Source organism: Crinia signifera, chromosome 8 (genome assembly GCF_055691185.1).
Source record: "Crinia signifera chromosome 8, ASM5569118v1, whole genome shotgun sequence".
NCBI lineage: Eukaryota > Metazoa > Chordata > Amphibia > Anura > Myobatrachidae > Crinia > Crinia signifera.
The window spans coordinates 39,062,831-39,300,879 of NC_139224.1; the positions used below are offsets into that span (position 1 = coordinate 39,062,831).

A 238,049-nucleotide genomic window follows, 5' to 3' on the forward strand; every position below is an offset into this window, starting at 1 on the left:
CTCAGACAAGGACCAATCTGCTATTTGCCCTTAATCAAGATGGCGGCGCCGGCCTCCCGGCGCCCCTACAGCACATACCGCTACACTTGCTGGCGTCCCACGCTGCCGCTGCCCACCAGACTGCCGCTGCCTGCTGCCGCTGACCTGGAGACCACTACACGCTAGCCGACGGCGGGCGCGAACGGGTGAGTAGTAAGCCCGCCACGGCTGCGTGTGACAGTACCCCCCCCTTTCTGGGTGACCCCAGGGCACCTACGCACCTTGTGTGGATTTCTTTGAAAGAACTGTCTCACCAGACGAGGAGCATGAAGATCTGCAGCATCAACCCAGGAATTCTCTTCAGGATCGAATCCAAGCCACTCTACCAGATACTGAAGATGGGTATTGCGGCAACGTGAGTCGATAATGCGCCTCACCTCGAACTCTGTTTCTCTTTCCGAGCCAATCTTGGGCGGTTTAGGCAGCTTCTTCTGATATAAGTTCAAACGCAAAGGTTTCAGAAGAGACACATGGAACGAATTTGATATTTTTAAAAAAGGAGGGAGCTATAGTCTGTAGACCACCGGATTAATCACCTGAGTGATCGGGTACGGCCCGATGAACCGAGGAGCCAGCTTCATGGACGGTAACCGAAGGCGTATATGGCGGGTAGACAGCCATACTCGATCTCCAACCTTCAACTTAGGAGCTGCTCTTCTTTTCCTGTCCGCCATCCTTTTATATCGAGCGGATGCTTTGAGGAGAGCTGTATGGACGTCTGACCAGATCTTTGCAAACCGTTGTAGGGAAGAAGCAGCTGCAGGGACTTCGGACAATGATAGATCTGAGAACTCCGGAGATCGGGGATGCTTGCCAAAGACAGTGAAAAAGGGAGTGGTGCCGGAGAAAGAATGATAAGAATTGTTGTGCGCAAATTCCGCCCAAGGCAGAAGGTCTACCCAGTCGTCTTGAGAGGAAGAGACGAACAAACGAATGAAGGCCTCCAAGTCTTGGTTGACTCGTTCTGTCTGCCCGTTGGTTTGTGGGTGGAAAGCAGTGGAGAACTTGAGCTTGACTTGTACAGCAGAACAGAGGGCCCTCCAAAACTTTGCGACGAACTGCACGCCACGGTCAGAAATAATCTCTTTGGGCAACCCATGGAGTTTGAAGATGGTGGAAATGAAGAGCTGAGCCAACACTGGAGCAGATGGAAGACCTTTCAATGGGAAGAAGTGCACCATCTTTGAAAAGCGGTCGACCACCACCCAAATTACTGTATGCCCTTTGGAGGGAGGAAGTTCGCAGATAAAGTCCATAGACAGGTGGGACCATGGTTCTGTTGGTATGGCTAAAGGTAGAAGAGGACCGACAGGAGACATTCTGGAGGACTTATGCTGAGTGCACTTTACACAGGAAGCGACAAAGGAGTTTACATCGCGACGGATGGTAGGCCACCAGTATGACCGCAATAGGAACATTAAGGTCTTCTGTGCCCCGGTATGCCCTGCGAAATGGGAAGCGTGTGCCCAGGACAGAACTCTCTTCCGGAGATTGAGAGGAACGAAGGTCTTGCCTGGTGGAGGTGAAGGCTGGATTGTTACTTGAGCAAAGACCAGAGGATCGAGGATGGGTCGAGGAGGAGTCTCAAGATCAGCGGAAGTTTCAAAAGAGCGTGAAAGGGCATCGGCCTTGGCATTCATCGTCCTGGGTCTGAATTTGATTTGAAAATCGAAGCGTTCGAAGAACATGGCCCAGCGGGCTTGACGAGCTGTAAGACATTGGGCCTGCTTGAGGAATGAGAGGTTCTTATGGTCGGAGTACACCGTAATTTTATGTCGTGCCCCCTCCAGGAGGTACCGCCACTTCTCCAACACTGATTTGACTGCCAGTAACTCCTGCTCTCCAATGGGGTAATTCTTCTCCGCTGGAAGAAACTTCTTGGAAAAGAAGGCACAGGGATGAAGCACCTGGTCCTCCCCTCTCTGCGACAAGATTGCCCCTACCCCCTCTGAGGATGCGTCCACCTCAAGAATAAAGGGTTTGTCGAGGTTTGGCTGGAGAAGGATTGGGGCGGAGACAAAAGCATCCTTTAGTTGTTGGAAGGCTTGAGAGGCTTCAGGTGACCACTGACTTGGATCAGAACCCTTACGGGTTAGAGCAGTAAGAGGTGCAGCAAGGGTGGAGAAGTTCCGGATGAAACGACGATAGTAATTTGAAAAGCCCAGGAACCTCTGGATGCCTTTGAGCGTGGTGGGCGCTGTCCAGTCTAAGATAGCTCTTACTTTCTCTGGATCCATCTCTATCCCAGTGCTGGAGAGGATGTGGCCAAGGAATGGAATGGAGGTAACCTCAAAGACGCACTTGTCTAGCTTGCAGAATAATTAATTTATTTTGGCGAAGGCGCCGCAAGACCTCAGCTACTGTTTGCCGATGGAGATGGAGGTTCGATGAGAAGATGAGAATGTCATCGAGATACACCACAACGGAATGATACAATAAATCTCGAAATATGTCATTTACAAATTGTTGGAAGACGGCTGGAGCGTTGCAAAGACCAAAGGGCATCACCAGGTATTCATAGTGGCCATCTCGGGTGTTGAACGCCGTCTTCCACTCATCTCCAGATCGTATACGGATCAAGTTGTACGCCCCTCTTAAATCCAGTTTAGTAAAGATGGAAGCCCCTCGGATTTTGTCGAATAATTCGGTGATCAGAGGCAAAGGATAGCGATTCTTGATCGTGATATCGTTCAGGCCCCTGTAGTCGATACACGGGCGGAGGGTTCCATCCTTTTTTTTCACAAAGAAAAACCCCGCTCCGGCTGGCGAAGTGGACGGGCGAATGAACCCCTTATCCAAATTCCCTCGAATGTAGTCAGACATGACTTTGGTCTCTGGCAGAGACAAGGGGTAGATGCGGCCCCGCGGTGGGAACTTCCCAGGTATCAACTCTATCGGACAGTCCCAGGAACGATGAGGCGGCAGAGTATCGGCACCTCCTTTGCTGAAGACGTCAGAAAAAGAAAGATATGGTGTGGGTAACGACAAGGGTGGAGCTGGTGAAGACGAAAGACTGGAACCTCCTACTTCTTGAGGATTAGTTTGATGGAGTGGAATGACACGAGGCATGCAAGTAGTTAGGCAGTTCGTACCCCAGGCTGTGATCTCCATACTGGTCCAATCAATATGAGGGTTGTGCTTAGAAAGCCATGGTAGGCCCAGGTGTGAGGACTGAGGAAGGACAAAAAATTCTAGAGTCTCTTGATGTAAGGCACCGACGAGAACTGTCACTGGATCGGTTTGAAGGGTGATTTGCCCGCTGCTGATGCGACTCCCATCTACTGCAGTGAGAGCCAACGGATGGGCCAAAGGTTGCACCGTCAAGGAATGTTGAAGAACGAAAGAGGAAGAAAGGAAGTTCCCGGCTGCTCCGGAATCTAGTAGAGCCTGGACCTTGATTTTTCCCTGAGGGCACACAAGAGTAACAGGAATGGTGGGCACAGTTGAAGAGGGAGATGAAAGCAGAACTCCTAACCTGGCCTCCCTCGGGGAGGTTAGGAGCGGTCGTTTCCCGGATGCAGTGGGCAGGAAGACAACAGATGAGCGGAAGAACCGCAGTATATGCAAAGATTCTCACGACGTCTACGGGATTTTTCTTCAAAGGAAAGCCGAGAGTGGTTGATCTGCATGGGTTCGTCTGGTGGTGTGGTTGCGGAGGACCCAAGTCTAGGAACAGGAACAGCGTTGGTGGTGAGACGAGGGCGGAGACGGTCGGAGCGATTTCTCTCTAGTTGACGCTCCTGCATCCGTAGATCTACTTTGTTGCACAAGGAGATGAGTTCAGCCAAAGTAGCAGGAGAGTCATGGGTAGTTAATTCGTCCTTGATACGACCTGCCAGCCCATTCCAGAAGGCGGAGACGAGAGCCTCTTCGTTCCACTTTAGTTCCGAAACCAGAGTCTGGAACTGCACAGCATATTGTCCCACTGAGCGACTACCCTGGCGAATTCTCAGGATCTCAGTAGCGGCAGACGACACTCTGCCAGGTTCGTCGAAGATGTGACGGAAAGAGGTAATAAAAGCTTCATAGTCATTGAGCAGGGGATCAGCACGTTCCCAGAGAGGGGACACCCAGTCCAAAGCTGACCCTGCTAGGAGAGACACAATATAAGCCACCTTTGCCTTGGAAGTAGGAAAGTGAGAAGACTGTAAGGTGAAATGCACATCGCATTGGTTCAGAAACCCACGGCATCCTTTCGGAGAACCATCATATTTGCTGGGGGGTGGTAATTGCATGTGATGAGGAACTATTGGTCCAGGTGTAGGAACAGGGACTGGAACCTCTGGAGCTGGAGCCACAGAAACTGTGGGAGCCGCCTGGGGCGGAGCCAAGACCTGAAGGAATTGAGCCACTTGACGTTGGGTAGCCTCCACTTGCTCCAGACGAGCCATGATGCTGTGAAGTGCGTCCGCCATGGAAGCCTGTTCTTCACCCGACTCCATCTGGTCAGTACAAACTGTCACAACTGAAGGGCTGGATGAAGTCGTGTGGTGTGTAGCAACCGGAGACGGACCAGAGGAGGAAGGATTAAATCATGCAGGTTTAATAATAGAATTCATAAATAGAACAATACACGCTTGAATACTTTGTTAAGTGGCAGTTTAGCAGTAATAAGAATTGAGCCGGCACGGCACTTTGTAAAGAAGAAAAAGTTCATTTAAACAATGACAGTTCAAGCACTGCGGACTGCAAGCTGGGGTCTTGGGAAATGAAGAAATCCGGAAAGAGAATGTACTTGATGGTAATGAGGGATCCTTGAAGACTGAAAGAAGATGGATGATGACAGAAGAATGGGAAGTTGCTTGGAAGCAGACGACTTGAAGGACTTAGGCCAGGAAGCTCAGGGATGCAGGCAGAGACCAGACTGTGGAGAGATCTGGCAGCGATGGGGTTAAGCTGAATCGAGACCAACACAGAGCACTGAAGCAAGGCACCAAGTCAGGAGAGGTGAGTCAGAGAGCCGGAGTCAGCTGGGAGCTGTGAACGCCTCTGGAGACTCTTTGTACTGACACTGAACAGGCCTAGGCAGATCCCCTATATCCCTAGAGGGCGGCTGCCATTGGCTGTCAGGTCAGTATGGGCGGAAACCTCAGACAAGGACCAATCTGCTATTTGCCCTTAATCAAGATGGCGGCGCCGGCCTCCCGGCGCCCCTACAGCACATACCGCTACACTTGCTGGCGTCCCACGCTGCCTGCTGCCGCTGACCTGGAGACCACTACACGCTAGCCGATGGCGGGCGCGAACGGGTGAGTAGTAAGCCTGCCGCGCACCGCCGCGGCTGCGTGTGACAATATATATATATATATATATATAAACAACACATTGTAACTCCAAGTCAATCACACTTCTGTGAAATCAAACTGTCCACTTAGGAAGCATCACTGATTGACAATCAATTTTGCATGCTGTTGTGCAAATGGAATAGACAACAGGTGGAAATTATAGGCAATTAGCAAGACAACCCCCAATAAAGGAGTTGTTCTGCAGGCGGTGACCACAGGCCACTTCTCAGCTCCTATGCTTTTTGGCTGATGTTTTGGTCACTTTTGAAAGCTGGCAGTGCTTTCACTCTAGTGGAAGCATGAGACAGAGTCTACAACCCAAACAAGTGGCTCAGGTAGTGCAGCGCATCCAGGATGGCACATCAATGCGAGCTGTGGCAAGAAGTTTGCTGTGTCTGTCAGCTTAGTGTCCAGAGCATGGAGGTGCTACCAGGAGACAGGCCAGTACATCAGGAGACGTTGAGGAGGCCATAGAAGGGCAACAGCAACCCAGCAGCAGGACCGATACCTCCGCCTTTGTGCAAGGAGGAAAAGGAGGAGCACTGTCAGAGCCCTGTAAAATGACCTCCAGCAGGCCACAAATGTGCATGTGTCTACTCCAATGGTCAGAAACAGACTTCATGAGGGTGGTATGAGGCCCGACATCCACAGGTGGGGGTTGTGCTTACAGCCCAACACCGTGCAGGACCTTTGGCATCTGCCAGAGAACACCAAGATTGGCAAATTCCCCTCTGGTGCCCTGTGCTCTTCACAGATGAAAGCAGGTTCACACTGAGCACATGTGACAAACGTGACAGAGTCTAGAGATGCCAAGGAGAACGTTCTGCTGCATGCAAAATCCTCCAGAATGACTGGTTTGGCAGTGGGTCCATAATGGTGTGGGCTGGCATTTCTGTGGAGGGCTGCACAGCCCTCCATGTGCTCGCCAGAGGTAGCCTGACTGCCATTAGGTACCGAGATGAGATCCTCAGACCCCTTGTGAGACCATATGCTGGTGCAGTTGGCCCTGGGTTCCTCCTAATGCAAGACAATGCTAGACCTCATGTGGTGGGAGTTTGTCAGCAGCTCCTGCAAGACGAAGGCATTGATGCTATGGACTGGCCAGCCCGTACCCCAGACCTGAATCCAATTGAACACATCTGGGACATCATGTCTCGCTCCATCCACCAACGCCACGTTGCACCACAGACTTCCAGGAGTTGGCGAGTCCAGGTCTGGGAGGAAATCCCTCAGGAGACCACCTTATCAGGAGCATGCCCAGGCATTGTAGGGAGGTCATACAGGCACATGGAGGCCACACACACTACTGAGCCTCATTTTGACTTGTTTTAAGGACATTACATCAAAGTTGTATCAGCCTGTAGTGTGTTTTTCCACTTTAATTTTGAGTGTGACTCCAGATCCAGACCTCCATGGGATAATAAATTTGAATTCCATTGATAATTTTTGTGTGAGTTTGTTGTCAGCACATTCAACTATGTAAAGAACAAAGTATTTAATAAGAATACTTCAATCATTTAGATCTAGGATGTGTTATGTTAGTGTTCCTTAGTTTTTTGAGCAGTATATATATATATATATATATATATATATATATATATATATATATATATATACACACACTGTATGTATATATATATATATATATATATATATATATATATATATATATAAAAACTAATATGAATATCATATAAAATATATTTATTTATGACAGGTTTTACCTTTATAATATATTATATACAAAAGAGATAAAAACAAATACAATTTAGTTCGAATCCTGTATGTGGTTCATTCACAGCATGTGATCAAAACATATGAATCTGGCTCCAGGATATCAAAGCGCAGATTGGGGAACCCCACTTATACTATATATACAGTTGGGGTCTCAGCAACAGCACTCTGTGTATAATGTAAACGATCCCGGTGCCAGGCACATAGTAGAAATACTTAGACAGCACTTCCCCCCCACGACGTGAAGGATTAGAGCCGGCACACGGTGTTGGTGAATAAAAAAGAAGTTGTAATGCAGCAGCATCATCTGTACAGGGACAGCTGTGTTACCTGACAGCTGTTTCAACTGCATGTGCAGTTTTCATCAGGGGTACCAACTTAGGTTATAGGGGCTTATGCTCGGCAGCCCATACAGAGGCGTACCGAAGGGAGGGAACACCTTGGTGGCTGGCAGGTCAGACTTCCAATAGGAAGTCACTGCAAGAGCAGTCTTCATTACAGTGGAGGATTTTATCTGGGGGGGCTGTAGCCCTGCAGCCCATAGGTAAAAACCGCCACTGGCTTAGAATAAACAGGCAAACAAAGTTGTATATACAGTTTCAACGTTTCAACTTCATTTGTGAAATTTTCATCAGGATACAAGTAATAGAAAAAAGAACATACCTTTATAACATAGACACACCATGTGAATGCAGCCGGCATTTAGATGCTGTACACCCCCACCCCTAAGGCGGTGGATGATGATGTCATAGCGGTATGCGGCTTACACCAACCCGATACAGTGAACTATCACCATAGTAACTAAAGTACATAAACAGTTTAGCAGCTGAAAGTGCAAATATATATACTTAGATGATTATATCCAGTATTGTAACATAAAACATACATAATAAACAGGATAGAGCAACAAATTTAGCGGAACATACTATAACTAATTTGTTCGTTTAAACCTTTTGGTGCAACTACAGTACATCCAGCCTAAAAATCCAATGCGCCTCACATTGTAAAAGGTTAAAGGTCGAAGCTGCAGCACTACCCCACTCCCATCCAATGTGACAATGATTAATGTTGCTGAGTATCGGGAGCCAAGGCACACTGACTGCACAAATGTGCAGTGCATCACTGGAAGTTGACCCAGAGACTTTGCACAAGAGGTCAGAGGCTGAGAGGCTTGTGTTGAGCTCTGATTAATGGAGCTCATCACATGCTTCTCAGGCCCATGAAAGACAGCAGCAGCGGCCTCATCATGGGAGGGTTTGTAATCAGAGGCAGCGCTGAGCCTGTGAGGTCTCCTACAGAGTAATGTACAGAGGTAAAAACACAGGCTTTTCATGTAGTTATATTAATACCCCACCCTGCAGTTACCCATTGACCAAGTTTATACTTCCTTTACTCTGTGTTTTTACAGTGTAATATTCTCCAGTGCAGTGTGCGGCCAGTAATGACAAGTGGGAGAGGGCCCCCCTGTCTAAAGTGACCCAGGCCCCCCCCGGAAGGCTTAATCCGCCCCTGCGTACAGCAACGGGTCACACAAGCAGGAGGTGTCTTATATACACAAGGCTCTCCTTGCAGAATTAGCTTATTTTCGCAAAGTAGCTGCATCCAAAGACCATGTCCAATGGCTATTCTGCACAATCAATTACACTACATTTTGTTAAACAAAATAATTCTATAACTATTTTTTTTTTATCGCCAATTGTATATTTGTTCTATGATATATTTCAATAGGAAAAACAGAGATGTACTAAAACTTTTGACCGGTAGAGTATATACACCTATACACACCTAAAAAATTTAATCAGCCTCTGGGTTATTATCACTCACGTGTCAGCTTTTTTTAAGAGAAAACACCCCCTAATTCAAATAACATTGGTTATATATTGTGAATCAGAAGAAAAGCTGTATACATTTTATATTTCACTATATTTTATATTTCCACATTCACATTTTTCAACTGCTCCTATACTTACACCGATACCAAGATATGGAGCTGTTCTAACACTAGCGCAGAACACATACCTCGGTCACAATGATTTTCACAGGTCAGAACTCTACAGCTTGCAGCAGTGCTAGTTTTATTAAATGTGTTGAGAGACATTAATTATTCATCAGTAACAGCTATAACTGTAACAGGCTCCAATTCATTTCACTAGTCAGGAAGGCATGTTCTCAGTCACCTTTATTTTTAATGAGTATATCCTATCCAACATGGCTGACCTCCTGCTAGAATTGACAATGCAAATTGTACTAAGAAGCTAGCTGGTGTTCTAACAACAGCAAAAACATTTTGTTATACTTAGATCCAGCACTCAAATAAGCTAAAACAGGAAACAAGTGGCTTGGGGTGCAATGGCGTAACTACTGGGGTGCAGGCTATGCCACGCGCCAGGTGCTGGGCTTGCCAGCTAACTTCCAGGTAGGAAGTTGGGAGAGGAGGAATCTCTCTGCGACAGTGGGGCAGATGTATTAATCCTTAACAAGAGATAAATGCAAGGGTGATAAGGAGAGATACATGTCCAGCCAATCAGCTCCTTACTGACATTTTTCAAACACAGCCTGTAACATGGCAGTTAGCAGGTGATTGGCTGGAAGTCTATCTCTCTTTATCACCCTTGCATTTATCTCTTGTTAAGGCTTAATACATCTGCCCCAGTGTGTGAGCGGAGCCGTCTGTTGTAGAGATTCATATCAGCATTATGGAGGCATGACTGCAGCAGCAGCAGTGCAGAGAAGTGATGCTGACAGCGAGAGCCCACCCCCTGCAACACGGCTGCGGGGTATCTCCTAGACAGAGAAAAGTGCAGTGGAGTGCTGCTGATTGTGAGCTTATTACTAAGGGTGAGCACCCTGCTGAGTCATACAGTCATATAGGGCAAGATGTACTAAGCCTTGAAAAGTGATAAAATGGAGAGTGATAAGCCACCAACCAATCAGCTGCTACTTATCATTTTTCAAACACAGCCTGTGACATGGCAGGAAGGAGCTGATTGGCTGGTGGTTTATCACTCTCTATTTTATCAATTTTCAAGCTTAGTACATCTGGCCCCCAGACCCTCTGATGGTAAGCCCCCTCCCCTTTGATCTAAGCAAGGCATCAGATAACAAAGGAAGCAGATGAAACTGCTTGTTAGTATGAATCCTATTTAGATGATGTGCAGCAGCTTAAGCATACCTCCCAACTATTACACATTGTAACTTGGGACCTGTCGTGCCGAAGGCGCGACCAACCTGAAAGGGGATGGGGTTTTATGTTGAATGGGCGGAGCTCCTGATCGAGGGGGGGTGGCCTAGAACAGCGACCAACGTTTTTCATCAATTTGAGGATGTACCCAACACTAACGTGCAGGGCCTCCCTGCACTGTAGAGATACCATGTGAGTTTGCAGGGCATCTCTATAATGATCACTGGCTGCTCAGCAGTGATCCCCGGCTCCCTCAACTGCCCCCCCCCCCCCCCCCCCCAGGACACTGTGATCAGTGGGGGGGACAGCAGGACAGTCTGCAATTAGCGGGACTGTTCCACTGTAATAATTGGGAGGTATGGTGTTCCATAAGGCCTTATGCAGCTTTCTTCAACAATGGTGAGTGTCCATCCACTCAGTCATGCAGGTCTTGGGGTCCATGCTCAATTCCACTCCAGGCATCTTCAATGTCTGATTTTGTCCCACTGGAATGCCCATCACCAGCTCATCAGTAATCAGACCACTTTACAGAATATCACTAAGATATTTAAGAGAGCGCACTAGCAACACTAATTTAGAATAAAATAACAGTTTTATTTACATACACTGCAAATAGTGATCACAATCAGAGGCGTAACTAGAACTTTGTGGGCCCCATAGCAAGAATTATAATGGGGCCCCCCCTAACTCAGGTCTCTACCACTGCGCATCCCGCCGTGTGTGGCCACCATTAGTGTGACCAAAGTGCCCCTCCAATATATATTTTCTAAAATAAAGAATGGACACATTCTATAAAAAAGTATGTGGCCTCGCTTCACACCGCAAAGCTCGTTACACATTATGAGACACACCGCAAAGCCCCTTACACATTATAAGACACACCGCAAAGCCCATTGCACATTAGGAGACACACCGCAAAGCTCGTTACACATTATGAGACACACCGCAAAGCCCCTTACACATTATGAGACACACCGCAAAGCCCCTTACACATTATGAGACACACCGCAAAGCCCATTGCACATTAGGAGACACACCGCAAAGCTCGTTACACATTATGAGACACACCGCAAAGCCCCTTACACATTATGAAACACACCGCAAAGCCCCTTACACATTATGAGACACACCGCAAAGCCCCTTACACATTAGGAGACACACCGCAAAGCCCATTGCACATTAGGAGACACACCGCAAAGGCCATTACACATTAGGAGACACACCGCAAAGCCCGTTACACATTATGAGACACACCGCAAAGCCCGTTACACATTATGAGACACACCGCAAAGCCCATTGCACATTAAGCGACACACCGCAAAGCCCATTGCACATTATGAGACACACCGCAAAGCCCATTACACATTATGGGACACACCGCAAAGCCCATTACACATTATGGGACACACCGCAAAGCCCATTACACATTATGGGACACACCGCAAAGCCCATTACACATTATGGGACACACCGCAAAGCCCATTACACATTATGGGACACACCGCAAAGCCCATTACACATTATGGGATACACCGCAAAGCCAATTACACATTATGGGACACACCGCAAAGCCCATTACACATTATGGGACACACCGCAAAGCCCATTACACATTATGGGACACACCGCAAAGCCCATTACACATTATGGGACACACCGCAAAGCCCATTACACATTATGGGACACACCGCAAAGCCCATTACACATTAAGTGACATACCGCAAAGCCCATTACACATTAAGTGACATACCACAAAGCCCATTACACATTATGGGACACACCGCAAAGCCCATTACACATTATGGGACACACCGCAAAGCCCATTACACATTAGGAAAAACACAGCAAAGCCCATTACACATTATGGGACATACCGCAAAGCCCATTACACATTAAGTGACATACCACAAAGCCCATTACACATTAAGTGACATACCACAAAGCCCATTACACATTAGGCAACAATTACAAACTTACCGCATTTCTGTCCCACGCTGCTCCTCAGGCACCGCGGCTCCTCTCTGCTTCACAGGTGTAGGAGTATGAGAGGCAGTGCACACAAGCATGTGGGAGCATAGGGCTCCATTTAATTATGCAACAGTAGCAGGAGTGGGGGGCAGGTGTGCGTGCTGTTGCAGGGCCACCATCAGGAGGAGGACAAATGGGACTGGTGTCTCAGGCCCAAAGACCCCCGGGCGGCATAGAAGGAGATTGTGGAGCCAGATACAAAGCTCCTGAGCTTCAGGAGACCGGTGTTACTTCCGCCCCTAGGACTGTCTGTCTCTGACTCAAGCAGATTGGGGACTGACTGAGTCTGGCTGGCAGCCAAACTTGTAGAGACAGGGCAGCAGCATTTTGAATGTCCAGCTCTCTTGAAGTAAATCTCAGCTCACGTACAGGCAGCCAATCAGGATGAGCGACTGCCTATCTGTGAGCACTCACTGACAGCAGCAAAAATGCCCCTGCGCTGTCTCCAGAAGTTTGGCTGTCAGTCCCCGATCTGCTTGTCAGAGCAGAGACAGACAGTACTATGGGCGAAGGTAGCAGCAGTCTCCTGAAATGGGGACTGGAGCACGAGGAGCCTGTAGGAGAGTGGGGGTTGTAGGCGGCGGGGAGGATAGGGTATAGGCGGCAGCCGGCGGGGAGCAGGAGGTGGCGACTACTGTGGTGAGTGGCTGTACTACTGTACCTCTCTGTGGACACAGCCACCACCGCACATTACTGGGACTCCCTCGGCTGCGCATCGACGTCAGTAGTACTGACTGAGTAGTGTTCCACTGCCGTGCCTGCGCTAGTGCGCTAGGCAGAGAGTCCCTTCTCCCTCGCAGTCTCTCTTCCGGACTAGCGCCCCCGCCCATCTTCCCGCCCGGCTCCTTACTCTGCTCGCTGCTCTCTCCCCTCCAGCGAGCAACATAATACAGGCGGCCGCGGCTCTCTAAAATAAAAATAAAAACTAAGCAGGGTGCAGGGGAGTGCTTGCTGTCTATCGGGCCCCCCCAGCCGCCGGGCCCCATAGCAGCTGCATCCCCTGCACCCACGGTAGTTCCGCCACTGATCACAATCAAAAACATTTAAAATTACATAAAATAATATAATAGGGACAATTTCTAATGCCTAAGGCAAATGCAGAATATGCACCTCATAAAATCAAAGTTCACTGATAACACTAAGGCCTGGTACACACCAGAACGATCCTGATTGTTAGTAGATCATTAGCAGATTGTGTGATGCTCGCACGATCTGTTGGAGCACACAATCTGCTAACGATCTGCATCCAATCTGATCCCAATCCGATCTGAGTCTGTATACAGTTGAATGGATCTTTTACAGATCCTCACTGCAGCAGGTAGGATCTGTCAAACGACAGCGGGGACACGCATCGGATTGGAATCGGATCGGAATTGGACCTAAACATGCCCAATCTACATACAATCTGCATCCAATCGGTCCGAATTGGATCCAGATTGATGGAATTGAGCCCTAATCGTTCTGGTGTGTACCCCCTAAATCATGGTGTCCAGGTCTCAAATCTCTCTTTGTACCAAACTGATGTTAATTGGATAGTGTGTATTGAACACAACAATTGTAACGATGATTGTATAAATAATTGGATATTTTATGTTTCCAGTCAACCAAAGATGTTACAACTACCAGGTATAGCTCAAAGTCAATTTAGGCTTCTAGATAGCACAAACGCGTGCTGTATATATATTTTAATCAGGTGTCGCACTGTAGTAGGATTATCCTTATGCACAAGGAACTTTTGCAGTTTTTAGGCAATAATGTAGGAGACAGCTGCCCAGGAGCTTACCGGGTCCCGATATTACAGCGGTGTGTTTAGATACGAATCTCCAGACTTCCACTTGCTGGACTGGTCTCCTCCTGCTGTTTGTACTGTGCGGCCCGTGTAGCGGTATGTCACTCTCGTAGTTTGGACTGTGGCTGGAGCAGCGTCCGGCTCTCAGAACGATGTGACCCTCCTCAGTATCGCTGGCACTGTATAGAGAGGGACAGAGGGGTAGATTTATTAAGCTCGGTGAAGTGATAAACTGTCTGGTTTTTATCACCGGCCAATCAGCTCCTACCTCTCATTTTTCAAACCAAGCCTGTAACTTCACAGGAAGGAGCTGATTGGCCAGTGATAAAAACCAGACCGTTTATCACATCACCGAGCTTAATAAATCTACCCCAGAGTCCGAATTGCTGCCACAGGCGGGTTGAATAGGAAGGGACAAAGTCCGATTTGGTAATACAGGCAAGTTGCACTCAATGTCCCACACTGATCATTGGCGGGTGCCGGGGAAGGAAGAAAGCACCCTGACCGCTGCTGGTAGATAGGTCCAATCACAGTGCGATCAATAGAACAGCCGCATTTGCGTTGGCAATAATACCTGGGGTGGCAGAGAGAGTCCTCGACACATCAGAGTGACAGGTAAAGAGTCTGTTCCACTGTAATAATTGGGAGGTATGGTGTTCCATAAGGCCTTATGCAGCTTTCTTCAACAACGGTGAGTGTCCATCCACTCAGTCATGCAGGTCTTGGGGTCCATGCTCAATTCCACTCCAGGCCTTTTCAATGTCTGATTTTGTCCCACTGGAATTCCCATCACCAGCTCATCAGTAATCAGACCATAGTACTGTCCCAGGAGGTCCGACTTTCCTTGCTACAGTGGTTACAAAAATCCCATTTAAGCAAGGAGCATCCTTTTTGGCTCCCAAATTTGGTGCTCCTCACCAGATGCCAGTTTTGCAGCTGGGGAGCAGTAACTTGTTACCCGTCCTTTCAGGGATAATGGACAATACAGGACAGTAATCTGCCCATTAACATTCTGGAAATGAGGCAGTGTACGAAGTTCTCCTTCTGGCACAGGATCTTCTTCATGGCAGACACATTCAGGTACAGTCCGACAATACAACTGTGGTAACCTACCTAAATTAGCAAGGCACTCGCAGTGGTGCAGCCATGAAGGAAGTAGCCCGTATTCTCACTTGGGAAGAGCATCATTTCAGGAATTCTCAACTGGGAAGTGGACCTCCTAAGGCACCAGGATGTACACTCTGGAGAGTGGGATCTGCATCCCGAAATATTTCAACTATTAGAAGACAAGTGGGGCCTTCTGGATGTGGATCTTATGTCATGCCACAATTACAAAGTACCGAGGTATGGGTCCAGAACCAGAGATCTAAACTCAGCTTTTGTGGATGCTCAGTGGAGTTTCAATCTGGCCTTCATTTTCCTACGGTATCACTCTTTCTAAGGGTACTTCGTATCTGGGTCTCCGCCTGATGACCCATAAAGTATAGTCTGAGCACTTGTGTATGGTTTCAGTGCAAGATAACTCGTGTCTGAATCTGGATCTTTCTTCAGGGAGTGCTCAGAATACAACCTTCTTTTGTCCATCCGGTTGCCCTGTGGTATTTATCTTTGGTGCTTCTGGCGGTACAGTTTTCACCTCTTGAACCCTTGGATTCTGTGCATTTGAAATTACTTTCATGTAAGACTCTTTTTCAGGGTATCTGACATAGGAGCGTCATCTTGCCACACTCCTTTTTTTATTTATCACCAGGGTACGGTCATCCTCAGAGCTAGGTCTGGTTACCTTCCTAAGGTTGTACCCCGGTTTCATATCAATCAGGACATTGTGGTTCTAGATTTTCAATCTCCCACCATCACGGCAGGTGAGGCCTTGTTAAATGTTATACGTGTACTTTAAATTTGTGCGGATTGAACCAAACTTTTACGTACAGTATATCGGATACTTTTATATGGGTTCTGAAATGAGGCTAGCCTGCTAACAAGCAGACATTATCCAGATAGCTTCAAATGACTTTCTCAGGAATACACAGAGGCAGGCCTTCCAATTCTGAATACTGCCAAAGTTCACTCCACTAGATCTGTGGGGTCCTCGTGGGTGGCTATTGGGGGGTTACCTGTGGCTCTTCAATTTCTAATCACCATAGTAACCCTTACAGGTTTCTATAGTGAAAATTAGATAAAGCTAATACAGTTAGCTATTGTAGTCTATAGGCTACATAATGCAAACTTACCAAGGGGGAGGAGCCATAGCCCATGTCCCTGTCATGTGATTGTTAATACACCCCGGCGGTAGATTTTCTTATAGCAAAGGAATAAAGGCAAAAGCAAATTATAATTATCAGGTCTAAAACAAGATATTTCACAAATGGGCACTTTACTATTGGATCAAAGAGAGATCATTGGATACAATTGGATCATTGTAGATATATTGAGCCTTTGAAATGATAGATGTTAAGTAGGTCACAATATAAATAATAAGAATAATCTTTGTCAGCAAATTAAATATTCTGCTTATATGAAAGCACAGAGTCTGATATTGGGCCTAACTGAGACGTAGGGGGAAATTTACCAATATGAAAAACCTAGTTTTTCATATTGGTATTTCCCCTACGGCTGCATACGACTGTTTAAGTCGTATTCCGGAGGGGAAATTACAAAGCAGTCAGATACGACTGCTTTGTAACCCTCCGATGGTGTAACAATTCGTATTAGCTGGCCATATATACGGCCGCTAATACGAATTTTTCTAGCAGTCTGCACGGATCAGTCAGATCCGTGCAGGCTGCAGTGTGTAAAAAAAATTTGAAAAATAAATAAATATAAAAAAAAAAAAACGGCGTGGGGTCCCCCCCACAGCAAAACCAGCACCAGGCTGACAGAGCCTGGAGCCGGTAATTAAAAATCAGGGAACCCGACAAATAGGGGTTCCCTTATTTTTAACAACCAGCCCCAGGCTCCTGCTCTGGGGCTGGTTCCCAAAATACAGGGGACAAAATGACTAGGGGTCCCCCGTATTTTAAGAACCAGCCCCAGGCAAAACCAGCCAGCAGGGTAATGCCACAGCCAGGGGGAGACTTTTTATACAAGTCCCCCCGGCCAAAGCATACATCCCTACCGACCAGTCAGCCTGGCCAGGGGCCCTGGGGGAGTGGGGACCCCCCCAATGAAGGGGTCCCCCCCCTCCAGGACTTACCTGACCAGGCTGAAGCCTGGTACTGTCCCCGATGCCCCTGGTAGTTCCACAGTTAAAAAAATAGTACAATAAACACACTGACACAATGAAAATAAAAGTTTAATACATACATTACACACATACTGATACTTACCTTTCTTGATCCCGTAGGTAGCCCTGGTCCTGATGTCCTGTGTCGTCCTCCAGGTCCATGTCGGCTGTCTGCGTCGTCCTCCAGGTCCATGTCGGCGGTCCGTGTCGCCCTCCAGGTCCATGGCGGTGTCCGGGTCCGAAGAAATCCATGTTGGAGCTGTGGAAGGAAATCCTACTCACCTGGTCCTGCGCTGAAGAAGTCTTCTCTTGGTCCGACGTAATCCAGGTAATGTTGAAGCTGTTGCCGGTCCCCGCTGTCTCCGCATCACGCTGAGGAGAGATGCTGAGATATTTCATACTCGGCGCCTCTCCTCAGGATGAATTCTATTGGCCGCCTAGCGGCCAATCAGGAGCCGAGAAAGGTAAGTATCAGTATGTGTGTAATGTATGTATTAAACTTTTATTTTCATTGTGTCAGTGTGTTTATTGTACTATTTTTTTAACTGTGGAACTACAAGTGCCAGCGGGCCCTTTAATGCCCAGCAGGCTGGGACTTGTGGTTCTCCAAGTCCCAGCTTGCTGGCACTTGTAGTGCCACAGTAAAAAACAATAGTTTAATCTTTTTTTTTACACCATAATCAGCCCGATGCCCACCGCCCAGGGGCATCGGGGACAGTACCAGGCTTCAGCCTGGTCAGGTAAGTCCTGGAGGGGGGGGACCCCTTCATTGGGGGAGTCCCCACTCCCCCAGGGCCCCTGGCCAGGCTGACTGGTCGGTAGGGATGAATGCTTTGGCCGGGGGGACTTGTATAAAAAGTCTCCCCCCGGCTGTGGCATTACCCTGCTGGCTGGTTTTGCCTGGGGCTGGTTCTTAAAAAATGGGGGACCCCTAGTCATTTTGTCCCCCGTATTTTGGGAACCAGCCCCAGAGCAGGAGCCTGGGGCTGGTTGTTAAAAATCGGGGAACCCCTATTTGTCGGGTTCCCTGATTTTTAATTACCGGCCCCGGTAGTGTAGTGTAAAAATAAAGCAGCCAGTATTTACCCTGCACAGAAACAAAATAACTCACCCAAATCTAACTCTCTCTGCACATGTTACATCTGCCCCACCTGCAGTGCAGCATAGATTTGTCCATTTTGTGAACAAATTTGTCCTGCGATCAGGTATGAATTAGGCTCATTGTTACATGTGTACAGTATGTCCAGTGCAGTTACAATAGACAGGCGTTCCTTCTTTGCCAACCGGCCTGACCAGATGCCAGCCACATTGCACCTGAAAAATATATATCTGCACTTTAGTGTGAAGACATATGCCAACAATAATAACCATGATAAACTCACTTGGGCCTTTATTCTGGTTCACTCGCAAAGGCAAATTCCTTCTCAAATGAACAAAACCATGTGCACTGCAGGTGTGGCACCAGCAAATCAACTTCCAACTGCCATATTTTAAACAATGCTGATTGGCTGGTGCATTATCTCCTTCCACTTTTTTTCACTTTATCTCCAGTTTATCTCTTCGCCAGGCTTAATACAATTGCCCCTCAGTACTGATTGCTTTATTTTTACACTGCAATATAGATCTCACTTTGAAGTAAACACCCCCACCCCCCCAATCTAATTCTCTCTGCACATGTTACATCTGCCCCACCTGCAGTGCATATGGTTTTGTCTATTTGAGAAGGAACCAGAATAAGGGCCATAGAATGTGAGCATTCACCACACAACACTCATCTTTGTACTTATGCCAAAGTCTGAAACTGTGAACAGGTAATTACTGTGTCCAGATCAGGAAGTTCTTTAAAGTTCTGCCCGATGTTGTCTGCTTTCCTATTTCTGAGGAAAATAGTCTGTCAGGCTTCTCCCCAGACAATAAGTGATTGTAATCTCCTGTATAAATGAAACATTTTTATGGCTCAAGGGTTGATTGCTAGTTCTCTCCATAACTCAATCTCTGAGAGCTCAGATGAAGGTCAGTAAATGAGAGGCAGATCTTAAATCTTCAAAGTCATGACATGAACAAAATGAATTCTTACTACAGGCTAAGTAATTATATTACCTTTTGGATGCGAATTGAAAATGTCCTCCCGGACAAGCACAGCACAGGTGAGGAGTCAAGTGTTCCTTTTGCCAATCAGATAAATTCAGATAAACGAAACAAAAGCCAATGAAATTGTTACACGGTCATGAAAATACGAACGTATTCTGACTGGCTGTACTTATTTCATTCAGATAATCTGTATGAGAACACAGCTATAATTACCGGGAAAGGGATGAGCAGGGGTTGGATGTAACACCTGGGTCTGCACCCATTCATGGACTTCAGGCTGGTATAGAGCTTCTTACTGTATATGTATCCTTATTTCCATTAAGAACAGGGTAGATGTATGAAGTAGTGATAAGGGAGGAGAAGTGAACCAGAGGGGAAGTGGCCCATGGACCAATCAGCTGCTCTGTATAATGTTATATTATTCAAATGATAGATGTTACTTCTGTGCTAATTGGTTGCCATGTGCCAATGCTCCCTCCTCTGGCTCACTTCTCCTTCCTTATCACTGCTTCATACATCTGGGCCACAGGGGCAGATTTGGTGAAGTGCAAAAAGTGGCTGGTGATAAAGTACCAGCCAATCAACCCCTAACTGTCATGTTACAGGCTGGGTTTGAAAAATAGGTCATTATAACCAGACACTTTATCACTTCACCAGGCTTAATACATCTGCGCCTGAGTAGTCTATGTTCTAAGCCAGTGCATCTGGCCCATCTGTACAAGCCAATAGTCTATCAACTGCCATGTTACAGGCTGTACTTGTAAATGACAGTTAGGGGCTGGTTTGCTGGCATTTTTACTCCATCCACTTTACATCTCTCCAAGGGCCAGATGCACTAAGCTTCAAAAGTGATCAAATGGAGAGTGATAAACAGACAGCCAATCAGCTCCTACCTGCCATGTCACAGACAGAAAAATAAATGTCAGACAGGAGCTGATTGATTGGTGGTTTATCACTCTCCATTTTATCACTTTTCAAGCGTAGTGGCAAATGCAAGGTTTTTCAGCACCCTAGGAGAAAACTTTTACTAACTGCTTCCACCAGTGGCGTAACTACTGTAAGGCAGCCCCAGCAGCCGCTTGGGGTAGCAAGCAGCAGCAGGGTCTGTGTGGGCGCCGGCACCTGCTTGACGCACTGACATGCTGCTGCCTGCCGCTGCCCACTGACTGAGCACTGGAGGCGAGTCAGCCACAGAGCAGGTGCAGCCATGGCAGACAAATTCCCCCACTGATTCTATTGACTGTTCACAGAGCTGACTATTGGCTACTGTGTACAGGATGGGCAGGCGGATGGGCCTCGGATGCGTCGGAAGCCAAGGGAAGCAGCATTGTATGCTGGTCTCTCTTCCTCTCTCCTGCTTCAGCTTCTCCGTTATGCGTGTCGTCATCACGTTGCATGCTGGGGAAACATACTGGAGAGGAGCCTGGAGGGGGGGGCACAAACTTTTTGGCAGGGGGGAGCAAAATTTATAGTTACGCCACTGGCTTCCACAACCACCAACTTTCAAGAACCTTAGGTAAAAGTGTGGAGGTGGCATTTTAGAAGTTCAACACCTGACACTTTATTAAGTCTAACAAGGATGCCTGTCTCAGAATCAGCCTTCAACCACCAGATTCTGGAAGCCCTAGGCAGCTGTCTAGAGCTTCCTAATGGTAGACCTGCCCTTGGTTGCAGGTGTTCATTAATAGTGCACATCAGTTTTGGACTTGAAGGACCTACCAAGAGAATGAAGTGGTAGAGGCCATTGTTTGTGAATGTGGCCAGCCTCCAGAGGGGGTGTGGCCAGCTGCCACAGAAGTATCGCTAACCACGGAGCACACAAAAGTCAGTCAGATTTGTGCAGTGCCTCTGTGTGTAAAATTGACAGAGTTTGCAGAAACAAATGCCTATGAAAAGTCCTGTCAAGTTTGACTGATGGTCCACTGGTTCGTACATGTTTTTTCTGACGTGATTTTTACTCGTATTTGAGCAAATTCTGCAGGGTTTTGTGTTTAGTAAGTTACTGAAGTTTAGTCTTTGAGAAATATGCCAAATTTGAATGAACACGAATGAAAGTACAGATGGAGCCCTCCTCATTTAGGGCCTAATTTATCAAGTAATATTTGCGGCTAAATCCCTGAAAACACCCGTTTTTCGGGGTTAACCGCAAATATTAACCGCGTAATAGTTTCAATTGAATTGTAAATCATCACATCTTTTATTATGCTACTAGATGGCACCCAAAGGAGCAATTCAGTTGTGGGGGGGACACTTTTCTTCACTACGCTTCCTGAGGTGGTGACAGAAATGTGTGAAAACTCCATGGTTTGGGTACTCCTAACGGCTGTTTGGGTGCCCTAACCAGTTTAGACTTGTTTAGCAGCTAAACCTGATAGAATCATGCGCAATAATTAATGAGCATCCATAACAAGTGATTTGCTCCATCTGACACCCATTAATTAGCGCGGTGGCTACAACAATTGAATTGCCCCATAAATATGTATAGCATCAACAGACCAAGCAGTAGCTTGAAGTGATCCAAATAAATATCTTCGGCTAGCTCCAGTCTCTGTACTTTTCTGTTGAGTGCGATGGAATTTTACTTTCAGCGACATGAATTACATTTAAAACCTATTACACAAACTGAATTTTGAGAAGGCATGAGCGTAGAAGATTGGTGCTTCTCATTCAATACTAGATTAAAACCAGCATGAGCAGGGTGTCCTGATAATATTATCAAGGAGAGCGGCTTACTCATTCTAGATGACACCAGCAAATCGGCAATACAAAAATAAGCCTGAGGCTATTGTACAGTACATCCAATAAACTACATTAGCTAAAACTATTCACCCTGCTTACTGTGGCACAGATATTAGTGGTTTAATACGGACCCATTAAACTTTGAATCGTTTCGTTGAGTTCCGGCTTCTGGAAAAAAGTTTTAAGAAACTTTTGCTTTAGAATAAATTCAGATTATTTATTTTTTTGAAGGGAAAGTAGTACATGCGGGGGTGTTTGGGGTTTTCTTAGTTACAGTGTTGCAATGGTTCTAGATAAGTGAGGAAGCGGTTTTGTTTCTTTACCCCAGAAAATAGCTCATGTCTCTGGTTGTCTTGACCTAGTTTGTGTGACTGCAAAGGCATCTAGAGAACAAAGCTTCTGCAAGACAAAAAGAGCAACATTAGGCTTAACCATTATAAGCTTGTGTAGTACAGGACCATGGATCTAGCCAGGGCCAGAAGGGCCAGTCTGGCAGATACCAGAAGGCCAATGGTCTGATTGGCCAATCTGACCTAAAAAACTGGGCAAGCAGCTCTGGTCTCGGCTGCACAGCACACAGATAGCCAGGGTCTATCTGAGCATCTCCTGGTGCACCTGTTGGGCTGTCTGGCACACTGAGACAGGGGCTGTCCGGCACACTGAGACAGGGGCTGTCCGGCACAATGAGACAGGGGCTTTCCGAGCAGTTACGCATCCTGGCACTCTGTTGGGCTGTCCGGCACACTGAGACAGGTTCTGTCCAAGCAGCTATGCATCCTGGCATTCTGCTGGGCTGTCCGGCACACTGAGACAGGGGCTGTCCGGCACACTGAGACAGGGGCTGTCCAGCACACTGAGACAGGGGCTTTCCGAGCAGTTACGCATCCTGGACCTCTGTTGGGCTGCCTGGCACACTGAGACAGGGGCTTTGCGAGCAGATACGCATCCTGGCATTCTGCTGGGCTGTCCGACACACTGAGACAGGGGCTGTCTGGCACACTGAGACAGGGGCTATCTGAGCAGCTACGCATCCTGGCACTCTGTTGGGCTGTCCAGCACACTGAGACAGGGGCTTTCCGAGCAGCTACGCATCCTGGCACTCTGTTGGGCTGTCCGGCACACTGAGACAGGGGCTGTCCGAGCAGCTACGCATCCTGGCATTCTGTTGGGCTGTCCGGTAAACTGGGACATGGGCTTTCCGAGCAGCTACGCATCCTGGCATTCTGTTGAGTTGTCTGGCACACAGACAGGGTCTTTCCGAGCAGCTATTCATCCTGGTACTCTGTTGGGCTGTCTGGCACACTGCTTTCCGAGCAGCTACGCATCCTGGCATTCTGTTGGGCTGTCCAGCACACTGAGACAGGGGCTTTCCGAGCAGCTACGCATCCTGGCACTCTGTTGGGCTGTCCAGCACACTGAGACAGGGGCTTTCAGAGCAGCTACGCATCCTGGCATTCTGTTGGGCTGGCCGGCACACTGAGACAGGGGCTTTCCGAGAAGCTATACATCCTGGCATTCTGTTGGGCTGTCTGGCACACTGAGACAGGTTCTGTCCAAGCAGCTACGCATCCTGGCATTCTGTTGGGCTGTCCAGCACACTGAGACATGGGCTTTCCGAGCAGCTACGCATCCTGGCATTCTGTTGGGCTGTCCGGCACACAGAGAGGGTCTTTCCGAGCAGCTATGCATCCTGGTACTCTGTTGGGCTGTCCGGCACACTGAGACAGGGGCTTTCCGAGCAGCTACGCATCCTGGCATTCTGTTGGGCTGTCCGGCACACTGGGACAGGGTCTTTCCGAGCAGCTATGCAACCTGGTACTCTGTTGGGCTGTCCGGCACACTGAGACTGGGGCTTTCCGAGCAGCTACGCATCCTGGCATTCTGTTGGGCTGTCCGGCACACTAAAGGTGGCCATACACATGCAGATTTATCTGCAGATCTGTCTGGTTGGAATAAAAACCTGGTTATGGATGAGAGCAAATGACAGTTGACCATTTGCTTGGATATGCTGGAAAACTGACAAACTGTCACTCATCCATAACCATGTTTTTATTCCAACCAGCCAGATCTGAAGATAAATCTTACTAGTGTATGGGCACCTTGAGATAGGGGCTTTCCGAGCAGCTATGCATCCTGGCACTCTGTTGGGCTGTCCTGCCCAATGAGACAGGGGCTTTCGGAGCAGCTATGCATCCTGGCATTCTGTTGGGCTGTCCGGCACACAGACAGGGTCTTTCCGAGCAGCTATGCATCCTGGTACTCTGTTGGGCTGTCCGGCACACTGAGACATGGGCTTTCCGAGCAGCTACGCATCCTGGCATTCTGTTGAGTTGTCCGGCACACAGACAGGGTCTTTCCGAGCAGCTATGCATCCTGGTACTCTGTTGGGCTGTCCGGCACACTGAGACAGGGGCTTTCCGAGCAGCTATGCATCCTGGCATTCTGTTGGGCTGTCCGGCACACTTAGACAGGGGCTTTCCGAGCAGCTATGCATCCTGGTACTCTGTTGGGCTGTCCGGCACACTGAGACAGGGGCTTTCCGAGCAGCTACACATCCTGGCACTCTGTTGGGCTGTCCAGCACACTGAGACAGGGGCTGTCCGAGCAGCTACGCATCCTGGCATTCTGTTGGGCTGTCCGGCACACTGAGACAGGGGCTTTGCGAGCAGCTACACATCCTGGCATTCTGTTGGGCTGGCCGGCACACTGAGACATGGGCTGGCTGAGAAGCTATCTCATCATGGCTAGCTTTGACTGTCAGGAACACTAGGGGCCAGATGTACTGATTGAAAACTGATAACATGGCTCCTACCTGCCATGTCACAGGCTTTGTTTGAAAAAATTACAGGTAGGAGCTGATTGGTGGTTTATCACTCTCCATTTTATCACTTTTCATAGCTCAGTATATCTTGCCCTGAGAGAGGGGCCAGCTGAGAATCTACACCTCCTGGCGCCCTTCTCAGCCACCTGGAATACAAAAACATAGGGACGTACTATGAAGCCATCCCACCATGAGATCACAAGGTGCCTTCTTGTTGTACACATATCCAGTCCATCCCTGGATATAGCACACACACATATATACTTATTAATTGGTTGGTTATGCTATAACATACTATACAAAACATGACCTACTGTATATTAGTCAGAATGAAGTCACTTAAATTGGGCAAGATATCTTGTTTTAAAATGTCACGCAGGAAATTAAATGACATTTCATTCTTATTGCATGGAAAGTTATCACTATATTTATTGCATTGTTATTATGGGGCCTACGCATCATCATTTATTGGCTTATCACACAGAAACATTTGTTTTTGTATTGTAATTGCCCTTCGTTCCAGAGTGCCCCCATCCCCATCCCAAATCTTAAAATGTAAAGTTTTTGCAGTGTGCTTGGGTTTTTGGGCTTAGTTTACAGTAGTTTGCTGCACCCCAGGGGAAGAACCCTAATAGATCCCTCCCCCTCTAACGGCCCTGGTCGTGCGAGCATGAGAACTTAGAATGCCCAACACTGTAATATTTTTCACCCATAGTAATTAGCAGAAAAAAGGGACAGTGATGGGATATACCTTATTGGAGAACTGCTTTTTGAATCAGATATTCCCAGGTGGGAGCAATTCGGAATAGCTCTGGTCGTTAAGTATCCACCACTGCAACTTGTAGTGAGTTGGATACGTAGTTATCGGCTGCATTTGTTGGCCTACAGTACATAAATGTGATACAGATTTGCTTTATGACCCAATGCAACAAAGGGAGAGCAGGTGGTAGGTAGGGACATGGCTCCTGCATGGTTGCTATAGCAACTTAACCACACGCATGATGCATCTTGGCACAGATAAGCAGGGACGGTAGGTCTTAGTAAGTATTGCACATCCAGCCATGTAATAACTAACTAAATTTGAAAATATATAGGCAAATAGATAGTGGTTGTGGTGGGCTCCTCTCTGGTTTCTTAGCAGTCCTATATTGTTATATAAGTAAACTCTCTAAACTTCCTTCACTCACGTAAAAAATATAATGCAGCCTGTGTATAGCCACATTTTGGAGCTTTGAACTTTTTTATGAGTTCCTCTTTTACAATTCCTCCCCCCACATCAGTGATCAGTGGCTGTTCTTCTGTAGTCAAGTATTGCTCACCCCTCCCCCCTCCTCACACACTCTCTCACATCCCCTCTCTCCTATCCCTGACTATCTTTATTTTCTCTCTTATATATATATTATTTTCTCTCTTTTTCCAGGCACTCTCTCCCTGACGGAAGAAAAAAGTTATTCACAAGGAATAATCAGGCACCTTTGATAAAGCTGCAGGACGCAGTGAAACGCGTTAGGTGACTCCCCTCAGCCTCTGGACTTCACTGTGGACATTTCACTTAATGTGAACGCTACCATCCTTTAATCCCCACTGTGGTTTCTTCAAACGGCGGACACCGTGGTCAGCAACTCCTGGTTACAACATCCACACCAGTGTGAGTTACCTCAGACACGGAAGCCATAACCCACTTTAGCAACACCAACTGGGCATTTCGTTTTGGATCCTCCGGCGATCGAGACAAAGAAATAACACCTTCTCTCGCTGTTCAGTTAGAGGACTGATTCCATCCGAATTCATCTGTTTCCTCCAGTGGCCATTCCACCTGGCCACCAACATCGTGAGGACTCCCAGTTTCGCTACAATTCTGTGGGACATCAATGTTCAATCTGGTAATGTGCACTTACCTGATCCTCAATAAGTGAGCCATATATTACACAGTTGCGTCCATTGAGGCGAGGACTCATTCATACTTTTCAATTTTATTCCTTAAATATTGGTTACATTAATTCCAATTTTCGTTTACTTCCCCACCTCATTCCTTTTGTTTATTTGTATTACTGTATTATTTGCATGCACTTTTAATAGTAAAATTGATATATTTTTTACCAATTGGCATTATTCATTGTGTTAAGCGCTGCTCGACTCGCCTGTGCGTGTCTCCCCTTTTTCACTCTCTCCCTGACACCTTATCTATCTTATTTTCTTTCTTTCTTTCTCCCTCCCACTTTCTTTATTGTGCCTCTCGCTCCCCCTAACACCCTTTGCCTCTCTCTCACTGCTGTTCCCCTAATGGACATTATAGTTACAGGGGGGGGGGGGCTTTTTCAAGATTTTGATGTAGTGCCCACGAAGTTCTAATTAGACTTTTGACCCAATGGTGCTGTTGTTGCTACATACAGATTGAGCCATGCTTGTTCGTCCCACGGGCACGCCATGGCTTTCCGTCTCGGCGGGCATTTTGCCAAGATGGGGACATCCGTCTCTGCACGTAAGAACATCGGCTTAAGGGAAGCCCTATTGCTGCGCAGGCTTGACCTGGCAGTAAGCATGCAGGTGCCATGTTTTTTATCCTTAGACCTCAGCTGACATCACATACTTATCCCATATATAGCAGCCATGACATGCTGCATTTTTACAACCACTCCCCGGAGACTTCCTGTTAACAGCCCCAAACAGTAACTTTCTGCCAATCACTGCAATGGAGTTTTCATTATGTGCATGTACACAGTGGCACCTTGATGCATGCGCAATGGGAACGCAGTCTGTCATTAATCACTCAGTTCCGTAGAACATCGGTATGCCCATAACTCTGAATCAGGCTCGATGCCAGGGGCATTCATGCTTGTTGCCAAGGGGGTTTCATACTCTATGCCAAGGGGGTTTCATGCTCAATGCCACGGGGAAGTGAAATGGTCGTTGACACGGGGCAGCTATTTCAAATCTCGTGCCGGCATGCATGCCAATCGGAGCTCACGGTCCGGCAGCCAATAAGGAGCAGCAGTGGCGTCTCCTGATTGGCTGATCGTGAGCTCTGATTGACTCGCGAGCCGGCTTGAGATTTGACATGGCAACAGACCTGCTCTGAATACATCCGGCCTGCTCACCACTCTCTGCCCGGCTGTCCCCATTAGTAATCAAGGCACTGACAGTAATGAAGAAGACCCTGTCAGCGCCCTGGTACTATGGCACCCTACTCAGCTGCATAGTCCACACAATGCGCGGGTCGGTCCTTCATATTAGGCAATAGTCAGTGGACAATAATGAATGATTACTATGCTAATACCCATAGCACGCTAAATCAAGATCTGTATGGTTTAAATGTATATACCCCATTTATTTTGTTCAGAGCACCTATTATCCAGCCCTTCTCTCTGTCTCACCACCTATAGCATGGCAGAGCAGTCAGACAGCGGAATATGCTGCTCAGGGGCCTACTGTAGTTGTAGATTTCCATACAGTAGTGTCATCTGCCAGCTTGGCAAACCCATATTCTGACCCGCCTGTCCAATAAGTCATAGAGAAAAAGAGGGTGTTTGTCCCTGTCCCTCACAACTATTTGGGCCAAACAAGGAAAACTGAAGCAGAATATCTAGAAAAAGGTCTATATGAATGAAAAAACAGATGTAAGCCTAAATTCAGAAATTCTTTTTTTAATCATTCTTCCATGGCTATAAATTACTAAGCAGCAGACTTTCATTATACTTCCAGGTTTCACTTCGGCCATGCACGCGCATTGCAGTACAGTTGCATAGGGGTCAGTCCAGCTCACCGGGCAGGAATTCCAAAGTTGCTGTCAGTTCCGGCTTCTCCTTGGATAACAGAGGACCAGGGGCATTTTAAGAGAGTTGGAGGCCGGTATGCAGCCTCCTCTGGCCGGGACCCTCCTGTCTGCCGGAAGCAGCGCTGTGTGTAGAATCTCCAGAAAAATGGTGCAGTGGTCATTTTTCTGACTATGGAGGTTATTCTGGTTGACTCGCTCAGACACAACTTCGCTCGGAGTGCGTTTCTTAGCCCTCTGCGCATGTGAACCGTTCGCTATGCGCATGTGCAGCCTCACTCAACCATGTACGGATGTAACTCAGCGAACAGAATTACTCTCAGTACGCTCAGACACGGTGGGTGTAATGTGGACATATCACAGGGTGCGGCATCAAAACTGGGCGGTAACCGGGGCGTGCATGTGGGTGGTGACAACAAGTACTGGTCGTACGCCTCGCTCAAGTCACCGAGCACTCGGACCGGTTCACATGAGAAACACTCGCAAGAAAAAAGCAAGTCTCACGCCTCGCAGCCCTGCCGCATCAGCGGGCCCGCATTCGCTCAGACAATCAACACGCACAATAGCGAAATTACTTTCAGCAATACACACTCATGCAGCATAGATGCTTCTTTCATTTATCAATTAACTAACTACAAGGCAGCAACACAGGAAGCATACTTTTAAACTTTACCAATTTACACTTCTCGGCGTTCATATATCTTGTATATTTCATTGCTTTAACACACATATGCAGCAGTATTCTTAACTGCTATTATGTGCCAATTCTCTAACTCAAACCTTAGCACACAAGTGCTCTTGTCATGTTAGGACAATACTACACACAATTACAAGACGACATGTGTCAGCTCCAGCTGAGCCTGTTCGCTCGGCCGGCCGTCCGCCCACTCGTACGCTGTCAATAGGGACAATGGTCATTCTTCAGGTCAACAGGTTCAAAATGTCGACCTAATGGTCAACATGTTTTTGTATGTGTTCCCAACATTTGCTTTGTTTACTATCCACTATGGGAATAGTAACCTGAGGCGAGCACAATGGTAACAGAACCAGCCACCTTGCCTGAAGCGTGGCAAATGAAGCAAGACCACAAGGAACTTTATGGATGGTGGTCACATATGCCTACACATAATAGATTTGACCCCAAAAAAACTGGGGGGAAAATCTGGTCAGCCATCTATACCCACTGTCGAACTTTTGTGTGACCTAGATACGGTAGATCTTCTCTACCACACCCTATATCCTGTCTGATTTCTCCTCCAACAGTCATTAAGTTACTGTAGCTTTTCTCCCCTGCTGTATTATTTATACTTGCTATAATCCTCTTTCCATTTAGCCCAAGGTCTTTCTTTTTAACCGCATCTTTTTTCTTATTTATCATCCGCTCTCAAAAATTATTTTATTTCATACTCAGTGCTTATTTTTAACCCCATGCTTACTTTATTCTCAATACTTTCCCATGGATCTTTCCATCCCTGTTCTGTCCCCTTCCCTGACGATCTCTTTACTCGCTCTCTCACACTCCCTCCAGGACTCCTTTTGTGTATCTATCGGAAGTTCTCCAGCCTTGGTCTGTACAATCAATGGAGGTCACTACCGTGGATGAAGGGAATGCAATGCCAATCAGTTAAGGGGCAGGCACTATGCAACCAAAATAATAAAAATTGCTAATTATCCGCCAACGACAGAAAAACATTGGACTTCTGACATCAATGGTAAAACTATCACACATCAGTAGCTAACCATCAATTGTTGAAGGCCATCTCTAACTGGAGCGTGGAGCACACACGTCACAGTCAAGCTCTATACTGGAAGACAAAAATACAGTGCAGACCGTAGTATCACATATAAATGGCAGATCCGGTGACTCAATTGTGCAGGCAGTAGAAATGTTGGGCAATGGTAACACCACACACACACACACACACAAAATGGATGGAGGGCATTTGTCAGAGGTTCTATTTTCAGACGTTAATTTAAATGAAATACTCAATATGAAACAGGGATTTGTCTTCTCGTATTAACAGGATAATTTTTGATTTTAATTTAATTCATTGTATTAAACATTCTGGAATTATTTAGGAGTTCTTATGTAAATTAAGAACTGAGAAGGACAGAGGAGCAATAGATCCATTAACAGAAAAAAAACTGCTGTAACATTATGTATACAAAGCAATGTGTAGGCTACAGTATGCCAGTTACTAGGTGGGCGGAATCGGAATCACACACTGTATTTGCAGGTAACCGGGAGGTCCGTAAGACTAATGCAGGGATTCGTACATCCAGAAGCAGGAAGCCGTGCTGCCCATTAAAATGACCAGACACCACAAATGTCATCATTAGCTTCTCCATTTGCATCAGACCAAGCTCAGTGCATAAAATGTGTCCCTTCCCTGTACATACCAGACGGAATTGCACAGGGCTTTTATTACTGTACATGCCCACAACACTCATGAAATGTACAATTGCCTTGTTACCCCTCCCATAGAGGTTCCCACCGCTTGTTCTGAGGTTAAACAGGGTCTTCCTTGGACGTCACGCCCCTTCAGGCTGAGCCACACCACCTTTTTCAGTGCAGGGGGCAAGGGTATCACCAATCTCAATCCAACATGAAAAGATGTCGGATCGAGGCAGGGAGGATGACACCGGGTAAGCAGCAGCAGCTTGCATGGCGCCACCCATACCCTCCCGCCGTCTCCTGTACTCACCTGCTACACCAGGTGAGAGCAGCTCACCAGGCCCCGGTCCCAGCTCCTGCTGCCTCCCGGGCAATCGTGCCGCCTCTGCGCTCACCAGGTCCCCGCACCGGCCCGGGTGAGCATCAATCAGCAAATCCGACATCCGGATTTGGCCGCTACATTGAATAATGGCTGCTGGATCCATTGCGTTCAACGAATTTCAGAATGGAGCCGGCATCAATTGACTATATACCTGTATCTTTTGCATCTGCCAGAGAAATAGTGGGCGCTTGCAGCTGTATCTGTTTGGCTCCATTGACCGGAACTTGCTCATCAGGATTAGATACAAAGTAGCAACTACTGAGTGGTGGTGCACAGATAACCTTTCGGAAACGTACAGATAACCTTTCGGAAACGTACTATCGTCCATGATTTTTAATTGTGCTTTAATTTTCCAAAATGTGTTTGTAAATAACAAAATCCAATGTGTTGCTAGGTGTCGCTGTGCTTTGCATGCATTCCAGTCTTTATAAATAATAACCTCACTCTAAAAATATAAAAAAACAGCCATCATGTGTTACATTGTGTCAACAGGACGCTGAAACATTACACAAACCCAGCAATATGACATCATTTATTTTATACCAACAGTGGACGTGCTTGTGACTAGGAAACACCATGTTGTTCAATAGGTCGATGAGCCGAAGAGACTCAAAATTGTCGGATTAAATAATTTGGGTGTCAAAATCCCAAAGCACATTACATAAATTATAACAACGTTAAATATATCCTGAGACGATCTGTGCTAAACTTTTTATTAGCTTATTTTTCTTTTTAAAATGTCTGAAAATATGTATATAACAATATTTACAAATCATAAATAAAAACAAAGAGTTGACCGGAAATAACAAAACAAACAGACAAACAAACAAACTTCATGTTCCCAGCAGTGGTAAAAATGCTTCATACAGACTTTAGAAAAATGGGTTTACGCTAATCAGTCATGCAGAAGGTGCTTGGTCTGGGAGTAGTACAGTACTTCCTATGCAGGCTGCACGGGTGATCCCTCCACTGTATGTTAAGATTTAACATAACGACAACACTTTACAAAGATCCCCCCCACCCCCGACTATCGGTGGCATGTCACATGACCTGAAACAATCAGAACTGAAGAGGAATACTCTATATTAGACAGCTACAACAAGGCAAGTACTTGAGGTTTCAAGGAGGTAACGGTATAGGAATGGTCAGTGGCCCGCCACAATGTTTGTCCACTTCCAAATGTGCTCTGACGAGGCTTTTGGCTACTGTGCTTGGGTGCTTGTAACTGGTCATCCTATATTTCAGTTGTGGATGTTTAAAAAGGTAACGATTAACTATTCACATATACGATCTGTACTAAATAGTATTTGGGATTTTTATCTTAAATACACATATACAAAACAGTAGACTGAAAATTGTGTGCTGTATTTTGTGTGCTGTGATTGCGACCTCATCACATCCGTCAAATGTTCCATCCATAAGGATTTTAAAAAAACACAGTACTCGTTGACACAGGTACAAATATGAAAAATCACATACAATGGGGGAACACCACAGATGTTAATACGTAGAGACGGCAATGTCAAGAATTGTTACGGTGTTGTCGGAGTGTCACGATTCTGAGATTTTTCGTGATGAGAGATAAAAAACCAAAGGACCGTTAATATAGGGATTTAGATGTTCTCGACATATTCTGTAGGGGCTAATGGGTCTCCTTTTGATGCTCGACTTAGAACCCCCATCCATTTCATCAGCAGATCTTCATCTTCAGCTCCAAAAAACAAAGTTTGCTGGGACTGGCTTAATTTAAACACATGTTTTAAGTCCACCTTGTCACTGGCGCTTGGTAAACTGACTTCGTAGCCAGGCAGAGGAATGGCGCGTGAAGTTCGACCGTCCTACAAGGAAAACATTGAAAAATATTAATTTCATAAGACCATTAGTTATACAGTTATAAGCTGCAATTCTTTAAAAATAGCCCGTAGTTCATCAGATCGAAGTGCAGTTGGTAAATTTGGGAGCCCTAAGTAATAAATAAGAGAAACTCATCACTACATGAAAAGAGGGGGAGGAAATTGAATGAGTGCGTTGAGTCATATGAGCACAGGCAGTGGTGGAGCCATATGGCCAAATATACAATGATAGGAGGCTCAGACCACTGCCGTTTTGAGAGAAAATATCTAGGTTTATTAATTAGATCCTACATGCCAGTTGTATGCCCTTCATTACATGCACATGAGCAGTATGACTGGCGAGCACCTGCCGTGCAACTTGGTTTTACCAGATCTTCCAACTTTCTTGCTGTAGAAAGAGAGCTTGTGTGCAGTTAGGGTGTGACAGTGTGGCCTTATGGGAAATGCACAAGAGCCACACCCCTGTTTTTTCTTACTGTGGAGGCAAGCCCTTTGTCCAGTGTTGTGGGGGCTGCTGGCCTTGCCATTAATACCCCTTTCCTGAGGGGGCTCAGCATCTATTCTCCACTTCTCTGCTAAGTAGAGCAGCATTGATGGTTGCCATCGATGACAATACTGCAACAGTCATCGATGGTAATAAACTATGTGATGGATGACCATCGATAGTTTTAGCCTCCCTGGATCTACTGCATCTCAGAACCCCTATGAAAAGGAACAGCATTGCTCACTACCCCACCCAACTTGCCCCCGGGACACTACGACCACAGGTAAAACAGCATCCAATTACTTGAGCTGCCTAGCTGTACTCAGGACAGTATGCCCAAACCAACGATAAGGGTCCTCATTTTTCCTGACCTCACATATATGCTTTAACTGTGACTAAAATGCAGTTAAAATTATGTACAGTCACCTCAGTACATAAAAGCTTCCTAAGCCTGTATATTATGTGTCCCTTGTAATGATACAGAAGGTGACTAACACAATCCTGTAGCAGCAACATTAATCTCACAGTCAGAATAAAATCCTTATGTCTATTGCTGGTTGTGATGGATGAGACGGAAAATGAAGAAATGAAAAATATTCAATGTTGGGTTTATGGCCTCTGTAAATGAAACTTTCTCAATAGGAGTCTGAATTCAAATACATGTTGTGTCCCTGCACTCCAGAACCCTGCACTCCAGAACAATGTTGTGACCCAGAGTTATTGGTGTTGTCATACAGCAGCACTTCCTGCTCTGTCACAACATCATGGACTTGTCAGCATGCAAAGGGATATTATTATTCATATTATATATATTTATAAGGGGTATGTATACAGTGTACTCCATTGTGCTTTATAATTGAGAAGAAACAAAGTAATGGCAATTAAAGAGATAGGAGGGTGGCAATCATAGGCTTACACTCTCCTGGACTCTGGAACGCAGACCCCCCCCCATCTCATCACCAACCACCACTCACATATACCCCTTTTACACAGCACAAATAACCTGGGTCACTGTGCAGTGTGAAAGGGCCTTTTGAAAACTCCTGGGTCCAGCAACCCGGCAATCTAACCAGGTTAAACGAAGGGTTTTACCCGGGTCAGACCCGGGCTGCTGGGCAGTGTAAACGGATAACCCGGGGTCAAGCGACCCAGGTCCCGTTCACACTACATAAAGAAAGCAGGGTCCACTCCAAGTGGTGCCTCCTCCCCCGTCCCCCTGTGATGTGCCGCCACCCAGATGCAGTCAGCGATCCGGTTATTGCCGGGTCGTTGTGGGAGCTTACCCTTGCAAATGCCGCCCCCGGAATAGACCTGTATCCAAATTCCAGGTACGACCCAACATTTGCGATGTGAAAGGGGTAAAAGTGCAACATAGTTTTACACACATGCATACATATACACGCGCACACGCACCCAGGGACGGACGGGATATGATATAATAAATGGTCTCCGTCCTCATGTATTTGTGTACGCTGAGAATAAAGGGGTCAGGCAGTTTTATGGGGATGTGAGATGACAGCAAAGGAAAAAAAAACACACAGCGATAGAAAACATCATAAAAACCAGAGACAATATGACACTAAGAATATCTGCGGGTTCTGAACTGGCGGCAGATAAATTAGGTTTACGCTACTGGCACAGATACATAAATCTCATTTTTCCATCCTTCATGCGTTTTGTGATCAGACTTCAAAAGCTACAATGGAAACACATAGATTTTTAACCCTATTGTACGTCACTAACTCTTGGTTCAGTGTCTCAGATGTCATTCCTCATCAGGGCGCATTAATACTTTGTGTGACCCTTACTTGGCTGAAGCAATTTTGTTGAGCGGAGCCTCAGTGGGTAGAAACCTTCGCTATCAGTAAGGTATAAGGTACAAATATTATATCAACTCACAAACTGGCAGCTTAAACGGTACCCAGCTGTACTATAGTGTGGTTAAGGCAATATTTAATACTTACAACATGAGCCATATATTAATGGTTCCTATGTGGCCTTTTATTTCACTTGTCGGTAACAATACAGATTATGACAGAAGGGGTCAAGCTGGACCCTTCCACCAACCTAAATTACCTGGGAAATGTTTTAGGCTGCGTCTACACATTGGGCGGTATTCAATGAGGCTGATTCACCAGGTTTTTATGGCGAGTTTGTGCTGTAAGGCGAATTTCTGACTAAAACGGTGAATCACCCTATTCAATGACCAGATGGCGAATACATTTCAAGGTTTTTTTCGCCATGATTCACCGAGTAGCAATCGCTATCTTTTTATGGTGAAGTGGAATGTGAACTTTTAAAATAAAGTGTTTTGTTTTTTACAATTGGTGTCAAAAAATCTGGAATTTTATTCTGAGGAGGGGCATGCTATTTTTATTCATGTGCTGTAAGCACATGAATATATATTTAATTAAAAAAATATATATATTTTTTTTTTCTGGGGTAGGCAGGGAGACTTCCATCTCCCTGCCTGCCACCGTCCTCAGGCTCCCTGCGGCGTTCGCCGCAGGAGCTCATATTCGCTGGTCAGGGGCAGCGAGCCCATGACTCGTTGAATACCGGAGCCGGCGAGGCTCCGGAACGCGGCGACCAGTAGCGAATGTGCAGCGAATCCTAAACAGGATTCGCTGCACGTCACCGGTATTCACATTGAATACCGCCCATTGCATTTTATCAGGATCCTATTTAGTAGGATGCAGTTTCTTGTGTCTACACATTGGGCAGTATTCAATGAGAAAAATTTGCCCTGTTTTATGGCGAATTTGTACTTTTTTCGCCTTGGACGGAGCATTTTGCTCTCCAAAAGCGAGCAACCCTATTCAATGTGAAATATTCGCCGTCTTTCTAAGTGATTTTCGCCGTCTCTCTCCGTGTAGCAATTCTCCATCTTTTCATGGAGAGCTGGAATGTGAACTTTTAAACTAAAAGGTTTTTTTTTAAATTTTGGTGTAAAAAAAATCAGGATTTTTTTTCTGTGAAGGGGCATGTTATTTTTATTCATGTGCTTATAGCACATGAATATATATTTAATTTTATTTATTTTTTACACAGAGCAGCCAGCAGGGGGCCGGAGCACTCGAGCCGCTCATTAGATATTCATATATTCACTGCATCCGATCATTACATATGCACGATCGGGTGCAGTGAATACTGGGTCCCCCGCTGGCTATAGGGGGGGGCAGCTTGTGCTGCCTGGGTCCCGGGGAGCCCCCTCCCCTCAACATATGTTCTGGGGCAGCCAGGCAGACTTTAATCTCCCTGGCTGCCACCGTCCCACGGCTCCCTGCCGCGGACGCTCGTCCGCTGCAGGGGTTAAGACTCGCTGCGAGTGGCGGCGAGTCTTAACCACATTGAATAGAGGGAGCAGGAGAGGCAGCGAGCCCTCCGGAACAGGGCGAGTGCATGGCGAGAGAAAAAATCTCTCGCCATGCTTGGCGAATTTTTCACATTGAATACTGCCCATTGCGTTTTAGGCAGGATGCAGCAGGCTTGTGTATATATAGAATAGAATCAACTTTATTGGCCATGTATGCTTGCGCACACTAGGAATATTATGTGGATTACAGTGCAGCATCAACCAGGGATGGGGGGGGGGACACTTTACACATATGTTACATTAAGACATTACATGCAGGGAACACGCGCCCGCCGAGCTGCACAGCTCCTAGGCAGCCATCAACAGCGCCACTGGTCGCCACGACAGCCAGGTAGGTAACAGATAAGCAGGGACAGTACAGTTATCACACAGGGAACACAAACCCGCCGAGCTGCACAGCACCTAGGCAGCCATCAGCGGCGCCATTGGTCATTGCAACAGCCAGGTGGTTAACAAATATGCAGAGACAGTACAGTTATAGGTTGCTATGCAGTGTACAAAACAGGGGAGACACAGGGTTACATATGGCTGAGTGGCACAGTTCCTAGGCAGCCATACTGCGGCGCCATCTTGGTCATGCTGGAGCTGCAGCTGGGGGGGAGCCAGCATGCAGGGAGAAAGGGGGGGGGGTTAGTCAGTAAGAGGCTGTGAGGCCAGGGGGCCTTGAGTTGGAGCTTGGGCCCTCCCTGGGCTGAGGTCAGAGCCGGCCCTAGCCTAACTGATGCCCTAGGCAAGATTTTGGCTGGTGCCCCCTAGCACCGCCACTAGTTCCACCTCTGACCCTGCTCCCCTTTCCCAGCACCATCAATCCTCATCATAGCAGTCATCATTTTGGTGCTCCTACCCACAATATTTTAAATAGAAACAGTGCACACATTCGGTGCGCAGCCCAAACAGGGGTGTGTTCTTGCTGGGAAGGGGCATGGCCACACAATAGTACCCCCAATTCAAATTATGCCACACAGTAGTGCAACTTTATTCACATTATATCATGCGATGGTGTCCCTTATTCACGTTACATCACACAGTAGTACCACTTTACCTTATATACATTACTCGTCACATTATTCACATTATACCCTTAGGGGAGGAGGCCCGAGGCCCCCACTGGGCCCTTCCATCAGACTTTGGCCTGGGTAATTTGTACCCCCTACCCCTTTCTCTCGGCACCCCTGATAATACCACACAGCAATGCCCCTTACACATGACACACATTATTAATGTCCATATAAAAATAATGCCCTTACACATTATGCCAAACTTTATTAATGCCCTTCATACACATAATGACACACATAATGCCCCTTACACATATGCTGCACATTATTAATGCCCTTATACACATGACACACATAATGCCTGTTACAAATGTCGCACATTATTAACGCATTTATACATGACACACATAATGCCCCTTACACATATGCCGAACACTATTGCATAACCAACCCACCCGCAGACAGCACTCGCACAGCCGCTAACACTGTGACCTCTGCTTGGATACAGATGTTTCCTCATACATCTTGCCTCAATAGGCCATGCAGCTCCTGGCCAGTTCTGCTAACGTTGGGTGCCTTTTTTGCTGAAAATTTGTCTTATTTGCATTATTATGACCAGCACACACAAGGAGCTTCCAATGATTAAAATAATACGTGGCATGCCTATATTCTGTGAGCGACTGTGGCTGTACCTGCATACAGAATGCTATGTTACAGTGATTTCCATGAATACACTATTTCATATGCAGATACAGCCTCACTCACACACAGAATATAGGCATGCTGCATATCATTTTAATCAGCAGAAGCTGCTGCTGCCCCTAGGCATTCCAAATGCCCTAGGCAATTGCCTAGTTGGCCTATGCCTAAGGCCGGCTCTGGCTGAGGTTACACTGTTACTGCCCTGGTGCAGGCGCTGGGGGCTGTAGCCTGCGCCGGGGGCAGATCCTGAGCAGGAAGCTGCCAGAGTGGAGTAGCGTGCTCGGTCCCGGTCAGCTTGTTGCACTGAAGGAGGAGCGGGCTAGCCGCGGACAGCATCCGGAATTCAGTGACACGAGGCGCAGTATGCTCCCGCTCTCCACCCAGCCACCTGGGGGGACGCGGTGCAGCTTGTAGCCGGTGCAGCACTCCACCTCATCTCCAGCTGCTCTCTCTGCTTCTCTGGGGGCAGGGGATGGGGGCTCCAGGGGTGGGAGCCGGGAGCTCCACGTGAGTGCGACTATCCCCAGCCCCCACCGGAAGTATTAGAGTAAGCATCCTGCTAAACAGCTCCTGTTCTACTGCATCCTGCTAAAACACAATGTGTAGACGCAGCCATAGATTTACATGTGCAGCCTCCTTACTGCCAAACAGGTCCCTGTAGACGCAGCCTTAGGTTTGGTTCTTGTACATTTCAGTTCATCAGTATATTTTATAACAGAAATAGATTTCTATAATTATGTTTCTCTTATTATTTTTTTGCACAACAGGAAAGACTCTGAATGAGGATAGGATGATGCTACTGGGCCTGTGGGCTTTCCAGAACCTTATTGGACATGCAGGGCAGCCGAAAGGTATGCCGGGCCCCGGTAAAATTTTTGGGGTGTGGCCTAATTGTTGGAGGCATGGCCACCTCTCGCGATTAGGACACACCCCCAAAATGTATAGAGGGGGTTGAGAAAACGCTCTAAAGTCGAGGGGGGGGAGTGTTATTGTCCCTCCCTCAGCAGCACCAGCAGCACACACCTACAGTATGTGCTGTGCTGACAGCAGGCTCAGCATGAGCTCTCACACTGTCAGTGAGACGCTCATGCTGAGCCTGCTGTCAGCCCACCACATGCTGTAGAGGTGTGTGCTGCTGCTGCCCGGGAGGGACAGAGGGGGAAGTGGGGGGGGTCAGACCAGGGCCCCCGTGGGGCCCCTCCAGCAAGCCTGGGCCCCGGTAATTAGTACCCGCTCCCCCCCCCCTCTCGGCTGCCCTGTGGACATGCAATATAAAGGCAATAGGCAGATACAGAGTTGGGTGACAAGTCCATTTGTGGTTTTAATCTTTGCACATTGACTGGAGCCAAGCATACGTAGATATAAGTGATGAAGAGTGGTGCGAAAATCTGTTGTCCCTTCACTAGCACATTGTGGGGAATAACCGGACTGTAAGGGGGTAATAATGCTGACTGAGGGGGCATTATCGGATGTACAGTCTGTGCAGAGTTACATACATACAGTTATTTTTAGATGAAACTTTTGCACCAGTAAAGAGCCGGTGCAAATATGCACTGATAGTGATAACATGCATCACCAAGCTTGCAGATTTATTTATTAACAGTTTCTTATATAGCGCAGCATATTCCGTTGCACTTTACAAAGGAGACACATATGGGGCATTCCTGTCCCAGTAATGTGTACAACTTTATATATGGGCAAACATAAAGAAGCAATTACAGCAGACTATTATAACTCCCCACTGGCCCAGGGTATGTACTATAGTATTATTTGGAAAGCATTGGGAGGGGGAGCTGTTTTTTTTTTTTTTTTAAACAAAGTGGAAGGTATACATTAATTTTATGGCTTAAGCCCGCATATTAACATGCCTCAATTCTCCTTAATCTGCATCAATAAACTTCAGGTCAACATTGATACCCAATTTCTGGAAAGATATGTATATAATCACTCCTCAGTGGAGGTGAAGTACCACCACTGACCACTAGAGGCCACTCGACGGACCAAATTACTCCTTTGTGTGCTAAAAGAGGTCAGAACAGAAAGTGAAAGCTATTTTGCAGGGACACCGATCGGTTTTAAAATTGCTGCATTTGGACAGAGGGAGATGTGAAAACAGGGATTCGAGGTAGGAGCAGATTGGGACTGTGGCTAAAAACTGTCACAGCTCAAAGTGAAAGAGCCCTGCTATATTGATCAACACCACAGAACCAATGAGTTCCCAGCTGCTGGTGCCCATTCCATAGGATACCCTATGGAATGGGATAGATAGGAACGTGTCCTCTGACCTTTTCATACCCCCACTATCCACGTCGGCGTGGAGTTGATTTTATAAAGTGTGGCGAGCGCAGTGAGCCACCGAGCCCGAAGCGTGGCGAGCGGGGCTCGCCACGCTTTGGGCTCGATGGCTTGCTGCGCTCACCACACTTTATAAAACCAACTCCACGCCGACGTGGATAGTGGGGGTATGAAAAGGTCGGAGGACACGTTCCGCCGCCACTCGCCATGCTTCAGGGTGACGTGGATAGTGGGGGGGGGGGGGGGGAGTGCGTAAAAGCTATTTTTAGGACACACAATCATATTATTGTATACCTAATGTAATGGCATCGCACAGCCTATAAAATCGGATGCGATCGCATGTGATTTTGCAGCAGATGCGATGCGATACCTTGGGGGCACACAGAGCAGTGAATAAATTACATAAAAAATCGCATCGCACATCGCATGACACTAAAATGGCCCATGCGATGCGATTTCCCTACGCAGAATGGGCGCCCAACTAACATATAAGTACCGATCTTGTATACATCTTGGAGAAGAGGGTAACTATAAATGCAAGAATGGATTTTATGAATATATTTTCCAATAAAAGCTTTAAAAACCACAAGAAAGAAGATAAATAAACAGTTTTAAATAAATGAGTATAAAAGCAACGAGCCACGACTGGAAATTACAGTGTAATAAAATGTTCCTCCCTCTCAGAGCCGGTTGTACAGCAGATATACCTATGTACTTATTCTTCACTTTATGAAAAGAACATTAGCACCAGGCACATGTTTTATTCTCATACTGGTTGCAATGGCATTTATAAGATCACCCTGGGAGGGATGCAAATGGAAGAGCTGAAACGCGTGAAGTAATCTGTGCGCTGTGACTTGCTCTCTTCTTCTGAGGGAACATAAAGTTTATGAGTGCTGTAGAGGCTCTTACTATGGAATGGAGGCTGGGGCAGAGTAATTAAGCTGCTATTTTACTTTGAAGATATATTTATACTGGTGCAAGATAAAAAGCCAGATGGTACTGAAGCCTTGAGTTATGTGCACATATATATGTGTGTGCGGAGACGGGACAGATCTAGCAAAGGTGGAGGACCTGGAATAAGCAGAGAAGCAGGGCGGAAGGGGGGGGGAGAGAAACAGGCAGAGTGGGAGGCAGAGCAGCAGATAGAGAGGAAGAAGGGCTAGAAAGAGTGTGGGGTGGGGCAAGCTGACATTCTCTCAACCACACTGTAGGTCTGTATTTGTGCAATATAACATACATCCATTGACAGATTTACTATCCGTACAGGGTGTGCAGTGCACACGGCCCTTTGGCCTGGAGCTGAAGAAATCACCAGAAAGATGGCCATGGCGGCCATTTTACCAGCTATTTGCACATGTTCAGTAGAGATCTCCCCGGGAACAAGGCACTGCAGCTGTGTTCCTGGAGAGCTGGCACAGTGAGGGTGTAACAGTAAAACTATGGTGATCAATTTGTATGCAGAGCCTGTGCAAACGCACAACAGTACTTGTACTGGAAAAAAAGGCTGCAGCTTCTGCATATTAGTACTATGTATAACGATTTAGACTCAGTTGCACACAGATATACAAGTGTTGCAGCCTTTCTGTGCATGTTACATCCCATTGTGACTAAAACACATTTTTGCCAAAATAGACTCCAGTTGCTAGCAAAAATGTGTAGGACCTAACGCACAACAAGGGGCGCGACAACAGCAACGATGTATAAGGACAGAGTAGTGCATCACACCCATAAAAAACTATTTGTAACACAAAGATGTCTTTATGCTTACAATTGTTGTTATTGTTACTGGTCATTGTTTACTATTGTTAGTGGCACACACTAGGTAATGATCAGGCTGTCCCTGTATCCTACATATGCTGACAATGAGCAGGGCACTGGCACACCTGCCGACTCAGACATTCTCCTCTAGGGGACAAGACCGGAGATGCTGTTGCCACTTTGGGGAGCCAGGTTCATTGCTATTAGCCTCCACCCCTTCACATCTATACAATGTGATTCACATTATTTTAGCCCGACCCCTTCCATACGGTCTTTCGAATCCTGGTATGACCTACCCATCCTGCCCACAGTAAGTATGGTCAATCGGAGGAAGTGGTTGCATGCCTTGGTAAGTAATGTAATTTCCCTGTATCAAACGGAGTATATATAAATTGTAAGTGTCACTGGCAACTTTGTGCAGAAGATCAACTGTTGCCCACAGTTCACCCAAACCAGAATAGGGTACCACGACCCCAGGAATTCCTGCTTTAGCTAGGACAGGGGACATGTACACATGCTGTCCCTTTCCTCCTAGACCCATCACCTGTCACTCCAGTACTAAGCTGGATGAACACTCTGGGCGGTATTCGCCATGTTTTTATGGCGAATTTGTGCTGTTTGGCGAATTTTTGTCAAAAACGGTGAATCACCCTATTCAATGACCACATGGCGAATACATTTGAAGGTTTTTTTCGCCATGATTCACCGAGTAGCAATCGCTATCTTTTTATGGAGAAGTGGAATGTGAACTTTTAAAATAAAGTGTTTTGTTTTTTATATTTGGTGTAAAAAAATCAGGAATTTTATTTTAAAGAGGGGCATGCTATTTTTATTCATGTGCTGTAAGCACATGAATATATATTTAATTAAAAAAAATATATATATATATTTTTTTTTACACAGCAGCCAGCAGGGGACACCGGAGCCGAGCCGCTCATTACATATTCATATATTCACTGCACCCGATCATTACGATCGGGTATAGTGAATATACGGTCCCCTGCTGGCACCCCCGGGGGGCCCACCTCCCCCCCACAAACGTTCTGGGGCAGGCAGAAAGACTTCCATCTCTCTGCCTGCCACTGTCCTCAGGCTCCCTGCGGCATTCGCCGCAGGAGCTCATATTCACCAGTCAGGGGCAGCGAGCCCCTGACACGTTGAATACCGGAGCCGGCGAGGCTCCGGAACGTGGCGAATGTGCAGCGAATCCTAAAAAGGATTCGCTGCACCTCGCAGGTATTCTCATTGAATACCGCCCTATAAGTTTATCTGTCCAATCTTTCTGATTAGAATGAAAATCTGGTAGTGTAAACACTGGAAAACAAATAAAAAATAACATTCAAATTGGTTAAATCAATTTGATTTAACCAATTTATCCAATCAACCACTTTTGCCCATTTTATGGCTTTTGGGTTGATGGTCAGTTGCTCCCACAGATTTTCACCTCCAACCAGAAAGATTGGACAGATAGGGGGTTATTCAATCCCCACTGCTATTTCTGACCGGGCAAATAGCGGCGGGCGCCTATTCAATGCTACCTTGCCGACAGCATTGAAGAGGCAGATCAACAGATCAGGCCTATTTTGCCGATAACAGCAGTGAATTGTCCGAATGGCTGAATCTCGACAATGGCCGTTTACATGGACACGCCCCATTTTCGCCGATCGGCAGCCGGGACATTGAATCCCGCCTGGCAATTTTTTCTGTCGAGCAAAACGAAAACGGGCCAGAGTCACTGCTCTCGGGACAGTTCTTGAGTGTCAAGGTCGGTACTCCTTTTACATATATTTTTTAATCAAGCTCGTTCAAAAATACGGCAGGACCCCCAGTTTTTAGTGCCCCATATTTTAGGAACCAGGACCTGTCCAAGAGCCTGGTGCTGTTTTCTTAAATATGGGGGACCCCTACACATTTTGTCCCCTGTATTTTGGAAACCAGGACCGGTTCAATGAGCCCGAGGCTGGTTATGCTCAGGAGGGGGGACCTCACTTTTTTAAAATTCATTTTCACTTTTACACTTTTTTTGGACAGAACCATGCACAGATCTCACTGATCTGCGCATGGTTCTGTCAAACTCACCAGACTAAACTTGGTCTATTTGCTTTGCGATTTTTAGTAATGTTTACCAAATATCACACCCTATTACATTGGCAAGTTGTATACTTTATAATGGGAAAACATCTGGATGCGAATATAAGTGTGGCAAACAATCGACAGGTCAAAATGTCGATTTTTACCGCAATTCGCACATTACATGTGCAATTTTCAGAAAAAGGTGCGAATTCCGATATTTTTTTGACTAAAAATCTCATCCTATTAAATGTCACCCACAATCTTTTTACACAACTTTTTTTATTTGAATTTATATAACAAATGTGGGCGACGCTGGCATTATTAGCTGATATTTTGCACATCTCTCAGAGAAATTGGCACTCAAAGGGTTAACTGTCAGCAACAGCGGATTGTCTAGAAAACAGCTTCCATCTTTCAGCGCAGAAAACAGGCACACTGTGGATGATGGAATTAATTACACCTCTAGGATGCGCTGTTACGCCCAGAGATTGATGGTGCATTATATATAGAAATGAATGACTCTTACCTGGCTACAACCCTGGAGATACATAACAAGAGGTTCATTCTTTGGGACGTAGGACCACATCTTGTGCCAGGTCTTCCCCTTCTCCAGGATTAGGAGGCTGCTGCTCATCAAACTACTATCTAGTGACAATGAAATCTGCTTCTAAAAATCAGATAAAGAAAAGGAAACCACTCAGTTCTCTGTACACGCTCGCCAGGACAGACAATTCCAAGTACATAAAACTTATCTCCTATGTTATACTGCGGTTAATGTGCAATATTGATCCATAATAAAGTCACTGAATGACGGATGAAGCAAGTGGCATAGTTAATTAGAAAAGTAATAGAAAGCAGTAAAGCAACACGGTGCTTACACACGCTGCCTTACTGGCAAATATTATAATGGAATTATAGAATAAACGGAACATGGTCAATGCAACAACCGCTCTAGAATGTAAGGTACTTGTGTAGTTTCACGGTGCCAGCATGGCGCCGTGCGTCTGAGTCCCCTTGCGGGGCTCGCTTCGCTCGCCCGCGCTACGCTCGCCACGCTATTTAAAATCAACTCCATGCCAACATGGATAGTGGAGGTATGAACTATCCATATTGGCATGGAGTTAAGTTACTTTTTTGGACATATTTCGTGGCAAGCGTACACCCGGAAGTAGCACGGCGCCATGCTGGTGCCGTGAAACTACACAAGTACCGAACGTAATGCTGCTTGGGACAGGGCAGGGAGAGAAGCAATAGAATAGGGGATACAGTCACTGGGCCACCAGCAAGTTGTTAGGCAGTCATTAGGTTGACATCATTAGGTTGACATGTGTCTAGACACATGTCGACTTAAATGCATGTCGATCTAATAACTTGCTGGTGACCAACTGATCCACACCCCAGATTAGAAGAGGTTCCGTTTCCAGGGAAACAGACTCGTTAAAAGTCAGACAGTGGTGCTGTCCCTCACATACGGTGCTGATCTAAAAGCACAGAGAGAAACAAATATTGCAGGTCACTTTTGAAAACATTTAAAGTATCAATAATGTCCTAAAATCAGATCGGTACAGTATCTATTCTCATATGTAAAGAACAATATATAGGTTGCAACACTGCATTCCTCCAAGTATGGTCTTCTCATCAGTATCCGGACGATAGATCAACGGTGTCTAGGACAACATGCATATGGTCAACATGATCAAAAGGTGGCCATGGTAAAATGGCCGACACTTGAAGAGGCCTACATGAGTTTTTCTTTACATTTCTTGCTTCTTTTTTTTTTAAATGATACATTAACATCCACGTGGACGGTAAAGCAGTGGTAGCAGGGCGAGGGAGCTTGCCCGAAAGATGGTGAGCGAAGCAAGCCATGCGAGAAGACGTGGTACACTATTTTGCATTCCATGTTGACCTATTCATGCATTGATAATTTCCACGGCAACCTTTTGCTTATGTCGACCTTGTGCCTGCCGACCTTTTGTGTTCACCTAATAAAACACACCCCTTTTCATTATGACTGTAACATACTGACTCTGAGGGGGTCTGGTGTGCACAAGTATGGGTCATAGGGTTGACAGAACTTAGGTCGACAGCCATTCGATCGACCACTAAAGGTCTACAGTCACTAGGTTGACTTATGAAATAGGTTGACATGGTCATTAAGTCAACATGGAAAAGGTTGACATGGAAAAATCGGCATGCGTTTTTCATGTTTTTGTTGCTGTGTCGACTTATGTCGACACGGACACCGTATAAGTGTACTGCATTTGCTCACCATGCTTCGGCCGCAGCGCCTCATTATGCTCATCACACTATTGTATTCTCCATAGCAACAGTTTGAAAAACCAACTTTACAAAAAAAAAAAAGGAAAAACTCATGTCATCTTTTTTATGTTGATCTTTTCCATGTCGACCTAGTGACTAATAATGACTGTCGAACTAATGCTTGTAGACCTAGTGACCACATCCCGGTGTGCACAATGCCAATCTATGACTGGGGGTGATTTATAAGCTACTGTATAGCATTGGGAATAACAATAACAGGAGCGACACAAGTTACATCTATTTTATACTGTACATGATTGGTTGTTTTTGTGAAGGGGGAGGGGATTCTTGGGATCTTATTTTTTTTCTTCTTTGGCACTGAGAGAGTTGGCAGCACAATCGGTGTTTAACTGGATCAACAACAGAACCCTAGAAGTCTCCCACACTGCCTTTAGGACCTGGCATTCACGGTTCACAATGTGTTCATCACAACGACAAATAAGTAACGGTCTCCCTGGAGTTGTGCTGAAACACTGTTGGTTTTGTCTTTGGGCAGTATTCAATGAGAAAAGTTCTCCGTCTTTTGTGGAGAACTTGTGCTTTTTTCGCCGTGGAGAGAGGTTTTTTTTCTCCAAAGGCGAGCCACCCTATTCAATGTGAAATATTCTCCGTCTTTCTTAGTGATTCTCGCCGTCTCTCTCCGTGAAGAAATTCTCCATCTTTTGATGGAGAGCAGGAATGTGAACTTTTAAACTAAAAGGGTGTTTTTTTTAATTTTGGTGTCAAAAAATCAGGTTTTTTTTTCTGTGGAGGGCCATGTTATTTTTATTCATGTGCCTATAGCACATGAATATATATTTAATTTTTAAAAAAATATTTTTTTACATTTTTTTTTTTTCTTTTTTTTACACAGTGCAGCCAGCAGGGGGCCGGAGCGCTCGAGCCGCTCATTAGATATTCATATATTCACTGCACCCGAAGCACGTTCGGGTACAGTGAATACTGGGTCCCCCGCTGGCTATAGAGGGGGGCAGCCTGTGCTGCCTGGGTCCCAGGGGGGCCCCCTACCCTCACATATGTTCTGTGGCATCCAGGGAGACTTTAATCTCCCTGGATGCCACGTCCCTGTCAGCTCCCTGCTGCGGACGCTCGTCCGCTGCAGGGGTTAAGACTCGCCGCGAGTGGCGGCGAGTCTTATAAACATTGAATAGTGGCAGCAGGAGAGGCAACGAGCCCTCCGGAACACGGAGAGTGCACGGCGAGCAAAAAAAAATGCTCGCCGTGCACGGAGAATATTACCATTGAATACTGCCCTTTGTGATGTAATGATCTGTAATAGACTGGTGGAAGTCCACCAGTGCGCCAGGCCACTTCTTCCTCTACTTTATTGTAAAAACATTAACTCCATGATATTTTCCATACGGCCACTTAATCTCCTCTTTGACCAATGTATTATTATATCATCTTATAAATTCAGTGACACTGTAGGGTACTGTGGTAAACAAGCTGTTTATTATGCAAACTGCAGTATTTCCCAAGCACGCAGACACGCTGAGCTAATTACAGCAATCAGTGTAAAAAATAAATAATAATTAGGATGTCTGCAGTCTTTAGGTTATTAGGAATAAACCTTTGCCGACTCCATTTGTTGCATCCATCCCTAGACATTCCATTCCATAGGATAGAACGGATAAAAAAAAAAAAAAAAACAAGAGACATGGTGGAAAGTTCTGATGCTTGAACAAAAGAACAATAAAATAATTTTTCGTGGCTAAACATTGCTTCCAAAAACGTAAACCCATCATAACCTAGATCAGCTTTCCAAATGATGAATTCACCCAAAGAAATTATAATGATACATAATTCTAGATTGAATAGGGTGGCGTTGTGTCATGTGTCTAATGTAGGGGGCGTGTCATGTTCCTAATGTGGGGGGTGTCATGTGCCTAATGAAGGGGGTGTGTCAGGTGCCTAATGTAGATGTTGTGTCAGGGGCCTAATGGATGCGTGGTGTGTCATGTGTCAATGGAAGGGGGTGTGTCATGTGCCTAATGTAGATGTTGTGTCAGGGGCCTAATTGAGGGGGCGTGTCATGTTTAATTCTAAGGAATTACAGTAGATGTCCTAAGCCACAAACCATGAATCTCTGCCCCCGAATTTGGAAACACAACATAAAAATAACAGTAGCAACAACACTAAAAAACGGCGCACAGACATATCTGCTACCGGACAGCGGCATATTTATAACAGGGTATGGGTCATAGGGTCGACACAATTAAGGTTGACAGTCAATAGTTCGACCACTTTGGGTTGATGGACAAAAGGTTGACACATGAAAAGGATCAACATGCATTAGTTCAACATGGTCAAAAGGTTGACACAAGCAAAAGGTCGACATTTAAGGTTTTTTGTCTATGCCGACATAGGTCAACATGGTCACTGTATAAGTGTACCACTGCCCTCGCCATGCTTCGGGCACACTATTATATCCCCCATCCATGTCCACTGGGATGGTAACGTATGAACAAGTCCCTTTTTTGAAAACTGTGTCCACAGTTTGTCCCTCTGCACGCTGCCTGCCTGTCCTACAAACGACTCAACGCGCACAAATTAACTTTACCAGAGGTGAACATTAATAATGTAAGTTAGTCACAAGACGTGTTGGTATGACTAGTGGATGAGGTCGGCAAAAGTTGTTTGTCGCAAGGCTCCAATTATGGATCAGGAAACTGGCATAGAGTTCTTTTTCCTTGTGAACACAACTCAACCAATCACACTTTAAAAAACACGTTTAAAAAAAAAAAATGATAATAGTTTGTTAATAAAAATGGCATTTCTGGAAGTCAGCCACACAAGTGCCGCTAATGAATTGGTGAGAAGAAATTCTATTATTGGATTGATTCCATAACACCATACTGCTTTAATTAATATCCTGTTAGTGGCTTCCTGAAAGATTACCTCTAGATTATTTTTCTTCTTAATTTCAGAGACGTCAGTTCCCCCAGGACTACACGGAGCAGAGCTCAACACGAAACAGTCTTTACAAACCCGATTACTACGTGCATTTTCTGCCAGAAGCTTGAATTCAGAACACTTTGCACAAATAACCTAAAAAAAAAGACAAAATATATATTTTAACATTAGGTAAATGAAGACAAATGGGCAGAAGTAAATGTGTATTACTGTACATCAAACATGAATAATGATATGCAATCGTATTCTTGGTGAATAAATAGGCCACTCCCATGACTGAGATACACTTTGTGTCCTGAGTACTGATTGGGTGGCTGGTACACACTCTTGGCAGTGCTCTTGGCATGGGGACCCAGTGAGTTGTTGAAAACAGGAATATATTAATTATATCTGTTAGGGGATTGCTACAATGCGATTTCATCAGACTCCTCAATGTAATTAGTTGGAGGGGAGACTGACGTACTATATTTTTTTGTGACTAAATGACTTACTTATTGCTCACACCATCGGGGCATTTGCATGAGAATGCCCAGTGTTCTCATGGGCACGCTCGTGAAATGCTGGGCATTCCCATATGTGAATGGACTGGCCCACTGCCCCAGGCCCCTTGATTCCCCCCATCCGCATACTTGCAGATGCAAAACATTGCTCCCCCGCGTGATCGTAAGGGGGAGCGAATGAACCAGAAAACCCCCCAGTGGGGACTCTTCAGAGGTGGAAAAAACATTGTGCCCCTGTCACCCACTGTTAACCCTATCGCACACTTCCACACTACCCAGCAGGAATTGGGACTTGCACACTAGTTGTTCGGTACAGGTCAACTAGTGTGCAACAAAGTAAGGAATACACAAGTTCTATCTACTATTAGGAAGGGAGCCGCAGGACATGGGGGTAACTGATACCTCTACCTGTTTACAAAGTTAATACATTTAACTTGTCAAAAATAAAAATAAAAAGACCCTTAAATATGGCGGCCTTGGAGCACAGCCCTAGTTCTATACACTTACCGCCCCACATTGCTTGCAGTGGTGTCGCCGCTTGGTGATAGAGTTGAAGCTTTCCCCACATCCTTTGCAGTTCTGCTTCTCTTTGTCACGTCTCAGCTTGATCGATTTCCTGAATGACTCTGGCTATAGAATGGAGAGGATTCTTTTTAAACAATGTCCTAAAAACCTCCACCATGCAAGGAAAAGAATAATGATAGATATTATTGAGAGGGTTCATTTGCCCATACGCACTGGGCGACTTTGAGCTGAGAGCAGCGTAGTTTACTCACTTGAGGCGCCCAGTGTGTACGGGGCAGCGATGAGCGGTGATACGCATTCCGATTCATCACTGGTCACTGCCGCACATCTACTGATATTACCAGCTGATGAGCGATGGGGTGTACGGCTTTCCATAGTGTCCCGCTATGGAAAGTCATCCACCCCTGGGAAAAAATTTAAACATGAGAAAACTGCTCAGTGTGTACGCACTGAGCATTTTCAGCCTAGCGATTTCCCCCATCATCGGGAAAAATCTACCGGTGTGTATGGACCTTAAGAAATGCAAACTGCTTTCCAAAGGTGACCATAATTGCATATTATTAAAACCGGAAAAGTTTGTTAATCAAGATGTTGCTTCTATATGGGAGGGTAGAGAGATGCCACAATCTCTTCCTGGTCTCCGACTTGCGCCATTGGCTCTCACTGCAGTGTGTGATGGGACAGACCTTAGTGGATGGAGAGGATGGAGTACCACTCTGTGGGTGCTAGGAACGGAGTAAGTGTTCAGCAGGGACAGACCTAGGGTCAGGACGGGGCATAGAGGGAGGCATACTGAGGTGACCTGGTATATGCCAGGTCTTTTGGCTGGTCTGTAATGACAATACAAGAGCAGCACCGCTAAGATCACCTATCAGCATCCTATCCCATTCACCAATTGCAGGGCCTGGAAACCACCAATGCTGTTGTGTTTGGTGAATGTTGATCCCTTTATGTACCCAAATATCTCCGGGCCGCACAATACATACCAGGAACACATACGACGCACTAAAATGATAACTGGAACTATAAATGTACTGTACACACAAAACAAAATACACTATGCAATTGTACATGCATAAACGAGATGTCTTATAGATCACTGTAGCTATGCAGCCCATGGGAATGCTTCTGTACAGCTCTCCATATGGGTCTGGGTCATTAAGTCGACCACTGTAGGTCGACATGGCTCAGGTCATGAAATAAGTTGACATGCCATTGTCGACACAAGCATTAGGTCGACAATGGCTAGGTCATGGCAATGGCTCGCTGCACTTAGCACACTATTCTATTCTCCCTCCACGCCCTAGTGGATGGTAGGGCATGAAATACCGCCTGTTGGCACATGTCGGCTCCCAAAAAAAGTGAAAAACCCATGTCGACTGACCGCGCGTGTCGACCTTCCAACCATGTCGACATTAGGCATGTCTACCTACTTTATTACATGTGTCGACCTTCAGTGGATGACCCAATGCATGTCGACCTTACTGTGTCAACTTAATGGCCGTATACCGCCCACACACACTGTATAATGGCCAGTGCCAGGACACAGCACATCGGCAGTAGTATTACACAGCTCTTCTTACATACAGAATAATAACAGCTCCAGAAAGAACATTTTATCCCTAACACCGCTACAGGGATCATTGTGATGAACACACGACGCAACACGTCCTTCGCTTTTTAGACTTTTCCAGCCTTCTCCATTCTGATGAAGCCGCCAGCAGTGTGCATTCTGCTTATTACAATGTAGTGATTCCTTCTGGCCCACAACCAGTCACTTTAATGTATAATGAGTCATGGGCCACAAAGCGGCAGAGATGAAATGGAATCCGTCGGAGGAAGATTGATGCCGTGAGAGCAAATTGAAAGGGAAATATACAGTCACAATAGCGACGTCTATACAGACTGCGAGGCATTGTGTAATAATGGAACACTTTTAAAATGTCACCAAGGACCTTTTGTATCCTGACCATGGAGCTGTCGATATCACAGTCCGCAGGCATAATACCTGGACTCTGAAATAAAACTATCACCATCTAAATGATTCATCTTTTATTCTCTATTAACAATCTAGCATGAAAATGAAATTCTACCAGAGAAGACTAAGGTTACCCATTTATCACCAGTTTTCGGGGGTTAGCCGCAAATATTAAGTATCACCTCCATGTATGTAGGAGGGACTGCAGCAGGAATCTCCGATCCCGGCTGGGATCCCCCCTGCAGCGCCGCTGGCCGCCTCCCCCACATGTTTCTACAAGGCTACACACCGCACTGCTGCCGGGGCAGTGCGGTCAGCAGGGGGGTCAGCACTAAACTCGCATGCGCAGACTCCCCCAGCCTCCGCCTCAGCGCATCACAGGGATGGGCTCCTTTCAGAACCCTGTCCCTGCGTACATATCCCTGTGATAGGAGCGCACTTTACAATGCGATCCTGGGAGGTAATATTCCACCAAGTTCGCATTGTAAATGCGATCCATGATAAATGGGCCTCTAATGCAGTTGTGGCTCTACGGTGGTTGCAGAAGCACAAATCCAGAAGTTATCTTTCCAGGGGCGTATCTACTGTACAATGGGTGCAGGGTCAGATGGGGCTCACACCGCTCACCTTCACCCATAGACTAAACTTACCTTACTTCCCACTGGAGAAATCACTGGGAAAATGGCACCAGCACCATTTTCTCATAGACCTGAACATGCACAACAGATGCTAGCAAAGTGCCAGAGTATTTTCTGCGATTGCATCAGCGCAAAGGGGAGGGGCCGCACAGAGACTGCTCACACACGCCCCCCTAAGGCTCTGTCATTGGCTGAGTAAAGGTTATAGCAAAAATACGGGCTCCTAACTTAGAACAAACTCCTGTTAGTTCACTTGTGGCTCATTCATATGATACAGTATGTATGCAACTGTGCTGTGCTGATTTGGGCATTGTGGGCAATGGGAGATGGTGATGGGTACATTAATTATATCCTATAAGGGACATTTAGAGCACAACGGCCCTCACGAATAACTGGGCCAGGTGCAGGTATAGACACACATTATTGTACACAAGGAAGAAAATCAAAGGGACAGCAAGATCAAGCGGAGAGAAAGAAAAGCACACCCAGAACGTGGCTACGTTCATCTATTATATATATGTTTAAGGGTTATTCTAACCCGAGGATCAATGAGAGAGCAGAAATGACACACTCGTGGCGCTAGGCTTACAGATTCCTGCTTAGGCTAGGGCCAGGTGTAATGCCCGTGGGCTAGCATATATAATATACAAAGAAGAAAATCAAAGGGATAGCAAGAAGAGAGCGGAGAGAAGAAAAAGCACACCAAATGGACGTATATATGTCAACGGCCTGTTCTATAATTTAGAATGTTCCGACACTTGCTACAATAGAAAGAATTACAGGGGTAAACAGTATGCGGAGCATGTAATATTGAAGACCTCATCCACTGGGGCCTGGTGGGTGATGGCTATCCTCATTTATAAGGAAGGACTGACTAAAGGAAGACATTAAGTGGCAGTCTGTCGTTCAGTCCTCCTGGTTTCACAGATTTCAAACGATGGATCCATCTCGTTTCAAGGCGTAATAGTTTACCGCCTCGATCGCCTCTTCTTAGGCTCTCTGGGATGTGGTCAACTGCCATGTGCCTCAATTCACTTAGTTTGTGTTTTTCTTGTGCAAAATGCTTCGCCACAGGTTGGTCGTTGCCCTTGCCCATTAGGGCTTGGCTGATGGCCGAGCGGTGTAGGGCCATTCGTTCCCTCATAGTTCGAATGGTTTTACCCACATATGTCAACTTGCACGGGCAAGTGATCACATATATAATGTGGGTGGAAGTGCACGTTAGCACTTGTCTGATGGGAAACTTTTGTTGGGTCTTCGGATGTGTGAAATGGGTGCCAATATCCATATGCTGGCAAGTGGTGCATTTGATACACCTATAGCACCCTGGTGCTTTGCTCAAGAAGTTGCTTTTATGGCTACTCGCCGTTAGAAAGCCTGTAACATCATTGTGCACCAATGTGTCCTTTATACTCTTGCCCTTGGTGAAACAGAGCATAGGTCTTTTGTTCACGAACCCCGGAAGACTTTTGTCCGTTTTTATAATGGGCCATAAGGCACGTGTTGCCCTGGGTAAGATGGCACTGGCGGTGTTAAATCTTGTTACGAATGGCAATATTTCCAATTCGTTCGCCCCCTGTTTCTGTGCCCTTTCAAGGAGATTTGACCTCTCCATGGCCAAGACTTCCTGCTTCTGTAGTTTGAGAGTCTTGAGGTCGTAGCCCCTTTGTTGGAACTTGTCCACAAAGTTGTCTAAGACCTGAGGCAGCTGGGTAGGGTCACTGGTGATTCTCGCCGCCCTTACCATTTGAGACTTGGGGAGCCCCTTCTTCAATGCTCTGGGGTGAAAACTGTTTGCCCTCAGCAGGGTATTCCTGTCGGTGGGCTTAGAGTATACTGTAGTGCTTAGATGCCCATTGTTGACTGTAGCTGAAACGTCAAGATAATTGATTTCTTTATGTGAAAAAGCATAGGTCAATTTTATGGGTGACGCTTGCGAGTTGATGTTAGAGATGAGTGTTGTCAGGGCCTCCTCTCCCCCTGTCCAGATCATAAACAGGTCGTCTATGTACCTGGTAAACATGATGATGTGTTGTTGTATATCAGGGCTGTCCAGGAACATGTTCTTTTCTTGTTTGAACATGTAAACATTGGCAAAGGATGGTGATACACAGCTGCCCATTGCACACCCTGATTTCTGGCGGAAGAACTGGCCGTTGAATAAAAAGTAGTTCTTAGTCAAGGTTAGCTCAAGCAATTTCATGTACAGGTCCAGGTCTAAAGCATCCATGTTGTTCTCAATGAGGAATTCTCTCATGACCCCCAGTCCCTCTTGCTGGGGGATGCTGGTATATAAGCTGGTGACATCCATGGTCACCAGCAGTGCTTCAGTTGGGAGATCCCGGATTTGGTTTAGCCTGTTGAGGAAATCGGTGGTATCCTTGATGTGAGAGGGTTGGCTGATGATAAGAGGTTGGATAATGCTGTCAAGAAATTGGGATATGGGCTGGTAGATGGACTGATACGCACTGATGATAGGGCGCCCTGGGGGGTGGGTAAGGGATTTGTGGATCTTAGGAACCATGAAGAAAACCGGGACTGCAGGATGATGCTGTGTGAGGGTAACTTTCAATTTTTCTGAGATCAGTTTGGTCTCATAGGCCTCTTTCAGAATGTCATCCAGCTCATTTTTATAGCCGATGGTAGGGTCAGCAGGTAGTTTCTCATACACATTGGCATCATCCAGCTGACGATGGGCCTCCTTTATGTAGTCTGTTGTGTTCTGGACCACTATATATATATATAGACGAAATTGCCCGGCACAGCCTCCTAGATCCACTGATAGGTGGGTGCCCACATCCAAAGTGGCAATATAGGGTCAGTATATGATGTCGCACTCCAAAGTAACTTCAATAAGTTTATTAAATCATCAGCAACGTTTCGAAGCCACTAGGGCCTCGTCATCAGGCTTAAGAACAAACATGAATAACACATATACAGACTTTATATATAAAAAAACATACCCGGAGTGAAGCACGTCGGCGTGGGAGGCAGGGGCCATCCGACCGGCGTTTAGAGATGACGTCAGTGGCAGCCGCCATGACGCATCGAGTGCACCCATCACCATAGTAACCAGTAACAACACGGACAAGCATAACAGAAACAATACAAAGGAACCAACATCAAGCTTATTGTCATAAACATATTAACATATACTAAAGAGTAAATGTATGAGCAAACAGTCAGATACTTCTACTGACAATTATATGAGTGAGGAAATGCCCGTATACTCATTTAGACCATGGGGGGACTGTGTCCCAAGCCGCATTATCCACCTTGCTTCGCACCTCAGCAGTGCCGCACTACGATCACCACCGCGCAATGATAGAGGGACGTGATCTATCATGCGATATTTCATGGACATAACATTATGATTAAACATCGCAAAGTGGCGAGCGACCGGCTGCTCACTGGTACCTACTGCGATAGCCTTCTTAATGGATGAACGGTGAGCGGCCATCCGTTCTTTGAACGCCCGCTCAGTCTTCCCAATATACGAGAGTCCGCAGGGACATATAATCTGGTACACTACGTACTGGGAATTACAATTGAGGGCATGTCAGATTTGTAACGGACGTCCTGTCCGTGGGTGGTTATAAGTGGAACCCGCAATCATAAATTGGCATGTTACACATGTGCAGCGGACACATCCAAGTTTATATGTATTGCGGGAGTTTTTGGCTGGGGAGGCATCAGATTTAACAAGCATATCTTTAAGGTTGAGTGAGCGCTTGTAGCTCATAAGGATTTTAGAAGCACCAACCCCAATTTCAGGGTCAGTCTGTATAAGGGGCCAGTGTTTACGGGCAATGCACTTGACCTCGGGACTCATATGGTTATATGTAGTAACCCACGGTATCACATCGGCTGGATTAGACTGGGCTGTTTTGGGGCACAACAGCTCTGTACGGTCCAGCTGCAGAACCCTGTCTTTAGTCTGCATTAACTCAGTGATGGGATAACCTCTCTCTCTAAAGCGGTTAATCGTTTCATCCATCTGTGTGACAGCAACTTCTGGATTGGACACAATGCGCCTCACTCTAAGCATCTGTGAGTATGGGAGACTTCTCACAGATGCCCGAGGATGGCAACTGGAATAGAGGAGGGCATTGTTCCTGTCTGTCGGTTTAGAATACACACTTGTGCTGATATGACCCTCACCAATAGAGATAGAAACATCCAAGAAGTTAATCTGATGTGCATCATAACTATACGTAAATTTAATGGGGTCATCAGTGCAATTATGTGAATCAATATACTCGCTGAGGATAGACGGTGGGCCTCTCCAAAAAATTAGGAGGTCGTCTATATAGCGGTAATATTGAATGATATGGGGTGATATTGCCGCATTATCGAAGAAAAATTGTTGCTCAAACTGAAACATGAAGGCGTTGGCATATGAGGGGGCTACCGCCGCCCCCATAGCCACGCCCATCAGCTGTAGAAAAAAAGTATTATTGTATAAAAAATAATTTTTAGTAAGAATGGTATTCATTAATTCTACAACAAGATCAACATCCGGACCTTCATATGCCGCACTGTTAGTCAAAAAGTGCCGGAGTGCAGGTAGTCCCATTTGGTGTGGGATCGCTGTGTAAAGTGAACACACGTCTATCGAGAACATACTGATCTCAGTATCACATAGATGTAGCTGTTGTAAAGACCGTAGTAGGGCAGTGGTGTCCATCAGGTACCGCGGATGATTGCGGATACAGGGCTGCAAAATACTGTCTAAATAGATGGAAAGGGGTTGCATCAGTGAATCTCTAGCTGCAACGATCGGGCGCCCCGGAGGATTATTCAAGGTCTTGTGGACCTTGGGCGTACAGTAGAACAGGGGTACCATCGGATGTGCTGGTAGTAAGGCTTGCATAAGTTTTTCAGTGATGTATTTATTGTCCACTGCAACTTGTAGTAGCTCTCGTAGCTCGCGTTTAAAGATCTGAGTGGGATCTCTCGGCAACTTGCGGTAGGTGTTAAGATCATCCAAGTGTATCATCACTTGTGTGTGGTATTTGGCCATGTCCATCATAACTAACGCCCCGCCTTTGTCCGCAGGGCGAAACACCAGGGTTTTGTTATCAGCTAGATTTTTAAGTGCTGCTCGTTCCTGTTTAGTTAGGTTATTATGAGGATATACATGCTGTTTTGCGGTATTGCATACCTCCTCATTAAGGACACGGGAAAACGTCTTTATAGATGCGTTGTGTGACTGGGGGTCAAATGTTGATCGTGGAAGGATCTTTTGTAATTGGTTGGGCAATTTATCTCCGATAGATATAGGTGCAGGGTTAGCATTCGTATCTTGAGGCTTGTTAAAAAATTCTTTCAGTCTTAATTGTCTGGTTAGGCGATGATGCTCAATGGTCCAGTCAAGGCTGTTGAATGACACCGATGGCACGAACGATAAGCCTTTTGATAGGACTTGTGACTCTGTGGTAGAAAGCTCATAGGATGAGAGATTTATTATCAATGTCTCACCCTTTGCGGCGGTTTTTTGGACCCCCTTCCTCGTCCTTTGGCCGCCCCTTCTGGTGTGTCCACGTGCCCTCCTGTGCGGGCACGGGTTGCCACCCCTAAAGGGGCCAGTTGATGGGGTTTTCTCCCTCTGCTGGTTGTGGACTCATTACTAGACGAGTTAAACTCTGTAGAAGAGTCATTTTCTCTGCGGGGGTTGCCGCGATTACGGCGGAAAAACGGTTTTCTCTTACCGCTATCACCACTGGGTACAGTCCATTGGTAGACACTATGTGTCTCATAGTCCATATCCACTTTTGTTTTTTTATCTTTTTTAAATTTAATGAGTTCACGCTTATATAATTGTAATTGCGTGTTCAGTTTATCATACCACTCCGTACTGGTGTCACTCTCCAGGCTTGCTTTATGAACCAACTCGAATTGTGCAATTTTAGCTTTGCATGCGTTGACCTCCTTGTTTGAATGTTCAATAATCAGCAACATCCAGTCAAACGCACACTTATTGGCAATAGCTACCCATCGCTGACAGAAAGATGCGTCATGCTTCCCTATGGTGGGTGCGTTTTTGATCCTTAATCCTCTAGGGATTTTTTTCGCACGATGGTAGTCGCTGAGCGACAGTGCGTGATAATAATAGTCAATTTCACGACGTTTTGTTTTGAGGAGTTCTCTGTATAATTCCTCTAATGGGGTGGCCTCGGCCATGTCGTCCAGTTTATTGGTGTATAGGATCCGATCCGCCTCATCATCGGTATAGCTGTATGTATCGCCCAGTGTGTATGTCGGCCGCAAGAAGCCACTAGCTTCAGCATTAGGCATGTCCTGCGAGTTGGGCTCCATGATCAAAATTCAACAGTAGGTTCCACACAAAACACAAGACCCTGGCGTGTAGAATTCGTCAAAGGGTCAAGGTAATCCACAGCGTCCGCTGTATAGTGCGATAATGGGAAGATAGCCCAATATATGCACAAAGAAGCTTCCAATCACCGGATGATGAATATTAGTTGTAGGGGGTGCCCTTGGCAGGGGGACATCAGACATCAGGCACATAGCTGGTATCCTCCAATATCTAGACGAAATTGCCCGGCACAGCCTCCTAGATCCACTGATAGGTGGGTGCCCACATCCAAAGTGGCAATATAGGGTCAGTATATGATGTCGCACTCCAAAGTAACTTCAATAAGTTTATTAAATCATCAGCAACGTTTCGAAGCCACTAGGGCCTCGTCATCAGGCTTAAGAACAAACATGAATAACACATATACAGACTTTATATATAAAAAAACATACCCGGAGTGAAGCACTCTCGTATATTGGGAAGACTGAGCGGGCGTTCAAAGAACGGATGGCCGCTCACCGTTCATCCATTAAGAAGGCTATCGCAGTAGGTACCAGTGAGCAGCCGGTCGCTCGCCACTTTGCGATGTTTAATCATAATGTTATGTCCATGAAATATCGCATGATAGATCACGTCCCTCTATCATTGCGCGGTGGTGATCGTAGTGCGGCACTGCTGAGGTGCGAAGCAAGGTGGATAATGCGGCTTGGGACACAGTCCCCCCATGGTCTAAATGAGTATACGGGCATTTCCTCACTCATATAATTGTCAGTAGAAGTATCTGACTGTTTGCTCATACATTTACTCTTTAGTATATGTTAATATGTTTATGACAATAAGCTTGATGTTGGTTCCTTTGTATTGTTTCTGTTATGCTTGTCCGTGTTGTTACTGGTTACTATGGTGATGGGTGCACTCGATGCGTCATGGCGGCTGCCACTGACGTCATCTCTAAACGCCGGTCGGATGGCCCCTGCCTCCCACGCCGACGTGCTTCACTCCGGGTATGTTTTTTTATATATAAAGTCTGTATATGTGTTATTCATGTTTGTTCTTAAGCCTGATGACGAGGCCCTAGTGGCTTCGAAACGTTGCTGATGATTTAATAAACTTATTGAAGTTACTTTGGAGTGCGACATCATATACTGACCCTATATTGCCACTTTGGATGTGGGCACCCACCTATCAGTGGATCTAGGAGGCTGTGCCGGGCAATTTCGTCTAGATATTGGAGGATACCAGCTATGTGCCTGATGTCCCCCTGCCAAGGGCACCCCCTACAACTAATATTCATCATCCGGTGATTGGAAGCTTCTTTGTGCATATATTGGGCTATCTTCCCATTATCGCACTATACAGCGGACGCTGTGGATTACCTTGACCCTTTGACGAATTCTACACGCCAGGGTCTTGTGTTTTGTGTGGAACCTACTGTTGAATTTTGATCATGGAGCCCAACTCGCAGGACATGCCTAATGCTGAAGCTAGTGGCTTCTTGCGGCCGACATACACACTGGGCGATACATACAGCTATACCGATGATGAGGCGGATTGGATCCTATACACCAATAAACTGGACGACATGGCCGAGGCCACCCCATTAGAGGAATTATACAGAGAACTCCTCAAAACAAAACGTCGTGAAATTGACTATTATTATCACGCACTGTCGCTCAGCGACTACCATCGTGCGAAAAAAATCCCTAGAGGATTAAGGATCAAAAACGCACCCACCATAGGGAAGCATGACGCATCTTTCTGTCAGCGATGGGTAGCTATTGCCAATAAGTGTGCGTTTGACTGGATGTTGCTGATTATTGAACATTCAAACAAGGAGGTCAACGCATGCAAAGCTAAAATTGCACAATTCGAGTTGGTTCATAAAGCAAGCCTGGAGAGTGACACCAGTACGGAGTGGTATGATAAACTGAACACGCAATTACAATTATATAAGCGTGAACTCATTAAATTTAAAAAAGATAAAAAAACAAAAGTGGATATGGACTATGAGACACATAGTGTCTACCAATGGACTGTACCCAGTGGTGATAGCGGTAAGAGAAAACCGTTTTTCCGCCGTAATCGCGGCAACCCCCGCAGAGAAAATGACTCTTCTACAGAGTTTAACTCGTCTAGTAATGAGTCCACAACCAGCAGAGGGAGAAAACCCCATCAACTGGCCCCTTTAGGGGTGGCAACCCGTGCCCGCACAGGAGGGCACGTGGACACACCAGAAGGGGCGGCCAAAGGACGAGGAAGGGGGTCCAAAAAACCGCCGCAAAGGGTGAGACATTGATAATAAATCTCTCATCCTATGAGCTTTCTACCACAGAGTCACAAGTCCTATCAAAAGGCTTATCGTTCGTGCCATCGGTGTCATTCAACAGCCTTGACTGGACCATTGAGCATCATCGCCTAACCAGACAATTAAGACTGAAAGAATTTTTTAACAAGCCTCAAGATACGAATGCTAACCCTGCACCTATATCTATCGGAGATAAATTGCCCAACCAATTACAAAAGATCCTTCCACGATCAACATTTGACCCCCAGTCACACAACGCATCTATAAAGACGTTTTCCCGTGTCCTTAATGAGGAGGTATGCAATACCGCAAAACAGCATGTATATCCTCATAATAACCTAACTAAACAGGAACGAGCAGCACTTAAAAATCTAGCTGATAACAAAACCCTGGTGTTTCGCCCTGCGGACAAAGGCGGGGCGTTAGTTATGATGGACAAATACCACACACAAGTGATGATACACTTGGATGATCTTAACACCTACCGCAAGTTGCCGAGAGATCCCACTCAGATCTTTAAACGCGAGCTACGAGAACTACTACAAGTTGCAGTGGACAATAAATACATCACTGAAAAACTTATGCAAGCCTTACTACCAGCACATCCGATGGTACCCCTGTTCTACTGTACGCCCAAGGTCCACAAGACCTTGAATAATCCTCCGGGGCGCCCGATCGTTGCAGCTAGAGATTCACTGATGCAACCCCTTTCCATCTATTTAGACAGTATTTTGCAGCCCTGTATCCGCAAATATCCGCGGTACCTGATGGACACCACTGCCCTACTACGGTCTTTACAACAGCTACATCTATGTGATACTGAGATCAGTATGTTCTCGATAGATGTGTGTTCACTTTACACAGCGATCCCACACCAAATGGGACTACCTGCACTCCGGCACTTTTTGACTAACAGTGCGGCATATGAAGGTCCGGATGTTGATCTTGTTGTAGAATTAATGAATACCATTCTTACTAAAAATTATTTTTTATACAATAATACTTTTTTTCTACAGCTGATGGGCGTGGCTATGGGGGCGGCGGTAGCCCCCTCATATGCCAACGCCTTCATGTTTCAGTTTGAGCAACAATTTTTCTTCGATAATGCGGCAATATCACCCCATATCATTCAATATTACCGCTATATAGACGACCTCCTAATTTTTTGGAGAGGCCCACCGTCTATCCTCAGCGAGTATATTGATTCACATAATTGCACTGATGACCCCATTAAATTTACGTATAGTTATGATGCACATCAGATTAACTTCTTGGATGTTTCTATCTCTATTGGTGAGGGTCATATCAGCACAAGTGTGTATTCTAAACCGACAGACAGGAACAATGCCCTCCTCTATTCCAGTTGCCATCCTCGGGCATCTGTGAGAAGTCTCCCATACTCACAGATGCTTAGAGTGAGGCGCATTGTGTCCAATCCAGAAGTTGCTGTCACACAGATGGATGAAACGATTAACCGCTTTAGAGAGAGAGGTTATCCCATCACTGAGTTAATGCAGACTAAAGACAGGGTTCTGCAGCTGGACCGTACAGAGCTGTTGTGCCCCAAAACAGCCCAGTCTAATCCAGCCGATGTGATACCGTGGGTTACTACATATAACCATATGAGTCCCGAGGTCAAGTGCATTGCCCGTAAACACTGGCCCCTTATACAGACTGACCCTGAAATTGGGGTTGGTGCTTCTAAAATCCTTATGAGCTACAAGCGCTCACGCAACCTTAAAGATATGCTTGTTAAATCTGATGCCTCCCCAGCCAAAAACTCCCGCAATACATATAAACTTGGATGTGTCCGCTGCACATGTGTAACATGCCAATTTATGATTGCGGGTTCCACTTTTAACCACCCACGGACAGGACGTCCGTTACAAATCCGACATGCCCTCAATTGTAATTCCCAGTACGTAGTGTACCAGATTATATGTCCCTGCGGACTCTCGTATATTGGGAAGACTGAGCGGGTGTTCAAAGAACGGATGGCCGCTCACCGTTCATCCATTAAGAAGGCTATCGCAGTAGGTACCAGTGAGCAGCCGGTCGCTCGCCACTTTGCGATGTTTAATCATAATGTTATGTCCATGAAATATCGCATGATAGATCACGTCCCTCTATCATTGCGCGGTGGTGATCGTAGTGCGGCACTGCTGAGGTGCGAAGCAAGGTGGATAATGCGGCTTGGGACACAGTCCCCCCATGGTCTAAATGAGTATACGGGCATTTCCTCACTCATATAATTGTCAGTAGAAGTATCTGACTGTTTGCTCATACATTTACTCTTTAGTATATGTTAATATGTTTATGACAATAAGCTTGATGTTGGTTCCTTTGTATTGTTTCTGTTATGCTTGTCCGTGTTGTTACTGGTTACTATGGTGATGGGTGCACTCGATGCGTCATGGCGGCTGCCACTGACGTCATCTCTAAACGCCGGTCGGATGGCCCCTGCCTCCCACGCCGACGTGCTTCACTCCGGGTATGTTTTTTTATATATAAAGTCTGTATATGTGTTATTCATGTTTGTTCTTAAGCCTGATGACGAGGCCCTAGTGGCTTCGAAACGTTGCTGATGATTTAATAAACTTATTGAAGTTACTTTGGAGTGCGACATCATATACTGACCCTATATATATATATATATATATATATATATATATATATGTATCCCCAATATTCCAATTCGCGCTATGCCTCTTTACAGATTGTTTTCAGTATATCTAATTTACAATTATGTATAAGGCATATAAGGCCTCACCACTAAGTTCCCTGAGGGGTAGGGAACAACCACAGCCCAATGTTTTTACCCAATAGTGGTATGGCGCCAAATTAAATTACAAATGTCCAAATACACTATTTCAAGATCCACATCCAGTGAAGTAAGCCGGAGTTGTTTAGTTCCAATATTTCTTTTATTCAACTTCACGGGGTAGTATTGATAAAAACGCTTGTAGAGAATCCCAACGCGTTTCGTCTCATAGAGACTTCATTAGGGGAATACAACGGTCTTTTAATCAATGACTGTGAAATAAACAGACCATATTCTTCTTTATAAGATGTCTCCTGGACTTTTTTTATTTCCAGGATACGGTGATCTTAGACCCTTATTAGGATTATGCCATTAATAATTTAATTGATTAGTAGTGTGCCAGTCTTATGCGGCCTATAACGTGACAGGTCCTAGTATTTCTGTTGGCCTCTTCTGTTGACGTTTATAAAAAGTTTTCTATTTAAACCTAAAAAACGGTTGACCCTCCTTCATCCAGTAGTATAAAAAATATAGATCTCCAGTGGGACTTCTAGTTGCTCCAGAGAGGCCAGCATATACATACGGTTTAATCCGAACACAATTTGGCCCACAACCGGTCACCTGACACAGTAAAACTGCAGTACATTATATTGAAGATATCACTGTCAGAACAGCGCGCGCTATAAGGTGAGCAACCAATAACACGGTGCCTAGAGGCGGCCTTCAAAGAGTCTCTACTGGGCTGGTGCTCATCATGCTGTCATACTGATGGGCCTATTTTTATGTGGAGGCCTGGATCTCTGTAGGTGAACCACCCAATTATTAATCTGGCCCTGCCAATGATATATAGCACAGACATCTAGATCACCATCAGCTCCAATTTACAATACTTGTGTTTCCGATAAGACCGTTTTCAATAAATTGCCAGTTAAAGAAGCAATATTAATTACTAAAGAATATTCATACAGACACATCTGATTGCAGGTGATTACATGAGGCTGAAGGGAAGAGTAAACAATCACTTTAGCTGTAGAGAATGGCTTTATGATTGAAACTACACAGGTCATATCCCGGGTGTATTAACGCCTCGGAAGCCTGCAATCACAAATAATTATATTATAATCAGCATATGTGCTGTAGATAGGAAGGCCTCTTAGGAACCAGATATTTCATTGACTGTCTACTGCTGCCATCTAGTGGTAAAGTGTTTACACGCAAATCCATCAAATAACCATTGTACATCGGGAAATAAATCCCCTAATCTCTGCTAGAGCCAGAACACACAGCTTTGAATTATTTTTGATTGTGTTCAGCTCTCAGCTTGTATTAACCAATTTCATTACAATCCTCTCAGACAAAGAATCCAAAATAGGGCACCCAGTGAAAGCTGCGATCATTGGCTAGCCTTAGCAATGGTGTGAGACGTTATTAGTAATGTTTGCTAGACGAGGTGAAGTAATTACTGTGCAAAATCTAGAATGCTGACTGAAACCGTATAGGTTACAGTAGTTTTATCATTTATGTAGCATTCATTATGTACGGAAGTAATGTACAGAACTGTACAATCCGTCGTTTCCCTATCGGAGATTACACAGTTGCATAAAATAGTTATTAATTCTTGGAGAGAGATAAAGTAGAGAGATAAAGTACACCCGCTTCTGGCATTTTTGAAGCACAATTTGTACACTGACAGTTAGGAGCTGATTGGCTGGTAATTTATCCATTTTCCCTTTATCTCTCTTCAAGCGTTGATAAATATCCCCCAACATTCCCTAATACCCCTTTTATACCAAACTTCAAATTATCAGGTGAAGCAGTTCTACCCTAAAATGTGTTAATTGTAAAAGGGTCACCCGGGTCTTAAATCCAGCTTGAGCCTTTTACACTAAAGCAGGTATGTCCAACGTTGGCCCTCCAGATGTTGTGAAACTACACATCCCAGCATGCTTTGCCACAGTTCTGCTATTAGAGAATGCTAAAACTATTGCAAAGCATGCTGGGATGTGTAGTTTCACAACATCTGGAGGGCCAACGTTGGACATGCCTGCACGAAAGAAATACCCTTGCAATGGGTATGGATCATTAGGTCTACATGAAGTTGGTCGACGTGCAAAAAGGTCAACATGGGTCTAGGTCGACACAAGCATTAGGTTTTTCGCAGTTTTTTTTACCCGAATGTCAACACAGTCGACATGGACACTGGAACGTAGCACCGTATCCGCTCACAATGCTTCGGGCACGGCGTCTCGCTACGCTCGGCACAGCAGTGGCCCACTAGTTCTCCCACCATGTCCTAGTGGATAGTAGGCATGAAATATCGCCAGTGAAAAACCTCATGTCAACCTTTTGACTGTCAACCCTGCCCATGTCGACCTAATGCTTGTGTAAACCTAATGACCTGTCAACCTAGACCCATGGTCGACCCACTGCTTGTCGACCTAATGACTGTATCCCCAATTCAGCAAATTACCGGGTTGACATTTTTAACCTGGTACTTTGCTGCTCAGTTGAAAAGGGGGTCAGACTGTACACAGCAAAATGCCGGGCAATTAACTCATTAGAATATTTTTGGGGTCAATTCAGTTAGTTGCATGTTGGCTCAAGGCACAAGTAAGTGCGGCCATATGCCCATTTATGGTAGCTCTGGACCCGACGATATTCTACCCAGCCCCATAGGACTGCCTACAAAATCTGAGAGTCCGTAGTGAGATGATGGGCGAGCAGGGCATCAAGTTCATGTGCCCCATTGGTACTTGGTAGCATTTCCACAACGTGCTAATAGCCCTTTACCCTGATCGCCCCTAATTGACTTGATAAATTGTCATGTGGGATGAAAGTGGACTACCCAGGGGTTCCGCATAAACAGTGACAGAACATACTAACTCCACACAGATTAGACTCAGCTGTACTTATATGTTAGTTGGGCGCCCACTATAGTTACGCTCATACCCCCACTATCCATGTCGGCATGGAGTTGATTTTATATAGTGTGGCGAGCACAGCGAGGGGACACGGAAAACTAAGCAAATAGCTTACTGGGCGCCCGACTAACATATAAGTACCGACCCAGCTCAGCAATCCAACTTGTCCATGAACCCAAGGCCAAACCCGCCAAGCTGCGATTATATCAATGCAACTTCTTAGATATTAATGTTGTATTAAAACCATCAAAACCAAATGATCAAACTACTGAAAATACAGAAAAGTAGGAATATACAATTTATTCTGAAGAATAATGTTATTGTTATTTATGAATACATTTATGAATATATGAATTGGTGACACATTATGTTGTATATTTTGAAGTTCAGGAAACCAGTCATATCAGCACAGAGTTAACATTACAATGAAACACTTACTCCTCCTGGTGAACTGCATCCGTCTGACCCTGGTGCTGATTCATACGATCCCTGAGTCGATATCTGTACCAGAAAAAAAATATTATTCTTTTTAAATGCTATTTTTGTTGCCACAACAAATATTTTTTTCAGAGAACATCATTCATTGTATGGTTGGCAATTTAAAAAAAATCCATTGTATACTGTACCCAGGAGGCAGCCATTTTGAACTAACGTTTAGCCCATCAATTCTCTAAAAAGTAGTGATAGCAACAGAGGAATCATGAAGCCTTGTCCAGGGGCATTTGGAACGGACTAATGTTCTGTAGGGCTTGGCCACTAATCCAAGCAACCAAAGCTCAATACTTTGCCAGCTGAGCCTAAAATTCTTGGTTGCATAAAGACCCCACACAACTAGGGTTACCACCACATCCCTGGCAACCCTACCCAAACCTAAGGTGATGGACAATCATATTGCAGCTCACATACACAGCAGTTCACAACATTTGGTCAGTTTAGTAGATGAATGAAACTATAAACCAGGTTTATAGGGAAAATACGAGATTCTATATGGCACAAATTAATAGGTTGTGGCTTTTAGTTTACGAAAAACTCATGAAATGGCTACAATATTAAGAGCAGCCTCTCAAACCTGTTGCACCCTATCGCATGTATGACACCGAAAAATATGGAAAAAGTTCCAGTATTTTGAAACGACAAAATTATTTATTAGTAATCTCCAATATCGTAGCTCAGCGCTTTTTAAACTTGCTCCGCCAAGCACACTAGAAGGCCAGGTTTTAAGTATAGTAGCAAAAGGTGACTTTAGTAGTACTTAAAAACAAAAGATAATAAGATAAACCATTGGCACTCTCTAACCCCGCCATCCCCCCAACAATGCTCATTTGGTTATGTACTTGGAATTATGGTGCCCTATAAATAAAGGATAATAATACAAATAATAAGCTTTTGTTTCATTTTTATTTTCCTTACCGGTGAGTCCGGGCAAAGCTCCTCTTCCCGGCAGAAGGAATTATTAAACGCTCGGAACGTTTCGCTGTTTTGTTTGTGTTTTTCAATCGTTGCTTGAATAACCTGATGAGATGGTAAAATCAGGCAGATACTATAGTATATTTCAGTTTATTGTATGTTTATATAAGGCATTATGCATTCGGAATAATTTACATATTCTATGAATGGCCTCTCGCGCCACACCAGGTCCTGCACTTTATGGCACCTCAAACTTACACAATATTGTGTACAGCCTCATAATGCGGTGTGCCAATTCCGGGTAATAGTGGGCAGCGAGTATGAATCGTGGCATCGTTGCCAGCATTTAAACTTGCACCCTTCACCCGCAATTAATTTCACAAAAATAATGAAATCCATGCAGAGTGTTGCCGTGTTATATGCAGATGTGATGAATAGGTTGTGAACATTGAAGCTTTGTAACACAGATAGGGGTTTATTTACTAAGATGTGAGTTCTATTGACAATGGGATGATGTTGCTATGGGAAACCAATCAGATTCTAGTGCGCGGACAAGCTGGTGACATCACCAGCGCGACTCGCGCAATGCTCCCCTGGGACCGGAGATGCCGTTGAAGAGGATCCCGGAGGCCGCCGTGGACATCGGAGGATGAGGTAAGTATGAAAAAAAGGGGTGGGTGGGGGGGAATATTCTGAAAAACCACGGTTTTCTGAATATTTTGGTTTTTGGAATACATGTATAAGGGAGACCCAACCTGAATTAAAAATTGTACAACTATGTTTGCCACAAGCCTCATCCTGGAAAGTGGCTGGACAGCAATGAATTAAATATTGCTTTATGTTACTTGCAGTGAATTCCTTAAAAAGAAGTGGCCGTAAATATCGGATCTCCATAATTCTAGGTACACGTACAGAACCTTTAGCAGCCATTTTTATGAAAGTATTTCCTTCATGTCCCTGAACTTGTCCTCTGTCCTTGGTCTACAGCAAGATTTGTGAATTCAGAAAATGAAAAGACTGCAAATGTTGCATCACTTACTACACTTTTACTTATGGGTTTGCCGTCCTCCGTGACTGGAAGCCTGAGTATTAAAAGGAGTGGGAGGCTTACTCAGAATTACAGTATGCCCAGTGGCCTGATCTGGAGTCAGTAGTGTGTGTGTGTGTGTGTGTATGTGTGTGTGTATGTGTGTGTGTATGTGTGTGTATGTGTGTGATAATGACTATTCCAGGGGTTCTCAAACTCGGACCTAAGGACCCCACACAGTTCAAATTTTCCAGGTCACTCATTGACACATTTTAAAAGATCCACAGGTGGAGCTAATTATTTCACTTGCGATTCTGTGAACATGCAACATGTGGGGTCCCGGGGACCGAGTCTGAGAACCTGTGCTCTATTATATGAAGAAGTGAAATAAATGCATCAGGGTAACACAACAAAGAAATGACCTAAAGCGCAGGATTCAGGAGTGGACTGATTAGCTTTCCTCATCATTGGATATACAGTATAGACCACCCTTTGCTACAGGCAACCTGGATTTGCCTTGTAAATGATCGATGCTTTAAAAAAAAATAATTGGGCAGACTCAAAAGTCCTGGCACTGGGAGGCTATTACATTAGCCCCATGCAACAGTCACTGGCTTTATTAGCTATTGATGTGCTCTCATCCATTGTTAATAAGCACAATTAATGTCCGCATTACTCCCAGCTGCCATTGTGTAATGTAACCATATCTATTGTAAAATCTATCACAATCAAACTATTCACCTGAATCCAGTCTTTTTTCTCCTCTTCTGTCCTACAAAGAAAGGTAAACCGCTGTTATTTAACTTCATGTTCTCAAATACATAAAACGAAAGACAATATACAATCGGCAGTTTGGTACAACACAGAGGAACAGCCATTAACTATTTATATGCAGGGAAACCCACTCGCTTGCACCTCTTGTAATCTGTCTGTCTCCCCTTCCTACTAGATTGTAAGCTCCTCAGAGCAGGGCCCTCTTCCCTCCTGTTGTCAAAGCCCACTTCTCTTCACATTTCACTTACAGCTCTCCTATACTCCAACACTCAGTGACCATCTTTGTCAGCATACTCATCTCCATCATTGGCATCTAGCCTCTAGTTGTATGTTGATTGAGTCCTCACTACTTACATTTAAGCTGTAATGTGTATTGATCTGTGGCGCTATTTATTTGTACTGTATTCTTGTTATTTATTCAATGTTATGCCAAGCTTTGTCTCCCTGTATTGTTCCTTTGTACGGCGCTGCGAAACACTTGTGGCGCCTTATAAATAAAATAATAATAATAATAATATATATATATATAAGAAATGCTGGAGCTGCTGCAGCTATGTGATCTCACACTGCCTCACAGAGGGCCAGACGTACTAAGCTGCAAAGAGTGATAAAATGGAGAATGATAAACTACCAGCCAATGCGCTCCTACCTGCCATTTCACAGGCTGGGTTTGAAAAATGAATGTTAAGAGCTGATTGGCTGGTTGTTTATCACTCTCCATTTTATCACTTTTCAAGGCTTAGTACATCTTGCCTTATTTACTTCTAGGACAGATGTTCAAGCATGATCCTGAGATGTTCAAGCATGACCCTGAGGGGTAGATGTATGAAGCAGTGATAAAGGAGGAGAAGTGGCCCATTGCAACCAATCAGCTGCTCTGTATAATTTTATATTCTGCAAATTTACTGTAGATGTTACTTCAGTGCTGATTGGTTGTCACGGGGCACTTCACCTCTGGGTCACTTCTTCCTTATCACTGCTTCATACATATACCACTGAGTTACCTAAAAAACCCCAGCACACTATGCGGCAGGTTTGCTTTACAGCAGGGGTTCTCATACTCAGTCCCCAGGACCTCACGCAGTTCATGTTTTCCAGGTCACCCAGCAGGTGCACAGGTGCACTAATTACTCATTGACACATTGTAAATGGTTCACAGGTGGAGCTAATTATTTCACTTGTGATTCTGTGAGGAGACCTGCAAAACATGCACTGTGTGGGGTCCTGCGGGCCAAGTTTGAGAACCTGTGCTTTATAGTATGCAGCCTGCAAGCATCTTTCTATAGTAACAATTCCAACACTGATTCACTGACTCAGAACATGTAGGTCCGATGTGCCACTATGTTGGGGTGTGCTTATATTTGTTATATTTATCGCTCTCTAAATTGTGGATATATCGCCACCTTCTGTGCGCACCTTTATGAGAGCAAATACAAACTGGTGATGTAAATGGGTCCCGCTATGTGGATTTATGGAATAGGATAGACAGCACAATGGGGCAGATGTATTAAGCCTGGAGAAGAGATAAACTGGAGATAAAGTGGAGAAAAAGTGGAAGGAGATAACATACCAGCCAATCAACTTCCAGTTGTCATATTTGAAACACAGCTGATTGGCTGGGGCGTTACCTCCTTCCACTTTATCTCTTCGCCAAGCTTAATACATCTGCCCCATAGCAACTAAATAAAGTAATCCTGAAGAAGCTGATATAAAAAATCTCTGTTTATTAGTCCATCACATACAGGAGGCTTGCCATTTCTTGACCTACTGTTCTGAGAGGCAAGCATGGCATTAGTAGTCAGAGGGCATGCTGGTCCCTGTAGCGCTATTTGCAGGATCTTGGGGTGTCACCACATGAGTTAGTGCCTCCGTGCGGGGAGGTAGTGAGGCTAACTATTGCATCAACTGCAAATAAAATGCTAGTGAAAACACCAGTGGGTATGGTAACATGAGAAACAATGTGAGCAACAGGGACCATGGCTGTTGGCAGTGGTGCCGACAGAGAGGGGGAAGGGGGTACTAATTACCCAAGCCCAGGTCTTATGGAGGGGCCCATTGGGGCTCCTGTTACTTGGCAGTAGAAGCTGCAGTAGCTCTTTTCAATCCAGCACATGCTGCTGTGTGTTGGGCTGCAGTGTGGCCAGGGAGGTGCCTAAATGTTATTCTAAGGGTGCCATGATTAGGCCACACACCCTGAAAAGTACCTGGGCCCGGCCAAGCTCTCTCCTGCCCTGGCAGTTGATTGGTCCTTCATCTCACACACCCCACTGTCACTATTTAGTGGTCATGCTGCAGCTCCCAGAAACTCTGTATAGATGGAGGCGTCACCTTCGGACAGGCATGTCCAAACTATGGCCCTTTAGATGCTAGGAAACTACAAGTCCCATCATGCCTTGCTACAGTTTTGCTATTAGGGAATGCTAAAACTATTGCAAGGCATGCTGGGATGTGTAGTTTTACAACAGCTGGAGGACAACAGTTTGGACATGCCTGTCTTAGGAAGAAGAATGTTTCCTAGGTAATAATATAGCTTTTAAGCAGATAATTGCTTTTTCACAATAAAACGTACTGTACACCATTGTGACTACATTGTATTGTTCAACACAGAAGGTGTGACATGAGTACGTTTTTAGACAAAATTAATAAAAAAAAAAAGAAGAAAAGAAACGAGTTTAGACCCAGGAGGTAATACCTAGCCTGCAGTTCCAGCGACCGTTTCTTCCCTGTAATCAGGAATGTGCGCGATGCATTTTGTTTCACGATTTCCTGGACCTGAAAGAATATACCTTGTAGATTAATGGCAGATTTATCTTGCAGATAACGAGGGATAAATGACAGAGTTTGACACCATCAATATCTCATGCAAGCATGCTGCAAATATGGAAACCCTTTCATCTCCTCTACGCCAGTCTCCACTGATGTAATATCTGGTGGCTGAGAATATGTCAGCAAACATCCTGTAGCCAGAAATCTAGCCGTTTCATCTTGCAGTACACACGCTGACTGACAGCACAGTTACTAAAGCGGCTTTGCAACAGATATGGTAGGTTTGCAGAGAATTTCCAAATAGAACATATTTCGCTGAGATAGCACAGTTACACGTTCAGCTTTTTTTGAGGTTCTCATTACAGTGCAACAACCTTTGAAGGTATAAAGGGATTAATTCAGGTTGGTTTACAAAAGCAAACTCCTTTAATGGACAAAACCATGCGCACTGCACGTAGGGCAGATGTAACATGTGCAGAGAGTTAGATTTGGGTGTGGGTGTGTTCAAACTGAAATCTAAATTGCAGTGTAAAAATAATGCAGCCAGTATTTACCCTGCACAGAAACAAAATGACCCACCCAAATGTAACTCTCTCTGCACATGTTACATCTGCCCCACTTGCAGTGCACATGGTTTTGTCCATTAATAAGGAGCTTGCATTTTGCAAACAAACCTGAATCACCCCAAAATACCACAAATAAAATGCAGCAAGTGTTTTTTACTAACACTGATCATTTGCACTAAACACAGATTAACCAATAGGAAATTGGCATCAAAATTCTAAATTGTACCACACACACACCAAACTGTTCCCAGACTTGTGCATGCGTATAATCACATGACAATGATAAAAAATTTTTTTTATAGATTGCGTCTGGGGAAAACAGTTCCAAGCCTCCAATGAACACAGGCCCACTGCATTTTGCCACCTGTCAGATGCAGCGTAAAAGGCTAGTAGCTAACTAGCATCATGAATCGTACTCAGGGGGTCTCATCCTACTGAGGGGGTTCCACCGGTCCTGCTGCTCACCTCCCACCCACTCCGCTGCCTCCCATGCTGATGTACTCGTCTAACATGCTGAGATGCTGTGGCTGGTCACTCCTCCAGCACTGTAGTGACTAGGCAGAGATGTCCAGAACAGCCCCACCACCAACAGGCCTGTCCCCGTTATCCATTATCCTCGCTGATACTGCCCTCTCTATACTTCTCTGGAGGCAGAACGTCTGTTTACGTAAGAACCAGAGGAAAGAGACAGAGAAATCCTCCTTAAAAAGGTAGGTGCCAGTGGCGGGCATGTCCTAATGTAATGGAAGCAGAATAACATCTTAAAGTACACAAACAACTATAGTGAAAAGCAGATTTTCCTTGTGCATTTTCACTAACCTGAATCCCGGCAATGTCCATCTTTTCCCGGACGCTGAACTTCTGGCCCATCAGCCTCAGTTTGGGAACACAATACAGCATCATACTGTTAAACTGGAACACAAAGCAATATTTTTTCTAATGTATCATACCAAAAATGACACACAAATATGTACAGTATGTACGATGAGATGGATACTATTAACAATGCAGACTCCTGTTTATTATTGCGTCAGACCATTGTTGTTACTGTATTGTTTGAAAGTTTGCAGTCAATGTATTACAGTATGTTGTATCTCTCATGACAGAACACTTATTAGGCGGGCTGGGGAACCAGTCTAGACGGTGACCTCAGCTGCCCACTCGAAAGTAATGATGAAACAATCTAATTAAAACATAGAAACAAGTCCCAGCCTCAATTACATGCGTCTCATTTATATATAGCCACAGTAATCTATTGTATACAAATATAATAACTGCCTGCACCAAGAGCACTGACGGTCCAAAGCTCTGTGCCCGCACTCTGACATTCTCTGGTTTATGTTAAAGAGCAAAACTAAAACTGAATGGCAGCCACCTGCGTTGGCATCACATGACACATAGGAGGAGTAAAGGCCCATAAACAATTCAGCTGCTCAGGTTACCATTTATTTGCAGTCCAGCAAAAGTAGATGTCCAGGGGGGAAGGTTGTCGTAGGAAGAGATGAATGATTGCAAGTGAGAAGAGATACAGATAAAGACTGTGGCTAAAAAAGAGAGCTGTAATTGAAATGCGAGAGAAGAGGGTTGTGAGAATGGGAAGGAAGAGGGCCCCTGCTCCAAGGAGCTCACAGTCTAGATGGAGGGGGACACGCATCAGTGAAAAAAGGTGCGCACCTATAGCCACATTTGTCTGCTTATATCATACATGCAGCTCATCGAAAAGCGTTGCACTTCCGCTCCACAGGTGTGACTTGCTGCACCTAGCACTAGCGGTCATATCACAGCAACAATGAATGTGGCTATATCTGTAGTTGTGTGTCATCAGGATAGAGGTGGTTTTGAAGGCCAAAGGAGCTTATAACACCCAGTGAAGAGGTGTACAGAAGAAGAGAAGAGGACCTAGAAAGAACCCTTGGGGATCCCTGCAGGGAGGATGGGAGGGTGAGGTGTAGCCAGGGACCGACACTGGTCAGAGGTGAACCAGGACAAAAAAGTGCTGGAGAGTCCAATAGTCAGGAGGGTGTGACGGAGTAGAAGATGATCCACAGTGTCGAAAGCAGCAGAAAAATCCAGTAGGATAAGTAGTAAGAAGTGACCCCTGGACTTTGCTGAAAGCAGGTCATTGGTGACTTTGACCAAGGCAGTTTCAGTGAAGTGGAGTGGGCGAAAGCCAGACTGAAGAGGATCAAGGATGGAGTTGTCAGAGAGGTAACTGGTGAGCTGGCTGTATACAAGCTGCCCAATTATTTTGAAGGAGAATAGTAGAAGAGAGATTGGATGGTAGCTAGCGGGTGAGGAAGGGTCAAGGTTGGATATTTTTAAAAATAAGTGAGACAGAGCATGTTTAAATGGCGAGAGATGTCAGTAAAGAGTGATAGTTTGAAGATGTGGGCAAGGTGAGAGCACACAGTGGGGAAGAGGAAGGAGGATGGTGGAGGGGGGAGAGGAAAGGATAAGAGAGTGGACTTCCTTGCCTGCGGTGAAGTGGAAGGAGCACAAGGTGGGAAGGCTAAAGGAAGAAGATGTGGAGGTGGCTGAGTTGCAAAGGGAATGCAGTAAGAGATTTCATGGTGAATGGCCCCTAAATTTGGAAGAGAAGGAGGAAAATTCAATGGCATTGAGGGAGGGTGGAAGAAAAAGTGGGGGGAGTAAAGATGGGTGTTTAAAGGATGAAAGAGGTGGTAGGGAAGATGACTGAGATGAGTTGAGTGATTGAAAAAGGGATTGCTTGGGAAGGGAGAGGGCAGAGCTGTAGGAAGAGAAAATAAACTGTTGTTTCTACCAGAGGCACTTAGCGGTGTGTGAGCATTTTTGCAGAAACCAGGTCAGTTTGGAAAGCCAGTGTCGGGGTTTAGAACAACGAAAGGAGACAGAGAAGATGGGGGCAACAGAATCAAGTGCACAGGTGAGTGTGGACTAATAAATGGAGGCCACCTGGTTGGGAAAGGTCAAGGTGGATAGTGGAAAAAACTAGTGTGGAGTGAGAATAGGATAGTGGGGTCTAGAGTACTGAGATTGCATCTGGTTAGGAAAGGAGAAGGTGAAAGAAAGTTGATGGTGTTCAGAGAAGGGGAAAGGGAGAGTTGAAAAAGTCAGAAGGGTCACACCGGTGAGTGAAGATTAGGTCAAGGGAATGGCTGAGCCGGTGAATGGGGTTGGAGAGGGGTCCTCTGAGAATTCAATGAAAGGGAAAAGGGGAGTTGGTTTGTTAATCGCACAGGAGGTATGATTTTTATAAACAAAAGAGGCCCCTCTTATGAAATGTAGGAGTACAATTCGTTATAATCAGGAGGGTGTGCTACCACTGGACATCTGGATGAGACAAAGATTTTTGGAGAAAGAAAAATAGGATTTATGGTCTTACCTTGATAAATCCCTTTCTTTGAGTCCATAGGGGGCACAGGAGTTCACGCTGGGTATGAGAGGTGAGGTAGCAGAGCGTGCACCAAAGGGTTACAAAAATGTACCCAGCATGCTCCCTGCCTCCCTTCTCCCGCATAACCCGCCCCCTGACCCTGGGTCACCAGTTTCGTTAGCAAGCCCAAGGTAGGAGCAGAGCCAGAGAAGAAGGAAGAGCAAACGCACACCCACATAGCATACAGGCCCTAAAGCAGTGGTAGCCAACCCTAGCCTACGAGAGCTACCAACAGTTCACATTTTCCAGACAACCTAGCTGCTGCACTCATTAATCACTGACACATTTTAAAAGATCCACAGATGGAGCTAATTAGCTCACTTGTGATTCTGTGAGGAGATCTGGAAAACATGCACTGTTGGTAGCTCTCGAGGACCAGGGTTGGCTACCCCAGCCCTAAAGCCATAGAACTTTCCTACATAGGAAGCCCCGCTACCAGGTGCGTCTGGGAGGGCGTCCTGTGCCCCCTATGGACTCAAAGAAAGGGATTTATCAAGGTAAGACCATAAATCCTATTTTCTTTTTCGTCCACTAGGGGGCACAGGAGTTCACGCTGGGACGTCCTAAAGCTGTCCCCTCACGGGTGGGGGACGCTCCTGGACTGCGGAAAGCACATGTCTACCAAACTGTGCATTAGCCGATGCAAAGGTATCAAATGCATAAAACTTGATAAAGGTCTGGCAAGAGGACCAAGTAGCCGCCTTACAGAGCTGTTCAGCCGAGGCGCCTCGATTAGCGGCCCAATATGTACCCACAGACCTGGTAGAATGTGCAGTAATCCCCTCCGGGGGAGTAATCAGTGCAGAAAGATACGCTTGGCGAACCACTGATCTGAGCCATCTCGCCAAGGACTGTTTGGAAGCGGGCCAGCCCCTCTTATGGCCCCATAAAACACAAACAGTGAACCCGACTTACAAGTTGACTTAGTCCTGCGAAGATAAATCTGCAACGCACGGACTACATCAAGAGAAGCTTCAGCTTCAGAAGAACCTGGAAAAGAAGGCACCACGATTTCCTGGTTAAGGTGAAACTCAGACACCACCTTTGGATGAAAATCCAGTTTGGTACAAAGAACCGCCCTGTCCGGGTGAAATACCAGAAAAGACGGTTTCCATGATAATGCACTCATGTCAGACCCCCTTCGTGCTGAGGAAATAGCCAACAAGAAGCCACCTTCCAGGATTTCAGATCCACCTCCTCCAGAGGCTCGAAAGGAGACGATTGAAGTGCCCGGAAAACTTCTAAAGAGGGACACCTCAACAGCCAGCCCGTCAAAGCCAGGCGACTCAAGTCCGGGTGTCGGAATGGCCCCTGTGAAATTAGGTCTGGACGCAGAGGTAGACTAAGAGGAGAGGCTACCAACAGGTTCCATAGATCCGCGTACCAACCTCGACGGGGCCAATCTGGGGCCACTAGGATCATCATTCCTCCCTCCTTCCTGAACTTCCACAGAAGGCGAAGTAGGAGTTGAAACTGGGGGAATGGGTACACTATCTTGCCGACTTAAAAAGTCTGCCTCAAAAATTGAGAACCCCTGGGATGAAGACTGCAGAGATTGCAGAAATCTGCTTCTCCGCCCACCTGAATATCTTGGAGACTTCTTTTATCGCTCCTTTGCTGCATGTCCCGCCCTGCCTGTTGATAAAGGCCACAGGCGTGGTGCTGTCGGACCGGATCTTTACAGGGCACCCTCGGATGAGGGACCCCAACCTCTGAAGAGCCAGAAGGATTGCTCTCAATTCCAGGAGATTGATCGGAAGGCGACTCTCCTGAGCCGTCCAGCGACCCTGAAAAGATTGAGAATTGCAAATCGCTCCCCAGCCCCGTAGGCTGGCATCCGTGGTAAGCAAGACTCAGGTTGGAATCCAAAACGGGCGGCCCTGAGACAAGTTGTCTGTCTTTAACCACCATGTGAGAGACAGGCGAACCTTCGGGGGCAGTGTGATCAATTGACTCCTTAGACGAGTATGATCTCCTGTCCACTGGCTGAGAGTGTAAAGCCGAAGTGGGCGCGAGTGAAACTGTGTATACTCTACCATGTCGAAGACACCACCATACACTTGTGTACTGAGACCCTTCTGTGACCTATAAGGGAATGAATCTTCCTCTGAAGGGAGTGGATCTTATCCTCTGGAAGATATACTCTCTACAACCGAGTGCCCAGCCGAGCTCCCAAGTGAAGTGTCCTTTGGGAAGGAGTAAGAAACGATTTCTTCCAGGTTATCCTCCAACCGTGAGATAACAGAAGTGTAATCACGACCTGCAAATGACTCCGTAGTAGGTCTGGGGACTTTCCAAAATCAGTGGGCCGTCCAGGTATGGAATCATCCGAACCCCCAGCCGGTGCAGGTGTGCAGCCCTGACCGCCATCACCTTGGTGAACACCCTAGGAGCCGTAGATAGACCAAAAGGTAGCGCCCTGAACTGGAAGTGTTCGACCCGAAGGGCGAACCTCAAAGTGCTGATGTTCCTGTCGGATGGGGATGTGAAGTATATCTAGCGAGGCCATGAAGTCCCCTGGCTCCAGTGAGAGAATGATCGAACGCAGGGACTCCATGCGAAACTTCGGCACTCGCAGAAAAATAGTGAGCGACTTCAGATTCAGGATAGGACGGTGAGAACCATCCAGTTTGTGAATCAAGAATAGGGTGGAGAAGAACCCCTGACCCCTCTGCTCCTGAGAAACTGGAACAATGACGTTCGAGTCCAAAAGAGAGCAGATGGAAAGCTGTAGCACTTGTCGTTTCGCTGGGTCCTTTGGAAGACCCGTGCAAAAATAACACTGAGGAGGGGGGAACCGGAATGTCAGGGCATAGCCCCTGGATACCACCTCCCTGACCTGTTTAGCCACTGGACGTCTGGTAGCCCAGGGCTGCTTGGTGCAGGGCTTGGCTCCCTTAGTGGATGAGGAAAATCTAGAGGAAGGACTAGTGCCGTCGGACAAACCTCTCTCCACCTTGCCCGCCCACTCAGACACTGCCTTGGCCACCCATGACGCGGCAAGCGTGGTACACCCAATGGCCCCTGCCTGTGAAAAGCAGTCCTGAGGAAATTCTCAGAGGGGTCCTTCAAAGATGAAGAATCCGAAATGGGCAGTACTGAAGCGCGAGCTAATTGCGCAACATGATCATCAGCCAGGGGAGGATTTTCCCACTTAGCCCTCTCTGTGGGAGGAACAGGTTAAAAAGTAGTAAGTCGCTTGGAAAGCTGGAACTTTCTAAACGGTTGAGACCACGCAGTCTCCAATAAATCCTCCATGAGGGCCGAAGGCGGGAGCTGGGCCGATACTTTCTTAAGACGCTTAAAAAGCAGGTCTTTACTTTTATGGGCAGGAGCCTCATCCTCCCTCTGGAGGACTGCCTTAACCTCCTGCATCAGAGACTCTACCTCCGCTGAGGACAAAGTGTCATCGGCCCCTGCGGATTCCGCCACTGAGCTGGAATCCGAATCGCAACGCGGAGAACCCGCATCGGGACTCTGCTGCCTACACTGCCTCCTGGAATCCCTGCCCGCCCGAGTAGCCGTCAACCCCTGCACAGATTGTGCAAAGGATTGCCACCAAGGGGGCTCTACATAAGCAGGAGCTGCCCCAACACTGGTGCTGGCCACTGCCACAGGGGGCATGGGCACAGGGGGCAGGGCGCAGGAGGTAAGGAGTTGACAAGCGGTCAATATGTCAATACCTGAGTCAAGGTCGAAGCCCAGGCCGGTTCCTGCTGTGAAGGCAGCAGAAGATCTGCTTCAAGGGCCAAACACCTGGAACAGATATCCTCCTCCTGCCGAGAGAGTATGTCCACACATACCCTACAGGTACGCTGCATCGGAGATGGAGTCTCCTTGCCAGGTTTCGCCTTAGGCATATTGTCCATGATAAAAGACAAAAAACACCAGCAGTTACAACACTGACACCCAAGCAACACACTTGCAGCCTTACCCACAAAGCTTTAGCAAAGCCATTTGGTATGGACAGATAAACTCAACAATTCAGCAAGCTGAAAGGGAGACACCGTATATGCAAAGCCAATACTATGAATGGTGACAGTGTTTCAAACTTTCATCTCTTCCAATGATATTGGAAGGAAGACAGCATCAGAGTACCAGCCGCAGGAGAGGATAAATACCACAAACACCAGGCTCCAGAAGCAGGGTGTGGGGGAGAATCCCAGCAGCCTCCATCTCTAAACCCAGCAAGTGCCAGAATGGCTGCTGATTAGGACCTTAATGAGGAGCTGGGACACCTGGGGCAAAAATATATATATATATTTTTTTTTGATTGTGGGAGGAAATCGGAGTACCCGGAGGAAACCCACTCAAGTACGGGGAGAATATACAAACTCCGCACAGCTAGGACCATGGTGGGAACCGAACCCAGGACCCCAGTGCTGTGAGGCAGCAATGCCAACCATCACACCCTCCGTACTCCTACAGCACCTGGTGTTCCTATGTGGTCACCCACTCAAGTACTTACCAGGCCCAATATACAGCATTAGCTGTAGATCCCAGGCTGTCTTCAAGCTTCCAATGATATTGGAAAGAAGACATCAGCAGAGCTCAACAATCCAGCCAGCAGCAGGAGAGGAGAAATACTACACACACACCAGGCTGCCAGGAGCAGGGTGTGGGGGAGAATCCCAGCAGCCTCCGTCTCTAAACCCAGCAAGTGCCAGAATGGCTGCTGATTAGGACCTTAACGAGGAGCTGGGACACCTGGGGCAATCAGAGAGCAAGCCTCAGCACTTCCCCAGGGGTGGGGGAGGGACTAACCTACAGCACCTGGTGTTCCTATGTGGTCTCCCACCCAAGTACTAACCAGGCCCAATATACAACATTTCCAATGTGTATGGCTGTAGGTTCCCAGGCTGTCTAACCTCCCCCTCAGGCATCAACCCCCGGGACATAGCCTGACTAATTGTCCCTGGTGATCTAGTGGAAAGGTGGAGCAGTCCAGACCCCCACTGCCTGCCCCCCCGCTGACTCCCATACAAACGGGGGGGATCGCTGCTAGACGCGGCTCCCTGCAAGCAGGGAACCTCCGCTTACCTGCCCGGGGACAGAGTGCAGCATGCGGGAGCCTCCGAGAGAGGGTCCCGCGACGGAAGTCCCCAGCCCAGTCGCCAGCACTGCCGTCGCCGCCGCCGAGTGATGGAGCTGCGCTGCCGGTGATTCACTAAAAGAGCACCCGCCGCAGCAGCTCTAACCCATGGCTGTTCTAACAGCCGTGATAATGGTGCTGCTCTCTCCTTGGCACCAAAGAAAAAACTGGTGACCCAGGGTCAGGGGGCGGGTTATGAGGGAGAAGGGAGGCAGGGAGCATGCTGGGTACATTTTTGTAACCCTTTGGTGCACGCTCTGCTACCTCACCTCTCATACCCAGCGTGAACTCCTGTGCCCCCTAGTGGACGAAAAAGAAAGGAATGTCTCTGTGTGGTGCACCAGAAGGATTCAGAGTAATAAAATGTAACCTTTATTAATTCAATGATAAAATATAGCGAAAATAAAAAGACACAAAAGACATCAAACATATAACATGTAATAAAAAGGATATCTCTCTTTATGAACTTGGTATAAGTACACGGTAGGTGCGTGGTCCTATTATATAGAAAAAATCACTCAGCCGAGTCTAATTGTGCCTGGAATGCTCCAAGGTAAGTGCGCCCTAATACTGTCGAGTGCTGCTGCGTGTCAGCTCCACTGGAGGAAGCTCGACACCGCAGCAAACGGTAGGGAAATGAAAGGACTGCCGGATGGTGGCTGGTGTGTAAGTTAGGGAGCACGACTAGAACCCAGCTGAGAGTAGGCACACTGTCGGTATGGGAGCGCGATGCTTACCCCGGGAGTATTGGTGTGGCCGGTTCGTGCTAAAGAGACTCAGCGGTCGCAGTGCTGCGCGTCATGCACTGCGCCTACACGCCGGACCCGGAGCTCACGGACTCAATCGCTCACGGACCACGGACACCTATACTCTAATTTAAGCTAGACAGACCAAAATGCATTCAATGGGAAGGGAAGTGGGGGGTAGCCATGAAGGTACGGTCGGTGTACGCTTCGCTATTAGCTTCGTCAGGACCAGATGGTCCTGACGAAGCTAATAGCGAAGCGTACGCCGACCGTACCTTCGTGGCTACCCCCCACCTCCCTTCCCCATTGAATGCATTTTGATCTGTCTAGCTTAAATTAGAGTATAGGTGTCCGTGAGCGATTGAGTCCGTGAGCTCCGAGTCCGGCGTGTAGGCGCAGTGCATGACGCGCAGCACTGCGACCGCTCAGTCTCTTTAGCACGAACCGGCCACACCAATACTCCCGGAGTAAGCATAGCGCTCCCATACCGACGGTGTGCCTACTCTCAGTCGGGTTCTAGTCGTGCTCCCTAACTTACACACCAGCCACCAGTCCTTTCATTTCCCTACCGTTTGCTGCGGTGTCGAGCTTTCTCCAGTGGAGCTGACACGCAGCAGCACTCGACAGTATTAGGGCACACTTACCTTGGAGCATTCCAGGCACAATTAGACTCGGTTGAATGTGATTTTTTCTTTTTAATAGGACCACGCACCTACCGTGTACTTATACCAAGTTCATAAAGGACAGTATATCAAAACACTATCTACAGTGAAAACAGCACATTTAGGGAATCTGGGGGTCCCACGTTGTAAGGATAGAGATATCCTTTTATTACATGTTATATGTTTGATGTCTTTTGTGTCTTTTTATTTTCGCTATATTTTATCATTGAATTAATAAAGGTTACATTTTATTACTCTGAATCCTTCTGGTGCACCACACAGAGACATTCCTCTGAGAATTGTCAAAGGAGGAGGAGAGGGAACGAAGATTAATGGATGCTGGGTTAGTTATGTTAATAGGGATGTTACATTTGTCGAGGATGATGGAGGGAAGGTCAGAGGAAATGCAGTGGGGGAAGACATGCAGTGAAGTTGTCGAGGAAAAGGGAGGAAGGGCAGGGGGTGGAAGATGACTGCCAAACTGAGGTGAATGGGGTAGAAGAGTTGGATAGAGTGGACTTCAAAGATAGAGAAGGTAAGGAGTGTTCAGACACGAAAGGTGCAGTTCGGGGATAGGATGATGCCCACTCCACCATCTTGGCAGTTGTCAGGCCTGACAGAGTGGGCAAAGTTGAAGCCACCATAGTAGAGGGCAGCAGAGGAGGTGGAGTCAAAGGAGGAAAGGCAGGTTAAAGTGATGATGAGATTAAAAGTGGTGGAGATGATGTTAAATACCAATCTCCCACACCCACCTTTGCTGAGCTACGGTCTTCAAATTCTGTCCATGCCATGACCTGCTTTCAATGTGCGCAGATTTTATAGTTCTGTTGTCTCTCAATACCCCTCTAGCAAATCATGAATCCTAACACCATTCAAACACCTTTGCTCACTTTCAGTCGGCCTACGAGGCAATATTTATTTTCTGTATAGCACCATTTTGGCTCCTACTTCCACAGACCAAGAACCCCATGAATGGGAAATGGGAACCCCATGCATGGGTAAAGGACCTCAAAAATTCCTTTGACGAGAACGACTGGCCTACCATTTGATCTAGAATTGCTAAAACTTTCATTAGTGTGGCTATCAAAATGACATTCTACTATGGCAACATACACGTTACCTAGACCCGTCTAGATTACATGCCATATTTCCCTGAGCATCAAACCTATGTTGGTAGAACTGTGGCCAGGTTGGTACATTTGACCATATCTGGTGGGAATGCCTGACAATTTGAAACAATTGTCAGCAGCAATTGAGAGCAGTATGGGCATTGATAAATGGATTGCTTGGTACTCCTGTCCCACCGTCAGCGGCTGTAGCTGTAGTTGACCTGACCCTAACACCAAGGTAGGCTCATTGTCCACATCTGCAATATAGCCAAATCCCATGACAGCTCTCTACTTGTAGCTTTTGTTTGTGGCCTTGATGGAGTAAATCACATGACTACAAAATTATTCTGTTTCGACCTTTCATAATGTATGGTCCCCTTGGTATCACTTCCACTCCTCCCCCCTTCCTGGAATCTGCTAGCTACTCTTTATGTTATTGTTATTTTTTAGTTGTTTTGCTTTTCTTACACTTACTGTATGCTGTCATTTTCATATTTTTATGTAGTATTTATCTGTTATTTTTTGTCTCAGATTTTTTGTTTATTTTCATCAATGACTTTATTTGATGGCACATGTCTTTGAACTTTGGGCCTTATTCTAGTTCACTCTTTCTGACAAAATCCGTCTTAGATGGACAAAACCATGTGCACTGCAGGGGGTCAGATGTAAAATGTGCAGAGAGAATTAGATTTGGCTGAGTTATTTTGTTTCTGTGCAGGGTATATACTGGCTGCTTTATTTTTACACTGCAATATAGAGATCACTTTGAAGTAAAACCCCACCCAAATCTAATTCTATCTGCACAAGTAACATCTGCCCCACCTGCAGTGCACATGGTTTTGTCCATCTAAGAAGGATTTTGTCAGAAAGAGTGAACTAGCATAAGGCCCTTGTATGTTTTATCTTGTGTAAAATATTTTTTTTCTGTATAAGTAAAATAAAAAATGATTGTTTTAGAAAAAAAAAAAAAGAGTTGAAGGTGAAAAGGCTGTCAAGGCTTGTTGCAAATTGATCTGGCATTCCAGAGACCACAGGAGAAAGTGAACAAAGAGACAGGTGATATGTTTATATCAGGTTGGCATGGTTGTGGGCGTGGGGGTGATATAAACTAGAGAGAGGGGCTGAGAGAATGCAGAGTGGATAGGTATGGCACAGGGTCGAAGAACCATAGTTCCAGTACAATGTTGCCCAGAGGCATAATGTAAAAATGGCGAGAAGGAAAACTGTTAAGATAAGCAGTGTGAAAAGCAGATGTATTCAGGGCAAAGACAGTGTTGCTACAGAATCACATATACAGTTGTTACAGCATTAAGCTTTTCACATCTTTTGGTGTAGACTGACTTGGTTCATGTGTTACTATTCAAGTGGGCATGGAGTGAGAATATAATAGTGTGCCGAGTGCAGCGAGGCACCGTGCACAAAGCATGGCGAGCACAGCGAGGGGATGCAGGACACTTACACGGTGTCCAAGTCAACATACGTCATAGTCACCAAAATCCGTGAAAAATGTGTGCCTACCTTGTGAGTTTGGACCATGCCCATGTTGACCTTAATCTTGTGTCAACCTTCTGTCAATGATGACCTATGGTATGTCGACCATTTCAGCTGTCGACCTAGTCACTGTTGGCCATTGTCTATCTCTTATACCGTAACCAGAAATTCCAATCATGACATAAGACTTGTAGAGCATTCATACATAGACCATAGTAGAAAGATAGCTAGTACCAAGATGGCTACCAATGGGAGATGAAGCGGGCCAGCAGCAAGAGTGGCCATGCACAATGTACATTATGTACACACATGAAACACGCAATGAACGATGAAATAAAAGGCACAAATTGTTTTGCTGATCTCGGTGCCCAACTGTAAATGTTTGTTTCATTCACAGCAGAGCTCCTCAAATAATCCTCTTAGCGTCAGATTTGTGAAATCTAGGTTTTATTATAATACCCTCCTGGCCACACGCACTGTCATCCTGTATGCTGGAAGATACTGAATGCCACAAAATGTGTCACTCTGCAACACTCATCTCCACTGCATGCTAGAAGATACCGGTGTACACACATACACACACGGGTCAAGTGACTGGTCCGCTACATATAAACAAGTAACGGTCACGTGACTGGCCCACAGCCTCTTACCAGGTATAGATAGCGGTCTTGCGTTGTCCCGTTCTTTGCTGACAGTTTCTGGATATGTCCTTCCTTGATGAGCTCGTTTGCAGGATTTACAATATCCTCCTCACCCCCCAGCCGCTCATACACTTCCAACAATTTGTGCATCTTTTCCTTTTAATAATACAGAAATAGCATTAATTACAAATACAGCTATAGGAACAGTAAAGGTAAAATACTAATTGCATTTGAAAGGTGGGGAACCCTTCTGGCACACTTGTGGCCTATGGACAAGGCATTACTGTAACTTGAAGCATCATAAGTACAATAAATTTTAAATACTGTAAGACATCAATGACAGACTAAACTTGGTGGCATAGGGCAAGGGTAAAGCACCTCCTTCTCCTGTGGGACAGGCGGTGGCAAGTCTCAGGCAATGGAGAAAGGTTGGCTACAATAAATATCTGAATAATGTGTTGACCATGAGGAAAGAGAACCCTACCCGTGTGAGCTATTTGGATATAAGTATTTAGCCTGACCATGGATAAGTTGGTTCGGTTTAACTTGACTGCTTGTGCATCATGTGGCTTAACGGGAGGGGGGGGGGGGTGAATTTACTCAATCAGCATTCTAGGGAATCCGGTTGGCCATCAGCAGGTGCGAACGCTAGTCGTTAGACTTCAGGACAAACCAGACAAAGTTGTTCTTCACAAATAAAGATGGAAGTTGAGTTGCCAGTAAACCTAATATAATACGAATATTGCAAATGTTTAGTAATTAATCAGTTAAAATGAGAATTTGTAGGCTGAATTATTTTTATTATCATCCCCTTAATAATGAGGATGTTCGTTAACATTTGCAGGTCTAACACCTGAACAAGGTGACTACTAATTGCCATGTGACTCCCTGCAAGAAGAGAGACTGCAGCTGAAATACCGGTAGTGATTTTCATTTGTTCCAACCCAATTACTGGAACGTCTGCTGTGCTCCAGCTGAGCGTCTGACCTCTTCTGTCTACAAAGGTATTTATACATTGGAGACATTTCCTTATAGGCTGTAGCGCTTCGGAAAATATCAATGGAGCCGTGATGTGTCTCCTTACTGACAGATAGAGAAGGCCATTACAACATCTTGCTAAATTTAGCTCCTTATAACAATGTTGCACCGCCTGGTTGTGCTGATCCCTCCAAACCGGCGTATTTCACCATAGCAGAAGGCGCTATACACTGTCTGCAATTAACGGAGACTAGGGGGTTATTCTGGTTCTAACGCTTACATGCGAGCGTGATGTTTATTAAATGTGCATTTCTGCACATGTCCCGGGTGCGTGAGGCCACGGCGAACAAAGTGTTCGATGGACACACACCCAAGACTGCAGGCAGGGAGTGGCGGGCTGGGGGATTCGCCCATGGGAATGCTAAGCGTTCCCATGGAAACCACCCGGTGACGCGGGGGTGGGCAGCTGACATCACCGGATGCCAGGTACCGGCCCAGTTCCTGTCGAGCAACCATTGAAAAATGTGGGTATTTCCCCATGGCCTGGGAATGGAGGTATATGTTAAACATCCATTCGTAGCCATGCGGATGTACGTGCCGTGCGAGGGGGGAGGGGCGGACTGGAGGGTGGCAACTGGGGGTCACGCAAGGCTGCGAATTAGCAGCCTTGAGAGTCAACCAGAATAAGGGCCTAAATAAGGAGTCTGTGAATAAATTAGCTTCAATCAAGATTTGAAATATTGGGCCTGATTCAGACCTGTTTGCTAGGCTGCATATACTTTCAGCCTAGCGAACAGATAAGTGCCACCCGCCGCCCCCCCTCCCCCACATCCCCTTGCTAGCATGCAAGGGGATATGTACAAGGACACATCCCCTCACATGCAGCTGAAGGGGAGAGAAATCAGTCTGAACTGACTTATTACTGACCGAGATGGCCTGGTTTGAGGCAGGCGCTGAGTCAAGTGATGTCATCGACCTGCCTGCGTTCTCAGGGGAACGTTCCCCTGCTTCAGCCCCCTGCCCGGCCCCTCTGGATGGAACGGCCCGACAAGTGTGAAACTCGCCAAAGCCATTGGCTCCATCGGTTTTCTTATACGCATATTTGCGCACACACATGCACAAACCCCCCCAACATCAGACACAGGACCCAATTCAGTCCAGAACGGATGCGTCTGAATCGGCCCCATAATGTCTAGCATATATAAAAGCCAGTGAATAGGGCTCCTGACAAATCACACTTCAGTTATTATTATTATTTATTAACAGCGCACACATATTCCGCTGCGCTGTACAGAGAATATTTTGAACATTCACATCAGTCCCTGCCCCAGTGGAGTTTACTATCTTTATCCCCTACCACATGTACATGCAAACACAGAAATTCTAGGGTTCATTTGTTGGGAGCCAATTAACCTACCAGTATATTTTTGGAATGTGGGAGGAAACCGGAGTACCCGGAGGAAACCCACGCAAGTACAGGGAGAATATACAAACTCAGCACAGTTAGAGCCATGGTAGGAATAGAACCCAAGACTTCAGTGATGTGAGGCAGTAATGCTAACCATTACACCATCCGTGCTGCCCCATGTTGCATGCTTGTGTGTCTTCTAAAACATAACCATGGTTAGTTTGTGGTAAAGGTTTTCCACACAGCTGCAGACTATAACCCCAGCTTCCTGTAGGTCCTGTAAATCAGAAAGCAGGTCTATAACCGGATACTATGCAGTCACCAGTATACACTGCGAATGCTCCAGCATCAGTACAGCTCTCTCCATAATCTACATATCCAGGTCAAACATCTCGCTAAGCGCAGTGTTTAGTAATGTGGATGATCAGATCATGTTGTCTCAGCCTCAGGGAGAACGGAGGAGCGGGCCGGGAATCATAATGAAGAGACTGCATGGAACGCATCATTTCAACAGAAAGCTACTGTAGCGCACACATGTAATATGAAGATTCATGAGTGTATGACAGTCATAGGCCACTGTCCGGTCTATTGCCCCAAGAAGGGTCACTTTCTATACTAGATATATTATATTAGTGATATTTTACCATACATCGTTATAATGCACCAAGTGGATATATTCTGCTGCTTACTAGGAGTCACATGGTTTAAGCCTTATGGCACCTCTGACACTGTTCCGTGCTAGGCAAGTGTGTTGAGCAGTTACAGGCAAAGCCAGATAAAGGGGGGGGGGGACACTTTACCCCAGGCCCCCTCTGTCAGGGGGCCCCCAGCCAGAGCAAATTACCATCACTAGGTTTCCTGATTCCTGTCCCAGTGTGTACAGAGGCTGCTGCTATTCCTGCATGTGACAAGATAGATGATACTAGTAAGCCTGCTCGAAGCAAATGCTTCGAAAGCTAGATGTAGTTTCACTTGCTGCCACCAGATGGCAGAGTAAGCCCGCTCAAAGCAAAGCTTCGAAAGCTGGTTAAGTTGTCTTTGTTACACACTACCAGAAACTGTTCTGTAATGATTATATCTCAATTAGGTGGTGCTTTTTAAAGTACCCAGGCAGTATTACCCTTTAAATGTAATATACACAATCCATAGCTCCCAACATGACCCATTCCGGAAGGGTCAGATCCTCTCTTCTCTCTTAATTTATGGTTGCCAGCACCTGTGGAGAACTTCCTGTATTATACATTCAATAATTCAACCCAGGTGGCGACAATTCTAAATTAAGAGAGAAGACCAGGTAGAGAGGATTTTGACCCTCCTGGAATGGGTCATATTGGGATATATGTACAATGCACATCTACTTGCATAGAGGCCCCCCTGTCTTAAGATCCTCAGCCCCCCCCCCCCCCCCCCAGCCTTAATTTAGCCCTGTTACAGGAAATTAAGACAAATAGTCCTTATTCTGTATCAGCTAACATAATAGATTCTCTCCACTGCATACTTCTGGTGGTCAACAAGTCTGCCTACTGTAAATGCCAAACCTGCTAGGGAGACAAAACCATGCCCCAAGGTTGGTGTGGTCACACACCCCAGCACTGAGACCCAACAGATCTCTTGGCAGCAAAAGGTGTCCTTGAAGTATGTTAGGTTGCTCATCACTGGTATACATAGTACCATGACAAAAATGTTCTCCGCAACTCTACACTGCTTTACGCAATCCTACAGACATTTAGGTTCATGTTTTCTTTGAAGCAATGTAGGGGTAGAGTGGTGAGGACAATGGAAGCAAATTGTGGAGTCTAGATCTGACATAATAGGCAGGGCCTCCTTGAACCCCTAGCACGATAGGCAGCCCTGGACAGACTCTCAGTTTAGTCGATGTTATCTCAGCCTAGGGATGGCCATCGACTATCAATGATTCAAAATCATTGATGGTCTATGACCAATGTTGAATAATTCTGCCATTGATCGGGAAACACCAATGGTTTCCACTATCAATGATGAACTAGACATTGCTTAGACACAGGGCTTAGCTTCACCCCTAACACTCCCATGAAGCCCCACCTCTGGGCTTTTGGAAGTCTGAAGCCTACTGAAAGATAAAGCCGAGGTGACCATTGGTGGGTGAATCCATCGATGGTACCCTTGCAGATGGGTTCACACTATCAAGGTTACCTATTAATGGTACAGTCTTTGGTGCCCATCGATGGGTAACCCACCAGTGGCCATCCCTATCTTGGCCAATTCCCAGTCTTCTTCCCACCTCTCAGAGACTTATCAAGAATATCTTGTGTGCATCTAAGTGATAGATCGTTCGACAATGGTAACCGCCCAGGCCTTCCTCCCTCTTGGCCATGATATATTAGGATCACAATGCAGACAACAGCATCCCAACCTTCAAAATCCAAACAATAAGCATATTACCCATAACCCTAACCCCACCTCCCGCACCCTATGACTAACCCTTGCCCTGGTGCCTAATCCTATCCCCAGTACATACCGTCGTGATAACAGTGTTGGCATTCAGACTATTGGAACCCTGAGCGCTATTTTGAGTGAAGGAACAGAAAAAATTGATAATTCATACCAATCATTCTGTCAGTGGGGAATATAAATGTAAAGGGACATACACACGTGGCAATTTCAGATCACTTAGAAATGGAGAACTCCGTGTGTATGCCCCAGAGCGACGGCGATGCACGGTCCTGCGCCTCGCTATTGCTTGCAGGGAAAGCCAGTGGTTGCACTGGCTTACCTGCTGGATCACTGGGGCGTTGCCTATAATAAATAGTATTGCAGAGCGCATTGCGGGTGCGGCTGAGTGGTTGTGGTTAAGCTCGTCGCTCAGCACGGAGGACGGTTCGCCCCTTCTGTACGGGCTTTAAGAAGAAGGAGAGATGACAGGCAGCATTTGTGTTCTACTGAGGAAGCGGATTTCTACATTTCTGACACTTGCTGTAACTTAACCCTTTTAGTGCCAAGCGAATTTGTCAAAACAGTTGTGAAAATTGCCAAGCAAACATTTGTATTCATCTTAATGACCTGCAATGGTTACCTTATATAGGAAATATCATCTTTTTTACGCAACATTTATTATTTGAATTTATATAACAAAAGTGAGCGACGCTGGGATTTTTAACTGATATTTTGTACATCTCTCATAAGGATTATGGCACTCAAATATTAAGCCTTAGCTTTCAACAGATGCTGGGCCCAGTTATAGGGCATTTGGCTCCCAGGCCTCTCCATGCTTCCTGTAGAACATATATACACATTTCTAGGAGAACACAGCAAGAAGAGTAAGTGTATCCTCTGCTAAGTGGAGTCACCTACCATCTTCCGAATGGCTGCATTCGAGTGATTCGCTGCGGTGGAAATAAGCTCCAGGGATTCTGTAATAAGGATGATCCAATTACACAAATTAAACATTTAGCTAATGTTACTCATTATATTATGCAGCCGTAATGTTAAGGGGGGGGGGAACGCATTATCACTGTACTGTATACTGTTATTCACAAACACTCACTATGCAATGTAACTCGTGGTGACTTATAAACAGTATAATGATTATGTCAGGAACAACATCTAACAAGACACAGTTTATAGTTATTATAAATCATACTCTCGGAATCCTTTCTATCCAGAGAATCCTCGGGCAGTTTCTTTAAATAATCTTTCAGTAGAAGCTCATAGCGAGGAATTCGTTGGACGGGCTCCAGCATGTGATGCTGCAATGTCAGATTCCCACAGACCTCCTCTTTCTGTAGAGAGTAGAACATTAGACAGATGTGACCTGTAAATCAGGATATTGCAAGAGAAAACACAGACTGGCTCATCCTGGTGCTGTCATCATCCTATGCCTTGTTCAGCAATGTTACTCAATAAACACTGACTTCTCCCAAATGAAGCCTGACTGACTGACCACTGAAAGCTCTGTCCTACTAATGGCTTGGTTCTGTGTAGAAGACACTAGTTTTTCAATTATCATTACTGATGGCAATGCCGCTAATATCTTGAGGAGTGGCATACGTAATAAGCATGGAGGGGTACAGGTGGTATTATATGTTGACAGTTATAATATCAACATGACAATGTTGCCTATATCATAGATAGTTTAGACGATGACCATGTCCACATTGATCATGTAGACACCAATGAAATGTCAACACGCTAAATGACAACATATCATCTCTAATGGGTCAGCGGTAACTGACCTACTCCAAGTGACTGCAGCGGCATCTTCCGGGAACCGGCGGCAGTCATGTGACTGTCACTTCTGGTGGAGCATTCTGGCAAGTTTACCAGCCCTAACCAAATGATGGCTAACCTTGACAGTCCAGCTGTTGTTGAACTACACATCACAGCATGCCCTGCATCAGTTTTAGCATGGCCAAATAGTAAACCCGATGCAGCGCATGCTGGGATGTGTAGTTCAACAAAAGCTGGAGTGTCAAGGTTAGCCATCACTGCCCTAACCCATCCTCTAGCCGCTGACCTCTCTCCGCATAGCTTAACCATAACCACCCCCGAGTGCCCAATTTCAACTCTCCTTTCCCACAGTCTAACCCTAATGCCAACATTTTGACAATGCCATTTCACAATCTGAGAAAGTCAGCTGTTGACAGTTTAACAATGTTGACATAGCTGTTGAAATTGTGGTGACAACATTACAAAAGGTTGACATTGTTAATGCCTACATCCTGTATTATAAATTGACAGCCTGGGAAAATCAACTTATTGCCTGTCAAAATTTCAACAATGTCGGCATCATAACTGTCGACATTATGAACATCGGTGTTGTTAATGTTGACTTAATGAGGTGTTTTAGAGCTAAAGCCATACAATTGAATCATTTCATATTGATATAAGTAATGCTATTTTTATTTCTGATGTGATAATCTCTGCTAGCGGATTCCTAACCATTCTGGTCTTAGCCAGCATTTTTAATTATTTATTATACAGCCTTGTGTATTTGCAGCTGGGAGAAATGCAATTGTTAATGATTGTTATATATTCGTTTTAAAATCTGCGTTGTGGTATACATATCTCAATGCGTAACTCTGGGAAGCAATGGAGTCATCTGCCGCCGGGCTCCTGCTCCTAAGGGGGGCACCTCTCCTCCCCTGCGAGTTTGAATCAGTAAATTGAAAGCCGTCGATATCGGTTCAGTGGCTGACTCCCCCTCTTACATCATTTTTGCAAGTGTCACCCCCCTGTATTAGAACCCATGATCTGTCTGTAGACAGACACCTTACTGATTGAGCTATTTGGTGGGCACCAATATTTATCTTGCCTCCGGGGCAACTGGGACGAACCAACATCACTGTCTCTACGAATGTGCTGTCCATCTGTGGACATTAGACAGTACACAACACATCTTCTACCCCTAACATGATACCCCGTGCAAAAAAATATTTTTACCATAAGGACTTAGATTTTTATTTTTTTTAGGGGACTAATTTATGATAGTAAATCAATGAATACAGAATATGACACCAAAGCTGGGAAGTATCAAACAAACCACCTATACTCCACTTGAATACACAACTTTAAAAGCATTTCAAACAGCCGTAGGATTGACAAGATGATGGATTCTTGAATTAAAGGTTGGAAAAATAACCCTATGCCGCTAAGTGCTGCACTAACACATTCTAATGTCAAACATTATTTTGCAGCTATTATAAACTTTCTGAAAACAATAAACTGAACCAGTGAAGACAGGCTGCTATTTATCAAGAACCAAACCCATTTATCCGCGGTGCAACAGAAGAGCTGACACCTGCAATTATTTTGTGTATTTCTTTTGTGAAAATTGCATTTTTCTGATATACTGAGCAAATTCTATCGAGCTTTCTATATAATGAACAGTGACGTTTAGTTGATTTAAAAGCTCCTTGCATATAAATGAATTAATAGTTCAGTATTTTAAAGACTCTGACACCTTGGCCTATTGTGCTAACCTACTTGACAAGACAAGAACACCAAGGTGAATTGATTAGAATCTTGCATTTCAATTTCATATTGCAAGTGAATGGGGAGGACTGTTCCAGTCCAAATTACTGCAGGAAGGGAACTCCCTGCAAAAAAGCAGGATTTGGGGTCTATATCCTATTAGCCCCGATACCGTTTTGGCCGATAAAAGTGAAGTACCGCTGCTAATAGGATACTCCCTTGGTAGGTTATGACCACTTTCCTTGCTTACTCTGAGCTGCACTCATGTGGCTCAACCAATGGTACAACTAGTGTTTCTTGAACCCTATGAATAAATGGCTCAGTCTCTGCATGGTAGCACCTCTCATTGGGCCAGATGTACTAAGCTTGAAAAGTGTCAAAATGTAGAGTGATAAAGTACCAGGCAATCAGCTCCTAACTGACATGCTACAGGCTGTGTTTGAAAAATAACAGTTAGGGGCTGATTGGCTGGTGGTTTATCATTCTCCATTGTATCACTTTTCATGGCTTAGTACATCTCGCATTTTATGTTTAGAATTAGAATGTGCGGTCCTTGCCACATATATCCCCCACACTTTCAGATGCAGAGATTTATTTACACTTGCCTAAAGCCAGCCATACATCTATAGATTTTTTTGTCTGATCTGGCTGGTCGGAACAAAAATCTGGTAAAATATGGGAGCAAATGAACAGTTGACCATTTGCTTCGAAATGCTGGAAAACTGACAAAAACAGTCATTACTAGATTTTTGTTCCAACTGACCAGATAGGACAAGAAATCTTTATGTGTACAGATGGAGCCGCACTCGTTGGAACGGCTTCCGGAGATGTGATCTCCAGCCACCAGCCCCCGCTAGCCTGTGCCACCCATTCTCCAGAATGAGGCATGCGCGCAAGAGATGCTTGCGTGCCCCATTTTCGGCAATGGGATGCGCGAGCATCCCTGTGCATCCCTGTTTGCCGGCCATGGAGAGAGGCTCCGTCTGTATGGCCAGCTTAACACACCATTTTAGACATAACGGCATTGTAAACAAACAAAAACACAAAAAGGTGCATCCCCGTTTGCCGGCCATCTCCCTGCCTGCCGCCGTCCCCCGGTTCCCTGCGGCGGGTGAAGAATCACCGTCAGGGGCAGCAAGCCCCTGCGGCATTGAATACTGTAACAGCGAGGGCTCCCCTTTAGTTTGAAGCACACAGACTTGGCATATTGTACCTGAATACTGTGGATGACCTCTTTGAAGACAGGAGACCGCTGGGTCCAGGTATTCACCATGTCCATAGCTTTGTCAAAGTTTCCTACATACTCCCCGTACATCTTCAAAAATGGAGCAAGCTTTTGCAGAATATCCCCAATCCGTGGGTTTGTATTCCTGTTATCAATATTCATAGAGAAAAAGCAATACAATGTAACGATAAACTACAGTAATAGGCTGTTTTAAAAGGGCACTTTGGGATATAGAGACCAAAACATTGTGGCTACCCTGACTTTGCACTTCATTTTTTGGGGGGGCATGAGGATTACATCTGCAACCACCACGTAATACCTCAACAACAAATTCATTTTCTATGTTTATTGGGGTGAAAAAATAAAGTTCAGCCATAAGCTGAAAAAAAAACCAAATACATAAAAATGGAGTATTTCCTTCATCACCACAATCAGTGAATAAAAGGCTTCTGTCAAAAACCGTTAATCTTAAATACTATTCTCATTCAGACTACATAGATGAACCCTGAGGAGGCAGCCCAGCAGCCAAACCTGATTGGCTATATGGCCAAGGCTGGATTCTTTCAATCAAGGTCTCACCCGCCACTGTTCTTATACATTTTAGAGTGGGGGCGGGGCTACACCTAATAATGGGTGTGGCCCCTGCAGTTCAAATTTCTGCTGTATTTTACAGCAGAAATGGGGCTAGGATAACAGGAATCAATGCGATATGCGTCATCTAACCTCCCAAACTAGGGCCCTTATTCTGATCTGTGCGGATATTCCCGCATTCTTACGGTGCGGTCCGCACGCCACGGTGTTCTGCCGCGTGCGGCCATCGTCCGTAGAAACGCCCACGGGTCCTCCGCATTCGGACGGACTCACTCTTTAAGAACAGGGCGTGTTTACGGACGACATACAAACCATGCGTGTGCGGGAGAAACACTCAGATTCTGCACGGTATTACAGAGTATTACAGAGTATGCTCGGGAATACCGCATCCGAACGGGAGCCAAGCGGTGCTACCGCACGTAAGCGGAGTATTTACGCCAAACAACCCACTATTATGTATCTTCTGCAATACATCACATGACCCACTTATTCAATTACCTATCCTCATAAAAAACTTCTTATTTGGAATTGGAATCAATTAGATGCCAATATATCCTTACAAGCATGCCTAACACATGCATTGCACACATTAACCCTTACAGCAATTGAAGTGCAATGGTTTCAATTAAAGCACTGACAAGCGTCCTATTAGTGAGTAATGCGTAAAGGAGTCGATTCTATTGGGTTCAGGTGTTAATGCTTGTAGTCATTAGGCGTACGTTCGCCTACCGCATGAACGAGTGGTGTCCGCTAAGCAATAGTACACTTGTGGACACCGCACATTTCTGCCCTTTTTGATCGCGTGCATTCGGAGTGCTATCCGAATGTACGCCCCCCAACATAAGTGTACTCCCCCGTATCCGCCCATGTTTCCGCCCCGTTTTGCCCACTTTGAAACTACGCCCATGTGTCATTCCGCATGACGCCCATAATACGCCCATATTTCCCGACTGATTGCGGGGAACAGTTTTGGACGGGATTTGGCCGAACTGGTACGGAGTCAAGGCGTGGCACATGCGCGTTGCGTTCTCCACGCATGCGCAGACGCCGAAAACACGCGATCCGAAAGTATGCGGTAAAGTCCGCGTCAATCAGAATAAGGGCCTAGGAGACTGCCCATTTGTGTCAGGAGCCCTGGAGAGCTCTTAAATTCAGGATATATATTTATATCATAGATTTGTATAGAATCCAAATATTTCTTAATTACCACTCTCTCTAAATAATTAGCTCTTCTGGTTTTCAGATGAAAGCAGATTGGAAAATGGGGCTAATTCATTGAATTTGCAGACTCAGTGATTAGCCTAAAACCAGGCATGCTCACAGATCATAGTGCGCACATGTGAGCCCTTCGTACAATGAAAACCAGCAATGGCTTTTAAGGCAGGCCGTATGCAGTCCGACAGACGGAAACCAGTGTTTGGAGGAAGGACCCGGACATTTCGAAAGAGTGTATGGGGAAAATGTAGGGAACCCGGCATTGGAAGCGAGGATCCACTGCATATATTGGGGGGGGGGGGATGGAATCCATTTGATGGTTAGCGATTGTGAACGGATTCCCCAACTTTTCATGGCTGTGATCACATTCGCTGCCATGCACAGGGGCGGATTTTCACTCTGGCAGGGAGGGAGGCGGTTAACTGATCGGATCGCAGCCCAGCGATCGGATCTGAAATGGGCTCATTGTTAGGTATATGACATAATTAATAATGTAGCCCATCTGATTTCATCAGAAAAATAAAACCGAAATGATTTTATTTTAAATCAGCACCAGTAAACTGAAAAGTTTCATAATCAGAATTTTTGAGTTTTTCTGCATTCTGATATTTATTAGCCTAAAAAGAACAAGGTTTGACTTTCACAGCGCTCACCACTTTTTTTATGCTAAAAAACTAAAATGTTATTTAAATCAGGATGTGGATCAGCTAAGCAGACCATTGGCTGTAATTTTGAAGTGTGTCAAAATGTAATTACTGACTTTTTTAAGGATTGCAATTAAACTGCCCCCAGCGTCTGTCCAGCAAACTTTCATAAACAGAAGGTAAAAGAAAAAGGCAACACACCACTCCTCGGTTATCCGCGCCTTAAGCTCTGGTAAAAGGAACTGGTCATGAAAGCAGTAGATTGATGAAATATTAGAAAATATTCCCGTGGTCACTTCTGATGGAATTCCTTTCTCTGCTAATTTCGTGCAGAATACCTGGAAAGGATGAATGTAGTGTAAGCCCATATGTGGTTTGTAGAGGCTTCATGCATGGTGCTCTACACTCATAGCTATGAGGGTGTTTCTGATTGGCTCGGCCCGAGGCCAATTTCCGTCCATGCACCCGCATTCCCAAAACCCCCACCCTCCAGCGCCCTCTTTTAAGGATGGTCTGAGTCGATGGTTGCAAAAGTGCAACAGGCCATTGATGGTCTATAAGTATGCAATGGATGACCATCGATGTTTTTACATATCAATGGTCATCCATTTGCTTTGAAAGATTGGCCTGTGGGCCAAACAAAATACGGGGGCGGGGCTTCGTTGATGTTGGGGGCGGAGCTACGCTCCGCATCCCAGCCCCTTAATGAAAAAATAAAAATGAAACTATTCAGTTAAGCCTGACATCGATGGTGGGAAACCATCTGGTTCTCCCCCATCGATGTCAAAACTATTCGACATCGGCCTTTCTAATCATCGATGGTCAATGGCCATCCCTACCCTCTTTAACATGGGAGGGGATTTGTAACAAAAACACATCCCCTCGCACGTCTCCGCAGCATCAAATGATTTCTCCAGCCGTCGCACATAAAAGTCAGTGGAAACCGACTTTCATTTACAGGTGCCAGGACGAAGACGGGTGCCCGGCTCCAGCAGGCACCAGCCCGCCCATGTACCCATGGGAACGCCCAGCCTATTTATGGGGATGCCCATAAAATGCTAGGCGTTCCCATAGGCGACCCCAGTCCCCGCTGCCATCCGCCCCCGGCCTCCCCTCCCCGATCCTCGGCTACTCCGTTTGCAAAGGGACCTGCACATGTGCATCATATACTATGCGCATACACAGAGCCCCAAACACTGGAACCGTCCAATTAAACCAAAATGAGGGCCCATGTACTTAGGAAGACTAATGCAAAATGTCAATGTGTTGCCCCAATATACACACAAACACACATATACATATACAGTATACGTACATGGATAATAAATTGTACCTGATCGAGTAGATTTAACCTCTTCACGTAGGCTTCCTCAGTGTTGAGCAGCTCCTTTGCAATGTTAAACAACTGTTGTGGTTCCGTGCACTGTAAGGGATTGTACAGAATGGATCTAGTCAGTATACAATATCCAGCTGATCAGTTAGTTTTGTTAGTCATGTGATGGACTGTGGACAGTGGTAAGTTGTAATAAATGAAGTTGGGAACATAAAAGTTACATAAGCATACTTACTATTTCTTGACATCATTCTCTCTTTCTGTCCTATGGACCTTATTCTGGCCCATTTGTTCCCCTGCGTGTTCGAGCAGGGGTGTAATGGTGTGCGACTGTGCATGCGCATAAACCATTATGCACGCGTGCAGCCGCTTAGTGTGAGCAGCCACGGCAAATTGATTATTAGCCAGCGGTCGCGCCTATGGGAACTCCCAACGTTTCACAGCAAGGCTGTGAAATTCACAGCCTTGCGAGTCAACCAAAATAAGGTCCTATATGTATGTTACCTACAAGTTATACTAGACTGCTCTGTCTTTTACGCCCCCACATGTATGCCCTCTCTCCATGTCACATCCACCTTTGCTTTATCACCAGGACATCGGTCATCTATCAACTACATTACTGCAACCTCCTCTAATCTGTTCTCCCCGACTACCACCACTTTCCACTCCATCCTCTATACCAGTGCTCGGTTCAGGTTTCCTTCTAACCTCTGAATCTGCCACCCATCCCCGTCAGACCTTACACTGGCTCCTCTTCCCCTACAGGCAGCATCTATTTCAAACTCCTCCCACCTATAAAGTCCTCACCAAACTCCTCTAATCTCCAAATTCTCTCCAATATCCTCTTCTACACTCCTTCAAGAACACTATGCTCTGCTGACCACTGCCTCTCCTGATTACTTCTTCATTCCTCGCCAACGTCTCCTGGGTATCTCCCTGATGGAAGAAGCTCCCACTCTATTCACACACATCTACTTCTAAAGCTTCCAATGGGCTCTCCAAATTGATCTCTTTATAAAACTCCTACTAGCTCTCATCCGAGCCAACCCTCGCATCCTAATTCACTCCAATGACTGGTGCAAGCGGAGGAAGTTTCTACATGCTGGGGAAGTTTCTGAGTACCTACAAAGCCGACCTGTATGACAGATACCTTGCTACAGCCGCACCAGGGGTTGGGAATTTTTTTTAAGTTGGAGAGAGCGTTCTTAGTCTACACTTCCCATCAGGCCGCACCAGACATCTCATCCTATATTGCCCATGGAGATGAGCGAAGGGTTCCTGCTGTGCTGGTCATGTGCAACAGCCCCATCCCAGTGGCCTTTCTTTGCAGACATCGGAAGACCGTAGCATCATACCGTAGTTGTTGTTTGTTTCTCGCTCTCTCTAGGATGTACCTGTGATTTCTGGGGTTGTTTTGTTGTCTTTCTACACCAGTCATTATGGTAATTTGCTGATTATTCCATGAGAGCTTTATAAATCAGAGGATTCGCCTTCCATGTACAGCATTAATGATCATTGATTAACAAACTGCTGACTCAAAGGGAAAAAAAAGGAAATCTATCTTCATTTTCTGCCCATTACTTTACATTACAGGGAAACAGTGCCGACTTAACATTTGCAAAGTGTTTATTGTAAAAGAACGTAAACGTTAAGTTGCTAAATTTAATTAAACTGTAATTAGCATAGTTTTCCTCCAGAATCAATGAAATGGTTTTCTGCTTATTTTCTCTGTTAACTCACCAACAAATGTATATGGAAACGGTTCCAATGTGGAATAATGGGGCAGACATAGAACTCTGCAGAGCGGATTGGGTTTGGTCTCGCTTACATTTTTATATTTCATATTCATAGTACAGGCGACCGTTACTGTAACATTTCAGTCAGTCATCGCTGTTACATATATTATCCCCTGCCTTGTTAAAGTAACAAAGTTATATAAAACATGCACAACCCATAAAAATGGTCTATTAATCATAATCACACTCTATACTATAGCGAACTAGTGTTTTGTCTACCTAACCCTTTAGCTTCATGCCTTTAACTGGTTGTGACACACTGGGTACAAAGGACCAGAAGCCTTGGGAGCAGCCATGAAGCCACTAGACCAGTGGGGTGAGATTTAATAGGATGAGAGATTCAGAAAGTGAGAGATTTGGTAAGAAATCTCCAGTTTTTTTAAAGCGGCAATCATTTACACTGCAAAATCAAATTGGTTTTGCAGTGTAAATGATTGCCGCTTTTGAAAAAAACCTGTAAATTTCTTACCAAATCTATCACTTTCTGAAGCTCTCATCCTATTAAATCTCAGCCATGGTTTCCAAACTTTTTTGAACCACGGCACCCTTGAGTATCAGAATATTTTTCACGCCCCCCCTAGGTCAAAAATTTGTTGTCAATAGATTTAGAAAAAAATATTAAATCAAGTAAATTGTGTTTATAGGTCATCCTTAAGATTAATTATGTAGTAAGGAACCAGATTTGCTTTTGTTTGCCCACATATCTCATGATTAGCGGCCATCAACTGGTTTTGCCTCAGGCATTGCCCATAACTATTATGAATTTGTCCTAGACCACCAATCCAGTTTGGGAACCCCTGCACTAGACTATTGGAGATAAGTGTAGTGTATACACTGAACCATTGGTAACTATGTTACTTTTGTAATCCCTAATTCCTGATGTTATAACCAAAGCTGGGTACACAGTAGACTATGTGTACACCCAGCAAAATCGTTGGTGGGGGGACTCAGCACTGGCATGTACACTTACCGATTTAGGCAGCAAAGGAGCGGGGGCATTCAGCTGCATGGCCTTCACTAACAATGTCTTCCATCAGATGGCATTCAGGGATCGTGCATCTTCAGCGACATAGTGGGTACTCACAAGATGATGTACCCTTAATGTCAGACCGATCTACCTGATCATACAGCATATTGTCTATTGTGTACCCAGCTTAAGACTTTATCATAAATATATTGTATTCTTTATTTTGGACAAATAAAGCGCAGGGCTTTTTCACGGCGGGCGGCAGGGCAGGCACTCTGGGACTCAGTAAGCTGCTTCACAGCTTGCTGAGTCAACCAGAATCAGGTGCCTATAATGCCTCTGTAGTAGCACCCATTAAACATATAATAATGTAGTGGCACCCCTTACACTTAATATCCACAACAGTCGCACCCCTTATATACATAATGCCACAGTAGGGGTGGCACTTGTACAGGGTCCTTGCCGGGCCCCTCCAGCAAGCCCAGGCCCGGGGGATTAGTAGCCGCTTCTCCCCCCCTCCTTATCGGCGGCCCTGCTCACATCTGTATATAATAAATTGCTGGGGTGACAATCTAGATACAGGGCCATTTGCAGTCCAGTATTAGAATAAAGTGCATTAAGCTGAGTCAATCACCAGTCTTAAAAGCACAAGAGTTTTTTAATCAGGCAGCATGGCAGAGGCTAATGCAATAATAATTATAGATGATGATGATGATATATAATTCAATCCAACAATCACATCCACTAGTAATACTTAACCTTTCAGTGCCAACATCTCTGTGAGAGATGTGCAAAATAGCCACCAAAAATGCCGGCATCGCTCACATTTGTTATATAGATTCAAATAAAAAATGTTGTGGAAAAAAAAGATAATGTTTCGTATATAATGTAAACAATACAGGTCATTATTACATTTTTGCTTGCCAATTTTCACACCTATTTTGACAAATTCCCTTGGCACTCAAAGGGTTAAGAACTTTACTTATATATGGCTCTGGAAAAATCCATTGATAATCCAAAACAATAAATACGCAAACAACAACTCACCGATGGAATGATTTCCTAACAGAATCCCCAGAGCCAATGATAGGAAACTGAGGAAACCATTGATTCAGATAAATGCTCTGTACGCTAATGTCCGTGTACTAACACAGATAGTGCAAGCAACTCGCACTGTGGTTCTATAGGGACAGCACATTAAACACAGTCTTGTAAGTAGTACGTGAAACATTTTATTGGCTGCATTACCTTTAATCAATACATCCAATGTTATAAAGTACAGCAGTCACCATTACATACACTATTCTGCTAACCTTTTTTTCTATAGGTTAGGGCTTTGTGAGGGCAGAGCACAGTCCTATCCGGCACACAGTGCACAGCAGAATGTGCAGTATAACGCTGGGAGGGGCGAGCAGCCAGCATGACATGGTAAGTGAGGGGAAAAAACAGGGACAACAATTCCATCTTCATTTTTTTTTATGGCATCATTAGATTTTGTAGTGTCATTTATAAATGTGATAAATAAAGTTGCACTTGCAAATATTTGGTGTGATTCTGAGGTAAAAGCCGCTGCATTTGCAACTGAGCTGTCACAACCGTTCTGAGAGAATGCTGTAAGCTAACAATCTACTGCAGGGATTTCTACAGAGATGCCAACCATTCTGGTCTGCCGCTACATACAAAAACACACCGTTGGTTACACTATCGGACCCAGGGGCAGATTTATAGTCAGACCGCTACAAGGCATATTACTGGTCAGCAGCCATTACATCATTGCCCCCTTCATGTTGATGCCAGTCCCAATGCCTCTAGACCGCCAAAGCAGCCCCAACCACACCCCATCATATGCAGTACTATCTGCTCTGGTTGGCTGGAAAATTAAAAAAGAAAAACACCTGGTATAATTAGCATGTGCCACCTCCAGAAATTTGCAGCCCCTAAGCATCTTCCTCTGGGCAACCCTATGCACACACATTCGCAGTCACAGGCTCACACTCGCCAGTAATGACAGGCCTGCATTTTTTAGCCCGCCCACCCCCATTACCTTCCACAAATGCTCACTGTCACACCTTGTAAATAAATCCTCACTGTGTTTGCCCTCGCTAGCGAATAGCCACATGGGTAGTACAACTCTCCACATCGACTGCACAAACATCAGCATTGCATCACCTCTAAGTCAGGCCTATAAGAAAGTAGTCTTTAGTAATATACTGTATGACTATAATAATAATAATATCCCTTCAATATATATATCTCAAATAAGTCAGGTCTCAGACTACAGTGTTATTATGGAGAATATGATGTATTTGTTTATCCCAAATGCGTGCCATGTCTTTCCGCGCGATGATCACCGAAAAGGGGGACGCGGGAGTGTCTCACGCACGTCCTATGACGGGAAGACATGGTATGCCCGCAGGATGAAGAAAGGTGGCGCCATCTGTATCACTCAGGAATACAGTGTAATTGTGTTCTTTGATTACCATCTCCCTCCTCTCTGTGCTGACATAAACATAAGCAGCAGGGAAGACAGGCGGTAAAAATTAAAATTAAATAGTAGAATTAAAAAGAAATGTAATCATTTATCAGTGGGTTTTATTTATTTTCAAATATCTACAACAAAAAAGGTACTGTAGCACCTCTGGGACAATTAGATATTTAACCTGAACCAGTGAAAGGGTTTATTAATCCTTGAGTACCACATTTTAGTAACTCTCTATTACTGCCGCTTCCACTACTGCCGTTCTCTCTTACCGCTCCCTACATAGAAGCTTGTGATTACATTCTGAGTTATGGTTTCTTTGTGCGTTGCAATTATTCTCCGTGCTGCGCTTCTAAAGATGGGTACACACGAAACGGGCATGTACAGCCTATGGGGGTGATTCACAATTGATCAGACAGGAAATGAATTTGGTCCCGTTCCAAAGGTGGTGGGCCTGTGCATGCGCATTTTTGGGCATGTGCAGACCCCGTAAGTGAACGGTTTCTTTGAGTTTCACACTCGCTGAGCCGTTTGTTCCAGAGGGGGCGGGCGTGGGCATTCCCCTGGGAACACAGGCTGGCTGATGTCTGCTCTTTTCTGCTAACACCAGTTTTCACTGACTTATATTTCCAAAAAGGAGAGATATCGTTCGATGGTCGGTGACCATCGAATGATTTCTCTTCCCTCCGGCCGCATGCGAGGGGATGTGTTTTCAGATACATCTCCTCACATGTTACCGAGGGAATGCGGGGGGGCACCGGTGTCCAGCTGGGCTCGTTTACCCGCTCGCTAAGCAGCGAAATAATGCTGCTTAGCGAGCGGGTCCGAATCAAGCCCCTATGTTCTCTGTCGACTGTACATGCATGACAACGGAGAACATCATTAATGCCCCGCGGGAGAGCGTATCATTGATGATATGGAGCATACACACTAAGCGGTATTATAAATGATATCGCTCAGAAGTGGCAAAATGAGCAATATCGGTTACAAGATTGCTTAGTGTGTATGGGGCTTCAGTCTTAGGGCAAAATGTACTAAAAGCGACTTTGGAGGTTTTGACTGCTTGCTCCAAAGGGGTAATAATGTTATATGGAATTCCAGGCACGGGTGCCCATTTAAACCATTCAGACTGTCCACGCGGATGTTATCTTATTGTGGTTAGAATATCAATATCACAGTTTTCTTCTAATTATGTCCCTAACTGTAATCTGCGCCCTCCTGGAAATGTTGACCTTATAACAATATAGACATTTAAATGACATTATGACAATGTCAATATTTCAATCATTTCAACATCATCAATGCTGACATTTTGCTAATGAGATTGTGAATGTGAACACGCTGAAGGCCAATACCATGTCTGCGGGATATAAATAACAACATATAGATTTATGGTTCCTGTCCCTGAGAAGAGCTACTGATATACCAGTTAAGCTGACCATAGACTGCAAAGCAGTGCTACCATCCAACAAACTAACTTGGAGCATGGAGGAACGACCACCCCATATTCAACGACCACGCCATAAAACACAGAATGATGTATGGAGGTGACTTCCAACCACTGCCTGGAGTTGGCTGTACCACCGTCGGGTGGATCAGAAAAGGTCTGATATTCATACCAGACATTGAGGGTTATCAGGGCCGGTGCAAGGCACCGGAGCGCCCCAGGCGAGTCGGGGTGGGGGCGCCCCGGTGCCGGGGGGTGGTGGTACCTGTGTAAAAAAATTGCTGCCCCGGCGTCCCTGCAGTGCTGGGGCGGTCAGGGGTGTCCGTGCCATAGGGGGTACCTGCGGCGCCGTCATGTGTATAAAGCTGGCTGCGGCCGGCGGGGTCCCTGTAGTGAATAGCAAATAACTAGCGCGGTACTTGTGTATTTTGGCGGCGCCCATCGCATCGCATACCATAACGCATACGATGGAATGCGATGCGACGCGATATCGTACGATAGTGCACGATGGCATACAATTTTGAAATTGTATGCCATTGTACATGGCATACGATGCGATGCGATTAAACATTGTATAAGCACCCTAATGGGTGCTTATACAATGTAAAGCACCCAAATGGGTGCTTACAATGTTAAATGCACCCCCACGCCACCCCCCCCCCCCACTATAAACGTGAACCCGAAGCGTGGCGAGCGCAGCGAGCCCGCGAGGGGCGGCGGTACGCGTCCTACGACCTTTTCATACCCCCACTATCCACGTCGGCGTGGAGTTGAGAATAGAATAGTGTGGCGAGCGCAGCGAGCCACCGAGCCCGAAGCGTGGCGAGCGGACGCGGATACCTGTGAAGCCCGCGGAGGGACGCGTTTACCTGTGAAGGTATCCACGTCCCCTCGCCACGCTTCGGGCTCGGTGATGCGATCCGTTCATCGTACGACGGACATCGGGGGCGCCGCCAAAACACACAAGTACCACTAGCGCTTCCGGCGCCGCCGTGCGCATAGCGCTAGTTATTTGCTATTCACTACAGGGACCCCGCCGGCCGCAGCCAGCTTTATACACATGACGGCGCCGCAGGTACCCCTACGGCACGGACACCCCTGACCGCCCCAGCACTGCAGGGACGCCGGTGCAGCAATTTTTTTACACAGTTCGCTGGGGGTGAGGGGCGAACTGCCGCCCTCCAGGTGCCGGCGCCCTAGGCAAATGCCTAGAGCTGCCTAGTGGTGGCGCCGGCCCTGAGGGTTATTCATATTCTGACTGTCTTAACGTCCCGACAGTTGGAATCCTGGGCTGTTTTAATTTCTCTCGACTGCAACTTGATAGTCGGAATTCAATGTTTCGACTGTCGAGTGACGGAAGGTTCAAGGATTGTCGAAAACAGCAGCGGATTGTTAAAAAAAATGGCCGTTAATTCTACAATCCATGGCCATTTCCTACAAAACAGATCCACCTTGTTTTAAAGTCTGATCTGTCTCATCGGAAACTGCCTTAATTGCTGTCGGCAACTGCAGCATTGAATAGGTGGGGCTGCAGCATTGAATAAGTGCAGTCTACGGGATTAGCGTGCAGTGTAAGGACAGTTCTAGAGTGCATAGGTGAAACCGTTTGTCCATAGAGATCTTATACAGCTCTTACCTTGGTGGCCTCGCTATTGTCTGCTTTCGTCAGTTCTGTGCTTTCATGCTCCTCGCTGCTACCTTCATCCATGTCACTATCTTCATCCTGAGTCGAGTCCCTCTTTTGGTCAACAGAAGTATTCATCTCAAGCATGGTGACGGGTAACATGAGTTTTCTCTGCTCCGTGGTGTCGTCATTAGAAAACACCTCCACTACGACACTACATGAAGGGCTGTCAATACCACTGTCCCGATTGGGTATTTTACCATTATCATTTTGATCTACGGTTAGATCCTCATTGCCATTATCACTGCTGCCTTCCCCCATCCTATTTACAGACAAAGTGTCTCCGCAGTTGTCGATATCAGTGATGCTCAACTCCTTAAATTTTATATTATCAGAACTTGACAGTTCTGCGTTGTGAGAAATCGCAGGTTCATTATCCTCACATCCCATTTGTTCATCTGCAGATAATCCGCTTTCAACCGCTGAATCTTTCCTTGAAGAGCGAGGGCATTTGGAAGGTCCTGATTCTGGCTCCATTCTGGGAGTAGAATTTCGGCGGTGCTGCTTCACAACTTTTACGGGTTGCCTGAAAAAACAGATGAGGTCTGAGTCAACATTCTGAGGATGGATTTAAACTGTTTAGGCCTGCAAACTTCTCCTTAAAAAGGTGGCAGTGGCACCATATATAGGCTATAAAGAACAACCGGCCTTATTCCAGAAAACCAGACTGTGGCCCACTGATAATCAACCAGCATATCATTAGTAGAGGCATGCAAATCATAATTTATTCCCTCTCCATCTCACCACAACTTTATTGGATGTCATGGTTACTTTTGAAGCCCTACTATGGCCATCCAGCTGTTGTGAAACTACACATCCCAGCATGCCTTGCCATAGTTGTAGCATTCCCGACTAGCAAAACTGTGGCAAGGCATGATGGGATTTGTAGTTTCACAACAGCTGGAGGACCATAGTTTGCATATGCCTGCCCTACACTATAGACAGTATTGGACAACATCTTACAATGTGCAGATCAGACTACCAGCAGCAGGTTAGATTTATGGCTCTACCTCTCTGCTGGTATCTGTACTGTAGAAATGGCAGGTCAATATGCACAGATGGCCATGAGAGGAACCATGAGTTATGGGGTGATATATACATGTCTCTAGAAACGAGATTCATTTATCACTCTCTGCCAGCAGCGAGTATGTGAACGTTAATGCAGAAGCGAGACATTTGCTCAGGTGAAATCAATTCTACTCAGGCAAGGGGACAGCTATAGGCATAGAAGCTAATGCAACCCATGTGGGTCCTGGTGCGAAATAGGCCGAGGACTCACAGTGAAAGATATCACTAATAATTCTACAGTCTATGTGCATACTGATTTACTCAAGTAGAAATAAGATAGGAGATATAGGTCCTTATTCTGGTTCACTCGTAAAGGCAAATTCCTTCTCAAATGGACAAAACCATGTGAACTACAGGGGGGGGCAGATGTAATGTGTGCAGAGAGAGTTAGATTTGGGTGAGTTATTTTGTTTCTGTGCAGGGAAAATACTGACTGTTTTATTTTTACGCTGCAATATAGATCTCACTTTGAAGTAAAACCCCACCCAAATATAATTCTCTCTGCACAAGAAACATCTGCCCCACCTGCAGTGCACATAGATGTGTCCATTTGAAAAGGAATTTGCTTTTGCGAGTGAACCAGAATAATGTCCATAATGTGTATGTATTTCAGGCACTTGTGTCATATTGGAGAAAGTACAGATGTGTCCTCATACATTACTGCAGTGGTGCCAAGCAGTGTCCTGGTCACATCACAATGTGATACATTTTAAGGTAGAAAAGTCTAAAAAGACACCCTACCATAGCATGGTCGCATGGACCTAGTGGCTCACTTGCGCCTGGCGTATTGAGACTAGTTGTATGAGGACCCATCTGTATATACAGTTCAGGCAGCTGTGTCAGATTGTTATAGACAGAAGTGCACTACAGTATTAGGAAAGCACATAGTTTTGTTGTTGGATGTATGCAGGGACGGCGCTACCCACTCAGCAGCTCCTGCAAAGCAGGGAGGCACCATGCTGAAAAGGCGCTGTCTCCCTCCCTGCTCTGCTAAAGCTGCCTCAGCCCTCACTGTCACTACCTCCTGCACGCCGCCCGCAGCGCCTGTCTGACAGCGGGCAGCAGTATGTCGAGGCTGAGCAGCTCCCTGCACCGCACACACACTGTCCTCCTCCTGGGACCTGCCCCCTCTTCCTCACGGACACTTACGCTGAGGCATGTAGCGCTGTCTCAATGCCTGGATGACATGTCATGTCCGGATCCGCCCCCTACCCATTGCTCCCTGTGCCTGTCAGCTGTCAATCAAATGACGAACAGGCAGCAGCGCTGCCTCCCCTTCCTTCCCTCTTCTTAGTATGCTGTGCCAGTGCCGCTGCCAGTCCTCAATACTCCGCCCACTCTATCTCCTCCCCTCTTCTTCCATCTGCTCCTTCTCTCCCCTCCTTTCCACTCAGTCACGAGTGCTGCACATACTTTTTGTACTGCTTTCGGATCGCATCGCACACACATTGCATGCATGCCGTGCGATGCAATCTAGCCCATAAATTATGCGATTCTCGCAGCGTGTATGGACACCTTTAGTGCCTGCAACATTTTGCGCATGCAGCACTGAGATGGTGTATGCATACATGTACATGCACCCGAGATCCTCCATAGGATCGCATACACTCCCACAATCGGGCTGCAGCTTGTTGCAATCGCAATGTGAAAGGGCGCAAAATGTATGGTTTGCAGGAGGGCGCCGGACACCCTAGCACCGGCCCTGGATGTATGTAGAACAGCAGCTATAGGGCCAGATTCTCCAAGCTTCAAAAGTGATAAAATGGAGAGTGATAAACAGCCAGCCAATCAGCTCCTGTCTGACATTTTTCAAACACAGCCTGTGACATGGAGGTAAGAGCTGATTGGCTGGCTGTTTATCACTCTCCATTTTATCACTTTTGAAGCTTAGAGAATCTGGCCCATAATAAGTAATGTCAAACCGGCATGGACAAAGACTTTCAGCAGCCTACAATGAGGTGTCTTGGGAACGAACTGACTATATAAGATTGTACCACAGAGATAAAGACTGTCAAATATTTCAGCGTGAGCACTGTTACTTACCTGATTTTTTCAAACTTTTCAATGAGAATACTGATGTCGGTTAGGTTTGTCTGATTCCTTTCTCTTGTTCCGGATCGTCTGGCAATTTTGGGTACAGATGGTAAAGGTCTTGAAGGTGCGGGAGGAATTCTTAGGCCAGGTGCGATTTGTCCTCCTGATATCAGGTGGGCTGGCTTAGGAGGTACTATTAAAAAATATATATATATATTTACAATAGTAAATAGTGATAATTAGTAAGAACATCTTATTACCCCATTGCTTAATACTAAACTGAAGATGCAAGTTGTTCTATAGGTGTGTATTGTAAATACAGCCAACTTTGACATGTAAACATATACTGTATGTAAGAAGTTTCATTACTGCATTACTGACAGCAGCACGATTGGCGTTATCTGTTGGATCAGAGCTGATCGCAGGGAATTTTCTTTAGCAAAAAAAACATAACCATGCTGCACTGCAGGTGAGTTAGATTTGGGTGGGGTGCGTTGAAACTGAAATCTAAATTGCAGTGTAAGAATAAAGCAGACAGTATTTGCCCTGCACAAAAACAAAATAACATCCAAATGTAAAGCTGGCCATACATCAGAAAGATCGATCTTAAGATCGATTGCGCTCATGATTGTGTACAATTTCCCTTAAAATCCCCGGCAGTCCTTGGTGGTTTTTGGACACACAATCTACACACAATCCATCTTACAATCAGTCATACAATCCATCTGCTGTATGATTGTGTATGCAAGATGTGCACACAATCTGCATACAATCCATCATACAATCAGTCATACAATCCATCTGATGATGGATTGTATGATTGTGTACACAAGATGTGCACACAATCTGCATACAATCCATCTTACAATCAATTGAGATTGTATGATTGGGTACAATATCTTTCTGATGTATGGCCACCTTTACACTCTCTGCACGTTACATCTGTCCCACCTGAAGTGCAGCATAATTTTGTGCATTTGCTAACAAGATGTGCTCTGCAATCAGGTCTGAATTAGGCCCACAATATGGGACTCTTGTTGTTAAGGGCGAAGGGCCATCCTATTGGAAGAGGCACACGAAATAGAAAATATCTCAGCGTATATATAATTGCACATGTGGGTAACTAAGGTTAGTTACAAACTTTTCTATATACTGTATCATGGGTATTTACAGCCCATGGGGGAGATTCTCTATGCAAGAAATGCGGTAAAAACCCTGTTATCTGGGTTTTTACTGCATTTTGGGATGCTGTAAGCATCCCCCGCCAGGTTAACACGGCGGGGGGGCATCGCCACAAAAATCTGGCGATGCCCCATAGAAGCCAATGGGCTTCTACCGCATCCCACCGCCGCCCCGCACGGACCCCCGCCGGCCAGCATCACCCCCTCCTCCCTCACCTGTGTCCGGGCAGCACAGCGCAGTGCTGCCCGGACCTTTGACCTCCTCCCTGCACTGATCCTCTTCCGGGTGCAGGGAGGAGGAGAGCCCAGCGCAGCAGCAGCAGTGCCGGGTGTGTGAGGGAGGGGGGAGGCGCCGGGACCTGCTAGGACCCGGCGACTCTCACCGCAAAGGACAGCTCTTAACGCAAGAGCTGTCCTTTGCTATAATTATGGCATATGTTAGAACATATGTGATAATTATAAATGCGATGGGCGGCGAAGGGGGGCGGAGATAATTGGCCCTTATTCTGTTCCATTCGCAGGGCTGTGTTCGTTCGCACGGTGCCGATGTTTGTTGTTTGCGCATGTGCGTTTCTTGGGCGTTCTCATTCTAATGGGCAGATGACGTGACCATCAAATGATGTGGGTGTTCCCCCACAGGCTGCAAATGGATGTTTATGTAAAACGTCCATTCGCGTGCCGAGCACACTCAGTCCCCTTTGCGAGAAAGGTAAGGCTAGGTTTGCGATAATTCATGAATCTCCTAACAATTCTCACACGGCAACACTGCAAATACACTACAGTAATTGGTGCTTGAGATATAAATAAAGGGTACTTGTGAGTTATCTGGGCGCCCGATTTCTAAATCGGGTCGGATCGGGCACATCGCATCGCATCGCATCGCATGCGACCATCGGATGCGATGCGATGCGATGACCCGATTTTTCCATAGGAATCAATGTTAAAATGGACTGAGTCCATTTTAACATGGAATTCAATGGGAAAAAGGGGTCCTTTTCATACCCCTACTATCCAAGTGGGCATGGAGTTGGATATAAACCTGTGGCGAGCGTAGCGAGCCACCGAGCCCGAAGCGTGGCGAGCGTAGCGAGCCCCGCGAGGGGACTCAGAATACCGTCCCCTCGCGGGGCTCGCTTCGCTCGCCACGCTTCGGGCTCGGTGGCTCGCTACGCTCGCCACAGGTTTATATCCAACTCCATGCCCACTTGGATAGTAGGGGTATGAAAAGGACCCCTTTTTCCCATTGAATTCCATGTTAAAATGGACTCAGTCCATTTTAACATTGATTCCTATGGAAAAATCGGGTCATCGCATCCGATGGTCGCATGCGATGCGATGCGATGTGATATCGCATCGCATCTGATTGTATGCCTTAACTTAAGGCATACAATCAAAAAATCGGGCGCCCAGATAACTCATAAGTACCAAATAAAGTTGTTCACAGGCAGCTGGGTCTGTCCAATGTGACGAACGTGGACGTTAATGCAGCCAATCAAGTAAAGGAACCAGATCTCCACTGAAAGGGCATACAGTAGCTAAAGTTTTGACTCAGCAACATAGTACATCATGTATAGTACTGTATATATGTACTGTACATATAAATACATTTCAAGCTCTTTCAAGGTTTGGAACTTTTAACATAGATTATTTTTTAATGTTGCAAAATGCTTTTTGAATGAGATCAATTAAAATTTTGTCTGGGAGGATCCTTTAGTAGCATTAGCCATGCAGTGAAGGTGTCATTTAAATTATACAGGTCTTGAACAATTTATTTAAGACCAGTCCCCTTAATATAGTATGCTATAAATGTAAGCCGATGCAAACTTGCATATTACAGTTTCCTCCCACAGATGCTCATACTCTTGTCTACATGTGTGGCTAACCAACGTCAGCCTTCCTTCCTTTTGTACAGTATTAGGACGTACTGTGCTCCGAGTAACCCCATAGCTACCAGAGGGACTAGGGTATATGCGCAAGATCTAGTGAGTGCTGGAGTGTATTGTTTGTTGTTTGTATAGGACGTTTGCTAAAAAGTGCATGTTACCATTTCTGTATTTACTATAATTTTGACAAACCCTTGAAAATCAAGAATTACAAATAACTAAAAAAATAATGTTACTATGAATAAACATCTCTAAGTTACTTTTTTTCTTGCTGAAAACAGGGCTGCTTTGGGGGTTTATGCTTCGCCTGACTGAGGCAGGTGAAGTAAATCCCCGAAAAGCTGTGGCTCGTGCTGTTATGTTTGTTATGTTATGTTCTGCCATTAAGATAGCCCAGAATGAGACTATTACCGAATAATAGGATATCACCCTCAGGCTCTGTCCCCACAGGGATCTATGTGAGCGCCACTCGATGATTGTAGAGCGTCCTTTGTACTCCCTAATCACGCACCCTACAGTCTGTGCAGCCACTCCAAACAGTGTAAAGATGCTAAAAGCGGTGGTGCACTACCCCAGTGCCAGCAACCCCACCCTCATATTTAATCTAATTAATTCTGGCAGCAATGAACTATTTGGGAATATAGTTTCTAAAACCAGTGGCGTTGAGAGAGGGGAAAAGCAGGTATTAATTACCGGGGCCCTGATTGCTGGAGGGGCCCGGCGGAGGCCTGGTTCTGCTGTTTCCCCCAACCCAAGTATGCTTATACTTTAGGCCGCACATTGAAAGCAAAGACTTTGCTTTCTAGTGCACATGCGCCATCTTCCTAAATATCTTTGGGAATATGGCACTGGCCCAGGAGGAGGGACAAGCAAGGCAGGATGCGGGTGCCCACCACGGCAACCTCCTCCTGCATCTCTTACATTATGGGACCACGTGTGGAGCGCACGATTATTATTTTCTTATATTGTATTTTATAGGGCGTAGACACCACCCACCTTTAAGGCCATGCACCCCCCCCCCCCCAACATACCCCTTTTCATTACCCGGGCCCTCCGTGACTCTCAATGCCCATCTTAAACATGCTTCATAATTTCAATAGCAAATCTCCTCTCCCTGAACCATTGGTGATCATATCTGGGCCCAAAGTGTCTGTCTGTAAACATAAAATTTGCTGTTGCAAAGACGTCAAAACACATCACAGCTTGTTAAATACCAACCTTGGGGTTTTTCTAGATTTGACTTCCTGATTGGCGTAGCTTTTGCCCGCAGCTTCTTTCCAGTTTGCTGAATACATAATATTGGGCTTGTGTGCTGGGTCTTTCCGAACGGACTTGATTCAATGTGACATTTAACTTGGAAAGTGGTGCAGCCACGACCTGAGAAGAAACACGAAAAATGTAACACTCCATCAGCTGATTTATTGGTCAAGACGGCGGCAAATCTACCGAGTACAGTAGAAGAGACTAACGCTATTACAAACACAGTCTTGATGTAAGAAGTGTCTGAAGGGTCTATTTAGGATTAGTGCCTCAGTGGCTGAATTATATACAGTATATCTGTACACATCGCAGCATCATATAATGCAGTTGCACTGGTATTTATCATATGGGCCTGGCAAAACCCTATAGCATAGTACTTACAGAGATGACATTAGCTAGTTACATGTTTTCCCTCTTGTCAGACTGATGGTGGCCACCGTGTCCCCATAGAGGTCTGTTGGGATGGAGGTAAGAGCTTATCTCCTCCTCCTAAAAACCCGTAAGTTGCAGTAACTCCTGAAAAGTGTATTCTATGTATGACAAACTGCTGCTGAGATCATGTAATCCATTGATCTGTGCTTACAGTATATTCTAAAAAGGTACCTGCCCAGTTAAAAATATTCCCCAAAAGAATATATATCACACAGTGGTGTAACAATGGAACTGCAGCCCAAGCGATCACTTGGGCAGTATTTTTCCAAATTTCGGAATTTTTTATCCTAGGGGGGCCGTGAAAATAATGCGGATATCCTAAGGTGCTGTGATTCAAGAAAGTTTGGGCGTAGAAATGCTGTTCTTGCTAATAATGATCACCCGAACCTTTCAGATTGGCTTTTGAGAGATGTGGGAACCTCATTGAACACACAGAGATATGGTGGAACTCCTGCCAAAGCACTGCTAAATCATTCATCAGTGTAGCAATTAAAGAAACCTTTATGGGTACTTGTTTCCTATCTGGGCGCCCGCTAAGTTAATTGCGCACCATGCTATTCTCCGTAGAGAAATCTGATCGCATCGCATCGTACACATACACGATATTGAACGATGCGATGCGATGCGATGCGATTTCCCATAGGAAACAATGTTAAATGGCTCAATTTAGCCAAATTATCATAGGAACAATAGTAAATGGGCCAAAAACACCCCTGAACATTGAAATGTCCCCCCAAAAGTAGTTGACGCCACCCCGCCATCAACGTGAACCCGAAGCGTGGCGAGCGTCGGCGGTACGCGTCCTCCGACCTTTTCATGCCCTACTATCCACTAGGGCGTGGAGTGAGAATAGAATAGTGTGGCGAGCGCAGCGAGCCACCGAGCCCGAAGCGTGGCGAGCGCAGCGAGCCCCGCGAGGGGACGCGGATACCTTCACAGGTAAACGCGTCCCTTTGCGGGCTTCCCAGGTGTCCGCGTCGCCATGGACACCTGGGAAGCCCGCGAGGGGACGCGTATAACTGTGAAGGTATCCGCATCCCCTCGCCACGCTTCGGGCTCGGTGGCTCGCTGCGCTCGCCACACTATTCTATTCTCACTCCACGCCCTAGTGGATAGTAGGGCATGAAAAGGTCGGAGGACGCGTACCGCCGCCCCTCGCGAGCTCGCTTCGCTCGCCACGCTTCGGGTTCACGTTGATGGCGGGGTGGCGTCAACTACTTTTGGGGGGACATTTCAATGTTCAGGGGTGTTTTTGGCCCATTTACTATTGTTCCTATGATAATTTGGCTAAATTGAGCCATTTCACATTGTTTCCTATGGGAAATCGAATCGGATCGCATCGCATCGCATCGCATCATTCAATATCGTGTATGTGTACGATGCGATGCGATCCGATTTCATTACGGTGCCGTACGTAGAAAACCTGGGCGCCCAGATAGGAAACAAGTACCCCTTTATGAGATCTACAGTATTCTCCAGAGTACACGGTTCCAACTAAACGTCATGCCATATACCCCCCAAACTTCTGAATTAGCAGCAGTGTGGGCAGTTTATAGTTAATGTTGTTTTTACACTGATTATGAGAGTTGTCTCCATGGAAAGGGTCGACACATGAAAAGGTCGACATGAGATGTGCGGCTTTAACTTGCATAATTAATTCGAGTAAATTGATCTGATTTTACAGGTCAGTCTTCTCACCATTTAGTGGCTTCTTGTATTATCCTATTGATAGATACTTGTAAGCAGACTTTTACTTCTCCCAAAAGTATGAAGGAGGAGAAGCGTGGTAAGGAATAGGGGCGTGGCCTATACACAGCAGCAGGAACAGCGCTGCCACTGGCTGCGGCATCCGCGGGCTCTGGGCTGCACATGAGATCTTGCATATGCCCAGTGACCCAGCTGGGCAGTAAGACACAGTGTAGGGATGGCCATCGTTGCCTATGCCATCGATGGTAAAATTGCAACTGGCCATCGATAGTGTATAACTATGCAATGATCATTAATGTTTTTACATATCTTCACGGGGCTTCACGGGTGTCAGGGGCAGAGCTATGCTCTTTTCCCCAGCCCCTTGGTGAAAAAAGCAAAATGAATCTATTTGTTGAAGCTTGACATCGATGGTGGGAAACCATCTGGTTCTCCACCATTGATGTCAAAACTATTAAACATCGGCCATAAACCATCAATGATTTATAATCATCGATGGACGATGGCCATCCCTAACACAGTGTACTAGCACTAGGCTGATGCTGATTGCTCTGACTTCCCCCTGCCTCTGCTTCCTACCTCCCCATGTGCACCTACAGTATCATCTCCCCTCCCCATATGTACCTCTGCCCCTTAACTCCCCAAACGTGTCTCTGATCCCCCTCCCCATGAGTGCCTCTGCCCTGTACCTCCCAATGTGCATGTATCATCTCCTCTCTCCAGATGTACCATATATTTATTGTACTAATATTATGCAGAGATGGATGTAGTACATGTAAATTCAAAATAGCTTCCGTGCAAAGCTGGGGTGGGTCAGTAGTACTTATGCAAATCTTTTTTTTTTTGCAATGTGTCAATGAACTTTATCGTCAGAAAGCTGTGTGTGCCTCTGGACGTGAGGGAAGAGCTGGCTGCATGATGAAACTATGCAGTGCACCACAGGGCTTTCGTCCCTCTCCAGGGGTTAAATAAAAATATGCAGTTTTTAAACAGAAATGTTATGACCCAAACTAAGCAACTGGTTCAGAAGCTCCAAACTGATGAGACAATGAGAGAGGTATTTAGGTCAGAGGGAAATGAGCTGCCTTAAGGATAATACAATGAACTTTTCATATAGAACGTTCTGCTTGGTCTGGGCACTGTACTGTATCAGGAGACATTTTTCTAACCCTTCCGTCTGCAAAATGACAAGAATGTGCAAGATAACATGGCCTGCAGGAGGAAGGGCTACAGTTTGTATTCTATCTTCCAAAACTTATTCTTATAAGAATGGAAAGTATTTAATTTACATCTCTTTTGGTACAACATTATGTTTCATGACACATCCATTGTTCTAACGGAAAAGGAAAATGGATTCACAAATTATATATATATATATATATATATATATATATATATATATATATATATATATAAATCAATACACTAGGTACCATTGGTCGCTATATACTTCTTAACTGTGTGAAAATGTATATAGATTTTTTTTTCACACAGTTAAGACGTATATATCGACCAGTGGTACCTAGTGTATTGTTATCAATATAACAATTAAAAATATACCTAAAAACAATAGAAGTGCATAACACTAGCTAAAAACTTAAGTTAAAAGGAGATAATCGGGGAACCCCTGCGCGTTTCGTCGATCAGACTTATTCAAACCCCTTGAAGAAGTCTGATGAGCGAAACGCGTACAGTTTATTTTCTGGGTCATCCAATCATACTCTCCCATTGAGTATCTGTAGTAGGCAGCTCAGTGCCGATAGATAAACAAGCATTCATATCTGTAATCAATGGAGATAGCAAATAATAGTATGGAATTTTAACTCCAGTATGTATCAAAAAAGGATGTAATGCATTCTGCATACCAGATACATTAGTACCTAATGCACATCAATGAGGTACACTTCCTCTCATGCAGAAAAAGGGATCCGTATCAGTATCTGGGCTCCAAATCCTATGTATCCACTTGTAGCTCCTCAGCCATATAATAAAAAATTTAAAAAAGGTACTTGTGTAGTTTCACGGCGGCAGTTACGTAGTTAGTGTAGTTTCCCTGTTAGAATCAGCGGGGGTAGTCAGCGTCCCTGTCAGAATCAGCGTAGTGTTCCCGTAGTTAGCGTAGTCAATAGAGTGTGTTCCTGCGGCCACTTAAGTAGTTAGTGTAGTCAGTCAGACGACCCTGTTAGTTTCAGCTTCGTGTTCCCGCCGGTTCACGGGCTAGCCTTAGCTTATGGAGTTAATGTAGTCAGTCAGCATTACGCAGTTAGTGTAGTCAGTCAGCGCTTATTATATTGTGTGGGAACCATTGACCATTTTAATCTGTCTGACATGACAGATGTGAATGTGTTCTTGAAACATCCCCACTATCCACGCCAGCCCGAAGTGTGGCAAGCAGACGCGGTACACATTCTTCCGACTTGTTAATATCCCCACTATCCACGTCGGCGTGGAGTTGACTTTATAAAGTGTGGAGAGCACAGTGAGCCACCGAGCCCAAAAACGTGGCGAGCATTGAGCTCATTGAGAGCCCCGCGAGGGGACACAGAATACACGTGAAGTAATACGCGTCCCTCGCTGCGCTCGCCACACTTTATAAATTCAACTCCGTGCCGAAGTGGATGGTGGGGTATGAACAAGTCGGGAGGATGTATACCTGCGCCCGCATGATTCCCCTCTCCGCCGGCGTCCACCAGCGCAGGGGATCTGGCAGTTACAGGCGCTGTGTGAGAGGCGCTCACTAGGCTTGCCAGGGACGCCGGGGACAGAGCTGCATCTCTTGGGGACAGTAAGCTGATTATGCATGGTGATAATGGGGCGAGCAGAATACCTTGATAGGGATGCCCAAATCAGCACCCAGGGGCATCTTCAGCACCCCGGTAGAAAAGGGCATGGCCTATGGGAGGGGGCATGGACACAACATAAAAACAACATTAGCCTACCGGCAGGTGGGACGCCCGCTCAGGGATAGAACAGACAGGCTGCAGCTGCCTTTCTCCCCAGCTCAGCACACGGCACTGAGCATAGTGTGTTGGGCTAAGGAGAGAGGCTGTGCTGCAGCAGCAACGTGTCCTCTCTACTCACACTGCCCGGCTAGCTGCAGCGGGCGGAGGGTGGAGGGGAAGCGGGACCCTCCATCTGACATGGGTACTTGTGGAGTTCCCTCTTCACCGTACACCTCAACAAGCTAGCGATGAATTTCAGCTACTGATCCAGAAATTGGCTTACACTACGCACCTCAATTATTGACTATGATTACAGATGATGTTTGGGATAGTGTGACTTATATGAGGCGCAGTCTACTGGCCATGAGGGGAAGCAATGGTCTACCTGCTCTGTCCTGGCAGGAAACTAAAATGAAATAGAGAACACTAAAACACATCAGAGGTCTAGTTACAGATGTGCTCTTTAACATCCTTGCTGTGATGCAAGGATGTTGGGGTACAGCGGAAAGCAGGCTCACACTGAAGTGAATGGGTCCCAGCAGCGATGCGAATGATCCCAGCATGACGCACTGTGTTAGCAGGTGGTCCCACTACAGTGGACTTCTATATGCAGCAACAATTTAGCAGGATAAAAAAAAAGTCTAAAGCTAATCCTTTATTATACTTCTGTTACTGCATTAAAAATAATCTTATTAAAAAATAGATTGTTATTTTTCCTCTAGTTGCACACAGAATTTATCAGGAAAAACAATATTTCTGGCCAAAACTATTCCATCATCCTTATCAGCTGAGCTGTTCTCATTAGGCAGCAAGTCAAAACTACTTGTGGTGATAATTATCTCCAGCATCATTCTTTTTTTTTGTTTTAAGCATACACAGCATGATAAAGTATTCTGAAAAGGAGGGGAAAAAATGAAAGGTCAAATATGAGCAGAAAAAGTCAATAAAATATAAATGGTCATGTTATTTTCCACCGTGACAAATGCTAGCTTCTAATGACCAATGAAATAACTAAACAATAACAAAGAAATGGTAATCGTGGTACAGGGGGAACCGTAAATATTTGACTAGTGTTAATTTGGAACGCTAAATTGACTAAATACAACTTAAGAAAAGAACACACTGGTGGCAAACCAAAGTGCAAGCCAGCAATTCAATAAACAACATCTATAATACAAGGAGGTCTTATTATACACAACTGTGCATTATGGTCCACAAAGAGTGCAGTGCATGAAATCTGGAAAGAACCATACCCCCAGCACGGTTGTTATACAAAGTGGTGCAAGTAGAAAAAAATATCTTAGTGGTACTGTGCCGGGCGCCAAAATGGGTGTGGTCAGGGGTGTGGCCATATGACATGAGGGGGAGTGGCTACATGACAAAAGGGGCATAACCAAATGTACAGCCCCTTAACCTGTTAAATGTTGAGTTTTGGGGACTCTATTGTATTATTCAGGACTTCTGAGAAAATAGACCCTCTTCCTATACGTACACACAAACATACACCAGTACACGCACCACTGTTACATTACATTCGACACAGCCCCCCTTCCCCATATCACATCCAGTACACGTGACTGGTGGATGGCATGCTGAGGATCAGAAGAACGACAGAAGCTGTATACTTACCTTCTTCCTCACAGCACCATAGGACATTATACACAGCCACCCCACCCCCTCATATAACATCAAGTACACACAGCACATTATACACAGCCCCTCTCCCCCATTTACCATCCAGTACACAGAGCACTTTAGCATATTATACACAGCAACTCACCCCCATATTACACCCAGTAACACATTATACACAACCTCCCTCCCCAAGTACACAGAGCACTATAGCACATTATACACAGCACCCCCCACTCCCATATTACGGATTCGGTATGAAATCTCGACGGTCAAAATCCTGATGGTCAAAATACTGACAGCTATTGACAGATGGTCAAAATCCCGACATGGTCAAAATACCGACATTTAAAATCCCGACAAGGTCAAAATACCGACATATAGAATGTAGACAGGTGAAAAAGTCAACATGACTTTCGGTGGACAGGTCACGAGGTCGACATGGGCGCTTGCGATGCTTAGGGCACACTATTTTATTCTCCCACCACGCCCTAGTGGATGGTATGGCATGAAATACCGCCTGCCGGCACATGTCGGGTCAAAAAGCAATGAAATTAACCATGTCGATCTCACGACCTGCCGACCGAAAGTCATGTTGACTTTTTCACATGTCTACTTTCTATATGTCGGTATTTTGACCTTGGCGGGATTTTAAATGTCGGTATTTTGACCTTGTCGGGATTTTGACCATGTCGGGATTTTAAATGTCGGTATTTTGACCTTGTCGGGATTTTGACCGTCGGTCAATGGTTGTCTGTATTTTGACAGTCGGGATTATGACCATCAGGATTTTGACTGCATCCCCATATTACATACTTATATGCTTAGGAATGAATTCACACAAGGTCAAATTGTATTTGTCATTTTTTACACAAGCATGGCATTTATCATGTATGTTGAGTGAGCAGAATATCACAGCGGAAAAAAAAGTTGCAAACAATAAACACAATATTGCAGACAGCCATGTTAGTATCAATTGCAAAACTTTCAAAATATATCTTTACTAATATTATATAGCATTGATTCCCAACCCTGGTCCTCAAATAACCCCAACAGTTCCAGGTCTCCACATAGAATCACCACAAGCGAAACAAAGAGCTCCACCTGTGGATATTTTATAATGTGTCTGAATAATGAGTGCACCTGTGCACCTGCCGGGTGACCTGGAAAACGTGCACTATTGAGGGTACTTGAGGACCAGGGTTGGGAACCACTGTTATATAGCAATATCTTGCAACAAGAAGCATTTAAGCACAGACACAGTGAAACACCCCCCCCCCCCCCTCAATGGTATTTTCTATCTAGTATTTACAGGTAGGCAAGTCTGAGACACACGCAGCCTGCCACTAGAAATTGTGGGGCCTGGAACTGACAAAATAGACACCCCCACCTACCCCCCCCCCCCCCCCCCCCACACACACACACACACACACCAAAAAAAGGATCAAGCCAGCCACCTTTGAGCTGGAGAGCCTATACAGATAATGCCCCATTGGTGCTCACTCACCACCAGCTCTGTTGGTCACTGGGGCAAGCAAAGCGAAATTCAGGCCTCTCCCCTCTTCCGCTCTGCTGCCCCCATTGTATCTCACTGCTCCCGAAGTGCTTATAGAGATCAGCAGGCTTCTCCTCCACCTCCAGACACTGGCATCCATTTAAAAAATGGTTCTGACTGGTGAGCCAATCCAAGCTTGCGGCCCAGCAGCCAATCAGAGCGGCTGCCAGACAGCGCCACATTTTAAATAGCTGCCAGAGTCCAGAGGTGTAGGAGAAGCCTGCGATCCTCTAGAAGCGCTCCAGGAGAAATGGGATTCAGCGGGGGCAGCTCAGTGGAGGAAGTCGGGCATGACTGTGGGGGTTGCGGTGGGAGAAATTAGCTGCCCAAGCCCATCCCTCTCTGTCAGAGTGGCACAGCCCGGGACAGCTGTGCCCACAGTATCCCCTAGATGGCGGCCCTGGACACTAACACACACACATGCAGAAACAGCAAAAAGCTGGTGTGGAAGGGAAACGGTCTTGATGATGGAGCTCTTCCTTCCAACACCTAAAATAGTTCTACCATAAGTACCTGCCCCTAGATACAGCTGATTGGGCTGAAGCTACTGTACATTACTAGCTTCCACTTTTATCTGCTTCAGAAAATTAACCCTACACTCCCTGTCCTGTTTTACCATCTACATGTAGATCCAGCTGTGGAAGTTTAATTTCTTCTATACTATGTGCCCCTCATTAATTATAGGAATTCTCCGATTCATCTTAAAGTACTGTATTTAGAACTCTCCAAAGTACTTTAAAAAGGCAATATGTGGTCAGTGGCTTCGCAAATGAGCTTGAATATTTCCACTGCCTGCTTCCTCAATTCTAACACAGTTTCACTTTTCAGTATACAGTGAAACCATGGCTTAAGGTCCATACACACTGGGCGATTATGCTCAGCGTGTATGGACAGCGATGATCGCTATCATTAGCATTGCCTTAAACATATTGAATACACATTCTTAGTCCTTCAATGCAAGAGTCTATTACTGTTTATTGCACATAGCAGGCAGTGGTAAAAGTACCCTTCGTGCTTGCCCGGCTAGATCCCGATGGACAGGATGTCAGAAGACCGTATCCAGAACCTTGACACCTGTGAGAATACTGGTGCTGGAATCCCAACAGATGGGATCCCGAATGTAAGTATGTAAGTTAAAGTTGTGTGGCGGGAGGGGAGGGTTTAAGATTTAAGATTAGTTTACTTGCTTGTTTCATCTGGATTATGGCGATTGTAATGCTGGGGTCAGTAATTTGTCCGTCGGCATCCTAAGTGCCGGTATCCCATTCCCAACCTCATTGCAGTATGCCCCAAGTGAAGGTTAATGCTAGCAGTAGCATTATTCTATAGGGGTCCTTTAATAAATAAGCAAAAGCCCTAGATTCTGTAAAAACATTCCATTTGAGTATTTGCTAGATACTGTAGACCCCCCAAATGTAAAGAGAAATTGAAATATAAAACAAAGTTAACATGAAACGGTGTCTACTATGTTGGACAGTGGCTCCGGTTGTTATGTAAACAGTAACTAGGTCTACAGTCAATAGGTCGACCACTGTTGGTCGACAGGCAAAAGGTCGACATGGTCAAAAGATCAACGCAAGCACTAGTCGACACATGAAAAGGTCGACATGGGTTTTTCACAATTTATTTTATTTAGCCAAAATAATCATACTTTATGATCCACTTAGCCTACAATTGGGAATGGTAAAGTGTGCTGAGCAAAGCACCATGTTTGAAGTGAGGTGAGCGGAGGGGGGTTCATGTCGACAGATGTCGACAATAAAAAACGGTGGAAACACATGTCAACCTTTTTCAAGTGTCGACCATTTCCATGTCAACCTAGTGCTGCTGTACAGTGGTGTGATCAGCCGGGCCAATGTTCATAGTTCACTTCTTAAAATGGCTGTCTCCGCTGTGTCGACGACAGACCCACTTTAAGATAAAAAAAATAAAAAAACTTATATGAGCTGAAGGCCCTTCATTACATCAACATTAAAGCCTCACTGGGGATAACCACACCAGTTTGAGGAAGTGGTCTTCACGTGTTCTTATCATATGTGACGCGTTAAGCCCTGTACACATGGCGCTACCCGGCTCTCTTGCTGAGCAGCGTGCTTAAGCACGATTGCTCATCACACATCAAGGTACACCCGCTCAGCACACCGCAATGCTGTGGGACTTTGCCTATTTTTTATCGATGTAGCAGGAAAGCCAGCGCAAGCACTGACTTTCCCTGTGGGTGATAGCAACACGCGGGGACACACCTCACCATCGCTGCAGGGTATACACGGAGCGGTCAATGCTGCATTTCTAAGCAATCTAATCAGTTCACTTAAAAATGGGGCGGAAATCGCCCAATGTGTATGCCCCTTTACACTAAAAGCATAAATAGGCTAAAAATAATCAAACCAACAACTGGAGAAAATGGAAACAGAATTAAAAAAAAAAAGTTTTAATAAATCATACATTGTATAGCAGATTTTAAATAAATCAGCTGACAGTGTGCTCCTGCTTACCAAAAGACCAGTTTATTAAATTGTCACGCTTGCGATTGTACTTTCACAGGCTTTAATCTAATTACTTGCCATATCTTATCACTACATAACTTTCTTCTCACTAAAGACCCGTACACACGGTGAGATATTGGCTAATGGACAATTTTGATCCTGCCCAAATCTCTCCGTGTGTACACCACAGTTGGCAGAGGAGAAATAAAATAGGAAGCTAATTAGTCACTTATGTGTCAACTGTTTAAGGCAAGACCGTCTTCTGCAAGGAATGACCACCCACTTCCACATCATCATACATCAGCCGAGAAAGAATTACAAATTCAGGATCTTAATGTGGCTCAACACCTCAAACGCAAGAGATCCGTCTGCTTGTCTGAGACAATATAAATCAATGGTACTGGGAGACTGGTTTGTGTAACCTCATTTGCCCTGTGTGACCTTGGAAATGTCACTGCTTCAGTAATAATACACTGGTCATGTATAGATTATTATCTTTTTACATTTAGAAATAAATTATTTGATTGTTGAAAAATCATGACCAAATGTAGCACATACACATCATATTGACCAAAACAGTAAATAATGTAATTTTAATTTTCACTAACAATAATCACCTGGCAAACAAGGAATTTAAAAATCTGACATATTGAAAAATAATCATTTCTATTTGATTAGTTTTCAACCAGACACAATTTTCAACTTAACTAGTCAAATTCAGAATTTGTTTGGCAATTTACTGAGAAAAAACATGTTAAATATTCAAGCATAACGCAAAACAAAATAGGACATCATACATGGCCCACTCAGAAATTGGTTGGACCTTAACCCTTTGGGTGCCAAAGTTGCTGTGAGAGATCCTCAAAATATCCACAAAGGGTTAAAGGGAGCAAAAGGAAGGGATGCTTCGCAAAGTGTGAGGGCATAGATGGGCGCTAATGAGTGCCTTCTATAGTAAGTGCATGTCTAGGGAGGAAGGGCTAAATCTTTTGATTGGTTCAAGCAATTTATACTAACCCCTACCCCCCTCTTACTATGCCAATGAAATGAAGCCAAAGTTGGGTAGACTACAGTGGCGTAGTCTACCCCCCCCCCCCCCCCCCGCTCCGCCGCCCCGCCAAGCACCCCCAATCCCCCGCCACCCCGCCGCCCATGCAAACCCCCCCCCCCCCAATCCCCTGCAGCCTTACCTATCGCGCTGGTCCCGGCGGCTTCGTTCTTCTTCTGCTGAGGACCACCACAAAATGGCTGCCCCCATACAGCAGACAGTTTCAGAGAACTGCGTGCTATATGGGGGCGGCCATTTTGTGGTGGTCCTCAGCAGAAGAACGGAGCCACCGGGACCAGCGCGATAGGTAAGTCTGCGGGGGATTGGGGGGGTGTAACTATAGCACCGCAGCCCCCGGCGCCCCCACATGCACAGCGCCCCCCGCAGTGGCGGGGGCTGCGGTGCTATAGTTACGCCGCTGGTAGACTAGCCCACAGGGGCTCAGGGAAACCCCTGATAGGCTAAACAAGGATCAGGTTTGAGACAGCACTTGAATTGCACTTTATACATGTTACCTTATACTGAGTCCAGGATTAAGTAGTATTTTATACAGAGCATTGGTGTTATTAACCTGGTACATTGTATTAGCCATAGGTGTGTAAACACGGTGCGAGTCTGGCTCATGCACAATTTTGACTATACAATTTTGACTGTGATTTTGACTATCTGCACTTACAATTTTGACTATGCGCTATTTAGCATATACCCAAATACACTGTACACATAGACATAGTCAAAATTGTCTTTCCTGCACAGTTTGTCTCTACTAGGGATGGCCTTCGTTGCCTTTGCCATCAATGGTTGCCATCTATAGCAAAAGTGCAACTGGCCATCGATAGTTTATTACTATGCAATGGATGGCCATCAATGTTTTTACATAATCGGTGGTCATCCATTTTCTTTGATTGATTAGCCTGTGGGCCAATCAAAATATGGGGGTGGGGCTTCATGGGTGTTAGGGGCAGGGCTATGCTTCATGTCCTGGCTCCTTGTTTAAGCTTGACATTGATCGTGGGAAACCATCTGGTTCTCCCCATTGATAGCAAACTATTCAACTTGGCCATAAACCATTGATGATTTCTAATCATCGATGATCAATGGCCATCCCTAGTCTCTACTTGCTATACCGACCTACTGAATGTGCAATTTTGACTAACTTACTATATGATTTTTGACTAGCCAAAATCGGAAGCCAAAATCGCACCATGTGGGCCGCAGTGTCCCTTGGGAATTTCCCTTTTTGCCAAGGTCATGCCCCTTTTTTGACAGATGGAAGGTATGCTGTTAGGGTGTCTTGAGGACTTAGGCCCGTATTCAATCCCAGTCGAAATGTTTACCTGTTTTTTAGGCAAATTTGATTCTCCCTATTCAATTCCAGTGCTGATTTTTCGACTGGGCAAAAATTCCGCTATTGGTGAAAACTGCGTGAATTGACAAAATTGCCGCAAATTCATGTGGCTTTGTCAAATTCACGGCAAAATTGTACTGAAAAACGGGTGAAAATGTGCGCAATTGAATACTGAAAGCAAGTCTTTACTGTTTTAGTTACCTGTTGAAACACTTGGCCAAGATTGAATATGCCCCTAAGGGGAAGATGTATTATACCCAGGGTTGCCTACCCTCCCGGAATGGCTGGGAGCGGCTCCTGAAAATTGGGTCCCCCTCCCGGCCCCCCAGAAATGTGGCCAGTCCTCCCAGATACCAGTACAGAAGAGAGAAAGAGCATGGACTAGATGTGAGACAATAAGCAGTTAGAATGTGCCCCGCACCTAAATTAGACACTAGGAGGGGAGAGAGAGATAGCATTGCAGGAATAGTGGGAAGAAAGGATAAGGGGGAGGGAGGGAGAAGAAAGGAGATGGGGAGCGCTGCCCCTCCCCAGGGTGGAACGCATACTTAAGTAGGGGACAGGTCGGGGGGGTCACAAAGAACCAGCATTCTGCAGAAGATATGTTTATCCAACTGGCCCATCCCAAGATGAACACCAAGCAGCATTCAGTATCAACAGAACACGTCACAGCAGGTGAAAGTACTGCGGGCCAGCCAAGGTTTGGCACCAGGAAGAACGGAGGCACCCCATCCCCATAAGAATGAGGGCGGAGGCGCATGGCACCACCCTTTTGGTGGACCACGCAAAGGCTGTTGCAAGGCCTGACGTTGGGGGGTAAAAAGGGAGGATCTCCTTGTGGTTACCAGTTTTCAGTTGCTATAAGGACTGGTGGACCGCAGTGCTATCTTTGCCACCCAAATTAAGTCACAGTAAATTTATAATTAAGTTAATAAATTGTGACCCTTAATTCGCTATAAATACATGACTCCGTCTGGTTATTTCAGGTACAGAGGACAGAGGGAGGGGGGGGGGGTTAGGTTTTAAGGGGTGCATCAGACGCTCAGAGGTTTATCTGTAACTAGCAATAGCCACTTGAACAAGCACAGTCCGATGTCTAGGCATACACCTTGTCAAGGCCAGATTCTGGAAATATAGTGATCACTCCTATCCATGCCCCTTTATATATACTGTACATCAATGAATTTTTATTTTATTCTAGCAAAATGGATCTGTTTTCTTCCCTGAAACTTTTCAGGGAAGAAAACAAATATCCAGATATTTAGCATAAGGGAGTAAATCAAGCTTCCCCAGCTGCCATCAACTACAAGCACTGTGTAATACACATACTATAGGAAGGAAGTTACACACTTGCAACGCCAGTATCTTATTCATATCTATGAATCATGTCATTTTGTAACTTCCTTGCCGGATGTTTGTCATTTTTATTAATTTACCTATAAATGTGTATTCATCTAGTCGCCATAGCAATGGTAGCATGCATAATTATGCCACAACCAATAAGCATCGCATATGCACTGCTCACTTTTGAACACAATATGCCTGCCTCCATTGTGTATAAGCATTGGGTGCGCTTATATGTGCAAGCAAAAACTAAAGCTGGGTACACATTAGACCACACTGCAAACTACTCCCTTGAACTGGCGGTTCTCCTTGAGTGTGAACGGTATAATGCATACACATTACCATCGTAGAAACTATATCGTTCAGTGGTCACATTGACAAAATACTCACATTGTTAACTATACGTGATCGTTTAGAAAAATTGTTGAATGTGTCCCCGGCTTTAAAACTTAAAAGGTACCAGACTAAAATGCGGTAAAACCCCCGTTTTACCGCATTTTCCTATGTACTATTACGCGGCCATACGGATTTCGCCGGCCAGGGTATCCCATGGGCTTCTTTTCGCCGCCCGCCGCCTCGCCGACCCCCCCTTTCCCCCTTCCTTGGGCTTACCTTCTTGCAGGTCCTCCTGGACCCCGGAAGGTAAGCCCTTCCTCCCCCTATCAACAAAGCCGGACATCCTTCCGGCTGCAGGGGGAGGAGGAGGCGCCGGGGACAGCCTGCTTAGCTGTCCCCAGTGTGAAGGCAGTTCAGGCGGCAGGGAGGAGACGGAGACCCCCGCACACCACAGTACAGGTATCGCGGGGGGTCTCCGTTACCGCACTGCCATGCCAGCCGCATATGTTAGTACATATGTGCTGGCATCGCGGCGGGCGGGCGGGCAGCGATGTATATTAATACATCCCGCCCTAAGGGCCTAATTCAGACCTGATCACACAACTGCTAATTTTCGGAGCCCAGTGTTCAGGTATATGCCAGTCAGAGTGAAGTCCCACCCCAAATTTCTTAGCAGGGCTTGAGAAAATTTTAAAGGCCTGCACTTTCTGTAGCTGCAAATCCATTCACAAGCCGCTCACCATCAAATGATTTTTCCATTGTGCGCAGTCTCTGCATAGCCCAGGACTTACTCAGCGGCTGCAATATAAACAGGCTGATCGGGGCCGGAGCTGGCATCAAATGACTTCCCCGCAAACGCCTGGGCACGCCTGTGCTTTCCCTGACACTCCCAGAAAACGGTTACCACCCCCCAAACGCCAGCTTCATGTCAATCAGCTTGCGCGCCGGCCAGCAATGTAAAAAATAGCAGTATTTTATCACAGGACGGCCTCGCGCATGCTTACTACGAATGTGCAGTCTATCGATAAATCACCTGGTCTGCGAATTTGTAGTCATGCTTTCAGATCTGAATTACAGTAGGCCCTAAGCTGTTCCCTGCAAATGCATTATTGTCCACAGTTGGGCTGTACAATGAGATACAGGTGACGGATGTTGCACTTTGGGGTGTATTTATGAGGAAGAGGTAAACCAAATCTCATGCAGTTTCCCAAACAGATCTGGCTTACCTTCGCTTTAAATTTTAGATGAAAAGAAGCTCTAGAGAGAGGCCTATGGCAATGGCGGGCATAGTCATTTAAAGAAGCATCGAAAAGCCTAGCTTCACCCCACCGTTACTGCCCAGCATAGGGAATGCTGCTGCATTACAGAGGCAAAACGTAATCTCTGTCCAACCAAACAACCTTGCACGTTTGGGGTTAACCCTGAGACTGCCAGTACAACACAGTCACAGAAGACCAATGGCATGGCAAATGACCGCACAAACACAATATTGCTTACAAATTATTATTCATCAGTATCTTATGTTGAATATACTCCCCTGTAGCTATTATGTGGTTTAACAGTTTACATTTATAAAACAGACATTACATGCTACACATGAGTAACATTTACTGTAGGTATCAACTACCACATAAATCCTCTGTGCTGCAGAAAGAAATAACAGAGTACAGAGAAGAGCTGAGAGGTAAGAGCCCACACTAACCTGCAGGACCGTGTCTCAGCCTGGGAACACTTCATTGTAAAGTGTCAGCAAGCTTGCGCGAGGCAGACAATACACATACAATCCTCTCAGAAGCACATTGGTTGCTATTAGATGTAAGAACCCCTGAACACCTGGGAGATTTGCTAGAATAATGGTGTAACCTACCTTGATGGAACAGCAGACGTTTCTGTGTCTCTGCAGCCGGTCACTTCCTGAACTTGCTGCTAGTTCCTATTTTGAGTACTTAAATGTTGTTACCAAAAGTGACAGAGCAACTGCATTTCTGGTATGTTACATGTACTGTGTACTACCTGCTGAGAGCGGTTCTAATTCCTCATTTACGTGCATGGAGGATGTGTCACACACACACACTGCATTGTTGTCAACAGAAGAAGAACGCGGTTTGCTCACATACACTAATCTACAATTAGAATGTTGAAACAAACCTATTGAGAAATTGTTTGTTTCAACATTATGTTAGGTCATGGCACCTTGTTTTTCAAGAGAATGGTGTCCATGAGCTCTACACTTAAGCTGGGTACACACTAGACAACACTGCAAACGATGCAATATTGCTCATTCTTTCTCTTAAGGTGTGTACACACGGCAGATGCTGCCGTGAGATGCGAGTCCCGACGCGATCAGATCGCATCGGGACTCGCATGCTAGAGGGGCACAATTTACACTATATAGTGCAGATCTGCACTATATAGTGTTGCCTGCCCTCTGTATCTGGCTGCCGATATGCACTCACACAGGAGCGCTCATCAGCAGCGCATCGGGCTCGTAAGCACTAAAAAAAGCATGCGATTTGGCTTCCGATGTTCTCTATATCGGGAACATCGGAAGCCAAATCTTACCGTCTGTACACACTATTAAACTCCCTGACAAACATCACATTGCATGCACACTGAGGGGCCCATTTATTATTCAAAATTTGTGGCGAAGGGCCAGATGTATCAAGCTTCAAAAGTGATAAAATGGAGAGTGATAAACAGCCAGCCAATCAGCTCCTACCTGCCATGCCCGGGGGCCGTCTTAACAGCAGTGTGGGCCCCTGGGTAAAGCAATGCACTGGGGCCCTTACCCATTCTCCCCTCCTAGGGGTAGGGGGTGCTATCAGCAGCAGCTTTGATGTCCCACGGGTGGCAGGGGGTGCTCTATCTTCCACTACACATTTAGGACCCGGAGCAGTAACTTCTGCTAATTACTCGTTTACTGCACAGGTGATGGGAGGGTGAACACTAAAGTGTGGAAGAGGGCACTGAGCTGAATGAAGGGTCCCTTGTAAATGACTTCCAGGGAGGTAGGGGGTGTTTTATACGCAAGGGAGGGTTGGATAATGGAGAGGGCTTAACATTCGTCATTTTCCGGTGGAAGGGCAGCTTGTTTGACTGCAGATATCGCCATTATCTGGAAATAGATTTCTTAGCCTTCAATAGTATAAAAACCTAGAGTCCCAACTTTCAGGAGGTGCTGGGGACTTGGGGATCAGAGATCAGGAGCCAGAGCAATCCCTTGACAAAAATATAAAACTGTACACTAGATGTTTGGAGCTGGAGCAGGGACCGGCTGCTGGAAGGCTGATATCTCTGGTTCTGGGCATGATAGAGACAAACCGCTAGTGTCGACAGAAAGAGGAAAGTCCCAGCTTTTGGAATATACTACTGTATCTCTAGAAAAACTCTAAGTCAGACAGAACCTGAGAAATCTGACTGGGAATTGCAATTGACAGGTCAGATCTGAACTGCTGCTTTGAAGTTGGATATCTCCATTTCCCCAGGGCCGATTTTCAAAATTCTGGTATCCCTGGAAAAATGGGATCCTCAGCTATCAGTATAGGGCTCTTATACACCTGGGGCCCCTGGGAAAGTGCCCATTAAGCCCATATGAAAAGATGGCCCTGGCCATGCCACAGACTGGATTTGAAAAATGGCAGGTAGGAGCTGATTGGCTGGCTGTTTATTAATCTACAATTTATCACTTTTGAAGCTTGATAGATCTGGCCCTAAATCCCCAAAACCCGTTTTCCCATACCTCCCAACATTTCCGGACAGCGGCGCGGGACAAGGTGCGCGTCGTAGGCGTGTGTCAAATTTTGGGGGCATGGCCTGACTTAAAGGGGTGTGGTCTATACTAGCAGTGCTGCCACGAGGCCACGCCCCCATTTTTAAAAAATTATTTTTTTTATTTTTTTTGCTGCTGTGGGGGAATCCCCAGCAGCTCTGTAAGCTGCTGGCCAGCTTCCAGCCCCTCTGCCTGCAAGAAGCTGTGCGCATGATAAAGAACCAGCCATTCAACTGTTACAGGCTGTGTTTGAAAAATGAGCAGAGCGGTCTGGAACGAGAATGCCATTTACCTATTAGAATGACAACATTTTAATTAAAGGTTATTCACAATGCATTGCTACATGCAGAAGTTCCTGTGTTTTGCCTGTTATCACTCACACTTAGCATAGTGACTGAAATTCCCGGAATTGTTCATTCCTTAATCAAACATGTGACCTGAAGATTAAAGTGTTACAAAACAATGTGATGTTTGAGAAAAAAAAAAAACAGCTAGAAATGAACCACCCTATGTTTACCACTAAATGGGCAACAAGTAATGGGGGTTTTGATTGTTTCAAGTCGCAACACGGACGCAGTTTGATTGACAGGAAGTCGCCATTTGTGAGTGGTAAAAGGGCATTTTCAGGTAGTGTAAAAAAAAAAAAATGCAGGCTTGCCCAAAAGTTTTCAGGGTGGGGGTGTGGCCAGGACCGGTACCAGGCAACGGAGCGCCCCAGACGGGGGCCAGGGGGAGCGCCTCGGCACCCCCTGTGGTGTGGTGCAGGCCACCGCGGTGTTCCATGGAGGGGGGGTTCAGTGATGATGGGGAGAAGGCAGCGCTGCCGCTGGTCAGTGAGGAGGGGGAGAAGGCAGCGCTGCCGCTGGTCAGTGAGGAAGGGGAGAAGGCAGCGCTGCCGCTGGTCAGTGAGGAGGGGGGAGATGGTATTGCTGGTCAGTGAGGAGGGGGGGAAGGCAGCTCACCTCGATCCGGGAGGGGGGGGGGGGACTTGCTCCCAACTTCCGCCCTCCAGTGGCAAATGCCCAATGCTGCCTAGGGGTGGCGCCGGCCCTGGTTGTGGCATAGTTGCCTACCCTCCTGCATTATGAAGGAGACTCCCTGAAATAGCAGCAATCTCCCTCTCTCCCTCATTTCACCCAGCCCACATTACACTGTTATATTTTTTGGGGAAAAAAGGAATGAGAGAATAGATACATTTACATTGAATCATCAGCACCATTTCCCATCACTTTAGCAGGTATAGTAGCTCTTACTAACTGCTTTGGGGATCGTCTACATTTGGATATAAGTCATTTTACAAGATTCCTCTCAGATGTAGCAGTACACACCCACGCTTCTAGGCGCCACGTACACAATCTCTTTTCACAATCTCTCCATATATGGAACTAGACACGCCCTTTAAGTGCAGCATCACATGCCCCCTCAATGGGGCGCTGTGCAAAATTCTACTACCAACTATAATCTCCCTGAAACTAGTTTTCAAAAGTAGGCAAGTATGGGGTGTGGCGTCAGCGCCAGCCACGGGATTCTTAAGAGAGGAGAAGGCCCGTGTGCAGCCTCCTCCGGCCGGGTCCCCTCCTCTCTGCCTTGAGCATTAGGGTCTGAGCACTACAGCGCTCAGACCCTACTGTGCATGCGCAAACCTTCTTAAAAATGGTGAGGCGGACATTTTTCTGGCGATTTGGACAGCAGCTCTGCACTGTGGAGTCTGAGCACTTGAATACTCAGACTCCACTGCCGCCGTGACATTTTCATGGAATCTTGGAAATGCTCCTGCCACCGCCGCTGGACACTGGAGGAAAAGTATTGGAAAAATTGGTGCAGTGTGCACAGTGTGGCACCCCTTGGGACTTCTGTTGTAGCTGTTGTAGGGCATGCTATTCTATTCAAACAAGCGGTGAATGATGGATATACTTTACTAGGACGAGTACATGCTAAACTTTATGATATATTTTGAAGAATTATCATAAAGGTAAATGGGCCTGATTTATTCAGTGCATACAGTACTAGAACCTTCAATATACAGTACGTATTTTTCTGCATTTTTGTGATGCGAGGCACATGGGAATGTACCTCGCATCACAATTGCAGGAAAAGGAGATGCGATCCGTCGCAGGAATGCAATAGAAATACCCCCCCACTCCCCCAAACCCGCCCCCCCCCCCCCACACACACACACACACACACCGGCATATATGCCCACGTAACATTTGTGCATGTGCACAAAATGCCAGGGACGATTTGGAGGCCCAGTCCATCCCTGACTGTAGCTTATAGGCTACAGTATCAGCCAATGGGCGTGGCTGTGCAGCAGCCTAGCCAGGTCAAAAGTAAGGAGTATAGGGATAGTATCTCTATACTCCTTCGCCTGGATGCATTCTAATCCGGGCCTGTGCAATGGCAAGACAGTGATGAGAAACAAAACTTAAAAGGGTGCAGAGATATTAAACTTATGTGGATTTTCATAAATTGACCCCATAGCTAAATAATACCCCTTTTACACCGAGGCAAAACCCTGGGTTTTTGCCTCATGGATCTGGGGCAGCGTTGGTGTAAAAGGGGTAGCTGAAAAAAAAAATCCTATGTCCATTACCGCGAATCCTACCTACGGGTGGTGAGGCAGTGTAAACGGGTATGCCGGGTCATCCGAGTCGGCTCCCATTTACACCAATGGGGGTACACAACCTCCTGACCACAGCATCCTCCGGTCAGTATGGAGGTTGGGCGGACGGCAGCGGAGCCGGGGAGGAGGTGAACGAATGCCTGTGTGCAGCATTTATTCACCTCATGGACAGAGACTAGGGGGTGCATGGAGGCTGGGGCAGCCCAGCAGATTACTACCAACCATAATCTCCCTGAAACTAGTTTTCAAAAGTAGGCAAGTATGGTTAACTATGAACTGTAAAATGTTCAATTGAATTATAAGTGTACTTTAGGAAGGTGCATCCTTTCCTGTGTGCTTAATGTGCAGTTGTACAAGGATCAGTTTCTTCTCATGTTTTCTCTGCAGAGCTCACAAAACAATGCCTTCGCTCTCAGCACCACCTGTGTATCCATAGATGGGAAGAGTGTATATATAAGTTGGATAGTCCTTTGGGATATAGACTATGGGGACTGTCTGTGAGACTGGGTGAGTAAGTTTCTACAAACCACAAATGAACTGACTGAAATATTTCAATCATTCTTTCCCTAGGTGTATGCACAGAACTCAGAAAAAATGTTCTTACAATTGGTAACTGCAGGAGGAGGCAGTGTATAATGACCTGGCTGAGGCAATCATAGTACATGGGACTGTAATATACCGATGTAGGACACACTTGCCTACTCTTATCTTATTGTTGTCTCTCCGGGAGAAGCCCTAAGAGGCAACACGTCGATGTATGGTATGCGATTCCAGTCATGGCTGAGAAATATTCATGTCAGCCATGACTATGTGCGATCTGAGGCGTACGGGGAAGTGCCTCAGATAGGAGTCAGATGAAAATGTGATATGGCCACTTTTCAGGAACTCACAATCGGATGAAAAATATCTGTATCACAAGAGGAGCTTTAGTAACTTGCAGGTGTAAAGGTCACACAGATTGCCTGACACCTACCAACTTCATCATCCAATGGCATAGCAAGATAACCAATCAAGGAAAGAAGAACATTTCTATGAAAAGGGCCGACTATATAAATATACTTGCCTTTGGACATATTCCATTCAATGTGGATATTTAGCCAATGGAGAGATAATGCGACTACAAGTGTATTCAGGTGAAGGCATTGTGCCACCCACTGTATTGTTGTCCATAGCTGCAGTTATTAGTGTTGTATGTATTAAGGTGCCCATACACGGTGCGTTGTATGTGTGCTGCACATATTTTTTGTACTGCCCTCGCATCGCATGCAAAATGCATGCATTGTGATGCGATCCAGACCATAACGGATGCGATCATTGAACCGTGTATGGGCACCTTCAGTACTCATTTAGCATGTGCTGGGTGCCAGATGCACCAATGGGGGTGAAGTCTAGCCCACTATATCCTACAATACTGAGTCTTCCCTGCATCACCTGAATGACAAACAAAATACATATTTCACGTACAAAGAGAAGGCCAAGCTATAGAAGGGCAATTCAGGATCACTCGTAGTGATCTGAATTTGGACACAGCCCCGATGGTCGGGGTTTGACCATGGCCGGGGGTTTGCACATGGAACTCCCTGGGCCATTCATTGTGGGGAGTTAGGGCTGGGGGCAGCCACAGGGCCGGAGCAGGTGAATGGCCAGCATTTTATGAGTGTTGCCCATGGGAACGGGCCGATGCCTGCCGAGGGCGGACTCTGAAGGAAATAAAAGTCCATTTAGACTGAATTCATACATCACCTCGCATGTTACCAATGTGATTCCGCAGGGGTGACGTTCATCCGGGTGGCCAGGGCCGTTTTGGGCTCGCTAAGTATCGAACAACTGCTGCTTAGCGAGCCTTGCCGAATCAGGCTCAGAATGTGCATAATCGCAACTGCGTGTGCAGATTACTAAATGCAGTTTCATACGTGGATCAAGATATGGAGAACACTCCTGTTTTTATGTTGATGTACAACATTCCCACATATACAGTACTGTACAAGATCCTTCATTAGAGAGTATGCACACCAGTGGCAGCTCGTACCATATGGTAGGAGGGGGCTGCCGCTGGACGCGATGATAGCACCCCCTTCCCTGCCGTCTCCGCTCCTCCTGATCCCCGTCGAAGTGTTCGTGTTCCCGGCACCTGTACTTTGATGACAGGTGCATGCGCAGTGCCGACCTCCGCAGTGCCGATGTGGCTAGCTTCTATGGGCTGCTTCAGCAACAGCCAATACAAGGTAAATCACGGTCCCGGCACCTGTATAATATAGATGACAGGCACAGGGACCGGCACATGGGCAGTACAGACGTAGGTACTGCACATGCGCAGACAGGATTAGATGGCCGCTCAGTAGCCCATAGAGAGGTGTCCCAGAGGGAGGAAACCCCTCCCAATGGGACTGCCTTCGTGACTGGCAAGTCGGACTTCCAATGGAAAGTCACTGCCAGTCACAGTGAGGCAAGTTTTTACCTATGGCCCCCCTCAGGTAAAATGCGCCACTGGTGCACACCCACCTGAGAGCCCTGCTAGGGGTGTAGGATGACAAATGAAGTACAGTATGAGCTCAAGAATGATAGATACATAGTGAAGATACATAGGGACCTGCAGATATTTTATTGAGATTTATTTATCTTTTACGTTGCTTAGTAACCAAACAAATTCCGGATGTGTTACTGGCTGGTTTAGCAGGAGAATTGCTATGGACGAGACTAGGTCCGTAGTTGAAAATTGATATTTTCCTGATTTCTTTGAAGTCTTTGAAAGCCAGTGAAAGACTGATGTTCCGCCCTTCATGTAGTGTGTACAGTGTACCTGCTCACATCTTTTGTCCTTTCATGGGAAGGTTTTTTTTCCATTCAGAAAATGTTTGGCTTCCTTCAGGCCAGGAATTCTCTTCAGTGAAATGAAGCTGTGTGTACAGACTGTTCCAGGTGTCAGAACGGACTTGTGCAGGATTATTGGTGGAGCTAGAAACTAGTTATACAAAGGGATCACTCTATCCCAGCTAGGGCCTGATCAACCAATAAGCTGATCAGGCTGCAGCTTGGAGCGCTGGGTCCAGGGGAGCACAGCGCAGGAGGGGCGGGGGGAGAAGGTCTCTGTAAATTGTATGCAGATGGTGTGAAATCTGCAGAAACGGCCTCCTAAAAATGCCCACCACCTACCAGGAGACAAATGATGCTACTACTAGACCTCTAGCATCTGTCAGGGGAAGGCACAGTGCCCAGTGCTACCTGGAAGTGCGGATTCTGGGAGCGCTCGTGCGCTCTGAGCAGTAACCCCCTGGCAATGAGCATGTAGAACCCTTACAACTAGCAAGAACCGCCCTGGAAACTAGCATTTAACCCTAGGCAACAAACAAGTAACTCCAGGCAACAGCCACTTAACCACCTGACAATGACCCCAAATTCCGCTCTGACAACTAGCACAAAACCCTCTGGCAATGAGCACAAAACCCCATGGTAACAAGCACATTCTCTGAAAAAGAGCATGTAGTAGTAGTAGTAGTACGTTTATTTATAAGGCGCCGCAAAGTGTCCGCAGCGCCGTACATAGCAAACAAAAAAATTACGAGGTAACGTACAGGGTGTGTTGAAAAATACAGTATAAATAGGGGTATAGCTGGTAGAACTAAAATCAGCATCAGTTTAGAAGTAGGTGTCAAAATTGTCGAGGAGACTGAAGATGAAGTAGAGGAAGGGAAGAACAGGACAGGAGCACAGGTGAGGTAAAGAGGTAGGGTGAGTACGTGAGGAAGGAGGGCCCTACTCATAAGAGTTAACATACTAAAATAGGTGGGTGGACGAACGAAAAACAACAGGATAAGTAGGAACGGAGGGGAATGGAGGCAGGATAGGAGGATCAAAAGAGGTTAGGAGGAGGGATAGGCTAGTCGAAAAAAGTGGGTTTTAAGGGAGCGCTTGAAGGAGGTAAGGGAATCAGAAATCCTGATGGGTGGCGGGAGGTTGTTCCAGTGCAGGGGGGCAGCGCGAGAGAAGTCTTGGACACGGGAGTGGGAGGAGGTGATTAGGTGAGAGGTCAGTCGGCGGTCAGCGATGGAGCGAAGAGGACGGGAGGGAGTGTGGATAGAGATCAGTGAAGAGAGGTAAGGAGCGGTGGAGGAGGAGAGAGCCTTGTAGGTGGTGGTGAGGAGTTTAAAGAGAACTCGGAAAGGAATGGGGAGCCAGTGAAGAGATAGACAGAGGGGGGAGGCGGAGGTAGAGCGGCGGGAGAGGAAGATGAGCCTAGCAGCAGCGTTAAGAATGGATTGGAGAGGTGCGAGGCGGGTGAGAGGTAGCCCAGAGAGAAGGATGTTGCAGTAGTCAAGGCGGGAGATGACAAGAGAGTGAATGAGAATTTTGGTCGCGTCAGTGGAGAGGAATGGTCTGATGCGTGAGATGTTGCGTAGGTGAAAGCGGCAAGACTGTGAGAGAGCACGAATGTGGGGGGTGAAAGAGAGGGAGGAGTCAATGATAACACCGAGGCAGCGTGTTTGGTCGGTGGAGGTGATCTCGGTTTCACCAATACTGATGGAGATAGTGGGAGAAGATGGGATGTTCGGGGGATGGAAGATTAGAAGTTCAGTTTTAGCCATGTTTAGCTTCAGGAAGCGTTGGGTCATCCAGGCTGAGATGGCCGTGAGGCATTCGGAGACCTTGGACAGGAGTGATGGGGATAGGTCGGGGGAAGAGAGATAGATTAGGGTATCATCAGCATAAAGGTGGTAATGAAAACCATAGGAGCTGATGAGGGTGCCCAGAGAGGTGGTGTAGAGAGAGAAGAGGAGAGGGCCAAGGACAGACCCTTGGGGAACACCGACTGGCTGTGGGGTAGTAGGAGAGGAGGAGCTCAGAGTGGAGACGGAGAAGGAGCGATCGGAGAGGTATGAGGTGAACCAGGAGAATACCGTGCCAGTGATGCCAAAGGAGCGGAGGGTGTTGAGCAGGAGAGGGTGGTCAACAGTGTCAAAGGCAGCCGACAGATCAAGCTGGATGAGGATAGAGAAGAGGCCTTTGGATTTAGCCGATATTAGATCGTTAGTGACTTTGGTCAGGGCAGTTTCAGTGGAATGTAAAGGGCGGAACCCGGATTGGAGGGGGTCGAGAATGGAGTTAGCAGTAAGGTGGCTTAGGAGACGATTATAGGTCAGACGTTCTAGGAGCTTGGAGGCAAAAGGGAGGAGGGAGATGGGCCTGTAGTTGGATGGAGAGTTGGGGTCCAGATTTGTTTTTTTGAGAATTGGGGAGACAAGAGCATGTTTGAAGGAGGAAGGGAAGATCCCAGAGGATAGGGAAAGATTAAAGAGGTGAGCCAGGTGAGAGCAGACTGACGGACTGAGACGACGGATAATATTGGAGGGGATAGGATCGAGCGGGCAGGTGGAGGGAGAAGCGGATTGAAGGATAGAGTGGACTTCAGCAGCAGTGGTGGGGTAAAATGAGGACAGGGCATGTAACCCCTAGCAACAAGCACATAGCTAAAAAAAAATATAAAATTACTTTATGGGGGGGGGGCACCACTTTTGTATTAGCCTAGGGTTGCTGCAACCCTTCATCAGGCCCTAATCCCAGCACGAACAGCAGACTGTAGCAGTGCCTTCGCTTAGCCCTGCTCTCAGCGGTGGTCATTCTGCGTGACTCGCAAAGCTGCGAAATTCACTGCTTTGCAAGCCAACTAAACGCTGCCCACCGCCTGTATGAACACCGCCCCCCCGCTCGTACGCCGATTTCCCCCGCAGGCATGCGAATGGATGTTTTGCATAAACATCCATTCTCAGCCTTGCGTGCAAGGCCAAAATCATTCAATGTTCGCCAACCAACGAATGAGTTCTTAAGCGGTCGCAAATCTACGTACTCTCTGGTGACTCAGATTTGTGGCGCCCCAACTAGGTGCACAGGGCGGGCAGTTGCGGACATCCGGTGACATCCGCTGCCTGCCCCAGCAACCATGTCACTACGCCATTAGCATGTGAACACCCAGCATTTGCATGGGAACGGCCATGAAACACTGGGCGTTCCCATGACCATGACCCGTGCCAGACGCCCCCTACCCCCACTGCTCCATGCAAACTGCCGGTGTCCATTCACACACAGAGCCTGCACATGCATGTAAATGGTTATGCGCATGCGCAGAAACAAAACATTGCTCCCCCGTGCTAATCCAACCACAGGGATTATTTATATAGCGGATGGCAGGAGAGAGGACACATTTAGCGTGGCAACCCCTAATTCACTGGTAAATGCTCTGGCTTTTCTTATGCTGCCCATACACAGTGTTTTGGACTAGATTGCATCGCATCTAGATTAAAATGCATGTGATATGCTAAAAGCACTATGCGTTTTGAACTAGATGCGATCTAGTTCAAAAAGTACTCTATGTGCTGTGCTATAGGATGTGTACATTTCTGCATACCTCCCAACAGTCCCGATTTTCGGGGACATTGCGGCGTCCCTCCCGCCGCCATCGGTGTCCTGCGGCGGGCTGTTGGGATGTCCCCTGTCAGCTACTCAGCAGTGCTATGTAGACACAGCGCCTATTACCGCAGCCAGGGGAGCTGGGGGCATGGCTAGAGGCTCACAGAGCCTCTTGCCATGCCCCCACAGCAGCAAAAAGGGGCGTGGCCTCACGGGGGAGATTAGCTCATAGGCCACACTCCCTTTCTGGCAAGCTACGCCTCCTCATTTTGGGCGCGCTTAAGGTGCGCGTCTGTGTTCCTCTTTCAGTCTTCTACAAGTTAGGAGGTATGATTTTTGGCTAATACCAGCGGTGGTCCACGCTTGTGCAGCCGCGCCCTGTGCATGCACTAGGCTAAGCCAACGATGATTTAAAACCATCAATGTCAGAGCTGTTGATGGACAGCCGTAACCAAGTGACAGAATTTTGCCAGTCACAGAAGATACACTTCAGTTGGCATACTGTTCACCCTGCACCGGAGTGAGCAGAATTAGGCCAGCAAGCCCTAACCACATCTTCCCCTCCTACCTTCTCCCTGAAAAAGGCGGGAAAAGTAGGCAAGCACTACTTTGCAACAGGTACATCTGAAGAAAACTCCTTACACAAATGACAATTTATAACCTTGGATCAAATTTCTTATAACACACTGCTGAGAACCGCAGCAGTTATCACTTGTACATCACAAAAGTTCCAGAAGTATTGATGATTTTCTGTGTTTAACTGTTTTGTTAAGCTTCCAGTCCCAGCATGTTGAACAGATGCAATTACACCTATACCACTGTTATTATTACCAAGCAATAATTGGCAGTTGTTCAGTCGGGTGGAAAGATGAAAGATGAAGCCGGAATCTAAACCTGTAATCTAGACATTACAAAATGGTTTCACAGAGAACCAGTGACCACTGCTGTGTGTTAATATGTATAACTAGGGTTCATTCCAGCCTTGATCAGACAAGAGATTATACTAAATGATAATGTACTGTGCACATGGCTGATACAGGAGGAACCTGCAGATTCAGTTCATACGGTAATACGCATTGTTCCCATACTCTTACCTTCATCTTGGACCAGTGGCGTAACTATAGCACCACAGCCCCCGCCACCGCGGGGGGGGCGCTGTGCATATGGGGGCGCCGGGGGCTGCGGTGCTATAGTTACACCTCCCCCCAATCCCCCGCAGGCTTACCTATTTCGCTGGTCCCGGCGGCTCCGTTCTTCTGCTGAGGACCACAAAATGGTTTCTCTGAAACTGTCTGCTGTATGGGGGCGGCCATTTTGTGGTGGTCCTCAGCAGAAGAACGGAGCCGCCGGGACCAGCGCGAAAGGTAAGGCTGCGGGGGATTGGGGGGGGTTGAATGGGCGGCGGGGGGCGCCCCCCCCCCCCCTAACGGCGGGGGGGCGCCCAAAACGTAGCTACGCCGCTGTCTTGGACACTCAGTAGTGGGCCCTTCTCGCCATTCCCTATGTCACTACCGTCTTCTGTGTGATGGGGTTGATGTATCAAGCAGTGAAAAGAATGGATGAGTGGAGACTAGTAACCAATCAGGTTATAACATGCATTTTGTAGAATGAACATGACAAATGTTACCCTTAAGTTGATTGGTTGCTATGGGCAATTGTTACACTCTTTTCACTGTTTGGCCTATTACACTTATTGTGTTATCTGTTATCCACTGGGCCACTATATATTGCTGCATAGGAAGGGAACTGGTGGTGAGCTCTCTGAAGAGTGTAGCAGTCTCCCTGAGGCTGGGCTGGGTGTGTGCAGTCCAGTGATGACAACAGTACTTATTACCTAACACGTGGAGCTATCTGCTTCTGCATAGGAAGTGTGGCACCTCCCAGTATATGAAGCTGCTTGTAATTGCTAGTTTATAGTAAACCATTGCAGCTAAGCACAGCTGTGTGTGTCGGATGCAGGGGACTGGATGTGTGGTTGCACACAACATAGATCTGCATAGCTTCAATGGTTTACTTCTTACAACCAGCTTCCTATACTTATAAATGCCCGGGTGAAATACATTAAGTGTCTGACTGCAATATGTGAGGTTGTGAGTTTAAGACCTGTGTATGACACGCTAAGAACGGTCTGTTAAATGCATTAGGAAATAAATGAATGACAAGGCGGAGATAAATGACCGTTTGATACACCGATATCTCACTAGGGTATGAGAATAAGGTATAGAAGGTTTCATGTTTAAATCCCTGCTTTGATTGTTGCCAAGTACCCCCCAAGTTTTCATTAAACATGCAGAAACATCGGAGAATCACCGATGTTCAAAAATCAATGTTTAAGACTAAAAAATTTTTTTTGGGTACTTATGTAGTTTCACGGCGGCAGGGAAATCGCATCACATGTGATCTCATGCGATGGTACTTGTGTAGTTTCACGTTGCCCCTGCCCACGAATCGCATCGCATGCGCTGCAATGCAATTTAGCACATTTAGCAGACCCCCACTATCCACGTCTCCCCGAAGCATGGCAAACGCAGCGAGGGGACGTGGAATACAAGTCAAGTAATCCGCGGCCCCTCGCCAAGCTTTGGGCTCATTTTCAGCGTACGCTCGCCATACTTTATAAAATCAACTCCACGCCGACATGGATAGTGGAGGTATGAACAGGTCGGGAGGACGCATACCGCGTCCGCTCGCCACGCTTCAGGATGACGTGGATAGTGGGGGTGTGCTAAATGTGGATAGTGGGGGTGTGCTAAATTGCATTGCATCGCATTGCATGCGATACAACCCGCGGGCCGAGGCAACTTCAAACTACACAAGTACCATTGCATCGCATGCGATCACATGCGATGCGATTTCCCTGCCGCCGTGGAACTACACAAGTACCCTTTCTTTTAACCAATGTAAAAATATTGTAAAAATAAAAATAAAAACATTGTTACTACGAATGTTGTCTCTTTAGGTTCCATCCCTAGACGTGTCTGCTTTGGGGCAATTTTAGACACACCTCTCAGATCATTTAGCACCTGCCTGATTCAGCACCACTAACATAGAGCATATGTGTAGGCATGTACCCAAATATACTGCTCTGTGGTACTGTATGCTGCGTGTGATATACAACAGTCATTATACAGCTTTTCCAAGAGATATAAGAGGAAGGGGGGGGGGGGGGGGTCTGAAAGGAGATGAGTGGGGGTTAGATATTTAGATTGATGGCTGCATGATAATTAGACAGATCATGGCATAATGGTTTGTGACTCCTGTCCTCACAACATCCTCAGGATAGTCATAACTCTACTACATCACCCTATTCATATGTATACAGTAATATGACCTTGTTTCATCTTCACAGCTTCCTGGGGCTCCAGGAGCACTGAATATTGTGGAGACTCCTCTAAAGATCCATTGATGCTATTGTGTATATACTGCCTTTGATTTTTCCCTTTCGCTACAGAATTGCTTGCAAATATAATATAAAGATATGTGGGTAATATACTTTAAAAGGTTGCCAACTTCTTCATCATCAGATTCCAATACAGCTTCTTGTTGAAATGTTGGGGGTCCTGCGAAGTTTCTCAGGACATTCATTCATGAACACAGCAACAGGGGGGCAGAAAGGTTTATCTTTTGTTTTCTAAAGTATGGGAAAATGCCATAGCCGTGATGTGTTGCTATGGTTACAGCACATCCCTGCCTCCCTCTCCGTATGCACAAGTTAACACATAAAGGATCCAATACTGCCTGACATCCCTTAATGGATGGAGAATTGTACAATTTCCCCTCTATGAATAAAGCTTTCTATATACAGAAGTGGGCAGAGACAGGACAACCTGTAGCCAGTCAGATCAGCAGAACTTTATGTGGTCTGTTATTAGTCACATACTCAACGCAATATGGGTGTGATATTAGTGCCCATTGCATTATATTGGTCAGATGTATTATTGAACAATCGCAGAGACAGGGGCCCCGAGAGGAGCCCATCCCTGCATTCTGCTCAGAATGGTCGCGGGTCTCCTGTGTATGTGTGGTCCCAATAAGCACGCATGCACAGCGGCCATTGCTGGTAGAGTGGCAGGGGTACCCTCTGCTGGCTAATTATGCGATCTTCAGATGGTGTTATCGGCAGGAGCCATACACAGGAATGATCTGCTTTGCCAGGCATGGTAAATGGGACAGCATTCCCCATTGAAACCTAAAGGTGGTTGATGCTGTAGATGGGAACTCAGGGATCTAAATATTTTTTTTTTTTTTTCAAAGAATAAGGGGGGTGTTCAATTGAGTCCGTTTTTCTTCGGCTACACAAAAAAAACTGACTTTAGTATTCAATCGCAGCCACTTTCAGGCGGTTTTTAGTCACGCTTCGCCGATGCAATTTCACTTCATCGGAGAAACAGGACTAAAAAACATTTGAAAATTGGCACAATGTCATCAAAAATACATGGATCAGCAGTAATTCACAGACTTGTGTGTTTTCCAACCATTTCATATATTCCGAGCAGTCAACTAGTTGAAAAAAACTGCACTTAACTGAATACACCTCTAAGACTGGCTGAGAGGCTGGTTTAACACTATATATACTGCCTATATACACTCAATGAGTTTTAAAATGTATTGAATATTATAAATTCTGCCCCAGCTAATCAGCTCCTAACTGCCATTTTCAAACACATGACAGGAACGGATTGGCTGGAGCACCATTTATCATACACAATGAGTAAACCTTGTTGTGTATGATCAAACTTATTTATAAATCAGTCCCTCAGTGCCACGCTGCATGTGACAGGAGCAGAGTCAGGGTCAGATGTGTCAATCTTCAAAAAGTGATTAAGTGGAGAGTGATAACCAGCCAATCACCTCCTCCTTGTCGTTTTTCAAACCCAGCCTGTAACATGGCATTAGAAGCTGATTGGCTGGCTGTTTATCTCTCTCCATTTTATCACATTTTGAAGATTGATACATCTGGCCCTCTGTGCGAGAAGAGAAATGGATACATTAAATATTTGTGGATTAGGCTTTATTGGAAACATGGGTGCACAATCTCTGTGTACAAAACATTTGGTTATTCCCATTACACAGACATAACAAAATATTGAGGGCACAGATTGTGCTCCACATTGTAATCATTGTCTGTACAAACACATTGTACTTATTTGTCACAGCTACCACAGGACCCTTATGCTTGTTCTGTGTGTGCTGATCGCCCGTATCAAATCACACTTCACTTATAAAAGGGCGGCTCTACAGACCTTGTGTCATACTCACTGACCCAGGCATGATTGGTTTTGACTAAGCAATGCTCTAGTCCCTCAGTGTTACACAGTCCAGGAAAAGCTCCTGTCAGCCTATCAAGACCAAAGTGAGAAATCCATTTTTCTAAAGAAGAAAAACAAAAAAAAACAAAAAACAGAAAAAGTTTTATTGCTTTTTTTCAAAAGAGAAGCAGCCTAAGCAGGGATTGTGAGGCAGCTGCCCACTCCAAACTTCCCACCCAGGACTTCAGCCTTAGAGACTTGTATGAAATGGGCATCCAGTGATCATTAAACTTAAATGCCACACTGCAGCATAATTAGGCCATCAGCAGTTTTAAAACAGATCTAAATGCTAATAAGTCTTAATTAATGCTAATTAAGTCTTAACTAATGCTAATAACTTTCAGCTGAAAGCCGCCCAGTGTGTACGGGGCAGAGATGAACGGTGATACGCGCTCCGGCATCATTGCTGGCCCAGCCGTTCATCTACTGGTATTACCAGCAGATGAGCAAGGGAGCGGACGGCTTCCCATAACGTCCCACTATGGAAAGCCATCCACCCCAGAAAAAAAAAAAAAAATTAAATAATAAATAAATAGCTAAATCTTTTGAAAAACGCTCAGTACGTACGTTTTTTTTCAGCACAGTGATTTTCCCCATAATAGTTATCCATACACGCTGGGCAACAACGCCTACTGTGTATGGACCTTCTGTAGCTGGTGTATGGACCAGCTACAGAATACAGAGTTCTACCCCTTTTGCACCAAACATATATTCAGAGGCAGTTTTTATATATGGACTGCAGGCCCCCCCAGGTAAATCGCCAGTCCGACCCGATACCGGCCCTTTCCCATTAATTCCGGGTCGCCCATTAAACAGAATGCTTTCACACGGCACCTCAACCAGGGTCCATACATCCCTCACCAACCCGGCCATAAGTCCGAGGTGTGATGTGAAAGGGGTAATAGTATTGGACATATAAAATTTGAGAAGACCTATTACATATAAATACCAAAAGGACGCAGAGGGCCACGTGACAGCCTATGTGCAGTTCCACATTTCTACTTTTGAGTTTAAATCAAAACCTTTTCTTTTCTTTAAAGTTGTTATCGCTACTTGAGGGAGTTAGAAACTTACAATGTTGGCAAAAGTTAAAAAGCAGATTCCAGTGTACTGTATGTTAGTTATTGGCATAGAACATCAGCCCTGTAAGAAGTAATTACCCTTTTCTGATCTCATGGATAATGCACACTTGGCTTCTGGGATGTTTTCTTAGAACTGTAAAAAGGACTGAGGGGAGTACATCGGAGCCCTGCTCTGCCCACAGTTATTGTCCCTCCAGCAGCTAAACAAATTAGTTTGACTTTCAATAAAACAGAGGTCATCTCAGACTGATCTGCTCATTCCTCCTATTCTGGAAACCAGAACTGCCAATGTTCTAGGACCACTGTAATCTTATACTTATGTTGTATTGGAGGGGTTTAACACTTGCCTCATTGTTAAAACAATGGCTTGTTTAAATAATTATGATATATACAGTATAATATACCTGTAAGTATCAATTGTGGCATTCTGTTCTGTCCTGAATGCCAAGAAATACCTTTAACTCTACAAATCATGCGAAGTATAAATGATAGAAATAAGGTTGGCAGGGTTGGAAGGTCGACAACGTCCCGAAAAAGTATCAACATGTCGACATTTTGACCGTGAGAATTGGTACTGATCTACTAAACAGTTGGACGTCCTTTATCCCATGCATTTGGACTGATTGATGTAAGACTCAGAGTTTGAAAAAAAAAAACATATTACAGGTTGAGTATCCCTTTTCAGTATATCTAAAAACATTCCGAAAACCGTGGTTTTTCTGAAAAAAAATAGTTTTCATACTTACCTCGTCCCCCGGCATCCACGGTGGGCTTCAGGATCCTCTTCAGCAGCATCTCTGGTCCCAGGGATGCAATGCGCGAGTGCACAGGAGCGCCAGCGTCGTCCCCGGCGCACCCATGCACTTAGGCAATGCACCCCTGGGACCGCTGAAGAGGATCCAGAAGGCCGCCAAGGATGACGGGGGACCATCGGGGCACCACCAGGGGATCAGGTAAATATGTTAAAAAAAAATTCCAAAAAACAGCAAAATCTCTTTTACAAAATGCTCATGGTCCTGTATACTTTAATCGCTTTATTGGATGGTGATTTCGTATTGAACTCTATTGTTTGAATGTTCTTGGAGCGTCGACTACACCTTTCCTACTACAACCCCTACAGTAGGTAGAATACGTCACTGATGTTTTTACAAGCAATGACATTTCCTAGTAGCTATTTCTATTATGATATGCAGTTAAATCAAACTTTTTTTTTTTTAGAAGAACCACAAGGAGATCACTAGTTGCCTGCAAATGCTTTTACGGACAATTTTTCTCTGTGAAACTAAAATATCTGTATCACGTAAATGTTACATAATAATAATAATAATAATAATAATAATAATAATAATAATAATAATAATAATAATAATAATAATAATAATATTATTATTATTATTATTATTAACACCCTGAAAAGGAATTATACACTCCCAAATCATATATACATGTATCATTCATTCAAACCATGAACAATACAAAGACTATGGAAACCTTAAATCAAGGAAGAAAAAGGAACAACATTTTGATTGAACAACTTAGCAGGAAATATGACAACGTAACACTGGTTACATTTAAATAGAAGAGACAATCCCCCCAGGCTCTGTGTTTGGACTACATCCCATTGATAAGAAGAGATGACAGCTCAAATCATTATATATGATGAACCCTACAAGACATCGGTCAAGGCAGTACAGTCTATGCATCATGCCTTTGTCTAATCACCACCATACAGGACAGCACGTTAACACGCTAGTGCAGACAAGAACGACCGTGGCAGCAAAGTAAGTATCGACCTTGAAAAGAATTTGTGGAAATCAATAATAAGAGTAATTTCCTTCCTTTTAAGAAACAAGGTTTCTTCTAGGTATAGTTACTTATTTATTTAAACACTTTTAAAAACCGATTATAAAAATAAAAAACATACTGAAATCAAATGAAGTAGATTAAATATTCATGGTAAATTTTGTTTGTTAATTGGAATTGCTAATTTTGTCATTCTCCAGTTAGTAAATGATACACTATGGTAAATAGCGGATATCGGGGCAGATGTATCAAGCCTGGTAAAAATAGAAGGTGATAGATAACGCACCAGCCAATCAACTCCTGTCATTTTTTTCAAACAGAGCTGATTGGATGGTGATTATCACCTTCTACTTTATCTTCACCAGGCCTAACCCTTTGAGTGTCAACAGCTCTGTGAGAGATATGTAAAATATCGGTACTTGTGTATTTTGGCGGCGCCCATCGCATCGCATACCATAAGGCATGGGTCTTCAACCTGTGGCCCTCCAGATGTTGTGAAACTACATGTTCCAACATGCATTGCCACATTTTTTCCTATAAGAGCATGCCAAAACTGTCAGGGCATGCTGGGACATGTAGTTTCACAACATCTGGAGGGCCACAGGTTGAAGACCTGTGCCATAAGGCATACGATGGTATGCGATGCGGCGCGATATTGTACAATGCCATACAATTTTAAAATTGTATGGCATTGTATATGGCATACAATGCGATGCGATGCGATTAAACATTGTATAAGCACCCTAATGGGTGCTTACAATGTTAAATGCACCCCCCCCCGCCACCCCCCACTATAAACGTGAACCCGAAGCGTGGCGAGCGCATCGAGCCCACGAGGGGCGGCGGTACGCGTCCTCCGACCTTTTCATACCCCCACTATCCACGTCGGCGTGGAGTTGAGAATAGAAAGTGTGGGGAGCGCAGCGAGCCACCGAGCCCAAAGCGTGGCGAGCGCAGCGAGCCCCGCGAGGGGACGTGGATACCTGTGAAGGCCGCGAGGGTAGTCCGATACCTGTGAAGGTATTCGCGTCCGCTCGCCACACTTTCTATTCTCAACTCCACGCCGACGTGGATAGCGGGGTATGAAAAGGTCGGAGGACGCGTACTGCCGCCGCTCGCCACGCTTCGGGTTCACGTTTATAGTGGGGGGTGGTGTGGGGGTGCATTTAACATTGTAAGCACCCATTACGATGCTTAAAAGCACCCTTTAGGGTGCTTATACAATCTTTCATCGTATAGGGGGCAAAAATCGCGTTGCATCGCATGCCATCGGGTGCATGGCATGCGATGCGATTAAAACATCGCGCAATGGAAATCGGGGGCGCCGCTATAATACACAAGTACCAAAATATCAGCTAAAAATGCCAGCGTCAATCACATTTGTTATATAAATTAAAATAAAAAATGTTGTGCAAAAAAAAAAAAGACTATATTTCCATAAACATTACAGGTCTTTATGATGAATAAAAATGTTTACTTGCCAAGTTTCACACCAATGTTGACAAATTCACTTGGCACTCAAAGGGTAAATATATCTGCCACCAATGGGAGCTACTAAAATGCTCACTGTGACCAAACAGAGTGGATGTAGTTCAGAGCCTCCATGATGATGGTCAACATCATGATTGTATAACTTCTGTATCGATACCATTAATGTTAACAATGAGAATGCAGAATATTAACTCTGTAGGAATTAGTGACATCACACTATATCACTGATGTCACAGCCTCTTAGGGGATTAAAAGTCTCCATACAAATTTTATTTGGTTAAGATCAAAATGGGGGGGGGGGGGAACAACTGCCATTCCAAACGGACTACCTGGCAGTGGGTGTGGCTCCCCTATTTGATTTTTGAACTGTACTGGAGCGCCTCCTGTAAAGCCTCCCCTGCTTAAGATTAAAATCTGTCTGCAGAACCGCCTTCTCCTTGCAATATGAACTTTAGTGGCCGATGCAAGAAATATCCCTTCATTGCCTTCAAATGTTTCATGCAGGCTTGAGGCTAACAAACATGTAATGTGTGCAAACAATAAGGTGTAGAAAACAAATACCTCATAGTATCCAATGGTTATGGTATAGAAGATAGACAATGTCCCTGCGACCAGTAATGGTTGCCAGTGACTAGGTTGACAACGAAAAAAGGTCGATATACCTTAGGTCTACACTGCCAAAAAGTCGGCACAAGCTTATGGCTAAGATAGGTAAGGTAAGGTATGGGTTTTTGAAGACTGTTGACCTAGACATTGTCTATATACTGGCTGCATACCGTACCCAATAGCATCAGCTTCCTTTTGTCCGTATACAGTGGAATAAAGCAGATAAATGCATTAGGTTACAAAAAGTCATAACATTTCCAGTTATATGACATAAGGGGCAACAAGATGCTACAGTTGGCTTCATGCTTCCAAAACATTATCATATGTTAAATAATTAAATGGATGACCTCAGTTTAACAATGTAATGTGTGTGTGTGTGTGTGTGTGGGGGGGGGGGGGGGGGGGCGGTTGGATCTGTTTTGCCTGGGATTATCTTCTGTACTAGCCTAGAAAAATGAATGTAGAATGGTGTTTTACAATGGGAGGGGTCAGGAATTGGAAGGGGAGGAGTCAGGACTGGAGGGCGAGGGTCAAGTTTAAACAGTAACCTCCCCCCCCCCCCTAGAAGAGAAGTCTAGATCCGCCACTGCTTCATCTCACTATGCTTACAGTACATCATTGCCATTTGCATCAGGTTATTAGAAAATATAAGTCTCTCATTCGCTAAAACCTGATAAAGGCACTAAAGACTGAAATAACATTTCATACACAATTACTTTTTGTGAAACATAAAAAAAAAATCTTCTGCCAATCTCACAGCCAGTACTAAGGGGACCAAACCAAATGTAAAACCTAACTTGGCTTCTGTTCTCTCAATTAAACAGAGATGTAGAGATTGGTAGGGCACAAGCACACAGTGTAAAATCAGGATTAAAAATGCTTTGCTTCTCAATAAAGCTCTTTGTGATCAGAGATTTACAGCCTGGCTGCGCACAACCTTCATCGTTTGGGGATTCAGTTTTTTCTTCTACACAGCTAAGATTTAACAAGAGAAGTTTCCATTTAACTGGGTTTTGTTTCAAAGCAATATGTTATAAGCTATAGGCTAGATCAGGCCTATCCCTCTTATGTGTTTCAGAGTCCTGCAAATATATACACATGGTACTGTAGCTATGCGCTCTACATCCCAGTATCCCCTCCAGTGAGAAGTATTAACATATATAAGAATGAACGATTCATAAACTGAAACGATAAACTAATTGTCATCAGAAAGCGCTTTCCAGGGAAACGTGGAATTATTTCCCGCTGCTGAACAAAGTGAGACTAAATAAATGGTGTCAGAGATCTTCATAAGCCATTAGAGCCATTAGAGGGGAAAATAGTATTGCAAAATAATAATCTGTTTCTCCATCTATTAGAACCTTAGAACATATTTGCAACAAACCCAACATTCTCAATTCTCATTGACTGAACATGCTATAGCCCCGATTTGACTGGTCCATGGTCTATCTCCACACAGCAAGTTCCCGCAGACACTGTCCCACCAGCTGGCTCTTCTACAAAGCAATGTGGGGGTTAATACACTGCATTCCACCAAGGTTCCACAATTCTGCTCCCTTCTCCTTCTGTGTGTCTTTCCATAGCTCTTCTAGAATGTAAGCTCTTGCGGGCAGGAACCGCTTTCCTTCTGAAGGTCTACATTCTGTAGTTCTGGAATCGGATTATTGCCTGTATACTTGTAAAATTGGTGTCTCGTCTGTAACTGTCCTCTTTAATCATCCATGTACTGTACTACTGTATGTTATTTTGTTGTATGTTTCATCTACTATGTATGGCGAAATGGAACTTGTGGCACCATATAAGGATATTGAAGAAAATTCAGTGGACAAAATACCCAATATATAAAGCGAAAATTTGTCCTTCTGTCTTTCTATATAAATCCACAGTTTACAAGCGAAGATCGTGAAATTTTACCTATGAGCGTATTAAAATACAGCCAAAACAACTAAAAAAAAATTGAAATCAAAATGAATTACTGTTAATTTTTAAAAAAATGAGGTCTCACGGCATATGGGTAGGGCCTCGGAGCAAACGTTTTGTGTTGTCATGTTTTGTCATGATCTTAATGTTTATTATGGAAGAGAGCTTAAGCAGGATTTGCTAGCATTCTCAGCTCTCTGACTATACCCAATTACGCTTCGCAGTTGGAGGTTGTATGTAAACAAACTTCGTTTGTTGCCAATATTACTTCAGAAATAATTTTCACAATGTTCTATTGTTTTGGAAATGAAGCGAAGATTGTGAAATTTTACATATGAACATGCATTTGCTTTTGTTTTAATTTATACCCCTGTTACACCTGACCCGGGTTATTGCCACTCCAGTCCAGGCCGGGGCTTGGTGTAAAAAAAAAAAAAAAATAACACGGGCCCTGTTCCCTGGTGTCTGACCCGGCAAATGTTCAGGGACCCATTTCCACCAATCAGGGAGCAACAACCTCCGGACCCCAGCGTCCTGTGGTCAGTCCAGAGGTTGGGCAGGGACTGCGGTACTATGCAGACAGCAGTGGAGGCTGGGCAGAGGTGAATGGATGCCTGTGTGCGGCATCCATTCACCTCATGGACCGTGGCCGGGGGGGCATGGAGGCTGGGGGCAGCCCAGCAGCTTACCTGGGTGGTGGGCTTTCCCCCAGCGTGACGGTCGGCGTTGCGGGGGTGTCGGTCGGCGGGTTTCCCGGCACTTGGAGATGATGCCATCTCCAAGCGCCGGCTCAGGACCCGACTTCACCGGCATCGCCCACCCGGCATATTGCCGGGGGACGCCAGTGTAAAAGGGAACAACTGCCGGGTCACATCTGGGTCCAAAAACCCGGGTGCCACCCGGCAGTTTTGGTGTAAAAGTGGTATTAGAAACATGTTAGCAGTTGTGCAAGTTTATATTTCATTCCACATATTATCTTCCTTAATATATTATTGTTCTTTTCTGGTACGCATCAAGTTTAATAAAATGCCACCAAAGAAAAGAGCTAGATATGGTGGAAATAAAAACAATTGCACAAGCAATAAAATGTTAGCAGCAACTAAACAATCTTCTCGGACAGTGGAATCTCAAGAACAGGGATTTAGAAGACTGGAATGTGATTGCACGTCCCATGCTGTTGCCAGTGCTGAAGAATCTCCGGAAGAAAGATTTGCCAGGATGAAAGCTGATTGCACAGCTGATGCTGTTGCCAGTGCTGCAGAATCTGAGCAAGAGAGAAATGCAAGGCGGGAACATAATCGCACAGCTTATGCTGTTGCCAGACCTGAGTAATCGGTTTCCATTTGATTAATGTGTATAATGCTACTTATACACGTATGTGATTGGATTCGATGCGACATCGAAGTGTGATGTAAATCGAACCAGATCGCATGTTGTGGTGCAAAAAGTGCCCCTTTCAGCACCCGATGTCGCATGTCATCTTGAGATGGCACATCGGGTGCTGGAAGAGGGTGGGCTAGAGGGCGGCATTGTAGCGAAGCTCTAGGGGGCGGCGGGGGTCAGCAGTGGTGGCAGAATTGTTTGAAACTCTGGGCAGCCCTCGGATAGGTTGAGAGAGCTCAGCCAATCAGAGGGCTGCCCAGTGTTTTAAACACTTCTGCCACCACTGCTGACCCCCGCCACCCACTCTGCACACCCTCTTCCAGTACCCGATGTGCCATCGCAAGATGGCATGCGACATCGGGTGCTGAAAGGGGGCACTTTTTTGCACCACAAGATGTGATCTGGTTCGATGGGTATCGCACGTCGATGTTGCATCGAATACAAAGCTTCAATGCTGCTCTCGGCCAGCTCTCTCCCACACCGCCAGCAGTCCCTTCTGCCCCCTCTCCCCAAACCCAACTGAAAGCGTTCCCTCCGCCCCCCACCTGTGGATTGCATTCGAGCTATCGCATGTGGTTAAAAACCACAAGCGATCGCTCCTGCAATTCGATAGATATTATGTGCAGCACATAAGATCTATCGACGCAACATTTGATGGCTTGCCCATGCATCATGTCGAATGGTCCCTTAAAAATGCATAAAAAATTTCTATTTATCGGCCAGATGTGGTCAAAATTGAATGATTGCATGCAATCGGGCAGATGTATCAAGCGTCAAAAGTAATAAAATGGAAAGTGATAAACAACCAGCTCCTACCTGTCATTTTTTAAACCCAGTCTGTAACATGACAGGTAAGAGCTGATTGGCTGGCTGTTTATCACTCTCCATTTTATCACTTTTTGAAGCTTGATACATCTGGCCCAATATCTCACAAGTGTATGAGCAGCTTTTTTATACTACTGTATGTGTTTAATATTTAAATTGATTTCTGTAAACAAACATTCTTAAAATCCCAGGCAACGCCGGTTACTCCAGCTAGTAATTGGGAACTATAACAGTTGCCATAGTTATACAGTGACTAGGCTTAGCGTACAGTACTCATTGGAGAATGGACAGCAGGAGAATGTTAAATCTATCATTTGTTATTTAAACCATAGAGTTCTGGTTATGATTCCCTCATGCAAAACAAAAAAAATAAAAAATAGCTATTATGAACAAAATTTGTTCTCCTTGAGCGTATCTAATTTATTGACCTCTCACCAGGCATTTACAACAAAGCTTTAAATGACTACTTTATCCAACTACTGTAATTTTAAGATTCCGTTTGTTTACGCATGATACATATCTGGAGAATGTAATCTAGCCTGGCCTAAGTCAAAGCTGACGCAGTAAATCTATCTCAGATCTCTTAAATGTTCCATTGACCTTATACTTAACCCCAGGAACAGCAGCCAACTATGTATGTACCGTAATGCTAGGTCTTCTAATGATCACATTACACAAATACAGGGATATATGTGAAAAGACAACAAATTATTTTCAGATACATATAACTTGTCACCATAGACACAGCCAGATGTCAACACACTGAAGTAGGGTTGCCACCTCACTCTTCTTCGATTCCTGGAGATTCTCAATAGTATTGAACCAGAGTGATGAGGTCAAAATATAAATGGGGACACACGGCGGTGTCAGCAACATAAGACTAGCAAGCAAGGTGGAAGGTATATAAATATATATTGCATTTGCTGGGCTGGGCAGCTGGCAAGGGAGGGGGGGAGGGGCAGCGCTGGCAGGCCAGGGGTAGGGGGCAGCTGGCAGGACGGGGGGGGGGAGCTGTCAGGGAGGCTCAAGTCCACGGTCAACTTACCAGTGGCCAGTGGTGGGTGGTCACCACGTGGCAGTAGCAGGCAGCCAGGCAGAAGACAGTGGAGGCAGGGCATGCTGGAAGTCTGGGACGTGTGCACATGATCACCAGACACCACACCAGAGCTACGGGCAGCAGGCTAGGGTAATACTCGCGAGATGATGACATCATCATCATCTCGCGGGCGTGTCTGTCAGGCTGCGGAGGCAGGCCTGGTAGGCGCAGGGTCGCTTAATGTGACGGATGGGCACTGGGGATAGGGGAGAGGCGGCAAAGGAGGGCTGGAGGCTTTTTCAGACACCCGGATTCCAGGAGAATCCCGGAATCCGGGAGACTGGAAAAGGCTCCTTGAGGGTTGCCACAAAAACGGGAGAATCCCGGGAAATCAGTGAGAGGTGGCAACCCTACATTGAAGTCAGCAGATTTATAATTCATATTAGCATGTATGCACCCAGTGGAGCAACTAGAAATTTTGCACCCCCCTGCCAAGAATACATGTACATGCTCATTGCCAGGGGCAATATATGATATATTATAGAATCTGTAACTTCCAGGTAGCGATATACACTATCCAGTAGGAACTCTAGCACCTATCCATCTGTCCAGTAGGACATCTAGCATCTGTCTCCCCCAAGGCGGCACCCATTTAGGGTCATTTGTAGGAGATTCTGTACCAGACCCATTGGAACCAGCAGAGACGCTTGGGCTGCAGTGCCATTGTTATACCAAGTTATGCACCCATGCTATCTTTCAGTAAAAACCACCCCCTATTTTTCTGAGACAATGGGGAGTGAAAGCATTAAGCAGAAACAGGGCCACCCCGACAAAAGCTGCGTCCACCCCGATACAATGCACCCTCACCTGAGCGACTTACCGTAGCAAGTGTGTGCTAGGGGCAACAGTCTCACCACCTGGGACTGGTAGTTTGACACTTGGCCCAATTGTTAGCACTCAGAGGTGCAGTACATAATCAGACACAGGTTTGGTTTACATTGCATAGGACTGCTGCTTCAAAACAACTTTCACAAAGTCCAACATGTTGAGCAACTCGCAGGCTATTCCGTTTAGCCCCAGGTCCAGGGGCGGATTGGCCCACCGGGAAACCAGGCCATTTCCTGGTGGGCCAGCCCAAAACTCCGTAAAAACGGGCCGGCCACGCTCCCCCCTGGACTTGCTGGGCACTTTGCCCACATCCAAAATGGCCACGGGAGGGCTGCTGTGCATGCACGATAGCGCACAGCCCCTCCCATGGGCCTTCATGTGCGGCGGCAGCGGGCTCCCAGCTCGGAGGCAGCAGATGAGCAGAAAGGATGTCTCTTATTAAGACCCAGATGTATCAAGCTTCAAAAAGTGATAAAGTGGAGGGTGATAAACTAGTCAATCCCAGCCCAACTTTTTAAGCCCTGGACGTCAGTGTTTTAGGCATCATTTAGCCATTGGTGGCTTAGGCTCCCATCCCAGTTAGCAATATCCATTATTTTGTGGCATGAACCAATATTCAAAAGGATGCTTGATACTAGTGAACTGAAATACTATCTCCATTGTGTACTAACCAATTCCAATTTATACTGTAGTGTACTAGCACCTAGATAGGGGAACTGAGCATTACAGCTGTGGCCTTCTCCAGAGGCCGGGTGGCTGCATCAGGCAGCAGTGCGCTTCCATGGGCATGTACTTGGTCTCCTGACCCCCACCTGATGATAGGGATGGTTTGATGTTTTGGAAGTGAGCGGGAGCTAGGTGACCAATGAAGTTGCAACCAGCAATATTTGGCTGCTCATTGGTCCTTCTGCTTATAAGGGTATAAGCAGATGGACCAATGAGCAGCCAAAACCAAAAAGGGTCAACAAAAAATGTTCATGACCATATATTATAGTACAGCTCTAGGTATTACATGTAGTGACATAAAGTGGATTTACAGAACACTATGGCAAGTACAGGTGAAATAATGTTCCCGGAGCGTCACATTATTCTTTGATGTCTTTAACTACTCATTCTAGGCAACTTTCTGGATCTCCATCCCAAGTGAACCGAGGGAGAATGTAAGTTCATGCCACAAGATGGCTGCCCTCCACTGTGTAGGCTTTAACTGCACTATCAAAAGTAAAAGGGTTCTGATCTTCTCCCTCTACAATACAAAGCTCATATACTTTCTGATATGAATATTTTAAACCTTTGTTTGGAGAAACACTCCACATAGGACCTGACCAAATGAAGAGAATGATTTCATTCAGTATTATTGTACAGTATGTTTACCTCATGTTACATGGGGAAACCATTTTGTTTGGGAGCAGATCAATACTCCCTCACACACATGCTCTGTATACAGTTAACACATTTTCAAAGTTGTTTTTTTTTTTTTTTTTTTTTTTTTGCTGCTGTGGAAAATTAAAACAGCAAACAAAACAACCCCACAATGATGCAAATGAGTCTATAAGGCAGAATGTGTTACATTTTATTCAGTTTTAAAGGTGCTTGTTGAGAAATTAATAAACAGCAAAATGAACTCTCAGCACTCCCTAAAAGGAGAACATTCTGTAAGTGAAAGAAAATGGGGATTTAGGGGACAATTACAAGCAACAGGAAAGGGCATGTAAAGTCCAATGTAAAAATTACAGAATGTCATTGAAACTGTCATTTTCAATAAATGGGGTATTTGCAGTCAGTTTTGGTAGTTTATGCAGATAATAGTGGGGCCTATTTTTCTACGTGCCTATAGAACGGAAACTTGCATTGCATAAAGATAATACTGTATATATGCAGCGTGGTTACTGAAACATTTACAGTGTGGTTGCTGAAAACATTTACATATGCATTTGGACATTTAACTATAATCTCCCATAATGCATCTGGGGGTCGAGCTTTTAGCCATACAGCTCCGGCTCTATGGTACTCAGCTCCCTGCACAGTTAAAGAAGTCCCCACTCTAGAATCTTTCAAAAACAGACTCAAGACTTTCCTGTTTACTCAAGCATTTCCTTAATTCCCTTAAGTATCATTTATGAAAAGCTTTTCTGTACTTCATTGTTCCTGTACTGTATTACATTCATTCTGTTAAGCACCTTAAATCCCATTAGAAAAAGAGCGCTACATAAATAAAATCTTCATTATAATTTGTATTATTATTATACATTTATAAATACTACCATTCAATATTTCATATATAAAACCATTCACATTTTCATTTTGGTGGCTGCTACATTGAAATACCTAACAATACAATACCAAAAAGAAATCATTTATTTTAATATGCACCCGAAGATACTGCTATTGTTATAATGGATTGTAAAATAATAACTGCTCAAGTTCCTGAAAAAGCCTAAGAGATGAGGAAGAATGAGATCTTACTTCCTATTGGCAGCATTGTATTACCCAGACACTGAAACACCAAAATAATCAAGAATTCATCTTACAAATGACCCACATACAAATAAAAGGAGAATGAGGAAGAACCAGTGGTACTGGTTTCATTGTCAATAGGCACATGACCAGTATAAAAGGTAACTATACAAATCTACTCTGTGTCAGTATGCAGGACGCACTGATATTCTTTTCTTCCACAAATTCCCTTTACGTAGAAGAGACTAAGGCCCTTATTCAGATCTGATTGCAGTACAAATTTGTTCTCAAAATGGGCAAAACCATGAGCACTGCAGGTGGGGCAGATGTAACATGTGAAGATAGAGTTAGATTTGGGGGAGTGATTTTGTTTCTGTGCAGGGTAAATACTGTCTGCATTGTTTTTACACTGCAATTTAGATTTCAGTTTCAACACAACACACCAAAATCTAACTCTCTCTGCACAGGTTACATCTGCCCTACCTGCAGTGCAGCATGGTTTTGTCCATTTTGAGAACAAATTTGTACTGAGTTCAGGATCTGAATAAGGGCCTAGAAGTAGGATTTAATGGAAAGCAGGTTTCATGATCAATAGCAGCAATATATTTCACATTACAGCAAGTTGTATTACAATTAACCTGCTAGTTGGATGTTGTGTAAAAGCAAAAATAAAAAAATTGTATAATATATATATATATATATATATATATATATATATACATACACATATATACATATACACACACACATACATACATATACATATAACTATAACTATCAGATTGATTTTTCTTGGCAGTAACCAATGCTCCAAGTTGTTCTCAAAAACATTTTTATATGTAAATTATACTCTTTCAACCGGCTGGATGTTGTAATAGGAGAGCCATTTATTTTATGATTAAATCTTTAAAAACACAAAATAAATAAAAAAACAACATTCTGAACTATGGTAATATCCCATAATAAATGTTCTCATATAAAATAATGACATTATTAGAACAATGTTTATCTTAATTCCAGACACTCGGCAAGCAGCAAACCGTGACAACAGCTCTTGATTCATCAAGTTCAATAGAACAAAAAGGTATTTAGAGTTGCACGGAATTCATTTTTAGGATTAGAAAATATCGAATTCTGGCGGGTATTCAGATGTGAGCGGAGTTTAGGCGTCTGTTGCAAAGTACGCAATATCGGTACTTTACGCATGTGCAGGATCCGTTCTGCACATGCGCAAACAGGACCTGCAATGGCTGATGCAGAACACCAGCGGACTGTCATTGATTGACAGTCTGATGCCATTTGGAGCCACAGTAGAATTTTTCCAAACGGAGGCATGTCGAAGCCACTATACATGACCCCCATAGAGGGAGAATAGAACCCGCAAGGGGCTTCTTTGCGCTTGCCCCCATGTTGGGGCACCGGGAGTTGGGATTCTGATGTCGGTATACTGACTGTTGGGATCCCGATTGTCGGGCAGTCATACCACACCCTCCTACTACATTACCATATTAGTGCTATCATTCTTCATGTTTATTTTTTCATTATTTTCACTTTTGCATACTTTATAATCCATGTGGTCTACAACTGGGAAGGTAAAGTGTCCCAAGAGCAGTTGTAGCGGAGCGAGACACCTGGCCCGGGTTATGGCAAGTGCCGTGATACACTAACTGGGAGTCTGTATGCTCTACAATCATCTACAAATTTACACAAAGTAAAAATGGTAAAAAAAGAACGCATGTCAATCTTTCATGTCCATGTTTTCATTTCCGTGTCCACCTTTTGATTGTGCTGAGCTAGTGCAGGTTGCCCTAGAAACTGTCAACCCTATGATCCACACCCATGTTAGCAGGGCCTGATTAAGGGGGGGGGCTCTATCTAGGGGCCCCCTGTGGTCAGCATGTATTTAGAAAAACATTTTTTAGCTAAAGGTTTTGTACATGGGAGTGGGGTAGTGCTGCACCTTTACCTATCTGTCAATGTGACAATGATTAATAGTGCTGAGCATCGGAATCCAAAGCAAACTGACTGCACAACTGCAGTGCATTATGGGGAGTTGACCCATGAGACTTTGCACAAGAGCTCAAAGGCTAAGAAGCTTGTGCTGAGGCCTATGAAAGACAGCAGCAGCAGGGGCCTCATCATGGGAGGGTTTTTAATCAGAGGCAGCGCTGAGCCTGTGAGGTCTCCTACAGAGTAATGTACAAAGAGACAAACACAGGCTTTTCATGTCTCTATCTATCTATCTATCTATCTAGATAGATATAGATATCCCCCACCCTGCAGTTACCCATTGATCAAGTTTATACTGCCTTTAGGCTATGTTTTGACAGTGTAATATTTTCCCATGCAGTTTGCAGCCAGTAAAGACCCTGTCTAAAGTGACCCGGGCCCCCCGAAGGCTTAATCCGAAGGTGTGTGTGTGGGGCAGGGGTTAAAGTGAGGCGGAACCGGGCGGAACTGCATTCCGTCAGGTCTATTTTGAAGGCGGAACGGTTCTGCCTCCATCCGCTCACCTTGCCCTGCTGTCTGTCCCTGCCTGCATAAAGGAGACCGCCGGGCAGAGCGGTGGGAAACCTGGCTGTCTCTCTCAGAGCAGGTTCATGCATCCGCGGCACGGCTATTTCAAATGACACGCCAGGCCCGGCTCACGACATGGAGCTCACGGCCTGGCAGCCAATCAGAAGGTAAGTTCCTCCATTGTGTCTGCTCATACTGCAAGAGAGTTGGAGCGGGAGGCAATGATCCTGTACCCAGTGCTCATAGAATGCCAGTCACTAGAAGGAACTAGGAGAGAAAATAGAAGAGGCAAAGGTGGTATGGATGAAGAAGTCCCTGTGAGAGCTTACGCTCCACATTACATAGGGAATGTCCATTTTTCCATTCAGTACTGGCATCACTGCATTGCCATTATAATAATATGAAGTGAAAAGGGTAAGTAAGCCTCGACCCACCATATCCTACAGAGTTGGGCTATAGGACGTAAAACCTAATATGTTTAAGAAATATTCCCTTCTGACTGGTGAGGGATATGACATCACTGATCGTCTCAGGCACAGTGATTATGAGGAAATGCATTGTGTACTGTACATGACTCTAAACATGGCACATCAAAACATTTAGGGCGGTATTCAATGCTGCGGCGAAGAAAAGCCATCTTCGACGTCAAACCCCTTTGCCATATTCAATGTTTGGCCAGAATGTTCCCCTTAAACGGCAAGGTTTGACAGAAATGCAGTGAGTCTGCTACATTTTGTGGCAAGCAATGCCGTTTTAATGGTCACACTCGCCGTTTCCACCTCGCTAAAGGTAACAAGTGAGGTGGAAACGGCAAGTCAAGGGGAAGGAGTGGAATACTTGACGGTGAGCTACCGGCACTGCTCGCTGTCATAGCTTGCCGTCAGGGGCATTGAATACCCCTCAGTAACATGAGGCAACTGGTGCCGGATGGGGTCCTGACAGTCGGGATCCCGACAGTCATTTACCAGACGTCGGGATCCCGACTGTTAAAACACCGACAGACAGGTTCCCGACGGCCACCAGCTATTCTCCCTCGTGGGGGAGCCACCGTGCCCGCAAGGGGCTTTGTTGCACTCGCCATGCTGTCCGAGTCTGGCCAGTCAGGATATCGACGTCGGGCTAATGACTGTCAGGATCCCGACTGTCGAAACCCTATACCACACCCGATCCAAGCCACTGGAGGTAAGTCTATGATACAAAATGAATAAATAAAGTGTAATCTGTTAAAGTAACTTCTGCACACAGAGTTGCTCAGTGGTTAGCATTGCTTCCTCGCAGTGCAGGGGTAAAACTCCGACCAGGTCCCTATCTTTGTGAGGTGTGTGGGATTTGTGCCTTGTGTGTGTGTTGTAGCCAATATACGTGGTGAGCTCCACTGATGTGAACAATTAAACATTCTATGATCTCTCTAATCCCGACAGCTGTCAGTGAATGATGTACTTACTGTATCTATGGCAATGTGGTAGTAGGATGCCAGATGTGACTAGGACTTGCTTTCAGCTGCAATGTGTCCTGTGATTTCCTGTGACACTCCCACAGATTCGAGGACCTATGGGTTTTTTTTCTTCTAAAGGCGTTTTGGCGATTTTCTAAGGCTTGCTAAAAATGCCATAATACACCTGGGTCATCTTTTACTTACACTGAGATTGCAGGATGCTTCACTGACTTTTTCATTCACACACGAAAGGTCCATAAAAGACTAATTCATGTTTGTAAGCAAACGCAATTGTGATTTTCTAGGCTATAGAACTGCTAATGTTAGCAAGTGAAGCGGTCACCCAAATTAAGAGAGACAATACCAACTCATTCACAATTGCGTACACATTGGCCATCTATACACAAAAAGAGAGAACATTGCGGCTAAGGGCTGGTCTATGGCTATGCAGACTGGACACAGCAGTTGCGACTCACACGCCATGTTTGTGCACATACATGCTTGCAGCGTTCAGCAGATACATGCCCCAATAATGTCCATGACATGCCTGCGTTTTCCCAGCCACTTCCCTTAAACAGAGAACACCTCCAAATGGTCACTGTCATAATAACATAGTCATTAAGGCTGAAAAAAGACGTTAGTCCATCGAGTTCAACCTATCTGACGTGTAACTACTGACCTGAGTAAGTCGTATCTATAGGATTCCCTTAGTGGCCAAAAATGCATCCATTTTGATTTAAATTCATTAACAATAGTTACTGTAACTAGTCACACTGGCAAGGAGTTCCAGAATGTTACTGCTCTAATGGTGAAGAATCCTTCTTATTTCAGTACGGAATTTCTGTTCCTCGAGCCTCAGTACATGCCCATGTGTCCTAAGTATAGGCCTGTTAGTGACCAATCATCTCCCAGTTCCATATGATTCCCAATCCTGTATCCATTCCATTAAATCCTTATTGCAAACGAGATCGCTGCAGCACCTTCACGCATGCGTGTTGCGATCACACAACACACAAAGTCTGCTGATAATCCCCCCCCGTTGCATGATAATCGGCCATTGTATACAAACATGAATAAGGCCGAATGCACACCAAGTACAATACAAATATCCTGGCTTGGTTTGAGAGTTAATATGGCCATACACTTCAGTGACTTTTCCCCTTGAAAAAGTCGCCGGCGATCCTCCCCCCCAACTTTTGGGACCTTCCCGGGCAGCATGCAATATATCGCATGCAATTCCAGCCAAACCTGCCAGCTCAGAAGCAATCCAGCAGATTTCCTCTGTAGCCGGTGCAACTGGACTAGGACCTGCTGTGAAACACATTTGGGCGATTTGGGTGCTATTTATGCGATTAATCGCCACCAATTGCATACAAAGTGGCCAAATTGCATCCAAATCACCCTAGTGTATGGCAAGCCTTAGTCTGCATATTCGGCCTGATTCACTCCTGTTAGCACGGCTGCAATTTTTGCAGATGGAAAAAACCATGCTGCACTGCAGATTGGGCAGATGTAACCTGTGCAGAGAGAGTTAGATTTGGAGGAGTTATTTTTTTTCCGTACTGGATAAATATTGTCTTTTTTTTTTCAGCACACCATACCCGAATCTAAAGGGGCATACATGGGGCGATTTCAGCCCCATTTGTAAGCATTCTGACTAGATCACTTAGAAAGGAGAGCGGAACGCTCTGTGTGTATGCCCTGCTTGCACTGGCTTTCCCTAGATCGCGGGGCTTTGTCTATTATAAAGATAGGCAAAGCCCCGCTCAGTGCAAACGTTCAGCACAAAGCGTTGCAGTGTGCTGAGCGGGTGTACCACTATATGCTGAGTGTTCGTGCTGCAGCTTAACTCTCTCTGCACACGTTACATCTGCCCCACCTGCAGTGCAGCATGGTTTTGTGTCTATCTGCCGCTTTTCTGCCAGGTCTGAATCAGGCCCATTGTTATACGAAGCTTCCATCTCACTTCACTGTTCCTAGGCCTGTCCATGCATTCATAAAGCAGGAGAACCGTGTGATTTATCAACCCTTGAAGAAAGATAGAAATTGCTTGAAGCAGCCAACCAACTTCTGTCATTTATCATGAAATGACAAAAGCTGATTGGATGACCATGCCATTCTATCTCTCTCCAAGGCACGATCATACTTGCCTACTTTTTGAGTCTCCTTTCCAGGAGAAGCCCTGAGAAGACTGCAGCACTTCCTGGGGTGGGGGCGGATCTTGATGTCTGTAAGCCCTGTCCGCATTACAGTAAATGCCGTGATTAGTGGCTCTTCGGGGAGGGGCTAAAATGGCACGATTTGAATCATTTTAGCCCTGCCCCTCCCTGAAGAGCCATTTTACTGGCAGAGGAGGGAACTGTGGGGGCTGGCCAGAGAAGCGGGAGGCTTGTCCACCCTTCTGGTGCCAGGAAGGGACACCCAGTTTTGGGAGCCCCCCGGCCATTCCTGGAGGTTAGTTAAGTATAAGAATGATACATCTCATAATCAGGGTGACAGTTCTAATTTACATTTAAATGACTGGTGATTACTACAGTGAAAGACCACGGATTACACAGATAGCTCAGTTTAAAGGATCTGGCTCTGAATAAGAGATTCCTGTTACCCCATGATAATCAATAACAATGATTTTTTTTTTAATCAAGGTCTTTAAATCTGCAAAGAACCTGGAGGTAGCAATGTAAAATGTACAGCTTTACATGGAGAATTCTAACATTTATAACCATTGCAGTCTCCATTTTCACATCGTACAAACCATCTGACGGGAGAAAAAAATACATCTGCTAAATACATAAATGTGTAATATAGTATTATGAGCAATACAAATGAATATTTAAGACTCAACTTGTCTCCTAACTGCGGGACACGCAGGCAGATTCCCTTCCAGACAATTAAACCTCGCTGAATGGCCTAGTTTACACTGAAGTACAAAACTAATGGCTGCAGGAGCAGCATTAGGACAGAAGGGCTGAATGAAAGCATGCCCTCTCCTGACTGTACAATGCAATCCTTAAGGTTGAGCAGTCTCTATATACGAAAATGATGAGCCAGATTTTAAGACCTGAAACCATTATCTCACCCAACATCACACAGGGCCGCCGGTTGTCAGGGCAACATTGCAGACAGCGTTCTTGTCATACTCAATATATACAGGGAAGTGAATGGGTTTCAGATTTTTTTCCATCAACTGAAAGGAAACATGCTATGAATACCCACACATAAATCTTAAGGATTTACAGTCTGCACACTGCTATTAAAGCGCTTTTCGCCAGTCACTGAAAACCTGGCACACAGGCAGCAATTCATCCTAACGTTCTAAGCAGACGGTGATTCCTAAACCTGGATCAGGTGAGAGAATCAATTATCCAGGTGTATCGCATCCTGGTTGGCTGCACAGTGACGGATACGAATATCCACTCTGATCTGTGCCAATGCACCAAAGGCTGCTCAAGTTGCATTTGGCTTAAGCTGTTAACATTTACACTGTAACATATCCCTGGAACTTTAACATCTGCAAAGAGTGCAGCGTTTGCCATCTCTAGCCCAGTTACAGCCTGATGCTGGTTCTAAGTGCCTGGAGACATCCTCAAGGACGTATATGTAACCAGAGATCCCATGATAAAGATCAATGTGCAGACAAATCAAGGATGCAAGTGACACCTAGCAAATCCATCAGCAGCCAGGATTTGCAGCGGGTAGAAAGCATGATGTAGCTTACCAGTTATATACCATCCTATGGCTTTTTCTGGCTCCCAATCTTCTGCGCTATAAAAATCAGCAATTCAGCAGATGGACCAGTAGAAGATGGTGAGGTCATTTGAAGGTTGTTTGTTTGCTCCTGGTCCTTGGGCTTCTCCGATGACTGGCCATCTCCTGCCCCTTAATTCATTCCGAGCTGTGTGGATGCACTGAGCCCTGACAATGCCAGCTTGCGTTGGGAAAGTAGTTTGCAGCCTGCCTTGGAATTGTTGCCATGGAAATAAATGTGCAGAGGAGAGGGAAAGGAGGGGAGGTAGGGGATGACAAAAGCACCCACTGAACGCAGAGGAACTGCAGGAAAACTGCCTGGGATTCTGCAGCCAGGATGAGTTGACAAAATGTCCTGTTCCTTTTTCCCCTGGTTTGGGATTGCTCACCCTCACCAACAGTAAGTCCTCCAGTTATTGACAGGGAGGACGTGGCTCTAGGTGAGCAAGCTCATGTTCACCATTACAGGCATTACTTAGGGACAGATTGGTAAGTGGGACGGGTTCATGCTTGTCCACATTACTAAGGATCTGTCCCCTCCCACTTGTCCCAAGTGAAATCTCCAACGTGAACGACACAGTAAAAATCAGATAAATGGGCAATCCTGCTGCTTAAAGACAAAATCCCGTGTTCTACGATTTACAGCCATTACAGGTGCAGCAAAGGATTTGGTTTAACTCTTTGAGTGCCAAGTGAATTTGTCAAAATACAAGTGTAAAAATTGACAAGCAAACATTTTTATTTCTCATAATGACCTGTAATGCTTACCTTACATAGGAAATATAATCTTTTTTACACAACATCCTCTATTTGAATTTATATAACAAATGTGAGCGACGCTGGCACTTATAGCGGATATTTTGCACATCTCTCACAGAGATGTTGGCACTTAAAGGGTTACGAGCCCCATACATTGGCTATTAAACTGCAATAATGTTCTCCTTTTATTATTATGTTCTATATAAGGCGCCACAAATTTCTGCAGCGTACTACAGACCTGAAAGATGTGTGCTAAAGCATTCACAACTATGAAAATCGTATGCATTTATTGTGCAACAATATGCTAATGCTGCTGCCGCCTGGAAATGTATTGAGACGGCCACCAGCGACTTTGCAAATCTGCATACACACACACACAGCGGAGGAAGCAGAGCCTTCAATAATTGACTCTCTGAGGAACCCTATGTCCCTATGTCTGGCAAATTGGCTGCAGGAATGGAAACGCTAGAACCTTGTTTGTGCGTACGGGATAGCAGGTGTATACACACTTAAAAAATGGGCACTGGGGTGCCTGAGTCTTTGCCATCACTCCCTCTTACCTCCCCAAAATGGTCTCTTGAGCATGTGCAGCGCTACCATAATACATGAATCATCGTTATCCTCGGGACCTCAAACAGTGCATGTTTTCCTGGTCTCCTCACAGAATCGCAACCTCCACCTGTGGATCTTTTAGAATGTGTCTGAGAGTAATGAATACCCCTGTGCACCATCTAGGTGACCTGGAAACATGACCTTTTTGGGAACTACTGGTCTAATTGAAATACTTTTTTAGAATATGTATTGCGTACTAGTCGTAATATTCCTGTGAGGAAATACTGACAACTTGCACAGATACATGTAACCATTTGCAGCCTGAGTCTGTTTCTTCCTGCATGTGTGGGAGACTGGGTGTAATTCTCACTAGCAGTCCTTTACCAGGTGATGATTTTTCCTTCAGGTAAGCTTACAACAAAGAAACTATATTCAACTGTAGGAATAAAATGTAAACAAAATTGCTAGCAACATCCCCATTTGCCCTACTGCTAGGCCGATAGTGGATGTTGCTAAAACAACAAAACAACAATAGTATATAATAATATAGTGTACAACTCTGAGTTATATATGAGCAAGAGATACAGAAATAAAGATGTCCCAAAAGGTATACAATTATATTGACTGAAATGTTTATTGATTACATCAGGCAATGGAAGTCTTTGCATTGTATGCCAAATAAATATGAAATCTCTACTATTTTTAAAGCGCAATCATTTAAACTGCAAAATCAAACTGGTTTTGCAGTGTAAATGATTGGTGCTAAAAAAAAAAACCTAGAGATTCTTACCAAATCTCTCACTTTCTGATTCTCTCACTCTGGCCCTTATTCTGGTTGGTGCGGTAATATCCGCGTGCGTTCGTGCCGCCGATGTTTTGTGTCTGCGCATGTGCAGAGGCGTCTCTGCGCATGTGCGAGCCGGACGCACGGCCACATTCCGCATGAAATGTGTACCACTACGAACAGGGGGTGGAGAGGGGTGTGAAGGGCTGTTTGGGTTCATTACCATATGTTTACACCCCGCGTTTTATGGGCGTTCCCATGCAAACGCTGGGCGTACGTATGGTAATGCGGCCGTGACGCACGTGTAGGGGGTGGACATATGACATTGCCGGATGTCAGCTGCCCGCCCAGATCCCTGCTTTTGCACGGAGAAATGCCCGTGTGGTCTGAGGTTGCGGGAGCTGCCTGGCCACTCGGTCCTGCATTCGATGGTCTGCGACCATCGAATGATGGGGGAGGTTCCCTGAGATGGAGGAGGTGTATTCATGAGAAATACACGTGCGGTCCGTTCGGACAGCTTCTTACCGCGTTCGGACGGAGTTGACGATCCGTATGGAAGGCGGGGTTTAGGACGCACAGTGCTGGCCGCATATTCGGATCCGGCCGCACCGATCAGAATAAGGGCCTCTATTACATTTCACCCATTCTGTCTAATGTTAGCCTACTTGTTCTATTAGTCTACTAAAGCAGGGGTTCTCAAGCTGTTTTGCTCTGGGACCCAGTCAATGAAAATTATTACAGGACCCCTGAAAGTTATCACAGAATAGTCACCACATGCACAGTAGCATTGCAGAGGCACAAAACAAGTGGCGTGATCACCAACATGACAGGGAGGTAGTGGGGAACGGAATGGTATAGGGCAGCGACGTTGGGATTCCGACTGCCCGGACTCAGACAGCATGGCGAGCACAACAAAGCCACTTGTGGGCTCGCTGCGCTCGTCACGCTGCGGGCACCGTGGCTCGCTACGCTCGCCACCTATTCTATTCTCCCTCTATGGGGGTCATGGACCCCCACAAGTGAGAATAGCGTGTGGCCCTCGGGCACCCATCTGTCGGGGTTTTGACAGTCTGGATCCCGACTGTCGGGACCGTGTCCGGTACCCAATGGAAGACGGACACGGTAGGTGTTTATTGAGTTTTCCCCACAGGCTTTTGCTCACCCTTAAATTACTGGGTGATATTTATCAACACTTGGAGAGAGATAAAGTACTGACCAATCAGCTCCTAACTATTATTTTTGAGGTACATCCTGTACAAATGACAGAAGCAGGTTTGTTAATACTTTATTCCTTTCCAAAGTACTAACCAATCAGCTTCTGGAATTTTACAGGATGTACTTGAAAAATAAAAGGAGCTGATTGGTTGTTACTATCTCTCTAAGTTTTGATACATCTGCCCATACTTGCCTACCTTTAGTGTCTCCTATCTGGGAGAAACCCGAAGAGGAGCCTCATTGCAGCTTTCCAAGGGGGCGGGGCTTGCTGTCATTAATCTACGCCCCCATTCCTGTAAATGCTGTGATTCGCGGCTCTTTGGGGAGGGGATGGTACTAAATGATGCTATTTGTGCCATTTTAGCCCTGCCCCCTCCCCAAAGGTATTTGACTGGCAGAGGGAGGAGGTGCGGGGGCCTTGCTAAATGCCTGAAGCTTGCCAATCATTCCAGGGGGCTGGGATGGATACCCGATTTAGGAACCCTCCTGGCCATTCCAGGAGGGTAGGTAAGTACGCATCTACCCCTTAACTCTGTTTTGGCGCACTATGTAAATGTACAAAAATAAATCAGCATGTTTCTCTCCACTTGGGTATTACAGACAGACACAATGAGCTGTATGCTGGGAGATTTGGCTCGTGCAGTATACCTGCTCTAGGGCTGCTGTCTACTGACATCACTACTCCCATGACTCACAAGCATTGAACATTCTGCTAAAAGTGAGGACAAAGTACAAGGTTTTGTGTCTGCTTCAAACAGACATATGGTTGTTGAACGGGTGTACTGTATATGTAAGTGTACACGGCTACCTCCAGTTTTTATGGTATTGACAAGTGAATCATCCACAACCTTTATTTCCTCTTTTGCAGAGATTAGATTTTTCAATAAATTGTAAAACTGGTTAGTATACACTTACTGTACATACTGGATAGTATACACTTACTGTACATACATACTGGCTAGTATACACTTACTGTACATACTGGTTAGTATACACTAACTGTACATACTGGCTAGTATACACTTACTGTACATACTGGTTAGTATACACTTACTGTACATACTGGATAGTATACACTTACTGTACATACTGGATAGTATACACTTACTGTACATACTGGTTAGACGGTACTTGCTGAGGAAATACAGGTCACTCGCTATAGGGCCAATTCAGTATCGGAGGCAAGTCGACCCTAATTATTACTGCTTTGCATGCATGGAACTAATGGCCTGATGAACGTATTACCGACGCTGTGAGGCCTGTTACATCACTACAGCCACAAGTGGGGATGTGAATGAAATGCGTAGTTTCCGGAGTCAGTGTGAAAGCGCACCAGATACACTGTGCAAGCAGACCCTATGCACAGTGGAGGAACTACCATTGGTGCAGCACGTGTAGTGCACTGGGGCCCCTGAGGACTAAGGAGCCTACTGCTGCCCCTGATGGGCACTGTGCATTTTAAACTTGACTGCATTGCATCTAGTTCAAAATGCATGCATTTATATACTAGATGCAATGCGATCTAGTTCAAAAGTACGGGCAGCACATACTTTATGAGCTGTGCGATGTGATGTGCGCGGGAGCGCGCAGATTCACATCGCACCTGCACATCGCTCCGTGTATGGGCAGCATGAGTTGACATATCAGCCCTAGATTCTCTCCAAATGGTCCCCTCTGACCATATTCTCCTGAATAGTGAAGTTGTATTGCATACATGCCAACTCTGCAGATGCCTTGCTAAACTGAATATTTACCACAATTTGTTGCAGCAAATTGTTTACAGGAAAGCGTGCGATCGTTTTCTTTCCTATTTTTGTCAAAAACAAGATTTAAAGAGGATGCATTGATATTCCATTTACCATGCTATTTTCTCTCCTAATGACTCACATGCAACATCACTGAAACATTTGGGAGGTTCTACCTTGTCTCTTAGCAACACAGGACTACCAGCACACTTCCACCTCAAAGCCTCCAAGGAGAACCAGAGTAAGGACCCTTCCCCCAGTTTAAAGAGATCTGACTCAGGGATTTCACTCTGCATTAATCCATCAGACTCCAAAAGGATGCCCCCCTGGGAGACTCATTCCCCAGTACTAATCTGCACAGTTTTCTCCAGTTTAAATATTAAAAATATGGTAGGCCTCCCCCCATGTATCAGCAGAAGCCACCTTTACTTGGGATGAAATATGACCAGATGCTGCTAATTGGTCCACAACTGTGCAAAGGTTAAGGATCAAGTGTGATTTATTCAGTGCATTTACAAGAAAATACTGAGGTACTGGACAGACTTTAGCTACACCTGAACAGAAATACATACAGACAGTTGGCGCACCATTACTACCCAGTGATTCCCGCTTGATGTCTAATGCTCAGGCAGACTGCCACAGTAGGGTAGTAATTAGAAGGTCCAAAATCTTCAGGTTAACACTTAATGGTTGCTTTGGATTACAGCTATAGTAAACTCTTCACTTAAGAGTCTTTGTGAGGTTTAAAGAATTTGTGAAATATTCCTTTTTTCAATATACATTTTTTTTACACAATCATGCTATAGAAAATGAGCTATAGAATGAAGCAATGTCTGCAACCAATAAGGATAATAGAAAGGGGGTATACAGTCAATCTCAATGTCCCCTTCTTTACTGAACTGGAATGTCGTGTTCTGCAATGAGGCATACTAATGCACTGCTGCTATACTGCAATTAAATTTAGTATAATAGACCCGCCTGGTATGCCCTCTGCTACCCATTACACACCCCCAGCCACCTCACTCTATGGCCCCTGCTCTCCATCATACACCCTCTACCCCATCGACAATGTGCTCCTGACACACACCCCACCCTAGACACACACCAAATGCCCCTAAATGAGATTCAGCCAATCAGTGTCCAGTCAGTCTTTTCAAAAGTTTTTCAAATTCAGCAGCGCTTCCCGCCCCGCTGCCTGGCAAATAGCACTACTTAGTTCCCAGGCGCCGCATGGACCCCGCTGACTTACTGCCAGTGCCGCAGGGATCCCCCGGCCTGCCCCCCGCCACTGCCAGCTCCCCAGGGATATACATGCAATAAATTGCATGCCATGTTGTAAGCGAGCCTCCCGGGGAGCTGCAGGGGGTCTCTCAAGGGCAAACTGGCCCGACTTGTCCTTAGGACAAGTAGGACTAGTGTATGAGCGCCTTTATTTTGCATGCAATTTATATTTTGTCCATCACCATAATGCTTAATAGCCAAGGTGCATGGGTGAAAATAGATTTCTACAGGCGGTTGTGTGCTTTAAGTTCTGATTGGTGCATTTCACAAGATACACAGATTATGATACTTTTCATACATTATTGTAGGGGGATGTATTAAGCCAGTGTTTTTCAACCACTGTGCAATGGCACACTAGTGTGCCTTGAGCTGCTCCCAAGTGTGCCCCCAGATCTAGAGATGCCCAATCCAGTTTATAGCCACCACCAGTTCAACTGTTATTTACTGGTCTCTTTTTTTCATGTAAAGGGCCAATGTATTTTAGTTTTGTTACCTGTGGGGACCAGTGTGATTGTTTTTTATAAGGAGGCTAATAGGTTTGGATTTTTCCTGTGGGGGGCCAATGTGTTTGGCCCTGTGGGGATCTCATGGTGTGCCTTGGCAATTTGAATTTCTTAGTGTGCCACAAGGTAAAAAGGTTGAAAATCACTGTATTAAGCGGTGAAGAGACAGGATTACTGGACAGTGGATACACTGCTCATAGCAATCAATCAGTTTCTACCTATCATTTTATAGAATGTACTTGATAAATGCAACATTGAAGCGGATTGGTTGATATGGGCAATTTCACCATTTGTCCACTCTTTTGTCTGCCTGATACACATGTGAGGACAACAAGCATTGTCAGACCCCCCTGCGGACCAGCTCTGAGGATTACTGGATACATGGCAAATACATAACCAAGGAGAGTCATACAAAAGTGCACTTGTGCTGGAAGTGCTGCACTGATTTGTCTGGTTGGAACATGTAGTAAAAAAAGATCATGCCATGGGATACGGTCGTATTATCGACAGCACTTAGGTCGACAGTCATTAGGTCAACAACGTTGGGTCAACAGGTGGGAAGGTCGACCGGGTTCTAGGTCGACAGGGTTCTAGGTCGACATGCGTTAGGTCGACATATGCGTTAGGTCGACATGGGTTTTTTCACTGTTTTTTTGAGCTGACAGGTGGTATTTCATGCCCTACCATCCACTAGGGGTGGTGTGAGAATAAAATAGTGTGTCCGAACCATTGCGAGTGAAGCGAGCAATGCGAGGGGTTGTGGTTGACTTCCAACTGTGTCCATGTCGACATTCGGGTAAAAAAAACAGTGAAAAAACACCTGTCGACCTAACCCATGTCGAACCTAACGCATATGTCGACCAAAACTCATGTCAACCTTGTACCATGTCGACCTAGACACCTGTCGTCCTTCACCCATGTCGACCTAGAACCCTGTCGACCCAACGGTGTCGACCTAACCATGGTCGATAAAACATTGCTTCTGTTCAACATTGCCACAACAATCACTTAAAAGCAACTATCTATGCCCACAGACAGATACAAGGATGCATTTTATGGAGGCATCTTTTTCCTCATGCCTTAGGTCATGTGAATATTTGTGCTGCATATTGCAGGCACAAAGTAGCTGTGTAGACACCAGGTACCTGGTACCCTGTAAAATCATGAAGATGAAAGTCAAAGAAGGATATTCAATGTTTGAGTCCGACTGTCAGAACGTTAATGACCAGTGGAATCACGGCCAATCCGAACGTCTGTTTTAATGTTCTGAATGCACGTAGATTGTAGAAATCCACGTGTTGGTTGAAAACTGCCTCGGATTCACCAATCCAGGGGTTGTTTTCCACCATGTAGATATTACTTTTTAGAAGTCGAAACAGACAGGCTTCAATGCGGTAAAAATGGATACTTTGACTAGATGTGAGACGATATTTCCCACTGTCGGAAAGATCAGCACATATTAAATACCTACCATAGACTTGTGCATATATAAAAGAAAGATTTATTTCAGGTCTGAAATGTAATGCCGTTTTAAGATCTAAATATAAAATAAAATGAACAAACTAAAGCTATTTCCATGGAAGTCATTTGAATTCCGAGAGCTGCTTTTGTGTAACTTGTAGACCTGAATGTATCTGGAGAAAAGGACAATACACTGCATGTGTTTACATTAACAAAACACTTCCCAGAATTCCCAGAGCTACTGAAAGCACTCTGCACTCGTTTGAGAATGAGCTTTGCTCTGTGGCGCTGCATCTGTGATACATTAAACAAGTAGCGACATCTGCTGGCCTTACACAGAATTACACCCAACTCAGACGGCGATTTATTACCAGACAGCACAAAGTTTTAGCAGCAAAGCTGTTTTGGCTTTTGGAAAGTATTTTTCTGGATGTTGATAGGCTGGGAGGCAAGGGGTGCATCTGCTATGGGGCTCAGAGCTGAAGGGGGCCAGTCTTTACTGTGTAAGTTATATATGCTACAGTATATACATTTTCATACCTCCCAACTGTCACGATTACAGCGGGACAGTCCCGATTTTCGGGTCCTGTCCCGCTGTCCCACCCGCGGCAGGCATTGTCCCGCTGCGGGGGGTGGCAGTTGGGAGACCCCCCAATCTAATAGAATAGATGCTGTGGAGTTGATTTGGTACTCTTTACCTAGAACGGCGCCCGCAATTGGAATCGCGGGCGTCGGGGGTAAAAAATCGCGGCCATCGCGGGCATATAAAAAATGGGTGCGACGCGATGCCCGCGATGCCCACGATTTTCCCATAGGGATCAATGTTAAAAGGGTGATTGGACGCGATTTTACTGTTAAATGCCTCAATGCCCGCAAATTTGGCCATAGGAAACAATGTTAAATGGGCCACAGAGCCCTAATAGTGCCCTTGAACTGTGAAATGGCCCCCACAATTGTTAACGCCACCCCACGATCAACGTCAACCCGAAGCGTGGCGAGCGCAGCGAGCCCGCGAGGGGCGGTTGTACGCGTCCTCCGACCTTTTCATACCCCCACTATCCACGTCGGCGTGGAGTTGAGAATAGAATAGTGTGGCGAGCGCAGCGAGCCACCGAGCCCGAAGCGTGGCGAGCCCCGCGAGGGGACGCGGATACCTTCACAGGTAAACGCGTCCCTTCGCGGGCTTCACAGGTGTCCGCGTCGCCATGGACACCTGGGAAGCCCGCGAGGGGACGCGTATAACTGTGAAGGTATCCGCGTCCGCTCGCCACGCTTCGGGCTCGGTGGCTCGCTACGCTCGCCACACTATTCTATTCTCAACTCCACGCCGACGTGGATAGTGGGGGGTATGAAAAGGTCGGAGGACGCGTACCGCCGCCGCTCACCACGCTTCGGGTTGACGTTGATCGTGGGGTGGCGTTAACAATTGTGGGGGCCATTTCAGACTTCACGGTGACTATTTGGGCTCTGTGGCCCATTTAACATTGTTTCCTATGTAAAAATCGCGGGCATTGAGGCATTGAACACTAAAATCGCGTCCAATCTGATTTTTAACATTGGTCCCTATGGGAAATCGCGGCCATCGCATCGCACCCGATTTTTAGTGCATTCGATGGTCGCCGTTCTAGGTAAAGAGTACCGTTGATTTTATAAAGTGTGGCGAGCGCAGCTGTTTTCAGCGACTTTCAGCTCAAAGTCGCCCAGTGTGTACGGGCCTATAGACACTGGGCGACTTTGAGCTGAAAGCAGCTCAGTTTACGGAGCTGCTTTCAGATCCTCGAGTCCTAGGGGGGCCCACACGACACAGACAGACCCACACCATGCACACTGCACCCATTTTGTAATACTTATAATCTGGAATCCAGCGGCAGGAGAGCTACTGAAATCTCTGATAAAATGGCAGAGGCCTTTCTCTCTGGCCATCCGCACATGAGCAGCGGAGTCTGAGACCTCTAGTGCTCAGACTCCACAATGGAGCCCTGCTGACGGCAGCAGCAACATTGCGGAAATTGCCAGTAAAATGGCCGCCGCACCATTTTTCCGGATGTTCGCGCATGCGCAGTAGGGTCTGAAGGGTGCACGGCCAGCGGAGATTGCACACGGACATCCTCCTCTCTTAAGACACCCTGGCTCAGTATATTAATCGCTCTTTAAGTGAATATGAAGTAACACTGTGTTACATTACATAGATGTGTCAAGACACTTCATTTGCACTAAGGACACCTAGTATAATAGTCACTAGAAATCTCTCGGGTCTATTTTAAAAGTAATAATTTAGGTTCCCATAAAGCAGCAGCTTCTGTGCATAGTAACACAGAGGCATGCCTCATGGCTGTGCTGTACTGAACGCAGCATAAGCTGTACTTCTGCCTAGTAACAGCCCTGGCCATACTGCACACTTCTGATCTAACAGTCAGGCAAATGGTGCATTCCTGTGAGTATGGGTCATTGGATCGACCCAAGGTCAGATACAAAACCCGACCATTTGACTGTTGACCTATTTCAGGTGTCGACCCAATGTATGTTGACCTTAATAGTGTCGAGCTAATGACCGTACCCCATTCCTGTATATGTCCCTCTGGCTTGGTGTATAGAAAACTAACAATAAACTAGTAGTTTTCACTGTAACGCAAGTTACTTTTTGTCACCTGAACTGAGCCACGGTACCATTGTGGGTATCCGGATGGCTCACAGACAATGTCACGGTAGGCAATCGGTAGGTCGACACTGACAAAAGGTTGACATGGAAAAGGTCAGTTCATGGAACAGTTGACATGTTATTCACATTTGGGGGGTGTCATGCTTTATCATTCACATGGACTCCGATTGGGAATGGTAGAGTGCGCAGAGCAGCACCTGGCCCATACCTTTTGTCAATATTGACGTAGCGCATGTCGGCATTTTGGTGTTGAGTTATTGATTGTCTACCTAGACATTGTCTGTGAGCTAATCGACACCCTAGCTGTCACTTCTGAGACCGCGGTTCTCCAACACAACTCATAACACAGTATGGCGCAGGTACGGAACAAAAGGACTCCGCTGAGTCCTACATCTGCAGTGTGTGCCTCAGAATCAGTCCCTGTACGCAGTGGCATAACAATAGCGCGGTAGCAGGGAGGCGCTGTGTAAGTGCGGGCACCGGGGGTCTGCGGGGCTATTGTAACGCCGCTGCCGCTACAGACCCGAAGATTTACTTGTATTCGCTGCGGTCCCGGCTCCCCTCCTGGCTTCTTTATGCTTTGGAAAGGACAGACCATCAGAACTGTCAGACATTTTGGGATGGTCCGTTTTTCATAGCAGAAGCCAGGAGGGGAGCCGGACCGCACCGCACCGCAGACAGAAAGTATCGGCAGGGGGCGCATATATTATAGCTACGACACTGCCTGTAGGACCAGGACAGAGAGGAAACTGGAACACTGAATGAGCCCCCTCAGGCTTGTCGGATACATTTACTGCAGCAGTAACCCAAACAACAGCTACCAATAAAAAAGGACAAAAACAGACTGATACCCCTGATCGCGCATTGCAATATAATCTAGTACTTTGTAATGGCGCAGAACTTGGTGGGTGACTGTGACCCTAGTAACAGAGAATTCTATATACTGCAGCGAGCCAGTCGTTTGTTTTTTTATTATTTTGCCGGCGCCCTAATTTACTAGAACTGAGTGGATCAATGTTCTTGTTATGTCGGCTGCCTAATGTAAGGACTTACGCTGACAATTACAGCCAAATCTTCCAGCTGCGGCACAGAGCAGTAATCTTTCTTAATAACTACACTTGTTTAATCTAGTTTTAAGAAACAGCCACAGAGAATAATGGACTTCATTTGAAGGAGGAACCAAGAATAAATTACAGGGCTCATCCGCAGCTTTGGCGAAATAAAACACGATCAGAGCACAGTAATGAAATGGAAATTTCGCATACTGTATACAAAACAATCCCAGAACAATTACCTACAGTATAGCATACCTCCCAACAGTCCCGATTTCAGCGGGACAGTCCCCATTATCAGAGCCTGTCCCGCTGTCCCTCCCGCGGCCGGCAGTGTCCCGCGGTGAGGGGGGGCTGTTGGGAGTCCCCCCTGTCGGCTGCTAAACAGCGGGGAATAAACGCTGTGCGCATGCCAGGGGACTGGGGGCATGGCTAGAGGCTCACAGAGCCTCTGGGTCATGCCCGCATAGCGGCAAAATGGGGGCGTGGCCTCGCGGGAGAGCCGCGAGTATAGGCCACGCCCCCGGAATTTTCATCGCGCCTGCGGCGCGCAGCAGCGCCGTCCCGCCTCAATCAGATCAAATGTTGGGAGGTATGGTAGAGCATTGATCAAACTATATGATAGGCAGAACAGCAAAGTCAGATTCCTGGTCCCAGTGTGGCTGTCAGTTCTTCTTTTCCCGGGGGTCTATGCAGGGGAAGATTAACGCTTGTGGGGATCCCGGGACAACTATATTGGGAGCCTCACTCCAATATGGCCCCCACACTGGCCTTCAAACCACTGATTTTGAGAGAGCGAGGGCTGCCTAGGCATGAGGGAATATAAGAGTCGGTGCAGTTTGAGATGGTATGACAAAGATAGAAATCAGAGTGTCACTTACCCATAGAAGTGCAGTGTAGATGGGGTAGCCAATCAGGTGTAGAAGGGGTGGTAGCTTAGGTGGAGGTATATAAGAGGTGATCCATCTTCCTCTTGAGTCTGGATTCCCACCCTTCCTCCCTTGTGCTAACCTACCACATGGCCTTTCGGCCGTCACCCAAATTTGGCTCTCATCAATTTTAATATTAATTGGCGGGAGGGCGCTCTAGATCAGCAGTCCAGTTTGAAGTACAGGTGGTCACTGTAAGGTATTGCCGCCATCTGCCAGGAAGGCTGGTGAGTTCTGCCCCCGAGGGGGGACGCAGGACACTTTTAGAACTGTCCTCATTAGGCCCTAGGAGGGGCGGCAAGACAGTCACAGCGCAGGCTGGCTTTGAATTCAATGGGGGCGGTTCCTCGCCCTAGTTACAAGTTGGGGCGTTGTATTCGCCGCCATTGCTAACGTTTATGACTGGCTGGTCGTCAAGCGCCCTCTAGGCCATCCCTTTCAATAGGGTCATACCACAATAAATACCCTTTACCTTTTTAAACTTATGCAGTGGTTGTCCGTGTCGTTATTTCAGGTCACGTGTCCGTGTGAGTTATTTCAGGTCATGTGTCCGTGTGATTTACTGTTAGGGGTAATCAAGGTTTAAGTTGAAAGAAAAGGTTCATCTCAATAATGCATTAGACGCCTTATACACTGGGCACCACTCAGGCCCAGATTACCGGAGACACTCTGTGGTTGTGATGAATACAGGCATATCCAGCCTGAGCTGGTCACACACCCTCCCTAAAGTGCTTGGGCACACCTGCATTTTCCCGGGCACGCCCAGCATTTTTTTTCTGGCATGCCTAGTGTTTTTCTTGGCACTCCCATGAAACGGCCGGTTACCACCCCCAGAGCTTACTTCCTGTCAATCACCTGGCGTACGGCCAGCGATCAAGATGCGCAAGATGGCCTCGCGTATGCGTACTACAGAAGATACATATGATCAGTCTATTGATGACTGTTCGCTGTGCAAATTCAATTTGGGGGATAAAGAGGAATTATTCATACTATTGATTATAAATCAGGGTGGCTGGGAGAAGGAGCCCTATTTCTACAGTCATATGGTCGACCACTAATGGTTGACAATAAAAAGGTCGACAGGGTCCAAAGGTCGACAGGTCGACTTGCTAAAGGTTTTTTCATGTTTTTTGGTGCCTGTCAACATAGGACACTGTCTAAGTGTACCGCGTCCCCTCGCATGGCACGCTTTGCTTGCCATACTTCGGGCACAGTGCCTTGCTGTGATCGGCACACTATTATATGCTCCCTCCATGCCGTCGTGGATGGTAGGGCAAGAAATACCACCTGTCAGCACATGTTGGCTCAAAATAAAAAAAAAAAACAATAATCATTCTAGTGCCCGCCAACTTTTAAAACCCATGCAGTTCCTCTTCCCTGCCTAGGGTGTCGCTGTCTGCTGTGGTGTTTCTAGCACAGGTCTGGTTTGCATATAAGTGCTGATATACAAACCACACTGTGCTAAAAGCACTACAGCAGACAGGGACACCCCAGGAAGGGAAGAGGAACTGCATGGGTTTTCAAAGTTGGCGGGTGCTAGAATGAACACTATGACCTTTTAACCATGTTGACATTAGGACCCTGTCGACATTTTGACTGTCGACCAATAGTGATCGCCCTTATGACTGTCGACCTAGAGTCAATCTATCATGAGTTCGGATACCGGCGTTCCTGGGTAACAGACTTACACAAATACTCACATAGAACATACTCAGATGGAGAAACTGTACCTGTCACAGTGCTGAAACAAGTTTTGTTGTGGTGGCTGATGGTGGTAAATATTTACCAAACTAGGCGATTCATCACGCCCTACGGGGGCTCTTCACACCGTCGCAAGGGGCTCCGCCCCCTTAACCTGTGAACGTTTTAATTATGGGATGGTTGGGAGGGATGGTGGGGTATGATGCGTGGGCGTTGTTGAGGGACAGGGTGCGTGCATGCTGTGGAAGGGGGTGAGTGTGGTGTGCCGGAGAGGGTTCGGTGTGGGTGTAGCGCGGATGGGGGAGGTGTGGTAACGAGTTTTATGTAAGTGCATGAGGGTGTGCTGCAGATGGGTGTGGGGGTGGTGTTGGTGGGGGAGGGTGCTTGGTGCTTCCAAAGACCCTGCGGCTAAACTTGCCTAAACTGTGGGCTTTGCGGAGCTATTGTGACACCCCCACCAACAGCACCCCCCTTTGCAAACACCATTTACAGTGCACAAAAACACCACCCCCCCCTCCCCCTCGCTGTGGCAGGGCAAACCCCCCTGGGACGTGTTCTGAAACCCTTCAATTACCGGACCCCTGCCCGCAAATGCAGACACTCTGTAATGACTGGACCCCTGCGATTACCGGCAACCTCCACCAATAACTGGAATCACCCCATGTGATTACTGGTGGCAGTCACTTGGGGGGCTTCCAGAAGTTACTCTGCGGCCACACTGCCCTAATGACCAGAGCAGCTGTGTCTCTGCTCTCTAAGGAGCTACACACTGCCACCATCTTCCTATTAGACACAGCTGATCCTCGGCTGCTGCTGGCTCCAGTCCCTCCCCGGAACGCCCAGTAGAATGCAGCTGGCTTTTACCTTCACTCACTGCTCCTCCCATGTGTGTGGTGCCCTGGCCTCCTGGCTCCAGGACCAGGGGATCGGTGTCTTCTTCTGCTGGCAACTTGGGTACCAGTGCCCGGCTCCCGAATCCTGCGTGTCCTAGCCGGCTTCTTCCTCCCCCGCAGTGGGCCGGAGACAGCTAGGCACCTCCCCCAGGTCACATGGGGCTCGGAAGGGGGGCAGGGGGGCATTGGAGCATCATATTTATATATACCACAATACACTGAATATACCCCCCTCTAAAATATGTTGTATACCCCTCACCAATATACCAATATCCTGTGTATACCCCCTCCCTAATGTTGTATATACAGGATATTGGGGAGGGTATATAGAGGGTCCACACTCACATCCTGGGGTGAATTCAATAGTGGGGTGCACCATTAGAGAAATCCAAGGGGGATATCCAAATTTAGTAGCAAAGTCCAGTATTCAAGGGAAACACTGAGGAGGGCACTCACCAATCAATGCAAAAGATGATTTATTCAAATAAAATCCATATCATGTGGTCGACGTTTCGACCCTAAACGGGTCTTTATCAACTGCTGGTTCACTGCTGCTGATGTACAGTCTTGATAAAGACCCGTTTAGGGTCGAAACGTCGACCACATGATATGGATTTTATTTGAATAAATTATCTTTTGCATTGATTGGAGATATATATATGCACAATGGAGCGCTCTCATCTCTTCTTCTAGTGTTTCTACACCTGTGAAATTCAGGTGACCGAGAGCAGCCAGGATAATTGAAAAATCCTTTGGTGCAGATCAAATTGGAATTGGGACTTCATCAAAATCGTCCTTTTAATGTGGATAATTTCAACAATATCCACGGTCCACAGGTTTTTCATTCATTTGCGCACTTATTTCCTTTGTTGCTATATATATATGGTGCAGTCCACCTCGGCCTATGCCAATGAATGCCGACGCCAACTTGAAGATAAACATGTGTATGCCTTATTGGAACATGATCCCACTATTATGTTTAAATCTGAATTGGATGATGTCTTGGCAACAGCTTATAATGATGGCACTATTTCTGGTGATTTATTAAACATTTTGAGTGTACAATACCCTGTGGTACCACTATTTTACACTTTGCCCAAGGTACACAAGAGACTGGTAGATCCCCCTGGTAGACCCATCATATCTGCCAGGGGGTCGCTGTTTCACCCAGTCTCTGTGTACCTTGATAGCTTCCTCAATCCTTGTGTGCAGGCTACAACTAGTTATTTAAAAGACACTAATGATCTATTGATCCGTCTAATGGATCTCCCTGAGATTAATCCGGACTTAATACTATGTACGGCTGATGTGGTTGGGCTGTATACCTGCATTCCCCATCAGGCAGGCATGCAGGCGGTGTGCAGCCTAATCACAGACAACCCGTTGTACACCGGTCCCAATGTTTCTTTCTTCATGAAATTGCTACAGCTGGTTCTTACTAAGAATTATTTTTATTATAATGATCAGTATTATTTACAGCTACTTGGGGTAGCAATGGGGTCCTCAGTGGCCCCTTCGTTTGCTAACACTTTTATGTGGTCACTGGAAACGCACCTGTTCGCCCCCTTAATGAATACTGGTCATATGTTGCTGTCAGTTCGTTTCATTGACGATTTACTATTTCTGTGGTCAGGAGAAGAATGTGAGCTACTCGATACACTCACAGTTCATAATTCTGGTGAACACCCGGTAAAGTTTACCTTCATCACTAGTCACGAAATGGTGTATTTTCTAGATGTGTCAATTAGATCTAGGCAAGGTAAAATTTCCACTGGCCTGCACATTAAGGAAACTGACCGCAATTCTCTCTTGTTTCATGGTAGCTGCCACCCTCTAGCATTGCGTAGAGGCTTACCTTTTTCTCAAATGCTAAGGGTCAGAAGAGTGGTTAGCGACCATGAGGAAACCATATCTACACTTGATAAGATGGTTGAGCGATTTCTAGATAGTGGTTATCCTAAACTAGATTTGTTGAGGGCTAAAGATAAAGTACTTGGTATCACACGCTTCGAATGTTTAAACAATAAAACACATACTGACGTAGGGGCCAAAATTGTCCCGTTGGTTAATAGATTTACTGAATCCAGCAATAGCATTAGTAAATACATTAAATCCTTATGGCCAACAGTAAACACTGATCGGGACCTTCCGGCATTACATAATGCCAGATTGATGCCCGCATACACACGGGGCGCCAATCTACGTGATAGATTAGTCAAATTAGACATCACCAATCTAGTGAAACCTGAAGCACCAACTCACTTTTTAACAAAAGCCCCAGGTTGTTACCGCTGTGTCGGTTGCACAACCTGTAGCTCCCTTCTTACGGGAAACAGTTTTGTGCATCCATACAGTGGTAAGAAGTTTTTTATCCAACATGTGGTTAATTGCACCTCCAAATTCATTGTCTACATATTATATTGTCTTTGTGGCTATATATATGTGGGTAAAACCGAGACCACCTTTCGTGAAAGGATGGCAAATCACCGGGCCAGCATTAGAGCAGCTTTGCTAGCTGGTAAGGGTGATATGCCAGTACCACGTCATTTTGTTGAAGCTGGACACTCTGTGTCCAGCTTACGCACGAAGATTATAGACCATATCCCCCTGTCTAAAAGAGGGGGGAATCGGGGACAACGTTTACTTAGATGTGAAAGTATGTGGATCATGAAACTTGATGCTATGGCCCCTAAAGGGTTAAATGAAAAATTGGGTTTACACTGCTTTTTGTAACACTATGTTTGTCCATCAGCTATACTTTAATGGTTATGTTGCACCTAATAACATCATGTTCAGGTATATTATTCTATCTATTGCAGTGCAATTATTTTAATTATGTTTGTATCTTTGTCATTTTCATTATTTGCACGTTTTTTATGTATTAATTTACAATCAAGGTGTGCCGGTAACTAAGACTCCCTGTGAGGTGTATACCTTTGTGGACCCACAGGTTGAGAGGTGAGGCCTCTTGATTAGGTGAATCTTATTGGTGGAGGTAGTACTAGTGATGTATTTAAACTGATCTTGGTCACTGTTGTTTTATCCCTGACGACGGGAGGACATTACTCCCGAAACATGTTGGAATAAACATAGACTTTTTGCATATCAAGCCTGATGAGTGCCGCCTCGTTTGTTGAAGAGATATATATATATATATATATATATATATATACATATATATATACACACACACACACACACAGGGTATTGGGGAGAGGGTCTTTACTGGATATTGGGGAGGGGGCATATACAGTATATAGGTGAGGGGGGTATGCAGGAATTCAGGAGATGGTATACACGCACAGGTCTTCAACCTGTGGCCCTCCAGATGTTGTGAAACTACATGTCCCAGCATGCCCTGACAGTTTTGGCATGCTCTTATAGGAAAAAATGTGGCTATGCATGCTGGAACATGTAGTTTCACAACATCTGGAGGGCCACAGGTTGAAGACCCATGGTAAACAGGATATTGGGGAGGGGGTATATAGGTAAGGGTGGAGTATGCAGATATTGGGGAGGGGGGAGATACAGGATATTGGTGAGGGGGTATACAGGATATTGGGGAGGGGGTATACAGGATATAGGTGAGGTGGGGTATGCTGGAATTTGGGAGGGGGTATACAGGATATTGGGGAGGGGGTATACAGGATATAGGTGAGGTGGGGTATGCTGGAATTTGGGAGGGGGTATACAGGATATTGGGGAGGGGTATAGGTGCGGGCTGCAGATGAGGAAAAATCATTCAGCGTGTCAGAAGGGGGAAACAAGGGCGTGACCTAATCGCGGCTAATTTGCATAGACCACGCCCCCTTTCGGCCGCGACTCAGCGCTCCTTCCCCCAGGCCCTGCCTTCCGCTCACTGGCGCTGCTGGCACAAAGATGGGGCCAGGTAAGGAGGAGGCAGTGCTGCTGTGCTATTAGGCTGTATAGGGGGGGGGGGGGGGGGGGGGTTGGTGTCTGTGCCCAGGGCTAGCAGGGCACTGTCACTATGGGGTGGTGGGTGGTATTCTTGAGCTTCTATGAGCAGGCAGCGTGTAGGATGAGATCCAGGCGGGTGTGGGGGGACGGGTCTTCAGTGTGGGCAGGAAGGGGCGGTCAGGGTGGGCGGAGGCAGATGGTGTCTGGGTTGTGAAGGGGGTGTTATGGGGCATGTTGTGTAGCCATGCTGGAAGGGGCGGTGAGGCTGGCCGGAGGGAGGTTATTGTCTGCGTTGTCAAGGGGGTGAATAGGAGGCGTGTTGTGTACCCGTGGGGCGGTTGCTCAAATGTTGGTTGGGGGGCAGAGTAGTGTTGGAGCTGGCTGAGGGAGTAGCGGGCGTGTTGTGCGTAGGACGCAGGGCAGGGGGGTGGTGTGTAGAACGTTGGGTCACAGGTCTGTGCAGTGTGTATAACGGTGGCTGGGCCTGTCAATCACCCGTGGAACCCCGCCCACCCTTATATACACTGGTTTGAGTGACAGATCTTGCTAAATATATAAAAGATTCTTAAGAAGCTCAAAGTGGGTGTCTTAGCTCACATCAGAGACAAATTGGCATAAAAATGCAGAACCAACAGCATAAAACAGATACTGTAGCCGCCGCATCTGCACTCCCCTTGGAATAGGGCCATAGGTGCATAGGCCTCTGACTGGACTTTTAGTAAATATATGTTCCCCCTATTTTAAATATACTTACCTCTAATTATTAGGTATTTATAGAGACAAATGATCAAATTTAATTTTACTGTTAAAAGGATAATCTATCGTGACTGTTCTTATAATGGGTTTGAGCATTGTGTCGCAGAGAAATGTGAAGCGGACATCTCGCTCTGGGACAATATTATTCATGGTGACAGCTCATTATCTGGATCAGAAATTCTGCCACATCGCAGTAACCGGGGAGAGAGCGAAATTCTGATTTACATGCCAGCATTTGCCAACACTGTACTGTATATTCTGGGAAATGTATTATGAATACAAATAAAACAAAAGTACAGATTTATTTATGATTTCATACAAGTTCTGAAAACTATAGTACGTGTGGTGTCATAATCGGAACAGATAGTGCAACTCTGTTATGCAAGTATTGGTGGCAGGAAAAGTGATGGGGGGGGGGGAGGGGGGGTAGAGAACATTTACAGTTGTAATACTCTGCACCACCACTAGGGACACTTTAGGAATAAAACCAAAACAGCCAAATAGCAGTAATGCCTGAAGCTTCCTGTTAGCATTTGCAAGATCTGAGGACACAGCACTCTGATCACTATTCAGGCATTGGCCAACCTGCATAAGCTGTTAGCCATAAGATCCGGACACCTGCATCCAGGAAGTAGACCCTGGACCCATCACACCTAGAACATGGGGGCAACTATCGCAGGACCTGTGCACCGAACGGGTCTTGTGCCCGCGCAGTCCCCCATACACTTTATTTGTACACAAACTATCGGTTTGTGTATAAATATGAATCAGAGCCATAGTCCCGTGATCACTACTGGATGCAGTCCTAAGAATATTTTGCATGAAATTTCTAACAACATTTTGGCCGTGATTCGATTGCCATGGCTGATATCTGACACTGAGGGTATATACACTATACAGAGGATATATACTATACAGAGGTTATATTTATACGGGGGGGTTAGATACTACACGGAGGTTATAAACTACACGGAGGTTATAAACTACACGGGGGGGTTATAAACTACACGGGGGGGGGTTTATAAACTACACGGGGGGGGGTTATAAACTACACGGGGGGGGTTATAAACTACACGGGGGGGTTATAAACTACACGGGGGGGGGTTATAAACTACACGGGGGGGTTATAAACTACACGGGGGGGGTTATAAACTACACGGGGGGGGTTATAAACTACACGGGGGGGGTTATAAACTACACGGGGGGGGTTATAAACTACACGGGGGGGGTTATAAACTACACGGGGGGGGTTATAAACTACACGAGGGGGGTTATAAACTACACGAGGGGGGTTATAAACTACACGAGGGGGGTTATAAACTACACGGAGGTTACATACGACACTGAGGAAGCCGCCGAGTGTTGCTAAAGGCGGAGAAACGCGTTTTAGAGTGAGCCCCATTGTACCTGGTCCTGCAACTCTGCAATTGTACGCTGTATAGCGCTTCATGTGGATTACAAATACCCAATTGGGTGCTGCTAACAGGAGCAAGCTTTCCTTACACAAGAACCTCCGGATTAAAGATCTGGTAATTGGAGAGACTTATCTTTGTTCCATTTATCCCACAAGCGCAATACCCATGCTAGGGTTGAAAATCCAAGTGCAGGACTGGTAACTATACATCTATCCATAGCCTCAAATAGAACTTCAAATATAGCCTCTAATGACTGTATCATCAAAGCTGCAATCACTTTATATAGGTTATGTGTTGTGTGTCTTGTCTGTTTGTTAATCATTGTGCACAATTGTTATATTTGTATGAAATATTGTGTGTAATAAATATTTCCATTTTGCCAAATCCACTGGTCAGGATATTCAATTTACTGAGCAGGACTGCGCTTCTTAAAGTGACAGACACCTTTTTGGTGCCTGTCACGAATTTCCATTTCTTATATACAGATGGAGCAGGGCCCATCCTGGCAGGGGATGGCGCTGGCGATGCCAGCCGCCATCCCACGCCAGCGCCATATCGATGGCGAGAAGGGGAAGCACACGCACGAGAGGCGCGCGCGTCCCCTTCGGACGGCGATTCCATCCGCTCCCCCCGGGTCTGCGCTACCTGCCCGCACCCCCCCCCCCTTAACCTCCCCTAACCCTGTCTGTCTCCCTGAGGCGGAATCAGACAGGGTTTCCGATGCCCCACCGACGTAGACTGAGACACGCGTGAGACGCACGCGTGTCTCAGTCTGATGGATGGCGAGGCTGCTGGCGGATCGCCAGCGGGGACGTTCTGGCGATCCGCCAGCAAGGCTGTAGCCTGCCCCATCTGTACTACACGGAGGTTATATACCACACGGAGGTTATATACCACACGGAGGTTATATACCACACGGAGGTTAGATACCACACGGAGGTTAGATACCACACGGAGGTTAGATACCACACGGAGGTTAGATACCACACGGAGGTTAGATACCACACGGAGGCTAAACTGCAACTTGGATCATGAATTTAGGCCATAAATCACCATGACCTACATTAAATGCATGAGTTCCCGGCACATGTGAAAACCATGAATAGTATATACTTATAGCGTTATGTGACACCGCTTCTCCTTCGTTGAATTTAGATCACGTCACATTCTTTAGTCCTACTAAATGAATCCAAGCATTTATTGCGACATTTCAAATGACAGAACAGATCTGACATCTGATCCTGTGCCGGCAGGAGAAACACAGAGATACACGGGAGGGTATCGGCCTCGGTTATGGGGTATGGGTCAAAAGGTCGACACAATGAAGGTCGACATATATTAGGTCCACTAAAGGTTGACACCACTAAAGGTTATCAGGGCTTAGGTTGACACGTGAAATAAGTAGACATGGCTACCGTCGACAGGGTCAGAAGGGCGACACAAGCATAAGGTCAACAATGGGAAGGTCGACAGTCAAAAGGTCAACATGAGCTTTTCACTGTTTTCTAACCCGAATTTTGAGGTCGACATGGACACAGTACCAGTGTACCACATCCCCTCACATGGCTCGCTGTGCACGCAATGCTTTGGGCATGGTGCCTCACTGCACTCAGCACACTATTATATTCCCCCACCACGCCCTAGTGCAGGGGTGGCCAACCCGCGGCTCTCGAGCCATATGCGGCACGCCCCCTGCTGAAGTGCGGCTCTCCTGCTGCCCGCCGTCCGTCCCCCCATCCCCAACTTCCCTTGTCCTGAGGGGAGGAGAGCGCGCATCGCGCATCTCTCCTACCCCTCACTGTGCATCCTTGTGACTGTGCCGTCCGCCAATCAGGATCCGGCCCGCGAGCTTTGATTGACGGATGGCCCAGTCACAGGGAAGTGAGGGGGGAAGGAGACGCGCGGTGTGCTGTGCTCTCCTCCCCTCGTGGACAAGGCTGCAGGGGGACGCAAGTCTGTCCTCTCCCCGCCCGGCAGCAACAACGGTTAGTGCTGCTGCTGGTAAATTAGCACTGTGGGGGCAATGCAGACGGTGGCACTGTGGGGGCAATGCAGACGGTGGCACTGTGGGGGCAATGCAGACGGTGGCACTGTGGGGGCAATGCAGACGGTGGCACTGTGGGGGCAATGCAGACGGTGGCACTGTGGGGGCAATGCAGATGGTGGCACTGTGGGGGCAATGCAGACGGTGGCACTGTGGGGGCAATGCAGACGGTGGCACTGTGGGGGCAATGCAGACGGTGGCACCGTGGGGGCAATGCAGATGGTGGCACCGTGGGGGCAATGCAGATGGTGGCACCGTGGGGGCAATGCAGATGGTGGCACCGTGGGAACATATGTGTATCTGGCACTATTGGAGGCATATGTGTATTACACCCACCGCAGTGGTCCAAATAGACCACGCCCCTTTTTCTGCACGCGCATGTTGTTGGCTCTTTAGCTTGACTAAAGATATTTTTTGGCTCTTTACCTCTGACCGGTTGGCCACCCCTGCCCTAGTGGATGGTAGGGTATGAAATACCGCCTGTCTGCACCGGTCGGCTAAAAAAAAAAGTGAAAAACTCCGATTTTTTGACTGTCGATCTTCCCATTGTTGATCTTATGCTTGTATCAACTTTCCGACCCTGTCAACGACCTAAGCCCTGTCGACCTTTAGTATGTCAACATTCACAGTGTTGACCTAGCGACCATATCGCCTGCTCTCAGATTATGGCCACATCCAAAGAATTATTTGTGGATTACTTTCTACATAACCTCGGAAAGTGCTGATGCTTTCTGCCTGTCTGGTTCTCCTAATATCTGCGTAAAAGGATGTCTTTCATCCTGAGCAATCCATTAGCCCTTTGTGCTACAGAATTATGCTTCGGCAATGTGTACACCTGCTGCCATGTCAGTGTATCAGTACCTGGAGTATTGAGGAAGTTTATAAGATCATTAGCGCCACCTAGTGCTACTACAACACTTTATGTCAGTCAATGCGATTTAACCTGCAATTTGGTTTCTTTTCCTGTGATTGGAGCAGAAAAGATCCCAAACTGCAGATGACTGACCGCGGGTCCTACGCAATGTGCGGTCCAGTGCACATCGTCTCGGACCCTCCGAGTCACCCCTGCTGCAGCAGCAATCTCTTGGATGGCTTCTGATGCGATCCTGCTGCCTGGGAAGGCCCAGGGAGTACTGTGCGTGACATCTCCGAGGGGACAAGTTGCCGCAGTGTATGGGGGGGGGCTTTAATGTTCATATACAGTAGCTGCTGTACTTAGCGGACAACATACCTCCCAACTTTAGTAGCCTAGTAGGCGGGACGCTGCTGCTGCGCGCCGGTGGCGCGCCGACATTTTCGGGGGACGTGGCCTAATTTGGGGGCGTGGCCTATACTCGCGGCTCCCCCGCGAGGCCACGCCCCCATTTTGCCGCTATGGGGGCATGACCCAGAGGCTCTGTGAGCCTCTAGCCATGCCCCCAGTCCCCTGGCTGCGGGAATAGACGCTGTGCGCATGCGCACAGCGTTTATTCCCCGCTGCTTAGCAGCTGACAGTGGGGACTCCCAACAGCCCCCCCACACCGCGGGACACTGCCGCCCACAGGTGGGACAGCGGGACAGGCCCTGACAATCGGGACTGTCCTGCTAAAATCGGGACTGTTGGGAGGTATGGGACAACAAATCCCGAAATTAGAGCAGACACGTTATCCAGCGCCACATTTAACCATGTGAAATATCCAACAGTTAAAACAGTCTTTCATGTATGTACACTCAGGGTCAGGTCGGCAGGGCTGGAAGGTCAACACAAGCATTGGGTCAACAGTCAAAAGGCCGACATGAGTTTTTCACGTTTTTTTCCCCAAAATTTTGATGTAATTCGACATGGACCGGTGTACCGTGTACCCTATGGCGGGTTCACAGCAAACGGTCTGTTCGCCATGGCCGCATGCACCCAGCATAGGCACATGCGCAGAAATGCGGCTGCACATCCGCCAAACATCGGTCCCCGTGCGAACGAATGGCGGCTGCAAATGGACCAGAATAAGGTCCATTGCTCATTATCATTGCATTTACTTTTTTTTCCAGGCTGACAGAACGCACCCAATCCAGATCAAGGCAAAACAAGTTTCCATTTAAAATGTGTTATTAGTGGAAACTATAGTAAGATAAGAATTTATTGTTCCATGTGCAAAACATTTGTTATTATTGTTTGGGAGTGTCTAAAATAGTTTTTTATTTTCTTTTTATATATTGTATTAAAGATAACGAGTTAACAATTGTCAGTATTTGCTGCCATAATATCCCAGGGAGCACTATGTACAATATATAAAAGTCTAATGTAGGTTGGTAAGGGATCAGGCAGAAGTGAACACATATTATTTACACTTAGAACGTGTTCTGAAAAATAAGGCATTACGGATGGGGTAATGGTTAGCATTACTGCCTCACATGGTCATGGGTTCGATTCCCACCATGGCCCTAACTGTGTGGAGTTTGTATATTCTCCCCGTACTTGCGTGGGTTTCCTCCCGGTGCTCAGGATTCCTCCCACAATCCAAAAACATACTGGTAGGTTAATTGTCTTCCAACAAAGTTAACCCTAGAATGAATGTGTGTGTGTGTACATGTGGTAGGAAATATAGGGGCGCATTTATCATTCTATAGCGATCCCGGCGTGATGACAACGCGAGGCATCGCATTGCGGTATCATCTGATACCGCAGGGATTTATCATTCTGGGGGCGCAGGGACAGGGCTCCGATAGGAACCTGTCCCTGCGAAGCCCTAACCCGTAAGCCGGGGAGTCAGCGCATGCGCGGTTACGCACTGACCCCCGCCGACCCCTGTGACCGCACTGCCCCGCTCGGCAGTGCGATGTGTAGCCATAGGCTACAATGGGCTATCGCCATATCAGAATGGCGATAGCCCAGGGGTGCGATGCCGGGCTGCCCGATGTTGATACATCGGGCAGCTTCGCATCCCCCACAGAAACCTATGGGGAATGCGTCCGGCGGCGCTGCAGGGGTATCGCAGCAGGGATTGGAGATTCATGCTGCGGTCCCCTTTAATACATTTCAGGGATACATAATATTTGCGGTTAACCCCCGAAAACGGGTGTTTTCGGGGATTTAGCCGCAAATCTTACTTGATAAATGGGCCCCATAGATTGTAAGCTCCACTGGGGCAGGGACTGATGTGAATGTTCATATATGCTCTGTACAGCGCTGTGGAATATGTGCGCGCTATATAAATAACTGGTAATAAATAATAATATTGTACAAAAAGAACAATTACAGTTGATTTACCAAAAATAATATACAAAAAGAACAACTACAGTTGATTTACCAAAGCTTCTAAAAATATTATTGATTTGAGTGATTGCTTCAATTGGTCGAGAACATCCAGATCTTTCACCAAATCTATCCGTGTGTACGCACCTTTAGGGCCAGATGTATCAAACTTCATAAATTTATAAAATGGAGAGTGATAAACACCCATCCAATCAGCTCATACCTGTCATGTTACAGACTGGGTTTGAAAAATGACAGGTAGGAGCTGATTGGCTGGTTATCACTCTCCATTGTATCACTTTTTGAAGCTTGATACATCTGGCCCTCAGTCTCACCAATTATGTAAACACTGAAATAGGGATATTTCTACTTGCCGTTTTTACCCAATAATCCTGTGAAGACTAAATAAACAAGTGTTGGAAGAAATCTCCTTTTCACTTCATTTGGATAACAATTATTGTATTTGGACATTAACATTTACACATTGGGCGCCATAACCACTATTGTGTGATATACTGAAATAGACATACCTGTTTATCGGCCACTGCCTGGTCCAGCATCCACCACACAGACGAAATAAAGTATAATAATGACCATGATATTTTATGCACTGAGCCCGGGTGTGATCACCCCTCCCTACACCAACTCATACTGTAGGAGAAACACACCTAACATGCTTTAAATAAACTCATAGGGGATGTCCTATTATTTTCCACGTTATGATGTCAAAGCTTATCAGACCACGATTTCCATTTCCATGTCCACAAATTGTCCAACTGCAAACTCTCCCCAGTTCCGTAGATTAATTTTATCATGCTAGTTAAACAATAATGAATATTCATTTATGGAAAGAATAATCCCTTGTGTGCGTGTCAGAACTGTTAGCAAATAAAAGGTCAAAGCGCGTGTCGAACATTTCATTGCTAAAGAAAAAAAAGTTACCTTTAGTAACAAGTGCCTGACATAAAACATCGCTAGAAGCTGTGCAACACCGCGAATGTTTCAAGTTTGGGTTAAAATAAATTCTATGCTACTTTTCAATAAACTGGGATAGGAATATTGCAATCATTTTCAGCATTTACGTATCTACGTAGTGTTCCTTCCAGAACTCTGCATCTTTGAAAATTCTTGCCTGGGGTGTTGCGCTCTGCTGTGGTGCTTCTATCACAGTGTGGTCTGTATTTCAGCACTGATGCGCAGACCAGACCTGTGCTAGAAGCAGTTTTTCTGTCCCAGCATACAGTACCATGGTCCCTGTATTTTTTTCAACTATGATTTGCTGCCTGGCTATTCCAGTATTTCTGCAAAGTGGTGTCTGGGTAGGAAAGTAAGAAATATGAAGGGTAATGCATTGCTAAAGGGTTGTACTAGTGGGTAAGAGGAATCTAGAGGAAATATGCTGCTCCAGGGTTGGGGAAAGGAGAGGGAAGTGTAGGAAGTATGTGTTACCTACAGAGGGGTGGAAGACTAAATATGTTACAGTGGAATGGATTGGTTAGCTCCCTATGGGCCAGATGCACTAAGCTTCAAAAGTGATAAAATGGAGAGTGATAAACAGCCAGCCAATCAGCTCCTACTTGCCATGTCACAGGCTGTGTTTGAAAATTGTCAGGCAGAAGCTGATTGGCTGCCTGTTTATTACTCTCCATTTTGTCACTTTTGAAGCTTAGTACATCTGGCCCTTTCTGACAGGACTACACCAACTACATGGAACTGCCATAGTCCCGCTTGTAACAATGTATCAGCTTGTCACCATATACACTTTCAAACAATGTTGAAGCTCAACTACAAGAAGATTCACTTTTCCCTTAGCTATGCAGCATACACTATAAATCCATTTATTTGAAACATATCTTAAAAGATTTTACACCAACCCATCCCCTCAATCTGAAATCATACTTTTAATTAACATATGAACTGTTTTGCATGACGCCAACCTCTGAGGAAGTTTTAATGGTCAAAACATGATAGCATACCTCCCAACAATTCAAATACTTTTGCAGTGAGAGACTACTTACTGGGGCTGGAGGCGTGGCCTCAGAACTGCTAAGCCACGCCTCATGGTGTGTGACAATTTAGGGGCGTGACCCAGTGTTTCACATCATGCTGGGGATTAGAGCAGCTCTCTAACAGCCGCTTGGCTGCCCCCTGCTTTTACCTCACACTGGGCGGGATGTACTAAAGGGAAAATGCAGTAAAATGGGGGTTTTACCACATTTTCCTATGTACCATTATCCATCCGCCCCGTCTCCGCCGGGCAGGGTATCGCCACCTCTGGGTCGTACATATGCTGTAGCATCACGGCGGCTGGGCGGCGATGTATATTAGTACATCCCGCCCACTGTGACACTGAACGCATCAATTTACTACTGCAATGTACTAGAGCAGCAGTGACAGAGTGACCAGCCCCAACCTATCGACCAACTGTGGGACACTGTGGCCTTTGAGTGGGACAGTGGTACAGTGCCCAAAAAGCAGGAGTGTCCTGCTGAAAATCGGGACAGTTGGAGGGTATGTTTACGGGAGGAGATTCCACACCTTCATGATGTGGACAACTGTATTGGCAGCAGCATAATATTGAGCACAGTAAGTGGACATGGTACTAATGCTAGTTAAAGAACTGTAACCATATCTGCACTATACTAAATCTAAACATGATGGTAAAACATGAAAAACCCCTCTAGTAGAGAAAGTACATCTCTCACACATGCACGCACACACACACACACACACACACACACACACCTATCAGCATCATCAGTATATTTGAAATCAGCCAATCACAAGCAGTTCCTCATAATCAGGTAAAAGCATCTGCCCTTGACTACACACCCACACAACATATACACAATGCATGGTCACACACACATCTATGCCTACACTGACTGTCACAGTGGTGACTGACGCATTATCACCACGCTTTCATATAACCTCAAATCTCCAATGTGACTCTGGGCCAGATTTTCTAAGCTTCAAAAGTGATAAAATGGAGAGTGATAAACAGCCAGCCAATCAGCTCCTGCCTGCCGTGTCACAGACTGTGTTTGAAAACTGTTGGCTGGTTTGGCTGGTTGTTTATCACTCTCCATTTTATCACTTTTGAAGCTTAGAGAATCTGACCCTCTGTACCAGAAAATGTTGTGCAAACCAGAGATTTACAGGACTAAGTAAAAACTGGAACCGGACAAGTCCCCGGAACGCCCTACCAGATATCAAACTATGCATTCCAGAGCTTGTTGTAGTGTCCGGTCCGGGAGGTGTCCCATCGGGGGGGGGGGAGGGGTCATGTCGAGGGGGGGGTTGTCTCTGGGATTGCTTTCACCAGGGACATGGGGAAGGGGAGATTACAGCCTCTCTGTGGTCCGGACAGTTACGGTTTGTATTACATCCCTGGACACTGCAGGCAGGTAGGCTGTATTCTTCCCCTTCTTCTCTCCATGGTGACAGGTGTCAGAGCAGCCCCACCGGATGGGACACCCCCAGCAATGCACCCCCCCCAGAATGTACACTACAAGCTCCAGAATGACATATTGATGAATGGAGCCTGTTCGGTCGGCGTTCCAGGGTCTTGTCCGATCCGGTTTTTACCCATACCCGAGATTTACTGGCTGATGAGAAAGGAGATGATGATGATGACATTATCTTTTCTTCTCAGCGGATGCAGAATCCTGGCTTGGAATTTCTCCGAGAGTCCATGGTTCAGTGCAGCATTATATGTAGATAATAGGCATCTACACAACATGTATATACATATTATACATAAAACATGGCAAGTTATCTGTCATTACATTTAAGTTTTGAAATTCTAAGCACGTGCGTTAAAGATGACTAAATGAAATATTGTAATTAGCATGTCTTCCTTGAGCACGTAAGAATTATCTACTTAAACCTTAATCTGTTTAAATATGACCTTCCCTTGAAGTCTGCCTCAGCCGAAGACTGCTCAGTCAGAGAGTATTACTGAAGGCAAATGATATTCTTAAACTGCACACACGAGATTTGATGCCAGGCATTTTCCATTCAATCTGCTGAGGACCCAATTATCCTTCACACAGAGATTCTGCAAAATCAGCAGTATAGAGCGGTCCTGTCATTCCCACCTAAACCCCAAGGATTAGCCTCAAACCTCAAGCGAGGGGTTAGCAACTTAAAAACGGAGAGGGACTTCTGTAATGACTGTTTGTACATTGACAGTCCTAGCGCCTCCCGTTACCCAAATTTAGTGCAGCTAGGACAGTTTGTATTTGAAGGGATTTTCCGGCATCCTGACTCCTGGTATTGATGCTGACAATGTACAGCAGGAAATAAAACCAATCAATGGCCATTCCTGCTGTGGTCCTTTCTGTCAGTGCTGTGCCCATTTACAGCACAAGTGTATTCTTCTTCCCTGTCAGTGCAGGATAACGGTATAGCTCAGAATGGAAAATGTTGGCTGTAGCTTAAAGGACAGACAGTGTCTAGGTTGACAGTCAATAGGTGAACACCAAAAGGTCAACATGCACTAGGTCGAAATTGACAAAAAGGTCGACAAACAAAAGGTCAACGTGGGTTTTTCTCATTTTTTTTTAGTCAACATCGACACCAGAGCAAGTAGACTCCCAATTTGTGTAGCGCTTCGCTCGCCATGTTTTGGGCCAATCAGAGTCCACATTAATGTGAAAATCTCAGGCAGACCTTTTACAGTGTCTAACATGTCGATCTTTTGTTGGACTACGCTGCATGTGTCATAAACATCAGCTATCTCAGGGCACAAGACAAAATGCCGCAGAACATGATCACATGACATCCGCCAACTGCACAGCTGCCAATGGGACTACTGCACTTCAGGTGTCAGCTAGCTCCAACTCTGTCCGCTGAGTTCTTCCGACTGTCCTACTGCCATCCTGCTGCCCACCCTTAGGCAGCCAACCGTGCAGGCTGGCTTAAATATCTCATACTGATCACAGCTGCTGGCATGGATGTATGAGCTAGTACTGCACATGCCAGCCCCAAATCAGAAGGTGCTTTACATCTGTCACATCTCTGGCTCCCCTCTAGCTGTTCTACAGCTGTTGTAAAAAACAAACAAATGTTCATTAATGGCTACGGCTCAGCTGTACTTTATAAGCCGAACATGCAGCGCCCTGACAGTCGGGTGTCCACATTAAAAACACAGATCGGATTGTCAGTTTTCTTTCTGGTTCAGACAGTATTATATGGTGCAGTTATTTAACCAATATCTATTTATTGGAAGGAAGCTTATTACTGCATGTCACAGATAGTAACCGTGACCAATAATTAAAAGTATGCAAAATACCAGATTATTACCTGGTAATGGGTTTTCCTCTACTCCGCCATGGCAGCCATCAAGAATGGGTATCTCCCTGCTGGGTAGTGCTTTGGAAAGGAAAAAAAGACCTCTGGCTCCTATAAGAAGGCTCCTCCTCCGAACACCAGTGTCTTATATTCTTCAGCTTTAAAACAAAGGAACATCATTATTCCACATACACCCCCCTTTTCTGAGCGTTACACTCAAGGGAGGGAAATACCGCTGCCATGGCGGAGTAGAGGAAAACCCATTACCAGGTAATAATCTGGTATTTCCTCTGCCTCCGCCATGGCAGCCATCAAGAATGGGTCGTACCCAAGCAGTACTGTATTTCATAGGGAGGGTATACTCACGTATAACTTAGGAACAGGCCACCGGCCATATAATGAATAACTCAATAAAACGTTTCTTCATGTTTCAATCTATTGCTGCGCTCAAGATCTTCCTCCCAAACTTAGCATCTGCGGAAGACCAGACGTCTACTCTGTAATGCTGTGTAAACGTGTGCGCTGAGGACCACCCTGCGGCTTTGCAAATTTCTGTCAGTGATGCAGATCCTTTCTCTGCCCATGATGACGCCATTGACCGCGTTGAGTGTGCTTTAAAACCTTCTGGTGGCTCTTGTTGTCTTACGACATATGCTTGTCGGACACAGCTTTTAATCCACCTTGATAAAGTCTGTTTAGAGGCTCTTTGCCCCTTTCTTTCTCCCTCTGATAATATAAATAAATTGTCGGTTTTACGGAATTCCGCCGTCCTTTGCTTGTAAATGGACAGGGCCCTGACCAGATCCAGACAATGTAACCTGCTTTCCTTATTGTTCGCCGGATTTGCGCAGAACGTGGGCAATATAATCTCCTGATTGATATGAAACTCTGACGCCACCTTTGGTACAAACAGCGGGTTTGTCCTTAAGACTACTTTATCCGTATACATTCTGAAATACGGCTCTTTTATCCACAATGCTTGGAGTTCTGAAATTCTACGAGCTGACGTCATGGCCACTAGGAATAACACTTTCCACGACAGAAATTTTAAGGCTACTTCTTGTAGTGGTTCAAACGGAGATTCTGTTAGTACCCCCAGTACCAGATTCAAGTCCCACGAGGGTACCGGACTTCTTACCCTTGGTTTAATTCTTCTTACAGCCTGCATGAATCTTTGTACATATCTGTTTTTAGCTATGTCCCAATCCAGTATGCAAGATATCGCTGAGACCTGCACTTTCAGAGTACTCGGGGAGAGATTCATCCTTAACCCTTCTTGCAGGAAAGAAAGTATGGTGACCACACTGCGAGGATTTTTCTTATTCTCCTTCGCCCAATACGCATACTTCTTCCAAACCCTATAGTATATCTTCATGGTTACCGGCTTTCTTGCCTTCAGCAAGGTTTCCACTACTCCTTCACTGAAGCCTTTCGCTTTCAGACTCCTGACTTCAGCAGCCAAGCCGTCAGTTTCCACGATTCCGGCTGTTCCTTGCATACCTCTCCTTGTACCAGTAGGTCCTTGGTCGAGGGTAACCTCCACGGATCGTCTATTGCCAATTTCTGGACTGTATTGAACCAAGCTCTGCGAGGCCAATACGGTAGGATCGCTAATACCTCGATCTTTTCCCTCTGCAGTTTCTTTAGTAACTTCTGAATTATTGGTATCGGGGGAAAGACATAAGCCCTCTCTATGTCCCAGGGCACCGACAGGGCGTCTACTTGTTCTGCCAGCGGCTCCCAGAACCTGGCAAAAAATCTGGGTACTTTTTTGTTTATTGACGTTGCCATAAGGTCTACCTGTGGACGTCCCCACCTTTGCACCAGCTCTTCGAAAACCTTTTGGTTGAGACCCCACTCTCCTGGCAGACATTCCACCCTGCTTAATTGGTCTGCCACCACGTTTTCCTTCCCTGCAAGGTAAACTGCCGTGATGGTTAGAACCCAAGCTTCTGCCCACTCGAACAGTTTGGTGGCCACCTCCATCAATGCTCTGCTTCGTGTGCCTCCCTGTCGATTCACATAGGCCACTACCACCTGGTTGTCGGTCCTCACGATTAGTTCTGCACCTTGTAGTTGGGTCTGGAACCACCTGCAGGCTCTGACCACTGCCTCCATTTCTCGCAGATTGGAGTGAGCTTCTTTCCAGTCTTGTTGCCACCTTCCTTGAGCCACCTGATAATTGCAGGTTGCTCCCCAGCCTGTTTCGCTGGCGTCCGTGGTCAGCGTAACCTGTGGCCTTGTGCCAAAATATCTTCCTGTTGTCAGCCTGTTTTCTGCTGTCCACCAGTCCAAGTCCTGTCTGGCCCTTGTTGACAGGATTATTTTTTGGGACAAGTCCTTTGAGTTTTTGTTCCACTGTAACAGGAAGCAGTTCTGCAGTTTTCTTGTATGGAATCTTGCCCAAGGGACTACCTCTATTGCTGATGCCATGAGGCCTAGCACCTCCATGTAGTCTCGTGAGGATGCAGCGCGTCTTCTTTTTAGGTTTTTTACTTGGTGAATTAGTTTTTCTCTTCTGACCTCTGTTAAGGAGATTTTCTGCTCCCTTGTATTTATCACTACTCCCAAGTATGTTATTTCTTGAGTGGGGGTCAGTTGGCTCTTTCTGTAATTCACCAGCCATCCGTGTTCCAACAGACACTGCACCACTCTGTCTGTGTGTTCCTGGGCCTTCTCCTCGGAATCTGCGACTATTAGAATGTCGTCGAGGTAAGGAAATAATCTTATCCCGGCCTGTCTTAGTGCGGCTATCAACACAACTAGCACCTTGGAAAATGTTCTTGGGGATGTCGCCAGCCCAAATGGTAGGGCGTTGAACTGGTAACTTTTGCCCATCAGCCTGAACCTCAGATATTTTCGATGGTTTATGCAAATCGGGACGTGCAAATAGGCGTCTTTGAGATCTATCGACGTCATGAAGTCTTCCCGACTTAAATCCAGAATTACTGACTTGATACTGTCCATTTTGAAAGATTTCACCTCTATGAACTGATTGAGTCGCCTCAGATCTAGAATGGTACGAAACCCTCCTGTTGCTTTCTTTACTACAAAAAAAACGGGAGAAACATCCCCGGAATTCTTGCCCTTCTGGCACAATGCTGACTACTTCCTGTTCCAGCATTTCTTGCAAACTTGCCACTAAGGCTTTTCTCTCTTCCCTGTTCTTGGGAATTGGAGACTGAACAAAAAACTCTCCGGGAACTCTGTTGAACTCCACTTTGTACCCGGAGGATATTATCTCTTGGACCCACTTGTCTCCAGTGGTCCCGGACCAGACGCTTGCAAATTTCAGCAACCTGGCCCCTACTTTTTGTGACCTGACGTCACTGTGACTCCTTTTTGGAGGAGAATTTGTCTCGATTTCTTTGGGCACGAAAATTGCCCCGTGATACCCAGGATCCCCTTCTATAGGGTCTACCTGGTCTATAAGCCCGTGACTCTCTATAGTCTTGAGGCTGAAATCTCCCGAACTTGGCTGGAGGTACTCGTCTGCCTCCTTTATCTTGAGGAAGCCAAACCGACTTCCCTCCTGATATTTTAGCCACAAGCTCGTCTAATTGTTTGCCGAACAAGTAGTCCCCTTGAAATGGCATGGACAGGAGTTTATTCTTGGACTGCACGTCCGCTGCCCATGGTTTCAGCCATAGGGCCCTTCTTGTTGCAGCTGTCGCGGCCCCTGCTCTGGCTGACAGTCTTACCGCGTCCATAGACGCTTCACAGATGAATTCCACTGCCAACTGCACATCCTGGACCACCTTTAACAGTTCAGAACTTGCCAGTTCGTCTAAAATGTCTCCCTCGAGTTGCTGACACCAGCCTCTTACTATCCTGGAAGTTACCGCCATTGCTGACGCTGCTTTAAGAGAAGCCCCCGAAATTAGATGTTGCTTCCTTAGGCCCAACTCGATTTTACGATCCATTGGATCCTTAAAAGCGTTGGCCTCTTCTAGTGGCAGTGTCGTCTTCTTTGACAGCCTCGCTACTGCTGCATCTATCTTCGGTGCTTCCTCCCATGAAAGCACCTGCGCCTTGTCAAAGGGGTACATTTTGTTAACCTTCCCCGGAATAGCCACTCTTTTATCCGGCTGCTTCCATTCCTCTGTTATTATGTCCCTCAGAGTTTGGGACAGGGGAAACGTTTTAGTTTTCTGCTTTTTATCTTTAAAAAGCATCTCCTGCAAGCTCACATCCTCCTGCTTGTCCTCAATATCTAATGCCTTATAAATCCGGACCAACAGGTTGTCGACCATGTCGGCATTAAAGTCTGAATCCGATCTGTCCAGACCTGGATCCTCCTCCTCTTCATCATCCAAACCCCCACCAAGCGTACTAGGGCCGGCGGACTGACCCGGTAAATCTTCCGTATCCTCATTTAACACAAAGCTTTTCCGCTTGATGGGCGTTTTGCCCGAATCCTCCTTAGGTGCGAAAGTATCAGCCAGGGCTGTTTTTAGCATTTGTACTAAGCTCGACATTTGAGCCGGGGAAAACATCTGAGACGCTTTACAGCCTTCACATACTGTTCCTATATGCTTATCCGGCAGCGTTTTATCACATGCTGTACATTTGCTGAGCACCACTTTCTTCTGCTTGCTTTTCCCTTTGTCCTTACTAGACTCTGACCTAAAAAAATATCACCAGTCACTACAGTCACTACACAACATAACACCCTGTGGACACCCTACACCATATGCTGCTCACCCCGTTTTTGTACCCGACTGTCTGTCTTCCTCCATTATGAGTAGTGCGCTCCTGTAACAATATACACCATCTATTTAGCACTGCTATAAGCCAAACCTAAGTCCTACCATAGCTTCAGCAATAACCACTGCCAAACACCGGCCGCTGTACTCACCTCCTTACAGCGCTTCCCTCACGCCCGATCTGCTAGACGCTCACTGCCTGCCGCCGAGACCTCAGATCAGCGTGACACCAACGCCGGCTTCCCTAAGACCTGACGCGTACCGGAAGTCGCGCCCTAATGACGCGCCTCCTCTGTGTACACGCCGCGCGCACTACTCGGCGCCCGCCCTTAGCACAGAGCCAGGGCAGGAGAAGCGTGTGCCGACAACACCCGTGCCTGACCACCGCTTTCTTCCCCCCGGACGCCGCCGCATAGCTACCCCATGGGGCCCGCATTCGGCATTACGGAGTTTACACTCCTTCCTCCTCTGCATGAAGCCAGAGCTGCTGCAGGGAGCGACAGTCTCTACACAGGTGAGCTGGTGTCCACATGCACTGCACTACCCGGAAAGGAAAAAAAGACACTGGTGTTCGGAGGAGGAGCCTTCTTATAGGAGCCAGAGGTCTTTTTTTCCTTTCCAAAGCACTACCCAGCAGGGAGATACCCATTCTTGATGGCTGCCATGGCGGAGGCAGAGGAAACTATTTTGAAATATATAATAAATCTAAGTACAAATCACTAATAAAATTATGTTTGTAAGAACAGTATGTACTGAACAGTAAAAAAAAAAAAAAAAACATTTTCAGGGTTTTTACCACATTTTTAGATGTACTAAAGCCCCACTTTGCCGTGGGCTTCTTTTTTGCGTTCCCCGCTGCCCCGCTCCCACTCACCTGATGTCTGGGCAGCCTACTGCTGTGCTACCCGGACCAGTGACCTCCGCCTCCCTAGCACCGGAATATCCCCCTTCTGGGTGCAGGGAGGAGGAGGCGGAGCCTGGCAGTCCTTGCAGCCATCTAGGCAAGAGGCTGCCGGGCACAGCAGGAGGGAGAAAGTCACAGGGACCCGCTCACCCCTGCCGGCTGCTATGCAAAGGGCAGCTCTTATCGCAAGCTCTGCCCTTTGCTATACTAATCGCATATGTTAGTACATAAGCGATAAGTATCAATGCGAATTATGGTGGGATATACCGCAATTGCTTGGTACATCTTGCACTGAATGTGCAGCAATGTCCCCCAATGCTGTACGTCAGGGTTTCCCAACCTTGGACCTCAAGAAACACAGTCCATGTTTTAGCGAGATGCTTGAACACAGATGATTAAAATCAAAATAACTGAGGTACTAATTACTGGTGGTCACCTCTGCTTAAGTATAGCTATCCTTAAAACATGGACTGTTATGTTATGTTATGTTGGATACACACTGATTTATAGGCCTTTCAATTTAACAGCCAATATATCGCCGGTCCGTCGGCCAGTGTGTATCAATATGTCCTATTGTGGCGGTTGTGTATCACAGCCAATGGCCAATATATCTAAATATATATACATCATGCTGTGTGTACGGGCGATCTGCCGATGTAATAATGCCCACCCACATGTGATGTCACCATGACTGATGTGTGTCTGCAGATATATCTTTATGTGGCACCGCTGATATAGTTGACGATATCGGCAGTGCCGCGACAAAGAGCAACTTATGACTAAACACTGAACGATATCGTTAACAAAATCATTCAGTACCGTCACTCGGACCCCCGCCAAACATGCGGTCACTGATGAGATTGTCATATTGGACTGCATGTTCAGACAATCGGGCATATTGTTAATGATCCATGGGAGTGCACATCGTTAGCGATATAGGTGGTATACACTGAACGATATGCACGACGATATAGGTAACTATATAATTATCGTGCATATCGTATCGTGTGTTAGGGGATCCGGACGATAGGCCAACAATCCGGACGATAGGCCAACAATGGCCAGGTCATTCTCTCCAAAAGGTCAACACGGCGATGGGGACACATGTAAATGTGGTAGAAGAGGGTAGAAGGCCTGTGGAAACACGGAGTGACGTGCAACAAGAGGTCCACCAACCCATTTCCTGTGGCCACTAGTTGGTCCTGCTAAAGTTTATGATGTATTGTCCCTATTATTAACAAATAAGTAAGGTGCTGGGGTGGTTTAATGAACAGCACAAGGCATTTTGAGTCATACCCCTTTCACACGGCAGCTCTTAACCGGTATATTGCCGCAGTGTGAAAGCGCCAGTCTGCATTTACCGGTTACAGATAACCGATACTTGCAAACGGGTTAAAAGCAGAGTCCTACATGGTTCAGAGACTTTTTTTATGCAGTGTGAATGGCTCTGAACTGGTATATGGGACTCAGGCAGCAGTGAGCACTGTGCTGGCTATCAGCGCAGTGAATATTTAATTAGCGGGAGCTGCTCATTACATATGTGCATGTGTAATGAGCAGCTCATTAAATATGCACTGCACTGTCTTATAGCTACTGTCTGTCATGCTTTCACACTGCAAACCTGTTTGATACCCGGTATTTATGTGCGGTGTGAAAGGGGTTTAAAACGGTAATATACCGGCTTTCACCTGCAATGTGAAAGGGGTTTAGTGGCTCCGACCCGTTTTAAATACTGTTTCAAAATACCGGATCTTAAACGTTTAGGCAATGTGAAAGCAGCATAAATGAGGGCTCTAAAGATCTTATGGGGGTTCTGTATGAGTGGGCATTGTTAGCGGTCCGAGGTGAGTTCTTGGGTGATTTGGAGGTTTTAGTTGCAAGCATTGGGTTCTAAAGGCATGTAGTAGTGTAGTCATATCTACAATGGATTAAAGGTTAGAACAGACGTATAGATGTCAAACAGAAAATGCTCAATAGTCGCTCATATATGAGTGGCGGTGCTCCTAGAATCTGCAGCCGCCGAGTGACAGTCAGCGTTTCCCACCTGTGAGGGGTATTCAATACTCCGGACGGTGAGCTATATGGCGAGCAAGGCTGATAGCTCCCCATCAGAGTATTCTACTCCTTCCCCATCACCCACCGTTTCCACCTCGCTGGTATTAATCGGCGAGGTGGAAACGGCGTGTGTGTCCATTAAAACAGCGGACTTGCCGAAATGCATCGGACTTGCCGAAAATAAGCCATCCTCGCCGTAGAAAACGTCCCTTGCCGTGGCATTGAATACCGCCCTGTGTCTTTCCCATGTGAACAGCATCAGATTGGGGGGTGGGGGACTCATAATAATTTTTGTTAGTGGGATCCCCCAAAACCTAATTGCCCCAGGACCCCAACAAGCCTTAATCCAACCCAGGTCATAGCTATAACCCAAATAAGTTATGGAGAGCAATTCTATAGTGAATCCACAACGCTGCCCTTCTCAGGCATGAGATAAAAGCACTGATCGGACACCTGAGAATGTGACCTGCTTATATTATCTTATAAACTACGCTCCATAGGTGATTATTATCTGAGTGCTTTCCAAGCTTTACATCTGACTATATCTGCATGGAAGGAGGAAGCCCGTTATAGGATTAAATGATGTTCTTGGTAAAGCAATGAAAAATGACAGTATTGATTTGATAAAGCAGAATATGAATTTTCTGCATAAATATAAAAAAACAAAAAACACATTTTTCAGATGGAGTCACCAGGAGAGGTCAACTATCAGTCAGTCATTGGATATCTTATTTATAGGGGTGATCTAGCTATCATGATATAATTTATGCGAGGGTGTTCATATATTGTTATTAATATTATTATTATTTTACTACTCAGAGCCATCAAATGCAATCTACTTTTCATGGGGAAGAGACACTAGGTTAGGGACGGACATCAGAAGCCCACCACCAAATGATGGGTGGGCTTCCGCCATCGAATCTTTAGATGTGATGGTATCTGACCATCGCACCAAAAGAATGCAATAGATTTTTTTTTTATATGATTTGTGCATGTGTCAAAAAAGCCCAGCACAGCCACGCATGTGCAGAAGCACTTGCAGGACCATTGACTCACCATCAAATGTTTACCACTCGATGGTGACAAACATCGGAATTCCACCATTGAATGGTAAAAGTACTATCCTCAAAACAAAATCATTGATGGTTAAGAAACATCGCCATGCGATGTCCATCTCTACACTGAGTTATTATGCAGGTGCATCCAGAGCTTGTGGCCGTTGCGGTACTGTAGACCAGTGGTTCCCAACCCTGGTCCTCAAGTACCTCCAACAGTGCACGTTATCCAGGTCACCTGGCAGGTGTACTCATTATTCAGGCACATTTGAAAAGATCCACAGGTGGAGCTAATTATGTCACCTGTGATTCTGTGTGGAGACCTGCAAAACATGCACTGTTGGGGGTACTTGAGGACCAGGGTTGTGAAACATTGCTCTACATGCGGCTGGGAAATAAAGATCATGTTGTCTGTTGGCTTGATACAGTACCTGTATAATAACCAAAGATTGTCCCACTACGACCGACAAACCATAGGTACAAGGTCTTAACATTTCCTGGAGACAGATTTTTCCAATAAATATATACTTATATGTAGTACTATATAAAAAAAAAAATTTAAATCCATCACTAGAGGTACTTTTCATTCATTTAATGCCATAAGAGAGCAACTTTTTTAAACCCTGATATAAGTCATCCCCAAATGTTCTATTACCTCTTTAATTATTCAATCAGGTTCATGCTTTCGTATCTTGGGTTGTCTAACTGCGCATACAGCACACCTGACAGGCCGGTTGAGGGTACAAACCAGGGGACAGCGCGACTGCAAGTACACACTGAGTCATGTGACTGATATTGTTCCCGATCTGTGTCGCAAAGATATATAATCCAATCAATCGCCTATTGTGAACCTGGCTTAAAGTTAGGTACAAAACGTTCCAGAGAACACTTAAATACCTCTATACATACAGCAATTATAGTTCCTATATGAAGGCTATATTTCTGAGGTGATGCTTATACATACAGTTTGTCAGGCGAAGTCTTCAGCTCCAACAAACACTGTTCAGCACTCCTGCTGTCGGGAGATGATCTGGTGGTTTTGTGAATGGCTGTCAGCTCCAGGCAGTGTGTACAATGTGAGTGCAATGATCAGACTGACCAGCCAACAAATGGCTGATGGGCCTGATTATTGCACAGTGTATACTTGCTAATGTATGTTTGTCATGCCGACATTTTGAACCTGTTGACCTTAGAAAGTCAACCTTTTTCCTGTCGACCACATGGTTGTGCCAACTAGACACTGTGGCTAAATTTACTTACATGGAAGTTCTACAGAAAATAGGATTTGCCCATAGCAACCAATAAGATTCTATCTATTATCTTCTAGAAGGTGCTAAATAAATAAGTAGTATCTGATTGGCTGCTATATTCAACATCCCACCTTCAATAGAACATATTAGTAAATTTACCCCCTGTCTATCCAGAGTCTGGAACCCTTCGTCCCCAATAGGAGTACACCACCGAATCTGCTGCTCCTTATGAACCAAAATTCCTTTCTATAGTATGATATATAATTAATGTCTGAATTAAAATGTTTACTCTATGAACTACAATTAATATGTTATAATTGTTTCTCTTGCATTTCCACGCTTACTTTAGCACATTTTAATTACTGTCAACATGTTTTTGACTGCAATTAACTGTCTGGCATCTGCAGTTATCATCTAAGCTCGTTATATCTGTAAGAAAATAATAGCGGCTTGTGCACAAAATATAATTACACTCTAGTGCAACCTTAATATAACAGTGCCGTCCAGACTGCAGAATAATACCCGACACACACACACACACACACACAACCTGGCTATACCCTCCTGCAGAAATGAAATTTTCAAAATCAGAACACATTCATTGTATGATGTGTTGTCAAACTCATGGCCCTCCAGCTGTTGTGGAACTACACGTCCCAGCATGCTTTGCCACAGTTTTTATATAATGGATTGCTAAACCGGTGGCAGGGCATGCTGGGACGTTTAGTTCCACAACAGCTGGAGGGCCATGAGTCTGACACCACTGATATTGTATCCAGTTTTCAAAGGACATATTGTAATCTGCCAATTGGTTACACAAGAATATGAATATTATGTCACATGATTGGGTGTCCATTTTAATGGAGAGATACTATGGAGTCTATGTACTAAGCTTTAGAGAGAGAGAGATAAAGTAAACAGAGATAAAGTACCAGCCTATTGGCTCAAACTGCCACTTTAAAGGCAGCGTTTACAGGATGTCAGGAGCTGATTGGCTGGTACTTTATCTGGGTATGGGTCATTGGCTCGACCATCTTTGGGTGGACGTGCATTGGGTAGACACCGGACATAGGTCGACATGGGTCTGAATGTCGACACAAGCATTAGGTTGACAATGGAAAGGTTGTCAGTCAAAAAGTCGACATGAATTTTACGCGGTTTTTATATATACACATAGCTATGTGGTAGGGAATATAGACTATAAGCTCCACTGGGGCAGGGACTGATGTGAATAGTCAAACATTATCTGTAAAGCGCTGCGGAATATGTGTGTGCTATATAAATAACTGGTAACAGCCGCGAGTAATGCATTTGTTTTACAAAGCCAGGACCCTCATCTGTTTGCTGTAAGGCAAATAAGAGCATTTATTTTAAACGGATATATAAAAAAACCTTAACTTACATCTTAGCCTCTGCTTTCAATAGCCCAGACTGCAGGCTGTAAGTAAAAACAATATAGTCTTTATATTACTAGGGAGGAATGTGTCAGCCAGATCCTATACAAAGTCAGATGTCCCGGAGATTGCGATCATCACTGACCATTGAGGCTAGGCTAGGATGGCGGGGAAGTGAGGCGCAAGGAAAGCCAAATCCTAATAAGTTCCAGGCTTTAGTATCAGAGATTCTCATTAGCAATCCAGCACCGCACCATTGTTTTAAATTAAATCAGGGATTTCCCTGGTGCAGACATCAAATTAACAAAACCACATTGCTCGAACAGCTGTGTGAAAGCCACATTTTTCCTGGGAATAAAACCCCTGTTGCAGATTTCCAGTATCAGTCAGTAACAGAGATGGAATAACATAGGTTAAATAGCGAAGCGCAAATCCGGTTCCCTAAAGCGGATTATATACCTATTGGATTAAAAAGAAAGACAGAAAAAAAAAATAAGAGAAAAGTTTTCCAAACTTACCATCTGCCCCTGGCTGAATATTGGGTCTGTTCCCAGTCATCCTGCTCATAGTCCCCTGCCTTCCTCCGGAGGGATTAAATGTCTGGACTCACAGCTTTACTGGGTTTCTTTTTTTTCTTTTCTGGAAGCGAGGAAGCAATGCCTTAGATTTAGGATGATTCTATCAGTAACATCATAGTCACTATTGCTGTGGATGAGGCTGCTGAGCAGCAGCAGTGTCTGGTGCTGCAGATCCCAGCAGGAGCAGCTTCTCAGTGAGAGAGGAACTCACCAGCCCTCACTCCCGCAGCCCAATCACAAGTGCAGGGGAGGATTGTGGGAGACATTCTGGGCTGTCATCATGGTACTGCAGTTTGCCTTAAGAAATAAAGTAGCAGCATCGAGCATGAAAGATGTAATTTATAAATGTGGCATAGAAATGTATAACAATCCCTGTAATATATCTCACAGCCGGCTGAAGGTTTCCAGCTACCAGGAAGAGTCTTTATTATAACATGACATTTTTTTATTTCAACATGTACAGAATAAGGTTAAATTGCACCTGCTGCAGACTTAGGGATGGCCATCGTTACCTTTGCCATCGATGGTTGCCATGGTGCAACTGGCCATCGATGGTGTATAAGTATGCAATGGATGACCATCGATGTTTTACATATCGATGGTCATCCATTTGCTTTGAAAGATTGGCCTGTGGGACAATCGAAATATGGGGGCGGGGCTATGCTCCGCGTTCGGCCCCTTGATGAAAACAGAAAAACAAAACTATTCAGTTAAGCTTGGGAGTTATTTTGGGAGTCCCCCAGGCCCTGTCACCTGGTGAATAGGCGCAGAGTGTATTCCCACAAGCAGAGGGGCTAGGGGCTGGCCAGCACCTTACAGAGCCAATGGGCGTGCCTCCACAGTGGCAAAATAGGGGCTTGTCTTCCCAGGAGTGATGCAATTTGTAAGCCACACCCCCTTGTCACCCGGCCACGCCCGACAATTTTTAATCCCTCCTGCCGTGGATTAAAAATTAGTAGGTATGGTATACAGGGCTGGTGTAAGGCTTCTGGGCACCCTAGGCAAAACTTCAACCTACCCCCCCCCCCCCCTCACCACCAACTTTCCAGCCACTCAAGTGAAAGTTTGGAGGTTGCATCTTGGAAGTTCCACAGCTGCCACCAGCATTAAGGGCCTGATTCAAACCTGGCAGCGTATATTTGCTTCCTAGCGAGCAGGTAAATGCCGTCCTACCAAACACAAACACCCCTAGCCCCGCCAACCGAATCCCCACACTAGCATGCAAGCTGATGGGCTTAGACATTCGCAGAGGAAAAAATCAGTGGATGGTGGCACATCTGCAAATGATTTTTCCAGCCTTCGATCTGAAGAGTAGGTCTATACTTACATTCAGGTGGCCGATATACGCCGAGTTGGGGGGTGGGCGCTGACGTCATGTGACGCCTGCCCGAAGAATGCATGTGAACACCTGCATTTGAAGGGTTACACCCAGCGTTTCTATGGGCACGCCCACCATTTCTGTGGAAATGCCCCTACAACCAGTGTCAGAACTTCGGGAGGCAATTGAGTCATTTGCCGCCGGGCTCCTGGCCAGAGGGGGGCGCTGACTCCTTTGTCTCCCATTCCATGTCACTGCAGCTGCGAACAATCCACTGAGCCATATGCGGCTCGTTTACAGCACAGCAGCCAGCAATCCAGCTTTCACTGGTCTCCCCTGGTCCCCTTCCTGTCGGGCACCTGTGCTGCGGCTGTGATGATTGTATATATATTGATGTTCTACAGGCATATGATGCCATACTAGTTATTCTTAATATAAGATACAGTATATTGTGCTATAAACATATGCTATCCCCACAGAGGACATTGACTGTGTGATGAATAATTCCCAGCAACCTCTGCAACTGTTTCAGAGGTCAGGAGTTGGTCACATGACCAGGGTCAGGGGATGACAGTTGAGAGGGAGCAACAGTTATGCAGTGCAGTCTGTGAGGGGAAGATGGAGAATCTCTGTGGAGAGGGGCAGTGACTGGTGAGTGTGAACCTGGCCCCAAAAAGGCAGCCAAATCCAACATCAGGCCAAACCTCCGCTTCGTACTCAGAAGGGAGAAGCTAATATAGATTGACAGCCCACATCCATGTCTCCCCTATATAAAAGCTCCGCCACCATCAGCATAGCAGCAACTGACTGACAGCTGGAGGGACATTTGTAGTGATGGCGCTGTGAGGAAAGAACTTCCATATCTGGGCTAAATATTTATACAACTACTACCCAGTCTATAGCCCTGTTGCCTAGTATAAAGAGAGACTAATGATAAACATCTCACGTCAGAAAGGAGTAGTTACTGCAGACATAGTGCTCAGAAAAATGGATACCGACAGGTTGTTACAGACACAGCTACAGTTTTTGCAAGTGCCAACAGCTAATTGGAGGAATATACCATCCACACTTGTGTGTGCAGAGACTGAAAGTACGCAAATGTCCTACACTATCCCAGAAGTCAGTTACCTCAGGGACAATACTAATTAATAGAGGTCCTCAGCAAAGAGACAATACACTAGTTACTCCATTTGTTTCAAGTACAGTGTGTAAACAGTATTAGCCAAGAAACATCTCATCTTGGGATTCAGCCATCTCCCCAGCAAGTTAGTAACTACTTCCGAGACTAACTAAACTATCTAATTGCTAGCAGCCACCACTAGCTGAGTCAGTACTGTAAAGAGAGCCGTATACACAGTCAGCTCAGGGAAAAGTGCGTTATAATCTTGGAGAAATAGCAGTGATTGCTGCAAATAAGGACGACAGCGCGCCAGCTTGAGAAATAAGGCATTGGGAACTAGGGATTCCAACATTTATGAGTGGATAAGAGTATTCCTGCTTTAAGTTTGGCGGATCAGCAACTTAATTGCTTAATACTTACCTCAACTTTGCTTCGTGGATTACAAATACCCTAGGAATTAACTTTCAGCGTAGACTTTAATCGCCTGAGTGGGAAAGGGACAGTTCTATAAAGAAGCGCTTTATAAATGAGTAACTGCAGTTATAATAGGAACACTCTGAGACTACGGTATATTAAACAGTTATTGCGCAATAATAATAGTTCCTTGTAAAGTAGAGGCCTCTATGATATAGTAATTGTAATAGTAAAGTGGATTCTTAAAGTAACCATTTAACGAGAAATGCAATGGAGTTTATCTGTTGAATGTTAATATTTAGTACATTGTATATTGCTGAATACTTGAAATAACTTGTGTTAATTGTAGTGACAAGGTAGGGTTATCAACTTGTTTCATTTAATAGTGCCAGGAGGGCAAGCGAATAGAAGAGGACAGGAGACTGCAGTTCCTGTATAATAAAAATTGAGTTGCAATTGTACGTTTTATTGGTGCATATATGCAAATTTAAGGTTCTATGTATACTGATGGTATCTGTTGCTGAATAATAAATTGTTTGGTTATTTAAAAAGTACCAAATTGCTCGCTTGCAATAAATTGACCACCTGTAACGAGAAGAAAGAAATACTTACCTGTGAAGGATTTCACATTTGGCGTCTGACGAACAGGATACGTATATCAAAATCGGAGAAAACCCAACCCAGCGTCACTCAAAATGTCTCAAGACGATAGTCAGGAGAGAAAAGAAGATATGCTTGGCAACAAGAACCAAGGAGATGCAGCGGCTAGAATAAGTTCAACGCCACGTAAACCGGCAGTGATAACTATGCCCTATTACTTGGGGGCGCCATGGCTTCCCACTTATACTGGAGATATGAGGACGACTGAAACCAATGCGTTCCGCGACTTCAGGGAACAAATCGAGACCATGTTCCAAGTATATAGGTTAGATGAAGACCAACAAGTGGAGATCCTTTTGGCTCAACTGAAGGGGTTTGCAAAAAGGGAAGTGAAGTCGTGGCCGGAAAGTCAAAAGAAATCGGCAAAGGACATATTGAAAAAGTTAGCAGAAGTGTTCGATGCGAAGACTTTATCAGAACTCAAAACACAGTTTTATTCTAGAAAGCAACAACCGCACGAAACGCTACGAGAATTTGCCGTAGAATTACATGAGGCATTGCAGGATATAAAGTTGTGTGCCCCAAGAGAACCGATTGAAGAAGATGAAACTTTAACCAATCAATTTCTTGACGGAATCTACGATGCCAATACCAAAGGACAGTTAAAGATGTTATATCGTCAAGAATCACCTATAAGCTTTGCGGCCTTCAAGGAGTTGATGGTAAAGGTTTTAGGCGATAAACGCAAAAAGGGAACCGTGAACGCACCTGTTGAAACCGTTTTTCAGCAAGTTCAATCTGCTGCCTTTAAAGACCCCATTGAAGAAATGAAAGGGCAAATTGCTGAATTGACACAAGGAATGACGGATCTTTGTCAAGAATTAAGAACCTTAAAAGAGACGCAGACATTACAGAGACCCTGGCAGATGGAGAGAGAACCCTGCTACGGAAATTATGGGAGAAACGCTTTATGGAGCTCTCGACGGCTTCCTACAGATACATTCGATGAACAAGGAAGACCCATCTGCAGGCGTTGCCAAAGGAGCAGGCATATTGAGCGAAATTGCCGCAGTACGGAACATTTCAACAGAACTCCCGAGGTCCGGGACCAACCATCAAGAGAATCTTCAGTAGAAGGTACCACATCGCAAGAATGGATACCAAAATTCATTGGGTGTTGCCCTACCATTGAGATCCAAGTGAATGGAGTCAGCATACCAGCATTGTTGGATACCGGGTCACAAGTGACTACAATTCGATTGGATGAGTTCATTAAGCATTGGAGGAAAGAAAGTATCATAGCCACACCACCGGCCGGGTTGAATTTGTTAGCCAGCAATGGACAACGTATCGAGTGTTGCGGATACTTTGAAGCTGAGATCAAGATAGGACAAGCTCATCTCCTCAATCAAGGATGTTTAATTACGGCCGTTAAAGAACAATGGTTACCGCCCATAATTATTGGAATGAATGTCCTAAGAAATTGCCCGGAAGAACTAATCTCGACACTGACACAAAAATCGTACAGCCTACCTCAGACTCTGAACCGAATTATGCAGCACACTATCTATGGCCGGAGAAGCCAGGTAGAGGAGAGAGTGCTGGCTACTCAGGTACAAGGAACTGTCACGTGGTTTAATGTCCGGAAGAGGTATGGCTTCATCAACAGGAATGATACAAAAGAGGATGTCTTTGTCCATCAGACGGCCATAAAGAGAAACAACCCCCAGAAGTCTCTGTGCAGTGTTGGAGAGGGCGAGATGGTTGAATTTGATGTGGTAGAAGGAGAGAAGGGTGCTGAGGCAGCCAACGTGACGGGCCCTGGCGGTGTACCAGTTAAAGGAAGCCGGTTTGCTCCCAACAGACGTCAGTCCCGCAGATGGTCTTACCAGCCAAAATTAGAGGATGCTGCCGAATCTCGTGGAGAAGGCATAAATACAGACCAAGCAAGTGATGATGAGAGAGTGGAAGAAATGTTCCCTCCGCAGAGACCCATCCAGTGCCGAAGTCCACCGCCATTATTCCACCGGCAACCTTTTGATAGGGGAAACGGAGCAGCGAATCAGGAGCTTGACACCCTCCCCGAGGAGACAGAAGTTATACAGACCTATGGGGTGAACGAACACGAGCATCGACATGAACTGGCCGAGAAAGTAGTGGAAGAAAGAGATGGAGATGACCACCAAGTTCTTAAGATAGTACACAGAAACCAACTTGAGCTATACCAGGATTGTACAGAAGAAGACGCAATACCACAAGTCCCCTACCATCCTATGCAAGACCCAGTATATCTTAAGCGCCTTAGAGAAATACTCCTTGCAGAGAAAAGAAGAGAGGCCGAGGAACGTGGCCCATTTGTCCAAAAAGAAGGTGTACTCATTAGAAGTCCCCAAGGAGTGAAACCCCTCCGATTCAGAGACTAATCAAAACCTGTTTAAAGTAAATAAGGGATTATGGTGAAAATGTAAACTTTCTTCATTCAAAAGTATGTAATGATCTGTAATGTTTAATATATATGTAGTATATTGATGTTTTAAAATGTATAAAGTCCATTGCCTGAGGACATGCAATGCTTTACCGGGGAAAAATGTGATGATTGTATATATATTGATGTTCTACAGGCATATGATGCCATACTAGTTATTCTTAATATAAGATACAGTATATTGTGCTATAAACATATGCTATCCCCACAGAGGACATTGACTGTGTGATGAATAATTCCCAGCAACCTCTGCAACTGTTTCAGAGGTCAGGAGTTGGTCACATGACCAGGGTCAGGGGATGACAGTTGAGAGGGAGCAACAGTTATGCAGTGCAGTCTGTGAGGGGAAGATGGAGAATCTCTGTGGAGAGGGGCAGTGAGTGGTGAGTGTGAACCTGGCCCCAAAAAGGCAGCCAAATCCAACATCAGGCCAAACCTCCGCTTCGTACTCAGAAGGGAGAAGCTAATATAGATTGACAGCCCACATCCATGTCTCCCCTATATAAAAGCTCCGCCACCATCAGCATAGCAGCAACTGACTGACAGCTGGAGGGACATTTGTAGTGATGGCGCTGTGAGGAAAGAACTTCCATATCTGGGCTAAATATTTATACAACTACTACCCAGTCTATAGCCCTGTTGCCTAGTATAAAGAGAGACTAATGATAAACATCTCACGTTGTCAGAAAGGAGTAGTTACTGCAGACATAGTGCTCAGAAAAATGGATACCGACAGGTTGTTACAGACACAGCTACAGTTTTTGCAAGTGCCAACAGCTAATTGGAGGAATATACCATCCACACTTGTGTGTGCAGAGACTGAAAGTACGCAAATGTCCTACACTATCCCAGAAGGCAGTTACCTCAGGGACAATACTAATTAATAGAGGTCCTCAGCAAAGAGACAATACACTAGTTACTCCATTTGTTTCAAGTACAGTGTGTAAACAGTATTAGCCAAGAAACATCTCATCTTGGGATTCAGCCATCTCCCCAGCAAGTTAGTAACTACTTCCGAGACTAACTAAACTATCTAATTGCTAGCAGCCACCACTAGCTGAGTCAGTACTGTAAAGAGAGCCGTATACACAGTCAGCTCAGGAAAAAGTGCGTTATAATCTTGGAGAAATAGCAGTGATTGCTGCAAATAAGGACGACAGCGCGCCAGCTTGAGAAATAAGGCATTGGGAACTAGGGATTCCAACATTTATGAGTGGATAAGAGTATTCCTGCTTTAAGTTTGGCGGATCAGCAACTTAATTGCTTAATACTTACCTCAACTTTGCTTCGTGGATTACAAATACCCTAGGAATTAACTTTCAGCGTAGACTTTAATCGCCTGAGTGGGAAAGGGACAGTTCTATAAAGAAGCGCTTTATAAATGAGTAACTGCAGTTATAATAGGAACACTCTGAGACTACGGTATATTAAACAGTTATTGCGCAATAATAATAGTTCCTTGTAAAGTAGAGGCCTCTATGATATAGTAATTGTAATAGTAAAGTGGATTCTTAAAGTAACCATTTAACGAGAAATGCAATGGAGTTTATCTGTTGAATGTTAATATTTAGTACATTGTATATTGCTGAATACTTGAAATAACTTGTGTTAATTGTAGTGACAAGGTAGGGTTATCAACTTGTTTCATTTAATAGTGCCAGGAGGGCAAGCGAATAGAAGAGGACAGGAGACTGCAGTTCCTGTATAATAAAAATTGAGTTGCAATTGTACGTTTTATTGGTGCATATATGCAAATTTAAGGTTCTATGTATACTGATGGTATCTGTTGCTGAATAATAAATTGTTTGGTTATTTAAAAAGTACCAAATTGCTCGCTTGCAATAAATTGACCACCTGTAACGAGAAGAAAGAAATACTTACCTGTGAAGGATTTCACACGGCTACACCCAGCGCTTCTATGGGCACACCCACCGTTTCTGTGGAAATGCCCATCCAACGCTAGGTGGTCCCCTGTGTCCGCCACCTGCTTGCCCATCATGTTGAAATGGCATTCGCTCTGGGGGTTTGCGCATGTGCATATCTGCACAAGTGCAAACCCCCACTATTGTACGGCGCTGCGGACACTTTGCGGCGCCTTATAAATAAACCTACTACTACTACTACTATTGCCCGGGGGAGCAAATTTGGACCTGACACAAATCCGGTTGCCTACAAAGTGTAATGAAATTGTGTGTCACATAAGGTGTAATATAGTCCATACTGTACATCACTGTGGGTATAAGAGTCACCCCAGAGGTCTGTGACCTGTATAATAAACATGGCCTACAGGCCTGTACAGGGTCACATGTCACCGGTCACCGCTAATATCCGTATCATTTATAGAAGGGTGCGCCTTATCCCAAACAGTGGGGCAGATTTATTAGGCCTGGGGAAGTGATAAAGCTAGCAGTAATAGCGCACCTGCCAATCAGCGAATAACTGTCATGTTACAGTCTGGGATTGGAAAGTGACAGTTGGGAGCTGATTAGCCACTTTATCACTTCACCAGGCTTAATAAATCTGTCCCTCTATCTTTATCCCCCCTCCTCCCATCCGTTGCCCTAGGTAACTATCTAAATCTGCCTAATGGTAGAGTCGGCCCGGGATGTATATATATATATATATATATATATATATATATATATATATATATATCTTTTTTATAATATCCACAGTGGACTATATACTATATGGGGGTTGTAGTGATTTATTATTTGGTATTTCATAATTATTATATGAGGCCCCCCTTTTTTAAATAATATTTCTGGATGGTGTGTAAGGTATAGCTGTCAGTATGTCATGAGGAGATGGGGGGTGGACGGTACAGTACACTGATTAGAGCTCACAGGGGTGTTTCTAAGCGTCTCTGCTCTCATACATCATGTCCTAAATGACGGTGGTTGCTTCACTGCAGGATTTAGTAGGTCTGGGGCACTTAAGACTAAGGACTCTAAAGAGCAACATTTTTAAATCTAGGACGATGATGTTGGGTTCTCATGTGGAAGCGTTCAGCGGTAAATGACTAGGAGAGAGTTCTCTTCTGGTCCACGCGCAAAGCTGCGAAATTCGCGGATTTGCGTGTGGTTTAAATGCTGCCAGCATGAACGCCGCCCACCTTGCATGCAGAGGTCCCCCAGAACTCGGCATGGAAACACAATGCGTTTTCCTTGGGAACGCCCATGAAACGCTAGGCGTTCCTATGGGTGCGACCCCTCGCCGCCACCCCTCTCACCTTATAGGCTGGCTGCTGAATACTTTTTATAATTCAATTTCTGGGACTGCATTCTGGAACAGCTCCACCCTCTCCTCTCTCCCATGCTGCTGCTGGAACTGTGTCCTGTAGCCCCACCCCTAGCTCAGACTCCACCTACCTCTTCTGTTCTGAGTTTCCAGTGGTGCACTTGACCTTGTGCCCCTTCCCCCTTAATCCAGCCCTGAATGGGATTGCTGCTTCAAAACTGCATTACCAGCAAATACTGTAAAATGTGACAGTACAAGGCTACCCCTAACCTTCCATTTAGTGCCTAACCCTAATCCTAACAGGGTAATGTTAGGATTAGGGTTAGTGAACAGAAGATATTATGGACTTTTATTTGTAAATATGGTGTAAAATTGAAAAAAAAAAATAACAGGTTTACATACAAGATTAATTTTCAAAATGTGCCCCAGGAGTAGCGCTCGATTTCCCATCACACATGCCTTGTAGCAGCACTTCCCTGCATCAGAGCCTTCCAGTGATTAGGTGAATACTGGCGAGAGTCTGGGTGGGGGGGTCAGAGTTTGTCAGAATCCGGGGGAAGGGGTATAACCAGTGGTACACACGGATGTGTCCGTGGTGTCTGCTGAGCTGAGCTGCTGGGGAAACATGTTGGGGGAATGAAATGTTGGGGGGGATGATTTATGCATAGGGGGCTGCTGCTAGTGCTACAGAGTAGGCTACATTATTTTAATTATGTAAAAAAAAAAAAAATTTTTTAAATGACTGCTGCCAGTGCACAGTATAAGTCCAGGGTGCCCGCATGTGTGCTGCATCAGTCCAGGGTGCCCGCATGTGTGCTGCATCAGTCCAGGGTGCCCATATTTGTACTGTATCCATCCAGGGGTGCCCACATGTGTGCTGTATTTGTCCAGGGGTGCCCACATTTGTGCTGTATCAGTCCAGGGGTGCCCGCATGTGTACTGTATCTGTCCAGGGGTGCCCACATGTGTGCTGTATTTGTCCAGGGGTGCCCACATGTGTGCTGTATTTGTCCAGGGGTGCCCACATGTGTGCTGTATCAGTCCAGGGGTGCCCACACGTGTACTGTATCCATCCAGGGGTGCCCACATGTGTGCTGTATTTGTCCAGGGGTGCCCCATGTCCCATATCAGACCAGGGGAGCTGCCTTTTTTTTTATGAAAATGAAAATAAGGGTTTTTTTTTTTTTTTTTACTGCAAGGGCTGTTAAATGCGCTGTAGTCCAGGGGTGAGCCAAGAGTGCTGTATAATTCATGGGGTTTGCTCTTTTTTATAATTAAAAGAATACAAATTTTTATTTTTACTGAAGGAATTTGTCTGCCGTATAATTCCATGCCTGCCGCCATGTGTGCCGTATCAGTCCTGGGGTGCCGCCATCTGTGCCGTATAATTCCATGTGTGCTGTATCAGGTCAGGGGTGCCACCATCTGTGCGTATAATTCCTGGGGTAAGCCAAGTCTGCTGTATAATTCAAGGGGTGCTGCCAAGTGTGCTGTATTAGTCCAGGGGTGATGCTAAGTGTGCTGTATCAGTCCAGGGGTGATGCTAAGTGTGCCATATCAGTCCAGGGGTGAGCCAAGTCTGCCAAATAATTCCTGGGGTGAGCCAAGTCTTCTGTATAATTCATGGGGTGCTGCCAAGTGTGCTGTATTAGTCCAGGGGTGATGCTAAGCGTGCCATATCAGTCCAGGGGTGATGCTAGGTGCATACCTCCCAACTTAGGTAGCCGAGCAGGCGGGACGCTGCTGCTGCGCGCCGAAGGCGTGTCGAAATTTTCAGGGGGCGTGGCCTATACGTGTGGCTCTTCCGCGAGGCCACGCCCCCATTTTGCCGCTATGGGGGCATGACCCAGAGGCTCTGTGAGCCTCTAGCCATGCCCCCAGCCCCCTGGCTGCGGGAATAGACGCTGTGCGCATGTGCACAGCGTTTATTCCCGCTGCTTAGCAGCTGACAGGGGGGACTCCCAACAGCCCCCCACACCGCGGGACACTGCCGCCCGCGGGTGGGACAGCGGGACAGGCCCTGACAATCGGGACTGTCCCGATAAAATCGGAACTGTTGGGAGGTATGTAGGTGTGCCGTATCAGACTAGGGGGGATGCTAAGTGTGCCATATCAGTCCAGGGGTGATGCTAAATGTACCTTATCAGTCCAGGGGTGATGCTACCTGTGCCATATCAGTCCAGGGGTAATTCTAGGTGTGCAGTATCAGCCTAGAGGGGATGCTAAGTGTGCCATATCAGTCTAGTGTTTGTGCCGCACACTTGTGTGGCTTATCATAGTCATCCAGCTACCTCGGTGCAACCTTTTGCCCTAAAAACAATATTGTAAGGTGTGAGCTGTTCAGAATAGACTGGAAATGAGTGGAAATTAATGTTATTGAGGTTAATATAGCGTAGGAGCAAAAAATAAAAACCAAAATTCTGCGATTTTAGCAGTTTTTATGCTTTTTTAACAAAAAATCAGAACCCAAAACCCAAAAAATCCAAACACAAAACACTTAGGAGGTGTTTTGCCAAAACCCATTAGAATCCAAAACCTCAGGGTAATCAGAACCCAAAACCCGAAAAAAAGGGGCCAGTGCACATCCCTAATATAAACAATAGGGTAAAATTACTTTTTTTATTTACAATACGTACTGTGGCAGGGACAGCATACATGGAGGTAATGTGGAGGATCCGGTCCAGGTTTTAGAGCAGCAGCAGGAAAACTGATGTGATCAGAGTTGGGCTGATTAGCAGCACTTGTGCTTTCCTGATGTGTTTCCAGGGCACAGAGTCAGGGCTCCTGACGGTGGAGCAGCTACCCAGGTGATAGGTCGAGGGTCTATGGTGGGGACAACTGGAACATAGGGCCTTATTCTAGTTCACTCTTAGAGGCAAATTCCTTCTCAAATGGACAAAACCATGTGCACTGCAGGGGGGGGGGGGGGGCAGATATAACATGTGCAGAGAGAGTTAGATTTGGGTGGGGTTTTTCTTCAAAGTGAGATCTATATTGCAGTGTAAAAATAAAGCAGACAGTATTTTCCCTGCACATAAACAAAATAACTCACCCAAATCTAATTTTATCTGCACCTGTTACATCTGCCCCCTGCAGTGCACATGGTTTTGTCCATCTGAGAAGGAATTTGCCTCTAAGAGTGAACTAGAATAAGGCCCCTACTGAGGCGTTTGTACTATACTGTGACAGCTGTATGCTGCAATGCTTTCACCGTGCTTGCCTATCTATTTATTAATTAAGAATTTCTTATATAGTGCACACATATTCTGCAGCGCTTTACAGATAATATGTGAACATTCACATCAGTCCCTGCCCCAGTGGAGCTTACAATCTATATTCCCTACCACATGTACATGCACACACACAGACATTGTAGGGTTAGTTTTGTTAGGAGCAAATTGACCTACCAGTATATTTGAGTACCCGGAGGAAACCCACGCAAGCACAGGGAGAATATACAAACTCCACAAAGTTAGGGCCGTGGTGGGAATCGAAACCCATGACCTCAGCGTTGTGAGGCAGTAATGCTAACCATTACACCATGTCATACTGATGTGAGTGTTCAAATATTCTCTGCAAAGCGCTGCGGAATATGTGTGCGCTATATAAGAAACTGTTAATAAATAAATAAATGAATAAATAAAGACCATGACATGTCACAGTCACGGTACCTTTACTATACCCAGACGTTCCTCATAATGGCCCTTATATTCAGATCTGATCGTAGTACAAATTTGGGTACGCCCCCGATGTCCGTCGTACGATGAACGGATCGCATCGCATGCCATGCACCCGATGGTATGCGATGCGACGCGATTTTGACCCCCTATACGATCAAAAATCGTTAATTTTTAATGCACCCCCACGCCACCCCCCCACTATAAACGTGAACCCGAAGCGTGGCGAGCGCAGCGAGCCCGCGAGGGGCGGCGGTACGCGTCCTACGACCTTTTCATACCCCCACTATCCACGTCGGCGTGGAGTTGAGAATAGAATAGTGTGGCGAGCGCAGCAAACCACCGAGCCCGAAGCGTGGTGAGCGCAGCGAGCCCCGCGAGGGGACGCGGATACCTTCACAGGTAAACGCGTCCCTTCGCGGGCTTCACAGGCCTCCGCGTCCCCTCGCGGGGCTCACTGCGCTCGTCACGCTTCGGGCTCGGTGGCTCGCTGCGCTCGCCACACTATTCTATTCTCAACTCCACGCCGACGTGAATAGTGGGGGTATGAAAAGGTCGTAGGACGCGTACCGCTGCGCTCGCCACGCTTCGGGTTCACGTTTATAGTGGGGGGGGGTGGCGTGGGGGTGCATTTAACATTGTAAGCACCCATTTGGGTGCTTTACATTGTATAAGCACCCATTAGGGTGCTTATACAATGTTTAATCGCATCGCATCGTATGGCATCGTATGCCATACAATTTCAAAATTGTATGCCATCGTGCACTATCGTACGATATCGCGTCGCATCGCATACCATCGTATGCATTATGGTATGCGATGCGATGGGCGCCGCCAAAATACACAAGTACCCAAATTTGCTCTCAAAATGGGAAAAACCATGTGCACTGCAGGTGGGGCAGATGTAACGTGCAGAGAAAGTAAAATTTGTGTGAGTTATTTTGTTTCTGTGCAGGGTAAATATTGGATGCATTATTCTAAAGCCCCGTACACACGGGGGAGATATATGGCTGAGCAATATATGGCTGACCAGAGATGGTCGCTGATGAAAAAGAAACTGCCGGGGGGAGCCCGGCAGTGGTAATCAGCTGGTCGCAGGAGCATGTTCCTGTGACCAGCGATCACTACAGGGGTAAAAACGGGAGCGCGCACCCGTCGATATATCGCCGGTGCACACTCCCATCGTGGGCAATATGGTCGCTTAGTGACCATATTTCCAGCGATATTACACAAAATTGCCCCCGTGTGTACGCACCTTTACACTGCAATTTATATTTCAGTTTCAACACACCCCACCCAAATTTAACTTTCTCTGCACATATTACATCTGCCCCACCTGCAGTGCACATGGTTCTGCCCATTTTGAGAACAAATACTTTCTGCGATCAGATCTGAATAAGGGCCAATATTTTAATTCTTCACTGGTCTGCTGATAAACTGCATGTACCCAGCCCAGCCCAATATAATCATGCAAAACTTACGCCCACGTTTTAACAGCACCAACCATGCAGTGTGCTTATATTATCACTACTAATTGATTTTACATCCTGAACGTGTGATGACCTTACCAAGTTCTGATTCATTTATTTGGCAGTAGCCCCAATAAAATGATGCAAACCAATTCACAGGTCACAAGTATAAAAAACAGATAAAGTCCCACTAACTTACCAGCCAGTTTCATACAATAGACTAAACTGTACCTACTGTATCTACAGTGGATGCAGGGCCTTCTTCGGGTTCAGTTGCAGGTTTCCCCCCCCCCCAAAAAAAAACTTTGACTGCTTTCTCCATCATGCCGGTGCGGTGGGGGTGCATGCGATACCTTTGGCAACTCCATGCAATTCCATGCAATACACGGTGGAGGTCATTCTGGTTGATTTACTCCCCCCGCACGTTTGCACGGGGGAGCAGTGTTTTGTTTCTGCGCGTGTGCATAACCATTTATGCACATGTACAGACTCTGTTTGTGAACGGAAGCAGCGACTTGCATAGTCGCCGGCCCGTTCGCACAAAGCAGTGCGGGCAGGGAGCGGGGAACACTGGTCGCGCCCAAAGTGTCCCGGGGGTGATGTTACCGGATATCAGCTGTCCACCGTGATCACGTAGCAGAGTGCTGCGAATCTGAGAGTGCCTTAGATTTGCAAGCACCATTTGATGGTCGATGACAATCGAATGATTTCGGGCCTGCATGCAAGGCTGCGAATGGATGTTTATGCAAAATATCCATTCGCATGTGTGTGGGCACATTCGCCATCTGAGCAGGGGCGGGCATTCGTACGGGCAGCATTTAGTTGGATTGCAAAGCTGCGAAATTTGCAGCTTTGCAAGTCAACCAGAATGACCTCAAGGATGTATCGTATGCGAAGAAATATTTGCAGACAATCCTACCTACTGCATTCATTCCAGCTACGGTGTTCATGGAATTAATGCTATTCCTTGTTTGTTCTTTGAAGTCCATAACAAGAGAGTCAGTCTTTAGAACATGTCCAGGTTTCGTATAAACCTATTTGAGTGTAATTATACCTGACAACACAGTGATACCTCGCACTCTGTAGGTCTGACCGGCCATATGACATTGTCCAGATACTGAGTCACTCTTATAATCATCACATCATTACCGGTGTCACATCCAGTCAGTCAGGCAGGACAGTAGTAACTCACCTCTTTAATAGCGCCAGATTTCTGCAAAATGCCCGGTGACATCCTAATACAGTAAGTACTGCATACAATGAAGTCATTGTAACTGCACAGGCAGAAGGTCCCCTCAGATTCCTCCATACAGCTTTTCTGGCTGGGGACAACTGCTAAATTATCTCAGTTTCCAATTGCACGAAGCAGGGACAGCTGTGGGGAGACATGCCCAGACCTTCCACTATACGAAAACCAACATGTATTTTGGGAGCAGCAGCCAGAAGTTTAAAGTAACATACAGGGTTACCGTATAGCGGGTGGACAGTTGCTACGTCAACAGTGACTAGATCGACACCTGAAAATGACCAACAAACCATAGGGCAACACAAGCTTAAGCATGGGGGGGGTGATTGACTCGCTTGGTGCGGGACAAATTCCCCTGTTCAATGTTTTTGCCTTTGAAGAGTTTCACGCTCAGTGTTTCATGGGCGCGTCCATAGAATCACTAGGCGTACCCCTGCAAACGCCGGTGGGTCAATGCCTGCTTGAGGCCGGCGGTCGATGTCACATGACATTAGCTCCTGACCCGAATTCGGCCATCTCCGGTCAGTCAGTCTATACTAGATGATGAAGTAATAAGATAATTGAGTGAAAATAGTGCTGCATCCACCAGCCATGTCCATAGTTATCTCTGAGTGCCGGACGGGATCCCGACAGGCATTTACCAGACGTCGGGATCCTGACTGTCAAAAGACCGACAGCCGGGTTCCCAATGGCCGTCGGCTATTTTCCCTCGTGGGGGTCCACGACCCCCATAGAGGGACAATAGAATAGGTGGCACCGTGCCCGCAAGGGGCTTCGTTGCGCTCGCCATGCTGTCTGGGTCCGGCCAGTCGGGATCCCGACTGTCGGACCCCTGTACCACACCCGTTATGTCTATGGTGAAGATTGGTCTATTGATATCTACAGTATGTTACAAGCGGATCAATCTACTGATCTATCTGTTACTACTACATTGTTACTCCAGCATAGTCTTTAAAGGTGCCCATACACTAGTAAGATTTATCTTCAGATCTGGCTGGTTGGAACCAAAACATGGTTATGGATGAGTGACAGTTTGTCAGTTTTCCAGCATTTCCAAGAAATGGTCAGCTGTCATTTGCTCTCATCCATAACCATGTTTTTGTTCCAACCCGACAGATCTGAAGATAAATCTGCGTGTGTATGGCCACCTTTAGCCGTGATCTGTTTTTAACACAGAATTACATAAATAGACTACATAGAAACGAGAAGGGAATTTAACATACACCCCCCCCCCCAGCTGCTGTGGAACTACACATTCCAGAATGCCCTGCCAAGGTTTTAGCATTGCTTAATGACAAACTGTGTCAGGGCATGCTGGCATGTGTAGTTCCATAGCAGCTGGAGGGCCTCAGGTTGATTATCCCTATCCTAGAAAATGACTGTCTACACGGGTTGGGATTGTTTAGTCTACAGTATGTTAGTCGACAAGCATTAGGTTGACACCATTAGGTCGACATGGGGATAGGTCGACATGGTTCAAGGTTGACATGGCTTTAGGTCAACAGGGCATTAGGTTGGGGCAAGCATTAAGTCAAAAGGTCGTTTTTCGGGTTTTAACTGTTTATTTTTTACCCGAATGTCGACACAGTCGACATGGACACCGTTTGAAGTGCACTGCATCCCCTCACATCGCCCGCTATGCTTCGGGCACGGTGCCTAGCTGCGCTCGGCACAGCCATGTCGACCAACATGTTGTAGACCAAATGACCGTATCCAGTCTACACACAGAACAGCTTTTGCTCTGTCTTGATATTGCTACGACATCCCCTTTAAATAGCTCAATTTTAAATTAACTTTCAACCTTCAAGATCTCTCCGTTAGGATCAGACACAGCACAATTAGTAATGTACTTTCTGCGAGTTACGTCACATGTTTTCTGGGTTAACATAACACTCATGTGCTTTTATCCACTTGGTCAGGACAAAGGGAAAACACAGTATCTTTGTGCCGCACATTAAAAGTTGGTTTCGTGTGCGGAAAATTGCTGCGGGCTGTATGGCCTCAAATTGAGTTCTAAAATTCCATATTATTTTATATAATCCTGTTACTACACCCTGTTTACACGTTTAATACTCAGTATGTTCTGTAGATGTTGCATAAAAAATTTAAGAAACTGAAATATTTTTCATAATTTTCTTATATATTTTCCTGGGGGCCGGGAGGTGGACCCAATTTTTGGGAGCCTCCTGGCCAATCCGGGAGGGTAGAAATGACAAGTCCCAACATGCCCTGTCACAGTTCACAATTAGGGAATGATAATACTGTGGCAGGGCATGCTGGGATGTGTAGTCCTATAATAGCTGAAGAGCCACAGGTTGGCCAGCACTGTGTTAGAATCAGATACTTAGAAGGTGCAGATGCGTTTCATTTCACTTTGTAGATGACAGCACCTATAGGCTCATTCAGACCTGTTAGCAAGGCTGCAAATTTTGCAGATGGACAAAACCTGCAGATGGGGCAAATGTAACATGTGCAGAGAGAGTTATGGGGCATAACTCGTTCAGCACAAAGGCACAGACGCCCTGTGTGTGGGGGACTTACAGATGGAGCGCCCCTTGTTCAGGCAGGGGCTGGCGAAACTATTGCGAGTCCCGCCAGCTCCCTCCAGGGGGCGTGCCCCGTGGGGACGGAGCTCCCCCTCGGATCCTCGCCGCCCCGTTTAGACGCTTCCCCCCACCTTACCTCACCGCACCCACCCCCCTAACCGTGCCCGTCTCCCTGAAGTGGAGAAGGGCAGGGTTCCGGTACCCAGCTGCTGAGAGACTGGGACGTGCGTGAGGTGCACGCGTGTCCCAGTTTAATGGAGTCCCTGTCCGCCGGCGTTTGCCAGAGGGAGCGTTCTGGCGGGTGCCGGGCAAGGATAAAGGGCCCCTTACACTTGTGAGATTTTGTGAGATTTGATCCAATTCAGGTGGATTGAGTCAATTTATCTGACAAGATCTGATGCGCCTGTCTGACAAAATCTTATGTGCCTGATGTGTAGAGGTGCCCATACACGGTACAATTATTGTATCCAATATTGGATACAATATCGCATCTCATCGCATCTCAGTTTTGCGATGCGATGAGATTTAGTACAAAGAGTATGTGCTGCACATACTTTTTGTACTAGATCTCATCGCATCGCAAAACCGAGATGCGATGAGATGCGATATTGTATACAATATTGGATACAATAATTGTACCGTGTATGGGCACCTTAGGACACAATCCACAATCCTGTGCCATTGGGTATAACCAAGAGATTGTAAGAGATTGATCCTCCTGCACATAGGATAAATCTCGAGTCAATCAGGTTCAATTTGTTGAACAAGTGTAAGGGGGCCTTAAGATGTGGGTGAGGTGTGTTCAAACTGAAATTTAGACTGCAGTGTAAGAAAGTAGCCAATATTTACCCTGCACAGAAACAAAATAACTCCCCCAAATCTAACTGCACGTTGACCCCCGCTGCGGTCAGCACTAACCACACATGTGGACACCCCCCTCTGCCAGCTGAGCAGTTTGCGGTGACAGGCCCCTTTCAGAGCCCCTGCTTCTGCATTCAGCCAACATTAGACATACATTCGGGCGAAAGGATCACATATTACAATGCAATCCTGGGTGGTAGATCGTGCCCAGATTGCATTGTATATACGATCTAATAGCAAATAGGCCCCTGGGAGTAGTATAGCTTGGTGTTAGGCAGATTACACTGTGTAGTTACAAGTAAGACTAGGTTAGCTTGTATTAGGTAGGTTAGACTATGTAGTGATAAGTTCCCGTTATTTAGATCCGTTTCCCATTGGTTAGGAAGTTTACACCAGGTTGTATACATTTTAGGCAGTTTAGATGCTGCAAGGCAGTTTAGTTAGGGTTTTGTGTTTCTGTGTACTGTGTACTGTATGTTATAAATTGCAATTACGATCCTGTATTGTTTTTATCCTATTGGAGAAAGAGCACTATATAAATATAATTATTAATATTCCTGAATAGCCAGTGGTATGATAGATGAGATTCATTGCAGCAGGCCACAGCACCTCCCAAATGGACCTTACCCTCAGTGATGCCCCATCAATTTAATAAGTTGTTTCCTATAGACTCTAGGCTTGGGGAAATGTTTCTCAAAGTTTTAACAGCTTGGGAAATAAGATAATAAGGCAGCATATATTCCACGCCATCGCATTCTGAAAACATTCTGCAGCTTTCCACATTCCGTTTCTCCCAGAATCCTCTGCACGCTTTCTCTCATTAGTACGGATGGTGTAATGGTTAGCATTACTGCCTCACAGCACTGAGGTCATGGGTTCAATACCCACCATGGCCCTAACTGTGCGGAGTTTGTATATTCTCCCCGTACTTGCGTGGGTTTCCTCCGGGTACTCCGGTTTCCTCCCACAATCCAAAAATATACTGCTAGGCTAATTTGGCTCCTAACAAAATTAACCCTAGAATGTCTGTGTGTGCGTGTACATGTGGTAGGGAATATAGATTGTAAGCTCCACTGGGGCAGGGACTGATGTGAATGGTCAAAATATTCTCTGTAAAGCGCTGCGGAATCTGTGTGCGCTATATAAGAAACTGCTAATAAATAAATAAATAAAATTAACCAAAGATAGTTCCTGCAGTGACAGGCATGACCTTGTTAATGGGGATGTACTCGCTCAGTATCCAAGCCCCCAGGGGCAAGTGCAGCAAGAGTGTACTAGATTCTGTCAAGACAACATTTTCACTTCTTTCAGTTCTCATCAGATTTCAACAGAAATGTTCTTTTTATATAGGGCTGTCAAAAAAAGAGCACATCTTTTACATTGGGTGGAAAATAAGAGTTTCCTAATAATACATTTGCAAAGTAAAGTCGAGCTGCAAATACTATTTCTGTTAGAGAGCTGTATTCTCTGCTGGCTGCAAGTCTATGGAACCCGTGAGTGAAAGATGGAATAAGTGTTATGTAGTAACCATTAACAAAAGAGTTTGGGGGAAAGTACCACAAAGCAGAAACACAAACGGATGCCTCTTAGCAGTTATGTGTAGGGATGGCCATCGATGGCCATTCTGCACCCAGCCATCGATAGTAATAAACTATGTGACGGATAACCACCGATAGTTTTAGTTATCGATGATTATATTTGACTGAATGGCCCAAGGCCCAATCAAAATTGGGGGCAGGGCTTCCGGGCGTCAGGGGCGGAGCTATGCTCCATGTCCTGACACATTGCAAAAAAAAAAATTTGCCATTGATGTTGGGAAACAATCTGGTTCTTCAACATCGATGGCAAAAGTATGCAACATCTGCCATAAACCATTGATGATTTCAAATCATCGATGGTCGAAAGTGAAAGTTTAAACTTTACATATTGGTGCTATATCAAGTGGACTCTTCGGAGCTGAGTAGACCGTCAGGGGAACCTGGAGTAATTGTATTGTTGGATCAGTTTTCAATATTCCTATTGTCTCAATAATAGGTGGACACGACCTCTTATCATGAATTGTTCCCAGAGGAATGAAATGCATGTCTGCTGCCGACCTATTGCTGGAATAACGGTACTTCATCTAAGAATTTAAGATCAAGGGGAGGTTTGTCAAAAAATTATGTCAAAATTACAGTTTCTTCATCATTTTATGTATCAACGGTATTTAAGAACAGCCTAATGTGAGACTTATCGATAAGCCCCCTCGGAGAAATCATATCCAATCTTCATTAAGCTGCCAGGGACCTTCTCTGGCGGCAGGTTCGCAGATAATCCCTGTTCCCTGCCACAGAAAGGAGGCCACATGATCTGTGGCTCCAATCCGATGCACACGGAACCGCGCATCAGATCGGATCTCACACACACGTTATTTGGACTGATTTCACCAGATTTCTCAGCCCGCTCTGCCAGAATTGGGCCCAAACCACATAGCGTATGGGGGTCTTTACATTTATCATAAACTAATATTATTTTTTTTTTCAATTTGCCTATAGCTCGTTTTTTGCTTCTGAAGTATAGAAACATATAAATATTTAATACAAATCTGGGTACTTGTGGAGTATCACGGCTCCCACGACCTTCATCGTATGCTGATCGTATGCAAAAAAATCGCATCGCATACGATCGCACTCGATTTTTCACTGAAATGCATTGAAATGTGTAGTAAACATGTTAATTGGCCCCCAACTGTCATTTTTCACTGTGTACCACCCCCAATATCAACGCCAACCCGAAGCGTGGCGAGCGCAGCGAGCCCGCGAGGGGCGGCGGTACGCGTCCTACGACCTTTTCATACCCCCACTATCCACGTCGGCGTGGAGTTGAGAATAGAAAGTGTGGCGAGCGCAGCGAGCCACCGAGCCCGAAGCGTGGCGAGCGCAGCGAGGGGATGCGGATACCTTCACAGCTATACACGTCCCCTCGCGGGCGTCACAGGTATCCGCTGCGCTCGCCACACTTTCTATTCTCAACTCCACGCCGGCGTGGATAGTGGAGGGTATGAAAAGGTCGTAGGACGCGTACCGCTGCGCTCGCCACGCTTCGGGTTGGCGTTGATATTGGGGGTGGTACACAGTGAAAAATGACAGTTGGGGGCCAATTAACATGTTTACTACACATTTCAATGCATTTTGATGCATTTCAGTGCAAAATCGGGTGCCATCGCATCGCATGGCATCCGATGCGATCGCATCCGATTTTTGAACAAAAATGCTCAAAAATCTGTAAAAATCGCATCGCATACCATCGTATGCCATCATATGCCACTACATATGGCATACGATGCCATACGATGGGAGCCGTGATACTCCACAAGTACCCAAATCTGTCCTCACTGAGGCACATACTAGGGAAAGTATTGCCATCAAGGACATTTAGATGAAAATTCTATGAGTAGGTTCCAAAATATGAACAGGCTGTTTTTTTTAGGGGCTGTCAAAAGTTTATTCTGGCATGGCATCAAGCTGCAAAAATTAATCAGCCCGGGCTCTTTGATGCTTGCTTAAGGAGGGGAGTATATAATGACAGAAAGGACAGATCCAGATTTGCTAAACCCATGTTACTTGGCCATCCATCATAACTGTGCCCTTTTTTTTTTTTTTTATCAGATGTATTAATCCAGATCAGTACTGTTATAATACTGCCCAGGATATGAGGTCACCCATCACATAACTAGGACAACTTTTATACGGCAACCTTAGCTTATCATAGCAAAAAGATGGGCTGGATTTTTTTATTTT

At 45.8% G+C, this 238,049-nt stretch overlaps 1 protein-coding gene across 1 annotated transcript; it reads right to left on the reverse strand.

Moving 5' to 3' along the window:
• Positions 1–32,178: 32,178 nt before the first annotated feature.
• FGD3 (FYVE, RhoGEF and PH domain containing 3) lies at positions 32,179–215,510 on the reverse strand. Its single transcript, XM_083156183.1, has 19 exons — positions 215,235–215,510; positions 116,997–117,155; positions 112,724–112,907; positions 109,565–110,138; positions 101,240–101,329; positions 100,108–100,244; positions 97,445–97,601; positions 93,902–94,040; positions 93,613–93,671; positions 87,906–88,052; positions 75,560–75,652; positions 74,101–74,180; positions 71,376–71,406; positions 69,611–69,712; positions 68,639–68,701; positions 51,264–51,386; positions 50,242–50,391; positions 45,548–45,688; positions 32,179–33,317 (listed from the first exon to the last, which is right to left on the reverse strand). Exons 1-19 carry the CDS (start codon positions 215,281–215,283, stop codon positions 33,093–33,095), a joined length of 2,703 nt encoding a protein of 900 aa, XP_083012309.1. The 5' UTR covers positions 215,284–215,510; the 3' UTR covers positions 32,179–33,092.
• Between the last annotated feature and the right edge of the window lie 22,539 nt (positions 215,511–238,049).

Bases quoted from the DNA above. Each gene is read 5' to 3' on its own strand.
- FGD3 (XM_083156183.1), bottom strand. From the start codon at position 215,283: ATGAGCAGGATGACTGGGAACAGACCCAATATTCAGCCAGGGGCAGAT. The intron at 68,702-69,610 runs GTAAGGAAAATA...TTTCTGGTACAG, and splicing joins AGCTTTGCCCGGACTCACCG to ATATCGACTCAGGGATCGTA. The intron at 50,392-51,263 runs GTAAGTGTATAG...CTTTTTTTTTAG, and splicing joins ACTGCAAGCAATGTGGGGCG to GTTATTTGTGCAAAGTGTTC.